Here is a 262,375-nt window from a genome sequence, read left to right on the forward strand (position 1 = left end):
CTGAAACCCGAAACACCAGTTGATTGCTATTATGTGCTGTTTACATGCGATGCATGCATGTAGGTGAATTATAGTGCGCAATCTGCCAACGTTTAATTAAGCAAACTGTAGTCCTACATTACTACTGAACCTAAAAAAAAAAATACATGTACCACGTTGGGGGAAAAATATTATTGTTGCTTTGTTTTTTCGTTAATCTAGTTGTAGACTAATGTCTAAACAACCAACATGAATAATTTATTCGTTTCTCCTGACCATCAATAGTCTTTCAGTTAGTGTTCCTTTGTTTGTTTTTATATCCAAATCACATCGTGTAATCAGTCATGATTATGAATATACAAACATACGTAAATGCTTCAATGAAACACTGGATCGCAAAATAAAACTGCATTGATAAAGCGCAACTGTTTTTCCATACGGTCACTGCATTCGTCCTGCACCACTATATCAATAACAATAAAAATCAAAGAACAACAAACAAGACCATTGGCTTGGCAACTTACTTAATTTGAACTACCATCCCGTTTGTAGAGTCAACATGAAAACCAAATTTGGTGTCGAGGGTAACGCTTAGTTTCTCTCAGAAAAGAATGAAGTATATATTGTGCTATCATGTTTATATTATTATGTTTACATGGAGCCTGCTCAGTTATTTCGAAAGTAAGTTAACACGACTTCGCAAGTAACACAAACATTAACAATTTGGTGAGGCTCTATTGCATGATTTCAATGTGTTCTTAAACGTGTGCCCTTTAAGACCTACTAACAAGGTTTCCTCCGCCTGTGGCTTATAGTGTAGAACTAGTGGGCAGTAGCTACTCTCAAGGAACGTTTTGACTTTGCAAAGATTTCATGCGTCATACGCCTCTTCTTTCACGCAAGGCACGTTGAGGATGATCTTCCTGCGTGGGATAGCACTAGGCGAGTGGTCAGGGGAAGGCGAGGACTCTACCGGTGGACAGTCGTCCAGCCAGAAGTTCACCAGCTTCTCCCTCGGAACTTCTTCCTTGGGAATAACCCGTTCGGTCTCCGAGGCGTGAGACTGTGCGAACGACGACGATTCCAGAGCGAACTTGACGCTCTTCTCCTGCTGGTACTTCCTGGAGAGATTGTTCAGTTGCATCACCATGCTGCGTTCCCTGACGCTGGAAGAGGGCTGGACAATGAGCTCCACGTCTGGCTTGCCTGAGTTTCCACTCGAGACAAATGGTGGAGCTGTTTGCGGCTTCAGAAGGGCAATGTCCTGATCAGCAGCACTCTGCTTTGACTTATGGTTTAGTATGATCAGTCTGTCAAAAGTCCGGACACTGCCACTCTGTAGTTCTCGGGGCATCGCATCCGGTCTTCTGCTTTTGTCCAATTCTTTGTTCAGGATCTTCATTGTGTCTTGGAAACTCTTCATCATTCTGTGTCGGTTCATAGGTAAAGGTTTGGCGCAGAACCGCTTGGGATTGCCTTCACCCCGCGACACGGGTTTTGACCCTATGGGTGGCATGGTGAGGCGCTCCAAATTTGGACTGTCGTGGGCATCCTCATCTTCCGATGATGTTAACGACTTTGCTGGACTCGACCTCGGACTAGAATCTCCCCGCTTGGACAAAGCGATTGGTGTGACCGTGAATGGATTCCATGCCAAATCGGACGATCCAAGTCTCGACATGGCGTTTGAGGTTGTTGCCATAGTTGGTACTGATCGTTCAGAAAACAGCTTACTACTAACCGAACTGCCGTCATTTGGTGGAGCTGCACTAGACGCATTATCCTTTTCAGTATTGCACCTGGACACAGAGGCCTTCTCATTTTCGCACTTGAGGCTCTGAAAATCTGGACTCAGTCTGTTAGGATCACCGCTCTTGAATGATACCGTTGAAGCGTTCCCGTGAAGTGCCTTGGCCGTCCCTTTGATGGTAAAGACGCTACCCTCATCACGGATGTCGGGCAAGCTTTGCCCTCTGCTGCTCAGACGGTTAGACACATGGAGGCGTTGCTTTACTCTCTTTTGACCACCGCCACCACCGCTACTCCTCGTTGAACTTCGAGAGGGAGCTCCTTCCTCTCGCGGTTCCCGTTCCGATCTCAGTGAGCGGACGAAGATCGGAGGACCGTTTGCACCCCCGAGACCAACCACGCAGAGCTCTGCATTGAAATACAAAATGAAGTGTGCATGAACAATAGTTGTTTAAAACTTGTCTTGCGTTAGTTCCAAACATTTGGCCACCATAAACCTTATTTACGTGGCGAACAGATGGAGATTTTCTTTTGACAAGCCTACTTTTCGTTCAAGTTTCTTTATCAAATGACCAATGGCATATCAGTAAGTGCATTGAAGAAGTATCTCTGGGTTCACTTTTGTAAACGTGATAAGAATATGGGTTACTGTCTGATGTTTTCTTGCATTGCAAAGGTGACCAATGTACAGTAGAACCAGGATTAAAAGGCAATTCGTGGGTATTACGTCTCTGATCAATATTGGTTGATGGCTAGTTTTATAGATTTTATATATGAGTGTGTGCTAAGGGAAGCAGAAAAAGTTTTTACACACATATTGAGTTATATAATATCGTTTGTACAAGAATGGATAAACAAAAATAGTTTGACATCACATTTGAACGTCTCCTTCATTTTTCATTTAAAAAAAAATCATATTCACGCTACAATTCCCGAATTTATGAACTGTTATTTCACATTTTCTCTGCATATGTAAAGAATATGCCACGGGAATTCTTTTTTTCCACCATGTCTTATGTTGTTCGTAAACTGAATCGAATAATCTTCAGCAAGCAATTTAATGATCTTCAAAATATGACTATATTGATTCTCCTTTCATTAAGTATGTGTGCGCAATCTGCATCAACAACGTTTTACACAGTAGGAAAGCCTTCGTTTGCTCTCCATAGTAAATCAGCTTGCTTCTTGTTTTCATCATTTACGGAATGGTTTGCACTGAGTAACATGCAGCGGCATTCTAACAACATATAAGATTTCAATACAGCAGAGTTCTTGCAATATTTTTTTCCAACGATGCAAATGTAGAAAGCATAAACCTGATACATGATTCCGATTCGTAAAAGATTATCAATTATCTCGTAAGAATTTCCTCTCGTTCATGGGACACAGCTCTCGGTTTCATACATCCCGCTGTACTGTCGCGATAATCTAATCTAAATAGCGAGGCTCAGTCGAGATTAGACAGTGTACTAATAACGATTACCTCACGCAATTTTAGTATAAAAACCAAAACAAGGGACTTACCGTTTCCTGCGTGTTGTTTCCAGTGCATCTTGGATTAATCAAAAGTAAAAAACGCAATGGAAACAGGTCAATGTTGAGCTCCATCCATGGTCAAACATTGCAGAAGTGAAGGGGCAGTTCGTAACAAGTGATAGGAGGGATGTAGCATGGGTGACTGATACTGGCGTTGCCGGGGGGTAAACATGATCAATAGACCACGGGTGACCAACTCCATACAATTGCGGTAACAATGTCTTTCGATTGAATGATCAATACAGCGCCCCACGAGTTCACACTTGTTTTGAGGGCCAAAATAGTAGATATCACTTCTCTGTGGTCACTGTACGTGAGACATATTACACGAAACACCTTCAAAACTTGGTTTGAGGGTCAAAATAGTAGATATTCACTTCTCTGTGGTCATGGTACGTGAGACATATTAGACAATACACCTTCAAATTGTTTCTCTTCACACGTGCGAACACTAATCCTCTATTCTTGAAAAAAAGAAGATCTTTGTAATATCACCACTGCTCATCAAAACATTTATCAAAGTAATTTTGTTTGTTTGTCATAGAACAAAATAAAGGCCTTTATAATACATATGTTTTGTTGGTTACAGTTCATTATTCCAAAGGCTCGTTAATCCGAAAAGGAGATACAGTTCGCTTTATTCTGAAGGTGATCAATCAGGTAATTAAATGATAAGGTTCTTAATTCCGAGAGCTTGTTATACGCATCTGGTTTTTTTTTTCTTTCTTTTTTCGTTTTTGGATTAACAAGCTTTCGTAACCTTCGAAATAACGCCACAAGCATGAGAAGTATTCGGATTAATGGACCTTTGATTTTATTTTCGGAATAACGAACATGAAGATATGAGGATTTTGTGTGTTTCGGAATAACACCTTTGGAATAATGAACCTTATTTCATTTCCGGATTAATGAACCTTCAAATTAAGGAACAAAATCATTTATGTGTTTGAGTGGTGAGAGACAGTAACCAGTGCACAAGCACAATGTGAAATGGAACTCCGTACCTTGCGTGCACATAATCTTCGCTCTCGTCAGCACGGCTTGTCAAGATGACGAGTATATCTTCAGTGTGTGAACAGGGCCTCTCCTTTGTGTCACGTTGTGTAAGGCTATAGAAACAGATGTAAAAGTTGAAAAAGATGTTTGGGGTTTGCGCCTCTCACGACAAGGCCGCGCGGTCGAACGCTCCTTACCAACCAAAACGTCTCGTAGCCATTATCAATTATTCACGAATTGGCATCAATAATAGGCTTGGTTGTGGGACAATGCCTTTACATGACACGGCGACAGGCGATCCTTTGAGCCAGACGGGGAAGACATTCCGAAGAAATTGTCTGAGAGGTGCTTGTCAAGACACCCTCCATGAAGGATGATGATCAGGTATAGTACCCCTTTCCCCCAAAACACAAAAAAAATAATAAAAAAAAATCTACTGTCCACATTCACTAATATATTCGCTAATCTGTCTACAATTGTGTACATATTCACGCATTTGCTGTCTATTCATTAACAATTACATAATACATCATTATTTCTTTATTAATTCAGCTATCTACCTACCTATCTAGTTATCTATCTAGCTTCATATTCATCTATCTATCTACCTCTTATGATTCTTTTTTGATTTATTTTTATGTTTTGTCACATATTCTTATTCGTATCAAATAAATTCAGTCAAACAACGGATACAAAGGGATGGGGTTGACCCTATTACAATTCTCTCGCCAAATCGGCTGACAAACAAAAACAAAAAGAAAAGATAAACAAAACTAAACAAAACAAAAAAGGTCTTCACCTTTTTTCTGACACTTATCTCCCAAAATCGGCTAACAAGCAAAAAAAGACAGAAAAAAAAAAAAAAACAAAACAAAAAACAAAACAAACAAACAAACAAAAATCTCAACTATTATTTTGGCAACGTTGGGCTGAGCCTGAGACAGGGTGCTAGGAACATTATGTCTGGACACATGCACATCACATGTTCATTTGGCAAGCGGGGGGGGGGGGGGGGGGGAACCACCGAAAACGACAGTGGTGATAATTGTGACTGCGATAATATTTAGCTTATAGATGATATTACTCATCGATGTCTTTAGTATCACAACGATTATCAGCATTGTCATTCCCATAGTTATACATGTATGTATATTGTACATACATACTTCAGTTCAGGATGTACTGTGTATTTTTCCCAAATCGTTACATTGCATTCGCATCAAAGAGTAAACTGCGAGTATCGCTGCAAAAGATCGCCAAACAAACGTGAGGGTTCGGAAGCGTCGTCAAAGACAAACTGCGAGTATCGCTCACTCTGTCTATATATTATCAGTGGTATCGCTACGTCCCATATCTGCATGCTGCCCTCTCTGGCTTTGAACAGGATAATTAGTAGTGATGTGAAATTTACATTCAACGTCAGGGTACGTGGTCAGGTGAGGATACACCACACCAGAATGGGCTGCTGCTATCATTACCGGTAAGTATCGAGCCAAATCCCGCCCTCTACGTTCAGCGTCATAGTAGGGCTTTGAAAACAATGGTAAGCAAATTATGCGTTTGAATATTTCAAATTACGGCTGAGTGCAAAAGAAAAAAGAAAAGTAGCGTGATGTTAATTTTCTGGATTAATTTTAGAGAGTCTAAAAAGTTTGTTTCCTTCAGAACTAAATGACTAGACTGTCAGAGAATCTACTTGGAAAAAGTAAACCTCGCTCTAAAAAGGGTAGCACAGTCCCCAAAACGAGATAATTGACAATCACACCAGTACGGTGTAAATTCAATATAGCAAGATTTAAAGTGAAAAGTGTTATGTGAAGGTCAAATACAAGGGAAGAAGGTTAATTTACCATAACAAAGAATTTTGAATATAATTTACTCTTAAGTATATCAGTATCAGTCGGATAAAAAGACGATTTTTTCGTCTGAAACGGCACAACGTCTTACACCAGTAATAATTCTTGAGACAGAAATTGTATTTCCGCTGCCATAATCATGATAAAAACTGAAAGCAGTTTTACTCTCGTACTACGAGTCGTCTTCGTATCAAGCTTTTGACCGTTATATATCTAATGTGTTATATGTGTTGATGTGTGTATTTTAATGTATGACAAAAATATGTATATATGTATATATATGCGGTGAAAACTTGGAGCAAATTTATTTTTTTAATCAATTGTTTCTGGTCAGTTTTCTCTTTGTTTGTTCTCATATGCATATACTTTCCTTGTGCCAAACTTCTGTTTCCTTTTATGAGTGTTGTTGTGTTTCATGACCAGTGTTGAGCACGTGATTACTATGTGTGTGTCCAATACAATAATATATGTTCGTAGAGATGCTTTATCCACCTCATCATGAAAAGACGAATAATATTCACAGGCTCTTTTCATGCGTTTTTGGTTCTCCTGGAATTCAGCAACTGCTAAATGTTGCTAGCAGTAGGTCTACTGATCAAAGTTTGTCTTTTATAGGGAGTGCACGTCACGAGACCGACACCCACGAGTCATACAGCTCATAAGTGATACAACCCATGAGTTATCCAGCTCACGAGTCATACAGCCCATTAGTCACGTTCGACACTAAGCTAACAAGGCCCACGAGACCGACACATTAAGCCCCGTGTTGTATCTGTCGAACTCGTGGGCTGTGTAACTCGTGGGTGTCGGTCTCGTGGGATAACTCCCCTCGTGGGATGCATATCGAATCACTCTGCTATCACGCCAAATTTCGCTCACAGTAAGCTCCCTACTCTTACCCATTCACACACAGGTTACAGCGTGTGGCGTTAATTCTTTTCCTGAAAATTTTCACGCATTGATAGTCGTGGCTTTATTTCAAAGTAAACAAAGCTTATATGATATGATTTCACGTAACGTACAATGTGGAACAAGTTCTTACATAATTATTATTCAGCAAAAATCTGTGATATAAATAATGCAATTGTGTATACGATAAAGAATAATAGATACGTATGTATAGAAACATAATAGGTGTAAGAAACAGCAATCAAACGAATGAAATCGTCTTATTGGCACAAGTAAGGCAGTCATGCAGCATTTTGTCAGTAGGAGCCGTAACAGTCAAATTTGTCCTGTCACTTTCAACTGTAGCAACTCATTATGAGACTTGATTGTACAAAACCCTAACGATACCACTTAAATACCTTTCAGAGATATTCAGCTCTGTGAGTGTCCAAGGTCGAGGCGTATCATTATTATACACCAGTTGATAGAAAATTATTTGAAAATTCCCTTCTGGAAAGAACACAGTGTCCCACAGTGTGTTCACAGTGTGTTCATATAGTCGACTATGTGAAAAGGCTCGAATCTAACAGTGTGAAAATAATTCCACAATGTGGTGCGGTTTCACAGAGTGTTCATAAATAGTAATACTTTTTTTCACACTGTGAATTGACAAGTCACATTGTGTTCACACTGGTAAAACGCTCGTATTTGACAGTGTGAAGAGAGATTTCACACCGTGTTCACAATGTGTTCACACTGTGGGACACTGTGTTCTTTCCAGCAAGGTTAAGATATTTCATGAGTTTCCTGAGTATACAAATAAGTGCAGTATATCAAATGGTCCACATAAGTACTTGTCGGCGATTGGTCATAATGTAATTACGTGACTAAGGTAGAGTGGTTCGAAATCGTTAAATTGCCCGTATAGTGACGTCACGTCAGGTATAGTCCAAGAATTTGACGGGCAGCCAATTGAGCTAGAATTTTAAAAAAAAATGTATTTCATGTGGACCATAAATATAAAATACGTGTATATTTCCTTGTCTATCGTTTTGATAAAACACTTGAAAGTCCCCTAAGTGTTCCCTTATGGACGATATTCCCCCCCCCCCCCCCCAGCGCTACGTTCTTCAGGAAAATAGTAATTAACTTGGGGAGAACATTATAGGCCTACTCCCATGGGATGTCAAGTGTTATATTTCACCTCTGAAAAGGTAATTCATGTAAAGTATCTGTATAACATTGTTAGATTAGGCTTCCATTGTTCTTATTTTCTATTCGATGATATCAAAATGTGTTTGTTGGTTAACTTCCTCTAACCACTTGACGATCCATTCCGTCTTCCTCTCATCACAGAAGTTCACGTGTTTTGACGTTTTTGACAGGGCTTCGTGAATCATTTTGATTTCATGTTCATTATCATTATCATGAATCTTTAAAGTTTCCGACTGTTTGCTTTCTGGCTTGGTATCAGTCTTACTGTTGCTGCTTTCCTTGGAAGCCCGCAGCTTCCTCGCTCGTTCCAACCACACATCGGGAGTCTCTTTATGGTCGTTGGCTTTGCTTGTTGCTATCTCCGTGTTTGAGACTGTGGGCGGCTTCCGGCGGCCGGACGTGGCTGCGGACCGGGATGGGGACGTGCTTTTCTGACTCGATCTGCGACTATTGGACCCCTTCGTAATCTCGTGATGTTTTAATACAAGAACTTTTTGATCCTCGGAATCTTCAGTCAGTGGGGTGTGATCGGCACTCAGGAATCGAACTCGTCGAACTTTACCATCAATGGTGACTTTTTCTCTATGCACCCGGATGATTGATGCTGAAGGCCTCACGTCTGATATTGCTGCTACCCCGCTCTCATCCGCCGCAGGAGACGGCCACATGTTCATCGTATCGAACGTTCCGTCACTCAGTCGACGATCTGCTTCGGTAGAGGCAGGCTCAACGCGTGATCTTAAATTCGCCTCCGAAAGACTGTGCCTCGTGATCTTGTCTTTGATCTGACGGCGGTAGCTGTGGTGATGATGCTGCTGCTCCGGGTCGGAGGGAGTTCGCCGTTTCACAAAGATCGCATTGTCGTTAAGCATGAACATGCGCGAAAAATCGCCATGTGCAGGAGGAGCGACCTTAGGCACGTTAGGGGAAGGATGCATCTCTTCGATGGATGGAAGTCTGTTTCGACCTCCCACACCCAGTTTTTGATTCATGATGTTCTTGATGTTATAACCCGTCTTTATGAGCCATGAGTTGAGGCTTTGAGACGGCGTGTTCATCGCCGTGGGCACGTTTCTCTGGCGTGTCAGATGATGTGCAGGGAATATAGAATCAAGGGTCATGATCCTTGCTGTCGGTTGAGTCAGTCCGGACCAGGGACGCAGCGGATGTCGAAGTGCGACGTGCCTTTTACGTACAGTACAGGATCACCCGTAGCATTGTGTGTCTTTATGTGAGGCCGTCTGCTTGACCTATAGGTGATTGAAAGAGAGTACAGACATTTGATTAATTAATCAATTTATTTATTCATTTATTTGCTTATTTTTCTATTTCTAGCAGAAACACACACATATATATATATATATATATATATATATATATATATATATTATATGTGGACACATTACATTACAATGTTCGATAAAAGGAGTGTATAAGTTTGCAAAATATTGAAATTATACCGAAATGCTGGAAATGGGGAGGAATGGTAAAAAGCAATGCTTGTAGGATGCATTTCGGTGTAAGATCTCCAAGATACGTTGCAAATTATACGAAGGTTGTTTTTTTTTCTAGAGACGTGACGTGATATAATCAATTACATTCTAACCAAAAACAACAACAACCATGTATTATTCACTCAAAAAACAAACAAACATGAATTATGGAGTATTGCATCCAGCATCATAAACTTATATCGAGATAACTACAATCGTAGCGTACTTGAGTGAATGGCAGCACCAAAGATGAACGATTATTTTTAATCAATAAAGTTGTAAAAAAAATGCTCAACCAGAATGGTCTTTCTGTAAACAAACAACAAACCAAAAGTAAAACAAACTCATGAAATCGTTATGATATCGACTTAAACGTGATTTGCATAAACAACTTAAGTCAGAATGTAATGCGTTTATGACATAAAAGCATGTCAATGATACAACGATTTTATTGTCGTTCTTGACCATCCCTCATCTGATTTCTACAGACTTGTCCTTTATCATTTTGAATGTTGTTCATCTTTATTCTTTTCTATTTCTTCTAACAGATTTATCCGAAATAGAGAACAAGATTTTTTTAGAAAATACTTGAAGAGCACTAAAAATGACTACTGTATACATGACAAAATATAGGCACAACGGAAGACTAATCCAGAACACGAGGAGTTGGAGATGCGACTTTTCTGACTTTTCTTCTGACATATTCTAGACACAAGGCATTAATACCAATGAATACCATGAACGCAGTGGACAGAGAAACACAGCCAGCTTTCCTTTCCTAGGTAGCAAAATGAAATTGGCCTTAAAAACAAATCCCTACACTATCCATGATTATATGCCACCAACTTCGTCTCTCGGAACTGGGTAACTCTACGATGTTTCACTTCAGAATGGTAACACGTAAAGTATTTTCAAAGCAAATCGGGTTCACTTCAGCGTATGTGTAAAGAAGTCATTATCAAAGTACAGTCATTAAAAGCTAGAAAACTTCACAACAAAGATGACAAGAAATCTTGTTTTGTCATTTCAAGTCCCAATATTAACAGGGTTTTCTTAAGGAGTCCTTGCTTCGTTTTCGCTGGTTCCCATTCCCTCTGCCGGTCTGTATCTTCTCACTCGTTAAAGAATAACAGTCGTAATAACATCCACAATGATATTCTTACCTCCTGAATTGGACGGTCATATCTCTAAGTGGAAGTAGTTGTTCACTTTTCCTCCACGAAAACACAAATTGCAGCACATATTGCCCTTTTTGCACTCAAAATCATGCCATCATGACGTGCTGTGGCAGCCTCTCACAGATGTATAGAGGAAGATGGCTACAGCACCAGTCAATACACATCTCAATAGCTGTATCTAGAGCGAGCTCTCTTCTCCCTGCATCCGTAGAGATACATTGTTTTGGCATGTATTGATTGAGCGGCTCTCCTGCAACTCTACCTGGGTTTTATTGAAAAGAAGTCTCTTTATGGTGCATAACTAGCTTATTGATTCCGGCTGTTATACATAGATCCCTAAAGCTGGAACGGAACGAAACAGGATGAAAGCAAACTGCATGTTGCCATTGTCGACTTCACATTGTTCTCACGATCCACACGTAGTAACGAGCGTGTGAGGGCGTAATTATCTTTTGAATAATCAGCTTATGGGCAGCAAATAAAAGGGCAAAACCCGAGGTCACCGAATAGGGTATTTACAATCAAAGCTGTTCTAAATGCAGATCGATGTTGTGTCTACATTCGACATCCTGGTCACTTGTTCAAGTCCTCAGGGATGATCTCTTCTTGTTATTACTAATATAATGTTCAAAATTTTCATAAATTGTTGGGATGTACATCAAGCTTCAAATAATGCTGGATCCAAGCAGCTGATAAGAACGTACATATATATGTTTGATATCTTACAACTGCGATATGCATCAACAGCAGAAACAATCTAAAGTGAACGAGGAAAAGTCTGACTACTCGGCGCTGTTTATTATAATCAATTTGTTGTTGTTTTTTTACCAAATAAAATTGTGTGTGTATATATATATATATATATATATATATATATATATATATATGAAAAGAAGAAGAGAGAAAGATATGTATTTATGTATATGTATGTATGTATACATATACATATATTACATATAAATATACGCATGTACACTTTATCATTTGTTGGAGAACAAAGAAAAACAAAGCGAGGAAGGCATCGGGTGACGAGAATCACGGAAAAAAAATCACGGAATGAAACCTTAAATTTCAGTTTAGACTGCCTATATGATTGAAAATTCCCACAAGAGTGTGTCACTTTCTCTTCTCTTCGTATAGTTGGGAATTCGCACAATGCAGTATTCTATTCCTTGTAACATATCTTATTACGTTTAAAAGTTCATAATATTCAGTGTAGTCTATAAAGTATGGGCGTAGATCTAATCACTTTAACGTCGACTGCATTATGTAATATTCCTGGAAGATAAAAAGAAAAAATAATTCTCTACTATGGTTTCAATTGTTTTGATGTCGTTTTATTTCTGTGTTTCTTGATTTTTTTTTTCCGGTACAGTAACGAATGAATACAAAGTACGTAAAGAAAGTAGGAGATAAAATTCAGTGATGCAGTAATTCTCAACAGACGTGATAGGATAGTAGCGACGTAACGTCATATAATCATTTGTGAAGGAGGGAGAACATAAAACAGGATACAGTAATCATAAACAGAGCTTGAGTTAGATGGGACCAAACCTTATATAGATTATATTTACATCACTGCACCGCTACTTCTACATTTATATACATATAACTTAAATATAAATTTCTTGACATTACTAGTATTTGATAGTCTATAGTCATAACAGTTTGCTATAGGTTGACAGTAGAAGATGGTCGTTGATAGTGTATATTCTAAATGCGCATTGTTTTACTGTATTCCTCCTGTGTGGGTGTGATAGTATGCAGATAGTTGTCCTTCTGAAGTCATTATCAAAGAGAATATGGACACAGATGTCTAAAATCAAAGAAACTTTCTATTAAATTCTGAAAATCTTATTGCAGGGCACAAGTGTTATCTGTGTATTTCCACAACATCTATATGATATTATATATATATATATATATATATCCATACATATATTTCGAGACCGATTTATAAACCTTAGGAAAGATGCAATAGTGTCGTCCTTCACAATATCATTCTCCGCGAGAAAAAAAAAATAGACTTGAGAGACGCTTAACACTATAAATGTACTATGTAAGTATTTAAGACACTTTTATCTAATATGTATCCAGTCCAACTATATTGATTAATGTTTTAGTATTATGTAATATATGTATCCCGGACAAATATAATGATCTACTGGATTGGCACTTGATTTCCTGGAAATGTAATATGTATCTTGAACAAATTTAATGATTTATTGGTTGTTAACACTTAAAAACTTATGAAATATGTATCCTGAATGAATACGAATTAGTATTTTGATTGACATTTAAACAACTTGAAATGTGATATGTATACTGGGGAAATGTGCCATTATTTAATAAGATTATTGTCTGACAGCTTTGTCAATCAGTGGTTTAGGAGCTACCTCATGAACAGGAAACAACATGTCTCTCTAAATGGTTGTAATTCACAAATATTAAGTATTAAATGTGGTGTTCCTCAGGGAAGTTAATTAGGTCCAATATTGTTTAATGTTTATATAAATGATTTTTGTAGATCATCAGATGTTCTTTCTTTCATCCTCTTTGCAGATGACTCAAATTTATTTTTTTCGCACAATAATCTTCTAACCCTTGTTAAAACAATAAATTCAGAATTAGAAAATGTTGCCCAGTGGATAAAAGCAAATAAGTTATCTCTTAATCTTCAAAAAACAAAATAAATGATTTTTCCCAATTCTACTGAGGTTTTACCTGTTGACATTGTTTTAGATGGCACTCCACTCGAAAATGTTTCCCATGTAAAATTTCTTGGAATAACAATTGACAATAAGCTTTCATGGAAATTTCATATTGACAGTATATGTAAAATTATTTCACGTAATATTAGTATAATTAATAAGCTTAAATTTTGTTTTCCTTTGTCGTCCCTGCTTATATTATATTCATCCTTAATATTGCCACATTCAAATTGCGGTATTCTCGAGTGGGGAAATACATATAAAACACTTTTAGATAAATTACTTTTATTGCAAAAGAAATCACTCCGTATCATATGTCATACTGCATTTTTGTCCCATACTGACCCACTATTTTATGAGCACAAAATATTGAAAAATAATGATTTGTATTTGTTTAATTTAGGACAATTTATGTATAACTATAACAAAAACAATCTTCCAAATATATTCGAAACAATGTTTCAAAGAAATCAATCCGTTCAAAATTATCCAACAAGGCGATCAAATGACTTCCATTTGCCATTTCTGAGAACTTTGTTGGTTCAAAACACATTCATCTAAGATGGGCCAAAGTATTGGAATTCACTTCACAACAATATTACAACAGCTCAAACTCTGAACCCCTTCAAGAATAAATTAGAATTATTCTTATTGAAATCTTACAACATCCAACCGAGTTGGTTTCGTTTTACCATCTAAGTCAAGTCATCATTTCTTTGAATATTAAACAATTATTATGAACTTATTTTTTTTTTACATAAGTCCTCCTTATAATTATGTTCCTGTCAGTGTTCCGCATATATCGATGTGTCTATTCTCTCTTTCTCCTGCATTCTTACCAATATAATTATGTATAATTTTTTTTTGCATTATATTCAATCCAGGTTGTATTTCATCACTTATTTTACATCATGGAATCCAGATTGCTTGCGTCCACGATAGCACGTGCTGTATTCCCCCCTTTTTTTCTTTTTTTTCTTTCTTTTTCCCTTCCCAATTATTTTGATGTCAGTTGACATCGGTTCGTTTTATTTTGTTTTATATTGCTGTCTTGTGTATTTTCTGAGGGTCCCATTTCGTACAAGCTCTGCTTCTTAGTGGGACCCTCCACTTCCATCCTCATCCTTAGTTGACATGTATTATACGCTTTATGTATATATCAACAAAGACATAATTGCGGGGTTCTTTTTCCATCTGCTTCTCATTTTCATATGTACTTTATCAAATCACATTCTGCAATTATTACAAATATCCTGTACATATGCAATGTGTATAATTTCTTTGTTTATTTGATAGAAGTGAAAATAAATTTGAATCTTGAATCACCAACATGTAATGTTGGTGATTGTTTGCATTGAACTGTAACACTGTGCATTAATCGTTTTCCTTTGTTTTTTTTTTCAGTATCTTAATTCTCATATTCTTTATGTAGTATGCATGATTTGCTATGATTTGTTTTTGTGTGTCTGTTTGTTTGATTCTTGTATTTTATTTTTGCTTTTTTTTTTGGTTACTTTTTTAAAGTTTCCTGATCTATGTATAAAATGTTGTATTTTGTAATTGCATGATTTTTTACTTCACGGACTCACAGAAGAACAGCCATTGGCTGAAGTGAGTGACCCGTGGTGAAATAAAATAAACTCAAACTCAAACTCAACATTTTGTTGAACGTATTTCTATATCATTAGAACTTGTTCACTGTTAGATTTGTGTGCATGTGTTACCTGTCGTGTGTCCAGAAAAGGACCATGGACCTGGTATCACTATGTTAACATTTTTATTTATTTTTTATTTATTACCATAAAGATATGATTACAACACACACACACACACACACACACACACACACACATACACACACACACACACACACACATATATATATATATATATATATATATACATATATATATATATATATATATATATATATAATACACTCAGCAAAAAAAAAGAGAAAATAAACACTGGTTCAAGTTTATATTTCTCATAGAATTTTTGATTAAATGTTAATGTATTATATACCACATGACAGGTAATTTAATTGGCTATCAACTTGGTAAGTCAATAAAAAGGGAAACCTTACGCATGAGTGAACGCGTCCGTTTTTCTCTTTCAAGGCACAAGAGTAAAAATTGCAAAAAAGAACAAGATGTCATTCAATATTCACAAAAACTACATAATTTTTAATTGATTTGTCGAATGAGGAAAATTTTAAATTATATTTCGTTTTTGAATTTGTCTCATGAATTCTGAGATTACTAAAATGAATGAATGAAATAAAGACTTTTGTTCATTTAATCACCTTTTTGCCTTTATACTCCTAATGTCATTTGAAGTTTGATTTGACAGAAAATTCTTATCCCCCCTTAAGTTTCCCACTTTGATTTTGAGGCTATAAGGAGATAAAGAGAACGAAAAATTATTTTTGCTATTTCATTCGTGTAGCTCATTGTATAAAACTGGTCTTTTGTTATCATTGTTATCCTAAAGGACATTTGCAAAGGAAAGACATTATGTCTATTTTTGTCATTTTTACTTTTGTGCCTTGGAGGACGAAAACAAATGTGTTCACTCATGCATAAATCTTTTCCTATATATTGACTTACTAGATTGATAGCCAATTGAATTACCTTTAGTATGGTATATAATACATTGATTTTCATCAAAATCTTCTATGAAATTCATGGACTCGAAAAAGTGTTTACTTTCTTTTTTTTTTTCGCTGAGTGTATACAATAAGCAAAGTAATACTAAAGAATGTTTTAAAATGACGAGGAATCCTTCAGATAAAAGAACTTTCAGATAAGTGTATAGTAAACCAAATTTTCATAACGGGGATTTGATAAATAGAGAAGACCTGATGATATCATTTATGTAAATATTGAATGATAAGGGCCCAAAATAAAATCTTGGGTAACCCCACATTAATGTAAAGTCCTTGACACTTCTTTGTTACAAATTTGAGATTGATATTTTGCTATATGATTTCGCAAAAGATATCGCAGGAATATCTTGATTCTACCCATCTTTAAGAAAATTAAATTGATCATCAACAACTTGAGAAATATTTTGATCTATTCAGTTTAAGTTTCTTTGTGTTGCCATGATGTAGCTCCTGTACGACTTAAATCGGGGTTATTTAATCACGACAAGACTTTCAAAACCTCGGCGGAAGGTTGTGTTTGATAGTTGATTAACTTGCCGTCTGCAATTTGGTTCACTTTTGCAACAGTTCCATTAATGTTTGTTAATGAGAAACTCTCTTTTTATATACCACAAAAATATAATTCATGTAAATCTCCCTTCCCTATATAGCGATCACACATTCCAAAATTAAGATTCGAGGAGACTCCGACACATTTCTTCCCCTCGAACGTCTTTTAATATAGCATTTATTTTCAATCTACTGGCACTTCAGCAGAAATAACTCTGATTATGCAGTCGTTCTCTCCCTGACATTAGAGGGCTTTAGATCTGTGACTCGAATGCTATAAAGACGACTCTAATTTAGTAGAAAATGGTGTTTTGCACATTTGTGAGACAGCTGTTTCCATTGTTCAACCCGGGAGGCTACGTCGTCTTAACGTTCGCGTCGCAGATCTAAAACTCGCTTTTACAACTGTGCTAACCCTTGCCCAAACTAAATCACCCCCTCTCTTTCCCGTAATTATATCTACTGTCTTAGTTACCTTGATTGGTATGTATTGGTGTCCATTCTGACACTTTTTTTTACTCTCTTCTGTCGTTGTTCCCACTTCATATACGATATATGTTCAAATATACACAAATACACACTGACCTTTTATCACTAAGATATTGAAACTGTCACACTTGTGCACCTAACTTTATTACATCAAACAACTGCCACCATCGGCAATGATTCCTTAACAATGTTTTGACCAAGTGTAGATCGATACTTTTCCAAACCTAAAGACAAAGTAGGTGTCCTTATAAGAAAGGAAGAGGTGACGTATTAGGGTGAAAGGATAAAGAAATCGATGATGAAAAACAAACAATGACGGTACAAGGCTTCCGCCTCTTCACAAGTGACTGCAATTACGAGTTCGCGGTTTAACACCTGACCTGGATCCGTCGATACCAGCAGAATGAGGAGGGACTAAGGAGTGCTGTGCGTGACAAGATGAAAACTGCGGCACCCCCGAGAGAGCATCACCACAAACAAGACTTCGGCTAGAACGGGATGGCACCGGACACACCTTGCAGACAAACATACAGGTAAGGTCTTCTTCATGCTATCTGAAGATGAATAACCTGTTTCGTTTAGTGCTTTCTATAACTCATTAGGTTTAATCTCATGTTATAGACTCATGTAGTTTTGAATGCATCTGTGTATATTGTATTGGGTTATGTAGGTGTATGTATGGATGTACGTAAGCGCCTATCATGTACAGTTATGTGTGTAATGTACATGTATGAGTTTGATGAGAAGGCATGATAGTTTGACTGTATAGGAATAAGATACTTTCACTTTCATCCCAAATAGAAGCATTTTGCTGACAACGGAGAATAACGTCAATGATGTTTTCTCTGCCTTTTGACACTACTGTTTCGACGGCGTAGGGATCGAGTGCAGCTCTAACAATTTGGAGAATCAAAAGTGTCGTCAACAAGGTCAATTTATCACATTTCTGTGCAACTATTTTCTAATACTCCCCAATCCTAGCAGGCCAATGAAATATTCTGTCGACCCAGCATTAGTTTACACCTCTATTACGTCATATGCAACCCTATATTTTGGAACGGCAAGCCCTTATTGCCATATTGATGCTGAAAATTGACTTAAGCTCAAAACTAGAGACATTTGTCCGTCGTCACAATCCCCAAATATCTGCAAAGAGAAGACGGAGAAAAAAAAAGAGGACAGCGATTATGCAAACACAACCTTCTACCCCCACGAAAATAGATAATATTTTCCAAATAAAGTAGTGTTGTACACTTCTTCCTACTATTCAATATATCAAATACTTTTCAGTTTTTCAATCTAAAATAATTTAAAGTTTGTAATGATATTCCTCAGAATAAAAACATCTACATCTATGTATTTCATATTTCTACTTCATATATTTTTGTGATCAAGATTACAATGCATTTATAAGATTATCAGCCAGCACCTGCTGAGAGTCGATGGCCTACTTTGGTGAAAAAAAAAAAAAAAATTCCCATTTTGTGTCTGGCTGATAAAATAGAGTTGAATTGCTAAAATACTTCCAGTCCTTCGAAATGACTCCACTCGGCTGAGATTTTACTAGAACCAGAAAAATGCGGTGAACGATAACGATAGCTCAAGGCAATGCATCCGTGTGTTTACTGATAAAACGTATACACCAAGCAACCATTGTGGCACCAATTCTGGTTTCGAGCACTAAGAAAGGGAAAATTTACTCGTCAGTTGCAGGGAGGGGGTATCGGTTGGGTGATGAATGGTTATATAATTGGCCTGCGCAAAATAGTCGTATTCAAGTTTTCGTTTCCTTTGAGACGCAGGGTCACTTGAACTTCAAGTGGTCCGAAAGCCTCGATGGAGGGTCTTTGTCTGGGAAGGTAGAGTCAAGACAAGTGTACTCGACAGATTCAAGAAGGTGATTAGGAAAGCATCCGTGACAAAAAAAGGGCTTTCATTTCAGGGGAACGAAGTGCGAGAAAGAAGTGTCCCGTTATATGCATATAAGTTTCCACTGATGTTTACGAGTGGAACTACCGAGGGAAGTTTGAAGATGGCAGCCCCCCTCCCCCGTACTCACAATGGATGAGTTAATAATGGGACCAAAGGCAGAAAGTAACAAAGAGAAAAAAAAGCCCCTCTTCCTTATATCAGGCAACGACATAGGTGCATTCTTCCAAGTGTTCACCATCGGCTGTAACTCTTACCCAGCGTACGTGTTCCGTTTCTGTTTTCTGTCTTCCATTAAAGAGCCGACTGTGTTCGTTTCAATGTCAGCTTATATTACCCAGCCCTCTATCTCTTATAATGATACATCCCCCGACTACACTGAGTCTAAGAGCAAGAAAACGGATATACATAAAACAGTACGTGTTATTGATCGTTTTGTTCGTTAGGTAGCTTGAGTGGATGATTGTGTGAGTTGTGCCGTCTCAACGAGACCGATCCCTTAGACTAAAGAGATTAAGGTTCGGCCCCTCATTCTAATGATTATCATATTTCACTTTCAGATGTCCCAACGTTTCCCATTAACCTCCGCTACCCTTCTGTATTTTCTTTTGTCTTGTACATGCAGTTAATGCGGTTGCTGAATTACGATACAAACAACGCCGCCCTTAATATTATGGAAGCTGATATTCGTGCCAGAGCACAGCCGTAATGGAAGGTGAGAACTTCGTTCGACAGAAGAAGAGAAGAGAAGACAAGAAGAGTGTGTCATTTTGTCTGCCCCCAGAGAAAAGTGCAGCCGCCAACAATAAAGGACGGATTCCTGATCGCTTCCTACAACGCGTCAAACACAACTCGTCAACGCGGACCTCATATGGACAGCCGTGGAGAAGGCGAACCGCATCCGCGCAAGCTGCCCGGTTTCTACCACCTGTTTCCATCACAGGACAGTCAGTCCAAAGCAGTGTTTTCCGTCCCCCGCTACGGCGATCCTATTCCGCTCCTGTCGGCTTGACGATCAGCGACGCTCCCTCGCCGCATCGCCGACATTCGTATTCATCGGTGGTTAATCAAAGAATGGTGAGAAAAGCGGAGAAGGACTTCAACAGGGTCGCGGCAAAAGTCAGCGACTTCTGTCGACGGGTAGAACACCAGACACACACCGAATCATCGCACAATAATTCAACTCAATTACAGCCTAATGAATACAAGCAAATGGAGGGCATAATACATCGTGGACGCAGATACAGAACACAGCTCAATCAATGCTCCAAGCCAGCCGAAGAGCAGAGCGAACTGAAAGCTGTGGGACTCAAACTAAGGCTACATCGTTCCGATCATGAGCCCGAAGGTAATAGTAGCCATGGTAACCACAAATGCGAGAACATCCAGACGGCCGAACCAGCAGAAGATGATGACGAAAACCAGTCGGAGCTGACTGAACGCATCAACAAATGGCTTGATGACGTCAGCACGTCTCTTGATGAACTGAGTCTTACTGATGACAAAAGTGATGTATCCACTAGCATCACTGTTATTCCGTTGACGAGAGACAGAGTAGCTTAAAAAGATATTGAGAGAAAATGTTCATTACTTGAATAACTTGATAAAGAAGATGCTACATTGGACGAGATAGAAATTAAAGTGTACATCCGCAGACGCAGAAGATTTTTGCATCGTAGTTCATCTGTAAACTCTCTTTCAATTTCCGTCCTACGTTCAACCCACTAATCTCCTTATAATAGCTGTGTTTTAGATGAATGGTTGATTAAAAACAATAATGAAATATCATGTCCAAGAAGGTTGCGAAAATGCTGTTGCTTAGTGGCCACAAAACGACTGAAATAATTGATTGAAAGCGTTCAAGGAAGTTATTTGAATCCAGACCCATCTATCATATTTTATCACGCGTAGCGAAAATAGAACAGCGATTTTTAACCCCTAATCTTGCCCTCTTCTAGTACATCACGTTTCGTGATCGAAATGTTATCAATCAAATCATGGTTTGAAAAATATAAAGTATAGTGTTCCTTTCTTTCTTTCTTTCTTTTTTTCGTGACAACTGTTCTCCCCAAACAAGTTGAATGATACAGATTTACTCTATGTTTATCCAAAATATATGTTTCTGTGCACACGCCCCTCAAGAAATGAATGAACAAGTACATACATACATAAATGAAGCGGAATCATATTTTCACGAATTTTCGTCTATTGTTACTGTATTTTGAAAAGATATACGGAAATATATAAAACCTCACCAAACCTAACAAACCAAATATAAACGGCTCATAGACTTTATATGTACATGTTTCAGTTCAAACATCATTCCAAGCTGTGTTTTATAGTGTTTGCAGATTTTTGATATATATATATATATATATATATATATAAATATATATATATATATATATATATATATATATATATATATATAAACAGTGAAAACTTTGAGCAAAGCTATATATATATATATATATATATATATATATATATATTCATATTTATATATATGATATATATATAGAGAGAGACAGACAGACAGAGAGAAATTGAGAGACAGAGACAGAGGCAGACAGACAGACAGACAGACAGAGAGATCATAAGCCAACAGATCCATGTACCAACATTTCAACATTTGCATGGATTTATAAAAACGCCTGCATCTCACAAGAATTAAACCTTACCCGAAACCTGCTCGTAATACCAGCAATTTACCTAAGGTATACTGCAAACTGGATTTTAGATATAAAATGCACTGGATATTTAGAGTGCATTGTTCATTACTAGGTCGTCATAAGAAAGTATCCCTTAATTTGAATGTTTTAGTTATTCTTTCTTAAAGACCCACTGGTTTTCATGACGTAATTTTCGAAGGGTTTGCCAGTGCATTTCATCTTAAATGGCATTGACGTCATCTTCATCATCCTCATCATCATCTGTTATGTTTTCTTTTAGTACTCAGTGATCTTTTTATTTTGGGGAAACTTTCCTAATTCAAACCAGTTTTCAGGTAAATGAGGAGAAATAGTTTTTAGAAGATCTAAACTTTAAAGTCGCTGTTCATTTTTTATCAAATCGCAGTCTTTTAAGCTTTTAAACGTAATTATTTAGTTTTCTTCTGGCGTCAAAACTCATAGCTACACTAGGTAAGTTTTCAGAGGAATCTTGATGCTTACTTGACACGATATCAACCATTAGAATATGAAATTCGTTTTTTATTTCAAGTTGAAAGCGATCAGCAGCGACATCCGAACTACCATACCGCATTTTCATCATTGATAACACTTCCAAGAACAAAGTATAACAGCTCCAAACTTTCGCCTAGGGCCACAGATTCACGAACGCCATAGAACTGTGTATTCATCTCGTTAAAAGTAAAAAAAAAAAAAAACGTAAACCCACCAAAAAATACCAGATGCACATTTTGCCAAAAATGGAACTGTCCTGAAAACGTCATCAAAATGCACTGTATTACGAGCTAACAATCAAACAAACAAACGCAGGCAAACACATAACAATCTTAGCAGAGGTAACTAGTGAAAAGTTAACAGATCATAAAAGGAAGTGAATTTTAGATGGTATGAAATACTCTAAGGGTGAATAGAGACTTCAGACGACCATTGGTTGAGACTGTGGTGAAGTGTGAAACCCCGATACAAGCAGCAATTATAGCCCTCTGTCCTACTTGCTTGCCTTTTCATCCCTATTTGTCTTTACAAAAAATTATCCTCCCTGTGGACCACTTGGAACAAGCTCACAGATGTCACTAGGAAAATTTTGACTAATGGCTGCGTTGAATGAGTGGTATTAGTCGTTTAGTGTGCCGGAGGGACCGGTGTCGATTTTTCTTATTGATCACCAGGAGAATATAGAAAGAGTAAATTGAACTCCTTCATGACAATGCAAACGGGATCGATATATCACAAAAGCAGCGTAAGGCTCCCTAGGCTCCGCGTTATCCAGAGAAACCAGGGATGACGATATCAAAAACAATACAAACAGATAACTATCTAATGAACTCTAAGATTGTGATAAACGAGTGCACTGGTTTTGCCGTGATGACTGTTACATCATATCAAACTGGCAATTAAAGAGGAAACTCTGTCTTCACCGTGTCACTTACACAGTGATTATTTTCATGTTACAGTGACATGAATGATCAACACACTCATGAGGTATAATCGCGATACCATCGATCGATATTCTACCGTGTTCCCAGCACAGTTGAATACGATAACATCAAGAGCAAACATCGATACTGCTTCTCGCTCGTCTGCGTGTGTTTATTACAGCTCGAGAGCTTGTAATACTTTGACGTTATCCCAGTGATCGAGACTGCCTTTTTACAGTCCATGCAGATCGGGATCAGGACAAATCAGTCTAGAAATAGGACTGATTTTGTCACATTTGTCCGAGAGCTCGGAAGGGTACATTGATCTGGTGATCTGCGCATCATCTTCACCTCGACTCTCTCTTCCCCGGACTCTATTGCGGTAAGGTCTTACTGCCGATTAAGCAGGCTATTTTATCTTGAGGTTGATTTGATTGATTTGATTTATTCACAAAATGCATATACATACATTATTCACAAATATGCACATAGATTGTACATGAAACATATTACACATTTTGTCTGGATCGTCATAAGCTATGAAAAGCTTGACTGGGACGCCCAGTATGGATAACGTACACATATTATGTACATAAACATCATTTTAAAAAAAAATGTATTATGCGCGTTCAATTTGTTCATAGATAGGAAGATGAAAGAAAGAGAGAAAAAGAAAGAAAAGTGAGAGGAAAAGATAAGGAGAGGGATACTCTACATCATGGTAGTTAAAAGTATACAAGATTGACAATTCTGGTAACAACTGACATAGAATGACTCGCTGCTATTATGTACGTAGTGTACGTATGACAAAATAAACCTGTGAACCTGGGGTAAGACAGCAGGCAAGAACCATGCAAATAGTATTGTTTAAACATATTTGCAAAGAAGGGTATTCTTTACTAGTCTTCTAAAAGTATGCTTTGATTGGCACCGTCGCACTTCATGAGAAAGAGAATTCCAGATGTCAGGACCGGCATGTCGTATGGATCGATGGGCAAGGGCAGTTTCTGGATTTTCTAGGTTGCTTCTATATTGAACGATTGTCTTTCTTGATAATTCACTGCAACGGGCCAAAATGATTGCATCATATCGTATATCAAGTATAATAATTAACATGATTTCTGAAAATCCAATCATAGATATTTCATTGTATACTGTTTTATTACTTGTTCCTTTATTTTATATCATACTTCAGTGTTTATCTCGTCGCAAAGCCTATTAAATTGTTACGAACATAGTTATGTAACATTTCCACGTGTTTTGTATGACAGTCTTCAAAATAAATCTTATTTGTTCCAGATAATATTAACCTATCATTACTACTGGTTAGTTCTGTGCTTTGACAACAGTAAAGGTGTTTCACGGGAAGCAAAACTGCTGAATCTTTACTTGTATTCTCATTGTTATGAGTAAACATTTGACTGAACATACAATATACTACTAGTATTATCCACTGTAGATGTGGTCGTTATGCATTACAGTGGAAGTTTCAAAAAGAAAGAAATGATTGTTACAGGTTGAAAGAGATCCCTATATACGAGGTCATCATTAAACTTCGCAATATTTGGTCAGGATAGACACAGGAAAGTACAAAGATTAAAATCATGCAATACTAGTACTTCAGATTGCTAGTTAAAATTCATGGCGATAAAAGATGAAGCGCCTACGTTATACAGGAACAAATAGGATGGAAATAATGCTGCCAAAACTTGAACTGGTGCAAGACGAATCATCGACAATGTTGCAGTGTCATGTTTATCAAGGTTCATGAGCGTGGTTTCTTTCAAGGCGCCAAACTTCATTAAACGTAGCAACAATAAATATTTCATAAGTTTATTATTACCTCAACACTTACATAAATTGACATGAAAATATAAATCTTAACTTATGACAGTTTTTTTTCCAATTTTTAAAGAACTTTATCATATAAAGTGTAGTGTTACAGTAAGTATAGGTTCCCCACTTACTGTTGTACACGTATTCTTAGTACTATTTCACACTGAAGAACAGGGCAGAAAGCCACAAAATCATTAAAATCAACTTAATCAAATTCACGTAATAAACTTCTAACCTCGTTGTCTCTGTCTCTCTCTTTCTGTCTCTCTCTCTTTTCTCTCCAGGCTACTGTTGTATTGTTGTTTTAACTCTGGAAGATCTTAGGATCTTAGGAAGGTACCTCAATCATTCAACGGATTGGCATGGTGTGTGGTTGCTCTTGGAAATAGCAATGTGTACGATATACGAGGTTTTCAAGCAGGTCTACACCCCTACCAACGACCGTCTCTGTGGGGATCCTGTACCCAAGCTAGATCTGGCCGACTGGCAAAGTGTCTCTCAGTCACCCAGCGACACACCACTTGACGTGGACGACTTCGACGATGATGGATCATGTCGTTCCCTTCCTCGGGTTGTCTCAGAAGAGCCTCCCTGTCGCAGAGGCAGCGAAAATAACGAGTCCGCCCTTCCACGTGTAGACGATGCCTTGGTAGATAATGATTTGGAATCAGAACTTTCAGTCGACTCCCCATTAGCAAAGGTTGAGCTCGAAAACTTTTGTCCCAGTCGCAACTGCAGCGCAAACATTAGACGGACCTTATCGGCGTCAACGTGGCCGAGCACCAAACCTTTTGACAAACACATCTTTGAAATAAGACGAGCTATAGGTCGTAGAACCATGTCAAATGGAATTGGCTTTAACCTGCCGGCCAGCCAGAGTAAAATTTCCATTCAAACTCAGTTTAGACCAGAAATGTATGGCTTGTACACATCTCAATTCCGAATGGAGCATGATCTTTGGAAGCAGAGTCGAGGTGGTAAATCTCCACGATATTTGGTTCAGGTACCGAAGCTCCCACCTCCTGCTTCTACGCGGTTCATCCCAGATATTAACCACAATCCTCCCCAACAATTCGGAATCGGTGATAAAACTTTGCGCGCCAAGTCGGCTTTCTCCACTGCCGATATTGACGGCGGTTTCGTGACTTTGCCTTCGGAAGGCGTACCGCAGCCTCGACTTCGACGTCAGACGTTGATGTCGTCTTCGAAGAGTGCATCGATAATCGACCTCCAGAAGAAAGCCATAGCGTTGTTCGAGAACAATACGAAACAGACGGTGATCAATCTGTTCCGGAAGACTCAGAGTAGATGGCAAAGAGGAGCTGCAGATGATAACTTTGAAAGTAGAGATAGGAACAAAAGAAACAGAAGCACGAGTAAACGTGTAAGCATAGCTTGGTAGAGGTCTTTAGTTATCAAGTATGCTGTGTTCTGTCATGCCTATTTTAATTTGAACATGTTGTGTTGAATGTCTTATGCTCTTTTGCTCAGGTTTTCAAAAAGGTCAAGATGGTGGTAAACATGTCACCGCCAAACAAATTTGCTTACTGATTACGCAGTCTGTGAGGAGTCAAATGTGGAGAACAGGACAGGGAATGAACTTTGTTTCGAATGATTAAGTTTATTAGAAAGTGTTAAATTATTTGACTACTTGGGGTTTTTTAAAACTAAATTTTGAGTCAAGGATTGAGTGACTCATCGCGATATGACAGAATTCCAATTTTTGAGATAACAGAGAAAGATAAGATGAAAGACATTAAAGGGATTGTATAGTTTTGGTTGAGATCTAATTTCAGGTTTCTAACATTATTTGGTGAGATAATGAGAAACCTCTTAAGAAATATGGAAGAGCATGTAATTCCATAAGGAATTCAACGTTTATTTGATGAAAATTGGTTTTGAAATGGCTGAGATATCCAAAACAGAGCGATTCTAGTAAAGTGTGGGAACCACATTTTATTACGATCGCTTTGTTTTACTTTGTTTTTGGATGTTTCAGTCGTTCAAAACACGATTTTCATTAAATGATGAACTTTGCATTTCTCTTAAAATGGTATGTTCTGTACTATTTCATAAGTGTTTTCTTGGTATCTCGCAAAAAGTAAAAAGCCCAATTCTCCTCTCCACCAATACTGTACATCCCTTTAATTAAGGTATATCCATTATATTTTTTCGTATGTTTTAAGTCCTATTTTATCATTTCCTTCAAGTCATAGTATGAAATGTGAACATGTGGTATTAGATTTAATGAAAGAGATCACATCATCCAAATGGTATCAACTGAATTTACATAATTGATCAAAATTTTTCGAATACTATCATGAATATAATGGAGAAAGTGTAGACAAGAAACTTGTCGAAATCTAAGAGTTCACTTTTACTGTTTTACTTTGTTCTTTATCATAGCATGTTAGTGCTTATCGCACTTCCTTTTTATTGCTTATGTTTTCAAGATGAAAATTTGCACAGAACGGCATAGGAGTATAATGTCAACTTCATTCTCCACAATGGATACAACTTTTCAGAGTTCAGTTTCCTTAACAACATGCATAAAGTATAGGTTTCTATCAGGATTTTGAGTGTTTCGATGATAACAAAAGTATGCCAGCTATAGTAATAATTAGCCGCTTAGCGATGATCAATTTCGTGCAAAAACGAAAAAAAAAAAAAACCCAACTTGCATTTCAATTAAAATTTGTCATCTTAGACCGCCGTCATTAATTGTTATTTTCCTTTCTAGGGTCTGTTTGTTGAATGAAATCACTGACAATACCAGACACACTGTTAATAAAAAAAAGGGAAAAATAAATGAAACATGCATTGCAAAACGCTTCGAAGAATAAAAGCTTAAATAAAGATATTCATCAGAGGCTGGTCTGTTTTTACAAGCATTATATGCATATATATATATATATATATATATATATATATATATATATCATATACGTATGTGTGTGTGTGTGTGTGTGTGTGTGTGATTGCGTGTGTGTATGTGCACCATTTCATTTTAGCCCCGTCGGCAGCTAGTCAATTCTGAAATTATTTTACCTGACGTGGAGTCACTCCTTGCAATACATGTACTAGTATACCGGTTCTGATCCTCGTAGCATTAGTCGCATGTTGACAATATGACCAATTACCGACCAGTCCTTATGTAAAATAGACCATTTAACATTATGTCACATTATGTTATGTATTATCTTTATGGCGCACTAGTCCTGTAATATATATATATGTGTGTGTAAAGCGGCGTACGGTGGGTCGAAACATGGGGGGAACCATAAAGTAATTTTGACGGTCTGTATGCTTGTGCGTGTGTGCGAGAGCAATAATGGGACTACAATACATTACGGAATGTGATACATTCAACAACGCAGTCATTGAGGAACATTGTAAGTTTTCCTTACATGGATTATGGAATGACGGTGTGAAACGATCGACAAATTATATACTGTCAGCAACATAAGGTGAATGGCACAACAATAAAATGCGAGCGAGCGAAACGAGCGAGCTTGAAAATTTTGATATTCTACAGTTCCAAAACTGGAGTTTTAATTGTAGCTATATATTTCGCTTTGGAAATAAATGGGGCGCATCGGGCGCAACTGCTGGCAATTATTGGCAGCAACATTAGGAGAATGGCATAACGATTCAATGCGAGCGAGCGAAGCGAGCAAGCTTGAAAATTTTGACATTCTACAGTCCCCAAACTGGGGTTTGTAGCTATATCTTTCACTTTGGAAATTAATGGGGCGGCGCATCGGGCGCAACTGCTGGCAATTACTGGCAGCAACATTAGGAGAATGGCATAACGATTCAATGCGAGCGAGCAAAGCGAGCGAGCTTGAGAATTTTGACATTTTACAGTCCAAAAACTCCCGTTTGTAGCTATATCTTTCGCTTTGGAAATTAAGGGGGGCATCGGGCGCAACTGCTGGCAATTACTGGCAGCAACGTTAGGAGAGTGGCATAACGATTCAATGCGAGCGAAGCGATCGAGCTTGAAAATTTTGACATGTTACAGTCCAAAAACTCCCGTTTGTAGCTATATCTTTCGCTTTGGAAATTAAGGGGGGCATCGGGCGCAACTGCTGGCAATTACTGGCAGCAACGTAAGAAGAGTGGCATATAACGATTCAATGCGAATGAGCGAAGCGAGCGAGCTTGAAAATTTTGACATGTTACAGTCCAAAAACTCCCGTTTGTAGCTATATTTATCTTTCGCTTTGGAAATTAAGGGGTGGGGGCATCGGGCGCAACTGCTGGCAATTACTGTCAGCAACATTAGGAGAATGGCATAACGATTCAATGCGAGCGAGCGAAGCGAGAGAGCTTGAAAATTTTTACATTCTAGAGTCCAACAACTGCCGTCGTAGCTATGTTTTTCGCTTTAGAAATTAAGGGGGAGGCGCACCGGGCTCAACTGCTGGATGCGAGCGAGCGAAGCGAGCGAGCTTGAAAATTTTGACATTTTACAGTCCAAAAGCTGCCGTTTGTAGCCATATTTTTTCCCTTTTATTCATATTTATACATATTTATTTTATTTTCTTTGTTTATTCATTTATTCTTATTCTTATTCTTATTCTTATCATTTTTTTTTTTTTGGGGGGGGCTTTTTGGGGGGCAAAAATGCGTTTTGCCCCCCCACTTTTTGGATTGGGGGGGCGGCCGCCCCCCCTGCCCCCCCCCCCCCCCCACTTCCGGCGCCTATGCTGTTAAGTCGTAGCTTTACTAAAAGATGACAATAACATCTCAAAAGAGTTGCGAACAATTAAATCCAAAATAATCACAGTCACAACAGAAAGAATTGTCAAATACAAAAACTGTAAATAAGCCATAAGATAAAGATAATATTTGGAAAAATGTTATCTTTATCTTTCACAAAAAAAAAATTGTGAAGATGATATTTGGAAAAAATACACTGGTCTCACACAAGGGAAGAATTAAGAATCGTCCGATTTATTTTTGGCTTGTCGAAGCTTCATTATCTACATTCTGTACTGCTGAACAAATTGTGAACTGATAGTTACATTCATGACACATAATCTATTATATACACATGTTAATCGTCAAGAGTGAAAAAAAAAAAACAGAGTCAAGTGATTCTATTAGAATGAAATCCCACTTAGCTTGTTGATGGATTATCAAGTGATATCATTTTTCCTCAACAAGATCTTAATGTAACATCACACACTTGTTAAAAAGAATGACCGACAATAGAATACCTGCTGAGAAATCTGTCTATACATAGCAAAGTATCTAATAATGATGTTCCTACACATTCAGTGCCCAAGGTATGGTACAAGTATATCCTAAAATATTTTCAAATTGTTACAAAACGGGTGGCTGTTTTTTTTTAAATGTAGCCTTCTAACTCATATGTACCATTTTAACTCTATATGGCGGACCAGGGATGACATCTCATAGCGATTTGCACCCAGTGGAAAACGCGCTCTAAAAATATCAGCTATTGTTATTATTATTACCCTTTGTTTTCAGACTATGTACAAGTTTGGTCAATGAGAAATGAAGAAAAAAATAAGTATGTTGGCAACTTCTTTGATCAGTGATAGTTTTGCTGTTGAAAAGTCAGGCAGTTGGAAGAGAGTGAAAATTTGTACACATGTTACGATGCCACAGAAATGATAATCTCCATTATAAGAAAGCTGTAATCCCGTTTCTTCAATGAGATTCTGAAACTCCTTCCCTGGCAAAGTATTTATTCTGCACTGGATGCATTGTGTGTCCGTTTCACTGATTGTACTGGTTAACTACTGTGGCGAACACACAGCGCTCTACATCTAGTGCTAAGGGAGATGAAAAAAAAACAGAAGTTTCTTAAAAAGTATAAATTTACATCCCCTCGATGTTGGCATATGTGTAGTCTATGTCATACACATAATCAGCCACGTTGTTGGTATGTGTATCCGAGTTAAGAACGCATCGCTTCATCGTAGTCTGGGCGGCACGATGAAAGTTCACTGACAGGCAGAAATCATCCTTGGTACAGTAGTTGGTGCAGTCGGCGAGGCTGTACGCGTCTACCTCGTAAAGGGCGTGGTTCGTTAGTTTGTAACCTTTGACCGTGTTGAAATAGGACTGCCTCCACTGAGAACCTCGAAGGACTAAAATAAAGCATAAGAACGATTCTATGTCATATGATGTTGAGTTAATCACTTGACAGTTCATTGTACTAGCACACAATGTCGCTTGTTTTGAACTGTTTTGACTGATTGTGCATGGCAGCAATAGAAGTGACGGAAAGAATTAAAGAAAGTGCTATCTTTACTTGAGTGAGGTTTATCGTTTTTATATCTTCCTCACCGAACTGCTCAAGGAAGAAATTACTGTAAGCCGATCTATTCAATTACTTTTGATAAATCTGATGTCAGAAAAAAAAAAATCAACAAAAAAATTCACATTGCCATTGCCCTAATTATTTTGGTCAATCGAAGTTTTACTGGTAAATAGCGTGACTATGCCAACTGGTAGAGTTACTTATTAAAAAAAATAAGAAAACAAAACAAGAAAAAAGTTATTGGGCCCTACTAAAAACAATTTAGCACTGGCAACATGATTACGCCAGGTTATCAACAGATCAAACGATATTTTATGTGCGGAGAGACGAATAAAGTCAAGTGATGTTACTCACATGCTGTCTCAGTCGTTCCGTTGACAGGAGGGTCGCTCTCCGGACCAACCCCGTTATCATTCACGGCCACGATGGCGAATTCGTATGTCGTGCCAGGAGTAAGTCCAGTCAGGTAATAGGACGACAGAGAGCTCGACACATTAACCACCTGTAAGTTCGTATTCCTCTCGTCCATGGGCCAATACAAAATCTGTGCGTAGCGAAAAGACCGTTACGGCGTTACTCATACGAGAAATGACGTTCAAATACGAAAGCGGCTCATATACTGTACAGGGGTACATTGGTTATGAGATGAAGAATACTTAACATTGAAAGTTCCCATACCTCTGCTTGACGATATCAATATTAGCCCTTCTCTTCCCTTCCCCTCCCTATCCCCCCCCCCCCCCCCCCCCTCCCCGTTACCGTTATTTCACAGTCTTACAATAACACGAGGCAATCCGGTTATAGCAAAGTCCTCGGGACCAGCACTTTTCTTTGGTATATCGAGATTTCGCCAAACATTAAAGTATATATTGATGGTTACCTGATTTTTTACTTTGTTGTTAGGAGAATCTCGTTATGATTGTGTTCGTTATAACGGGAATGTAATGTATCTCGTGCAGGAGTTGATGTACAGTGTCGTTTGTCTGAAATAACGCGGGTCAGGAATGGGCTAAGTCTTCGGTTACCAGCATTCCCTACATCATTGCTCTCGTGGGAAGTTTATTATAACAACTGGCCATGTTGCTCAATACAGGCAGCTTCAACAAAAAAAAAAAAAACACCAAAAAAACAATATGAAATCACATTATCATGATAATTAATCACCTTTCAGTACAATAAGATTTCAAAGAAAAATAGATCAAAACATTCCTCCGACGACTATGGAGGATCCCTTACACTGTATATGTTGACGTCCGAGTTCTGCTCAGATTGGGGTGTAGCCCCCCAGGACAGCAGAGCAGCCGAAGGTCCTTTTACATCTGCGCTGAAGTCGTTTGGATAAGAGGTTGGATCTGCAGGTTCATGGCACGAATGGAACGGAGACAAAGCAAGGGATGTTCAGATATTCACTCACCAATCTTGAACGAGTTCAATCATACAGAGTTATTTAATGGCAAATCGCAATTGCGAACGCTCAAGTGGACTCAACGATATTCTGTAAACATTCTTGACTGATGTATTAGTAGCATCAATATTTCATACCATCATAGATATTTGTTTTGCTTTGCCTTCTATCCTGTTAAGTTGTATCTGTGACAAGGTTGAATGTAAATCAGGCCTGCAAATGGGTTTTCTCATTGCTAACAGATTCATTCGGATGGCACCATCAAACACTAAGCTCATTCTTCCCTTCTGGAAAGAACAGATTGTCCCACAGCGTGTGAAACTCAGTATAAAACAGTGTGAAATCTCTTCACACTTTTAAATTCGAACGTTTTAACAGTGTAAACAAAATGTGAGTCATCGATTCAGTGTGAAGCAAAGCATTATTATATAGGTGAACACTGTGAAAAACACCACAGTGTGAAATCATCTTCACACTCTTAAATTCGAACATTTTCACATAATCGACTTTGTGATACACTGTGAACACACTGTAAGACACTGTGTTCTTTCCAGTAGGGTTATCACGTTCACACCACTGTCCACCGAGACACGGGACATTCATCATTAGAATAGAGAAATTGGAAGCAACAACTGCTGCATTCAAATAATTATACAGCTTACAGATGTCTTGTTCACAGATGTAGTACATGGCAGTGGAGCAGGTGACATCGTTGTAGCTGTTGGAGGTGTAGAGCTCGACGCACTCCTCGCCAGAGTTGGCCCCGTCTGGCTGGCCGCTCAGCCAGTGCGAGCTCGTCACCGGCAACGTGAAATGTTCCGTCTCCCAGCGATAGACACCTGACAGGAGGAACGGGGATGAAAATGACAAAACGAGGATTTTTACAGAAATCAATTGTGATTGAAAAAGAAAGCACCGAACAATCGAAGTAGCTCTATACAGTAAATCAGGATGATGTTTGCCCTTACTTGCTTGGTATAGGTCAGTTTGCTTTGCAAATACGGCACTAAATGAATAGCAATACACTAAAAAAGGGTTTTTATGTTTTGTATTGTCTTGAAAAAGATATTTATCTAAAAGACCACACAAGAGATATCATGGGCATTATGTTGTTTCAAAGCAGAAGAGATAAATTCCTTTATGAAATCAAGGACATGGCATGTTGTTGGTCATTTCTGTTCTACAAGCGAGTATGACGAGTCTTTTAATACGCACGAGGGACATCAGGTGATCTGGTCACGTGTCCGAGACCACTCTTGGTGGTTCATTGAAGGGGAGGACCTTCACTATTTTGGGCATTCAACATAGCCATAATATCCCTATCATTTTAAAAGTGAACCCAACTCTAATCAACTCAACATTTGCTAAATTGTGTTTAGAGATCCAAAAATCGTCAGAGTTTTTGAGCATTCCCTAATGACTGAACCGAATACGTATATTTCATTTTGGAAGGCAACAAACTAGTTCTGTATACCTTCACTGGAGATGTACGTTAATCCGATCCAGTGTCGCCTCGTGGAGAATCGGTATCGATAGTGATTGACGAGGAAGTTGAATTCCCGATCGCTCTCCACGGTCACGAGATCGGCTCCTTGATCCCTGCAGTAATCCTGAGCATCCGACCACGATCTCGTGTCCGATCCGAAGAGATAGCAGCTGTGGTCGTCCCAGGCCCAGTCGCTGCTACTGCAGAGAGGGTGTGTGGTGGGCTGCGCTATTGCCGAGGCGCCTGTTTGAGAAGAAATACGTACAAACAATCAACCAGGGCCACGGACAGATGGACCAGTGGACCAGAAGGGGTGTGTATTGTATACATTTGTAATGGTGTCCATGAAAATGTAGTCAGAAGTGTTTCATCAAAACTTCTGTTCACATTAGTTTCATACAATGTGTAGGACATGTAATTCTCAAAAGAATATGTCAAAATATCTTGATTGTCAGAGAAATGAAGACCGTCCATTGTTTTGTCAAACAGGAATAAGTAAGGTAGTGCTTAGTGGACGACTATCAGTTCTATACCAGACATGTTTAGAAACTATAGTCAACAACTCTTTGTAGAGTAGTTTTGTGGTTTACATCAAAATACTATCAGAGTTTCAAACTTCCGCTGCTTAGAAATGTCAAATCTCTCGGTTGGTGATCTTCTGTAATTATTTGAAATGCTACAAGGGTCCTTTCGAGGCTTGTAGATTCTTCTTGTGTTCTGGGCTTGTAATAACTGCATTGAAAGGCCTCTGGGCATTCCAGACGATCTATATAACTATACATCATGTATTACATAAAGATTATGAGCAGATAAATCAGTACTCTGAAAAAAACAAAACAAATACATGCTACGCTGAACAAGGATGATGATATGGAAGGCTCACGTAAGCAAAAAATAGGCCTAAAGCGATCTAATTACATTACAATACCACTTGCTTGACAATTAAGTTCACCTGTGTAGAACTCATGCATGCTTTCTTCTCTTGTTCTGCTCCCTCGAGCACCTAGTCATGCAATCATAATTATGTGAAGCTGCTACGTCATCATCCTTTTCATCGTGATTTATTATAAATTACAAAAAAAAAGGTTATTCCTCATCCAATTCAACATTAATTCTGAATATCTGTATCAAGTATATCCAATTTAAATATGTTAAAGTGCAAAAGTCTAAAATCATCTGGAGGTCTCCTTTAATGTTCCTCTGTCCGAGATCTACTCACCAATCGCTGCCTTGCAAACAGCGGGGTACGTATTTTCCACGCTGGTATCAATGTATTCATTACTCGCGTGGGTATACATGACGACGCCATTCTCCGAGTCGTCTCCGTTTGGTTCCCCGCTATGCCATCGCAGGTAGGTTACGTCATTACCCTCGGGGTCCTTCCATGTGCCTAAGTGAGAGAGGGAAGAGGAGGAATTGGTCATATTATGACGTCACAATATAATACATCGTCAAAGCATCCTTCAAGGTACTAGTATCCTTTTAAGTAACCATGTTTTGGCTTCAGTTTAACTACACACTTACCCATGAATATTCATGCAAGCAAGTCGTAACATGGTTATACCAGAGAAATGAAATCAAGGGTTCAGTCATGAACTAGGAACATTTCCAGCGGAGCGCTTCTCACTCATTGTCTCTCTCGGAGTGTCTCCAAATCTTTGCAAATGGATTCAGCAACATTAACAATTAGAATTTAGAACATAACGGTTGATATAATATATCTTTGCAATAATGCAATGACTAAATCTTAGTCGTTGCAAGAAAAGTCGACGGGTCAGGGCATAACTTTCCATGCTGTTATTCGTAAAACACCAATTCATAACCTGTTACAAAGGTACCACAATAACCATATTTGTACAAAGTTGTGAAAACACTTTGGCTCGTCGAGGTTTATACCCCACCCCATCCTTCCCCACCCAGCGCGCTTTCTTTTCGTTCCTTTAACTTTGCTGCTGCTGCAGTTTTTGTTTTATTTTTGTTATTATTATTATCATCATTATTGTCATCATCATTATCATTATTATTACTACTATTATTATCATCACCATTATTATTATTATTATTATTGCGTTGTTGTTATTATCATATTCATTATCATTATTATTATTGTTGTTGTTGTTGTTGTTGTTGTTGTTGTTGTTGTTGCCAACCTTCTTCCTCAATGTCATTAAGACCAATCCAGAAGACGTCTTCGGTGGGTAGAGACCAGCGAATAACTATCTTGGCAAAGTCATATTCATCATCGTCGGCAGGAGTAACAAGATGGCCTGGGGGAAACAAAAACAAGAAAGGAAAAGCAGAGTAATCATTTCTGATGAAAATAAAGAGAAACTTTTGAGATTCAATTCAATGTTCAAAATGAGACTTATAAACACACACAATATTAGGTATACATGTGTTTGAGATAATTTTCTTTTTAAACAAACTTAGCTCTTCAAACAGGGGCTTTTAGTTTGAAATCATCTTGTAGGTCATAATTTGGGTTCATCCCACGAGACCCGACACCCACGAATCATACAGTCCATGAGTGCGACCTGGGCAAATAAACATCATAAGTTCGATACTACTTAGGCGTTTTTTTGCGTAGTATCGAACTCATGAGCTGTGTAACTCGTGGGCCTATCATGATTGTTGTCGAACTCGTGGGCTGTATAAATAATAGTGGGCTGTATGACTTGTGGGCTGTATAACTCGTGGGCTGTTTGACTCGTGGGTATCGGTCTCGTGACGTGCACCAATAATTTGAAGAGCAAATCATCATTTCTAGATTCCTAGTTAGAAATCCTTACCTCCCTGCTCCTGGCAATACACTTCGGCGTCGTACCAGCTGAGAGAGGATTCCACGGGGAGGTAGCAGGCTGAGTTATATTCGGCCCATCCACTGTTACAGTTGTTTGTCTCTGAGGAGTAGCAATAAAAGCATGTTTACTTGGGTGGTGTTCGTTATTCCGAAGGTTCGTTATTCCGAAGGTTCGTTATCCCGAAGGTTCGTTAATCCGAAACACACACTGAATTCCCTATACCTAGACGTTCGTTAATCCGAAAATAAAAAAACGGTTCGTTAATCCAAACATTTGTGGCGTTATGCTGAAAGTTCTTTATTCCGAAGGTCCGTGAATCCGAAAATGAAATAGGGTTCGCTATTCCCGAGGCTCGTTTATCCGAAAATGAAAAAGGGTTCGTTATTCCGAAGGTTTGTTAATCCGAAAATGAAATAGGGTTCGTTATTCCCAAGGTTCGTTGATCCGAAATGAAATAGGGTCCGTAATGAACCTGCGGAATAACGAGCTTTGTTTCATTTTCGGATTTACGAACCTTCGGAATAACGAACCTTCTTTCATTTTCGGATAACGAATCTTCGGAATAACGAACCGTCAGAATAACGAACCTTCGGAATAACGAGATGTAACCGTTTACTTATGATGGAACACTGCATGGCAAACATGATTGTGTGTCGCAAAGTGTGGAAACAAAAGCATAAAACCCTTTCTCTTTGCATCCGTAACTCTGTGTTCCTGTCACTCCCCTTTCCCTTTTCTTGTTTATGTCTCTGTGTATATAGAGTATACATTCGCTACATTATGGAAAGATATATCAGATTTGAGATTTGTACGTTAAATTATGATTATATTATTTATCAAAGTCTGATGTTGCACCAATTTATAGTACAACTTTTCTCGACAAATCTTATTCAGTTGTTTTGATGAGCATTCCTTTAATGGCTCGATGAAAACTCTAACAATTTGATCTCTCATAGGTACACATTTGATCAGTTTGTCGTCTCATTGACACCGAAATACTAGAGCTCCATGTTTGGAGCAAAGTTTCAACATCACATCACCGTCTCTTCAAATCTTTGTTCCCTTGATCAACATCCAAGTCGTTCTTGCAGTAATGGTTTATAATGATAATAGTAATGATAACAATAATTGACAGTACTTATATAGCGCATAACACAGAGTGATAATGTCCCTATGTGCTCAAAAAAGGAAAGATTATACAAAAACACACAATTTCAATAATATAATTCCAATTATATATCAACACTTCTTCATTCTTCGTTCTGGAAAGTAAGAATGTAAGTCATTTTCAGTTGAACTCGGTTGGTTGGTTTCAATGCCCAGAAACAAAAATTATTCAGAATATGAATCCGCCGATATATCTCATACATGTCGGAGTAAGCTTTGCGTTACCTGCTAATGGGTCTTCTTTTCGATCAACTGTCACAAAGGAAATTGAAAGAGAAAATGAAGAGACAGGGAAGAGAAAACGAATGAGAGTAATCTAAAGACTTTTGTAATCAGAATGAGCAAAAATATCAGAATTAACGGTATGGTAAATAGGTCTGAACGCAAAGAACAAAGAGAGGTATTAACCGCATCAGATTATCGTGGAAACAACAAATTGACAACATAAAATTTAATGTGTATGGTGGTGCTAAATTCACCTGTTGCAAACACAGATGTATGATTAACTGATGTACGTTTTGAAAACTTGTGCACAGTACAATTATTCTTACAGAGCTGCATACAATTATTGATCATAAATCTGTAGACTACACTACCGGAGTTTCAAATAAATGACCAAGTAAATATCTCGTCATAATCCCTACTTCGAATGTTTGAATATAAAACACGATGCATATTCAATTTTGAGTATTTCACACGTAGGTAGAGGATCGTTGCACTCTGTTTTCATTTGAAACAATTCTACTTACAAATGCGAATGTATAAGTGGTAGGTGGAGTAGGTGGATGCGCCGGTAGTCTGATCATTCTCTTCGCTCAACCAGCAGGTGTTTGAGGATGGCTCGAAGTCAAACGATCGGCAGGTAAAGGTGGTTCGAGATGCGCACTCCGCTGCGCAGTCGTTCGGCGTGACGCTGTAGAGGACTTCATTGTTGTAGCCTGAGATGGCTGCATCCTTGATGAACATGAAGTCCGTCCGAGATGTCACCAGAACTGTGAAGAAGAAGCATTTCATCAAAAAAAAGTGATGGTAGACTGTCCAAATGGATAATACAACAGATTCAGTTACACTGCACGGTCTCTTGTCGGAAAAACTGAGACATCAACTGACGTTAAATTTCTTTCACGAGCATTCTATTAAAGAATTTCATTCAAATAACACGTCTCCACGTACCATTTTTTTTTCCATGATAAAACAATGTCGTGTGTTAGAAAGTTCAAGAGCTCAAATCTTGAAGAAAGTTCCAAAACAAATGGAAATGGGCAACATATATATCATTGCAACCCCATAGAGTTCATCCCAACGAACAACATTGCAGCTGCAAAATGGTGTAAGTCAGGCAAATAAAAATGTAACAGTAGCTACTTGGTAGCGGTATTTAATAAAAGTAATAAGTTCAATGCAGTCGATACAAAGGTTTATTAAACCAATCATTAAAAAAGAAACTGTTTCTTCTTCTTGTCTGAGTGATTGGTGCTTTAAATAGTCAATCCTCTTAAAATTTGACGCATATAGAATGCAGATTTAATACAAAGAGTCAGGGAAACACAAACAATCGATAATATCTTTGAAATTGTTTTGGCCGAGAATGAATTTCACAACTTACAAGATTCGTCGCCCTTGCAGTAGAAGGGTTCAAGGGTTATGTAACCTTCTTCACTACCGTCCCCGGTATCACCAAATCGTATCTCGGTCACCGGTAAGGTTGTCTTGTCCGTTAGATATCCCTCATCCGTTCGCCAAGTTGCATCGTTGTTGTTGCAGTTGCAAGCCTGTGAGTTTGTGCACGTTCCTGCCAAATTATGATAGCAAGAAAACAGCAGAAAGTTTTCACCGGATACATATCGGATAATTGGATGTATGATATATGTAGATTATATCTTGTTGGTTCGCATACTGACGACTCTTGATCACACCAGGGAGGTGACCTCCCTGATCACACAGAAGGTTGCGTGCACCCAAGATACTATGCATGGTTGCATTAAAAGTGTGTGCGAAGTGTTATCGGGTGGTAGACTGCGATTAAAGATATCCACTCAAAATGTTAAAGATAAAAAAGCCTTGACGCAGTGAGATGCCAACGACAATGATAATGATATATAACCATCATTCTAATAAAGGCAATGATAATTACAAACAATATTATAACGAAGGTTGACATTGACGATGATAGCACTTGAACATGTGTGCTAATAAAAGGCAATGATATACCAAATAGCTGTGGTTTAAACTTACCGCGCTATTAATGTTGTCAGCGCATTTCAAATTATCGGTATTTGCAAAGCATGTACTATCTATCCTTCATCTCCTCTGTCTTTCTCTGCCATACATCTTGACATACATACACAAATATGAACACACACACGATTGTGGGTAAGGACACACAACCGCGGATGCTCATGCCATGCATAATATCATACATGTTAAAACCTATACTCATTGATTATAGCTGAGAGGATATTTCTTCTTTGTTTGACAATTTTGACACTAATGACAACATAGAATCTACAAAACTATGCAGACAGATGTTAACAGCGGGGGTAAAGATAGTGTGTAGAAAGAAAACAGCCTTAACGTGACAAATTTACCTGCAGTTCCGCAGCCACACTGGCCACTGTCCACGCCGGCGCCACCCCAATAGTTCTTGTAATTTCCGTCTCGGTCGTACCAAGCGGTGTATCCCGAAACATAGGAGCCGTGGCACTCCCACTGCAGGAAGTCATTGTGACGTCACAGAGAAGAAGTAGATGGTCTAACATTACCACACTGCTCGCGGGAACTTGGTTTACCATGCATTAACTTTAATGGAATTTATCAAATCTCATAGTCAGCGGGTTAAACTAGCGAAAACTCGTGGTGACCCGCGTATATAGAAACAGTCTATAAAGCAATTTCTTAGTTTCACATTGCACATGAGCAGAAAAGGATCATTTTGCCATTAGAAACTTTTTTTTTTCACTGAGGTGAGCATCTGTGATGCAATGAATATTCATAAAATTCTTATAGTTATGCGGCTTAAAGCAAAATCCACCAGACAGCAACAAAGTCTTTATAAAAGCCCAATATTTGGCAAGAATAATAGAAAATGTTTGTCATGAACTTAGAAACTTAGAATATGCCGCAGTTTTTGTTTTCACATCATGTTATAATACTGATGTTTGCCGTTAGTATTCTGTTATTTTGATTCTATTGTGCATCAAACATAATGAGTCAACTTTAATACTGTGTATTTGAAATGAAAAGTACACATTGCTAGAAGATCAAGTGTGACTGATTTTAATAGTGCGAAGCGTGCAGGCGTGATAGGCAAACCAGTGGAAACCCTACGTGATACCTTAATGTGCTGGTAGCATTCATTGCTGATGTCGGCGACAGTAGTGACTTGGTCTGTGCTGAGCTTTTCGTAGCGGATTGCCCGAGAGTAACTCAAGGCACTCTCGTGTCCGGAGATTCTTGATCGATACGCCTCATTGTGGGTGAAGGTAGTTATACCTTTGATGCAAACGACAACAAAGCATTCATTAATTATGTCAGTCTGGTCCCGAGACTAACTCGGTCAATGCATGATGAAGTACGAAATTATCTCTTATTTGAAACACTGCAGATTGGTGTTATGTGGCGTTGTTTTTCTTCTGTAAGAGAAGCTAAACCTATACTCTTCTAATATTTCAAGTGATATACATGTATATTACAAGCGGAGTTGGCTTGTCACCTTTACATAAACAGTTTTACGATAAAGTTTGGAGGCGGTTTCCGTGATGAACTCGTGTGTTTCGATCAATTTCGATCCAACATTTCCAGGGGGAAAAGACATACTACTATAATGCTCGTATTCGGCTGGTTTGTTCAACGTTATGTGTCCAACTGTCCCAATGGCACAAGTCACAATAACATACTTAAATTATTGAATTCTTGTGTTGAGTTGTTTTGATTGCAACTGACTGACAAAATGCCTTTCCTCGACGTAAATAAACACCGATCATTTAGTGGCATAGCAGAAGCCATGATAAACTAAAAGATTAATTGGCATGCATACATACGCCGAATAATCGGTGCTTATTTACGTCGAAGAAGGGTAAATTGTCAATGAGTTACAATAATAACGATAACCAACTCTAATTTCGTACAAAATTCTTGCAAGTTGGCCATGCTTCTCTGCTACTCTTGTCTTGGTTTAGAACGTACCTGTGTTCCCGTCCGATGACATGTCGCAGTAGACTCTGAAGGGGTCTACACCGTTGTTCCTCCCGTCAGGGTCTATGGTGAAGTACCCACTGGAGGTATAACCCTTCCGTTTCCATTCGGCACATGAAACTAAAAATGGCACAAGTATGACGGACGATTGTGGTCATTCATGAAGCTTGCTCAAGCCTTAATTTGCCGCCTTGTATTTTCTTGTTCAATATCAGGTGGAACATGGAAGTAATGCCTCGCACATCGAAGGCATATTCATTCAAACACATACTTGTGCACAGCCAGTAGTATTTTATGGATAGCCAATTCTTATGTTTTCTCAGATGTCTTGAAATGTTATTACTTCCGTCGTAAAGAGATATGATCCATACAAAACTCATAGGCCCGAATTCACGAAGGTGGTACAAATGAAACCATGGTTTAAACCATAGAGCGCTAAGTGTCGCATGGAATATTTCGTTACGAAATCAGTCATTTCGTCGATGAAATGATTATTTTGTAACGAAATGACATTTTGTAACTAAATGAACATTTCGTCCACGAAATGATAATTTTGTTAACGAAACGGTCGTTTTGTCGACGAAATGACCAATTTCGTAACGAAATATTCCGTGCGACACTTGGCGCTGCATGGTTTTTGTCCACGGTTTGAACCATGGTTTCATTTGTACCACCTTCGTGAATTCGGGCCTTTGTGTCTTGTTATAAATGAAACAAATGAAAATCATAAAACAAAGTAATCGAAAGGCAGCACCACAAAGCATGTGAACATCCAACTGCGTTATGTTACCATTGTCTTTGCATATAACACTTTAACAGCAGCATCACTCATTATTTATGTTATCCAGAAAACCTTTCACGATGACACATAGATTAAATACACTATAATTATTATCATAATTATCACAACTTTATTCCTACTCAGTAAAAGCTACATAGCAGACTTTTATCCTTTCCCAAATGTGTGTTCAGCTTCATTTTGGAACCATTTTTCACGCTTTATGCTTTATGCTTTTTCTGACGCAAGACACGATATAATTCATAGTGGTCTAGTTGATGGACAAGATGTTTCTTTCGGCAGCAAATTGAAGGGTAAAAGAACTTAAAAGTCCGTCAACGCAAGGTCCCAAAGACAGCTGGCGCCTTTCTTACCCGTGTTCAGCGGGTACTTGCAGATATAGCCGTAGGTAGACGTGCAACTTGCATCATTCCAAGAGCCATCTTCACTCCATCTCAATACCCCACAGTGCTCCGTCCCTCCAGCTGAGTGAGAAACATTATTGGACGATAGAAATCATTGTTACGTCATAAAGAGTTTTGCACTGGGCATCGTGAGTTCACATGACCAGGGCTTTTACTGTGCATTGATGTCAAGCAATATTATAAAAACAGTTTATATGATAATGTTCTCGTATTTGTGAAATCAAGCGAATACGAAGCAATTCATATAAATATAACTCAGTGAAGTGCCACAGTAATGATGTTATCGTAGCAGAATATGTACATTGTGTGGCATGCATTGAAACTATTGCTAAACGTTTTTAGAGGTGTATGAGTTGAGACGGGAAAATTGGTCGAGGGTTGGAAAAGTTTGTGGAACAACCAGGCTGGGCACATTCAATGCCTGCAGAATGCTTGATAGTGTATATACGTGTAGGCTACAGATACTGCTTAAATACTGCACGAGAGGCGTGCACGCAGCTTCGTGTATTTCTTTATTCCAAATAATTATGTCTAGAAAACTCGAAATGCCGTGGACCTCTTTTTTTCAAGTCAATGGGCTCAATCATTATTTCACCCATACAGATCTACCAGCATAAGTCCTTCATGGCGAGACTTAGTGAACAGTAGTTTGTAACCATATCGCCTTGTTGAAGAAGGCTCTTTACACTTACACGGCTCGCCTGAATTCCAGTTGGTGTAGGCCTCTGGTGTCCCGTCCGTCCACTCCCACGTACCCTCCTCTGTGAGATCGTTGAAACCAATCCAATAGGCGTTGGTCTCAAATGTGTGCCTAACAAAAATATACAAGATACACTAAATTTAACGAAAATAAACCAAACATAAAGAAATATGAACATCACACACGCAAACACACACACTTACTCTCTCTATCTTTCCCATTTATAGATAAACAAAAAATACAGGAAAAAAAGACACAATGATCGGCCTGTTATACGTAGGTAATCATGTAGAAATATAATCATGTTCTCTGTCCTCTGTTTGTGACAAATGTAATGACGTCATTGCCTTTGTGTGTCTCCAGACGGAGGTTGTGTTTGTGTTCACTTTGTATAACAAACCTCGAGAGGGTGAGGATGAAGTCGTTTTCATCCTGGTCCATGACGCTGACAAGATCTCCGTAGTCGTTGAGGGAGCGGCAGTTAGCGAGAGCCGTGGTGTAGTCGACGGCGGTCTCGACCAGCTGGTAGCAGGCGTTCCCGTTACGGGTCCAGCCACTGTCGCATATCGTTGTGTCGTCCGTACCGTCGTCTAGAATGCGAACCAGAATCACACTATTCACACATTCCGTGAATCTTTTGGAACTCGTCCATAAGCATATAGTAGTAGTTATTTGCATGGCGTGGTATGCCTCATTTCCCTTGCTTGGTCTATTTTCGCACGACATAAGTTACAATACAACTACCGTAAACGTCGAGTACGTGGAGCTCGTTCTCTATCAACATAGGTTAACATTTGCAAATCATTATCAATGTTTCTTTTACCCTGATGGGAAAGACATGGGTACCTATCAAAGTAAGGGTAAATGTTTCGGCAAGAACCACTGATCAGGCCTGCTGAGTGAACAGTGTTTTGCAATATATGACCATGTGGGTTTTTTTCCCCACCAGAAGTATATCCCTGGATTATGAATAAAATTGCTCGCAGGAGTTCTCATTGGACATGTTGGAGGGGAACGTATCACCAAAATTTAGCGCAGCGCAGTTTTCTGAATAATAATAACATAAGAGATTCAGGCATTGAAGAAGGCAATCTTCATGTCAGTATTGCTAACAAAGATTAAAGTTACCACTGGTAGACAACATTGATACACACTTTACATTAAGTCAAGATAATCAAACATATTTTGTTGACGCTCAAAAAAATGAGATTCAAAATTCCTTAAAATATTCTGTACTCATGTAAGCGTTATGTATACTACTTTGTATTACTTTACATGGGAATAAAATTGTTTGACTTGGGTTGCATTAAAACCTCAACATAGCTACACATTGTGTAAGAAGTCGACATTTCTTGTACAATGTCATTACTTACCGACATACTTATAGAAGATTGCAAATACGTCTGGAAACCCTCGACTCCCTGACAAAGAAACGCAACAAAACCAATTTGACAGAATGATACGAGAATGATACAAAATCTTTTTCATTTAGATTGAGATTTTAACGAAATAAGTCAATGAGTTTTGTACTGGTAAGTATATAGTCTATTTGCGAATAAAAATTTAATTGAACTAAATCAAATTTTTGATTGAACTAGAATTAAATCAAAATCATGTGACACTATTACAAGTACATATTATTAATAATAATTCATGTTACAAAAATGTACCATCATTTTGACGTTTGTATCATCTATGTATATGGTTCGGAGATGAAAATAATACAGGAATGAATGAAAATTGAATTGACAGCAGACTGTGGTTACAATCTTTAAAAAAATAACTAAGACTGTTCCGTGACTGAGAAAAAACTTTGGAAAAATGAGGACTCTGAACTTTGACTAATATTGTTTGTACAAGTAACATCATTTGTACATGAATGCATGTATCCTTTCTGCTAAATGAAATTGCACTGTTTGTATAGTCTAAGATTGTCACGTGTATAGTAACCACATAATTCAGAATAAAGTAAATTGAAAATACTACTCTGAATGTTACATTATTGCACCTATTTGTCACCCATACAGCAATACTGGAAAGTATGTTTTGATACATATATATGATATCATATTCACACTTATTATGGGGGTCCATTTTTTTATAAACTCAGCTGGATCTTTTTTAATGGTTGCATTTTCTCATTGCTCATTTTCTCATTTTCATGAAATACTGTTCTGTTCTGTTTGATGTATTGGAGCTATGTTAATGTCATTTTTTGTGATTGTTATCTTGCATGTATGTGTTTACAGGGCCTCCTGGAAAAAAATACTTGATTACTGACGGGGCCACCCTGTATAAATAAAACGAAATGATGATGATGATAATAATAATAATCATCATCATCATCATCATCATAATAATAATAAAGATAATAATAATAACAAGCGTTGACAAGTATGGTCTTTATAGCAGGAGACGCACAAGGGTGACAATGGGCAATTAGAGACTAGTTATTAAATTCGTGACAGCGCAATGGTAAAAGCATCATTATAGATCAATTTACCTGACTGCCAAACCGTATACGCGGTAGAAGAGCTGTATATGAAATATGGTGTGGAGTAATATCCATCCCAGGAACAGCCGTAGTTGCTTCCGTAGTCGACGACTACCACCCAGCCGTTGTCGACGCTGCATCCACCGTAGCTTCGATTCATGTAGAAGCGACGATTTCCACCAGACGCACTAGCGATCCGAAGATGGAAAGACAAAGAGGTTAATCAGATCACTTTTTTTTGGTGTATTACAAATTAATGTTTAAACACAAAATCATAAGAACAAAACGATGAGGTTTGTCCTTTACATAAGTATCGGATAACTATTTCCTAACTTTATGGCACCCCACCCCCACGCACACATAGTCTTGTGTGCATACTTTGATGTTTTACACCCACGTTTAAGAATGTTTGAAACTCGCTGGGTCAGGCAGACAAATATTATTCCTGTTTGCAAACTTCAGTTTGATTACACTTTTATAGCCTCAACGACCTCCCCTTCCCAATATCATTATGTCAATCAGCGTCTGATTATCGGCAACTACCAATTATAATGTTCATCCGTACAGGGCTATTACCCCCGACTAAATACTGGGTAGTGTTAATGTTAAAGTAAAGATTAGGGTTAGCTTTAGGGTTAGAGTTTGGGTTAGGGGGAGGCTTAAGGGGTGTGTACAGTTCTGGTCGAGGCGAGGATTAAGCTTTTAACGTTTTGCGAGATATTCAGAAACCACTCTATGAGATGTCAAAGAACATTCAATTCTAAGTGGTATCAAAAGTTTATTTGACGAAAATCCATTTTGAAATGGCTGAGATATCCAAAAACAATGTGAATCAAAGAAATCCTAATAAAGTTGTGGCCTGTTGCCTTTTATTATTATGACTTTTTTGGATATCTCAGCCATTTGAAAACCAATTTTCATCAAATAAATATTAAATCCTTCTTGAAATTACATGCTCTTTCATATTTCATAAGAGGTTTCTCATTATCTCACTTGGGAATGTTCAAAACATGAATCCCTCACGTCAACCAGTACTGTACAGTCCCTTTAAGTTCAGGATTAGGATCAGAGTTAGGGTCAGGGGAAGGGTACCCGGGGTAATTGCCCAGGGGTAATTTCCCTAGACCCTGTTCATCATAGGACTTAAACGTGTACGTATTCACATTTTGACTCCCTTGGCACAGCTACTTTGGTAAGAATATCCCCATGTTAACAATCGATGATGTCAAAAAGCGTTCAACAGTGCGAAGCTCTCACGTCTTACCCCTCCATAGACTCGTAGTTCTTGGACTCGGACCAAATGTCGGTGTAAGGTGCGTAGGTGAGGTAGGCCGTGGCGTACCAACTCGTGCGACTCGTGCCCGAGGTAGTGAAGGTCAAACTCATCATCTCCACTCCGCTTGAGTAGAAGGCGAATTTTACCTGGTGTACACAGTGTTAGAGAAAGGGGGAGATGACGCACAAAATTGAGCCATTATGGCGTCATAATTGTGAAGCATGTACTTCTTTCCGAATTGGCTCTTCTCGTTCACAACACACCGATACTGCAAAACACAAAATTACTCTGACACACTGACTGAGCTCAATGTGATGCATTTATGACAAACCCCGTCTTTTCACAAAACGATCAGGGAAGCATTTTGGAGATAAATAATTGCGCCCAAATTCGGAAAAGGCAAAGCAAACGAGGCGAAAACCCACTAACCTCTTCGATGTTGCTGGTGTCGTAGCTGTTGGCAGCCGAGCTCTTGTACGACTCCGACGTGTCCGTCAGTATATTGGCCGTCGTCGAGCCGTCGTTATACGTATCCGACCCGGTGTACAGGTTGTACGCATTCAGGGAGGACCCTCTGAATGTCTTGAAAACCAATTGCCAATCTGTGCACACATTAAAGAAATGTCATCATTAAGGAGTTTTATTCTTGACCCGAGTGGGAAAGGGAGAATGACCAGTCAGAGGCTTAGGAAATCCGTCCGAAGAAAAGGTGTGTTTTTTTATCGTTCATTCTCTATTCTATGTCAACAACCTAGAAATTTCAGCCCTTGAACCACAGAGGGTGTCCTGAAGACCAGGATCATTGGGTTATTATGGCAACCATAACATCTGCCTATGTTGTGTCATTTTACATGAGCAAAATGATTATGTAGGATATGGTTATCTATCGGCGGTACGTAGCCTCGTAAGTGTTGACAAGGGTTTCTTTGACATCCCCGTCATTATCATTGTCTTTATAGTTAATGTCAATTGTACCTCTTCACACCTAGGGCAAGAGGGACACTGTGAGCAGTGATTTTGTCCAGGAATGAATTAATGCTCCAGACAAGATTCGAACCCGGGACACTTTGCTTATAGATCAAGACCCTTATCCACTGTACCACGGAGCTCCCGTTTTACAAGTATGTCTTACTTGACTACCCTGTGTTCATTTAGTTGCTCATGCATCTCATTCAAACTAAAATGAAATGCATTTTTTTAAATCAAATAAAGAGATATCAAATAAAGTAGAATGGTATGATTTGCATATTACTTAGACAGAAAGGAATATGGAAGTAGAAACCCTGAAAAATCCATGAAAAGCGTTTAATTTTATCTTAATAGTTCTCTCATAGCTTGCAAACAATGTCAGTCATTGCTTGAACAAAGGGGAGAGCTTGTTGGTTATGACAAGATAATTATATAGACGATTGGATTGAATATAAAAAACATGAAAGAAACTTAGCCACCTTTCAGTCAGAACAATGTCCTTGGGATTTGTCTTACCGTCGATGATTTCGTTTTCATCGGAACCACACTCGGAGTAGCTGGAATAGTAGCACTCGTTTGGGTAGACCGATCCGCAGTGAGTACCTCCGGTGAAGCAGCAGGCACAGTCGGTACGAGTTGAGTCAAACGGGCAGGCACACCCCGTCCTGGTAGCAGTGTACTGGATCAGGGCTGAAAACAGATGATCATACAGTCATTGCCTGGGACAATTTACCCTCAGTGTATAATCAATATCACGAGAGTTTCAAAATGGTGAAATATTTTCATCATTTGACTGGGTTGAACCTTTAATATCACATTACCCTGCTAGAAAGAACACAATGAGTTCACACTGTGTTCACGTATAGTCGACTATACTTAGTATGTGAAAACGCTCGATTTTAACAGTGTGGAGATTATTTCACACTGTGGTGTGGTTTTTCACAGGTTTTCACATACTAATGTTTTGTTTCACATTGTGAATTGATGATTCACAATGTATTCTCACTGTTAAAACACTCAAATTTAACAGTGTGAAGAGATTTCACACTGTGTTCACAATGTGTTTACACTGTGTTCTTTCCGGCAGGGTATATAACATTATATAGGCATAGCAAACACATCATGTTAATGTATCACGCAAACAAACTTATGATTGTAGTCATGATAGTGATGATTATTGATAATAACAATGATGATCGTAATGATTGATAATATCAATAATGATCGTATAATGTCCTTATATCATTCGGCTTACAATACAGTATAAATCACATGACAACGTCTGTCTTACCTTTACAAACACTAACTAGCTGCGATGTGCACGGGTAGTCGTCCCATGTACCGCTGGAATAGATTCCTCCGCAGTTGGTTTGGTAGTTGCCGTTCGGTTCGCCACCGTTCCAGTTGGTGTAAGTATCCGTACTACCATCGTACCAAGTCCATGTTCCATCCGCATCCAAATCAGTGAAACCTGCGTCACGTGATATCAGCCAGTCATGACATGAAGTGGAATCGGCGCAAGAATCGATGTTTCTCATCACTCTCGTTGTGATGTTTCAAAGAGTCATCAAAAGTTTGTTTTGGCCTCTTATGACTCCGAAACTGAAATTCTTCCCTTGCATGGCATTCATCATGTCTGGTAAGAAATATTTTTGGGGTTCATTTTGACATTATTCTATAAATCATCAATGGAAAATAGCGTGGTATCAGTAGGAAGTGCAATTTTCAATTTCCCAGCAACATGGGTATTACTCACTTGTTACCTTTTAATGATTGCCATATTTCCGTTTCCCACTACAAAACTACGTGATCACTAATCACTAATTCTATATTGAATTAACGTTTAACCAGAAATTTGGGAGATTGTAACAGTGAAAATAATGGAAGTCGATGTCACTTGCACGTTTGAGAGCAAGCAATTTGAACAAGATTTCATATTTCATACCGATATGAGCTTTGGAGTAGCCGCTGATGACGCTGGCCACGTGACTGTTGACGCCACTATCGGCGATGCTGGCGAGATTTCCGCCCTGTGTCACGCACCATGCTTGGGCGTCTGGCCACGTCAGTGTGTCCGAGTTGAGGTAGTAGCAAGCCGTGCCGTATTGCTGCCAATCTCTACGGCACTGTGATGCGCCGTCTGGAAGAGAAGAAGAAGATGATGAAATGATGATGATGACGACGACGACGACAATGATGATAATGATGATAACAATAATAATAATGATAATAATAATAATGATAATAATAATAATAATAATAATAATAATAATAAAAAGAAGGAGAAAAAGAAAAAGAAGGTAGAAAACAATTCCTAGTTTTGTGTCCGTCACCACATAGAAAACACCCATACAACTTAATATTAACCAGAGTGAAAGGAACCACAGTTCTGTAATTTGTTGAAGTTCCTTTCTTTCGTAGTTTCACGGCATTTTCATTCTTTTACATAATTGTTTCATAAGATTGGGTAAACATATAATTCATGATAGATACATATTCAGTTGATTCTTGAATTGCAATACATTGTTTCTTACTTTCCCCTCCGAAGTTAGCATTTCTTCTTTTTTTTTAAATGTCTTTGTAATTATATGAAGATTAGTAAATGTATATAACACTTCCATCTAATCTTGTACAGCGAAATTTAGTGGTGCATTTTTATTTTTTTCTGCAAGAAAAAAGTATTAGTAGTAAATATTAGTATTAAGTAGTCATCTGGTCTGAATTCTTCTCTTTCATGAAGTTGATTGAAATAATTATAACGATCTATTCGTCCGTTTGTTTGTGTGTTTTTGAGAAGGTGACGAAAGTAACATCTGTTACCACAAATAATGAAAAATACCATCTATTCACACTTTTATGGGATTGATGAGGTTAATAGCCCTTTAATCACGATGTAAATAGTAGACTTGTGGCAATTGTGCTAACCCTTATAACAGTCACAGGGTTTGCAAAAATGTTATTTACAATGTATACTTGATTTTGGTCAGAGCGTAATGTCCATATGTATGACTAAATTTTGCCAATGTTGGAACATAATCCTTGTCAGTTGTAGAATCTGGATTGTAGATGTGGTTGTCCTAAGATGTGTGAAGTTCACACATCTTGTAAAGACATGTATTTTATCATAAACTCCATTAATACTCAATACAAGTTTAGCCCAAATTAAAGATATCGTATCTCTAACAGATTTTGGAAAGAATCCGACTTACCGACGCGGGACTTCGTTACCAGGAGCACGATGAGAACTAGACAAGAGATAAAACCAGCAAGTAGGTTGACTGATTTGGTATCCAGCATTGATAAGATGATAGTCATCACTTGTGAAATTAAATATTTTTTTTTCAATCTTCTGACCATCAAAGAAAACGTTTGTGGAGGCTGACTGTTACAAGAAATAGAGAGATTGTCATAGTATTATATGAAAGCTTACGCACTTTACGCCTACACTGTTATTTAGCATGTTAACAGAAGGGAAACAATGATTTCATACTAAGTGCAAAATCCATTCGACTGAAATTGTATTTAATTGTTTAGAATTGCAATGAATTCAACTTCAATGAAACTAAATACTTAAGACGTACAATGGAAGACATTAATACAAATACAGAGCTCGAAATTAGTAAAACACAGCTGCCTATATTCAATTTGAAGTCTTCTGAAACTTTTCACGGACATTCAATAAGTGATTGCCTAGTCCATATGTACACGCATCTATACATCTTGCATGTCTTATGACATCCAAAGATTTAACACGCATAATGCTTCCACTAGCAGACACTCTGATAAAGTGACAAGCCTGAGCATAATATCACACAAGTATATGTAAAAAGAATAAATCAGAGTCAATAGTAGGCGTAACAATTACCTGAAATCCACGCCCTCATATTTGCGGCCATGGGAACAGAGATATTATTCCCAAATCTTCCAGATATATCCGGACGGATCACAGTACGGCTCGCATCCAGCGCGACATAAACATCACCTACTACAGCTCCTTATCGATCGTTTCTTACACCTCCCAGAGATCTTACATAAAGGGAGTCCTCCCACGAAGATACGGGAACCTTTCTTGTCTCTTTAAGTAGAGCGACGATCGATAATTTGCACCACAAATGACTATGCAGTAAAGTCTTCCTGTATAACACACTGCTGTTCACGGAGCTATTTGCTTTGTTTCCTTAACATTGTCAGAGAATGGAACATGCATTGCCCATTATTTTATACATATTGTTTAGAGCGGGAAGCTACAATCATTGTGACGTACGAAAGGTGATTATACCGAGGGAACACATGACCAAAATTCATGTAAATAAACTCAGATGAAGACGTTAAAAGAATACGAAGACTGAACAGGGAATGTTAATTGTCATAAATTGTTTTAATTGAAGTTTCAGTCTAGTTGTGACAATCAAGCTCTGTATTACCGTATACTTATCTACTTGGATACATGATGATTTTGACTGTGTCCATTCAAGTTACTCCTGTACTCTTCTGTGTATAGCACACAACATTGCGTAATCTCATATCTAAAAAGTAATCATCTATCGCTTTTGAAATATATTTCTGCTTTCATCAAGGTGTAAATTTACATCAAATTCTTTTTACCAATGAAAACGAATGCAAAAATCAAGCACACAGCTAAAATTAGAATATCAATTTTGGTGACACAAGAGAGTAATACTAATAATTGGCATGGAGTATTGTGTAAAAGTGGTATGCTGGTACAGAATGCTTCTTGAGCATGATTTGCATTGTTTCAGACAAAACAAAACAGAACACACTTAAACATGTTCAGCATCTTAGGTCTCAAAAGTGGCTGTGTTTCAGGAGACTTTAGTGAGCAAATGTAAAATGTGAAATTTGTTTCACATGATAAAAAAAATCTGATGTTTAAAATCAGTTCACGTAGTTGTAACATACAATGAATATCACAGAAGAAACTCAAATGATGTCATAGTGATTAAATACATCTTTGCTTATTCAAGTACAAACTACCTCAATAACGTTTCTTCAGTTACAGCAACTTGAATATATAGGGCCTATACTCTAATGATTGACATTGAACAAAGATCAGATTTACTAAGAAGTTTCAAATTAAATGCTTACCTTATCACTGCCACATCTTGAATTTACAAACAAACAAACAAACAAACAAACAAACAAACAAACAAACAAACAAACAAACACCTGTCACATGAGAGGTTCTCTAGACCAGGGAGGTGGGAAGAAACTAAGCTGTCATCCTTTTTTTTTCAAGGGACAGGAAGTTCTATTGGTTATTTGAGTTCATTTTACACAATTGCTATGTTTTCATCTAGTCTCTAAAGTATTTTAGAGATTTTTTGGTAAATAATCATATCGAAATGTTTGTATGTCGCGAAAACAATCACTATACATGGCGCGCTGGGGTTTGACTGCCGCAGTTGAATTAGGATATTAGACTTTTTAAAGGTACGTTCTGAGATCTTGCACCTCATGTCAGGCAATATACCTTACGTTTACCAGATTGATCGAAATTGAATGTCGACTGGAAGGCTATCAATTCTGGACTTTATTTGGCTTAAATTGGACGACACTGTCTAGATCTCCTGGTCAAGACATGTATTACAGCTGGAGGAAGATTTTTCTGCGATGAGAGTTACGTAGATTCAGGAAAAGTTATGGAGATCCACAATGATTTATGTTTGATATTGATACGTGTCAGTGAAATCAACTGAACAATAAGAGACGAAGGATGGACAATTAGCTGAGCACAATCTCCACCTATACCGCAATAACATTTCAATTTCTCGTCATAACATGACTAAGAAATCTCTTCGGTCGTATGAAGATTACTCGATCTTTAATATGGCTGATATACCTAAGTATGTTAATAATTTTTGCATCGGCAACAAAAGTTTCGAATCAGGATGTGACCAGATCGAGTTCAGGGTCGGCTCACAACTATTGAACCTCGACTCCCACTACACCATTATAGGGACATCGGACATAGGATCTATCAAAGTACTTCACTCCACCAGTTCGCTCATAATGTACATTGATTAATACATTGCGAAGCCTTATGTGACATCTTTCATGAAATTACTGCAGTTTAAATTTTTACATAAGTGCAAAGGTGCAAGCAGAAGTGAAAAAATGCCACATCTGTGTAAGCAACAGAAAGTGGGTTCATACGGTAGCTTAAAGTCCATCAATGCTACCGTAAATATATTCATCGTCACGAACAAAGTCAGCATCATAATTGGTATGTGTTTCGCTGTTTAAGACGCAGCGCTTGAGTGATGCATGTGTCTTTCTATGAAAGTTCACCGAATAACAATTGTCGTCTTTGGTGCAGGAATTTGTGCATTGCGACATCTTGTATACTTCCACTTCGTAGAGGACGTGGTTCACCAGCTTGTAGCCGTTTTGCATCACGAATACCGCATTCCTCACTCTTGAACCGCGGACAACTGGAATGTAACTATGGTAACGGGGTGCACGTCAACAAATGAAATGAATTAATCAGAAAACTTTAAAAGTGAGCATGTATGGGAATCTTTTGGGGCAAATTGTGTACAGAATACATAACTATAGTACATTTTGTGGATTTCGAATCACAAATCCTCATGAACTTATTAAAGTTCTAGATACAGTCGAATAAAGATAGCAGGAGATAAGACTACCTCACATAGAGGTAAATCGGGGAGGGGACAAATATAAAACTTTGCACCCCCCCCCCCCCTATCATGCGTTTATCAAAACCTGCTAAGCTGTAAAATTCCGTAACTTTAAAGTCTGATCCTTTTTAAAAATTCTGATGACAATATCTTGTCTTCTCTTTGTTTTGATTATAATATAATTTCTAAAGTAGTTGAAGAACACGGAGTGAAGCTTTCCGCAGCCCTGTTTTAAGACGTGCGAAAAAAAAAAATGTTGATACTGCTCCTGACTACCATGTACAAATCTTGATAATATGGTGCTTATATTAGTTTGTGAACAGACGACAATTTTGCTTCTAAGTGGCCAGGTTACCTGCAGTCTCCGTAGTGGCGTTAAGCGGAGGGGGGGGGGGGGGGGGGGGGGAGGAAGGGATCTGACACAATAGATCAACATAAACCAGCACAGCTTGTGTGGATGAATACTTCCCATTGACTTGTATGCATTACGTGCATTCTCTATAGGGCTCACACGGGTAAATAATTCCCCATAGAGACGTGTGTTAAAATTCAAATGTCAAAAAATTCTGTAAAAAAGCTTGGAGAAATGAGGTGTTCCATATTCACTAACCTGAATAAGTGAGATATATCCTTTCATCCATCAAATTTTCAAGGCAGGTTTTTCAGCTCAAACTCTGTCCAAGGGTCCGCAAAGCCAGACTACGAGTTCTTGTCACTCAAAGAATCACCTATTTTCGGTACATGCAGCCAATGAAATATAGTCCCCTCAAATTCCATCAGAAAAGCTTTCATCTTCCAACGAAAATGCACTTTGTAGAGGAATTCATACTCAATATCTACAGCTATTCAGTTTTTTGCCAAACTGTATCCTGATTTTTAATCAATTTTTCTCTTCATTTATGTTGGTATCTTTGGTACGAATTTGTGAAGGGGTCTGGGACATTCCATTTTATTTACAGGTGTGAGCCCTAGTTGGTGCAGTCGGCGAGGCTGTGCGCGTGTACCTCATAGAGGGCGTGGTTCGTTAGTTTGTAACCTTTGATCGTGTTGAAATAGGACTGCCTCCACTGAGAACCTCGAAGGACTAAAATAAAGCATAAGAACGATTCTATGTCATATGATGTTGAGTTAATCACTTGACAGTATATTGTACCCGCGCACATCTTCGCCTGGTTGGACCGACTGTGCATGGCTGCAGTACAATCGGCGGAAAGAATCAAAAAATAAAGTGCGATCGTTCATTGAGTGAGGTTTTTCGTGTTCATTATCTTCATCATCATGTAAGTAGATACTGTATGCCGATCTATTTAATTCCTTTTGATAACTCTGCTGTCAAAGAAAGAAATCAACATTATAATATCATTGGAAAATACCACTACAATTGCCCTAATTCTTTTGGCCAATCAAAGGTTTACTGGTGAATGGCGGAAATATCATGCCAACTGGTAGAGTTGTAGCTGCTCATATGAAAAAAAAAGAAGAATGTATAAAGTAATAAATGGGGCCCAGTACAAAACAATTTGCCAGAGGAATTACTATCACACAATACCCTCAACAGATCAAACGATATTATCAATGTGCGGAGTGAAGAGTAAGTCACGTGATATTACTCACATGATGTCTCAGTAGTCCCTTTGACAGGAGGGTCGCCCTCCGGACCAACCCCGTTGTCGTTCACTGCCATGATGGCGAATTCGTATGTCGTGCCAGGAGTAAGTCCAGTCAGGTATTAGGACGACAGTGAGCTCGAGACATTATCCACCCGTAAGTTCGTATTCCTTTCGTCCATGGGCCAGTACAAAATCTGTGCGTTGTGAACAGACAGTTAAGACGTTACTCTAACGAGAAATAACGTTCAAATACGAAAGTGGCTTATATACTGTACAGGAGTACATGATTATGAGAAGAGGAATAATTTCCATTGAAATTTACCATACCTGCGCATGATAATATCAACATTAAAACTTCTCTTCCCTCCCTCCCCCCCCCCCCCCCCCCGTTACCGTTATACCAAAGTCTTACAGTGATACAGTGCACTCTGTCACTTGCCAGTTATAACGAAGTCTTAGGGACCGGCAGCTTTCTTTCGTTTTATCGAGATTTCATTATGACCAAACAATAAATTATATGAAGATAATAATACATGGTTTTATATAAATGCTCCCAATGGTTAAACAGTACTTTTAAGACCCCGTTTACAGTGCGAGGCTCGGCCGCGCCTCGGACGCGGCGGAGCCCGCCTTCATTTCAGTGTAAACGCGCAAAAGGCCAAATGCGGGGCCAAAATTGTGATACTGATGACTAGTTTCTACCAAGATCTAGTACCACAAGAGCATAATAAGAAAACAAATTGTAGTTGAGCAGAGTTGGGGGTAGAGGGGGGGGGGGGGGAATGGTAAGGAGATAGGAGGGGGCTCACACGGGTAAATAATTCCCCTTAGAGACGTGTGTTAAAATTCAAATTTCAAAAAATTCTGTAAAATAACTGGGAGAAATGAGGTGTTTCATCTTCACTAACCTGGATAAGTGAGCTATACCCTGTCATCCATCAAATTTCCAAGGCAGGTTCTTCGGCTCAAACTCTGTCCAAGGGTCCGCAACGCCAGACTACGAGTTCTTTTCACTCAAAAAATCACCTATTTTTCGTACACGCACCCAGTGAAATATAGTCCCTTCAAATTCCATGAGAAAAGCTTTTATCTCCAAACCAAAATGCAGTTTGTAGAGGAATATATACTCAACATCTGCAGCTATTCAGTTTTATGCCAAACTGCATTAATGATTTTTGATCAATATTTTTCATTTATTTTGGTATCTTTGGCACAAATTTGTGAAGGGTCTGGGACATTCCATTTTATACAGGTGCGAGCTCTGTAAGGGGATGTATTATATTAAATGGGTTAGTCAAATACCGGTTAGTGATTGGCTAAACACAGTCAAGTGATGGAGGCACATTCGTTATGTTCGCCCATGGGCAGAACATTGTTGTAATGTCACCATGGGAAAACATTTTCACGTAATAAATGACATTATAAAATGGGTTCAAGAATGTAGCCAATAGGAAGCGCTGAAATGAGTCACGTGTGCTTTGGCTATTCTAGTCCCATTGCACTGCGTGTTAAATCCTGTTGCCGATCGTTTGTGCGCGCGGCGGCTCCTTTGAATTGCATGCATACAGTACGCGCTGTCAATCCTGTAAACAACTTCTAGTTCGGGCTGCCGGCCGGCCGGCCTTTCTTCCCTTGTGCATGCATAACATGTGTGGCGTACGTATACTCGTACTCTTATACGTACACTTTGTACAGTACAGTAGACCAAACGTTGTGGGACCAGACGCGTACATGGAGTCACTTTGAAGGGCAAATCCAACGATTTAGCAGGTTAATTCTCACGCCGTTTTTATAGAGTATGTTGTCTAGTAGGCCTATATGAGGAGTCTATATCAAGTCTTTAAGGTAAAGGGTGCATATTCTATGTAAAATAAGTAAGTTTTCATGCGGGAACTTAAGTGTCCGGAAACCCAACCCCCCATCATACTTATACTGTATGTGCGGGATTTCCGAGTGCGACGTGCGTAAATGTTTGGGACGAACATCTTCGGCCGTCTTGACCCACAAAGGTACGTGAAAAACGCTGAAAAATGCTGTTAGTTTTCGAATTTTCGACCCATTTTATAAAACAAATGATGCACAGGATTATTTCGTGGCGTTAGTGGAGGCGTACTTCACTAACGCACTCTATCCTGTGCATCATTTGTATAGGAACGCGCGCGCGCGCGCACAGTGAATTTGGCTCTACAACACGCGAGCGAGCGATCGATATCGAGTGCGTTGTGCTGGTGGTTGACGTTGATGTATATGACGTATTTGACTAACCCATATACATTATAACAGATGATGACTTTTGTTGTCGGGAACATGTACCAAACGTTCCACCCTCCGGGTTTGAAATGTTATTGAGGGAGGTTATAAGTCCCGAGACGAAGTCGAGGGACTTACAGCCTCCCGAAATATATTCAAACCCTTCGGGTGGAACATTCGGTATGTTCAATCTCCCGCCAGTCATCATCTATATAATGTACCTTTGTAATGGTGTCCATGAAAATGTAGTCAGAAGTGTTGTATCAAAACTTCTGTTCACATAAGTTTCATGCAATTTAACGTGTTGGACATGTAATTCTTAAAAGAAAAAAAAAAAGTCGGAATATCTTGATTGTCAAAGAAATGAAGACGGATCACTATTTTGTCAAACATGAACAAATACGGTAAATAGTGCTGAGTGGACGACTATTAGCTCTACCGGACACGTTCAGTAACTAGTCAACAACTCTTTGTAGAGTATAGTGTTGTGCTTCGCAACCAGAATACTATCAGCTTCCCACTTCCGCTGTTTAGAAATGTCAAATGAATCTCTGGTGATCTGGTGATCTTCTTGAATTATTTGAAATGGTACAAAGGGCCTTTCGAGGCTTGTAGATTCTTTTTGTGTTCTGGTCTTGTAATAACTGCATTGAAAGGGGCATTCCTTATGCGGCCAGCGGATTGAGGCTGAATTTGGGAGTCAACTGGCAACAATCGTATAACAAACAAATTTTGTAATTTTTTGAAAGTATATGTCTTGACAAACTTACCAGTAAAATTTACCCAGTAGTTCTGCTTCGGAACATGCCCAAATGACGTCATCAACATGGCCACCCCCAAACCAGAAAAATGAATAGGAATTTTAGGATAATACAACTGACATTAATCATGAGATAAGTTGCTAGTGTATGTATTTCTTATTTCTTATCTTTCTTCAAGCAAAATTGGGCCCGTTTGTGACCTCTTTTTCAAAAAAATCTGAACCCAAATTAGGTCATTTTATTTTCTATGGCAACTTTATTCTGAAAACAATGTTTTTCTCAAACAAAAAATGCAACACCTTCTCAACGACAAACACCATTTTAAATTTATATAAGTATGTAAATTCAATTGACTGGAGTTGAGACCTAACCTGTGAGAGACCATAGCTACCATGGTTACACTCAAACTTGCCTGTAGCCATTATAACACAGCTGTCCAGAAATCACAATTTTCATTATTAGTGGTGTATTATGTATATTCCATCTCAGTAGCTGGATTTTTTTGTTGTTTTTGTTTTGCATTTGGCACAATCATAAGACAAGCTGACATTTCGTTCAAGTCAATTAGGCATGGAACATAGATTAAGTCAATTTCTCATACAATGAGACCCTCCTCCACCTCCTCTCCCCCCCCCCACTCCCAATAAAAATGGTTAGTTCATGCCTGTTCCTTTCCTGCAGTCCTGTAGGGTGTTTCACCAAACTTTTCATTGGTTTCAGTTTCACTTCACTGGTTTCAGTCTCGCTATCTCACTTTTCTGATTGGTATGTTTCAGTCACTAGGACTTGCTAAGTGAAACTGAAAACACTAAGTGGCACTGATCTTACTGAAATCAATGTTGGTGAAACGGGTCTTGCATGGACTTCTGTACGATACCAAAGCAAGCTCATTGTACTCCATGGACTACTACAACAAATACTGTACTTCTGAAAGAGATGAAGCACTGTTAACAGAAACTGGAGTCACATTTTGTCATAGATCACATTAGTCCAGTCAAAATAGGTCCTTCTGGTCCTCTAGCAAAGAATTTATTTATTCAATGAAATTCAATGGAGTCAACAGACGATATTTATATTGCTCTGCAATTTTGACTTACACTGACATAGATAAAGTGGTTATCATTCTAAGGGAGCCTACTATATGGGAAGTGCCCACATTAATTGCCTCTATACATGACCCTTTGTAACACAATTACAGTCGTTCCAAAAATGCATGTCTCAAAAAAGTTCGCTCCTTGAGTTTTATGCCTATTTCTTGAGTTTTATGATTATGTATGATTATCATATGGTGCTATAATCATTTTACATTCTTTTCATTCGACATAGTTTTACGCACCTCATTTTCTGTTACAAAGAAAGTGATGTCTGTCTGTTCTTGTCGAAAAATGAAATAAAAATTGAATTGTATTGAATTGGATTCCTGCCATATTAAGACACTTTTTTTTCTATAAAAATTTCCCGGGTAGATATAAAATAACATTGATCTACAATATCTATGCAGTCCAAAGGGTTCACTTGCAGAGACCACCTTGTGGGAGGTGCTCAAAGTAACCCCATGCATCCTAAAGGCAATGAAAAACATGCAGTATACCATGGTATACAACCGCGTAAAATGTTCCATGGTTACATGCCTCTTCCGCCTGAGTAGCACATACGCTTTTATTTCCGTAAAATGCAATTAAGGTGATAGGAGACGTTGCTTTACAATATCTATTTTGTCAAGCCAAGCAAACTCACTTGTACATGCATGTAAAGTCGTTTTGCCGAGTGGTAAATAAAGACACTTTACTTTTCATGATTTTAAATGGTAGAGACACTGCTTTACAATCATCATATAGTCAAAGGGGTGTACATTCAAAGGCAACCGAGTGGGATGTGTTCAAAATCATCCAACCCCCAGGGCAATATAGGAAACATGCACTGGCATATAGCACAAATATGTTTCAATTTTCCATGCCTTCACATTGTCGTTACGATTGTACAGCAATTGCCCATTTGTTTGTAAGAAATACAATATAATTATACAAAGAAAAAATGCTTTACATTAACTATATTGTCAAAAGGGTGAACATTCAAAAGCAATCCCTTGGAAAGTGTCCAAAATTACACCGCCGCTCAAGCCCCGTAATTACAACACACGGATACTCTGAACGCAAATACCGACGTTCTTTCGTGCATGGTTTTAGAAGTAGTTCCAGCAATACAGCTACACACTTTTATATCAATGAATGTCGTGGAAATGATAGGAGAAGCATTGCTTCGAAATGTTTTTTAGTGGGAGGATGCACATTAAATGCCAATCCTGTGGATGTGCCCCAAAGTACACCACCCTGATGGCAATATAGAAAACATTGAATATCATTAACGCGAATCCCTAATGTTCCAAACGTACATGTTTTGGAACTTCGATCGTAACGTACATCGAGGGCACTTTTAAAAATACATTGTAGTTGATAGAGGAGACATTGCTCTACAATATCCACATCGTCAAGAGAGTGAACATTAAAAGACAACCCCATGGGAATTTTCCAAATGTACACCTACGCTCAAGCCCCCTTAAGACAATATACAGATATTAGCAACGCAAACACCGTTGTTCTAGCGTGGATGGTTTTAAAAGTAGTTCCGGCAATATAGCAAATACACTTTTTAACAATGAAAAGTCACGGAAATGATAGAAGAGGTTTAACTTTACAAGATCTATGCAGTGAAGAGGGTGCACATTAAATGGCAACCCTGTGGGATGTGTCAAAAAATATTCCACCCTCACGGCAATATAATTATTATAAAACATATAAAATCATATAATGCGAATAGTATGTTCCAAACGTATATGTCTTCAAAGTGCCATCGTGCCGTATAGCAAAGGCACTTTTGTTTCAAAAAAATACAACTTATTAATAGAGGAGACATTGCTCTACAATAACTATATTGTCAGAGAGTGAACATTCAACATTGATTCCTTGGGAAGTGTCCAAATTCACACCTAAGCTCACGCCCTCTAGTTACAAAACACAGATATTAAGCAACGAAAATACCGTTGTTCTAGCGTGAATGGTTGTAAAAGTAGTCCCGGCAATACAGTAAATACAATTTTCATCGATGACAAGTAATGGAAATGATAGAAGAGACTTAACTTTACAAGATCTATACAGTGAAGAGGGTGCGCATTAAACGGTAACCCTGTGGGATGTGCCAAAAATACTCCACCCTCACGGCAATATAGAAAACATATAATATATAACGCGAATATATGTTCCAAACGTACATGTTTTCGAAATTCCACCGTGCCTTATAGCAAAGGCACTTTTGTATCGAAAAATGTAACCAATTACTAGAGGAAGCATTGCTCTACAATAACTACATTGTCAAAAAGGTGAACATTCAAAGGTAATCTTTGGGGAGGTGTCTAAATTTACACCTACGCTCACGGCCTTTATTACAAAATACGGATATTCAACGCAAATACAGTTGTTCTAGCGTGAATGGTTTTAAAAGTAGGTCCGGCAATGCAGCAAATACACTCTTACATCAATGAAAAGTCTGGAAATGATAGAAGAAGATTTACCTTACAAGATCTACATAATAAAGAGGGTGCTTATTGAAGGGCAATCCTGTGCCGTGTGCCCCCAAATGCCCTTTGTCCTCTTGGCAATATAGAAAACATATATTATCATATAACGCGAATATATATGTTCCAAACGTACATGCTGTCGTGCCTTTATTGCAAGGGCACGTTTGTTTCCAAGAAATGCAATGTAATCAATACAGGAGGCATTGCTTTACAATACTTATATAGTAAAATGGGGTGTACATTTAAAGCGACCCCTTGGGAGGCGCCCAAAGTTACCCCCTCAACCCCGCGTCCCCATCTGCAAAATGTGCATTATGCCAACGTGAGTACTGTTGTTATGAATGTACTCTTACATTTACCACTAATTTGCATTTTATGTAAATTATTTCTGTATGATCAATTCGAAAAGGCATCCATCGTGTTCATTGACCTACAAAATATAAGTTCATACATTTAAATCTTTAAACTTGGATAACGGGAAGCGACAATTACTCTAGCAAAATTGCAGTCCTTAAGACGCCATTTTGATGACGTCATTTGAGCATTTTCCCGATTAGATTTTCTAAGTAAATTTCATATGGGATATTGTGAGGACGTATACTTTTTTAAAAAGTTAAAATTTGCTTGTTATACGATAGCTGCCAGTTGAGCCTTTTTTAAGCCACTTTTTGGCCATCGTCTGCAGGCCTATTATGATCTATAGAATTTCACATCATGTAGTACGTAAATCGATAGTGCCATGTATAGGTTTGTGGAATTCATTGTGGTCCTTGAGCAGATGAAGCAATACAAACCAAAGATCGACATGCTACACTGAGCAAGGATGATGACATAGGAGGCTCACGTAATCAAGTAATGTAGCAATTTAATTACATTACAATACCACTTGCTTGACAAGTTCACCTGTGTAGAATTCATTAATGCTTTCTTCTTTTGTTCTGCTTCATCGAGTACCTATTCATGCAATAATATGTGAAGGTGCTATTATCCTTATTTATCGTGATTTGTTATAAATTGAATAAAAAAAAGTAATCTTATTCCTCATTCCAATCACTATAAATTCTGAAAAATCTGTACCCAGTATATCAAATTGACAGATGTTCAAATGTTCCTCTGTTCCGCTGCCTTACAAACAGCGGGGTACGTATTTTCCACGCTGGTATCAATGTATTCATTATCCGCATGGATATACATGACGACGCCGTTCTCCGAGTCGTCTCCGTTTGGTTCCCCGCTATGCCATCGCAGGTAGGTCACGTCATTACCCTCGGGGTCCTTCCACGTGCCTGAGTTAGAGAGGGACGGGGAGGAATCGGTCACATTATGATGTCACAATACAATACATATTCAAAGCATCCTTCAAGACATCCTTCTAAGCAACCATGCTTTGGGTTCAGTTGAACTACACACACATGTTAGGATATTATGCGAGCAAGTCGTACCTTGGTTGTTAATATCAGTAAAATCAACTTATGGGTTCAATCAGGAAATAAGGACATTTCCAACGAATAAATTCTTGATTATTTTCTCACTCGGAGTGGCTCCAAATCTTTGCAAATGGATTCAGTGACATTAACAATTAGAATTTAGAACATAAGAGTTGATATAATATATCTTTACAATTAGGTAAGAACTATATCTTGGTTGTTGCAAGAAAAAGTCGATAGAGACAGGGCACAACCTTTCATAGCACTGTTATTCGTAAAACGCAATTTCATGGCATTTTACAAAGGTAACACAACAAACATACATGTGCAAAATTGTGAAAACACTTTGTCTGGTCGAGGTTTATACCCCCATACTCCCCCACCCAGCGCGTTTCTTTTCGTTCTTTTAACTTTGCTGCTGCTGCCGCTGTTGTTGTTGTTATATTATAATTGTTATTGTTATTATTATTATTATTATTATTATTATTATTATTATCATTATCATTATCGTCATCATTATTATTATTGTTGTTGTTGTTGTTGTTGTTGCCAACCTTCTTCCTCAATGTCATTGAGGCCAATCCAGAAGACGTCTTCGGTGGGTAGAGACCAGCGAATGACTATCTTGGCAAAGTCATATTCATCATCATCAGCAGGAGTAACAAGATGGCCTGGGGGAGCAAGAACAAGAAAGAAAAAGCAAAGTCATCGTTTCTAATGAAATCAAGAGAAACTTTTACAACTCATAACTTTTTCGTTCAATATGAGACTTTTTTAAAAACACACACAACTAGGTTGGCATGTGTTTGAGATAAATTTCTTTTTAGGCAAACTTAGCTCTTCAAAAGTGGCACTTTATTCAGGCCCGTAAACTAGGGTTTTCAGGGGGGGGGGGGGTCAAAATTGGAAACAGTGGACCTTTCTGAGGGAGTTAAGCAACCAAGCGGGATAGGGTCTCACTCTGGGAGAGGTATATTTTCAAACGTAAAAACAATAAATTCTTCACCTTTAATAGTTCGGTTTGACACATGTGTCAGCCATAAAAAAAAGTCTCTGATCATCTTCGTGCCTATACTGAATTGTTCTTATACAAGCGCGGCGGAACCCTTTTTTTTTTTGGGGGGGGGCAAAATCTCGATCGACGAGCATTTAAAAGCAAATTTCTAGGAAATTACACATAATGGAAAAATTTAGTGCGAAGGACTATGCTTATAACATACGGGGGGTACATTTATGTGACGGTGTAAGATCCTCGGCGAGGGAGCGAAGCGACCGAGCGGGGGGGGGGGGGGAGGGTGTGGGAGGGGGGATCCCACGGTAGGAACTTTTTGTAAAAACAGACTACAAAAGTCGCGTTTATAGAGCATTTAAAAATAAATTTCTAGGAAATTAAACTTAGGTAAAAAAAAAATTAGTGCAAAGGACTATGACTATAACATACGGGGGGGGGTGTACATTTTGATGTGACGGTTTGAGATCCTCGGTGAGGGAGGATGTGAGAGGGCGAATACCCCCCTCCTACGGTAGGGACTTTTTGTAAAAACAAAGTACAAAGGTCGCGCTTATAGAGCATTTAAAAGCAAATTTCTAGGAAATTAAACATAGTGAAAAATTTGTGCGAAGGGCTATGATTATAACATACGGGGTACATTTATGTGAACGTGTGAGATCCTCGGCGAGGGTGTGGGAGGGGGATATCCCCCTCCCACGGTAGGGACCTTTTGTAAAAACAGAGTACAAAAGTCGCGTTTATAGAGCATAAAAGCAAATTTCAAGGGAATTAAACATGGCGGAAAAAAAATAGTGTGAAGGACTACGATTATAACATACGGGGGTACATTATGTGACGGTGTGAGATCCTTGGCGAGGGTGTTGGAGGGGGGTAAAACAAACATCTCTGCGAAGGACTATCATCATAACTTATGAAAACTTCATTTTACTATTAATGTACGGGCAGAGCGAGCGAGCCACTTTCACTTTGCCATTCGTCTGAAATGTATTCATTAAAAGCTTAAACGTGATCCTATTGTTCAAGCAATAAAAAATATTCTTATATTGCTAAAAAGCATAGAAGAAAGGGAAAATGTAAGGTTCACAAAAGGTATGTTTCAGGAGGCACACTCGAGGACGCGAGGCTAGCATCTATCATACACTAAATCTACTCATAAATAAATATCAGTGTATAGATATCATAGTGTATATTAGTAATGAATTATGATTTTCGCCCCGTTAGGGGTGAAAATTTTGCATTTTCGGGTATGAAATTGACACCTTTTAGACAAGAAAAGTGCCTTTATTGTTCATATTGGTCTTTAAATAATTGATTAATTATTTGTTACAGGGGGCAGGGGGGGGGGGCAAAAACTCGTTTTGCCCCCAAAAAATTTTATGGGGGGGGGGGGGCAAGTGCCACCCATGCCCCCCCCCCCCCCCCCGCTTCCGGCGCCCTTGTTCTTATACCTATTACCTATACCAAGTTCAGCATCATCCTTCTTGGATTTGTGTTGCTGAAGATATCAAGCACCTCTTCCAGTTTGATCACTGTGTGGTAGTGAATATGGAGAAGCGCAAGAGACGTTAGTTGAGTTTGGGTCATGCTGGCTATTTGTTTTTGCTTTTGTTTTATTTTGGTTATTTTTGTTGTTGTTTTATCTTTAAGAATCATTCTTCTGTCGTATTTGGAGCTTTGGAAAGACGTTTTCACTTTTTTTTTTTGTTCAAGCGGACCCTGCTCGCTAGCGGGGGGGGGGGGGGGGGTTCGTTCGAACCCCCTGAACCCCTCCTAATTACGGGCCTGTTATTTGAAATCCTCTTGTAGGTCATAATTTGGGTACATCCCACGAGACCCGAACCCACGAGTCATACGGCCCATGAGTTCGACACTGGGCAAATAAAGCTCATGAGTTCGATACTAGTGAGCCCTTTTTGCCCAGTGTCGAACTCATGGACTGTATAGCTTGTGGGCCTATCATACTTGATGTCGAACTCGTGGGCTGTCGTGGGCTGTATGACTCGTGAGCATGGTGGGTATCGGTCTCGTGACGTGCATCCATAATTTGAAGAGCAAATCAATAATTATTTCTGAGTTCCTGGAAATAGAAATTCTTACCTCCCTGCTCCTGGCAATACACTTCGGCGTCGTACCAGCTAAGGGAGGACTTCACGGGGAGGTAGCAGGCTGAGTTATATTCTGCCCAGCCACTGTTACAGTTGTTTGTCTCTGTGTGGAGGAGCAATGGAAGCCTTGTCACTTATGATGGAACACTGCATGACAAACATTATTGTGTCGCAAAGTGCGGAAACAAAAACATTAACTCTTTCCATTTCCATCTGTAGCTCCGTGCGCCTGTCACGTCCTCCTCCTTCTCCCAGTTTTCTTGATTGTGTTTCTGCCTCAATAAAATATATTATATTCGCTATAAGATTATACAATACAATACGATCAGATCATTTATATAGCGCTCTTACACAGTCAATGACTGATTTCACCGCACTTTACAACAAAAATTCAGTCACAGATTGGCATTGAAAAGAGAAGTCTTCTTGAAGAATTTTATCGAAAAAAAATGATAGATTTGTATATGTTCACTATGATTTCGTTTCATCAAAGTCCGATGATACACCAATTTATAGCATAACTTTTCTGGACAAAATAATCACATTCAGTTATTTTGATGAGCGTTCCTTTATTGGCCTGATACGAAAATGTAGTCACAATTTGATCGCTCAAAGGTGTAGCTGAGGTACACGTTTGATCAGTTGTTCAGCCACAGCGAGATACTAGTGCTCTATGCTTGAAGCACAATATCAACATGACTTCACAATCTCCTCAAATCTTTCTTCCCTTTGAGCAGAATCCAATCATGACAAAATGTGTGAGTCGTTCTTATTATAATCGGTTATTAACACTTCTTAATTCTCCGTTCTGGAAAATGAGAAGATGTCATGTTCAGTTGAACTCGGTTAGTGGTTTCAATGCCCATAAACAATACATGGATTATTCAGAATATGAATCATGGCGTCGGTATATTCCATACATGTCGGATTACATTTTGCGTTACCTGCTACTGGGTCTTCTTTTCGATCAACTGTCACAAAGGGAAAAGAAATAAAAAGGAAATACTGAAAGAGAAAATGAATGAGCGTAATCTCAACACTTTTGTAATCAGAATGAGCAACAATATTAGAATTAACGGTATGGTAAACTCGGCCCCGTTTCATAAAACTTGTTATCAATAGCAAGTTACGATAGTTGCTTATATAAGCATGATAAGCTACCGAAATCCTTGCATCTGATTGGCTGAGAGCAAATTTGTCATAGAAATATGGCAGTTGTTACTGATAACAAGATGTATGAAACGGGACCCAGGTCTAAAGTCAAATATCTTTTAAGAATAAAGAGGGGTATTAACTGCATTGGAATATCGTGGAAACATAACAATAGATTGACAACATTAAATGCCGTTTCATAGGATTTCGTGTGTATGGTGGTGCTAAATTCACCTGTTGCAAACACAAATGTATGATAAACTGATGTACGTTTTGAAAACTTGTGCACAGTGCAAAATTATTCTTACAGAGCTGCATACAATTGACCATAAATCTGTAGACTACACTGCCACAGTTTCGAATAAATGATCAAGTAAATGTCCAGTCATAATCCCTACTTCGACTGTATATAAAACACGATGCATATTCAATTTTGCCTAATTCACACGTATAGGTAGAGAATCGTCGCTCTCTGATTTCATCTGCAACAATTATACTTACAAATGCGAATGTACAAGTGGTAGGTGGAGTGGGTGGATGCGCTGACAGTCTGGTCATTCTCTTCGCTCAACCAACAGGTGTTTGAGGATGGCTGGAAGTCAAACGATCGGCAGGTAAAGGTGGTTCGAGATGCGCACGCCGCTGCGCAGTCGTTTGGCGTGACGCCCGACACGACTTCGTTGTTGTAGCCTGAAATCGCCATTTTCTTTATCAGCATAAAGTCCGTTCGAGATGTCACCAGAACTGTGAAGGAGCATTTCATCAAAGAAGTGATGGTTAGACTGTCCAAATGGATGATACAACATATTCAGATACACTGCACGGTCTCTCGTTGGAATAACTGAGACATCAACTGACGTTAAATTTCTAACGCGAGCATTCTATCAAAGAATTTCATTCAAACACGTCTTCACGTAAATATTCTTTTTTTATAAAATGGGTTCAAGAATGTAGCCAATTGGAAGCGCTGAAATGAGTCACGTGTGCGTGCATTATTTTCTTCGGGTATGCACTAAGAAGAGTCTCTCTTCCACCTCCCTGGCCTGACGTACGTCACAATGTTTTACACTAGCAGTGCGCACTCAATCAGTTGTGACAAGTGCGTCACGCGCTACTATACGCGCTGTCAATCCTGTAAACAACTTCTAGTTCGGGCCGCGGGCTGCCACAACAGCCGGCGGCCTTTCTTGTGCATAACAGTACGTGGCGTACTTATACTCTTATACGTACGTACAGTACTTATGTGCGGGATTTCCGAGTGCGACGTGCGTAAATGTTTGGGACGAACATCTTCGGACATCTTGACTTTTGAGCGAGTGCTACATGTAGCTGACTGGTATTGACCCACAAAGGTACGTGAATAATGCTGTTAGTTTTCGACCCATTTTATAAAACAGATGATGCACAGGATTATTTCGTGGCGTTAGTGAAGGTGCGGCTCACTCTCGAGTATTGACAACGGTTGCAAACATGCACTCGGCTGCGCCTCGTGCATGTCGCACCATTGTCAATACTCTCGAGCGCGCCGCACCTTCACTAACACACTCTATCCTGTGCATCATTAGTATACTATTATGAAACAACGTCGTGTGTTAAAAAGTTCAAGAGCTCAAATTTTGAAGAAAGTTTCCAAAAATAAATGGAAATGGGCAACAATATATGATATCATTGCAACCCTGTAGAGTTCTTCCCAACGACAAATACTACAGCTGCAAAATGATGTAAGCCAGCCAAATGAAATTGTAGCAGTATAATAGCGGTATTAGTAAAATTGATAAGTTCAGTGCAGTCGATACAAAAATTTTATTCAACCAATCGTTAAAAAGAAACTGCTTTTCTTCTTCTTGTCTCGGTGATAGGTGCTTTAAAAAGTCAATACTCTTAAAATTTGACGCATATAGAATGCATATTTAATACAAGGAGTCAGGGGGAACACAACAAGCAATCGAGAATATCTTTGAAATTATTTTGGCCGAGAATGAATTTCACAGACTTACATGATTCGTCGCCCTTGCAGTAGAGGGGTTCAAGGGTTATGTAACCCTCTTCGCTACCATCCCCGGTATCACCAAATCGTATCTCGGTCACCGGTAAGGTTGTCTTGTCCGTTAGATATCCCTCATCCGTTCGCCAAGTTGCATCGTTGTTGTTGCAGTTGCAAGCCTGTGAGTTTGTGCACGTTCCTGCCAAATTATGTTAGCAAGAAAACAGCAGAAAGTTTTCACCGGAAACATATCGGATAATTGGATGTATGGTATAAATGATATCGTGTTGGCCGGCATACTGACGACTCTCATCACACGTACACAGAACATGACAATTTTGACACTAATGATAACATAGAATCTACAGAATTATGCAGACAGCTATTGACAGAGGGGGTAAAGATAGTGCGTAGAAAGAAACAGTCTTAAAGTGACGCAGTCTTATTTGCAAATATTTACCTGCGGTTCCGCAGGCACACTGGCCACTATCCACGCCGGCGCCACCCCAGTAGTTCTTGCGATTTCCGTCTCGGTCGTACCACGCAGTGTATCCCGAAACATAGGAGCCGTGGCACTCCCACTGCAGGAAGTCGTTGTGACGTAACAGAGAAGAAGGAGATTACCCCATTGCTCGCGGGAACTTGGTTTACCATGCATAAACTTTAATGAAATTTATCAAATCTCACAGAAAGCGGGTTAAACTAGCGAAAAGTCGTGGTAACTCGCGTACAAACAGTCCATAAAGCAATTTCTTAGTTTCACTTTGCACATGAGCAGAAAAGGATCATTTTGCCATAAGAAACTTTTTTTTCACTGAGATAAGCATCTGTGATGTAATGAATATTCATGAAATTCTTATAGCTATTACTTAAAGGCACATCCACCAGACAGCAACAAAGTGTTTATAAAAGCCCAGTATTTGGCAATAATAATATAAGATGTTTGTTATAAACTTAGAAACTTAAAATATCCGCAGGTTTGTTTTTTTCCACATCATGTTATATACTGTTATAATTTCATTTTCATTTCATTTCATTTATTTCCACAGGGTAGATAAAAAGACATACAAACATTACATGAGCGCAACTTACATCATGCAAGATGCAATGCAATAGATATACACACGTGGGGGAATCAACAATAGGCCATAAAGGCCTTTCAAAGGCTGATCCCTGACAATTAAAAATGGTACAATTATTAATTACTATCACAGAACAAAACATTACAGAATACATTGGACTATACAGATGACAAAACATTACAATAAACAAGTGATTAGGCAAGCAATATATTATCTAAGTCATTCATGCGTGTGTCAAACGAGATTACTAAATCAAAAGAAATTGTTTATACTTTCTTTTAAATGACGAAAGACTAATGGTACTTTTAATGTTGTCTGGTAAGTTATTCCACAAAAGTGGGCCAGCATACCTTATAGTACGTCTAGAAGCATTGTATTTATAAAATGGAAGGTATAATTTATTACTTTGACGAGTACTGTATACAACACGAGTATTGTTTTCAATGAAGCAGTTGTCTAAGAAATGTGGCAAGATATTGTTGATATAGGAATATACAAATGTGCAGGTAACAAATTTATTAATTTCATACACAGAAAGCAATTCTAGCTTTTTAAACAAGGGACCTGTGTGAGTTTGGGGCTGTGAATGGGTAATAATACTTATTGCACGTTTTTGTAAAATATAAATACGGTTTGAAAGAGATTTAGCACAGTTCCCCCAGATGATATTGCAATACATAAAATGAGGGAAGATCATGGAATGATATAAACTTAAGAGTATGGCAGGAGGAACTATTGCACTTATTCTATTCATTGCTCCAATTGCCCTAGATACTTTAAAACATACATCCTCAACACGATTTTTCCATGTCAGATGATCGTCAAGTGTAACTCCTAAAAAATTTACTGTATGTATAATGGGAAGGCTGATACCTGCAATAAAAATATTAATATCATTAACTTTTATCACTTTGTTTCTTGTTTTAAATATCCATGATTTCTTGTCAATATTCAGCTTTAATTTGTTTGCTAAAAACCAATCTTGAACTTTGGCTAATTCATTATTCAATATTGCACAGGTACTGGTGATATCATTGCCAGAGATAAATAGATTGCTATCATCTGCATATAAAATTGAGTGTAAAATATTACTTGAATACTGCAGATCATTTATGTACAATACAAAAAGTAACGGACCTAAAACAGAGCTTTGTGGCACACCAACATTAATGTTTTGAGTTGGAGAAGAATAGCCATTTACATATAGATACTGCTTTATACGATTTTGTAGATAACTTATATGAACCATTCTAAAGCGATACCTCTAACACCATAAAAACTTAATTTGTGTAAAAGAATATCATGGCTTATGCAATCGAATGCTTTAGAAAGATCTAAAAAGACACCAATAACAAACTCCTTTTTCTCAAACGCCTGTGCAATGCTATGGCTATCACAAAAGTCAAGAAGAGCCATATACGTTGAGTACCCAGGTCTAAATCCAAATTGTTTGGGATATAAAATCCTAGCATGACACAAATAAGAGAGAAGACGTTTATGTACAAGTTTTTCGAATTTTGGAAAAAACAGATAAAAGAGATTGGTCTGTAATTTGATAAACTAGAAGTATCACCTTTCTTATAAATTGGTATAACTTTGGCAACTTTTAATGATGTTGGAAATACACCTTGTTCAAGAGATGAATTAAGGATACTGCACAGTGGTTTGGCAAAATTTTGAATAGATTGCTTTAACACATAAGAATCAATTTCGTCACAGCCTGGAGTCTTGTTGTTTTGAAATGTTAAAACAACATCAAATAATTCTTTTGGCTTTATAGGTTTCAAGAAAAAATAAGCAGAAGACTTTCTAAAACAGAAGTAATCACTGAATTTTCTGGATGTATTCGGTATCTTATCTACTATATCGGACCCAATAAACCTGAAGTAATTATTAAACAAATTATCAATTTCTTGAGGATCAGATATGTCCTTATCATTGTGTTGAAGATGTATATATTGCACTTTGTCCCTTGTTTTATTCAAAATATCATTTATTATACGCCATGTCCCTTTCATATTCTTACGTACTTTATCAAAACGGCTTTTACAATAATATTTCTTTTGTTGACGAATACAACGGGAAACTATGTTTCTGTATTGGGTATAAACCGATTTCCTATAATCTGTGGGGTTCTTCATGTATTTACGATACAAAATATGTTTTTTTCTATACAAATTCTTTTCAATTCTTTTATAAACTATGGATTTACATCTGGTTTTTTTTAATACAATTCTTCTTTCTGAGGGAAACATTCATCATAAATAATAGACAGTTTAGTCATAAAATATCAAATCTTCCGTCAACATCATTACTTTCATTTACATCGTTCCATTCTACAGAGTGTAAAAAACTATTAAATCTATTGATACTATTGTCATCTACAAAACGTTTACATAATTTAAATTGGGAACATTTATCTTTTTGATGATTAACAATTGCAAATACTCTTAGATGATCACTAACATCATTTACAAGAATACCACTGTTTGTTAGTGAATATATTGTCAATGAGGGTAGCCGTCTCATGAGTTATCCTTGTCGGGTTTAGAATCAGTGGTATACAAGAAAAAGATGTTAAAAGATCAATAAAACTATGGACATGCTGAGTGGTGGCCAAAAGATCTATGTTAAAATCACCTACGGTACAATAAAACACTGTTTTATTTTCACAACTTATTGCACTTAGCGGTTTTTCCAATGCAGATAAAAAGTCATATATACTTTGCCCAGGTAGCCTACAAACAGTAACAAAAATAATATTACCTGCTTTAAAAGATATTTCTATGAATATGGTTTCTATGCATGAATCAAAAACTTATAGATCTTTGCGCCGTTTACTCCGTAAGTCTTGTCTTATCAAACAACACACCCCACCCCCGCGTTTATTATTTCTCCCACTTCCCAAAAACTTATAATTTGGTATATAAATAGAGTCGACATCTGTTAACCAGGTTTCTGACAATGCTATACATGAAAATTGGCAAGAAATACTGGCAATAATGCTGCAAAGGTTATCGAAGTTTTTATTCACACTTCTACAATTGAAATGTACCATTGACAAAACATTGTTGTTTTCTGAACAAATGTTATTCATCAAGTCGTTAAAATCATTTGGAAGAATATGATTCACATCATCAAGAGTCATATATTCACTGGAAATGCTTTCGTATTCATGACCATTCAATATACACGCGTCACAATCTGAGTTGGAGGTATTTGATACAGTTTGCCTATAAAACACACAATTTGGACAAAGGAAACATACACATACACAGGGTTATAATTACATTCACAAAAATACATTAAATAAAACTGCACACATGCATATCAAATATCAACTGAAAAAATGCAATTAGATGTAGACTTATGAAGAAAAAAAGGGTATTGAAGTATGCAAAAGCTTGCCTAGAAAAAAAAAGTACTTATCAAAGTAAATCAAATTAAATTACATTACACCTGGAGATCTATTGCCAAAGAGCCAAAAGCGCCTTTTTCTATGTCATACATTATAAATACACTGTGTGTCGATTCATGTTCGTCGTTTCACATTTTGGCAAGATTTCACAAACTATCCAAGTCTCTTCTAGAGTGTACCAGCTTCGTCAGAGTACCGCCACTTGATGTGTTGATCGACACACAGATTCTGCCATCCACACTTATGCATAGGCGATTTTGCTGTTTGGCTTGCCTATCCTGGAGAAGGCATCCCACAACAACGCTCTATTTGCATCTGTCAAGTCTTCATGGATCGAGATCCCAGTTTTTTTCTCCTTCAGTTCCTTTCTGTTCATCAACAGGGTCTGGCGGTGCTGGTACGAAGTCAGCTTGACGATGATGGGTCGTGGCTTGCCGCGCATTCCTTCCTGATGAGGATTCCTTCGTCGCACCCGATGACTGCGATCAATGGCGCTGGACGGGAGATCCACACCAAGCATCTGCTTGGCGATGTGGCATATTGTCTCGTTGGTGTTCTCTTTGTCTGCCTCTGGGACTCCAAAGAAACGAAAACAGTTCCTTCGGGAGTATTGCTCCTGGTCATTCATTTTTGTTTTGAGCTTGCTGATCTCATTCATTGCACCTTCTCTCTCCTTCTTCAGTTGATCAAGGTCTTTTTCACACTTGTCAAGTTTGCACTGCAGGTCAAAGACTTTGCCCTCCTGTTGTTCCATGCGATGGAGGAGTTCATTCACTTTGACTTCAATGGCCTCTGCACCAGCATTTTTGATGGCTGTTAGAAATGTATTATCCTCAAGAATTTCCTTCAGTAATGCTGCTGTTTGACGGGTCATTGTTCAGACCAAAGGTGAGAACACAGGATTGCGGAATATCAAATAAGTCAGGTGTCCTGTGAGGGATAGATGCTGGTCACCGACCTGTACGTGTGCACTGTAGTATAAAGGTCTGGGAGCTGGTAAGAAAGAATAAATCCACCCCACTCCAAAAAGATCCTGTGGTACTATACGATATACTTTGCCGCAACAGTTTGAGAACACCATACAAAACTATCGGATATCACTCAAGAATATAAAGTTTTGGATCTCCAGGTGTTCAACTTACAGCTTATTCAAACATGCAGAATCCTTTCTGTAGATGTGAAATCCTCCAGCACAGTCCAAAAGTCAGAAAATAAGACAAATTAACACGACATCCTTCCACACAACCACACACAACACTTCACATGACACCTGAATATAAATAATAATACTGATGTTTGCCTTTAGTATTCTGTTATTTTGATTTTATTGTGTATCAATTAAACATAATAAGTCAACTTTAATATTGTGTATTTGAAATGAAAAGTACACATTGCTAGAATATTAAGTGTGGCTGATTTTAATAGTGCGAAGCGTGCAGGCGTGATAGACAAACCAGTGGAAACCCTACGTGATACCTTAATGTGCTGGTAGCATTCATTGCTGATGTCGGCGACAGTAGTGACTTGGTCTGTGCTGAGCTTTTCGTAGCGAATCGACCGAGAGTAACCCAAGGGACTCTCGTATCCAATGATTCTTGATCGATACGCCTCATTGTGGGTGAAGGTGGTGATACCTTGATGAAAACGACAACAAAGCATTCATTAATCAATTCATTCTGGTCCTGAGACTAACTCGGTCAATGCATAATTAAGTACGAAATTATCTCTCAGTTGAAACACATCTTATTGGCGTTTTGTGTCGTTGCTTTTATTCTGCAAGAGAAGCTAAACCTACACTCCTTTAATCTTTCGACTGATACATATTTCAAGTCAAGCTGGCTTGTCATTTATTTTTAAGATAATGTTTGGAGGCAGCTTTGTCGATAAACTCGCATGTTTTAATCAATGAAACTATTCTAATTCAATATTTCCAGGAGAGAGAAGAAATAAAAATACCTCGCTGGTATTCTGCTCGTTTGCCCATTGCAACGTATTATGTCCAACGGTCCAATGGCATAAGTCATAATAACGTTACTCTATCATTGAATTCTTGCGTCGAGTTGTTTTTGATTGCAACTGATTGACAAATTACCCTTCTTCGATCATTTGGTGGTATACCAGCAGCCACGATAAATATAAAAGCATGGGCGTATGTAATAATTAGGATACACTAAATAATCCATGCCTACTTACAGAAGGACAATTTTTTTATCAGTTGCAATAGATACAATAATGTTAATTTCGTACAACATTCCTGCAGGTCTTCCATTCTTCCCTGTAACTCTTGTCTTTGTTGAGAACGTACCCGTGTTTCCGTCGGATGACATGTCGCAGTAGACTCTGAAGGGGTCCACACCGTTGTTCCTTCCGTCAGGGTCTATGGTATAGTATCCACTGGAGGTATAACCCTTCCGTTTCCATTCGGCGCATGAAACTAAAGATCGTACAAGAATGACAGACGATTGCGGTCATTCATAAGGCTTGCACAGAACTTAATTTGCCGCCTTATTTTTTCTTGTTCAATCTCAAGTGAAAGTGGTATCTCGCACATCAAAGGCATATTCATTCAAACGCATACTTGTGGACAGCCCTTAGTATTTCATGGATAGCCGATGTTCATGCTTTCTCAGATGTCTTGAAATTTTATTACTTTCAGCGTAAAGAGATATGATCTGTACAAAAACTCTTTGTGTCTCGCTATAAATGAAACAAATGAAAATCATGAAACAAAGTAATCGAAAGGCAGCACCATAAAGCATGTGAACATCCAGCTGAGTTATGTTACCATTGCCTTTTAATATATGACACTTTAAAAGCAGCATCAATCACTATTTATACTATCCAGAAGACCCTACGTTATGACACATATATAAATACACATCGTTATCACAACTTGTATTCTTGTATTCTTGCATGTTTCGTTTTTTTTTTTTGTCATTGACATATTGTAGTAAACGCTTAGATGGAACCTACATCCTTCAAGCTTTGCTTTTGATAGGTTTCTTATAATTACACATCACTTGTCCTTTACACATTATTGTGCAATTTTGTTTCAAATAGACTGTTGTGTTTAGCATTTTTTTTCTTCTGAAATCAAATGGAATATAAAACTTGTACGAAATGTGGAATATGGAACAAGAATAAAAACAAAAACAAAACTTTACTCCTACTCAGTAAGGCTACGTAGCAAACTTTCATCATTCCCTAATTGTGTGTTCGGCTTTATTTTGGAACCATTTTCATGCTTATGCTCAAGTTACCACGGAACCAACCACTTTAGTCCCGTCTGGATGACGACACGCAATGACAATGAGGTACCTTATCCATCATAAGGGACATTGCATTCAACACGGAGTCTCACATTATTTAGAGTAGTGACGGTCATCTACTGAACCACGGCAGCACCTCAGAAACTACTCAAATTTCTCTAGCTTGATGCTGTATATACTTATCTTGATATTCATATTCATAATCTATCAAATCATTATATTTATTGCTAGCATTTCATTAGTTACAAAACAAATGTATAATGTTTCATATAAGCCTCATTCTAGTGATTTACCACTACAAATTAAGGTTGACCAATTATTCCAAGCCTCTAAATTGTTAAATCCACATCTTATCCCTCAGGCGGCACAGTATTTTGAAAAGATCAGAGTTTAGGTTCTTTTACCCTTCAACTCCGTGGATGATTTGCTGCCGAAAGTAACATCTTTTCCCTTCAACTCCGTGGATGATTTGCTGCCGAAAGTAACATCTTTTCCCTTGAACTCCGTGGATGATTTGCTGCCGAAAGTAACATCTTTTCCATATCAATTCAGCAGCTCTGAATTCAATTGTGTGTCTTGTGTCGCGGAAAGACTAAGTGGAACCAGTGACTACAGTGTATTTATAAAACTACGAAATCAGAAAAATACAAAAACCTGCCAATTTACTGATAAACCCTTAAAATCCGTCAACGCAAGGTCCCAAAGACAGGTGGCGCATTTCCTACCCATGTTCAGCGGGTACTTGCAGATGTACCCGTAGGTAGACGAGCAACTTGCATCATTCCAAGATCCATCTTCACTCCATCTCAAGACCCCACAGTGCTCCGTCCCTCCAGCTGAGAGATAATTATTTAGACAATAAAAATCAATGCTACGTCATAAAGAGCTTTCAACGGGCATCATGAGTTTACACGATCCTTTACTGTCCATTGATGTCAAGGAATATTATCTCATGAAAGGAAAACAATATAGCATATTAAAAAGAAAAACAGTTTTTCAATTACAATGTTCTCGTACTTCTGTGATCAACCAATATGAAGCAATTCATATTAATATAATTTGGTGAAGTGTCACAGTAATGATGCTATCGTACCAAAATAATTGTGGTATACATCATGTGGGATACATTACAAACTGCCGCTAAACGTTTTTAGAGATGTATGAGGTGAGACATGCGGCAAAAATTGATCGACAGTTGGAAAAGTTAGTGGAACAACCAGATTGGGCTCATTCAATGCTTGTAGAATGCCTGATGACTACACGTGTAAGCTACAGATACTGCTAAAATACTGCACGAGCGAGGGGCGTGTATTGCGCACGGCTTCATATATTTCTTTATTCCGAATAACATGTCTAGAAAAAAACGAAACGCCATGGACCTCTCTTTCAAGTCAATGGGCTCAATCATTTATTTCTCCCACACAATCTACCTGCATAAATCCTTCATGGCGAGACTTAGTGAACAGTAGTTTGTAACCATATCGCCTTCTTGAAGAAGGCTCTTTACACTTACACGGCTCGCCCGAATTCCAGTTGGTGTAGGCCTCTGGTGTCCCGTCCGTCCACTCCCACGTACCCTCCTCTGTGAGATCGTTGAAACCTATCCAGTAGGCGTTGGTCTCAAATGTGTGTCTGACACAAAAATACAAGATACACTTAAGTTAGCGAAAATAAACCAAACATGAAGAAAAATAAACATCACACACACACACACACACTCTCTCTCTCTCACTCTCTCTCTTTCTCTTTCTCTCTTTCTCATAATGCAGATAAAAAAAAACCCGCAGTGATCGGCCTATTGTATTTATATAATTAGGTAGATATACACTGTACGTGTTTTTTTTCTTGCTCTGTTTATGACAAATGGAATGACATCATTGCCTAGGTATGTTTCGAGTTGGATGGTTGTGTTTGTGTTCACTTTGAATAACAAACCTCGAAAGAGTGAGGATAAAGTCGTTTTCGTTCTGGTCCATGACGCTGACTAGATCTCCGTAGTCATTGAGGAAGCGGCAGTTAGCGAGGGCCATGGTGTAGTCGACGGCGGTCTCGACCAACTGGTAACACGCGTTCCCGTTGCGGGTCCAACCGCTGTCGCATATCGTCGTGTCGTCCGTACCGTCGTCTAGAATGTGAACCGAATCACACATTCCGTGAATCTTTTGGAACTCGTCCATATTGTGATTTGTATGACGTGGTATGCCTCATTTCCCTTTCTTGGTCTATTTTCGCATGACATAAATTACAATACAATTACGTCAGTACGTGGAGCTCGATCTCTATCAACTTAGGTTAACATTTGCAAGTCCTTTTCAATGTTCCCTTTACCCTGAATCAGATGGGAAAGACATGGGTATCTACCAATGTAATTGTAAATGTTTTGGCAGGAACCTCTGAGCCTGCTGAATAAGCAGTGTTTTGTAATATATGACCATGTTGGGTTTTCCTTTTTTTTTCCGCACCAGAAGTACATCCCTGGATGATGAATAAAACTGCTCGCAGGAGTTCTCATTGGAGGGGAACGTATCACCATAATTTAGCGCAGCGCAGTTTTCTGAATGATAATAGAGATTCAGGCAGTGAAGAAGGCGATCTTCATGTCAGTATTGTTAACAAAGATTATAGTTACCACAATTATCGTACTGGCGACTGGTAGAACATCATTCCGATATCAATGCACACTGTACAAATTTACATTAAGTCAAGATCAGATAATCGGTTCCCTCTCTTGGCATGTTTGGATCTTTTTCCTCCATACAACATGTACAAGAGCCGTTGTTCCTTAACACTGAATACAGTGATTTGTCGGGGATTTCTTTTTCTTTCTTTTTTTTGGGGGGGGGGGGGATAACAAATGAATTGTTAAACAGATAATGAAATGAAATGAAACTGAACATTTCAACAAGACAGTTCCGATGGGTTAATCATGTTAATTGTGTCAGGGAAAGACTACGGTTCCCTTTTTGACTGGGTTTCCCTTCACCACTTGTCAGATGCTGGATATACTCATCGTTTGGTGACAGAATGAAGTTATTCACTGGCCAACTCGTTTCACTCCTGTTATTGTTGTGCATTCTGTTGTGCCTACTGAGACATTAGCCACGTTCTACATGCTGTCTATTCATTGTTATGCCTCCGCAACGAAGTGGCCGGAGGCATTATGTTTTCGGGTCGTCCGTCCGTCCGTCCGTCCGTCCGTCCGTCCGTCCGTCCGTCCGTACGTCCGTACGTCCGTCCGTCCCAAGGTCAGGGGGTCAAAGGTCAAGGTCAACTCCTCAAAATATCACTACTTTCCTTAAAATGCAATAGGCTGAAGGTTTTTTTTTTAAACTTGATGTATGGCATGTATTACCCAATATATATTTTTGGGGAAGTTTCTTGCCAAAAGGTCAAAGGTCAAAAGGTAAAAGGTCAAGTGAAAGTGCTATATTGCACTTTTTCCTCCATATCTCGAAAGTAACTCGAGGTATCATCATGAAACTTACATATTTATGCATGTTCAACCTAACAGTGATTCTCTTTGGAACTGTGAGGTCAAAGGTCAAAGGCCAGGTTTAGATAATGCTATTTTCCCATTTGATACTGAAATTATACTTTTTCTCAATACCTTGAAAATTACTCAATGCATAAACTTATAAAAGGGTCAAAAGTCAAGTAAAAATTATCAGTTCCCCAAATACCTGCACTCTGACATTTTAATCATTCATCCAATTGAACCTAGTTCTAGGAAAGTGAACATTCAGCACATTTGTGTGAAACCTGTCATTTTAATATTTTGCCAATTGTGTGAAACTGTCATCACACATTGTCAAGACATTGTACTATAGACCTATTAGGAGAACCATGCATTATGGCGGAGGCATATCAGTAGCCGTAGCGATATATCTAGTTTCTTATATCATTTCATTTTCTATTACACTATCAGCACTTCATTTCTCGTTAACAGCCAACTAGCCTTGTTATACAGTCCGCATGAATACAAAGAGCACGTACCTTTCACAGTCACGCATGATCGCTGCCCACTATTCTACCTTGCATTTGCTTTTATTCCGCAGTATCCCGTTTGGTTTCGGTCGTGCCAATTTCTCTGTTGTGCCAACGTTAATCACGATTGCCTTTACTCATCAATTGCGCGGATAATATACCTAGTCAGTAATGTCTCAATCCAGAATGGATGACGGAATAGATGTACCTTTTCATTCTATGTTAGACGATGAGTTCTTTGATTTATTCAGACCAACTACGCCTGAATCTGATCCCATAGAAAGAGAAGTTTCTATCAAACGTGCATTTTTTTATGAGGACTTTTTAAATCTATCCATATTAGCAATAGTTCATCCGAACCATTTTTGAGGCGTAGGGTAACCCAAGAAAACTTGTCTTCCTTTTGTGCTTCTTTAGATGATCTCAGTTGGGATTATGTGTTTGATACTGATGACATTGATTTGGCTTTGAATAATTCTTTGGACATTTTTAATAATCATTTGGATATTTATATCCCAAAAGAAAGGATAAACGAGGGAGTTATAAAACAACACCAAAGCTTCCTTGGATTTCGAAGTCCATTTTACGTTCGATAGATAGAAAAAAAATAAATTGTTTTATAAACTTGTATTTAAAATGAAAAAAAACTGAACAAGCACGGTTGAAATATACCTCGTATAAGAATACCCTTATTAAGATAATACGTATTGAAAAGAAAAAAATATTATTATAAGTAATTAGAAAGATATAGATGTGATATAAAAAGTACATGGAATGTATTAAAACAAGCAATGAATGTATCAAATGAAAAGTCTGGTATATCGAAAATAAGATTTAATGATGAAATTATAGATAATTCTGCGGATATAGCAAATATTTTTAAGACATATTTTACAACAATTGGAGAAAACATCGCTCAACAAATTCCTGATACTAATAAACATTTCTCTGATTTTTTAAATCAGTATAATATGCATTCAACATTTTTTACTCCTACCACTAGATATGAGGTTATTGATATTGTATAAGGCTTGAAAAAAAATTCAGGTTATGATGACATAAGCAATATGATTTTGAAAGGTGTTATATCTTCTGTTGCGGATCCTCTGGCACATATATTTAATTTGTCAATGTCAACGGGTGTGTTTCCAGAACAAATGAAAGTAGCTAAAGTTATTCCTATATATGAGAAATGAGATAAGTTAGATATAAGTAAATACAGGCCTATTTCTTATTATCTTGTTTGTCCAAGATTTTAAAGAAAATTATATATAAAAGAACGTTGAATTTTCTGAAAATGTATGGTGTTTTTACAAATTCGCAGTTTGGGTTCCGAGAAAAGCATAGCACCTGTCACGCTTTGTTAAATTTTGTTGATAAAGTAGCACATGCTTTAGATAATCACTCTCATTTGATTGGTATCTTCCTGGACTTCTCCAAGGCCTTCGACACTATAAATCATGATATTCTACTATACAAGTTGTCTCATTAAGGTATACGCGGGAAGGCCTTGGAGTGGTTCAGGAATTATTTAACTGATCGCAAACAGTATGTTTTTTTGAACAATCATGACTCTGATATGAGAGAATTTAAGTGTGGCGTCCCATAAGGTAGTTTATTGTTTAGATTAATTATTTTTGTGTTTCTTCCGATGTGTTATCTTTCATACTCTTTGCCGACGATTCAAATGTATTTTATTCACATGAAGACCCAAATACCCTAGTGCAACAGTTAATTCTGAGTTTAAAAAAAAATATGTGAGTGGATACGAGCAAACAAGTTGTCTTTAAATATCCAAAAAAACAAAACATATGCTTTTCAGTAATACTTTAGAATTATTTGAATATGGATATTTGTTTTGGTGACGCTGTTTTAGAAATTGTTTCCCATACCAAGTTTCTCGGAATTACAGTCGATAATAAATTTCCCTGGAAATTTCATATTGATAATGTCTGGTAACATAGGTGTTATTAATAGACTAAAATTGTTTATTCCTCAATATTCGTTGTTTACATTGTATTCATCTTTGATATTACCCTATTTAAATCATGGAATTTTAGTATGGGGAAACACTCATCAAATATTATTGGATACGGTTTTACTGCTACAAAAGAAGGCTCTTCGCATTATTTATAACACCGTTCCATATTCTCATACAGATCCTTTGTTTTTTGATAATAAGATTCTGAAAATTAAAGATTTGTTTTTGTTTCAACTCGGGCAATTTATGTATACTTATAATAATAGCCGCCTTCCTTTTATCTTTAACTCCATGTTCATGCGCAACCGGACATATCATGGATATCCAACCAGACAGTCAAATGAATTGCATTTACCTTTATTAAGAACCGTGCTTGCTCAACAGACTTTCATTTATGTAGGTCCAAGATTCTGGAACTCCCTTCCCATGGACATAAAAAATGCACCGTCATTGAATTCTTTAAAAAGAGATTGAAGATTTTTCTTTTGAAGTCTTATAATGCAACCGAATAAATATAATTCTGTAATGTATCTTCTTTCACTATAGGCAGCGTTCTCTTGAGGCATCGACCATTTTTTACCGCGTTTAGTATTTTTGTATTCCATACGTGCACTCACGGTTACAGTGTGTTCCGCTGAAAAGCAGCTCGACACTGTTTCACTCTCGAAAACGCGTGGCCATTTGTCTCTGTGGGCTTTGCCCCTTGGTGTATGCATCAAAATAATTTAGGTTTTTTTCTCTCTCTCTTTCTCTTTCCCTTCCTCTTCTCCCTATTTTCTGTTCCCCTTTTTCACACTTTTGCTTTCTTTTTTTTCTTTCTTTCTTTCTTTCTTTCTTTTTCTTTCTTTTGTTTTTCTATTTCCGACTTTCCCAGTTTCCCGCACTCTTTGTTGTTGTAAGTTTTCACCCCCTTTACTTCCCCTCTTTCCCCCTTTCCCTCAGAGGTACCCACATGTTACAAGCATAGTCTTTTGAGTGGGTACCTCCACTTTTTTTCACAGAGTGTATAAATAGAGTGTATGTTTCTTTTTGTACTAAACACGTAGACATGAACATGTTGTTATCCCTGTCTGACTATGTATATTATCAACGACTCGCATGTCAAACTTATATCATATTGTTTCTTGTACATTCTGTTGGGAAAAAAAAAGTGAAAATAAACTTTGAACTTTGTCTCAAGAAAAATGAATGAAACATTCACGCTTGAATAAGGGTTTGAGGGGACGTATATGAGCCTTTCAATAACAAAGGTGATCATAAGAAAGATCGTGGGACTTTGCTTTCGTCATTTCATTCAAAGTTTGATATTCCAGGATTGCAATCACACATCACCAAGGCTAATATAATTGTGTAAGAAGTCGGTATTTCTCGCACAATATTACTACTTACCGTAATATTTATAGAAGATTGCAAACACATCTGGAAACCCTCGACTCCCTGACAAAAGAAAATGTACCGAAATTTATTCGACATTGTGACATGAGAATGGTTCTCTTTTTTTTTCATTTAAATTGAGATGTTCACGAAATTTGTCATGCATTACTTCTGTTCTAAATTGTGATATTCTATTTAGAAATAGATGTTGAATTGAACTAAATCAAATTAAACTGACTTTTGAAAGCAGATAGACTGTGGATACGATGGGTACGGAAAAAAAATAACTAAGACTGCTCCGTGACTTTGACTAATTGTACAAGTAACATCTTTTGTACATGAATGCATGTATTATTTCTCCTAAATGAAATTGCACTGTTTGTACAGTCTAGGATTGTTCACATGTGTAGAACCACATAATTCAGTGTAAACTAAATTGAAAATACTACTCTGTATGTTACATTATTGCACCTATTTGCTACCCATACAACAATACTGAAAAGTACCTTCATTGGTAATAAACGTTCACAAGTATGGTCTTAAGCAGGAGACGCACAAGGGGGACAATCTACATTTAGAGACTAGTTATTAAAGTCATGACAGCCCAATGGTAAAAGCATCATTATTAAATCAATTTACCTGACTCCCACACCGTATACGTGGATGAAGTGCTGTATATGAAATACGGTGTGGAGTAATATCCATCCCAAGTACAGTTGTAGTTGCTTCCGTAGTCGACGACTACGACCCAGCCGTTGTCGACGTTGCATCCACCGTAGCTTCGATTCATGTAGAAGCGACGATTTCCACCAGACGCACTGGCGATCCGAAGAAGGGGAGTCGAAGAGGTTAATCAGATCACGCTTTTGGAGCATTGCAAATTAATGTGTAAACACAAAATAATACGAACAAAATGATGGGGTTTCATGTTACGTAAGGATCTGATAACTATTTCCTAACTTCATGGCACACCACCTCCCCTCCCCCCTCCCCCAAGACACACACATTCATGTGCCCATACTTTGATGTTTTACACCCACGTTTAAAGGCAGCCGATCGCCATCCCTTATGGTTCGTAAACTCCGAACGACCGAAGTTTGTGCATGCAATTGCGCAATGACAGACTTGGTGCTATATCCATAAACGTGTGGGACAATGCTGCCACTGAGACACAAGTGTGTTTGTGCGTGTGTGTGTACACATCATACACAAACATTGTCACCGCGAGCTGCGGTGATTGGAGGAGAGAGGCCAGAAGACGCGTGGCTCTTTTGGCCTCTCTTCATGCGCATGCGCACTGAGAGTGTGCGTCAATTCGGAAGCTCTCGTGGCTCGCTCGGACAGCCATTTTGGGTTACGAGATTTGTAGCATAGAGCTCTTGTAGGTTAGCGTGTTGTTCGCTGACCCATTGAGCCAGCGCTATTCTCATTCGGGGTCACTACATTTGATACAGAATGGGGGTGGCAGCGTGTTGCGTTCGTCTCCATGCCGCACAAACCACTCGCCACGACTGAGTGCCTTTAAGAATGTTTAAAACTCGCTGGGTTAGGCAGACTGATGCAATTCCTGTTGGCAAACTTCATTTTATGAAACTTTTTTTAGCCTCAAAGACCTCCCCCTTCCAGTGTCATTATGTCAGTCACCGTCTAATTATTGGCAACTATACCAATTATAATGTTCATCCGTGTCAGGGTAATTACCCCCGAGGGCAATTACTCCCCGGCTAAGTACTCGTTAGTGATAAGGTTAGAGTAAAGATTAGGGTTATGTTTAGGGTTAGAGTTTGGTTTAGTGTTAGGCTTAAGTTCAGGATTGGGATTAGGGCTAGGGTCAGGGGAAGGGTCCGGGGTAATTGCCCAGGGGGTAATTGCCCCAGACTCCCGATTCGGACTTATGCGTGTACGTATTCACAGTAAGGACTCCCGTGACATAGCCACGTGATCGGCAAGTATTATCCCCATATTATCAATCGATGATGTCAACAAGGGTCAAACAGGTGCGAAGTTCTCATGTCTTACCCCGCCATAGACTCGTAGTTCTTGGACTCGGACCAAATGTCGGTGTAAGGTGCGTAGGTGAGGTAGGCCGTGGCGTACCAACTTGTGTGACTCGTGCCCGACGTAGTGAAGGTGAAACTCATCATCTCCACTCCGCTTGAATAGAAGGCGAATTTTACCTGGTGTAAAAGGTGTTAGAGAGAGGGAGAGATGACGCACAAAATTGTGCTATTATAACGTCACAATCGTGAGGCTCAAACTTCTTTTTAAATTGGCTCTTCTAGTTTACCGATACTGCAAAACTCAACACTGACTGAGCTCAAAATGTGATGAGTTTATGACACATTCTGTCTTTTCACAAAACGAGCAGGGAAACATTTTTGGAGATGAATTTCACCCAGCTATTTGGAAATGGCAAAGCAAGGAGGCGGAAAACCCGCTGACCTCTTCGATGTCGCTGCTGTCATAGCTGTTGGCAGCCGAGCTCTTGTAAGACTCCGACGTGTCCGTCAGTATGTTGGCCGTCGTCGAGCCGTCGTTGTACGTATCCAACCCGGTGTACAGGTTGTATGCGTTCAGGGAGGACCCTTTGAATGTCTTGAAAACCAATTGCCAATCTGTGCACACATTAAAGAAATGTCATCATTAAGGAGTTTTATTCTTGACCTGAGTCGGAAATCGAGAATGACCAGATAGGTGCTTGGGCAAACCGTCCGAAGAAACAGGTATTTTTTACGGTCCATTTTCTATTCTCCGCCAATAACCTAGAAATTGCAGCTCTTAAACCACAGACGGTTTCCTGACGATAAGGATCTTTGGGTTGTTAGGGCAACCATAACATCTGTCCATGTTGTGTCATTCACTCATGAGCAAAAGATAATGATTTTGTAGGATATGGTTGTCTATCTAAGGTAAATAGTCTGCTCTCCCTGAGAGGCATGTCGTTATCATTGTCATTAACCCTCTGTATGCCAAATTAATAACCTGTCCATAGGTTTGTGTGTGAAATTTGTGCACATTTGACACATTGACACAACAAGGGTCAAGGAGCTTTAGATTTTCGCCACGCGGAACTTAAGAGAGAGAAAAAAACTTATTGCGCACGCTTACATTCGCTTATAAAAATCGTCCTCGCGTCGTGTGAGTTTGAATTTTCACTGTCGGTTCCGGGCCATTTTTGCGTCATCTCAAATTCACACAGTAGAGAGCTACTCGATACAATGATCCTATGGGGGGCGCCATTTTGCTTTGTAGAGGTTGCGTCCTCGCGTGATCTATACACAGCTACTAGGGAGTTTTCGCTACTCTACGGGAAGACCGAGAATATGCGGAAGCAACAGTCTAGTTTGCTGGCACAAACCCTTGTTGGTCGTAAGGGAGTCTGCGTGCGCCAAGACTAATACACGCACCACTGCACTGCAGGTGGAGTGGTGCATGTATTAGTCTTGGCGCAGACTCCTTTACGACCAACAATGGTTTGTACATATAGAACCTCTTTGTTTGTGCCTGCAAACTAGTGACAGTCCCCGTACTCGGACTCTCGTCCCCATATCCAAGCAGATTCGCTTTCCTGTACAGGACGGAGGCGTGGGGACAAGATTGCTGATTGGCTGGCTGGCTGGCTGGCTCACTCCTGCCCAGCATCGGGACCGGACGCTATTTTGGCCACTCGTTTTCCCCAGGACGGGGACGGCACGTTCAATTCCCGGTCGCGTCGTGCTTGCGAAAACTCCCTATTTTGCAACACGACGCAGGGAGAGAGGAGAACAGCCAATGAAATCGTCATCTTAAACGTCCGCGCCGCAAATATAACACTCCCTAATATCATGAATGTCAATTGGAGAGTTCTATTGCAAAATGAGCTAAGAAACATTTTTAAACATTTCAAAGTAAGTACATCATCAGATAGAACAAAATTAAACCTTTCCATTAATACCTCACTTTTGACATAACAAGGAATATTCTATATTCTAGAAGTTTTGATTTAGAATATCCCGTAATTTTTTATTATTTTCTTTGTTTTTAGCAGCTTTTATCATGAATATCTCAACTTAACGAGAATGTATCTAGTTTGATCGTTTTGCGATAAAAGTCTTCAATTATTGTACCCCTTCACACACCTATAAGCCAAGAGGGATACTGTGGGCATTAATTTTGTCCAGGAATTGATTAATGCACTAGACAAGATTCGAACCCCGGAGACTTTGTTTACAGATCAAGACCATTATCCACCATATCACGGAGCTCTCATTGTATAAGTGAAAGAGGTTTTAATCTGTTCAGACTTATTTGACTACACTCTTTGGTCACTTAGTTGTACTGCATCTTACTCATATTCAATTATGAGTGCATCATATAATCAAATGAAAAGAAATTAAATTAATGAAGTAAAACAGTATGATTTCTACATTATTTACAAAAAAGTATGGGACTAGAAACTTATAAAAGACAAACAAACAGAACCGACTCATCTGCTGAATTAATACGTGTATGCGCTAAATACCTTTACATTCTATTCGCGCCTATTCACCACACTACCTTTCCTGTCACTTATACCACTACCAAACCGCCTTGTAGCGAATGTCACGAAAACTGACAACCTCATACGACACATGCTATTCATCCATGAAAATCATTTAACTTTATCTTAGTCCTCTCAAAACTCGCATACATTGCTAGGCATTGCTTGAACAAATGAAGAGCTCGTTGGTTATGACATGACAATGATATAGACGATAGGATTGAATATGAAAAACAAGAAAAAAATAGCCACCTTCCAGTCAGAACGATGTCCCTGGGATTTGTCTTACCGTCGATAAGTTCGTTTGCATCGGAGCCACACTCGGAGTAGCTGGAATAGTAGCACTCGTTTGGATAGACTGATCCGCAGTGAGTGCCCCCGGTGTAACAGCAGGCACAGTCCTTACGAGTCGAGTCAAACGGGCAGGCACACCCTGTCCTGGTAGCAGTGTACTGGATGAGGGCTGATGAATGTGTGGAGAATACAGAATGATCATATAGTCATAGAGGGACAATTTACTCTGTGTGTAATCAATATCACGAGAGCTTCAAAATGGTGAAATATTTTCATCATCTGACTGGGTTGAATCTTCAATAAGGTGGTTATCACATTTTATAGACATAGTACACACACCACGTTGATGCCAGTATCACGCAAACAAACTTATGATAATAGTGATGATTATTGATGATAACAATAATGATAATAATCTTATATATTTCAGCTTACAAAACAGTCAAAGTCAAATGACAACGTCTGCCTTACCTTTGCAAACACTAACTAGTTGCGTCGTGCAGGGATAGTCATCCCACGTGCCGCTGGAATAGATCCCTCCGCAGTTAGTTTGGTAGTTGCCGTTCGGTTCGCCACCGTTCCAGTTGGTGTAGGTATTCATACTGCCATCGTACCAAGTCCACGTTCCATCCGCATCCAAATCAGTGAAACCTGCGTCACGTGACATCAGCCATTTATGACATGAAGTGGAATCGGCGCAAGAATTGATGTTTCTCATCACTCTCATTGTGATGTTTCAAAGAGTTATCAAAAGTTTGTATTGGCCTCTTGTGACTTCGAGACTGAAACTCTTCCTGCATGACATTCATCATATTTGGTATAAGAAATATCTTTGGGGTTCATTTTGACATTATACTATAAACTATAGATGGGAAATAGCGTAGTATCAGTAGGCCGTGCAATTTTCAATTTCCCAGCAACATGGGTATTACTCACTTGTTACCAATTTATGACTGCCATATTTCCGTTTCCCATTACAAAACTAAGTGATCACTAATCACTAATTCTATATCGAATTAACGTTTAACCAGAAATTTAGCAGATTGTAACAATGAAAATATGGAAGTCGATGTCACTCGCACGTTGAAGCAAGCAATTTAATCAAGATTTAAGATTTAAGATTTCATAATTATAATATACCGATATGAGCTTTGGAGTAGCCGCTGATGACGCTGGTCACGTGACTGTTGACGCCACTATCGGCGATGCTGGCGAGATTCCCGCCCTGCGTCACGCACCATGCTTGGGCGTCTGGCCACGTCAGCGTGTCCGAGTTGAGGTAGTAGCAAGCCGTGCCGTATTGCTGCCAATTTCTACGGCACTGCGACGCTCCGTCTGGCAGATAATGATAATAATAATGATAGTACTAATAATGATAATAATAATAATAATAATAATAATAATAATAATAATAATAATACTAATAATACTAATAATAGTAATGATAATAATAATATTATTATTATTATTATTATTATTATTATTATCATTATTATTATTATTATTATTATTATTATCATATTGATCATAATGACAATATATTGATAGCAATAAAAAGGAGGAGGAGGAAAATAATTCACAGATTTTTGTCCGTCACATTCCTTTCGAGCTCATTCTTTTCTTTGAAATATGTACGTATGCATGGATATTTGCATGCTAACCGAGAACCTAGAAAACGCCCATTATACACTATGATATATACCAGAATGAAAGGAGCCGCATTTCTGTTATTTGTTGAAGTTTCTTTCTTTCGTAGTTTTTTTTTTATGTTATATCATTGCTTCATAAGATTTGGTAAACATATAATTCATGATATATGGGATTAAATACTCATTTGATTCTTCAATTGCAGCACATTCTAGAAGATTAAAGTTTCTTTTCCCCTCCGAAATCGGCATTTCTTTTTTCTTCTCTTTTTTTTAAATGTCTTTCTACGTTTTTATGCAGACTAGTGAACATAATCATATAACGGTTCCGTATAATCTTTGTCAAATAGAGAACGTGTAGTAAAATCTAGAGGTGCCATATTATTAATCATGATAACTTTTGCTGCAAAAAAAAGTATTAGTAGAAAATGCTTGTATTAAGTAGTCATCTGATTTGAATATATTCTTCTCATTGATTCAAATAATTTGTAACGATCTATTAATCTGTTTGTTTGTGTTTTTTGAGGGGTGACGAAAGTGACATCTGTTGCAACAAAGAATGACTAATACCATTTATTCAGATTTTTATGGGATTGCTGAGGTGAATAACTTTTTAATCATAATGCAAAGAATAAGCGAATAGCAAATTGTGCTAACCTTTATAACATTTGCAGGTTTACAAGAAATGCCATTTATAATGCTATACTTTTGGTCCGAGTGTGACTTGCGTGTCTAAATTCTGCCAATGATGGAACATAATCCCTGTCAGTTAGAATCGAGATTGTAGATGTGGTTGTGAAGTTCACACATCTTGTAAACACATGTGTTTTAGGATAAATTTCATTAATATTCAATACAAGTTTAGCCCAAATTGAAAATATCATATCTCTAACAGATTTTGGAAAGAATCCGTCTTACCGACGCAGGACTTCGTGACCAGGAGCACGATGAGAACTATAGACAAAGAGATAGAACGAGTAAATAGGTTGACTGATTTGGTAAAGCATATCAGAGCTATCACTTGTGAAATCAAAGAAGATTTTTAAACTTCTAACTATCAAAAGAAAAATGCAGGGTGACCATTATAAGAAGTAGAGAGATCGTTATATTAGTACAGTGTATATGAATGCTTACGTACATTACGCCAACATTGTTGCTTAGCATATTAAGAGAATGGAAACAATGATTTCACACTAAGTGTAAAATCAATTCAACTGAAGTTATATTGAATTGTTTAGAATTGAAATGAATTCAACTTCAATGAAACTATATAATGAAGACGTACAATGGCAGACATTAATACAAATATAGAACTCGAAATTAGTAAACCACAGAGCTGCCTATATTCAATATGAAGTCTTCTGAAACTTTGCAACGGACATTCAATAAGTGATTGTCTAGTCCCTATGTACACGCATCTATACATCTTACATGTCTTAAGACATCCAAAAATTTAACGCGCATAATGCTTCCACCAGCAGACATTTTGATAAAGTGACAAGCCTGAGCATAATATCTCACAAGTATATTATGTAAAAAGAATAAATCAGAGTCAATGACATGCGTAACAATATTACCTGAAATCCACGCCCTCATATTTGTGGCCATGGGAACAGAGAAATTATTCCCAAATCTTCCAGATAATATCCCACGGATCATACAGCGCGGCTCGCATCCAGCGCGACGTAAACATCACCTAGTACAGCTCTTTATCGATCGTTTCTTACATCTCCCATAGATCTAACATAAAAGGAGTTCTCTCACGAAGATACGGGAACCTTTCTTGTCACTTTAAAGCCGTGGTCACAACTCGCCGTGCGTGCTTTTGGTCCGTATGTTTTTGGCGGAGGCCACGGCATTCACGTTTTTTCAGAAAACGTGGGGAGGGAGTGACTATAGCAGGGAGGAAGTACGTCAACACACGACAATCGCACGGTTGCGCAGGGTGTAAGTACTAGGCCTGCACGCCACGCCTGGTCGTGAGGGGTTACGTGGATCGTACGTTGTGCACGTGGTAAGTGAGTTATACGTGTTTACAACGTACAATCTCCGTGCGATTGCCACGTTATCTTGCGGAGGCTGTAATTACACGTACTGGTCACGTACGGTATCCCTATATACTCTCTCGCATGTTGTAAGTGCGTGCAAGCGCGATGATTTTTTTTTTTCCGTCAGATGTTGGGGGTAGGCCTATAGGACCACCTTCTGAGATTCTTCAGATAGTTAATCATACGTCTTCTCCATACCTGTACATGGCAGTTCAATCTCCTGTGTGCCCACTTTCATGTCCTTAGGTTTGTATGTGAAATGTGAATATTTGACTCTCTGACAGAGAAAGGGTTAATACATCAGGTATAAACATATTGTATACAATGACATCGTATAACATAATTTTGGTTTAAATAGCCTAACACACTGGCACTAGAGATGAGCTGAGAATAGACGTTTGTTATTTCAGATGCATATGATTTGCTGTTATGAAGTCTGCCATCTTTACACCCAGTTTCAGAAGTCGCCAGTAGTTCATTTCAGCCACCCAGGCATATTTTGAGCTAGATTAACAGCATATATTGCTGGAACGATGAATGTAGGCCTATGGTTTTGCAGTTTTCTCTGAGTCTGAAGGTGTCACGTTTGCAATTTATATAAGGTAATACTGCTATCATAGTAATTTCTTCCTTGCTTAATTTCAAAATACACATTCTCAATTTCAACTAACTGAGAATTGTACTGACTTTATCACTGCTCTATAAAAACAATGATGACCAATGCATTTTAACCAAGCTTGTGCAACTCTTTAATGTAACAATTTTTCAGAGATAATTAGCATTTGCTTTGTTTCCTTCGACACATCTGCGTTGTCGGCGAATGGGGCATGGCTGCATTGCCTATTATTACTAACATTGTTTAGTTAAAGAGCAGGAAACTACGATTATTACAACCGACTAATCGTGACTATCACGAGAGAAGACACGACCGAAATTTGTGTAAATAAAATTATAGTCAGATAAAGACGTCAAAAGAACATACAAAGACTGAACAGGAAATGTAAATTGTCATAAATTGTTTTAATTGAAGCTTCACTCTAATTGTTACAAATAAGGTCTATGTATTACCGCCTACTTATTTACTTGAATACATCGTGATTTTTTTTTTTTTTTTGGTTAAGCATTCATTCAAGTTATTCCTATTCTATGCATACGCTGTACTCTGTCTGTGTATGGTGCATGGTGTTGCATAAAATCACATCTATCTGTTTTGAAATATATTTATGTTTTCAATCACGACCTAAATTTACATCAAACTGTTTTTACAAATGCAAAAATCAACTAGGCAGAAACTTCAGAATATTCCTTTCAAAGAGACACCAGAGCGACACGAACATTGGCATGGAGTATTGTGTGACAGTGATCATGATGCCCGACATGTTTCTTCAGTCACAATTTGCATTGTTTCAGACAAAACAAAAACAGTACACACTTAAACATATTAAAAGTCTCAAGTTTCAAAAGTAGTTGTGTTTCAGGCAACGTTAGTAAGCAAATGCCAGACGTGAAATTTGTTTCACATAAAAAAAGTCTGATGGTAAAAATCAGAAACAAAAGCCTGACTCTGACTAGTAGATTCTAGCAATGTCTACAGTGCACCTATCTAAAAGGACACACCGTTTTGTCTCAATCTTTCGCAAAAAGTTCATGCAGTTGTAACATACAATGAATGTAACTGAAGAAACTCAAATGTCATAGTGATTAAATACATATTTGCTTATGCAAGTAAAAACTACTTAAGGACCGTTTCTTCAGTTACAGCAACTTGAATATATATGTATACATATATAGCGTGATGATGCTGATACTCGTACCGTACGCCTCTGTCATCTTAGGAAGAATTATAGTTGAGACAATGTAGATGACAAAAGATGTCGCATGAAGCCGGCTATTACGAAGCTTTCGACCTTGGTCTTCCTCAACTTTATTATCTGTTTATGAAATAGAATATATGTTTTTGAGCATAACAAATCTGGAGTCATGAACACAATATATTAAATACAAGTTCAGCATGAGTTAATAGCTTCATAGCTTCATGTTGAAAAGTATGCCATGAAGCTATTAACTCATGCTGAACTTGTATTTAATATATTGTGTTCATGACTCCAGATTTGTTATGCTCAAAAACATATATTTCATTTCATAAACAGATAATAAAGCTGAGGAAGACCAAGGTCGAAAGCTTCGTAATAGCCGACTTCATGCGACATCTTTTGTCATCTACATTGTATACATATATATATAGATATAGATTAGGTTGTCCACGTGTTGGCAAGAAAAGATAAGAAACAAAAACTTGAACAAAGTTCATGCTGTATTCACCAACGGTTTATTTCTGCCCACAAATTTTCGAGCGTCTCGCCACCCTTTCTCAAGTGTTGATAGGAACAAAGTTCATGCTGTATTCACCAACGGTTTATTTCTGCTCACAAATTTTCGAGCGTCTCGCCGCCCTTTCTCAAGTGTTGATCAAGAGTACCAACACTTGAAAAAGGGCGGCGAGACGCTCGAAAATTTGTTAGCAGAAATAAACCGTTGGTGAATTCAGCATGAACTATATATAGTGAAAACTTTGAGCACTATTTATTAGTTTTTGCTTATCGTTCCCTTTCTTTGTTTCAATATATATATGTATATTTATATATATATATATATATATATATGTATATTTATATATATATATATATATATATATACATATAGAAGGAAATTGACCAAAGATCGGATTTACTAGGACGTTACAAATCAAAAGCTTACCTTATCACTGCCACATCTTGAATTAAAAAAAAAACCGACCTCCTGTCACATGAGAAGTTCTCTAGACTAAGCTGTCATCCGTTGTTTACAAGGGACAGAAAGTTCTATTGGTTATTTGAGTTCATTTTACAAAATGGCTATATTTTCATCTAGTCTCTAGAGTATTTTAGTGATTTTTTGGTAAATAATCATATCGAAATGTTTGTATGTCACGACAACAATCATTATAAAATGGGTTCAAGAATGTAGCCAATTGGAAGCGTTGAAATGAGTCATGTGTGCGTGTATTAATTTCTCACTAACATGCACGGCCTGACGTCACAATGTTTACACTAGCAGTGCGCACTCAATCAGTTGTTACAAGTGCGTCGCGCGCTACTATACGCGCTGTCAATCCTGTAAACAACTTCTAGTTCGGGCTGCCGGCCGGCCTTTCTTGTGTGCATAACATGTGTGGCGTACGTATACTCTTATACGTACAGTACATGTACTTATATGTGCGGGATTTCCGAGTGCGACGTGCGTAAATGTCTGGGACGAACATCTTCGGACATCTTGACTCTTGAGCGAGTGCTACATGTAGCTGACTGGTATTGACCCACAAAGGTACGTGAAAAATGCTGTTAGTTTTCGACCCATTCTATAAAACAAATGATGCACAGGATTATTTCGTGGCGTTAGTGGAGATGCAGCTCCACTAACGCACTCTATCCTGTGCATCATTTGTATACTATACATGGTGCGCTGGGGTTTGACTGCTGCAGTTGAATTAGTATATTAGATTTTTAAAGGTACGTTCTGAGATCTTGTACATGTTAGGCAATATACCTTACGTTTACCAGATTGATCTGGAAGGCTATCAATTCTGGACTTTATTTGGCTTAAATTGGACGACACTGTCTAGATCTCCTGGTCAAGACATGTATTACAGCTGGAGGAAGATTTCTGCGATAAGAGTTACGTAGATTCAGTAAAAGTCATGGAGATCCATAATGATTTAGGTTTGATATTGTTAAGTGCCGGTGAAATCAATTGAACAATAAGAGACGAAGGATGGACAATTAGCTGAGCACAATCTCCACCTATACCGCAACAACATTTCAATTTTCTCGTCATAACATGACTAAGAAATCTCTTCGGTTGTATGAAGATTACTCGATCTTTAATATGGCTGATATACCTAAATATGGTTAATCATTTTTTTTTTTGCATCGGCAAGAGAAGTTTTGATGTGCCCAGATCGAGTTCAGGGTCGGCTCAGAACTATTGAACCTCGACTCCCACTAAACCATTACAGAAACATCAGAACTAGGATCTATCAAAGTATTTCACTCCACCAGTTCGCTCATAATGTACGTTGATTAATACAATGCGAAGCCTTATGTGACATCTTTTATTAAATTACTGCAGTTCAAATTTTCACATAAGTGCAAACGTGCAAGCAGAAGTGAGAAAATGCCACATTTGTGTAAGGAACAGAAAGTGGGTTCATACGGTAACTTAAAGTCCATCAATGCTACCGTAAATATATTCATCGTCGCGAACAAAGTCAGCATCATAATTGGTATGTGTTTCGCTGTTTAAGACGCAGCGCTTGAGGGATGCATGCGTCTTTCTATGAAAGTTCACCGAATAACAATTGTCGTCTTTGGTGCAGGAATTTGTGCATTGCGACATCTTGTACACTTCCACTTCGTAGAGGACGTGGTTCACCAGCTTGTAGCCGTTTTGCATCACGAATACCGCATTTCTCTCTCTTGAGCCGCGGACAACTGGAATGTAACCATGGTAACATGATGCAAGTCAGAAACGAAAACAATACCATCAGAAGGTTCAAAACAATGAATAAGAATCTGGATCTTTCTGGAGTATATTGTGTGTAGAATGCATAATGTAGTACACCTGTGAATACTATCTAATTTATATAGCCTCCTGAAAGATTAGAGTGCTAGCTTTAGAAGCTAGTTAGAGATAAGACTACCTCGTAGGTCAATGGGGGGGGGGGGGCAGGGGGAAATGGCACCCAATGAAGATGATGGGGGAGGAGCAAACATTATCATTTTGCCTCCACCCAAAGATATCTTGAGTTTGTTATAAACGTGCTTAGCATCACAAATCCATAGCTTTCGAAGTTTTATCCATTTTTTTTTACTATTCTGATAAAATTTCATTTCTTCTCTATGTTTGGATGCATCATTTTCTACAAAAGTTAATTTTACATGGAGTGAAACTTCTCTTAGGCTTATTTCTAGGCGTGCTCCCAAAATGATGACATTCTGTCGGACTACCTAAGTATTAGAAGATTGTAAGAATCCTGATAATTATGATTCATATTGTTTGCCATACAGACGACTATTTTGCTTCTAAGTAGTCAGGATACCTGCAGTCTCCGTAGTGGCGTTGAGTGGAGGGTCGCTCTCTGGGCCCACGCCGTAGTCGTTGTACGCTTGGATAATGAACTCGTAAGATTCGCTGGAAGCCAACGCCGTCAGAAAGTAATAGGACTGAGACGCAGGTATGTCGATGGTGTGGTTGTTCGTATTCCTCTTATCTCTCGGCCAGTAATAGACCTTTGACGTGAAACGAGATGAACATATTATTATCATTACACATTATAAGCACAGGCAAGACAGGTACGGCACTCAAGTTATATGACTGCAGTGAAACACAAAAAAGGTTCAACGCAATCACGAATCCAAATCAAGCACGCTTTAAGCCACGATCCCACTATTTAAAGCTAAATCAAGAACGGACCAAATTCTTTCCGGGGACAGTAGATGTTTATCTACAGAAATTAAGTGATATTCCAAAATTATGTCTAAATTATGCAATGAAATTTGATTTAATTGCATAACCTATCGGAACATGCAGAAGAGGTTGCAGAAGAAGTATATGAATATGATATTCAGTGATACAACTGCAATCTGTCAGTATCGTATGGTAAAACAAAGGAAGTTAAACCCAGGGAACACACAATTAACGCAGACATAAATGGAAGCTTGTAGTGGCAAAAAGTTTCGCGATTATTACCAAGTACGAAGGGAGAAAATATAATCACGTGAACATGATAATACAGATGAGAAGAAAGTGAGTTTATCAAGAAAAAATATATCTCGCAACGGTCAAATCCTGTAAATCTAACGTTTTACTGATAACGTGGATAAGATGGGAATCAGCAACTGTGACAATGTAAATCAAAATATATCCTTTGTGGAAAGATAAGATAATAATAATGGCATTCTCTATTACCATTCCCCACATAATACACCAGCTTGTTGGATGCGTTGAAAAACATCTGGAGATGAGGTTGTCAGTCTTCTCTTAGTGGTTCATTCTCGATATTTACTTCAGATAATTCCGCCCGGCTTAAGTTAATGTCAACATCACAGACAATTTATTAGAAATGTTGGTTTATCAAACCTCTCTAATACTCTGCAGTCCGGTACAGCCATCCAATAACCGTAACTGCTGTCTGTTAAGAACAAATTTCATGTTACTCTTTTCTATAGGTACCCCGGTTCTACCCATACAAATCTGACTTCAACAATACTAATTAACAGCAAAAGAATGTTATTTGCCTCTGCATGACTTACGTAATATCCCACCACATCTGCGTTCTGCACAGCCTGTGGTATGGCTCCCCACGTTAAGAAAACGGAAGTCGGTCCCTTCACCGCTACACTGAAATCAGTCGGATACGACGTGGGATCTGATGGGTTAATGAACGAAAACAGGAACATGATTACAGCATGATAAGACGTTCAGATTTCATCACATTAGGTCAATTCATTTTATGTCATCACTAAGGTCAATTCATTTTATGTCATTTTTTTTCTTCCACAGAACGTAATATAATATACGAAAAAATATCAAACATGATCTTGAATTCATAAGAGTTGACTGTACCATGAAAATTAGAGGTGATTATGAATTAAAAAGCATATATAGCGATAAATTAACCTTGTTAAATGTTACATTATGCATGCTCCGAGGTCAGAAAAAAAAATAATTGAGGAGTCCACTTAACAGCAGAGATTGTACATTGTGGACATCTCATGCAATCTACTAAAAAACTAGCAAAAGGAAAAAAAAAAACTATAAAGGCATTCTGAACAAGACAGACATTACATCACAGATGAGACAGAAAGAACAAAACACAAATACAAAATCACAAGAACATTACATGACAGTATGATGCCTGTAATGCTTACAATGCCTGACTGTATAAATCACCATAGCCACCACAATAGAGTTTCATCCTCAAAGACGACGTCACTTCTAGGTATCGGGGATGTTATCCAATATTACAGAAGTAAATCATCAAGCAATAACTCGTTTGAAAAATAAAAAGAAAGGGTTGATATGAAGCATGAGGGGAGGGGTGGAGATGCAGGTGTAATAATTCAAATGATCCGTAAGTTCTGACTCTAAATCAAGCGTGGATCAACATGTACCAACGTTGGCAACTCACACACCGAGTATTTGATAAAAGAAGAATAGATCATCTCTTGAACTAGACACATTCAGACAAAGACAAATTCCCATAAACTTCCAACGACAAAGTATTTTTTTTTTCATTTTCGTGCAAAAACAGGTTGAAAATGTTGCAGCTATTGAGCGATCGTGAGCTCTCCACCAAGATAATTTTCGATGACAATTCACCTTATGAAGATTATGATAATTGAACGTAATTAATGAAAAAAAAAACAATTTGTCCGAATTTTCTAGAATTCATTTTGATCCGCGTTGCGCCTTTAAGTGAGCTTGTTCAATGAAAAAAAAAAGAAAGAATATATATATACATATATATTTCCTTCGGCCCACTTCATACTGACCAGTGGAAATAAGCCATTGATGGGACAAGTGTTGTCTAGTTTTTTAGCCCCCATCCTTCGGATTGTGATAATATAATATGACTTACATGTGTCCATTTCACAAATGTAATAAAGTCCGGTAGAGCAGGCCTCGTCGCTGTAGGTGTTGGATGTGTCCAGCTCGACGCAGTGGGCACCCGACTGACTCCCATCAGGTTGCCCAGGCTTCCAGTGCGTACCATCAAGCGACTCGTAGAAATGTCTGGTTTCCCATCGGTAGGCGTCTAACAACATAGATCACAAACAAACAAAAAACAAAGAGATCGCTTGCATATGTAAATTCATATACTATCTACAATAGCATATTTTCGGAGTGACTTATATGTGGGAAAAACACAATGCATGAAACAAAGAATATTCTTCAACATTAATTTTCTTTTTCGGCAAGTGATGCATTCCAGCGCAACAAATTCCCGGGGCAAAAAAAAAAAAAATCGATGTTTTATCATTCATGTACAGCCAGAACAGACAAGGGTAATTATTTCGCCACGAAAAGGGCAAGACCGTCAGAAAAAAAGAGACATTTCATGCAAAGAAACATGTACTCTTTCATTACAGTTAGATGCGATAGTATCAAAGCGATATTCGTAACATCCCTAAAGAAACGTGGAAAGGCAAAGGTCTACAGGGTGACTCGAGAGAGATACAAAACTGTACAACAGTATGCCAAAATGCCTAAAGTATGTTTCCGTAAGATATGAAATAACCACAGAGATTTATAACCCCCTCCCAACACACGCACACACATACACACACACACAACAAAAACAAAAACAGGAGAGTGCTAATTTCGAAGTAGATTCATCTATACTCTAGAAAAAGACCGTTTTCACTTAATTTGCTAGTGGCTATAATTCATGAACTAGGTAACTTTTCTCTGTTTTTGAATGAGCTGCGAAAATTTCTTGTCGTTTTTCGATTAGATTGTTCTGCTGCTTAAAGTAGCGATATGATGTCAGGTTTCCTACATAATGGTACTTTGAATTTGATGAGGTCCGCCCTCTATAGTTCCCCAATGGAACTTACCATCACCAGAACGGTACTTCAGACCAATCCAGTGTCGTCTTGACGAAAATCGGTATCGATAGTGATTGACTAGGAAGTTGAATTCCCGATTGCTCTCTACCGTCACGAGATCGGCTCCCTGATCCCGGCAGTAATCCTGAGCACCCGACCACGACCTCGTGTCCGAGCCGAAGAGATAGCAGCTGTGGTCGTCCCAGGTCCAGGAGCTACTGGGGCAAAGAGGGTGTGTGGTGGGCTGCGAGATTGCCGATGCACCTGTTTCACAGAAGAACCGAAAAGCTTGGTATTTTTTGACATTTCATTTCAAAAGATTGAGGAAAATTTTGGAAAAATGTCAAAAACTTATACGCTGATATGGTACATTTGTTTGTGATGTTTTCTTGCAAGTTCCCTGGCATCGGCATACTGTATTTAGGACCGAAGAAGTATTTGACTTATTCGCAGGGCAGTGGATATTTCAACTACTGAAGCCTTTCAAGGTACGTGATATAAACGAATACTAATATTTTTCTTCCAGAGTAATCACAACTAGGCACCTATGATATCATCATCTTTTTTTCCTTTTTTTTGTCATCTGCAACGGTTTCTCTTCTTTGTATAGAAGTTTCCTCTTGACCTTACATTTAGTGTAACATAGATTCCAATAATATAATATAATATAATATAATACGATCCAATACAATACAATACAATACAATACAATACAATACAATACAATAATGACATTCATCACCGTTTGACAAAGGGCTCAGATTATTTAGGTATAATAATGTGGATTATAATGATAATAGCATCAAGAATTAGAAATTTCTCTTGAAACTATGGTTAAACTAATTTGAAGTCGTACCGGCCTTCACGTTTCTCGTTAAAAGTAATCCTCGTTCTTCCCAAAACAGATTACCATTAACTACGTAATACTCAGCCCCTTCCCCCACCCCACCTCCATCCCAGGAAGCCTACCACAATCTATGTACACATTGATTTCAAAGATGAGGTTTGTGAGAGAGCCATATTTAAACTCACCTATGGCAGCTTTGCACATGAAGTAGTAGGAATTCGCCACACTGACGTCAACGTACTCGGTACTGTCGTGGACGTACATGACAACGCCATTTTCGCTCACCCCGCCATTCGGTTCGCCACTCTTGAACCTGATGTAAGTGACGGCATTACCTTCCGCGTCCTTCCAAACACCTGAATGATAAATGTAGTGTTCATGGTAAACGAAGAACGATCTGGTGTTATGGTTGCCCTAATTTCCATTACTACAGTTTTGTATTTTCGTCACAGCTGTCAGGTGTATAAAAACCAGTTTCAGTTTCATCATTAATAGATACAATGATAATATTACGTCTTTAGACTTGGGAAACATGTCTGTTCATAAGTCTGAACAATTTACTTAGTCTTCATACTTCAGACGTCGATGAATTTCCATGACGTGAAGGTTTTGAGTGAAAGGAGAATCGGACTAGCAATAACGAACAGAGAGAGTACAGATGTTTTGCAGGTCAAGCAGAAATGGATTAAAAAGCATATTGCCTAAAACTGCTTCCGGCGAAAATTGCACAAAATGCACGTGATTTTACTGGAGTTAGTGAGACAATCAATTAAAAAGCAATAAAGAATTCCAAGTAGCTGTCAATTTGGTCTGTCAGTGCATTTATTGTTTTTCATGTTATCTTTTGCGGACAATTTAGAGACTAGCATTACCTTCCTCATCGATGTCATTGAGTCCAATCCAAAAGACGCTGGTGGTGGTGATGGACCAACGGAATATTTTCCTCATGTAATCGTACTCGTCATCACTCAACGGTGTTGCCAGATGTCCTACGAATTCAAGAGACACAACCATTATACGTGTCAGAGCGATCAGTATCAGTGCGATTTCTGCTACTTAAAACTGTCAACTCAAAATAAATACTAGTAGACGAAATTATCTTATACTCTAAGGGGTATGATATACATTATATACTGTTTGTACTTTCCGTAGATTTTATTATAGTCTCGACATATTGAATTATTGAATGTGTTTCGTCATCTTTCGTAATTACCATGTTGTACTAAACGCTTGTATTGGAACCTACATCCTACAAGCTTTGCTTTTCAGTAGGTTCCTCATACCACACATCATTCTATGTCCTTATACATATGTGCAATTTTATCTCAAATTGACTGTTGTGTTAAACATACCCTTTAAATTTGTTGGATTAAAAAGTAATCTTATAGACCATAAGGAGGGACAAATCCAAATAAGATCGTTAATTTCAAATCTAATGGATTTAATTTCTAAATCAATTAGACTAAGAATTGTAATCTCATGTGGATTTGTCCCTCCTCATGGTCTTATTAGATTACTTTTTAATCCAACGAATTCAGAGTGTATCTTATTTCGAAATCAAATGGAATATAAAGCCTGAATATGAAATATTGAATATGGAAATGAATGAAAAAATGACTGCTATAGAGGGCTTTGAAAGACGAGTAAAATGTATGAGAAAGGTAGGCATGTACGACGATATAAAGTGCAGTCACCTCCTTGCTCTTGACAGTATGTTTCCGCGTTGAGCCAGTTGAGAGAGGAGTGAACAGGCTTGTAGCAGTACGAGCTGAACTCTGTCCAGCCGCCGGGACAGTTGTTACTCTCTGGGCAGAGAAAATCAAAAATAGTGGAGAGGAAACATCAGCAGACGATTAAAAATCGTTTAAATGTTTCATAAAGTTCATAATCACTTTGTATTGGGCATATTTTGCTTGGTAATCATGGTTAAGCATGCACATATCACAGAGACCAATGCAGATGAATAGCTGTAAAAAAAATGACACCAGATGTACTCCATTTTGATACTCCGCACTGAGCATGAGATGCGAGTGAAAACTGGCTGACAATCTTTTCAGCAATAATCACATTTGTGATGGTTTAGGAGTGAACGATACGATTCTGTAATCACAGGAGGAAAGATCAACCAAATCTGCTCCTTACCGTATGACGCTTTTCAATTTTTTATTGATTATGCCAGTTATCACTCCATAATTATCCATACAGGCCCCAATTCCAAAACGCAGTTTAGATTTAAAGCACCATACAATGTCCCAAGCGGCTGACTAAAGAAGTTACGGTTTAAACCGTTGACTAAATTTAGTCGTCGGTGATTTAGAACATTGTCAAAATGACATCATTATGACGTATTTAGAATATGGTCAAAATCAGATCGGGTTTTGGAATTCAGGTCACGGCGTTTATATCTACGTCGCAGTAACTACGTATAACATTTCATTATATCATCGTGCTGCCCCCACGTATCCCCCTCACGATCATGACGAAGGCATATCAACGGTACTTTTTGACGACGACATTTGAATAGCTTAAGTTTTACACACATCTGGGGCTGTCACAGAAACATACAAAAATACAAACTATTTTATGCGCCGAAATAGTGTAACAAACGTAATGTTAGAAAGAGGAACATGTTCAAATCAAGAAGCATACAAACATTTACAAGTGACATACCTGTGAACGGATCAGTGACTTCGTCAACTGCGGATTGAGAACAAACGACATGCGTTGTTATGTAAACTGTTACATTTTGGTATTATAGCACGCTACGATATCGCGCACAGAGCTTAGATTTCAGCTGTTTAACGGACCTACGTCACGAGTTTGACATCCACGGGTAATACAGCCCAAGTGTCATACAGCCAACAAGTCACGAGTCGACACTAAGGAAATGGTCCATCAACCCCATGATGTAAGGTCGGTCTCATGGGCCTTTTTGCGAAGTCTCGAATTCATTGGTCCTATTTGCCTAGTGTAAAGCTAATGGGCCACCTGACTCGTACCTTTTTGCCAAAGTCGAACTCGTGGACCATATAACTCGTGGGTGTCAGTCTTGTGGGATGACCCCTGTACCTCACTTAAAAAAGGAGCATATAACAGTGCTGGAAATTCAAATAGACAGCTGTTTTTTTAAGTAACTCCTGTCAAATCGTTGCGACCTCTCTTTATAGCATTAAAAAAGTAAAGTTATATCGTGAATTTCAGACGCAAGAGGAATTTACATGCTTACGAAAGAACGATGTGCTTATTTCCAGCAAAAATGAAACTATGATCTTATACTTAAAAAAAAGAAGAAACTTCAAGGTTTTACGTATAGATACTAAATTAACAAATCTAATCAAAGGAATGCCAGAGATGTAAGACATTTACATCAAATGTATAATGATTATTTTTTCATTTGTTATTGAGTGGATAGAACTGTTATATGTGCTTCTTGCCCTACCTTAATGTCTTTTATTTCTTTAAGTTTAGTTCTCGTCTTGATATCGAATAGGAATAGTTTTGAGTTTCTTTGCGAGACTGTGATAAGATACACTTATGTTGTGATCATAGCCAGTAATGCCTAACAAATGATTAACATAGGGGGTGTTGCTAGAAAGTCGAGTTGCAATTAATTGCAACTTTCTTGCAACACCCCCATAGACTGGCAACCATTAATATACCATAAAATGCAAGGCAAATGTCATGGGACATAGAATAACTGTAAAAAAAAAATAAATGAAAACATACACACAAAAGGTGCGACAAACTCATCGTAACCTGACGATTTCTTTTCCCTCAACAAACAGACCTTGCAGTTTGCATTGTCTCACTGTTACCTCGTTTGTGTAAGAATCACACACATAGGTTTTGTCGTTTTGCCTGAATAAATTTTTACAATGTATGTTCATACTCACAGATCCGAATGTACAAGTGGTAAGAGGCGGTCGTGCTGGCACCAACAGTCTGATCATTCTCTTCGCTCAAGTAACAGGTGTTTGAAGATGGCTCGAAGTCAAAGGATCGGCACGTAAAGGTTGGTCGGGATGCGCACGCCGCTGCGCAGTCGTTTGGCGTGACGCCGGACACGACTTCGTTGTTGTAGCCTGAAATCGCCGCATTCTTTATCAACATAAAGTCCGTTCGAGATGTCACCAAAACTGTTGTGAAAAGTGAGTGTAAAAGAAACATGGGTTGATACGTAGCTGGTTTGTTACGAAATAAAGCATCAATACTTGGAAACTCCTTGCACCAATAGAATCATGGACCACAAACTGTCTTTCCTCTATCGTTTTTATTGATTGTACCACGACTAATTAATATAACAACTCCATGACAGTTACGAATTAAGTTAGTGCCTCAGAGTGAATCACTTAAGATCTGTTATTGAATTGACAGAAATATATTGGAACAAACTAAACGACTGCAAAACACTGAAAGCAATACCACAAAAGCATCGATGAAATAATGTTTCAAAGAAAAGAAAAAAGACAAAATCGCAATCAGCATTATGATTATTTTTTTCAAATGTGAGCAGTGAAGGATCCCCGTGATTATCCCATTATTTTTTTTCCTTATTTCCATCCAACAAAGAGTGTGTATTACACAATCATAATTCAGCTTTTGTTGAGTTTGGAAGACTGTCAATTATATGATAAGATATAATATTTTATGCAATAAAGTACAATAGTTACGAACAAAAAAAAAAAAAAACCATACCTCGAAGGTCGACAGATACTTAGCAATGAAAAGAGTGATCCACTAAAAAGCACCATGGTCTATAACTCATATCAATCCTGGCCATAGCTGTCTAGGTATGTTCTCGATTACAATTAGTTTAAAATTAGATCATACAGACTACAATACACAGGCTGACATAAAATATTTGATACATGATACATGCACTTGCAATAGTTAATATTGTGATAGTGACAAATTGGAGGGGAGCTGGGGTACAATAAGGCCCTCAAAGTTCATATCTTTGTAAGATATTACGAGATTTCACCACTATAGGAAAAGGAATACAAAAAAAAGCACATGTACCATTACAAGACAATTCTTACGTCTAACTTTGAGATTTGAGTATTAACTTACAGGATTCGTCGCCCTTACAGTAGAGTGGATTAAGGGTTATATAGCCTTCTTCACTACCGTCCCCGGTATCACCGAATCGCATCTCGGTCACCGGTAAGGTTGTTTTGTCCGTTAGATATCCCTCGTCGACGCGCCAAGTCGCATCGTTGTTGTTGCAGTTGCAGGCTTGTGAGTTTGTGCACGTTCCTGTGAGAGTAAGACAATCCGTAGCAAGAAAGTTTTAACCGGATACCATTAGGTATATGACACACACACACACATACACACAGAGAGAGAGAGAGAGAGAGGGCCATCATTTGTCTTACATTTGGCTCATTTGAGTTCACACGGTCCAGAATGTTCTAGGCAGTGCCTACATAACTTATTTAGCTACTGATATGGTAGAAGACGCTAGAAGTACTTGATAATGTTTAAGCACAACACTCCTGATGGGTTAGCTTTGAAATGAGGTCATTCACATAGATAGACAGACAATGAGTCGAGGCTATTTGGGAATAAGATTGTAGAGCTTTATAGAATGTGCCAGAGTGGTTGAAGGAACTAAGCGGTTACAGATCCTTACAGAACATTCAAGAAAGGTTGAAGGGATCTACATTACAGTAAGCCACAAAAATTACAAAGTAGGCAAAGTACCGCTAACGCCTTTGCTCTGAGAGTGACGTCACTTCTGGCTCTGAAGCGACTCGTTAATAGTCCTACATAACCTGCTGACCGGTTAAGCGGTAGTTCGTGGAGAAAAAGCTGATTTTCCTACGCTTGTGGCAGACTCCCCTTTTTCATGTTCATGGACATAGCTGCATTGAAGCTTTGACTCGCTGGACAATCACGTTGTTTGATCATCAGTGGCACGTTGGCTGATCGATGTCGTCACGAAATTTTGATTCCATACGTATGACTGTGGATCTTTGGAATACGATAACCTGTGTCCTTTGATTTACATCTGAGTGGATAATTCATACGATTTTCTGACTTGTCCTAGGGATTACTTGGAATAAGTGGACATTGAAATCATCATTGAAGTTCATTAAGAGAAGGCAAATGTAAGTGATCGTATCATTGATATTGTAGGGCCTATAGATACTGATAGTGATTAGGTGATGTAAATGCTATTATTCATAAACCACCTGAACATTAATTCAGTGTTTTGTGCGATCATTCTCAGTGTGATTTTGGTCGCAGCAGTATCATTTCGATATGGGTAATCCATTGTTACCTGAGCTTCCGCACCCGCATTGCCCACTATCAACGTTGGCGCCACCCCAATAGTTCTTATAGTTGCCGCTCCGGTCATACCATGCAGTGTAGCCAGATACGTAAGAGCCGTGACATTCCCACTATTATATCGAGAGAAACGACAAAATATGACATAAAATTAGATTAGTGGAAGAAAAAAAGAGTTGACAAATATGTGACGATTATTTGATGCTAGCGACAAGAATGTAACATTATAGGCTCTTTCAAAAATCTATCTATTACTCTTCAACCATGTATCTTTTTTGCTATGTAATTATTATGTATAGAGGGATATAGCGACGACTTGACGAAGAAGCGATAAAAGTATCTATTTAAGATCAGACAACTTTACTGATTGCATCGGACAATGACCTTCAATTACGTACCTAATACACATACTTCGCCTAACTGAGGGATATTTGAAAGGAAACAAACAACATTTGATGCTGTATGAGGGCGCTGTGGCATAGTGAATAAGACTTCGACTCCCAATCGGAGGACCCGAATTCGATTCCCGCCCAGTGCTTAGGCCCTGCTTATCCTTGGCAACGCTAGGGTAGTAATAATAATGGCAGGGCCCTCTGGTAGAGCAGTGGCAACAGTGAAGAGGCTACTCTGGATTAAAAGACCCTATTATTATTGTTATTATTGTTATCATTATCATTATTTTTATTATTATTATTGTTATCATTATTATTATTATTAGCATTATTATTATTATTATTATTATTATTATTATTATTACTATTATTATTATCATTGATATCAAATTCCTCAGAATCAATCAGAGGTCAGTCTAAGAACGCAGCTGCATCATACCTTGATGTACTGATAGCATTCAGAGCTGATGTCAGCTGCCGTAGAGACTTGGTCCGTGGAAATCTTTCCGTAACGGATCGACCGAGAGTAGCTCAGAGCACTCTCGTATCCAGAAATGCGAGAGCGGTATGCCTCATTATGCTCAAACTTCATTATACCTGCAAATCAATGTTTACATTCATGAGTGTCACAATCACGAGTCAAATTTGTGATAGTCGAGTGGATGTTAGCTTTCATCTCCGATCTTGGAAGTGACACTTTCTTTCAGAAACACTGAATGCAATAAGCCAGTTCGTAGTTCCACTTTGCGCATGAGCAGAAAAAGGTCATTTGTCCCAAGAGGCACGTTGGTTTTTAAATTCACTGAGATAAGCATCTGTCATATAATGATTATTCATGTCATCCTTGTAAATGTTGCTTGTCAGTACATCCACCTGACAGCAAACTTGGTATTTGGCAATATGAATAAAAACAGTTTTTTTAATGCATTCAAAGCAAAACAATGAAATGGATGCTTGCCCGATGGTTGATTGACGGACCATTCTGGTCACCTGGTCTATGCAAGTTAATTTATTATTTGAACACGAATTCCATGAATTGTTACGTCTGGTAAGCTTCCCGGTACGAATAATGTCTCTTTGAAAACGATTAAAGTGCCTAACCAATTGAGAAAAAAGAAAGGTCATTTGTACCAACGTGCCCATGAGCTAATTACGAACTGGCTTATTCCAATATAATACGGAAAAAAAACTGTTGTCAAAGAGATTTAATGCTGTGATTAAAGTGGACACTACGCCCAAATGAATGCACACACCCATAAACACGCACACACACACACATACACACACACATATATATATATATATATGCACGTGCGCGAAGGCACACTCAACACAACATAATTTTGACATAAACATTTACGCTGAAGGGGCAGACAACACCATATACTATTCATAGATATTCAGTAACCATCCGAAATTGATGAGAAGTCATGGTAAATCGGAATAATAACCTTGATTAATTGACAGGGTCTTTGTACAATCCAGTTGATTGTTCTCTGTGTCATGAATTGGCAGAAGATATATTGCGTACTTACTTATGTTCAACGGTCAAGACAGGTATACTTTCAAGGCACTACAATATTATACAGATCTCTTTTGAATCATTTAATTTCGTCGTCAAGTGACGTGTTTGGGAGAGAGAAGAGAAGATGGAGGGGAGAGGGAGGGCAGCGGGAAGAGCTGAAAGAGGAACTTTTACCCGTGTTTCCGTCGGATGACATGTCGCAGTAGACTCTGAAGGGGTCCACACCGTTGTTCCTCCCGTCAGGGTCTATGGTGTAGTACCCACTGGAGGTATAACCCTTCCGCTTCCATTCGGCGCACGAAACTTGGAAGAAGAAGATAAGAGGCAGAAGAGGTCCCTACGATGTAAGCATTTTCATGTTCACATATTTTTGAACTATTCGTTTTCCCATGCAGTGAGGTTACTATGCTATACTTGCTCGCATGGGTGCCACCTTTCCATTGAGCATGCCATGAATCGTTGTACTTAATAATTATGTACCACAAAAAAGTACCAAAAATATTGAAGCACGTTTTCGTCTATTCACTTAGACAAAAATAATATCACAGTAACGTTCAGGGTCTGACGGTATGCATGAATTGAATACTCATAACTTTTAAACCCACTCAATCCCAATAGCCGTCTATAATGCCATATTGCGCATTGGCCATTACAAGAATACAACAATAACAATTAACCCTCAAACCGGTAAAGTTCGACAGGTAAACCTGGCACCCTCACAGAAATGAAATTAAATAGACTAGTTTCAATGCATAATACATTAAGTTCCTATTCCCACAAGACTATAGCATACTGTCTCGCTGCACACTGTCATCAGGGAGGTCTCTCTTCCACCTCCCTGCTGTCATTATCTTGGACCTATACCTGTGTTCAGCGGGTACTTGCAGATGTACCCGTAGGACGACGTGCAACTAGCATCATTCCAAGATCCATCTGTACTCCATCTTAACACCCCACAGTGCTCCGTCCCTCCAGCTGAATCAGAAACATTATTGGACAATGGAAATCATTGTTACGTCATAAAGAATTTGGCAACATCCATGAATAATCATGATTATACATGACACTTTCACATTGTCCGTCGAATTCAAGGAATATGATATCTAATGAAATCATTCCGAAGCAAAACAAAACGATGGTCATGATGGTGTTAGTTTCCTGCATGCTTACTCTCCGGTAGACCATCTCACTAACTTTACATTATTCCAGAGAGAGGGCCTACACAGAACGTTCTTGGAAAACCTCTAAGAAAGCAGCTATTCAGTTTATTCCCTATAGTCAGTGAATTTAGCAAATGTCTATTCCAAATCGTCGTCCCTTTCCACGAGTAACTCTCAAACAAACAGTCCGCACTCGAAAATGTGCATATTTCACAATTTCAAGAACTACCTCGTTCAGACAAATTTCAAAATTTGTGTTATAGAACAGACATTATTCGTCTTTGAATTATTACTTACCTTCCTCTCTTTCTCTTTCTTCCTTTGAACCGACTTTAAACAAAATGCCTTCTAAGAAATTTGAAATTTCGAGACGGTACGTTAATCATAGGCAAAGATGCGACGATACATTTTAAAGAAACAACACCGCCGAAAATGTATGATGTGCAGCCATACAGTAAGAATGTAATGCGGAAAAAAAAATTAATTCTGCCAATCCCTTGTCTACTTACATGGCTCGCCCGAATTCCAGTTGGTGTAGACGCTAGTCGACCCGTCTGTCCATTCCCAAGTTCCTTCCTCCGTGAGATCGGTGTAACCGATCCAGTAGGCGTTTGTGTTCAACGTGCGTCTAGTCAAACAGCGACAACCAGGAACGAAATGATGATTAAGAGGATGAAGATGATAATTACAACGGCAATGTTAGCAATGATGGTATCATCATAATCACCATCTTTATTATCATACATCATTACCATGAGTAGCGGAAGTAGTAGTAACAGTAATAGTAGCATAATAGTTACAGTGATTTGGCTCAGTCGGTAGCGCCTTTTCTCTAGATCTGAAGGACCCAGCTTCGATTCCCGAGTCTAACAGAACAATGTTGTGTGTCTTCTCCAGTATGAAGAGGCAAAACACTCTGTCCCTCGAATCGCACATAAAATCCAGGTCCCGTATGGGAGAGAGACACAACTCATGCACAAGAGATCCCACTTCATTCTTTCATCGCAATTAACATGATTAAGAGCAGGGCGCATAACCCGGTGAAGTGGTCCCACCATGGAGGTGTTACAGAGATGGAGTGGCAACTCTTCGCAATTCATGCAAACACATGTTTGGGTTCAAGGCGTTACAATGGGATGTCTAGCATTCCACTACGCTTTGAAGTCATGCTCGGCACCGCTCTAGTTGCAAGACGAAGTTCGGAGACGAAAAACGCATTTCACCTTTTGTTGAATTACAAGCTTTATTTCACCGTAAAATTTTAAATGAAATACTCGTATTGATTTAGAATAGTTAAGGAAAGAATTCAATATTATAAACATGTATTTGTAGTTTCTTCGTAATGCGCAAATCGAAATGAAATGAAAATTAGGCCCTCTTAAAAACCTAATATTTTTCTATAATGCGCACATTTCCGCATGTTAGTTTTTTATCTTTTAATCTGAGATATTTTGATCTTTCAAAAAAAGTATTCCGCTGAAGCGTGTTCCAGCGTGTTTTTAAACTATTTGCTGTCAAAATTGTCAGTTTTACGCTGCATTTTCATTCGCTGCTCCAATTCAAGGTACACAAATTCATTGTTGCCATCACATTGAAAGAGAGAGCGAATTGCAGGAGGGGCAAGTATTTCTAGATGTGAGAGCGCTAGTCCCGATTATTGATGCTCTCTTTTGTCAAAGCACCTGGTTTCCACCTGTAGTTGAACGCATAACTTCTCGGCGGTGCCGCGCATGACTTCAAAGGAGAGCAGTAGTTGTCTCTCCTTCTCTAGCACCTCTCTGGTCCCACCTCACATCCAACAGGCGGACTGCATGGAAGACCAGCTATAGTGTAGCTGAATATCGGCAATCCAGTCATCAAATGATAGAAAAATGAAACAAAAATACATAAATCGCTGAGAATGTGTTTGTCTCTTCAAGCGTTTCAATCGCTACAACTCCTACATTTCTCGTGTATCCCTTCCTTTTATTCATGCTTATGATTTCATAATCTTGAAAATTTGTGGGACATGACCTGCAGTCTTCAATAAAACTGCATAGTTCTCCCATAAACTCCCATAAACCATTAACCATATAGTACATGTATTATGTACACTACGCGCAGATATTGCTCTTCAATATTTCATTGACGTGCTAACATTATACTACTATACATCCATAGTACAACTGTAGTACTTGAATTGAATTGAAATTGTCGATAATATACCTCTTCGGTCATTGTAGTAATTTATATTATTCACCAGCTAGGATTTGTTTCGGTTTTATATGCGAGTATGAGTATTCTTCTAGTCTTAACAAACCTCGAAAGGGTGAGGATAAAGTCGTTTTCATTCTGGTCCATGACGCTGACAAGATCTCCGTAGTCATTGAGGGAGCGACAGTTAGCCATCGCCGTGCTGTAATCCACGGTGCTCTCAACCAGGCGATAGCAGGCGTTCCCATTTTGGCTCCATCCACTGTCACATACCGCTGTGTTGTCCGTACCGTCGTCTTTAAATGAAAGTGCACAAAGTATGAATTATCTGTAACTTTGAAGAGTATTTGATACTTTTATAGGTGTACTTTCCACACGGCGGTAAGTTAGATACAGTCCTTATGTGATCTTTGTTAAACGTTGTTTAGAAATACAGAATGTTATATTTTGTTGAGCTTTATCTAAACATTAACAACTGAATGCTGTTATGACAGCGTATTTATGTGAAGAGAGCAGGTGCTCATTTATAGCTTGCACGATATCTCTCATAATGATATAGAATGCAACGCTTTCTTTCCCAACTGAAAATGCAATATCGTTTGATTCACTTATTTAATTCAAAGGCAATATTGTGTCGTGACTATTGAAATTAGGGTAAAGAGAAGAACACATATGGTAACATCTCTATGCAACCATAGATAATGAATGGAATTCGGTTTCATATCATGCTTTTCTACTTCATTTATTGGTATCCCTTGCTTTTCTCATCAAAGCAAATCCCTTAAGGCAGCCTTAACCTAAAACGTATGTTAAGCACACTCTCGAGGAGATTAACAGCTAGCTGGTCTTTGACCACGACAAAGGCCAAATAGTGTCGCAATTTATTTGACATAAGAAGGCATTACTTAAAGAGTAAGATCGTAAGATGAAATCACTCCGGCATCAGCCTTATTACTTACCGTAGTATTTGTAGAAAATCGCGAATACTTCTGGAAATCCACGACTCCCTTTCATAAGAAAAAAAAATTATATGAATCATGTATATATATTTGACATTGGGTAGTAGCAGGTTACATACGGTTAATCAATACACAAAGTAATAAGGACTACTCTATATTATACTTGGTACTTTTTACATGTACAATGTGCCTGACATTTAATGATAGTGAAAAATGCAGAGAAAAAGTCAATGGGATGAACTCGAAAATACGATCACTTGCATAGTAGTTAGTCAAACAAAATTATGTCCCGTGTTGATCGTCATGTCCGTGATCATTCTTTCATGATTATGATGATTGGCGGTTTGCGGGCAAATGAAATGTAGCAATGATACAGGCAATGGTATAAGGCATTTATTACCATAACTTGAGGAAAAATACATAATGGACTTTCACAGAACGTAGCAATGTCTTCATTACAGTTTATTAGCTGAGTGTGCGACAGTGCAATCAAAAGAAGAAGTCATTTACCTGACTCCCATCTAACATACGCTGTCGAAGCGCTGTATATGAAAAACGGTGTGGAGTAATAATTATCCCAGTTACAGCCCCAGTTGCTTCCGTGGTCGACGACTACCACCCAGCCGGTGTCGACGCTGCATCCACCGTAGGCCCGATTCATGTAGAAGCGGCGATTTCCACCAGAAGCACTTTTGAATATGAAACAAGCATAACAAATGAAAAACAAATGTGCTCGGTGTGTCAGCCATGTCAGTAGACAATGCTTGATAAAGACAGGTTCAGTGCTATATAAACATGGCTGATCGGGTTATGTTTGTTATTACAATGTGTGTTATTCAGATGGTTTATTTCGAAACACACAAATTCAGTATAGGCCTGCATAGGTGTTCGTTATTCCGAAAATGCGTAGATTAAGGTTAATCCGAACATTTTATTCTATAACGAAGGTTCGTTAACCCGAAAATGAAAAAGGAACAAAACGAAATGCACACTAATTAAATAACCTCATTCCTTTTTTTTCGGATGAACGAACCTTCAGAATAACGAAACCTTTTTTCTTTCATTTAAATGTATATTGTCGCTACATGATTTCTCGAATTTTTTTCTTACCATGTGGTAACTTTATTTTTCATGCAATTACCAGATTCTCTATTTTAGTATAACTTTTGTTTATTGTATTGAAAACAAAAAAGGTGACATAAATTAAAATTGAATTTGAACGAATTGAAAATAATATCATGAGGGAATTTTCATTCGAGTGTTAAGCCCTTCGATCATGATTTATACAGTGTTTGTTAGTCCATGTCAACAGCTGTCTGCATTCGGAATTAAAAGTACATTTGGACAGCCTTGTTTACTCATCAAAACGACACCAATACGAAGTCATTACGACGTCACAGCAAGGACCATTACCGTGTAAGTATGCGCCCTAATGTCTTACCCCTCCATAGACTCGAAGTTCTTTGACTCTGACCAAATGTCGGTGTAAGGTGCGTAGGTGAGGTAGGCCGTGGCGTACCAACTCGTGCGACTCGTGCCCGACGTAGTGAAGGTTAAACTCATCATCTCCACTCCGCTAGAGTAGAAGGCAAACTTTACCTAGTGTGACGAAAACAAAATTGGAAAGGGGGCCATCAGCGGCTGTAAATGAGTTCACTCTCGCTCCTTTCCCCTCTCTATCTGTCTCTTTACCGTGCACAGTTATACACACAGACACACAGACACACACCCGCACATATATCTATTTAGGTATTCCTGGTTTCTATTGCAAAGTGTGTATTGTTTTCTCGATATATGATTATGCGAATATATACATTATTTTGAAATATATTTCATGATTAGTATTTTTTTCTTCAAAATTCCTCAATAGCATGAATTGGCAAAGACATACTTTGTCTTATGTACTGTTTTTGGTGATGGAAATTGAATGAAATTGAATTGGAAATTGAAAAAAAAAATGTTTATAAAATAGTTAAGTATATGACTGTGTTTCATACATGCGTATATGATAGTTAAATACATAATAGTTCATATATGTATATATATATATATATATATATATATATATATATATTTATATGCACATACATACACATTGGCTTGCAAAGCACACATCTACATAACATAGTGCAAAAGGAATGATCATCAGTGCGATTTATGTCCAACATTTTGACATTGAATATGCTTTAAAAATAGCTGCTGAAAACTGCTAATCCACTAGTGGCGAACCTATGGAGTAAAATGGAGTCAAAAGGGCCTGAGCTTTCGATCCCAGCAGAAGAATCTTCGTCGGAGGCAAAATGGCAAACAGGCAGGGAAAGCAATCACATGTAAGGACTTCACACAACAAGAACAGTCAGGGACAGGCTAGGGACACAGAACAAAGAAAACAAAAGGACAGTGTGGCAGGTCATGGGCAAGGAGCCCAACAGGTAAAGGGAGGGGGATTAGAGCAGGAGGGTGGACAGACAAAAGGCAGAGGAATGTCAATAATGATCCTGAGGACCATGGGGGGGGGGCAACCACTGAGGGAAAAGGATGGATAGGAAGGCAACATCAAACAAGATAAGGAACAACAGAAGGATAAAGAAAGGAAAAGAGTGAAATAGCAGTAGCAAGGGGAAGGGGGGGGGTGGGGCTGAGCAACAGCGATCCCTAATAAGGTATACCAAGAAGAGGCAACAAAATGAAAGTGAGAGTCAACCAACAATTGCAAGTAATCAAACATATCAAAGTATATATACACAATGATGATAATAATAATTACAACAATGATGATAATAATGTTGATAAAAGAAATTAAAATAATAATAAATTAAGCACAATGGAAAAGGGATCGTAGGGACACAAAATCCAAGGGAGAGAAAATGTATATGTAGTATAGGCAAGCATAAATGGGCATGGCAAGCACAAGTACATATAAACACGAACAAAAACAAGACTAGTGTGTGTGTGTATGTGTAGGTGGAAAAAGGCTGTCTAAAAGAGACTGACAAGAAAAAAAAAATTAATCGGAAATAAAGGGTCTGCAATTGGAAAAAGGGCATAGAAAAAAAAAACAAAATTAGAATTAAAATAGAAAGATTGGAATAGAAATATAGATGATTATGCTTTATCTAATGGCCGATAGAATAGACACACCCACTGACCTCTTCGATACTGTTAGTGTCATAGCTATTTGCCGCTGAACTCTTGTACGACTCCGACGTGTCCGTGAGCACGTGCGCAGTGGACGAGCCGTCGTTGTACGTACTCGACCCGGTGTACAGGTTGTACGCATTCAGGGACGATCCACGGTATGTCTTGAAAACGATCTGCCAATCTGTGGTGTCAGAGACAGAACGAACAGCGAACTTTGCGTTTGAATTAAAGCACGACGCTTTTTAGCTCTTCATATTATACAGCAAAGTTCTGGATATTTTCTATCTATATCTTCAAAACAAAGGGCAACATCGCATGTCCACGCAACACTGTGTAGCAAAGAACTGGGGGGGGGGGGGGGGGGAGGGGTGATAAAAATCTAATATGATCGACTGTTCGAGTGTGTATAATGGGGTAACCTTCCGAAACTAAAGAGAATTACGTCCCCTATATACAATCATGCAAATCTAGAAACATTTTCAAGTAGCCTTACACTTTCCTTTAAAATCAACTTAGTCACAGTTTGTATTTTGCCATCAAGTATTCGTAGCTCATGTCTGCTTTTTTTCCTTTTGCGTCCTACGTTGTATACTAAAGTGTTCATGTCCATTATTGTACTTGTATGAAAAAGTGTATGTCCATATTGTTTTCTTGAAGTATTGATACATGTATTATTCTGAGATGTGTCGCCAACAGGTATGATAAGCGCTCACTCATGATCCCCACCCCCACCTGCTGTGGACCATTGTTTAAAATTCGAGACACTAAATCTGGCCGCAATCAAAAGGAACGCACACATACACATACACGGGGGCACAGTCACACGCTCATACATACACACACATGAATACATAATTATCATGTATATACATTATGTATACGATATATTAGCATCTTTTTATTATATATATATATATATATATATATATATATATATATATACTCTTACCATCGATGGGGTCGTTTTCATCGGAGCCACACTCGGAGTAGCTGGAATAATAGCACTCGTTTGGGTAGACCGATCCGCAGTGAGTACCTCCGGTGAAACAGCAGGCACAATCCTTACGGGTCGAATCAAACGGGCAGGCACACCCCGTCTTGGTAGCAGTGTATTGGATCAGGGCTGGAAGGAGTGAGTGAAGGAATGGATTCGTCATGAATAGTGTGTTTGTTTGTTTGTTTGTTTGTTTGTTTGTTTGTTTGTTTGTTTGTTTGTTTGTTTGTTTGTCTTCGATGGCAATTCCAATAGGGAAACTCTGAGAGGGAATCTCGATAGTCTTATACTTCTGTGTAATTATTATTATGGCATTCAGCAATTTCTTTCTTTTGCGGTGGTGACATTGTTTTAAATCTGTATTAACCTGAAGTGCAATATCAGGTAATTCCATCACGGAGCCAGATTTTGGTATTTGCTATTGTATATGATGCAAATACGAGATGAATAAGTTTGTTGCATGATATTACATCTTCGGTCTGCTCCCCTTACATGGGACTTCGTAATCCTGTAGAATTTTAACGTGATGAAATCATAATGACAATAATGATAATGTTACTACTAGGGCTACTACTACAACAACAACTACTACTACTGCTACCACTACTACTACTTCTACTACTACTGTAAAATGATGATAAGAATAAGAACAGTAATAGTAGTAGTAGTAGTAGTAGTGGTAGTAGTAGTAGTATAGTAGTAGTAGTCAGTGGTAGTAGTATGGTAGCAGCAGTAGTAGAAGTAGACTATTTTGATTATTTTGGTATTCATAATGTTAGTAATAATAATGATAATGATATAATAGAAAATAGGATGTAATTTTCAAAATGGAGAAACCAATAAAGGGGTGTAGATCACACGCTAACTCTCAGATCCCCCCCCCCCCCCCTGCCTAACTGATGTCCCGAAGAGGGGGAAAAAAGAAGATAAGTGCATTCGTCGTCAACTTCTTCCCGGGATATTCAAAACCTAGTTGAATAATCCACTTTTAAAATCAGACATTTTCAGATGGAATGGAAGTTATTCATCCAGACAGAATCAGGCGCCACTTCTGATGAGTAAACCCCTCCCTATTCGGGGTCATCCCACTATAGACCGACATCCACGAGTCATACAGTCCACGAGTTCGACATTGAAAACAGGTCCATGAGTCCTACAGCTCACGAGTCATACAGCCCATGAGTTCGACACTATAGGCAAATAGAGCCCATGAGTTCGACACTAGGTAAAATCAGTCCACGAGTTCAACAAATATAGCACGGAGCTTAATGTATCGGTCTCGTGGACCTTGTTAGCTTAATATCGAACTAATGGGCTGTATGACTCGTGAGCTGTATAACTCATGGACTGTATGACTCGTGAGCTGCATAACTCATGGGCTGTATGACTTGTGAGCTGTATGACTCGTGGGCTGTATGACTCATGGGTATCGGTCTCGTGACGTGCACCCCCTATTCGCCGGGCGCATTGCTTCTTACCTTTGCATACGCTGACCATGGAGGTACTACACGGATAATCGTCCCACGTTCCGCTGGAGTACATCCCGCCGCAATTCGTTTGGTAGTTGCCATTCGGCTCGCCTCCGTTCCAGTTGGTGTAAGTACTCGTACTACCATCGTACCACTTCCACGTACCATCCACGTCGATATCACTAAAACCTAGCAATGACATTTGGTGTATTAAATTTCGCTGTTTCACACTAAATTGTTGTCTTATGATGGCATTCTGCGTATTTCATTTCAGTATTCCCCACTTGGTTATTGGCTGCGCACACATCAAATCTCCAAAGTATCCACAAGGCAGTGACACTGCTGCATTCTAAATGTCCCCTGTATAAAACTACATCAAAGTGAAGGTAAGACTATTAAAAGAAATATTTTACAAGTGTTCTATAAAGCAAGGAAAGGTCCCAACTCACAAACAAAGGAGGCCAGTTTTAATTACTCTGGCTATGACCGATCAAGGGGATATGATTGGTAAACTTGAAAAATCAATTCTTAACTTTTGTTGTTGTTTTTTGCCAGATACTTAAGAAATCACTGCATGAAATGTTAAAGAGCATACAATATTCTAAGAGCAAAGCTTATTTCATGAAAATCGGTTTTGAAATGGCTGAGATATCCATCAACAAAGCAAAACAACGCGATCTAAATAATGGTGCATATGGTTCCACCTTTTGTTAGGATTGTTTTGTTTTGGATATCTCAGCCATATTATTTCAAAACCGATTTTCATCAAATAAACTTTGAGTTGCTCTTAGAACTCTATGCTATTCCATATTTCATAAGAGGACGCCTGGTTTCTCAATATCTTAAAAATAATCATTTTCAACAAACGTTGGAAACTTGAAGCCCCATCTCAACCGAAATTGTACCATATCCCCTTAAGCCAACGCACATACCCCCCCCCCCCACACACACATATACAAAATAACATGCATTTCAATATAGACAGCTTCAGTGATACACATAATTTTACCGATATGTGCCTTGGAGTAGCCACTCATGACGTTTCTGACATGATTGTTGACTCCGCTGTCTGCTATGCTGGCCAGGTTCCCGCCCTGTGTCTCGCACCAGCTCTGTGCATCCTCCCAGTTCAGACTGTTGCTGTTGAGGTAGTAGCATGCAGTGCCGTACTTCTGCCAGTTTCTGCGGCACTGCGAAGCGCCGTTGACGTAATCTTCAGTTAAGGGGAAACAATGTTAAAGGTATTGTTTATACCACTGGGGGCCATGATTTAAAAGATATTCGAGATATCACATGTGATGCATGTATAGGTCAGTTGTATCACAAAACACCCTATTATATAGAAATTTTCGCAATAAAGCCTAAAAATGTAAGGAGATATCATTACGTTTTACACTAAACCATAACTGTAGATGGTTCACTCTTAAAACATCCGAGTCAGAACTGACCCGGAACTGGGTCCGTTAGGGTCACACACCGTTCCGGGTCAGAAATGACAAGGAATTGGGTCAGATATGACCCATTCAGAGTCATGAATTGGGTCAGGGTGATCCCATTCGGGGTCTTCATGACCAAATTCCATGATATTTTTTACCCGGTGTGTGACCCCAACGGACCCAGTTCCGGGTCAGTTCTGACTCGGATGTTTTAAGAGTGTACAAACGTTTTTGTTATAACTAGGAATATTGTTCAGATTTTGAATATTTAACAATACTTAAATTGATTATACTGTTTCAAATTTCCACATTGGTTGTTTCTATGCCTAACTACTATTTTAGAACTATTTTGAAGCACTAAAGCTGGGTTTCTGTTTCATATGCAAATGCTAAGTGATGCCTTTAACATTGTTGAAGAATGATGTTTCATTTTTGTTTCTTTCTTCCTTTGTTTCAAAGATGTGCTACATGTTAATTATATATATATATATATATATATATATATATATACATATATATATATAACGATATGGCTAAATACACAAGCAGTTATAATTATGAACGCACGGTATCATGTTTATTTTTAATTTTCATAGGTATGAATTGTCATAAATCAGATTAAAAATTAGTCGAATTAAATTCTCACCAAAAAAAATGAAATATTTTAAACAACTTTGCAGGAACCTATCAAGTTTAGAAGCGACATGTTATTGTTTCAATCACTTCCATTAGAGCATTTATTAACATATGACGACAGAGGATTGACGCAAGGAATTAATTTTCAGAAACGTGTTCTTACTTTACACACGTTTGCAGAAAGTGTATCAACATTTTTCTTTTAATTCTATATTGTTGCCAGGTGAGTATTCTCTGTCATTTATCATGACACGCATAAACTGAAGCTGGGTGACTGAGATATTTCGGGGTTTTTTAAAGCTTTTTAGAGTGCCTCAAAATTCGCTAAAACTGTTAATAAAACTAAAGCAATTGATACACTAGATATAAATGTTGTCTTTCACACGCACTGTAAACGGCTAACAGGATAAAAATCGGATCAGTTATTTGAATACACGCGTCTTAAAGGTGGGGCTACTTACTTGCATATCCCAAAATGAAGAGGAGTGCTCCTGCAAATACAATTAGAGAGACAATTGATTAATTGTTATTATCAATCTTTTTGTATATTATAATAATTTATTTTTGATAACATGAGAACTTTTAAATCTACAACGTGTTCATTTTCCCCTTGATATGTACAGAATATCACTACAAAACAACAAATACATGTACTAGTAAATACGTATCGACGTATCGTGCCGCCCAAATCAACTTGTGGTTAATGCATCATCGACAAAAGTCAAATGTCCAAAAGATGTCAGCAACAGCAATAGTGTGCTAATTAACATGTATTGAAGTAACTCATCGCTCCGTTGGACAACGCACTCGAGGATGCTCCTTCATCGAAAAAAAAAGAAGAAGAAGGATGTGTGCCAAAACAGAAATACATAAAAGCTTACCTATGACATGCATTGTCCGACCATTTAGATGAATAAATGGTTAAACGGTGTTTTTCTCTAAACAGATTCTGCAAGGAGTTGCCGGAAATGGAATTCCGCCTGGTGCCAAAAGTCCAGATTAGGAACCCCGTACGCTTGATTCTGGATCACCCGAATTTTGGTTCTTTCTACGCAGGGGTTGAGAGATAACTGGAGGGATTATACTCCTCGACCCCCTATTGTTTGTGGAAGTCTTCTTGCCCCCAACCGGTCCGCCAATCGAAATATTGAACCTTTTCCCCTGTCAAACTTCATAGGCATTTACTTACAGTCTTTGAAAGTCACCAATGCGCAACTCATTTTGACCAGGTAATCGATCGGGGTAACCAATAGCATCTTTCAGCTTTATTGAGCTATACCAGCAGCAGCTGAATGTGTATGATTTGTTGTTTTTATTAAGGGGCGGGTGTATTCGTGTGTGTGTGTGGGGGGGGGGGTCGTTTATCGCTTTATTTCCGAAAGGGGGTGCCTCAAGTGAACGAGGAGGGGGGTTCAAGTGTTGGTGGACTCACCCCCTCCCACACGCACTCGCACACCGCAAGCCTTCCGATGTAGGCCTAGTGCTTCAAGCTGAGTGACACCTTCCGCTGATATTTGGCGCCAGAGTACTCATATCAGGGAGGTGGGAAGAGATCTTCCCACCTCATATTATAGCTATGTTCGTCTGTCGCCTCTGCGGCGCTGGAGTAAAGAAGCTGTCATTTCCTTGAGCAAGTACTATAGTAATAGGGCCTATACAGTGAGACAGAGAGATAAGATTAAAAAACATACACGCATATACCACCTTCATCATTTTGTTTGCGTTTATTTCAATTCTTTCAATGATTCAAAAGTTCTATTCACAATGAAACAATTACACACAAATATAATTGACTGCATTCTACTCATTAATGTAATTGCTTGATCACATAAACGCACGCATACAAAGAAACAATTTTATTGAATAAAGGAAAGCCATAACACCAATATCTTGACTAACACTTAACGTCTTGATTAAACTTGATCAAAATAAATGCATTTTTTCAACATTACTCTACCCTCTTGTCTCTTTACGATTTTGCTTGTGATAAAGCTTGTTGTGTGTGTTTGTGTGTGTGTGTGTGTGTGTGTGTGTGTGTGTGTATGTGTGTGTGATTACCAACCAAATTGGTCTGCGATGGGTCTGCGCTTCACTTGGGGGGGGGGGGGGTTCCCGTGGTCGGTTGTCGGTCGGATATAATACATGTAATGTCTTATTTACCCAGGGTAGCCTCTTCAGTTTTGTCACTACTCTACTAGAGGGCCCCCCATTATCATTACCCTATGGCACTGCCAGGTACCCATTTATACACCTGGGTCGAGAGGGACATGGTGGGTAAAAACATCTTGTCCGAGGACGTAAGCACTATGGGCGAGAATCGAACTCGGGTCTTCCGACGCGGAGTCGGGAGTCTAGGTAATCCAATATACCACAGCGCCCCGGATGTATACATGTTCAGCAGGGAGTGGATTTTATTCCACGACGAAGAAGTCTATGATATCTGTGATAGCTATCATATAATATATAATAGCTATCACAGATATCATTTTCAATGATATTATCATTGAAAATGCTACCGTGGACGACCATGTTTTGCATGACAGAAATGTATGACCGACCGCCACCCATAAAATCCGCCACCCATAAAATATTAATCGACTGCAGCCTGGCAACTCCGAATTGCCGTTACATCCACACAATAATTACTTTTGTAGACCATAAACCCCCAATCACAGTCGACTGATATGAATACTAGTAAGATATATATATTTTTTTTCAGCTGAAGACTTATCCTGTTAACAAGAGTTATCCCTTAAACATACAAAGGAGGGACCTTCTCTTCTACCCTACAACTACACTGATGTACCGTTGTTCACAACGTATCACACATGCATGAGAATTATCATTGAACAGTAACTATTGGAGACAAAATATTTATTTCAAACTTCATACTCCTCTAAATTAACAATATTTCGAGTGGATTTTAGCTTGTTTGTTTGTTTGTTTGTTTTTAGATGACCATCATGTATACGACTACTCACAAAATTGAGCATCTATGTCTGCATCATACCTTGAATACAAGCAAAGAGGAAATTACATTAACATATACTCAGTGAAAACTCTTAATGTTAACAGGAAGTTACTCATATCTATAATAGAACTTACACTCAAAGAGTGAATCTTCTTACAAGTAACGGTGCTTATATGAGCAGTGCGGTGTATATCCACAAGGGCTACTGAACCATCAGCTAGTGTCTTGGTATACTGAAACAATACTGAGAATATCCTACAGTACTAATCATACTGTATGTAATAAATAATAGTAATAATACTGGAGGATACATCCACAGACGAAATGAGTCAAGGTGTTTAAGAAAGTATAGAAGTGCATTGATATCATGTCTGGAATAAATTAGTCGGATACAAAACCTGATATTTACATTAGTGCTTTGTATCTATCACCCTGATAGTTTGTGATAAAATTAATGTATTTTACACCGCATAGAATGGAACAGAATTAACAGCATAGATAGAATCATATTCAAACATCGCAAGATCAACCCATCTCTGTGTACATGGTGTATATACCCCAAGGTAATCAACATGACATATACAATGACATCAAATAACACACATCTGCTAATCCTAATCGTAAGGTTATATGACTATGCAGCATTTAGTTCTGAGAGTATCTATAATAATCCAAAACCATATCAGAGCTGGTAAAACTCAGAAATAAAGAAAGTAAAGTTCACCTAAGTCGAAAAATGGCTAAGTCGAAGAAGAAAAAAATCCATCCCGGATGGACATAAACATGGCTTTGCTTTGCCGGGTGTAAGTCGATATTCACATAAGTGGAAGGATTTTCGCTAGTACCCTTGGATTCTACTGATAAGAGAAAAGTATATAGATAGGGGCAATTTGTCAATCAGTTGCAAAGAAAAAAAAAAGACGTTGACTGTATCTTGAACGTTCTACCTTAACCAGTAAAATATCACTTTCCTTCTCGAGAAATGTTACTCTTTTTTTATAATGATGACAAATGTAGACAAAGGAAATTTGACCAGAAATGCATATAATTCATAAGTGGAAAATTTAGCAAAAAAAAAATGGGATTTCATCGGGATTCGAACCCGAGACCTCCGGATTGTGCTAGCTCGGTGCTCTGACACAAGACTTGGGTGCAGGAGGTGGGTATGATGCACCTAGATCACAGGACACATTAAAATCCTTATCATAGAAGTCGGAAATGTAACAAAGAAGACACAGGACTTGTCTGCAACAGAGCTCTGCTCACGTCGGCTGGTGAGTTTCAGACGGACAGAGCGCCACTAACCATCCGAGACATGTCCAGTCTTTTGTTCCATCAAGTTTTGTCATGCAACCCCCCCCCCCCCCAACTAAAACCAACAAAAAACACAGACACATTGTTTCAAAATGGAACCAACTTATTATGATCAGCTGAATCTTTTTGAGAGACAGAATTAGAGGGATACATCATAATTCGATAGTCACAATTAACTCATCTTTGGAATACATCTTCAAAGTATATCTTATAATTGATTCTCTAATAATGTACGATAAGATAAGATGCGGTTGACGGTGCGATAAGTGCTCAGCACTTATTTTTCATTTTCATTTGAAGAAACAACACACGTAAAACATTAATGTGCAACATAATCACTACATGCCATGTCTGGCAAACTTCATCAGGCGGCAGATATTTAACGCGCTTAAGACTCATCTTATATTTCCCGATGTGATCATGAGTAGCTATAGGATCAAGGTAGACTTCTCTCTATTGAGAATATTTTGTAATTAATATTTCCTTTTCAGCCTAATATCATTCTCAGCCTCATATCCCATTTAGCCTGATATCCATTTTGAGCCTGATATCCCTATTAAGCCTTATTGTATCCTTTTCAGCCTAATATCCCTTTTCAGAATGAATATCCCTTTCATTCGATTGGCAATGATTAGTCGTCGTTGATAACAAATTTGCAAGTTCTGTTTACATTAATATATTTCATAGTCAGCAACGTTGAAATTCATTATTAACGACGTCATTTCGTAATAAAATTTTGAAAAAAGCAAATAAAACCAAGCCAAAGCAAACCAAATATCACTATACACAAATCTTGACTATAAAAACGTTTTCCTTTCATGTGGGCTGTTTACAAGTATTTTTGATGATCATGAAATATTACTCATGAAAACTATAAAAACATATACACAAACACATGATCTATGACTGACGTACAGCAAACATTATCATAAGGAATTTTAGCATTTTAAAACATATTCTGGCAAGAAATGCACATGTATGACATTATCTTTAACAACGACAAACAATGTATTCAGCAAACCAGCAATGACATGATCATCTATAAATGCAGCACTACAAAGCAGATGTTGCAGGACTTCTGCATAGTGAAACAACTTTGCCAACAAACAAGAAACATACTCATCAAGTTCATGTTTTGATCGCCTCTGGAATACACTGCTACCAGAAACGAAAATGCACTTACCACAGAAAGGTATAGGCTTACCGAGAATGTATCGGACGACGACATAAATTTGTCGTCGGCAATAATTGTCCCAATTCTTTGCTCTCATTGACAAATTTTGATTTCTGATGAAGAATCCACACGACTCTCATCACACACAAAGAAACAAGTATTAGAATCGGTACGGTGTAAACCTTCTGGTCAATTACTGCATCATGGGGGTACAGTAAAGAGACTGCAAGAAGGAAAATGAGGAAGGAAACCACCACCACGACCAACACCATCACCGCCTTCGGAATAGGTGGTTGGTGTTGGAGCCATCCCCAGCGCGGGAGAACACGGGCGGCGAAGGCTTCCAGTTGGCTCCAGTCCTCCGTATCCATCTCCATTTTCTTATCCAGTCGGCCGCAGATAATGGCGAGGGAGCAGAGCTTGAAGACTGTCGGCTGTACGGTGCGAAAGTGAGCCATCCTCGTCTCTTTCAGCTGGGGATTATGCCCAGAACGATCCTTACAGTTGAACTGCCCCTTGAAGTCATGGGCAATCACAGCAACTTTGGATTTTCCTATACAGATTATGTCGAAAAGAAAAGAAAAAAATCCCGCGTAACATTATGAACATGACGAAAATGGGATTCATCAGAATAATTACGTAACGGGACGCAGTTAAATGCGATTACAATGACGCTAACAATTAATTGACACATAAAGTAAATACATCTTTCTTTTTTCATGTCTGCACAAAGAATACCTTCATTGTAATCATCTTTGCCCAATCTATACTGTCATGAACAACTGAAAATGTGTCATCTACACTCGACCATCCCAAAGTTGGCCAGTGAGTTAAAGCTAATCTGCATCTCTAGATTTGTATAATTTAGATTAGAAGTGAAACAAAGTACAGTATAGGAATCCTACCAAAATTCTTAGCTGCGTGACGTAGGAATTCATTGTAGAGGGCATCCGGAACATCTGTGATGGAGAAACGGCGATTGTGGATGGTGTGGCAGAGAATTAGCCCATCAATCTCATCAGCTGGTAACTGGTAGTTGTCCAAGTTTTTGTTAGGCAGATCAATGAACCTAAATCGTAGACCACGAATTTCTCTGTTCAATTTTGAAAGGAGACCGTTGATACTAGATTTCCCGGATGATGTACACACTCCTAAAGTCGACATGATGTTATCTCCTTCAGAATGTTCAGGTAGCTAGATCCCTGTGAGGATATCATAAAGCAAAAACGACACTACATCACACATAAATGATTTTGAATCTAGATTTATTTCTCGTTATTATTTCACGACAACAACCAAATACAATACACATCACTAAAAGGACAGAGCAATATCGAAATCATTAAAATACAATAAAAAAAAAATAGAAACTAGTGACAAAAGTAAATGCCATGGTATAAACAAAGCTATCTTTCAATTACGATGGAACCAAAACTTAGGTTCATAACTATAGCGACAGAAATGTGACGGAACTAACTAGAAGCAATGCTTATTATAAGTTCCTTCGGATGAACGCGTTTTTAGAGTATGATAAAAAAAATGTAGATATAAATTGTCGGAGGATAGAGATATTACGTTTTTGCTGATATTGATATTAATTTTACATGTGGAAAGAGATTAACATTTTACACAAATTCATCAGATCTTGACATTCAAAAAATGCAACAAAAAAAAAACAACCAAAACAAAACCACAAAACAAAACAAACAGCATACACCATAGTATCAGTTGGTTTAAAATATGGCATAAGAAACATAATGTAACATATTTAATTTTGCTGAATGTGTTTGGCAAAATATACGAGGATATTTTGATGCCTGTTGATCATGAAATTATTTTGTCTCAAATCTGATCAACTTAGCTATGTCATTACGTAACACCTATTCAGAACGAGATTGTCTTTTGGCATTATGAAATAGTATAAATCCCAGAGTGGGAATCCATTTCTTGCAAAACCCACGAAGGCAAATCTTCAACGCTTCCCTGAGATTACCGCTTATGGGGACAACTCACGGATTTTCCTGAAATATTCTAATAGACATCTTTAATTTGTGCAATACCAGAAAAAAAGTTTTTGTTTTGTTTGTTTGATTTTTAGTGTTGTGTGTGAATACATGGTTTAGAAAAAGATTCATGATACATAGACGACATACTTATCTTTAAAACGCTAATAAATCAAAAGAATGAAACAGCAAAGCTGCGTATGATCTTTAATTTATTGTTAAATTTCCTTCAGAAGTACAAAATAAGCAAGTACCCTAGTGAATACTGTGATCAAACGTAGGAAATTCATTCTGCTAAACGAATGGCTTGGTTCGCTGTGTGCATAGAAATAATTATTGTCTCTGTTGAAAATGAAAATCTTACACTGAATGCCTTGAATAACTTAGGAAGATTATTATCCTTCATAGGATTATTTTGTAGGATTTATCACATTAGACTATGCTATTATATCTTGTGTAAACATTTTTTTCAATGCATTTCATTTCATTTCATTTCATTAAATAATATTGTATTTGTTATTGTGCATTGTGTGCTCTCTCCCCCTCCAGCTCTACCAACCACCCCTCCCCTCTCTCTCTCTCTCTCTCTCTCTCTCTATATATATATATATATATATATATATATATATCTGTGGGAAAGTGAAAATACCAACATGGTAATCTGTTATAATACCTAGCAAGATTACCGTTTCTCGCCTTCCAAAGATAGGCTTGAAATAAGCACTCGAGATTGTTTTGCGGTGTATATGTGTAGCCATCACTTCCATCCTCTCCTTTTTTTCTTTTTTGCTAAATCTATCTCCTTCTTTGTTACTAATCACTTAACTTGTTTTATCACAATTTTAGTAAGTCCCTATATAGCATGATATGCAAGATTTGAAGTATAGAGGCCCTATGTACCTGGAAACATCTTCACTTGTAAACTGGGTCACAGTCATATTGATCTATGTTACAGATGTCTGTATTATGTTTCATTAATTCAGTCAACAGGTTGGGCTGCCCTAGGCCTGCTCACTGTACCATTCCAGCTATATAGTACGGCAGATAGGTGAAAGAATTGTGGGTTTGGTGAAACAAGCACGAAATTTGGCATGCGTGTAGACTATGCCCCAGTGGTGATTTTTAGATATAGGGCCATCACAGATTCGGCCTGTGACAAAAATGGCGGCCATTTTCCAAAATGGCCGCCATTGTATATATTAAAGTCATTGATATTGGAGGTTAGATCAATTCTTGGGATGAAAATCTTTTTCCATTATGTTATAAACCACACATCAGTAGTTCTACTGTTCAGAAACATCTCAAATTCGACCTGTTTGAAAATGGCGGCCATTTTTCAAAATGGCCGCCATTTCTCGTTAGAAATTGTTGACATTTCAGTGTAAGTGAGATCAATTCTAGGGGTAAAAATCTTTTTTCATGCATTAAGAATCACCCTTCGGTAGTTTTACTTTCCACAAAACATCTCAGATTCGACCTGTGACGAAAAATGTCAGCTATTTTCCAAAATGGCCGCCATGGCTTATATGAAAGTCGTTGATATTGTAAGTTAGATTAATTCTTTGGGTGGAAATCTTTTTCCATTATGTTATAAACCACACACCAGTAGTCCTACTATCCTGATAACCCCTGAAATTCAACCTTTTTCAAAATGGCGGCCATTTTTTCAAGATGGCCGCCATTGCTCATTAGAAATCGTTGACATTGTAGGTGAGATCAATTCTAGGGGTGAAAATCTTTTCTCATGCATTGAAAATCACCCTTTAGTAGTTCTACTGTCCACACAATATTTCAGATTCGACCTGTGACAAAAATGGCAGCCATTTTCCAAAATGGCCGCCATCTCTCATATGAAAGTCATTGATATTGTAGGTTTGATCAATTCTTGGGATGGAATTTTTTTCCATTATGTTATAAACCACACATCAGTAGTTCTACTGTTTAGGTAACATCTCAAATTTGACTTGTTTCAAAATGGCGGCCATATATCAAGATGGCCGCCATTTCTCGTTAGAAATTGTTGACATTTCGGTGTAAGTGGGATCAATTCTAGGGATGAAAATCTTTTTTCATGCATTAAGAATCACCCTTCAGTAGTTTTACTGTCCACACAACATGATCTCAAATTCGACCTGTGACAAAAATGGTGGCCATTTTCCAAAATGGCCGCTATCGCTTGTACATGAAAGTTGTTGATATTGTAGGTTAGATCAATTTTTGGGGTGGAAATCTTTTTCCATTATGTTATAAACCGCACATCAGTAGTCCTACTATCCTGATAACCCCTGAAATTCAACCTTTTTCAAAAGCAAATGTATTGCGTTTAAAGTTGGTTCTAATGTATGGCAGTTGTACGAAGAAGACTGCCGAGTGCAGTTATTGTGCACTTTTTCATTTATAACAAAAAGTGACGAAAAAACCTGTGGAAATTCAGAATCCTTCGTTCTGTACATAATGGACCTTAGATTTATAGAATGTATATCATGTACTTTTAGAAATGTATTTTCATAGAAAAGCTCAATAGTGTTAGAACGTGATGTTGCACCACAAAAATAATTCTCACTGCGCATTTTTGGAATAATAATAATTCATCCAAGTAAAGTTTTACTGAGTTTCTCCTGGCAAGAACACCATAAATGAGATAGTGTAGTACAAGGGTTGAGTATACAGTAGTATACGCACTATATTCTTTGGAAATATAGATTTTATATTATTGATAACGCCAACATTTCTGGAAAGAAATTTACCAAAGTAGCATATAATATATGAATTCTCAAATTCAATTTGTCATCTATATGTAGGCCTAAAATTTTTGTATTCGTGACTTTGTCTATTTGCACATTATCAAAGAGTATAATAATGGCCTGGCAAGGATGATAATGGACGGTTAGATAGCACATACAATAGTTGGTTTTCAAGAAATTTAAAAATAACCTGTTTGCACTGGCGTATCTACGGAAAACTGCGCCTGGGGCAAGCGCGAAAATCGCGCCACTATAATTTCTGAAAAAGTTAGAGTTCAACTCCAACCCCATCCCGGTAGGGACTTCAGAAAAGTTCACATGATATGCTTTCTCAAGCACTTAAAAGGGGTCTTTTGAGGGTAGTTTAAATGTAATAAATTCAGATAAATTTCGGCGAGTGAGCGTAGCGAGCAAGCCGAATTCTTTAATATATTTTTTGGCATCATCATGTTTTAATCTCCTCTTTTTCTTCTTTTTTGGGATAAATTCTAGCGAGAGCGCTGCGAGTGAGCCGAAAATTTTTGTATTTCAGCTTACAAAACAGGGAATTCTTATCATTTTTTGGCTTATCAACTCTTACATTTCTAATCAACATATATATTGACGGCCTTATTAAGATAACGATTTATACCAACAAACTGAGGAATTTAAAAAAATACTCCAAATTAGTAAGCACGATTGAGCCGAAATTTGCATATTTCCGCGCCATAAAGTTTTGTTAATATTTTTTTTTTTTGATATAAAGTTTGGCAGTGAGCGCAGCGAGCGAGCAAAACATTTTTGTATTTCAGCTTACAAATCATGGAATTTTTGTCATATTTTACTTATTAAATCTTAAAATTCCAATCAAGATAAAGTGACGACCTTGTAGATAACGATTTATACCAACAAACTGAGGACTTGAACAAAAAAAAAAAGAAAAGATATGCGCTAGTGAGCCGAAATTTGTATAATGCCGCGTCATCATTATGTTTTGTTCTTATCTTGTTTGATTTTTTTTTCGCCCCCTCCCCCTCCCGATATGTTCGACACCTTTGGCGCTCTCGTTTGATCGAATGGGCGATCGCTTCAGAACGAAGGAATAAATTTGCAGCCGGTGCTCCGTGCACATCATGTTGCCTTCTAACGATGGCATGTGTGAACACAATGCTAGTATACATTGTCATTTTGTCCGCGTCATCATAATGTTTTGATCTTATCTTCTTTTTTATATACATGTGTATATAAATTTTGGCGAGCGAGCCGAAATTTCAGCTTACAAAACATGGAATTCTTGTGTGAACACATTGTCATTTTTTTGTTTTTGTGGTTGATTTGGTTTTCTCCCTCCCCCATTCTCCCTGCCCCCCACCCTCCCCCCCCCCTCCCCCCCCCCCCCCCAACCCCCGGTCCGGCAAAGTTTTTTTTTTTCTTCTTCTTCTTCTTCTTCTTTTTTTTTCCTTCGTTTTTTTCGTTTTTGGCGCCCTCAAGTAGTGGCGCCCGGGGTACGTGTCCCCCTTGCCCCCCCCCCCCCATTATACGCCACTGCCTGTTTGCATGGATCCATGCCGATTTCAGTTCCGAATTTATTATATTTAGTAGTTGGTGTGGATTTTTGCGAGAGGAGAAAATACCAGAATCGTCGGCAAATGATATGAAAGAAAGAAGTATGGGAGGAAATTCGGGAAAATTGTTCATGTACATAATAAAAAGTAGGGGACCAAGCAGCAACCCATGTGGAACATCACAAGAAATGGATCGCAATATATATAGACTCCGCATCATTTAAAGAAACAAATTGTTTCCTATTAGTTAGGTAACTTTTAAACTATTCCAGGGCCTTTCTTCAGATTCCATAATTGGATAGTTTGTACAATAAAATATTCTGATACTCTCTAAAAAAAAATCGAGTGAAAATATTCACTCTTGAAGGAGTGAATACAAAAAAGAGTGAATTTAGAGTGAAATTGGAGTGAATTTTGAGTGAAAATGTTCATTTTCACTCTTTTTGGAGTGACCTCAGGGATCACTCCAAAATCTTCGAGTGATCCCTGAGGTCACTCCAAAACGAGTGAAAATGAACATCTTCACTCGAAATTCACTCCAATTTCACTCTAAATTCACTCTTTTTTTGTATTCACTCCTTCAAGAGTGAATATTTTCACTCGATTTTTTTTTTAGAGAGTAGTATAAAAATATACCTACAGTATGTAACTTCTTCTCAATTGCCGAGGCAACATTATCTATAGAATATAGCATCGCATGTGATATTTTATGAAAGCCAAATTTTAACTTAGTTAATATTTCACATGACTTGGAAAATGTGATCAAACGAACATAAATATGCTGTTCAACTGATTTTCAAATGAAATGAAAATCATAAAAGAGCTTTTCGAGGATTCTGGAAAAGGTTGTGAGTAAAGAAGTAGTGCGGTTTATAATTACGTACTTCTTCATATTCTCCTTTCTTGAAGATAGGTACTACTTTTTGCAATTTTCATATTTTGTCATACGTAACCGTTTAAAATAAATATTGAATACATGAGTGAAAGGTTTCACAAAAATGATCCTTGGGATATGTTTATCTTGAGGTTACTGACAATATCAATTACCTCCTCTTCCACATGACTGGAAATAATGATAAAAAAACGTTTCAGAATTTGGACTTTCTAAAAAGTCAAAGGATTTCTTTGCGCTGTTTGGAACATTTTCTGACAACCTTTTGAATACATTCACAAAGTATTTATTAAATGATTCGCTATTTGTCTCCAGTTTGGTGACCATTAATCATAAGTTTTGCGGCTTCTGTGAGTTTTGATTTTGTATTATGTAATTGTCTTATAACTTTCCAAGTTCCTTTCATGTCATTAGATGTAGCTTTGAATTGGTTACAAAGCACTACGCATAGTGGTAGTAAGAATATTCTTATATCAAGTATACTTTTGCTTTGATTCTGGTGTTTTTTATACTTATATTTATAAAAAAGCCTATTTTTCGTATTTATAAAATTCACTAAAGAACATGCAATTCAAGGCATGCGAGGAGTTTTCTTAGACCTACGGGATTTCTTTTCTAGCACAGGGAAATTTTCATTGAATAACAAAGTTATTATCTGCCTTAAATTATCAAAAGATTTGTTCACATCAGTTTCACTCAAAACAGAGGTCCATTCTTCAGCAGTAAGTCGTCCTAAAATTTCTGTTCATTCTCAGGGCTGCAACTTTGTATATATTCTTTGCAAAATTCATACCGTTCAATCTTTAGAGATAAACTAAAAAATATAGGAAAGTGATCTGAAATGTCACTTACTAGGATCCCTGTTGGAATCGGCTGTAGATTTGTAAAGAATATGTATATATAGAATGAGGTGGTATCAGTGATTCTGGTTGGCTTATCAATGAGTGGGAACAAAGAAAATGAGATTAGAGTTTTCAAGAAAGTGTTCACATAAATGACATCATGCAAACAAAGCAAATGAGATAAAGAGTATTCAAGAAAATATTTACACAAATATTTTCTCCAAAATTGTAGGAGGTTTACGTTAAAATTCCCATTAGAAACAATGTTTGTTATTCAATTAAGGGCTCGAGAGAATATCCTGTAATTCATCAAGACAGACTTCAGAACAACTCTGTGGCGGTCTATAATTCCAATTACAATATTTTTGTGGCCGGGAATAACCAAGTCAGCGTATAGAGTCTCCAAAGCTTAACTCATAACAGTAAGTTCTGATTTAAGCTTGTATTCAAAATTAGAGAAGATATATATAATATATTTTCATTTTTAAAGCCCCATGAGCACTGAGAAGTGGACCCGTGCGCTATACAAGTAGCCACCTGGTGCCCGTTGCATAAAACTTACCATTGAAATTCAATGGTAACTACCGTCAAAATTAGGTGTCACAGCCAATCAGCATCAAGGATGATAAAATTTACCGCTAATTTGAAGACTTACCGCTAGAAAGGAGCGGTATATTAAGTCCAGCGGTAAGGGTTTTATGCAACAGGGCCCTGCCCTATTCCATGTTTATTCAGGCTACTTAATTTGTAATTGGACTATGATAGCCAGGAAGAGCAAACATGCCGTTGCAATAAAATTGTGAGAGGTCCATGTCTCAGTAAGTCCGACAACATATTTTTCTTTAGTTTATGTTATTTAAGAGTAAATTCAACTGATCTAAATTTTTGAATATTTAAGTGAAAATCATCATTCGCATTTTGATGGTCAATTTCCACTTCCAAATGTGCACGTATGCCTAAGAAATGTGTGGAATAATGCTGTAATAACAAGATATGCGATGGTTAACAACGAAAATGCGAAATAATAACCAAAAGGGTTCGCCATAATCACAGTCTCAGAACTTATCCGTTCGGGGTCAGGCTAAACTCAATCTCGGGGACAACTCGGCCTCGCTTTGACGGCGGGACGAGTTGTCCCTCTAGATTGTACTGTGTTGTACTATGGGAGCGGCCTGTAGCGCTTTGCGTTCTGCTTGGTCACAGTATGGTCCGAGTTGAAAACATGAAAGTGCGCGCTAACCCAGTACAAAACAAGGAAAAGTAGAAATTACGCGGTGCGTAATATATGTCCCCGCCGGAAGTAGCATTTAGTAGCAAAATGTACAATATAGGTAAAAAGATGAAGGTCAAAGGTCAAAATTCTATGTAGAAGTTTTGAAGCCCTCACCTAGTGCCATCACATAAAGCAAACGGAATCGAAATCGGGTTAGAAGTGGCGAAGGAGTAGCATTTTGTAGCCAATGTACAATATAGGTAAAAAATCAAGGTCAAAGGTCAAAGAAGTCAAAGGTCAAAATTCTGTGTAGAAGTTTTGAAGCCCTCACCTAGTGCCATCACTTAAAGCAAACGGAATTGAAATCGGGTTACAAATGGCAAAGGAGTAGCATTTTGTAGCAAAATGTACAATATAGGTCAAAAATCAAGGTCAAAGGTCAAAGAAGTCAAAGGTCAAAATTCTGTGTAGAAGTTTTGAAGCCCTCACCTAGTGCCATCATATAAAGCAAACGGAATCAAAATCGGGTTAGAAATGGCGAAGGAGTAGCATTTTGAAGCAAAATGTACAATATAGGTCAAAGGTCAAGGTCAAAGGTCACAATTGAAATTCTGTACAGAAGTTTCAAAGCTCCCATGTAGTGCTATCATATAAAGCAAACAGAATCAAAATCGGGTTAGAAATGGCGAAGGAGTAGCATTTTGAACATTTTGATCACACACGGACGCACACACGGACGGACGGACGGACGCACGGACGGACACACACACATACGGAGCCCGTTTCATAGTCCCCTGCTCGAACTCGTTCGGCGGGGACAACAAATGGACAGCGCGCTGTCGTCAAGCGTATATACGCACATCACCTGAGACGCGCTGTCTTTGAAATTGTTTTGTTTATCAAGCGTCTTTGATTGTCTCTTCAGTATGGCGATCACGAACAGCGTGTATGTTGTCTGAAATAGGGCCAAGTTTTCCCAAGACCGAGTTAGTCTGGATCCTTCTGGAATATTAATAGTCGATACCGTTATACCAACTTTTATTTTTGATCTCGAAATACTCCAAAACAATTCCTCATCCCGCCAAATCGCGTCAGTTAAGTTTTTTGGTAGACTCTTTTCCTATATCGCAAGCAAATATGAAATGGTGCCAGACGGGTTCCCAAACCCTTCAAAACAATAGCTGTAATGACACTACAATATCGCAGAATTTCAATAAGTGATGGCGGCCATCTTTCAAAATGGCTGCCATTTTCGTCACAGGTCGAGTCTGGAATGTTATGTGGACAGTAAAATTACTGCGGTGTGATTTATGATACAAAGGGAAAACAATCCCTCCCCTAGAATTGATTAAACCCACAATATCATAGAATTTCAAAGTAGCAATGGCGGCCATTTTGGAAAATGGCCGCCATTTTTGTCCAAGGTCGAATCTGCGATGGCCCTATATCTAGAAATCACCACTGAGTCATAATCTACCAGCAGACTAGCCCCGGAGACCCGCCGCTCTGCGGCGGGGTCCTGGCGGCTACCCCGCAGTTTCGTTCAAGTGAGAATCACGAACAACTCCCTATTGCCACATATACGGCAACTTCACAAATAAACCATGGCTAAATGTCCATCATAAACACAGTGACAATATAAAATGAAATATACACAACCCCATTGCCTTGGTCCTTCTCACCAATTTATCTGGAAACTGAATAATTTTCCACATTTTTTAGGAGTAGGTGGTCTGCCCTAGTGGAGAGCTTTGCTGCTATTTTGAACGTGTATATCCATCAGTACGCATCTACGCATGCGTAAACAATGACGTCAACGTTACGAACGCAAAAGGATATGAATAATGCATCATCGCACGGTGAATATGCATCATGTAGCGAGTAATACAGCTGTCAATGCACTGCACTGAATGCATTGTGTGCGCATGTGCAAGTGATTGTGAGTTTTAGTGAGCATCGGTGAGCTGAAGATATTTGCCTTATAAGACAGCATTTTCTGCATCATAAGCAATGAAATGCATCAAACAGTCGCCGATGTGAATCATTTAGGTTTAGTCCACCCATGTAAGTATTCCCAGTAGTTTTTGTTGAAAAATTAAGGAAATACAGCGCCGGAACGGCACCCGATTGGTACAACATTAAAATATCGAGGCCAAAACGGCGCAGCCCCAACACTGTACGTTGTACGTTGGGGCTGCTGGTCGCAGTTACCAGCAGACCAAATTTCATGCTTGTTTCACGAAACCCACAATTCGACGAAATTTTGCACCTATCTGCTCCACTAATATAATAGCAAGTACCGATGGCTGTTCGTTGAAAAAGAAAAATATGCCGTAGTGATAGCAGCTACATCTACACACTATTCAAATTGCAGCAAGCACATTTTGATATAACGATCGACGAATTGCTCCCATAAATATCTTAGACTTCGGATTTGTGTCATTGTGTGTGTGTGTGTGTCATGTGTGTGTGTGTGTGTGTGTGTGTGTGTGAGTATGTGTGTGTGGGCGGGGGGGGGGGGGGATAAAGGTAATGTGTAATTAAGTGCAGCCATGGAGCCATGAAAGAGCTGCTCCATACCCAGTAACCCACAAGGTGGTTTGACTTGCCAACAGAATTCAGAACGACTTAGAAGCCTAGAACCTGCGAAGGCGATTAACCGAAAGATCGGTCTGTATTTGGTCGTCTGGGAATAAAAGACTCCTCCGGACAGACGGATATTTCTGTCTACGGAGGCGGAATCTTTCGTCATCACAGCAACAAAACTGTACTCACCAGGGCTTGGAATTTTGTATCGTCCTTCCGTTTCTGATCTGGTCTTTGACAATCTAAAATATGTACTTCTCTCGAAGCTGGACGCAGGAATGCTGCTTACTCCATATTTTTGTATTGAGCGCGGAGCTACAGCAACTGAAAACCCTGAACAAAGGACGCGACATGGGGATTCCCCGTGACCTCATTAGTCTTGTTTCAGGTGTCACTTGCATTACTGCGAATATTCCATGACCGTTTGAAATACCTGTATTATTATTTTTTTTAACCCACACAGCCCTCATCAATCAACTTCCATATTCATTTGGGCCTAGTCTTTTTATAGTAAATGCCTCCCAAAAGAATTACGCGTTTGTTATGAACATGCATCTAAAGTAAGGTTATGTTGTTTCCTCCTATAGATGATTAGTGACGTGGCTTAACTGTCCAGTAGAGAAATGATGCACACGTATATGTGGTTGTTTGATCGTCAACATCCCCTCCTCGAGGTTGTGACAATATACACTATATGCGTGCGTGTGTGTGTGTGCGTGCGTGTGTGTGTGTGTATGTGGGTGGGGGGGGGGGGGGGGGGAACGTGTGTGTGTGTGGAATCTGTAAGCCTAAGCGTTCACTCCTCACTACTAATAGTCTTTCCTCACATCAGAATAAAATGATCTACGATTTACCAGCATAATCCTTCTGGTAGTATACCAGAGCAAAATATCCCCATTTTTTTTATCATTTCTTACAACTTTTTCCCTTTTCTCTCTCTCTCTCTCTCTTCTCTGTCCCACGTTCATTATCTCACCGTTTCCTCTCTGTCAATCCGTCAATCAATCAATCCATCCATTAATCGATCAATCAATCAATCAATCAATCTTTACCCTGGTACTCAATCAATCAGTCTACCCACATTTCTTTTCAGCTATATATATTAACATTTCTTTATAATTATTACATGCACTTTCTTGAACACAATGTATTCAAAACGTACAAATGTCAATGCAGACTTGCATACACTCGTATTTACGATAGAAAGATATGTTCCTTAGGACATTTATTTCACATATTGAAAAAACAAAAACAAAACAACTACCAATTAACTGCTATGTCAAATTCCCTTTGGGCAATCACATAAGAGCTTAAAGCTAGAGAGTAAACACGTACCTGAATATATCTCATAATTAGAATTTGGGTATTTTATACCGCAAACTTCACATAATGCCTTGACAACCATGGTGGGGGGGGGGGGGGGGGTATTGCAACAAATTTTCTTTCACAAGATCACATAGTCAGCTGAGAAACAGAAGTGCTTTATCGCAATATTTGGGGTATTGAGTTATTTGATAATCATGTTGTAGAACTCGATCTCATCTACACTATAATGTCATCAATTTCAATTTATTTTCATTTTCAGTAAAATGTTAAAAATTGAAACTACAGGGGTGCTTTTTAGCCTTATATATGGAACAATGCTTACAAATCTACCCACTTTTGACTAAATAAATGTTTTATCTCATAAAAATTGATTGCTTCATTTTCTATCTCGCTCAAATCTCAGAATGCAATAGCGTCCTTCTGATTCCCAGCTGACGACATGAGAGACATTAAAGGGACTGTACAGTCCTGGTTGAGGTGGGGATTCATGTTTTGAACATTCCTAAGTGAGATAATGAGAAACCTCTTATGAAATATGAAAGAGCATGTAATTTTAAGAAGGATTCAACGTTTACTTGATGAAAATTGGTTTTCAAATGGCTGAGATATCCAAAAAAGTGATGATAATAATAAAAGGCGACAGGCCACGCCTTTTATTAGGATCTCTTTGTTTCACCTTGTTTTTGGATATCTCAGCCATTTCAAAACCGATTTTCATCAAATAAACTTTTGATACCCCTTAGAATTGCATGCCCTTTGACATCTCATAGAGTGGATTCTGAATATCTCGCAAAACGTTAAAACTTAAATCCTCACCTCAACCAGAACTGTACACACCCTTTAATCATATAACATGTAATGCAGTACAGTTAAAACAAAAAAACAAACAGGAAATCTAACCCAGAAACTTATCATCCTTATCGATGAGGTCGTGGAGGTATGCTGTCATCCAACTCGAAAATATCCTAGGGCTTTATGGGCTAAATATTTTCAGGAGTATACCGGTATTTGTGCAGATGAATGTAAATTACATCCTACATGAAACAATTTCAGGCAGTACAACCAAATTTGGAGTAGGCGCAGGTTATGTCGGCAAACAACAGTAACAAGTTTTCTTTATGCATGATAAAAAAAAAAAAAAACTGTGCTGCATGAATGGTATTCATCTAGTTTTACTGTCAGATAACACACACTAGTTACATTCAGATGGTTATCCTTTACTTCAAGATTAGCTAACTCTGATGATAAACTCATGCCACAAAGAGTTTATCCTTGAAGTTAGCTAACCTTGAAGTTAAGGATCACCGTCTGAATGTAATTACTGATTTCTGTTGTGCATAATTACTACATCTATACCCTCATTTCTTCTTCTTCTTCTTCTTCTTCTGATGATGATGATGATGATGATGATGATGACGATGATGAGTATAATGACACAGATAACACTGCCGGCATTTTGACACAAAAGATTGCTAAAATCCACAGGCTTAAATGCTTATTTTCAACACATACAATTATTGCAAGCAAAATAGCAAAAGGATGAATTATGCATTTTGCACATTTTGCCATAATCCCTCAAAGAATATCATAATGATAACACTAAAAGGAGAAAAATGCAGTTTCATCTCAGTCTTTAAGTATTGCTTTTGCCTATAACCTTTTGGCTCACACCATCACAGTAAAATGATCTTTACAATTTAAATATAAAAGCTGAAGATATTCAGGAAAAAACAAAATATATCACGTTTGCGGCAGTATAATTCAGGTACAACTGCAGGTTATGAGAAATCAAAATATATATATATATATCTTATCCAACAATTACAAAATGTTGTTTGATGTATCAAAAGTTTGAGACAAATTGTTAGTTCCTAACAAATGGACATATGCAGCTGTGCATGTATTTTTGGTAAATTTTGGTGCTATTTCCAAGCCCTCCTCAATAAAAAAAAAAAATGTAAGGACAAGGCTAAGTATTGGTGATTTCATTCCCCACGTCACTATAATGAAAATCTTGGTTCCCTCGTAAACTGGGGAAAAATTGTGACCCAAAATTATGAATAAGAGCAGACAAGAAAATGCTCGCTACCACATGCAGATATCTTAGCAATGAATCTAATGCCTTGTGACGCGGCTCACAGAGAGAGCCACACAGTAACAGAAAAGTTTTCCATAAAGGAGAAAACTGGAACAATCCTACTAACCACCACATCTTTCACAATTTGAGGTTGATTAAATTGCATGAGAAACTAGAGAAGCACTCTGAGGGTGCAGACCTCCGCCAAGTGGCTAATTTCCACCAATGATCTGATTCTTCCATAGAGATCAGTGATTTCCACCCATATGTATGCAAGCTGAAAATCACCCAAATTCCAAATACTGTGTTATACAAGCCTTTTGTTACAACATCAACCCTCAACTGCGCAGCGCAGAAACTAGAGCACGCACTTTAGTGTGCGTATGAAAACCTCAAAAATGCGCAGCTTGAACTCCCAAGTTCACTGACCCTACCTGCCAAAATATTTAAATTCTTTATAAAATCTATAAAAATTTCCAGATCACTTCCAAAATTTAACCATCTGTTTCTTGTGTTATTCTCAACCTTACCAGCAAGTTTCATCTAAATCCGTTCACAACTTTTTGAGTTATTTTGTACATGGACAAACAAACGAACCAACGGAAAACATAACTTTTTCCCTTGGCAGAGGTAAAAAAAAACAACCAAAATCAGCCTTTTCACTCAAATGTAGGCGTAGCAAGGTGAAATGCAAATGTTGCTCCACACACATATCTACGTACAATATTCCATATGATTGATAAGAATGCACCACTGAATCTTGAATGCTCTAATAACACTACTAATATACAATATATATTCTGGAAGTCAGGAATATCAATTGATCCTAAGGTTTTGATTGGGCATTATAAGTGTCTGACATGAGCTGACAATCATATCAAAGAATCATACATAAGTAGTATGCGTCAAAAAAAAAATTGCTTGGCATAATTATCAACAACTGGACTCTCAAGCTATGTTCAAAGATATCACAGGACGAGATATTGAGTGTCAGGGATAGAAAATGCTTTATTTACGGATGGGACATTCTAGCTTCAACAAGCTAGTCTTCAACAATCCATTCCATTTCAGAATGCTCTTGAGGAGAAAAAAAAAACCATTCCACAGATTACTTAACAAAGGACTGTGATCCTCTGGAATAATGCTGGCAGTACTTCACTTGGTTGAACAAAGTAACTGGCAACTACAACACACACAACAATAATCCACGGGTCGATTGCAGGCTGCGATGTCAGTCACTGCAGTGCTCATCGTTGGCTTGTCCTAAACTTCACCAAGATTGTGCTCATCTTTACCACTGACTCCATTTCGTCTGGTCAACGCGACAAAATTCTCCAGTGTCCAAATTCTTGGCCATAACTAGGTTGGGGTCTGCATTTGGGACGCGGTGATACACATGTACCTTCTTGTTGCTTACGTCCTGAAGTAGCAGAACACAAAGAACGAGAGAAAAAAAGCAGTGTGCTTCAACATTAAAACAATGCACTTTGTTGAAATAAAGCATGACATCTATAATTAGTGTACCATAGTAAGTATCCAGACCATTCAGTAGCCATTGCAGTTTCTGTCATTGCAAAATTGCTTTATTCCTTCTTTTCTTTCTTTTCTTTCCTCTTTTCTTTTTGTGGGGGAGTGGAGGTAATATTCCAACAATTCCCACGATACTTTGTATAGTCAAACTTGTTCATAGCTGACACCCACGACATCATACTTATCAGCTTGACTATATGTCTCTGTCCTGCACCACAAAGACTTAAAGGTCAAGTTCACAAACTTTTCACTTTGACATTACATCACTCATAAGCCAATTGAGGAAGGGTTGATTTGGCTATAACACGCATTTCCCATACACATCTGTCTAAGTACACTCGGGACTTGTCCTTAACGGGTTAAGGTTATCAATACCTTGCCACTACAGACTCATACATGTCATGTGAAATAAGAACATTCATTTGAAGGAAGATGTTTTTAATTTTTTTGTAGGATTATAGATTCCGCAGTGAACATAAACCTCCTTGTGACAAATATGGTTTAGTGGATCAGCTAATTACTTAGGTTTCTACAAACAAACACAAATACACAAAAAAAAAAACAAAAAAAAACATGCTGAAAACATAATCTTGACGCTTCTTTTTGTCAATACCCTACATGAAGATTTTATGTATTTTAATGTCCTCTTTATATAACTATAAATAAAAAGCAGATCTCAGAGTAATTGCTGATGATTTTGAATACCTTCAAAGGGCTAAGAATTAGATAATACAAGGTTGTGAAGATATGTTCATGTTATAAACAGAAAAACAGACAAATAGATAGTTCATCAAATACCATCAAATCGCGAAACTGCTGTATTATTGAAAAAAGTGAACAAAATCAATATTGAAAAAAAAAAAAGATGATTCCCATGGAGTGACATGCAATGCAGAGGAAAAGAAAGTTGTTTGGACTCACCTGAAGGTACCTTGTTGCTTGGCCAGTGACCTTGCTACATCCAGACACAAACAGGGCCTTGAGGTTGGGGCAGTTGTTGGCCAGGGCCAGGATGCTCTTGTCCGTAATGTTCTGGATGCCCGCCAGACAGATGTCCTGCAGCGGACAGTATCTGGCCAGCTCCACCACACCACTGTCAGTTACCTGGACATCAGAAGTGAGAACACAACGCAATTCAGCTCTCAGCTTCAGGTATGTGAACAAGAGAAACATTGTGAGGGGCAGACCCACTCATGGATGCCTTTCCTACCACAGTCAAATTGTATTCATGTCTGTGCAATAATGGTTGCTCGTGGCGACCAAACAGCTTGTCTTAAAGGCCCCATTCCACTGACCATGGGAGGATCATCTGATCCCAAAAATGCAAAAATTTTGCTGTACTGCTTAGTACCAATGAAATCTGATATTACAAGCTCCATAGACATGCAACATGGCTTACTGACAGTGATAGAATTGCCAGAAGAGCCCCAGAACCAAGACTCCAGTTAACCCGTCCAATGACCGTTTAATCATTGGACACTAATCAATGTCATAGGATACAGGTTGGACACACCCAATAACTGCACAACACAAATCTTACACACATCCAACTAACTTAGGACTCGCCGAACTGACTCTACATTTATCCAACACTGACTTGAGTTGTGCCCGCCAATGACATCCAATAGGAAACTAAGCTCTGAGCTTAGTTCCTTCATTGGACGATCTCGCCTTGCTTAAACACACCCTACATGTCTGATGAATGAAGCTTGTTACCTCCGCCAAGGGAGGAGGTTATGTTTTCGTTACCGTTGGTTTGTTCATTAGTTAGTTCGTTAGTTAGTTTGTCCGTGTGCAAAATAACTCAAAAAGTAGTTAACGGATTGGGATGAAACTTGCAGGAAAGGTTGAGAATGACACAAGTACCAAACGATTAACTTTTGGTAGTGATCCGAGAATTTTGGGGGAATTTATGAAGAATTTTTGACATTTTGGCAGGTAGGGTCAATTAACTTGGGAGTTCAGGCTGCGCGTATTTGAGTTTTGTCTGCGCGCATTTGAGGTTTGCCTGCGCGCACTAAAGTGCGTGCTCTAGTTTCTGCTGGGGTGAGGCGCGCCATGCAGCTGAGTGTTTATGACGTAACAAAGGCTTCTATATTGGGAAATCTGGCAACTTTCATCACACAATGCTACAACAGCACGTATGGGTGGAAATCACTGATATCTCTACGGAAGAACAAGATCAGTGGTGAAAATAATTTGCATGCTTGGCGGAGGTCTGCGCTCTCAGAGTGCTTTTCTAGTTATTATTAAGTCAGGCACTCCATCCCTCCCTGTAACCCCAGACATGCAACAGAATTTGCCTTCTATAGACAGTGGGTATAAAACCTTTTTGGGGCCTGCCTGACACAGCAGAAACTAGCATGCAAGCTAGCTTCCATGTTTTGGTGGATAGAATAGCTGTCTACAAGGTCCTCACTGGAAAAATGTCCCTAAATCTTTATACACAAGTTAACTGTGGCTATGGGAACTAAAAAAAAAAAAAAATTATCATGATATGCATGTACATGTTGTATAACCAGTAAGAGATAACCAGTAAGAGATATAACAAATGACAAATGACAAATAGTTATCATCTGGGAGAAGAATGTTTCAAACTAGAAGAACTTAGGAGAAGTTGACAGTGTATAATTATACTCCAAAAACTAATTTGAGTACCGATGCGTTGGCTCAGTGAGTAGAGCGGCTGCCCTCACAATCGGGAGGTTGTGGGTTCAAACCCCGGCCGTGTCATACCAAAAGACGTTAAAAGATGGGAGTTGCTGCTACCTTGTTTGCCGTTCAACAGCTGAAAAGGTTAGAGCAACGTCGATCTGGCGCTGCTCAGTGGCTGCCGGGCCCACGATCAATTGGGCAAAACGAATTTCCATTCTTGGACAATAAAATTTGGAGTTTATATCCAAAAACAATTATTATTATTTAAAAGTCTACTTTTAATGTGTGCTAGTCACAAGTGGCACACTGATCTCATGTCCAGCCAATGAAACAGTCAGTAGGGAGAAAAGGATAAAATAGGGGGACATGACAATTTCCATGTTACCCAAGCAACTTGCTTCCACTCACCGAATCAACACTGGAGCCCACACAGCTCTTCAGTGAGATGTGCACGAGATTGTGCATGTGATTGGCGATTGAGAACAGCAGAGTGTCATCAACGCTCTTGATTCCGGCGAGGAAGAGCTTTTCCAGATTGTGGCAAGATTCACTGAGGTCCAGGAGAACGTCGTGCGTCATCTACAAAATATATAAACCATCAACAAATATGATAATCATTATGACAATTAGCTGGGGTTCTTTATGTATGATAACAAAAATATGAATAAGGAGAAAAATAAAAGCAAATTAACAATCAAAGTAAAATTGATACATTGAAGATTTCTTCAAAGAAACTGAAGACAACATGCTTAAACTGTACACAGCAGGATGGCAGAGCCTTAAATACAAACATGGACATGAAATGATAACAGTCACTTTGGGAAATCTTTCAATATCAGGCACTTTGGAAGCCATCATCACATTAAAATCTGCAACCTGACATGGAAAACCTGGTTAACCCGTATCGGGCCAATGCACCTGTGTAAACAAACACCCAAGTGGCCCAGCACCGTTCGCGCACACACGCCGATAAAAAAAACAACTCTCCAAACAATCGCTCTTCATTAGCAAGCAATGAAAAAAACATAGACAAGTTATATATCATTTGAAAGAGGAAAGACATTTCTTTAATATGGTATATAACATGTTGCCATTCAATGCATAGTAGAATCATAGTACTCAGCGGAAGTGAATGACGTCGTTCATGTGTCATTTCATTCACTACGGGATATTCCGTACGTGGCCTCTGCGGCATTGGGACGAACTACGGAATATCCCGTAGATGGCCCGATATGGGTTAATATATCCCTCACCATTAAATAAGCCAGTTCTCAGTTAGCACTAGTCTACAATGACCTCTGGAACCACAGACTTTACAAAACACAGATATTTTTTATTTAATTTTTTTTAATTTTTTTAATTTTTAATTTTTTTTTTTTTTTTTTGGGGGGGGGAGCAGTTTAAAATAGCCAAATTGAAAAATGTCAGTGTTGCATGAAAATATTTTGTTACTGTGAAAGTGGGAATTTTCGCACATTTCGTGCATCAAAAAACTAGGGCAAAATAAAAGCATGCAAATATTGTTGCTTGCCATATGTTCCTGTAGTTGATGTCTTGATTCCATGGAAGTAAAAACACCTGAACCTCGGCTTACCTGGCAGAGCGTGAAAAATTAATCACGCAAAAATATCTACTTTTACAGTGATCCATTCAAAAATAATGTACATTGACCTGCACATTCCAATATGCACCTGGTTCATACACAACTGTTTATGACATAGTTTTTATAAAGACCACATCAACTGTTTCAAATACCTCTCTTACAATCACTAGAAGTTGGCAATAACCTTTATCTGCATGTGCTCAGAGAGTAACTATGAACTGGCTTACTGGGAAAGCCTCTCTCAAAGTTCATGTTCTCTCAGTTTGAAATCAATCTCACACTTAAAAACAATCTCCCCTCCCCCCGCCCCCCCCAAAAAAAATAATAACTAGAAATGTCGCTATGGCGACTGATGCCTCCGCCATAATACATGATTCTCCCAATAGGCGTATAATAATAATAATAATAATACATACAATTTCTATAGCGCCGTTCTCCACTTTGATTAAATGCTCAAGGCGCTTTACAATTGTACATCAAAGCAAACAGATTGAAAATACAAGTACATCACAGTAATAGAAGAAGGATGAAGAAGCAGTATAGTACAATGTCTTCACAATGTGTGATCCATGACAGTTTCACATAACTGGCAAAATATTGAAATGACAGGTTTGTCAGAAATGTCTTGAACTGGGTTTGCTATAATTTTCTAAGAGTGCAGGTACACATATTTGGGGAATTGAGAATTTTTACTTGAATTCTGACAGACCTTTTTATAAGTTTATGCATTGATTAATTTCCAAGGTATGAAGAAAGAGTGTAATGACGGTACAAAACAGATTTTTTATTTTTTATTTTTTATTTATTTATTTTTTTTTTTTTTTTGGGGGGGGGGGATTGAAACCTGGCCTTTGACCCTTAACCTTTGACCTTTGACCTTCTGGCTGGAAATTTCCCAGAGAATCTCCATTAGGTAATGCATGTATTAAGTCTTGAAACTAATAATGCAAGCATTGCATATACTAGTATATGAGGGAAATAGTAAAATTTTGAGGAGTTGACGTTGACCTTTGACCCCTGAATATTGACCCATGACCCCCAAATTCCCTAAATTCCCTAGATAATCCCTGCCAGTCAGTACATGCGTGTGTACCAAGTTCCACAAATATACATTGAACCATTTGCGAGAAAAGTGATATTGCAACATTTTCACCTAACCTTTGACCTTTTGACCTTTGACCTTATGACATGAAACTCTCTCTGGAGAATCTTTACGCAGTAGTACATGTTCACACCAAGTTTCAAGAAAATACCTTTGGGCATTGCATAGATATGGGGGAAATTGCAACATTTGTAGCATTTGACCCTGACCTCTTGACCTTTGACCTCTTGCCAATGTCACTAAAATCTACTCAACTAATTCTCGCTATCGCCAATGACGTAAAAAGTACCCGGATGTTGATTTAAGCGTCATTTACGGTGCATTATGGGATAGTCCGGTAGCAAAGTCACTTCCGTTCGTACGCGCGTGATACGTGACTAATGCTATTTACACACACAACCGACTGTATTCTACGTGTACTTCCGGTTTTCTCGACTTGAATTACAGCTTTAATATGATTTGAAATTTCTCCATTCTTAAGAAATTGCTGTTAATACGACTATTGGTTGTTGCTCCGAAGCTGCCATGTGTTGTTCGCACGACAATAAATGAAAAAAATCTGCAGAAATAGGACCCTTAATGGTATGCGAGACGTGACGTGGCCGCGTGGGTGAAGTTTGCGGGTGACTCCACAGCGCAGTACGTGCACGCGCGACTTACTAGTACAGTGTAGTGGTAGTATTATAGTAGCACTAGGTAGTAGGCCTTGTGCCTACGTACATTGTACGTACTTACTTGGAAGAAATTGCTTCGGAGACAGGATAAGTTCGAGATCACTGTTCGTTCCCGATTGTGTTCGCGACATTTCGACAGAGAACAAATGAAAAAAAAAAGATGGGCATTCCATGACGATATACTGCATATCCAGGCGGGTGAATATTTTCCAGCATATTTTCAGCGTATGCAGAGATGACTGATCTGTGATGTGCACATCGATCGCATGATCAAGCAGTACGCCGTACCGGTATGTGTTATGTAATTAGCTTATGCGCTGCGTGCAGTGGTGCATGTTGACCGAAATATCGGTCTGTATCTGTCCGTCGGGGAATGTTCCGCGGAGACTGCATCTGGCTTCACCGATCCCCTCCGTCTACGGAGGACAGCGTTAATGGCAAAATATAAGCGTCCTCCGGACAGACGGATCTTTCTGTCTATGGTGCATGCTAATGCAAGGCCGGCCGCCGGCGGGGACTACAGTGTACGAGTATGACAGGCCTGGCCACTCGCTGGCTCGGGCGGTACACAGCGGCCTACATACTGTAGGTACCGTGGTCGGCGCTGCGCTATAGGTAAGGTACACGTACGCGCACGCTAGCGTTGTGCAAATTATGCCCCGCGCCGGAAGTGCCCTTGCTACCAAGTGCACTAAATCTTGACGAAAAAGCCACATCCGGGTACTTTTTACGTCATTGGCGATAGCGAGAATTGTCCCATCATACATCATCCTTGGACCAAGTTTGGTGAAAGCTGCTTCATCCAGTTTTGAGTTATCACGTAAACATATAAATTTTAGGATTTGACCTTGATCTTTGACCTTTGACCTCTATCCGATTTCACTGAAAAACTAATCAAGTAATTGTCCCATCATACATCATCCTCCAACAAAGTTTGGTGAAATTTGCTCCATCCAGTCTTGAGTTATCACGTAAACGGATACAATTTCATGATTTGACCTTGACCTTTGACCTTTAGCCGATTTCACCCAAAATCTAATCAAATAATTGCCCCATCATACTTCATACTTGGACCAAGTTTGGTAAAATTCCAATAAATATTACTCAAGTTATCGCGTAAACGAAAGCGGACGGACGTACGGACGGACGGACGGACAACCCGAAAGCATAATGCCTCCGGCACCACTTCGTGGCGGAGGCATAAAAATTAAGAGGACTCAGAGAGCACTGACCTCCTCCAAGCAGCTCATTTCCACCCATCCACACATGCTAAATATTGTCCAGTTTTCCAATCTAGAATCTTTTTGTTTATGTCATCAGCTTCCAGCTGCACAGCACGCCTCGCCCAAGCAGAGCACGCACTTTAGAGTGCGTATGCAAACCTCAAATACATGCAGCTGGAACTCTCAAGTTTATTGACCCCATCTGCAAAACCAACACAAATCTTTTAAAAATCCATAAAAATTCTTGGATCACTCCCAAAATTTAATCATTTGTTCCTTATGTCATTATCAACTTTTCCTACAAGTTTCATCCAAATCCGCTCAAAACCTTTTGAGTTATTTTGCACAAAGAAACACAAACAAACGCCGATGAAAACATAAGCCCCTTCCTTGGCAGAGGTAATAAATTAATACACCAAGAAAAGAGGCTGATTCTGATGGACATAGACAATGTCACCTCTTTGCATCCGCTGAATCGTAGCAGGGTGAGATACTTGGCTCTCTGTTTGTCCCTGAACAGCCTCCGGAGCGGCTCTCCCGTCAGCTTCACACAAAATCCCAGGGCGAGCTCTTCCAGAGAGGTACAGTGCTTCACAATGCTGCGTAGCAAGTCGTCCGTCATTATCTGGTGACAGCCCGTCATGTCAAGGCACGTGAGTTGGGGTCCGATCGCTTGGAAGATCTGTTCACATGACACATATATTCATTCTGAATTTAGCATTTCCAAAGTAATCGAGTACAATCTTTAGATTTGAAAATTCTGAAGGTAATTCATTACATTTGTGAGATACACAAACCAACATTCTTATACTAACCGGGGGGCCAAAAGCTAAAAACAGAGGTCGAGTTGCACTCTCTCTACAAACTAAGTAGACCATGCTTATTTTCAAGTTTTTATTATACCAAACAACATTCCACTGGTCTACCTCAAAAAATTTGTTGCGAAAGCCTCCAAATCCAAGATGGCGTCCAAGATGGCCGCCATATTTACTGAATTTGTTATTTGAAAGATAGAATTTGATTGAAAGATCAGATTTCAACAAATGTGATGTCATATGAAAGAGAATACAATTTTCTACAAGTTGATACCATTTTTGTGGGTTATTGTGATAAGTGGATTGAGATTTTAAGGAAAAAACCCTCATTTTTTGATATTTTTCTGAAAAAAGGAAAATCATGAAAATGCTTGATTCTGCATAAATCCGAGAAAGACTGAAGGATTATCTTGAAACGTGTCAAGAATTTTGTTTGACATATAATTAATATTTGGAGAAAATTAGGGGTCAGTACCGTTTTTGGTTCAGGAGTTATAACGTCTCAAACTTGAAAACTCACTATGTAAAAATGGCCACTTTAGTTGTGACAATACCTTGTTGGTCGTAAAAAGAGCCTGCGCGCGCCAAGACTACTACACGCACCACTGACACTGGCGCTTGTAGCAGTGCCAGTGGTGCGTGTAGTAGTCTTGGCAAACGCAGACATTTTCTTTGACAAACAAGGGTTTGTGCCTGCAAACTAACTTTTCATACCAAGTGGTAGCTCAGGTGACGCTGATTGCTATTATTTCAAAGTAGATTGTTCTGAAGCAGATGAGATGAAGCAAAAATATCTTTCAAATAGAGGTAGAAGCTTGAAACAACCTTGCTATAGAAAGTTTAAAACAAAATCTGGATCAATCACTCAAAAAATTCAAGATTGCAGGCCATCAAAGCTGACATAGTGTATTGAGCCAAAGTAAATGTATCATTTCGATTTTGATACAATTTTGTCTGTTTTGCTGTCTATTTATATGTTTTTTATATATTCTGAACATTTTAATGCTATTTCAAACCATCTTAGGTTTATACGGAGACATTTTTTTTTAGAATGCACCATGAATATTTCTCTAAAAAGTTAAAAAAGAAATTAAATTAAAAATGTTTATGAAAACCATGCAGAAATTAACATCTTTCCCATATAATCAATATTTGGAGAAAATTAGAGGTCAGTATTGTATTTGGTTCAGGACTTATAATGTCTCAAACTTGAAATCCCATTTTACATAATATGCATTTACACGCATCTGTTCCCAAAGACGTCACAGAGGGTCAAATCCAAGATCGTGCTTACTTTTCGAGTTCCACTCTCTCTATAAAGAAGACCATACATAATATATATTAAGCATACTAAGCAATGTTCCGTAAGTACACCTCAATAGATTTGTCGCAAAAACCTCCAAAGTACAAATGCGGTCCAATAGGGCCGCCATTTTTATTGAAGTTAACATTTCAAACATAAAATTTGATAGAGACATTGGATTGCAACACATTTGATGTCATATGAAGGAGAGTAAAACTTCCTAAAACTTGATACCACTTTAGCTGTGTATTGTGATAAATTGGGGGGGGGGAATCCATATTTTTATATTGTTTTGAAAAAAGGAAGAAATGTGAAAATGCATGATTTAGTATTTATCAAAGAAGAACTGAAGAATTATTTTGAAACCTGCGATTGAGATTGAGATTTACTGAGATTGAGACATAATTCATATTTCTGGAATTACAGGCAATATCATACACTATTGACAAGTTAACGTCTAAAACTTGAAAAAATTACATTTATGCATTATAAATTTTGCATACAATGTGTTTACATGGTCACATGTAATACTGTAACGGTCTAGTGACTTGCAAGTACCTGCAAACTAACTTTTCATGCCAAGTGGTAGGTGACGCTGATCGCTATTACTGTAGCATTTCATCATAGTAGATTGTTCTGAGGCAGATAAAATTGAACAGAAAGTATTTTCCAAAAAGAGATAGGAGCTTGGAATTTGGCACAAATTTTGCCAATGTGTAATATTTAGCGATAAAAATAGTATCCACACAAAATTCAAGATGGCGGTAATTAATCGAGGTTGTCGTTCAAGGCATTATTTACCATTAGTGCACGTAAAACAAAAACCCAGCTTTACTTAATTCCTCAAACTAGTTCTAAACTGTGAGTTAGGGATAGAACAACTAATGTACAAACTGAAATCAGTATAATTAATGCTAAATATTGTTAGATATACTAAATAGATCTGATAAGAATGTTTTTTTTATATACTAAATTGTCAACAGTTATGGCTATGGTTTCTTGAAAAGCAATGGTGATATCTCCGTATGTTTTAGGCTTTATTATAATTTTTTTACATGGTAGAATGTTTTGTAATACAACTAACCTGCACATATAAATCGAATGTGATATCTCTCCCAATGGTAGAATACCTTTAGTGTGTTGCGTCAAAGTTAAATCTCAACTTATAACTTATAATTTGACATATTTTTTTAATCTTCTTATATTGCTGTCTATTACATGTTCCTATACATCCGAACGATATTGTGCTAGTGTAAACCATATTGAGGGTCTTTTTTTTTTTGGGGGGGGGGGGGGGGGGGGTGGAGCTCATTCCAGTGTTAGGGTAAGGCCCAATCTTTGATAAAAAAGAAATGCTTCTGTATCAAAGATATGTTTTTTTACTTGTATGTTACTCTGCTGTTGTAGAAACGCCTGAATGATGATGGTATATGTGTAATAATGTCTGATCCGTAGATGTCCTTGAAAGCCCTTCTGATCCGAAACCCCCCCCCCAAAGAAAAGAAAAAAAAAAAATCCGACATGGCGGCAATTTCTCAACTTTGTTGTGCGAAATGTGTTGTGCGAAATTACTTTTCAGTATATTGTTCGAATAAAATTGTCCAAATTGATTATTCGTGCTGTATAGTATTCACATTTACAAATAAGCATGCTGAAACTATATTTTCTGTTACCAGATTTTTCTTACATTGTTTTTAGGCTGATTTCATGTGGGTTATAGTGTCACAATTATTGATCTGAGCTTATGCCATTGGTAGATGCTTTCCCATATTAGATATCAGGATCACTCGAGAGTGAAAAATGTTCATTTTCATTCATTCTAGAGTGACCTCGGGGGTCACTCGAAGAGTGACAAGTGATCCCTAAGGCAGGGCTCGACACTAACGGTGGTCCGGTGGCCCGGGGCCACCAAAAACGCACGTCGGGCCACCAAAATGTCAGAAATGAAGAACATAGGTGGCCTGATCGGGCCACCAAAAAAGATCGGATATTTGCCTTTGGGCCACCAAAAATAAAGTTAGTGTGGAGCCCTGCCTATTAAGGTCACTCTAAAATGAGTGAAAATGAACATTTTCACTCAAAAGTCACTCCAATTTCACTCTAAATTCACCGTTTTCTTGTTATTCACTCCTCACATCAAAAGCAAAAGCTTCCACTCGATTTGGGTTTTTTTTTTCTTTTTCGGAGAGTAGAATATCACTGGTTCTAAAAATGTGTCCATAAAAACCTAAGACGGTTTAAGATAGCACAACAGACAAAATTGTATCAAAAACGAAATAATACATTTACTTTGGCTCAATACACTATGTCAGCTTTGATGGCCTGCAATCTTGAATTTTTTGAGTGATTGATCCAGATTTTGTTTTAAACTTTCTATAGCGAGGTTGTTTCAAGCTTCTACCTCTATTTGAAAGATATTTTTGCTTCATCTCATCTGCTTCAGAACAATCTACTTTGAAATAATAGCAATCAGCGTCACCTGAGCTACCACTTGGTATGAAAAGTTAGTTTGCAGGCACAAACCCTTGTTTGTCAAAGAAAATGTCTGCGTTTGCCAAGACTACTACACGCACCACTGGCACTGCTACAAGCGCCAGTGTCAGTGGTGCGTGTAGTAGTCTTGGTGCGCGCAGGCTCTTTTTACGACCAACAAGGTATTGTCACAACTAAAGTGGCCATTTTTACATAGTGAGTTTTCAAGTTTGAGACATTATAACTCCTGAACCAAAAACGGTACTGACCCCTAATTTTCTCCAAATATTAATTATATGTCAAACAAAATTCTTGAAACGTTTCAAGATAATCCTTCAGTCTTTCTCGGATTTATGCTGAATCAAGCATTTTCATGATTTTCCTTTTTTCAGAAAAATATCAAAAAATGAGTGTTTTTTTCTTAAAATCTCAATCCACTTATCACAATAACCCACAAAAATGGTATCAACTTGTAGAAAATTGTATTCTCTTTCATATGACATCACATTTGTTGAAATCTGATCTTTCAATCAAATTCTATCTTTCAAATAACAAATTCAGTAAATATGGCGGCCATCTTGGACGCCATCTTGGATTTGGAGGCTTTCGCAACAAATTTTTTGAAGTAGACCAGTGGAATGTTGTTTGTTACAATAAAAACTTGAAAATAAGCATGGTCTACTTAGTTTGTAGAGAGAGTGCAACTCACTCGTTAAGTAAGCGACTTTTTGGGGTTTGGCCCTCCGGTTATACTCAATTCTCTCTTTTTTGTGGTACTATTTCACTTCTACTTTTGACATGTTCTTGCAAATGTCAACATTACACAACCTTGAATTTTCCTGTTACATAGCAATTTGTAAGTTCATCTGAATTTTTCTGCATGAAACAACACAAAACAAAGAACAAACAAATGGCTAATGCTTTATGGGTCTTCCCTCTTCCAAACTGTACTAAAGCATGCAATAACTAGAGAGGGGCCGTCAAAGGCGGCAGACCCACGCCTAAGTACAAAGTCGGGGTAAACATAATGTGCATTCGGTCATCTACCAGAATTCGGCCACTTAATTGCCAGTGTGCTTTATCACCAGCCAGTGAGTTCTACCAAAGATCGTACACTGAAGTGTACGATCTTTGGTTCTACAGTCACATCACACGCAAATCACATCATTACACATACGGTATTAACACTCATTCACGTACAGGAAAGTCCTCAAGTCTCCTCCAAAAATCCATCGAAAATCCCAAATTCCACAGTCAAAAGTGCAGAATCGGAACTTTTCCAAGCGCGCGCGAATTAAGTCCAGTTTTAAGAGTATTGTCTACGCGACGGGTCGCGGAAAAAGCGCTAAAAATCGAGAAATACGCCGTTTTCTTGCGGGATATTTTGATTATAGCAAGCCGAGAGTGTGATGATATCAAAGGTCGTATGAGTGTACGATCTTTGATGGTATCCACAAAAGCGCAAAAGAAAAACAAAATTTATTTACCCCCTAGGCAATTACCCCTATGATTAGTGTCTACGGGAATTATTCAATGCAAGGGTTGAATGCAAATGTCTACTGCACCAGTATTCGGCCACCAACGAGCGCCGCAACGTCCCCGATGCAATTTTGCACCAACAGTGTAGAGCGCGATGCATTTTCAGCGGCCTTGCACACGCATTGACATTGAGCACGCATATCGTGCAGTGTGACTGCGACCGAGCAAATGCTCCTCCAACGAAAAAAAACAATCAATGTTAATTTGAACTAGAAATGTCGCTATGGCGCTATGCTTCCGCCATAATGCATGATTCTCCTAATAGGTCTATAGTACATGTGGACAATGTGTGATTACATTTGCACAAAATTGGCAAAATATTAAAATGACATGTTTGTCACAAATGTATTGAATGTTTACCTTCCTTGACCTATGTTTAATTGGATGAATAGGAGAGCATGTATTTGGGGATTTAAGAACTTTAACTTGACTTTGACCATTTCATAAGTTTATGCACTGAGTAATTTTCAAGGTATGGAGAAAAAGCGCAATTTCTGCATTGAACAGTAAATTGTTATCATTTTCATCTGGCCTTTGATTTATAAGAGAAGCACTGTCAGGCAGAACATACATAAATTCAGCATTTACTAAGTTTCAAGATAACTTGAGCCACTTCCGAGATATGGAGAAATAAAGTAAGTTCAGCACTTTCACTTGATCTTTGACCTTTTGACCTTTGACCTTCTTGGCAAAAAAAAAATCCCAGAGAATCTCTATTGGGTTAGACATGCATACATCAAGTTTTAACAAAAAAATATCCTGCTGGCATTGCATTTAGGGAAATAGTAGATTTTGAAGTATTGCCCTTGACCTTTGACCCCTGACCTTTGACCCCATGAACCCTAAATTCCCTAGATAACCACTGCCAGTCAGTAGATGCATATACACTATGTTCCATGAAGATACCTTGAACAATTTCCAAGATACAGAGAAAAAAGTGAAATTTTAACATTTTACTTGACCTTTTGACCTTTGACCTTTTGACCTCATGACCCCAAACTTTCACCAGAGAATCTTAATTGGGTAGTACATGTATACACTAAGTTTCAAGAAAATATCTTCAGGCATCGCATAGATATGGGGGAAATAGTAAAATTTTAAGCATTTGACCTCGACCTTTTGACCTTTGACCTTGAGCATGTGCACCCAAAAGTTGATAGGCACAACTTCACCCCCTAATACACACACATGCCAAGTTTCATTAGGATACCTCAAAAGGTTTTGGTAGTTACCCTGTCCACAAAATTCATTACGGACGGACGAAAGGACGGACGGACGGAAGGACGGACGGACGGAAGGACGGACGGACGGAAGGACGGACGGACGGACGGACGGACGGACGGAAGGACGGACGGACGGACGGACAACCCGAAAACATAATGCCTCCTGCACCACTTCGTGGCGGAGGCATAAAAATCATCAAAATACGGGCCAGTTTGTGATGACGGAGAACGAACTTTCATAAATCTAGAAGGACATAGTCCCTCAAATAGGCCTAAACGTAAATTTCGGAATTCTTACGAACATTTGAGCAGCGAAGTCGGATCGTTTGGGAGTTTATGTTTTCGTATGGTAGCGGAAAATCGCAAAGTGAGAAACGGGAAATTTTCGGAGTGGTCACTATACCATGGGGTCAAAACTTCAAGGTCACACAGAATTTGCAAGGGTCAACCGATTATCACCAAAATCTAATCGATTCTTTCCTGCCATTATCCAAACATCCCCATAACATTTCATGCAAATCCGTTTACCCGTTCTCTTGTTATCTTGTACACAAACAAACAAACAAACAAACAAACAAACAAACAAACAAACATACGGAACCCTTTACATAACCCCCTGCCCGATTTTCATCGGCGTGGGTAAAAAGAAAAACAAAATTTACGTACCCCCTGGGCAATTACCCCCCTATGGCAATTATTCAATGCAAGGGTTGAATGCAAATATCTACTGCACCAGTATTCGGTCACCAACGAGCGCCGCAACGTCCGCGATGCAATTTTGCGCCAACAGGGTAGAGCGCGATGCATTTTCACCGGCCTTGAACACGCATTGACAATGAGTGCGCATATCGTGCAGTGTGACTGGGACCGAGCAAAATTATTTCATGATTGAGGAATGCTCCTCCAACAAACAAACAATAAAAGAATCAATGTTAATTTGAAAAATCACCAAATACGGGACAGTTTGTGACGACGGAGAGCGAACCCCGAACTTTCATTAATCAAGAAGGACATAGTTCCTCAAATAAACGTAAATTTCGAAATTCTTACGAATGGTGTTGAGCAGCGAAGTTGGATCGTCTTACGAACAGTTGCATGCAGCGAAGTCGGATCGTTTGGGAGATACGCTTTTGTATATGGCGCGCCGATCGACCAACAACACTGTTTATCGGCGATAAACACTGTTTATCGAGCGATAAACTCTGTTTATCAAGATGAAGCTCTGTTTATCACACCTTTATCAACTGATAAACAGAATTTTTCTCGATAAACACCGTTTATCGGCGGTCGATAAACAGTGTTTATCACAAAAAAGCTCTGTTTATCGGTCGATCGATAAACATAGTTTTTCCTCGATAAACACTGTTTATCACTTGGTCGATAAACATAGTTTTTCTCGATAAACACTGTTTATCACTTGATAAACAGTGTTTTTCGTTCGATAAACACTGTTTATCGCCGATAAACACTGTTTTTTCAGTGTTTATCGCCGATAAACAGTGTTTTTCGGCGATGAACAGTTAATCGGCATTATTGATCAAATGGCGCGCCATATTTGTATGGTAGCGGAAAATCGCAAAGAAACGGAAAATGTTCGGAGTGGTCACTATACCATGGGGTCAAAACTTCAAGGTCACACAGAATTTGCAAGGGTCAACCGATTATCACCAAAATCTAATCGATTCTTTCCTGTCATTATCCAAACATTCCCTGAACATTTCGTGCAAATCCGTTTACCCGTTCTCTTGTTATCTTGTACACAAACAAACAAACAAACAAACATACAAACAAACAAACAAACAAACAAACAAACAAACAAACAAACAAACAAACATACGGAACCCTTTACATAACCCCCTGCCGATTACATCGGCGTGGGTAATCAAACAAAACTGTACACCAAATAGTTTACGAGTACATTGTATGATATTTTGCAAATTGGAACATGCAAGATTAATTCAGAAAAATTTGAATTCATTATTGACAACCATAATGACAAACTGAGAAATGATTTTTCCTCCATTAAAGGAGAAAAGTCAGTAATTTCCCATCTTGGAGATGATATACAATGCATTTGGATTACAGGAGGTCATGTTTTTGGCAATTTGGCAATTTTCACACGTCACTCAACTCCTAACTGTATCCATAAGCAATAAAATATAATTGATTATGGCACCTCTGCCGCTGAATCCTCCGTGAGTGAGTTGACGCCACACAGCCTGAGAGAATGGAGCTTGGGCAGCCTCGACACGGCTCCGAGGATATCTTGTCCCTCCAGGTGAAGTCCAGACAGGACTAGGCTCCGAAGACTGAGAGGGAGATGGACCAGGAACTCCTTGTGCTTGGGTTCCTGGAGCTTGTAGCTGAAGGATATATCCAGATTCTGGAACTGCGTACAGGCAGCAAACAGCTGTCGTCATGAATAACAAAAGAAAAATGAAAGATAAACACAGAATTGGAGTAAAAAGGTAGAAATAAATGGTTCGATAACACAAATCTATGAATACATTCTCTGTGACATTCATATAGTGAGAGAATGAGTGGTACTTAATGGTGATAGATATATATTGATAATTTAAGATGTTGATATATATGTGACCCGCTGCAACAAAAGGATTCTAAAGTCGCTGACAGCTGAGCCGAGAAAATCGAGTTGGAAGTCACATCATCAAAATTGGTCAAAACAATCAGATTTCTGTCTGTGGCACAATTTCATAGTCTAATGTTTTGTCTATCATCTGCCAAAATTTTGAAGCTACATAATCAAAGGAAAGGCAAAAAATCAGCATTTTTCTGGGCCATGATTTTCCGACTTTCAACGTAACAGAAACAAATCTGAAGATTTGGATTTGGTGCCGCAGCGAGGGAGTGGTCTTATTGGTCAGTGCGTGGCATCCTAATAAGTGATTGGTCATGCGTAGAACGCTGGCACTAAGCTTGAATGAACATCGTGGAGGTCAAAGAGGTAAAATGTGCCTCGCCTCCCCTTGATTATGATAGCATTGGAAGAAAAACTTTGAAGGCGTTTTTCTCGAAACTGATTTCCTCAACCACTTGACATGTGCTAATAAAATCATCGATATCAGTGAAATCGAGTACTTTTATGAGTTGTGCCATATACATGTATGAAATTAAAGTAAAAGAGTAAGGAAATAATGTCATGCCAATTTCAGAAAATTGTCCTCCCCCAACTTTCGGATCCTTTTGTTGTAGCAGGTCATATATATATATATATATATATATATATATATATATATATAATATATGTATTCATTTATAAAGTGCACTTGCACACAGTACTTAACAAAGAAAAATGAAAGAAATCTCAAACAAATCTCAATTAAATGAATAAGTCTTCAGGTAAAATGCACTTCCATTATAACGAACATGGTAATTTCCAGTTACAATGAAGCAAAAATTAAAGCCACAACATTATCCATTCTATCTTTTTTTATTTGTGCGGCTATAACAAAATTTTGATTTAACATAATAGAAATGCGGGTCCCATGGACATCCTTACAATGGGAGTCCACTGTATCTTTTATTCAGTTTCATGGGTTTGAACGTAGTGTGATGTCACATTGGTCAGTGCCGTACATGAATACACTGTTGATTGTGTTTTATTCACCCCTAAATTCTGTTAGTACAAGTAGCATCTTAGAAACAAGAGAGTTTGCAATCACTTATCTGGTAAATTTTATCTTTATTTCACACAAAGATTGATATTTGAGGTTACACTTACGGGTAATAATCCTGCACTTGTGATCCTGTTACAGCCATGCATTACCAACCTATGTAGGAAAAGAAAATTTGAAAGTTGGTGATACAGCTCCCAATAAATGGCAGCAAGAACAATCCAGACATAATCATTGAGCCTCACAATTATACATGCCTCTAAATTTTTCCCCTTACACACCTAACAGCAGTAATGATTTACATAACAATTTGACTTGAGAATTGTCACTTGACTATGAGAGCATCTTGATTTAACTCATGGCCAAATGTACCCCAACACCTCAACAGAGATTGAAGATCAACTTGCTCAACACTTCTGGCAACAAGTTGAAAGTGCTAAATATGACTGCATTTCTTTTTTCTAAATCATTCTTGCAAATAGTAGCATATCGTCGATGGGGTGACAAGACCTCGTATCTAAAAAATGTCAAAAAAAATTTTTTTTTGCCTTAATGGTCAAATAATGGGTCAAGTGATGTCTTGGCCAAATCCCAACTGTCTTACTCCAAAAATGAAGCCACCATGACATGTCAAAGGAAAGGCTTTCCCATTCACTACAGTGCTTTGGCCGCCATGTTTTTTTGCTCTCCTGAACATTTGTCATTTTTGAGATACGAGGTCTTGTCACCCCAGCGACGATATACAGACATTAGTATTTCCTCCCATTGCACTTAAATCATGGCAGCAAATTTAGAATAGACTTATTAGCTCTAAATTTTCCTATTACTAGTATCTCTCACTCTAGGTCTTTACATTTTTGCCCTGCTCTTTTTTTCTTTAACAATGATTCATGTGATATCAAGGACATGACAAATACCAACATTTGACATTTTCAAGAGCTGCACAGGGGGTAATTATCACTAAGTTCCTTGCTGAGATTCTTGATCGTGAATTCAACCACTCGATAAATGTCTGACATGTGTAATCTCATGAATTACTGTAAAACGAAGAATGTTCGCATGCATTTTAATTTCGCGAATTTCGCGAGCGCCAAGATTCGCGAAATTAAAATGCACGCAAAAGTTCTTGTCTACACTATATGCACTGAACACCAGTGGCAATTCCCGAAAATTTCATGCCACGAAAAAGGCCATCGGCTCCAATTCAAAAACAATTTACTGCCGCGAATATAACATGTTATACAGTATATGACTTGTACAATAAATCATTCAATATACAAAATGATAATATACGGTGTAGATGCTGGCAATTTTTAGAGGACCACTGGAACTATACAGCACTCCCTTTCAACTTGCAAAATACAGTCCAAGATTAGGCAAGACATTTTGGTGTCTCCTTCAGGCCAGCATGATAATTATATTCTTACCCTCTTAAGCTAGTACAATGCTGTGACAAGGTGATCAGATCTGAATCTTCTAATGTGTGAAAACTTGTCAAATCCATGTGCTCCTGCAAAAATGACAACAACAAAAATATTGATCATGGTCTTTCATCTGTATCCCTGAACCATGAATTAACTCTTACAATACACTAATTTGCTGATATAGGGCCTACATCAGAACAGGGTAATTATAAGTTAAATTAAATAGGAAGCTATCGATAGGTGTGAAACTTTTGATGTTGTCCGACTTCCCAAGTACTCAAATTGAGAGTCTTGAGACTAACTGCACAAAAGTCAGACTCACGCTGCTAGGCAAACTAGCAGGATACAAATCTCAAGATTTGCATTGCAATCAAAATCTCTAAATTTTTGCCTGAGTAGACACAAACTTACTGATTTGTGCAATCAGCCATCGCAATCCACGTCTCAAGAGATCTTGCAGTCATTTCTACAATTATCGAGATAATGTGCACTGTAGTATGTGTATGAACATTTAAAGAGCAAATAATCTAAATATTTTCTATCTCGTCATTCAAACCGTACATCACAACAGCACATGCACCACAGTACTGTGGCGTACACAAGCATAAGGGCAAAGGTACGCAGTGAAGCACACTGCATGCACGTCTATACTCTTTGGTCGCAAAGCACAGTTTCACTGGCAAATTACTGTGATCTGCAATTACAGGGCTTGCAACATTGCATTGCAATTTTTTAAAAAGAAGAAGAAGAAAAAAAAAACATGGTTGCCACAGAAACTCACCAGATTTGTGTTGAGGGAGGAAGCTATCACTGGAATGATTTCATTGTTCAATTTGTAGCAAGTCCCCAAGTTGAGTGTGGAGATGGTGGGATTTCTACTCACAACGGTAAGAATACCTAGAGTAAAGACAAAGCAACATGGGACAAAGGCACTTCACCTCACAACACTAGCACACATGTGCACCCTATCATGAACAGCGCCATGTTTTAATCACTGAAAACAACCTGGAATCCCAGCAAATTAGCTACAGGCATATGTACAGTGTCCTATGAAAGTGTAGTCTCTGCATGTGACGTTGAAACCCCATTATACTCATCGTTCAACACTTTCCTTACAATAATTGTTTTGGATATAAACTCCAAATGTTATTGTCCGAAAATGGAAATTCTTTTTTGCCCAATTGATCGTGGGCCCGGCAGCCACTGAGCAGCGCCAGATCGACGTTGCTCTAACCTTTTCAACTGTTGAACGGCAAACAAGGTAGCAGCAACTCCCATCTTTTAACGTCTTTTGGTATGACGCGGCCAGGGTTCGAACCCACGACCTCCCGATTGTGAGGCAGCCGCTCTACTTACTGAGCCAACACATCGGTGTTGTCTACAGCAATCTCCAGCAATCTCCGAATGCAACTATTAGCAATACGACCTTCCCACCCCCTCCTCTGTAAAATATCATTATGCTGGTGTCCTTTCCAACAAAAGCATCCATTACTTCTAATGCATTCTGTATCAGTATCTTTCATGGCATGTGACTGTTTACACTTTAAAAGCCATATTTGATATCCAATCAGTCACATACAAAAGAATGGTACTCAACTTCTTGTTACTTTCCCATCTAGTCTTGCTAATTATACAAACATCACAAGAAAAAAAAAACAACAATCACACCACAACATAATGGACTGACATTTCATTTTGACACTTATTGATCAGTAAAACAAAATTATGATGAACAAATAACTGTATTTCCCTTCTTTGTTTGTTTTCATATTTGTGTAATCATCAATTGTTATATTCAAAGAGGAAAGGAGGGGAATATGGATTTAAATGCAAAGACTTACTCCTGTTGACTATGTTGATGCATTGTGTCATGTCGACTGTGCACAAGTTTGCCGACACCAAAGCCTCTAAGCCGGTGCCAGTAAGCTCTGGAAGCTCATTCAGAGTAAGCGACTTGAGTTCGGTCTGGTGGCTAAGTAATGCTGATATACCAGCGTCTGCGAAGCAAAATAAAAGACAGGCATATAATATAGATAGCTGTACAAGAGTTGTTATTTCATGATGTAATATAGATAGCTGTACAAGGGTTGTTACTGTATACACGATATATTTCGCAAGTTTAAATTTTCACGAATCGGGAATCCCAAATGATTTCGAAAGTGGTTAAATTCGCGATCGTAGAGTCCTGTACCGAACGGAGAAATGTACATGCGAACGTCACATCCACATCAGGATCAGAGTCAATATTTTCGCGTGTCTTTGATTTCGTGAATAGCACCTGACTTGCGAAATTCGCGAAAATAAAAACCTTGTGAAATATTTGGTGTAAACAGTATTTCATGATAATGGCAAAAAAAAAAAAATCACTTTACAGTTCAATAATCACTGCTACCATGGCAAAAGGTACAAATGTCTTGACCTAAATGGTTGTTGTCAAGCTACACTGTATTTAAGTTAAAAATAAAAACCTCGCGATATATTTGCGTGAACAGTATTTCATGATAATGGCCAAAAAAAATCACTTTCATACTTGTAGTTCAATAATCACTGCTACCATGGTAAAAGGTTCAAATGTCCTGATCTAAAAATGGTTGTTGTCAACCTACACTGTATTTTTAAGTTAGCAGGGATTACCGTTCACAATTTACCTGGTATACAAATTGTATGAATATGAATATCTGACAAATGAAACAATCACTCACTGCAATGGAAACTGCTGTCTCATTCTTATTCTGCATCACAATTGATCTTTTAGCATTGAGTCTGTGTGTATGTGGGTGTTTTGTTCTCTTCCACATTTGTTTGAGTCCGTTTTCATTGAAATATAAAAGACTGTGGCATTGTGCATTCTGACACGCTCTAAAATTCTTTTCCACAAAGCCAGAGATTATCTCAAGTCAGATCATTATACACCATCTCAAACTCTACTTTTTGATGCAGCATGCACTTATATACCCACCAAGACAGGCATCATAGCATCACAACCAGGTAAGATGGCTGACTCACCAGTTACATCCTTGCAACCTTCGATGGTGATACTCTCTAGGCGACACTGGCAGGCATCCAACTGGGTGAGGAGTTTGTCGTTGATCTGCTCGCAGTGGCAAAAAGAAATGGTCCTCAAGGCGGGTGAAAACAGGTGGTAGGTCACATGGGGGAGATAGTCCGTGGTCAGCATGTTGTGATCCACCACCCACTGTAGGATCTTCTCCTTGTGGAGGGTGGGGAGCTGCTTCCCGACGCTGCTGATGATGTTGAGGTTCTGGGCTATGCACCCAAAGCACAGGTCCATCAGCTGCTTGACCATGATTGCACTAGATAGATGTCTGAAGGTATCATTAAACAGGTTAGAAGAGTAGGTCATAAAATGATGCAAACATGCAGTAAACAGGTACACTATGTATATTTAGATCTAGACCTAATTCTGCACCATCCAAAGCCACACTACTGTTAATCATAACCGCATCGGTAACTGCGACCAGCTCCCACAGTGTGTAACTGTATACGGAGCGTCCCGGGGTTACCGCATCGGCAACCCAAACACATTTGTGTTGCTGGTTACAGCCCCTCACTACAGGGTTTCAAACAATAAATGTACAGGCAATCCACAAAAAAAAGGTAATTTATTTACCATGATTAGACTATACTATACTGCATACAATGGTGACAATACTCAAATGGTAAACCTTTTTCTTTTTTAAGATAGCCTCCTCGACACTTTCTTTATTCACATATGATATTCTAGTGCCACTGATTCCAAATATTCTTGCAGAAAAAAATTACTTTTTAGACTCTAGCCTTGCATACACTGCACTGTCCAGGATTATTTAATGTAAGAAGAAAAAGAATTTTGACAAGACATCCATACGTCCATACTAAAGTAAATGCAAACACGTTTGTCAGTGACAGTGTGTGATGCACACATGCAGCTACACAGCACACTGTCACTGTCACTGCACTGAACAGGTCATTTTGCATTCAACTATCATCGGTCTGTGGATGAAGCAGAAAGGGATCTGCAGCTGGTGCACTTAACCTCTGCTAGTAGGCGATCCACAAAATGTACCAGGATTACTATTACTTCACATCTGACCTACCTCGAGGCTCGATACACCGTTCAAAAGACTTTCGTCGTCTGCCTGACAAGCTGCCCAGCACTTCCTGAAACTAACAGTGAATACAGGAATGTGTCAATCTGTGCGTGTTGCAGCACTATATGGATCCGATCCCCTGTAAACAAAGCTAGCTCAGTTCAGTGTTTGTGGTGGGTGGGTGGGAGTGTCCGCGGGTTACAGAGGCAGGCTGACTGTGTTTATCGGGCGGCGGACCGAGCATTCATGCAAACTGCGCCGCGTCCGTAGTTCCCGTGTCTGGCCGTACCGCTTGGGATGGGCTTGTTCAAACTGTCTGTACGTACGTGCGTGCGTACATCGGTACCGCTGGTATTTTTATACGGCGAGCAGGCAAGCTCTATCTTTAGCAATATGAGTAATTAGAACTCACACAGCTCAACTGATCGCTGGAGTAAAGCTGTACCTCCTTGGTTCAACCACAGTTGAGTGCGTTTTAATCATGGGAAATACCCCAACAATAATTTTCATATAATCCGTGCATTGTATAAATATTCAAAGTTTTCGTAAAATCAGTGTACCTATAAATTCATCGCTATGTATAGATGGGTACTTCTCAGCCGTTTAATGACACCGGTGATGGTGGCAATATTTTGTGCTTTCTTTTGGTTAATAACTATGAAATAGCTCATTGTGTTGCAGTCGATATACGCCAAAGGTATTGATCCCACGATCCGTGAATATAGAATGAAAATATATATGAGAATCTTACACAATGGTTTCACGAAAACTATGAAGTTTTCATGAAATCATTTTGTCTTCACAAAGAGTGTATATATGAAGACTATATGATTATACGTTGTATATTTTATGACATCACGAAGGGATATAATAAAGAAATACAAACATTTCAAACATTTCATTTAATAACAATAAGGAAAGAGCTAATACTAGGTGTTAAAAAAAAATCCCACTCCTGATGCTTAATTACTCAAAAACTATATATCACACAACACTGATATTGATATGAGCACTAGCTGAATAGTGTACAATTTTGTTGGAGATAATTTAAAAATGATAGGATAAATCAGATTCATAAAATTCAAGATTTACTTTCAAGTTAGGTTTCAGATATTGCTCTGTTTTCAACCCTCTGTACAAAATTTAAAGGGGAAGGCTAGTAACTGATCAGTGGGAATCAGTGGAAATGCTGGGAGATGATTGTTCCAATCCTTATGGGATTCATTCAAGAGTTCATTGTATATCTATTGGTGTGTGAAAATGATTTGCTTCAGAATGGTCTCATATTCAAGTAATGTGCAGTTTAATGCTTCCAGGTTAGCGTCCCTGGTCAGTGACGGAGCATTAATCTGCACATTACTTGAATATGAGACCGTTCTGAAGCAAATCATTTTCACACAACAATAGATATACAATGAACTCTTGAATGAATCCCATAAGGATTGGAACAATCTTCTCCCACTGTTCCACTGATTCCCACTGATCAGTTACTAGCCTTCCCCTTTAATCTTTGTACAGGCCTAGGGTCAGTTGGTGTGTAGAGTATGTGGTTAACATCCTGACAATGGTCCTGAACAACGGCCAGGATTGGAATGTTCTATTACATATTCATTAATTCCACTATCGTAGCTATAGTCTTCATTCATCCTGAAATGTAGTGTATGCAAGCACATGAAAACATGTGCTTATTTCTTTCATGTGCATGCATTTTTTACCCTAGCCTTAACCATGAATTCAGACTAAGCAGTGCCCAGGACAATCCATTATGAATTATTGAGTCATCCATGTGCCTTTGCAGTATGGAGCAAGAGTCGTCAGCAGAACTCTGAAAAGGTATATTCGTGCATGTTGTCCGCGGGTATTTATGTATATTGTTCAGAGTCATTGTAAGCACACACGCACATACACATCTTTGGTTATTGTATAAAGTTCAATTTTATATACAGAGAGTTCAAATTTGACCAAAATCTGGAACTTAACTATCAAAATCAATCATGGATTTAACGAAACTGATTCTCATAGTCAAATCACCTCCAACTAAACTGTACACTTTTCAGCTATTACTCATATCAGTGACAGTTTTATCTGATGTACAGTTTTTGAATTATAAGGATCAAAAGTGGGAAATGTTTTTGTAACACCTAGTATAATACCTGACTTATTCATCCGTCAGAAGTCGAGAGAGAGTAGCAATGTGAGTAGGCCTATACAGGTCGTCTCAATATGCACTCTCATTTGAAAAATGGCACTTTATAAATTGTATGATTTTTAGGCCCAAGAATAATAAGGTAAAACAGTAGCATAGCCCCTATCCGCATGTAGGAATGACGGCACACGAAATAGAGCAAATTTGTGTAATCCACATTTCGTTTTTTAATGCTTTTCCAAAAATTTTTCATGTCACTGATTACTGGAGAATTCTATCAAAACTTCTGCATCTACTGAATTATGTTGATGTTCAATTCAATTCAATTCCAGTTTCTTCTTACACAGAATAGGCCCTATGTAAAAAAATCATTATTTTTTTTTTCAGTTGCTCTGAGTATTGTACGCAATAAAGGTGGCTGTATGATGTATCCATCAGTAAGGCAATTATTTGGGGTAATTTAGGCTGTCACATTAGTCTCATATTTCACATCCTATGTACGATTTCAGTGCCATAGGTTCGTGGTCTATTGAATGGACAGTAAGGTTACATCATATTCTTAACTTGCTGTAAAATATGACTTTGCCCACTTTGATGGGCAGAATCTCTAGGTGGAGCTGTCTAAGAGTCATGAGCTTTGTGATCTTTTTTTTTATTACAATTATTTTGAATTTGTCTTCTTTATTTCATGAACGAGCTGAAATTGAAATGTGTGAGTGCGTTCGAGCTGCATTATACTCTCTGCCTCTCGTGATAACGGCGCTCCCTCTCTATCTCTCTCTCCCTCTTTCGTCCCCCCCCCCCCCCCCCCCGAAACTGATAATGAATAAAGTTCGATGAGAGTTTGCTTTCATTCTGCTAAACGCGCGGCTTGACTTCCCAAGCGTTCGAATATGATAGTGAATTACAGTAATGTTGTTCAGCCAGCTCCAGGGAGCTATTGCGCACTGGAAGTGACGGAAACAAAACTACAATATAAGGAAGCCATTTTGTTGTCGGGTTTGCAGTGAACAGTCTGCAGTGAGACCAATCGAGGTGCTGCCGACACTATGGCTGCATTCAATCTACTGCAATTCTTTAGATTTACATTGTGCCTCGGCCTGGGGCAGCACCATGATGGCTGCGCAAGAAATGACACGTCTCTGAAGTTGTCGGAGATGTCAAATTCTGGCAATTTCGCTGAAGGGTTTGAAAACGTTTGGATTGGTGGCCGTCCAGGGAACGGGAACAGGAATGGAAACGCACATGACCGGTGAGTTCATTATTACGTCAGATCTGAAACATTATTGAGCACAGGCGAGCATGCATCATACACACATGCATGCTAAGCTAATAACAAACTTTTTATTCTTGAACTATAGCTGCCAAGTTCCACTTTCCAATGTTTATGTCGGGTTGGGTGGGTAAACAAGAGCAGATCCCTGCTCGACTTTCGAGTTGCTCTGATTTTTTACTTTTATTCATAGGCAAAGGTGTTTTTCTTTCTATCCCACGGTGTCTTAATCATTCTGTTTTTGATTAGGCTTTCGTGGTCTATTTTGTTAGTTCTCCAGTCAAATTGACATTGCGATCATTCATTTTCGAAGGTTTTGGCCATGTCCGACCATTTTTGATCTGTCAAATAATTTGTATTTATGTCAATCAAGTCTACATATAAATAGGGTTAGCCAGAAAGATCCGTCTGTCCGGAGGAGCCTTTTATATTTTTGACGTTATCGCTCGCCTCCGGAGGGGATCCGTGAAGCCAGACGCAGTCTCCGCGGAACATTCCCCGACGACCAGATACAGACCGATCTTTCGGTCAAGTCTATACATACTTACATAGTGATGTTATCATTCATATCCGTAGAAAGTGCTCCAACTTTGCGAAGTGGTCATTCAATATTTTGTATCATAGACACGGAAATGTGATTGCGCAGTGCTGTATCAAATTCGTTTCGAAGCAAACTATATGTTATACTTCCAGGTTCCAGCAATCAACGGTATTGTTTCGGTCACATTAAGTTTATTTTCATAATCATTGGCATGCATGATTACGCATTCCAACCTGTTGTCATAAATGGCATGTGCTTTCCATCTTTTTTTTTTTTTTGCGATCATAGCAGTTCCTTCTGCCTATAATCACAGCAGCCAATGAACTTGGTCCGAACTCGAATGCTCACGTGCAAATTTGAATGCTCGAAAAGACGCCCCTCGCATTCCCACGAATTTGAATACTCTCGAGGGGGCGTAATTTAAATGATATACACTGTACGTAGTAAGTTGACGGAGGTGCGAAATTGAATGATCGGAAAAAGAAGTTGAATGGCTATCTTCATGGCGTTGTCTTCTTGCGAGATTCGGAATAAGCCAGTTCGGAGATAGCTCATGTGCACATGGGTACAAATGACCTTTCATTTTTCTCAGTTGGCTAGGCTCTTCACTCAATTCAAAGCGACATAATGCAGCAGCTTGCCCAACATAGCAATTTATGGAACTCGTATTCTAACAAAGAATGAACCTGTGTAGATGAAGTGACCAGAATGGTTCGCCAGTCAACACTTTGGGAAGCATCCATTTCATTGTGCTGTTTTGAATACATTAACAAACTTTTTTCTGTTAAACATTGCCAAATACCAGGCTTGCTGTCAGGTGGATGTACTGGCAGGCACCATTTATATGGATTACATGAATAATCATAACATCACAAATGCTTATCTCAGTGAAACTAAAAACCAACGTGTCTCTCGGTACAAATGACCTTTTTCTGCTCATGCTCAAACTGGAACCCCGAACTGGCTTATTACCCGATTTTTAACTTGAATGACAAAAGTACAAAACCGACAAGAAAAAACAACAACTAAAATTAAGGAAAGTTCATGAAAATTAATATGTGGACCTGTCAATAGAAGATTTGTAAGGTAATTATGTATAGCTTGATTATACGTCATCTCATTTGCATGTGTGATCGATATTGGTGATTTAAAAAACAAATGAAACCCTGATTGAATTCATGTCCCGCAGAGTAACACCCAAAGTATATACATTTTCTCTCTCTCACTCCCCGGGCTGGCGTGATTAAATATGGAAGTACGCCTTATTGGTGGTAATGGTAAAAAGTCAGTGAGGGCGGGTGATGTCATTTTTTTTGACGTTTTAATGACAGTATAACTTTCGAAATTTTACTATGCTATTATTAGCTCATGAATGGCTGGTTGAAAGCGTTAGAAGAAATCAGTCTACTTTGAGGCCCATAAACCAGTAAGTTATTAATTTCTTTTCACCAAAATCACATTATTAAAACAGTTGAGCGAAATCGAAAGATGAATCATCTTGATAATGTTGCCCTTCACGAATACATTTTTGGCTCGGTTGTTTATTCTCAAGGCAGATTCAATAAAGACATATAATCTAGGGAGATATGATGATCACTCATCATTGATGAGCGTAGATATCTCCAAAGAGGAAGTTAATCATCTTCATAAAAGTAAAGGGAAATCTGGTAATTCCAAATCTCGCAAGAAGACAGCGCCTTTATATATATATATATATATATATAAACTCGTTTGCCCCTTTTTCACTACCCCATTCTCAGGCCACCCTTATTTCACGTATATAGCATAATTTTTATGTATAGATGTGCGACCTGCTGCATTTTTCCCTTCATGAATATTATTTTCTTTGACATTGATTAGTCGTCGTTGATAACGAATTTGCAAGTTTTGTTTGCAGTGTATTGTATATATTCTGTTGTCAGTAATTATTTAAAATCATTATCAATGATGTCGTTTTGTTTTGAAATGTTGAAAAGTGCAGAAATGAAACCAAACCGAAATAGGGCAACTCATTTTTCGTTTTATGCTTCCCGTTTGGTTGTTGTTGTCTTTTTATCAACAACATTCATAGAGACAGCATCATATAAAATTGTTCATTTTAGCATTATCAATACTTTCTTCGACCTTATCGACCGTGCACATCTACGTTTATAGCTAAATATGTATATGTAAAATATACTCAAACAAAAAAGTAAGTTCCCCCTAGCATTTTTAGATATATCTGAAAATGTATTTTACCGATTTTCATACTTCAAACGGGAGTGGATATGGAATTTTATTACTCATAACATGAATGGCATATCATTGGCACCAGATATCATTATTGATGTAAAAAATGCATTTTATGTCAAAATGCATGGACAAAAAGTTGCACTTTAGTGATTTGCATTGACTTTTACAGAAATAATCAAACAATCACTCATGATTCTGAACTTTTAAGCATGGTTCATTGCATATTTCTGTATCTCTTTCTCTTCATTAGCGTACTGTCAATGACCAGCCGGCATCTCTTCCTCATACTATTAACTAAAGTTTGTACTTGGCGCTGCTCAATGTTGGCCCACGCTCTCTGCAAGATGCGCTGAAATTGCCTGACAGATGTCACCCTTGGTCAGCCACTTCTTGGCAGATCTTTGACCTCTCCAGTTTCCTTAAAGTTTGCTCTAAGTTTCTTTATGGCATTGGGCGAAACCCCTAGTCTCCTGGCCACCTCCTTACCGGAACCCCAGCTTCAAGGAAAGCTGAACTCTCCCTCTTTCAAAAATTTGCAGACGCGGCATGATGCAAAATGGCCATAAGCACATAAATGTGATCAACCCAAATTGGAATTAAAAAGCACATGGCTTCGACTAACATTTTCATATTGAAAAGGCCTATTGTTTAAAAAACATGCATAACATCTGTGTATGTATAGGGAAGCACATTGTACCTGAAGAAATTCCTGAGAATTACACATCGATTTAAAAAAGGTCATTTGCTAACTTGCATATTATACACAATGTGCTTCATATATCCTTAAGTGCCACTTTTTTCCCCATGCATTTTGACATAAATGCATTTTTCACACCAATAATGATATCTGGTGGCAATGATATGCCATTCATGTTATGAGTAATGAAATGCCCTATCCAAACCCGTTTGAATTATGAAAATCGGTAAAATACTTTTTGAGATATATCCAAATGTGCTAGGGGGAACTTACTTTTTTGGTTGAGTGTATACATAATATATATATTATATATAATGTATATCAAATATATATATGAATATAAATATAAATATATATGTGTGTGTGTGTGTGTGTGTGTGTGTGTGTATTTTATGTCCTCCCTTTTCTTGATATTGCTCCTTTTTTCACTCTAGCCGGTTCAGCGCTACACGTGAACAAAATCAAACATCATTTCTGGTGTCCATTAACACGAAAGACGTTTTACATCGGGTTGATCGTCGCTTTTTGTCCACTGGCGTTGGTACTGGCAGCTTAACATGCGATCAAGACCTGCTGCATGGGCTCCCGCTCAGGTAAGTGAAAAGAAAAAGGCCACAAGTCTTGCATCACGAAACATGAGAATACGGCACCAGTAGATCTGGTGAAAAGGTGCAGCATACAAGTCGGCAATTCTAGGCAAGTTTCTCACAATTTCCCTATCACACTATTAGAGTCCAGCCCATGAAATCTGACGAAATTGAAATGTGGTTGGTTCTTTTTGTGGAACTTCAAGATTTGTCAAAGTTTCCCAAACTTATCGAAATAAGCGTCATCACTGGTACATAGCAATTTTCACACAATACTGTTGCTTTTTGTTTTGGTTATCTCTCCTTAGATTATTACAATGTCTGCTTTGATGCTGTGTTATCGTAGCGAACATACTAGTATCCTTCTTGCTCACACAGATACTATAGAACAACATAAATTTGTAGTAAGATTTGCAAGGCGTTCCCTATAGACTTAAGTTTGTGTTTCTTAACCTCAAAATGGTGAATGTTATCATGCGTGTGATTCAAGATGTGCGAGAAACAACACTGTAACAACCCTTCCTCTCCCGAAGGCACTGCTGGCTATTAAAACGTGTATACCATATCGGCGTGAAATTGGAAATCAGGGTATTCTGAATTCGTGTGATTCCATGTTGAAAGGTTATGTAAGCTAGGATATCAGACCCATGACAATCAGCGCTCAAAGATCAATGATTTTGAAACCTTAGTATTTGTAGCACAGAATGCTTACGATTGCCATGACATTCTAACTCTGACGTTTGGCGATTGACATTTTCACCACAGACAATTATTTTACCTCTTACATTAACTACTTTTTAACCCTGACTTTTTTTCGCTCTGAAAATTTTACCCCCTGACATTTTGGTATCTCTGACATTTTAACCTTTCGATATTTCCCCTGAATTTTTTTTTTACCCTCGACATTTTTACCTCTGACATTTTCACACCCAACCGAATATAATAATACAAGTGGTGAGAAGCATAATACAAAGTAGTTTAACTCAACGGAACTATCATGTCAAGATACTGAGTCTCGTTATGCCTGTTTTCTCAGTTAATATTCACTTATGTTGATTCAAAATACCCTGATCATCGCTAATGGCCAAATGAAAATCTAAACACGTTCCATATAGGCCTAACAATGTTGTAACAACTTTCTACAATTTTTCTTCGTGTATAAGTGTTGGTACGCCTACCACAGACAGACAGACAAACAAACAAACGAACCACTTTCTAAGCCAACATTTTGTCGGCGACATCATCTGCCACTCATTGCTAAATATACAGCACTGCCAGGTGATACGATAACAAGACTTTGGAATGGACCTTCCTTAGACTGAACATAGACTTCCATGATTCCAGTGCCTTTTATTGTTTATCATAACTTGCATGGAAAATGCCAGTTATGCTCAGATAATTGGAGTTGCAATCTATAACACTATTTCAAAAAAACAAACAAGCAAACAAACAAACAAACAATGGCACGTATTTAGATATCCATTTGGCCACAATCGATGATCAGCGTATTATAAATCAACTCAATTCAACATGCATTTGCACTGCTTTAGTCCTTCAAACCACCTCGTGTCAATGCCATCTGGTTTCATGATAAGAACGGCGCTTATATATATGTTGAGAGTACCGTGAGCGAGATATCATTTGAGTGAACGTCTGTTATAGGAAGGCAGGACCTGAACTTTGCTCTTGTTTCGATCAAAACAAAAGAATTTGTTTCAAGTGTGTAATTTGAGAAACAGCATGACGCTTAAATGACGCTGACTGGCATAGCTATTATGCCTCGTACAAACCCGTCAAAAGGATTATGGAAGAAAAAAAAATCTATCGATATATCTATCGATAACGAAAAGAGGATATCAATAGAAGAAATTACATCCATCTATGGACTGTTTGAACTTTCTTTCAGTGTAAGTCATGAATACATATATAAGATTATATATATTCGCTCTTTCTCAAGTGTTAGATTTGCATTTTATTGTATCAAGAACACTTGAGAAAGAGTAAAGAGTGAATCTCTTGGAAATGTGTGTGCCGAAACTGTTGGTGATTACATGAACTTGTTTTGGTTTCAGTTTATTTTTGATGATAATCACCACATATACATGATGTGATATATATATATATATATATATATATATATATGTATATATATATATATATGTGTGTGTGTGTGTGTGTGTGTGTTTGTGTGTGTGTGTGTGTGTGTGTGTGTGTGTGTGTGTGTGTGTGTGATGCTTTCATTGTCTTCAATTCATGACTTTTGTGATAGATCAACGTCCGTGAGAACGTTGGCCCGTGGGTTGTCTCCTGCTGTATTTCGCATCGGTGGTAAACAAGCAGATGAGACGGTTTTCTCTCCAGAGCCTACCTGCAACAACAGTACCGTGGAAGCGTCCGATATCTTTAACAGTAGAGTGCTGACCGGTATGGAGCCATTAGAAAATGGATAAACTGTACAGGCTGTTTTTCTTTTTTAGTTATTTTTTAAAAGTAAATTGCAGTCATGACTGAATATACATGCTATTGTCAGTAGAATGAAATGATGAATCTTTCAAAAAAAAAAACCACACACACAAGTTTTTGTTTTTTATTCCTGACGCTGTGGTGATAACTATGATGTATTAGCAGTAGATTTGTATTTGGTTGCATGCTGCTTGAATATGAAGTAGAGTTGAATTAAAATTAAATTCATGTAGTCGAAATTAAGAATAAGAAAACGTCCCGAGTAAAATAGAAATAACGTTTTTTTCTTCTTTTTTTCAAGTTTCTCATATCAGTGGAGAAGCACGTGGTACAAGGATTTGTTTGTAAAAATTAGCAAATTTTCGAATATTTTAAAGACATCGTCCACGTAAATAACGCATCTCCAACACCGTCCCGATTGATCAGGTCTCTTGATCAGCTTGATTATAAGGCAGCATTAAATGCTTTAAAATGCATATCTGTCATACTGTTAATTTCATGAAATTTCAACAGCTACGGCATGGAAAGAGCTGCATACATTCGCCACTTCCGCTAGTTTAGACGTAGCCTATACCCTCAATCTGTGTCTTCGCAACGGCAGCGTGTGGAACTCCACCAACGCTAAACAACTCCTGCAGCACAATTCAAAACTTGGATATAGAGTCATCTGGCAGCTGGGAAATGGTAAGCAAGCGACTCGTTTCATTTCATTTCATTTATTTCCAAATTCTCATACAAAACAAAGAACAAAGTGAGAATAATAACGTTACATTAGGTAACAGTACACATGTACAACAAGAAGAAAAAAAAAACATAATGGAGAGAAAGAAAAAAAAATGTTAAAAGGAAATTCTAAGAGAGAAAATGGAGGAGCCAGCACAGGCCACTATGGCCTTTCTACGGCTGGACTCCCATTGAGATTGACTGATGTTCTAGATCGCGGCTTTCATCTATACAGTCTATATACTTTCCTGATCGGAAGTGCTCTCTGTTTCGATTGACCTACTTCCTTTTATAAGCCAGTTCGCAGTTCCACTTTGTGCATGAGCAGAAGAAAGGTCATTCGTACCAACAAGCTGTTGGTTTTTTTAATTCTCTGGGATAAGCATCTGTGATGTGATGATTATTCATGTAATCCTTACAAATGCTGCTTGCCAGCACATCCACCTGAAAGCAAAAGTGATATTTGGCAATATCAATAGAAGGAGACTGTAAATACATTCAATGCAAAATAATGAAATGGGTGCTTTCCCAGGTGTTATTGGCTGCGTTTATCAACTTTCCCTTGTGTAAAGGAAACCAAAACCCAAAGAGAAATGTTGATTGAGTGAAAGCAGCAACATTAGTAGAGCTCATCAGTGAAAGTTTGGGGAAAATCAGACAATCGATGCAGAAGTTATGAATTTTACAAGTTTTTGTTTTGGAACCACTGGATAAGGAGACTACTTTAGTTTATAACGTATGTGTGGACAACAATATAAAGAAAAGAATAAGAAAATTCAACATGCGTTCACTTTTCTAGCACAATGAAAGAGCACTTCACTAACCGCGCTGTCGGAAAGCAGGGGGAATTAGTACTGCCCTCAACATAATATGTCAGTATCAAGATGATGGAAAATGTAATTTTCATGAAAAATTAATTTTTGTGGAATTCTCTTTATATTTTCGTTATATTGTTGTCCATGACGTCATGAACTCTTGTAGTCTCCTTATCTAGTCATTACAACACCAAAACTTTAAAGATGTGTAACTTTTGCGTCGATTGTCTGATTTTCCTCAAACTTTCGCTGATGTGTTCTACTAATGTTGCTGCTTTCACCCAATCCACATTGCTCTTTGGGTTTTGGTTTCCTGTAAACGGCTTTCCAAAGCCCTTTCCAAAGCCCTTTCCAAAGCACTGTACTATTAATGTGCCGCTTGTTTTCTAAGAAGGGACGGAGCAATTACCATCGTAAAGACATATCTTCCTTTGAGAGTGACGAGTCATGATGCAATGCCACATGAATCAATTGTCTTCCTATCTGTGAGGCAGCTCCAGTTTAGCACATACTTCAAATATTTCTGAGTGGCGGCATGAGACTTTGGCTGCGTTTATCAACTTTCCCCTGTTTAAACGGCTTTCCGAAGCCCTTTCCAAAGCTCTTTCCAAAACCCTTTCCAAAGCTCTTTCCAAAGCCCTTTCCAAAGCCCTTTCCAAAGCCCTTTAGAAACGGCTTCCAAAATAGTTGCGTTTATCCAGGGGCGTCACCAGCTTTTTTTTGAAGGGGGTGCGTTTTGACACTAAATGTTTACGAGATTTTTTTGGACAGACATTTGGAATATAGGAAGCTCTCAATCCCTAGACTTTTAATGTTAGCTAGGATTTCATCGGGGGGGGGGGGGGGAGGGTGTGGAAGTGCCGGAGAGCGGGTTGCATCCCTTATAAATGGATTATGGAATGACGGTGTGAAACGACAAATTACTGGCAGCGATATCAGGGGGATGGTATAACGACTACATACGAGCGAGCGGAGCGAGCGAGCTTGGAAATTTTGACATTTTACAGTCCAAAAAACTGCCGTTTGTAGACATATTTTTTTTGCTTTGTAAATTAAGGGGGCGCACCGAGCACAACTGCTGGCAATTCCTGGCAGCAATATCAGGTGAATGGCATGATAATTAAATGCGAGCGAGCAAAGAGAGCGAGCTTGGAAATTTTGACATTTTACAGTCCCAAAACTGCCATTTGGAGCCATATTTTTTCGCTTTGGAAATAAAGGAGGGGTGGGGCGCAACGGGCGCAACTGCCGGTAATTACTGGCAGCAACATCAGGAGAATTGCATAACGACTACATACGAGCGAGCGAGCGAGCGAGCTTAAAAATTTTGACATTTTACAGTCCCAAAACTGCCGTTTGTAGCCGTATTTTTTTGCTTTGGAAATTAAGGGGCACACCAGGCGCAACTGCTGGCAATTACTGGCAGCAACATCTGGTGAATGGCATAACAATTAAATGCGAACGAGCGAAGAGAGCGAGCTTGAAAATTTTGACATTTTACAGTCCCCAAACTGCCATTTGGAGGCATATTTTTTCGCTTTGGAAATAAAGGAGGTGGGGGGGGGGGGTTCACCGGGCGCAACTGCCGGCAATTACTGGCAGCAACAACAGGAGAATTGGGTAACAATTAAATGCGAGCGAGCGAGCTTGAAAATTTGACATTTTACAGTAAAAAACAAACTGCCGTTTGTAGGTATATTTCTATATTTAAGGGGGCCCATCGGGCGCAACTTCTGGCAAATACTGGCAGCAATATCAGGAGAGCATAATGATTACATTCGAGCGAGCAGAACGAACGAGCTTGAAAATTTTACATTTTACAGTCCAAAAACTGCCGTTCTTTTCTCAGCCATATTTTTTCGCTTTGGAAATTAAGGGGGAAGGGCACCGGGCGGAACTGCTGGCAATTACTGGCAGCAACATCAGGTGAATTGCATAACGATTAAATGCGAGCGAGGGAAGAGAGCGAGCTTGAAAATTTTACATTTTACAGTCCAAAAACTGCCGTTCTTAGTCATATTTTTTCGCTTTGGAAATTAAGGGGGGCGCACCGGGCGCAACTGCAGGCAATTACTGGTATCTAGCAACATCAGAAGAATGGCATAAAGATTAAATGCGAGCGAACGGAGCGAGCGAGCTTGAAAATTTTGACATTTGAAGACCTGAATATAAGAACGACCCAAGTCCAATTTTTGGCCAAATTCAGTTTGACATGGGAAATTGTAGCTTATGCATGGACTCATCTTGTGTATAAATGATAAATCCCAATTACCCCCCGGAAGTGCCTGAAATGAATGAGTTAAATCTTATATTAATGTAAGAATGAAGGACTTGGGTCATTCTTACATTCATATAATAGCGCTCTCTCTCATCCTTCTCTCATCTCTATAGCAGAATATCATGTATATGAATCAAAGAACGACCCAAGTCCACCACACAAAATGGTCTCTCAACAATTAATGTAAATGTTAATTATTATATGGTTTTTTTTTAGTTTACTCGAAATGGTCTTCCATGGACTTGGGTCGTTCTTATATTCATATACTCATTTTACAGTCCCCAAATTGCCGTTTGTAGCTATAATTTTTCGCTTTGGAAATTAAGGGGGGGCGCACCAGGCGCAACTGCCGGCAATTACTGGCAGCAACTTCAGGAGAATGGCATTACGACTAAATGCGAGCGAGAGGAGCGAGCGAGCTTGAAAATGTTGACATTTTACTGTCCCAAAACTGCCGTTTGAAGCTATATTATTTTTTTTTTTTCGCTTTGGAAATTAAAGGGGGGGGGGGGCGGACGCCCGGTGCGCCCGGTGCGCCCCTCCCCCTGGATCCGCCACTGCAAGGGTGTGGGTTTATGTTCATGACTGGGGGAGGTATGACCAGCGAGGTGGCGTCGAAGTGACCAGCGGGGAAAGGATGTCCAAAATCTGCACTTTAGAGCATCCCCTAAACTAATTGTGCGTGTTTGTTTGTGTGTGTGTATTATATGTACATGGAAAAGTTAGGAATTAGCCCAGGTCAAGTCTTTTTATTGGCAATGCAAGACATTTTTACATAGACTAGTATGTAAAGCAACACTGCAAAAGCAATGATCTAGCTTTGATATAACGAAGCGTAAGGTACAAAGGTGCTGTACATTCTACATCACATTGCGCAACATTGTAGCGACTCTTCGTTCGGATGTACTGAGTACACTGCGCACATCCTGCTTATATGCAGAATGCCAACCAGGAATCACGCTGAATCACAATCTTTTGTCGGGTCCGGGCTTTTTGAACAATGTTTCACACTATATACCTATCTAAAATGGTTAAAAGAAATCCGATAGAAAAATATCTTATTTCTTGATCACCCTTTCATTCAAAAGCAGTTTACTAACACTTGAATTACTATTTCGGTAAGTCTTTTTTTTTTTACCAGCGGATTATGAGGGGGCGCACCCCCCCCCCCCCCCCCCCCCCCCGTAGTTACGCCACTGCTTTTGGGTGAAATAATTGGACATATTTCTTGAATTCTAACAAAAAAGCAAGACAATCTTTTCATCGCGGGAATTATGATCATGTGGGGTGGGGCAAATGGTGCGCTTGCCTTCCAATATTTTTATGGGGGCAACATTTTTGTTTTATTTCAAAAGCAAGAAAATTTCTCATTTCGAGAATTATTAATTATGGGGGGGGGCAAAATTAAAATATGCTTGCCCCTCCAATATTTTATGGGGGTAACTTTTTGTTTTTCGGTCCAAAAAAAAGATAAGAAAATCTTCTCGTCTCTGGAATTATGGAGGGGGGGGGGGGTGGGCAAAATAATATGCTTGCCCCTCCATTTTTTTTCATCTTTTTTTAATGAGGCTAAGGCTCGCTCTTGTGATGGGCTGGCAATATGGATTGGTCAGAAGTAATGTACATAGACCCTACTATGTACTTGTAAGTAGCACACGTACATGCAAACGTGTATAGGTGCTCGGTATCGTAGGGATGTACAGTACGGTCGATAAATAGTAAACACTGTAGAATACTAATAGATATGTATAAAATCAGTGCTGCCAGAACCAGGGGTGCGAATTGATTTTTTTTTTTGTGTGTGTGTGTGTGTGTGTGTCCCTGGTGCAAAATATGAAAAAAAAAATAGAAAAGAGTAATTATCTAACGTCCGGCGTTGAGGTCGCTCGCAGACTGATTTTTTTTTTTTTTTTTTTTTTTAAGGATCTGAAGGGGGGTGCTTTCGCACCCAACGCACCCCCCCTGGTGACGCCCATGTTTTATCAACTCTCTTCGCGAACACGATAACTGGCATGTCACTGCACAGCTGCATTGCGCAGTTGTGGTTCATAAGCTATATGGGGCAAAGCATCGCAGTATTTAGTCTAGACTCTATACAAATCGTAGTGACAATAGAGAACTGTCGGGCAGCAAGCTGTGTGACATCCGGTGTGACACTATAAGGGGAAGAAATCTCCTGTTATCTCGTCATTTCTTTTGGCTGTTAAACCAACGTATTGACGCGAGTAAAAAAGATAAGAATCAAGAAAAAATCATTGAAAGATTTACTTCTTCTCCTTGATCTTTCTAGTTGCATTGGGTTGTTGTTGTTGGGTTTTTTTTTTTTTGTCCTTAGTAGTATTTCAGATTAGATTATTATTTTTTTTTTTGGTATACTTCCTGGCAAATATGCACAACACACTTAAGCAAACCTCTCAATACATGTTATATACACAAGAGTAGTAATAGTAGTAGTAGTAGTAGTAGTCGTACTACTACTAATGATAACAATAATGGTAATAACAATAAAATAATAATGATTATAATGCCTCCAAGTAATGACATTGTTCTCGGAGTTACACCTAAATTCTTATGGGGAGAAAAAAAGAATACAGCATGTGTACATGACATACAGATATAATGTGTATGTTTGTGTTTGTTGGACGCTAACTTGATTTTCTGTCTGTCTATGTCCACTTAATGCTGTACAATGTTTAAGAGCCAGGCCTGTTCCCGAAGAACTGCAACATGTCACTAACGTCCGGACAGATTGCCCAGGACTTCCTAACCCTGCGCGGACTGCTGTCCCTGCCTCAGTACAGAGACGCCGGGCTCCTGGTCGGTCCGGATCTCGAAAAGCTCCACCTGCACTCTCGTTTGAGCGATGCTGTTGCGGCACAGGCATCCATGAATGTAACAGCCTATTACGAAAGGTAAACAACAACAATGATAATAATAATAATAATAACAACAATAATAATAACAACAACAATAATCACAACAACAACAACAATAACGATAATAATAATGATAATAAAGATAATGATAATAATGATAATGATAATGATAATAATAATGAAAATAACAATGATATTAATAGCAATAATCATAATATTAATAATCATAATAATGACATAAATTAATGTATGGTAGCATGCGTCAAATTATTGATGTTTGTTTTTATACAGAGGATGAAGGACATGTTATCTAAAATACAATGTTTTAGAAATTTTGTGAAATAATATACAGTAGATAGGCCTATCATGATATATCCAGTATGTGTGTGTGTGTGTGTGTGTGTGTGTGTGTGTGTGTGTGTGTGGATCTGCTTCGCGAACAGATTTATGGAGGCCATAAGTCCACGTCTGATGCAGGCGACTGAAGAGTCCGATCATGAGGGACAGGCACTGACAGGCAGGCAATTGGTTGGTTTGGGTTGGGTACCACGGGTTTGGTTACCACGTGTTGGGTTTTCCCTCCTTTGTTCTTTTCCATCAGTGAGGTGCATGGGGTCTATATGGTGGTTCACAAGGGACATCACAGACAACACGAAATTTAAGTCGGAATTCACAAATAATTCACAAATAATTGTGAAATATTTGTGAATATTTTGCGAATTTATTGCGAAAGAATTGTGAAGTATTTGTGAATCTTGTGTAAAGAAGAAATTTGTGAAATAATTGTGAATCATTTGTGAACATATTGTGAAATAATTGTGAAATTTTTGTGAACTTTCAGCACAAAGTTGTGTTGTATCGGCCCTTAGAAGCCACCATAGGTCTGTGATATGTTTAGTAGCAATAGATTATCATCTGAGCTTCAGTGAATAGGTGAAAAGTTTGCTATACTCGCTCAGTTTGAACGTTACGCCATCAAGGTGAGAGAATGCCATACACTATCGCCCCCGTCAGCCTAGGAACATATAGCTTTGGTTGAGACCTAACTTAAGTTTTCAACATTTTTTTTTGTGTGTGTGCGTGAAATAATGAGAAACCTCTCATGAAAAAAGAAAGAGCATGTAATTCCAAGAGGGATTTAATGTCTATTTGATGAAAACTGGTTTTGTAATGGCTGAGATATCCAAAACAGTAGTCTTCATAAAAGGTGGGACCATGCACCTTTATATGAGGATTACTTTGTTTTATTTTGTTTGTGGATGTCTCCTCCATTCAAAACCGATTTTCGTCTAATAAACTTAGAATGGTATGCTCTGTCAGTATTTCATAAGTGGTTTCTTTGTATCTCGCAACGATTTAAAAGCTCAATCCACATTCTCCACCACCATCCTTTAAACGGTGTGTAAACTGTGTTGCGAGTAAAAGGAAACACAAGAGTTGAATTCGTCGCATTAAAATTCCATTTCATTTCATTTCATTTATTTTCACGTAATGAAACATGCATAGGCCTACATAAAAAAATATGACATTAGTATGACAAGTATAATATGACAATGTGACAAAACAAACAAACAAACAAACAAGCTAACAAACAACCAAAGTTATCAAGTGAAGGGTCTAAAGAGAAGGCAACGGGCCTTATTTAAAATTAACCCCGGGAAAGTAAATACAGCGTTTTGTTTCTTCTTTCTATAAATTATAACTGACTAAAAAGTCGGCACACGCACGCACACACACATACATACGCAAACAAAACATACACAAGCACAGTAACATTTTCGCATTAACCATACTTTTTGACGCTGGACTAATTCTGGTGACTGTACAAGTACCCCAACGCTATCCATAATAGCCATTGCGATATTATAGCCATCGAACCAAAAGTTTTAGTTTGGACTTTGACCGTGAGACATGCATCACCTTTTTTTAATAATTTATTTTGATTCATTTCAATTCTTTGCTGACCTATGACCTCTATACACAAAGACGGAAAATCAAGTGGATTCCGATTCGGCTTTCATTCTGATCCCTTTTCATACACGCGCGGATCGTGATCGCCGTAAGCGATGAGCTTGATGCCATAGTGACATGCATTTAACACTGACCCTTCCAGCAACTACAGGCCTATATACAAAAAGAAGTGCCTTGAACGTGAAGGGAGAAAAGCGTAAATTGGTTTTCACTTCGGTAGAAAAGAAGAGAAAAATCATTGATAGTAGACAATCAGTATTGCACTATAGACCCTATTCATAATCATGAGCACATAAAAGTAAAGTATATTGTAGGTGTATTGTGGAAAAAATAGAAGAAGGAAAAAGCAACGAAAAGGAGAAAAAATACCCCAATTTCTTAGATTTACAAGATGAAACAAAGATAATTACCATTTCCGTTGGAAAACAGATTTCTGAGGCAAGCAGGCTCTGCCATCAATGCCACAACTGTTCACTTCTACAACATGCATCAGGACAACACCACGAGTGTCTCCGACTTCCTCGATCCCGATATCCTCGATCGCACCACTATCGAGTTATCGAAATATCGGGATGCTGTCCACGAGGCCATGCCGGAAGCGCCGCTGGATCGCTGGCTGGGTGAAACGTCGTCCGTCACTACGGGAGGCTTGCGACACGCGTCTTCAAGATTCGTAGCAGGATTTCTGTAAGTCGGTAAAGGGCACGAGCTTTGTTGTCTTGTTGCTGCTTGCACATATACCAGAACACCTTAGTATTATTCGCCTGCAAACAATAATTACATCAGGAAATCTAAACATTTATGAATCGTGTGTGCGTTTGTATTTCTGTTTCATTTGTTTGCGCTATTGAATTGTATCGCCCTGAAATCTATATCTATTGTGCAATAACTGAAGAGATGCAACATATTGGTATTACACGACGTCTTCGCAATCATTATCTTTTCATTTTCGCATCCACTGAACGCGGGTGGCCCTGACGAGTTTTACAACAGACTTCTGAACAATCTTGGACTAGCGGCAAAAATGAATATCGGCGTTTTCATCTACTGGAATATTTTTGGCAATTCCTACTCCTTGATAACTATGGACGAGCGTCCAGCTGCGGTAAGTATGAATACAGAAGCAAATAATGATAAAGGAAGACTTTCTTTGAACGTTTGCAATAATAACAGTTATTTTACTCTATATGCAATTCAGTGAATATCTAATCATCAAAAGAAACTGAGTTTGTGATGCACCCCCCCCCCCCAAAAAAAAAAGGTATTGTCAATTTCTTTTGTCAACCAGAGAAAGCTATCAAAGTATGTGGGTTTTTTGTGTTGTCACGATCTTGTCGAAAAATCATCAGTTTTATTGTCTTTTATGTTTTACTTTCTGCTGACTTTATTTGTTTTGTATTATTGTTACTCCCTTTTCTTGTTCTTCCTCAAAAGAGTAAAGAATTGAACGTGGACCTTAATATAATCAATGCATATCTTTTCATGACCGGTAGTGATTAATGTAACAGATGTAGGCCTATTTTTATATCTTTGAGCACAGTTGTACTGGGTATGTCTGTTACATAAACGCCTCGTTGGACAGAAGGTGCTCTCATTGGCTCTCGACGTCGATGCGGACGTGAAGGGAGCATCCGATCGGCAGCGCTACGTGCGCGTTTTTGCACACTGCACATCAGATGCGTAAGAATGAGCGAATGATTAATGTCACTTCCGGTTTGCTTCACCTACAGCCTTTAACCCAAGACGTTCCGCTCTTACACGATACGTGTTTTTGATTATGTGGAGAGAGATTAAAACACCGATATCTAGTGCTTCCAGTCATGATGAGAAACAGTTCATTTGTCACCAGTTTATCACATCTGTCCCTATTCCGTGCATTTCTTTTCTTTAATAGATAATATTGCATACTGCACACATGTATTTTGGGTCATCGTATTTGTTAAAAGAATGCATCTTTGAACCAGTATCATGCTTAAGGACGCCTGATAGAATTATTTTATTTTGTTGCGATTAGTTACGCTTGTATAATAAAATGCTCTTGAGCGTCATGATTAGTGTTAAACTCGGTATTTCCATAAATAGAATTTAACAGTCCCATTCTTTCCACACATATAACTGTGTGCCAGTATACTCTTCGATCCCGGAAGTATTTCATTTTCTTCAATTCTTGTTTAGGTACCGCTTGATATTTGCGACTATTCTCAAGGAATTAGATGATGATGAACATCTTCTTACTTACTCATAAGGGCAGAATAGGGCAACTTAAACAGCAAATGAAAATAATAGAGGCATCATTCATTTGTCTGCACAGAAGTGGAGATTCATTTTGTTCGGGTAAGGTTCCTGATACATTGTGAACTCACTGTAGATGTAAATATTTAGTCACGTGCATGTGCTGACGCATTCGGATCCATTCTCAGGAAATATTTGCTCTTCTCTTTCCAACTTCAGCTCGTCATATGAAGCTGGGTCGCTGACTATCATAGCCATGAACATGATGAACGACACTACAGCTCTGCTGCGACTTACCGGCGATCTTGCTCGGAAGAATGTGGACGAATACGTCCTCACCCCGCAGGGAGGAGACCTCACAGCCGAGTAAGAATAAGAGTTTTACGAAAAGACCTGGGTGTCTACCGCAGCAACCGAAAAGCGAGGAGATATCAACAGCTTCATCATAAAACAATATTATTTGTGTACTGTGTGCCTGGTATTTTGTTTCACCCTATATACATAATATGGATGACGTAAAAGATTGTTGGATGGAAATTATTGAAACGAATTGGATTGAATTGAGTAGAATTGAATTGATAAACTGAGTAAAAACAGATAACTGAATAATCTTAAATATCAGTTGCTTCCATTAAAGAGAGAAGTCCGGTTTCCTGGTATTGGACAAATGAAGTCTGGGAGGTAGCAAAAGCAACGAAGAGGGAAAATTGTAAATATAAGAATGAATTAATGTAATAATTGTTATATTTACCAATCTTTATACATTGTAGCTATCAAAAATCAAAATCTACTATGCCTTAAGTATTCAGTAGTGTTTTTATACCAACTCTTTGAGATGGATGACGTAAAAGATCAACGACAATGTAACTGTTCCCTGTCATTGGGAACTGGCATTTCAAAGAAGTGCTTTTTTTTTTCATTAATTTTCTTTGCCCGTCATTCCTGACACCAGATACGTCCAGCTCAACGGCGAGACTCTCGAAATGATCGATAACAGGACGCTGCCCAAGACCCTTCCACGCCCTCTACCGACAGGATCTAACATAACTCTTCAGCCATTGACGTACGGTTTCTACGTCATCAGAGACGCCAGTGCTGCAGCGTGCAATGGGAAGGCGGCCGGTCTAGGCCCTTCATATGAAGTGATTTAGTGACGGTGAAATCGTCATTTAATACATTTTCTATGTTTAGAATGCTCATTTGGGAGTCCTTAAGATATTTTAATGTTATTAGCCAATGGATAAAGCCACCAACTCTCCAATCGTTGTAGGTCCCGTGTTGGAATCCTCGGAAGCATGTCCAAACCTTTCCTCACTCCTACGGAGGAGACTAACATCCGTCGGTCACGTGATCTCTTGCTTTAAACAATATTTAAAAGCTTCCTCAGTTACCATGAGATGTAAATGTAAAAGGTCTTGGCCATAATGTGATTCCGGTCTGCATTTTCCCTGATGCAAAGCCGAGGCGGGTGACTAAGCGTTCAGTCAAAGAAGAGTACTGTATCCTGCACGATTTTCATCATAGTCTTTGACAGAAGGCACGGTTATGTTATGGCGAGCAAAAAGAATAGAAAAACAATATTGAATATGTAACTTTTCCCTGTCAGGCATATCAAAGTAAAAGATGAATACGCGCCAAATAAGATTTTGATAAGCAATTACAAGTATTGGTAGCCATCACTGACGGGTGTGTGTAAAACGTGAAGCATATCGTGTAGGTTGGTGTCTTATTTTGGCTTTATTTCTTTGTGTTTTGACATGCTTAGTTAGAGTCTGATGACAACTTCTAATTGTTGAAGTGTTTTACTGGAGGAAGATCCGCAATGATTTGTTTTGTAATGTGCAAATTGTTGGGTTCATGTGACATGATAGTATATATCTGCACGAATGATATTATTTTCATTCGTTACTAAGCATGCTAAGTAAGAACTTTTCACGAGGAACACAACGATTTCAAATTAGTTACACAAAATAGCTATTTAACAAGTACATTGACTGTAAGCACAGTGATTACAACAAGCTGTGTAGATATGACATTGAAGAAAATCAAAATCAGAGATACTTAAAAAGAGGTAATACAAATCGATGATAGAGCATGAGGACGGAAGAAATCAAACAGAATGCTTAGACAGCGCTGTACATAATTTTCTTGACTCATTTCAACTAAAGCCCATTCCGGCATTCTCTCAACATGTCAACATTATGTTTATGTTGTCACTAATGTGATATTGTATTATGTTACAGTGTATCTCTTATTATACAGGTTTATTTCCTCTATATATACAGTGTATATACCTCGTCATATTAACGGACTAGTGATACAGGGTGCTGAAGGAATATGATTTTTCGATATCGTTACACACAATGTGAAAACATTAAGAGCTTTTCTACACAGTGAAGAAAAGCAATTGTGAGGATATTTTGAGGCTGTATCATTCACATGGAGTGGTTCTTGTATTCATCGTTTTTAGTCGAGGGCTAAAAATGGTGACAATCGCTTTAATTCAGATGGTGATTTAATATGAAGTGTGTGAGGACGACTCTGACATTGATTTTACCTCGGTCTTGATGTACGATTGTTTTTAAGTTATTCAAGATTTAGCGGATTTCATTCTTTCTTATTCATGACTTATTATTTTATCCCATGGCTTATGGAAGAACGTGCTGAAATATCAAGACAGTTAAGGAGCATCCGATCTTTTCCAAAATATTTTATTATCATCTATCACTTCCTATAGGTCAATATCTTTGAGGATTTGTACATACACAATTTTTACAGGCACAAGCAAATAAAAATACAGGTAAAATGGTACGATGGCATGATATTGATGATAGTTTGAGTAATTTGAATTCAGCATAGACACTTCGTGTGTCTTCATATGACTGCAGTTCAGAGTGTGCTATCTTGCCCCATAGTCAAAGAGATTCTATGCCTATATTGAATATCTTATTCCATGCACAATCCCACTTTTTTTTTGTTAAACATGTTTAATGATTTAGCGACTGCGTTCGTATGCTTTATGTTGCAGCGCCCTTTTACCTTTATACGAAAGAGGATGGATGACGTGGAACACCAGTGCATTAGAAATTTCTACGACCAAAAGTAGGCTTAAAGTTATAATATGTTTTTTCTTGATTGACACAGCACGAAACATGACTAACTTAAACACCCTGGTAGGATTCTTTATTGGTAGTGTCTAGATAAGCCCAAAGAGATTTGACTTCAAATATTGGTTTCAAGTTCATCTTCTGTTCAGTGCTAATAGGTGAACTGCACTTCTCGGAATGTGAATAAACATACCCGAAAGCTGTTACCTGTGACGTGGTGTTAGTTGAAGTTACTGTACTTTTTAATTCATATGCATTTATTTTGTTCTCCGTTGTAACAACAAACAAAAATCAACAAACAACCGAACCTAGACATCATCACCTACGTGGCACACCATATCGGGTACTATATAGGATTTGAAACACCACATTTAAGAGGTTGGGCACATTTCTGGCGATAATTTCGGAGACTTCCTTCATAAGCAAGCGGATGCGTTTGCCTGCGGCAAGACGAAGAAGCCATACGTCTGTGGGAGCAACACGATGGGCGAGCCGGCCGGCAACTCTCGGGGTGCATGGTAGGGTAAGGTGGAGTCATCGGGCATAGCCAGGGGCTGACCATTCATCTTCGCGTTCCTGGTGCGAAATGGGTGAAATTTTCATTAATATATTGACCAAATATTTTTTTTTCAAATGTTTCACCATCATGCAATCAGTCACTGGAGTAAAGCTCACAGCCCCGGAGATGGCCTCATCACCTCCTTAAGCTTCCTTTAAGAGTGGTAGGAAACGACGTTGTTTCTATCTGATTTTATTCACTTCCATGGGAAACATGCTGCCGACTAATCAAATTTTATCGTCATCATCGAAGACTTCACTTTTTTTTCTTTCATTGCTTAATCATTGTTTCATTTTATATCGGACGTACCTCTCAAGCATAAAGATCTCAATCTTTGGCACTTCGGCACTTTGGATTTTTAACGCATCCTATCATAAGATTAGCTGAATCACCGTCAACAACAATGTTCACTTCAGTTATTACTTGACGACGACAACAACGACAAGAAAAGCAGCAGCAACAACAACAACAACAACAAACGTCATCGAGCAGGGCTAAAAAATGATATTTCATTAACATACTCTGATAAGATGCCCATTGAGCCATGCGGGACGAAGAGGTACTCGTGCACGGTGGTGTGCCGGAGAGCTCCCGGTAGGACGAGGCGAGTCTGGTGCACGGAGTCCATGTTAATGACCATGAGTGTGATGGCCCCTCTGGAATACATGGGACTGTGAAGGAATGCCAGCATCAGGCATCAGATAATGGTAAAAACTCGCTCAGATAATGGTAGAAACTCGATCATATATGTCATTTATGACAAGGGTCATGATCATATATGATATAGTTTTGGTAATAATAATAATGATAAAGGCGACAAAAACAAACAGCAATAACAACAGTTGTGAACATGATCATGACAAGGTAATGATAATAGCGATGATTGTGATTATATAACTGCAATAACCCTCTCTGGTAATGTGCTCAAGAAGAAATAAGATTATAATTATCATGACTGCGCATATCTCAAGAAAACTAAAGGCTAGAGTGTCAGGGCTCGACATCAGCGGTAGGCCGGTGGTCCGGGGCCACTAAAGATTTGTGTCGGGCCACCAGTCAATCTTTTGGTGGCCCGACCAGGCGACTAAGATTCAAGATGGATTGCTACTTTCCATTTATTTCGAGTTCAAATCCCCGGCCGAATCCGAATCTGGTTGATGCAAGTCTTGTATCAATGCGGGTTTTTAGATATCGATGATGGCCGCCAAAAAATTGAAATTCCAATTAGAATATTCCCTCACAAATGGGGAATAAATTGAATAGAGATTATGGTGTTTACCCTTTTTTGAGGATGCAGAATCAGAGTCCGGTTATCGCAACTCTTGCATCCATGGGTGTTTCAAAATATTCAAGATTTTGATGTCCACTTTGGCGACCATCTTATATATATCTCAAAAACCTCAAGGATTTTAGTTGTCTCAACCAGATTCAAATTCAGCACCCTTGAAATAAGGTGCAATCATACATTTATTTTGTTTAACCATTTGTAAGGAAATATATAAAGATTCCGATTTTTGTCAGTCATTTTGGATTGATTATCTCAAAATTCTCAAGGATGCAAAAGTAATTGCATCATTCAGATTTGTATTCAGCACCATCGAAATAAGCCAAAACGTGTTTGTTTTGGTCCAACTTTTCACCATTCATAAATAGATATATAGCAATTTCAGACTTCGGCAGCTATTTTTGGCTGCCACCTTGAGTATTTCAAAACATTCGAGGATGCAAGAGTTGTATCATCCAGATTCGAATTCAGAACCCTCGAAATAGGATTAAACTGTCAAAAAAGCCCCAAAACAACCAAAAAACGGTGACAACAAGGTCCAGCCCCTCGCATCCAGACTAAAAGTGAAACTGCAAAGATGAGGTGAGCTTACTGCTAATACGCTAACTGTACGAAGCAGTGCACTTACAAAAGCAATTCTGGGATCCAAAATTTGCTCATATATTTCAAACTTATTTCAATTTCCTTGAACAAGTTATTAGTCACCTTATCTTGGTGCAATGTGCGTATATGCGGTAATAACGCGTGAAGTTGAAATGCCGTTGTCTGGTTGGGTAGTCCGTTGAGAGGACGCCCTCACCCACGTCGTGCGTCACGTTGAGTACTCTGACACCCATGAGCCGCTTGTGGTATAACAGAAGCCAGAATTTCTAAAGTATTTGGGGTGAAAACAAATACTGTCTGCTTTTGTGTCTCATTAATGTACTGACAAACAGAGGTTAACTATGTTCAAAATAACGAATAAATAAAAAAGCCAACATAGTCTGATATTATCTTATGTCTGATTGTTGAACATGATGATAATATACAATATAAATAAACAAAACTTCAGAAAAGATCTGAGGTAATGGTGGGTTTTACGATGTTAAGAAGGACTGGATTTTAGCATCCTGATATCTCCAACGTCACGGAAATAACAAATTACACGTTTGCAAGCAAAATCTGTCTCATGTCTTCGGAAACTACACCTTCGAAATATTATTGTATTTTTGACTATTTCGCGTTGATCATAAACTTGGTAAGCATCACATGTTGCAACAAAAGTTGCATAATGATTTTAAGCGTCAGCTGTGTGTAACCTGAAAATAACAAATATCATCCATGTAAGACGCAAAAACCCGAATTCGTGTTCTGTTTCTAAATGTTGTCTTCCATTCAGAACAATGTCTGCCGCACTTGATTAGAATAATAATGATAATAATAATAATACATTCTGCTTATATAGCGCATGTTACACTGAAGTCTCTATGCGCTTTACAAAATGTTCTATAATAACAATACAATTAGAAAATACATATGTAATGCAATACAACTGACTACAACAACAATAAAGAAATTAAGAAAAGTGATCAAAGTACTGATTAAATAAATACGTCTTTAGTTTAGTTTTGAAAGTCTCTTGTGTTGGTGCGGTGCGAACAGAGTTGGGTAAGGTGTTCCATAGGGTGGGTGCCATGACAGAAAAGGAACTTGAGCCATAGTATTGAGTGTTGAAGCGGGGGACTTGAAGAAGTAGTTGGTGTTGTGACCGGAGAGCACGAGGAGGTGTGTAGACGTGGATGAGGTCAGAAATGTAGGATGGAGCTTCACCAGTGAGTGCTTTGTATGTGAGAAGAAGTATTTTGTATTCTACACGCTTGCAGACAGGGAGCCAGTGGAGGTTTCTGAGGAGAAGTTTGGTACTGGTGTGTGTGGTCGCCCTTTCTGTGATTCTTGCTGCTATGTTTTGTACCCGTTGGAGCTTAGCGATGGTTTTTGCATGTGCGTTACCGAGAAGTGCATTACATGCGTCCAGTTTTGACGTGACAAAAGCATGAATAAGTCTGAGGGTGGTGCCACGATCTAGGACAGTGCGTATTGGAGAGATCTTCCTGATAGCTGCCATGGCGGATCGGCAAGTACTGTTCATCTGTGATTCTCGTGATAAGGTGTTATCAATGGAGACTCCCAGGGGCCGTATTCTGAGAGCTTATTAAGTGTCTGATTAGCACTTAATTACCGAATTGGTATTCTGAGAGCATGATTAAGTAGGGGGTATATTTTATTTCGTGAGTTTACGCAAGAACTCACAGTGAGAGCCCGCTCAACGCGCGCGCAGTCATATCGCTTCTTCGCACGTTTTGCACGAGGGGCTAAGTTCCCTCATCGCAGTCTAAATCCAGTTTTATTCGTCCTTTTAACTGTGCATCGTCGCAATATCTTATCATATTGTGGATTGTTATTATTTATAGCTCAGTTAGAGCTGACTTTGCTTCGGAAGTGGATTTTTATTCACGAGATATCGCGGGATGGAAATTCCGTTTTCCGCTCCCCCACAGCATACAGCTAAGCCTGTCGTGGGTGGCACCACTAGTACGAGCGCCCTACATACAGCTAAGTCTGTCGTGGCGATGGTGACTACAGCCGTGCATCATGAACCCAAGTGTTCGCCGGCTAGTATTAAGGCTCCAACAAAGAAAGAAGGGAATGGGAAAACCCTTAAAAAACCCACCAAACCAGGCCTAAGTAAGAAGGCAGCTCCCCCTAAAGAGAAGACGGACGCGGAGGTGCTTTCCCGCCTTTCTAAACTCGAATCCATGTTTGAAAAGGTCATGGAAATACTGCCGTCTCAGCCTACTCGTATCCAACAACAGCAACTACGTGCCGGCCATGTTGGCACGGCTTGTACCGCAGAAAACCACGGCGGTGTGCCGTTTGGGGGCATGGATGTGTGTGCTACAGACGATAGTACGCAAGCACGCGGTACGCTGCACGACGACCACGGCGGCAGCAGCTACAGTGGGGATGAATGCGATTTCCCTGCGGCGGCAGCGGGTTACGCACCCGCAGAGCTCACGGGGCGGCCAGTACAAGTGCCATCCTTTGCTGCAAAATTTGCGGTCTCCGCCTGTGTGGGCGACCCTATCAATGACGAATTGGCAAATTCTACAAATTATCTCATCTCCCATTGTCTGGAGGAAAAATCTATGGAAGAGTCAGCGGCAAACTACCCAGCACCGAGCAATTGCCCCAACTTACTAGTCCCTAAAGTCAATCCAGTGATTTGGGATAATGTGACACAGAGTACGCGCAGCAAAGACGTTAAGCTGCAGAGAGTACAGAAATCTCTTACCCGCGGGCTGTGTGCGTTCCTACAAACTCTTCCTACTGACTTGAACGAGGCGCAACAGGACGCACTCGCTTTACTCTGTAATGCCAATTACGAGATGAATTGCCTGAGAAAGGAGCTGATCAAGCCCGATATGAACGCTGCTTACGCACATCTGTGCAAGCCTACTACGCCCGTGACCGCGTTTCTATTCGGTGATGACTTGGGACAACGTGTAAAAGATCTCAAGGAGGAGAATAGGGCTGCCTTTAGTGTGGTTAAAGGCCAGGCTAAGAGATCTACTCATCAGCCGTACCACCCATACAAGCGCGCGGCCAGCGGTGGATTCAGCCGGAAGCAATATTGGAACGCAGGCTGGCTCGCAGCTGGCGATACATCCAGGCCTTTTTTAGGCCAGCAGCAGCGGGGATACAGACATTCAGCCCCGCACACGCAGACTCGCCCATCTCCAGCTCATGCGCACAACCGGGGGCAGAGCTACTCGACAGCAACCCCAGCCAAGCCAAACACTGTGTCACGGAGAAAGTAACTGCACTACCCAAGGAGGTAAGTTGCAGGCCTAGCTCTTGTTGTGGAAATACACAATCTACTCACACTGTACAGTCAGTTTTTGACATTGAACATGTAGATGTTCCATTAGACCTGCCCGTTGGGGGTCGATTGAGGCATTTTAGCAAACAGTGGAATCATATTACCACTGATCCTTTCATACTTGATGCAATTAGCGGTTACAAACTTGAATTTCAAGAGGCGTATAGCCCACCTCATAGAGGTAAACCGCCTTACCACTACAGAGTGGGTAATGCTGAGGAGAGCAAGATTGACATTGAAATTCGAAAACTGGCTGAGAAAGGCGTAATCGAAGAATGCCAGCATGTGGCTGGAGAATTTGTGTCCAATATCTTTACACGCCCAAAGAAAAATGGGGACATACGCCTAATTCTAGATTTATCGGACCTCAATGACAGTCTGAATGTACAGCATTTCAAAATGGATAACATCCATACGGCTACAACCCTAATTTCCCCTGGTTGTTACCTTGCCTCAATCGACCTTCGAGATGCCTACTACTCTGTCCCTGTTCACCCCTCATATCGCAAGTATTTGAGATTTGTCTGGCACGAGAAATGTTGGCAATTTAAGGTACTCCCCAATGGCCTTAGTACAGCGCCTAGGCTCTTCACAAAGCTTATGAAGCCGGTGTTCGCAAAGCTGCGACAGGCAGGCCACCTGGTTGTGGGGTATTTAGATGACACTCTCATAATCGGTGAAACTGAATCACAAGCACTAGAAGCGGTGCAAGCAACCACAAAACTGCTCTCTGACCTTGGTTTTGTCATTCATTCAGAGAAATCTATCCTAGAGCCTCAGCAACGGCTCCAATTTTTGGGGTTTATCTTGGATTCGGAAAGCATGACTATAACGCTCCCGCATGAGAAATGTCAAAATATCAGGGCAGTATGTGCGGAATTGCTAGGGAAACAAAACCCTACTATCAGGCAGGTGGCGCAGGTCATTGGGAAACTGATTGCTACTTTCCCTGCTATTCAATATGGCCCCCTCTTCTATCGTAACCTAGAAAGAGACAAAATTCTTGCACTAAAATCAAGCAAAGGGCATTTTGATAGACCTATGAATTTGTCTGAAGCTTCTAAACAGGAGTTAATGTGGTGGTTCAATAACATTCACTGCCAGTCGGCACCAATTAGTCGAGATCGGCCAGCTTTAGAGCTACGTACTGACGCCAGTGGGCAAGGATGGGGTGCCACTGATTTAAGCAGTGAAACTGGCGGTAGATGGGATGATCAGGAGATAGTGCATGCTCAAAACAATGAAATCAACTATCTTGAAATCTTAGCTGCAGGGCTTGGTTTGAAGTCATTTTGCGGCCACCTGCATGATACACATGTGCTCATTAGAACTGACAACACAACAGCTGTAGCCTACCTGAACAATATGGGAGGCATTAAATCTCGAGCCTGCGACAGGGCAGCACGAGACATTTGGGTTTGGTGTAAGGAAAGGAATATCTGGATCACAGCAGCCTATTTACCAGGTCGTGACAATACAGAAGCAGACAGGAGATCTCGTCATTTTAATGACAGAACAGAATGGATGCTGAATAAGAAAGTTTTTACTGATATCACTAAGAAATGTGGTACTCCCCAAATTGATCTTTTCGCGTCCAGACTCAATAAGCAGCTGCCTGCGTACGTTACGTGGCTGCCTGACCCAGATGCGGTTTCTGTGGATGCATTCACTCTGAATTGGGGTGATCTGTATTTCTACGCATTCCCTCCTTTCTGCCTCATCCCCAAATGTCTCCAAAAAATAGAAAACGACAAGGCACATGGTCTCTTGATTGTCCCAAACTGGCCTACGCAAGCGTGGTTTCCTCGCATGAGGAGAATGCTTAAAGATGAACCACTCTTAATTCCTAGACACAGGAATTTGATTACGCAACCAGTATCTGGGGAACCGCACCCTTTACACGCTTGCCTTGATCTGTTATGTTGCAGGTTTTGAAGCTGCCGTTCGAGAACTCTGGCATGAGCAGCAGAACGGTGGACATCTTGGCAGCATCTTGGAGGGCATCAACCCAAAGACAATATTGTACATATATAAGGAAATGGAGAAAGTTTTGTACACTTAAGAAGGAAAGTCACCTTCATGCCAAGATTAATTTTGTTTTGGAGTTTTTTACACACATGTTTTATGAAGAGAACTTGAGCTATTCAGCTATTAACTCAGCACGGAGTGCACTTGCTACCTTTCTAGTGTTAGAGGATGAACAATTTACTGTCAGCACTCATCCGCTTCTCTCTCGTTTTATGAGAGGTGTGTTCCAGCTCAGGCCCCCAAGGCCGCGGTATTCGGAAATTTGGGACGTGGATATTGTTTTTAGATATTTGAGAAGTCTAGCTCCCGCTAACTCGCTTAGCTTGAAGCAATTAACAATGAAGCTGTGCATGTTACTGGCCTTGATATCCACCCAGAGGGTACAGACTTTGCATTGCCTGAATCTAGACAGCATGATTCTCAAACAATCTATGGTGTCATTCAAAGTTAATGAACATCTTAAGCAGTCTAGACCTGGGAATTTTGGATTGGACGTACTTTTGAAAGCGTACCCCCCAGACAGACGTTTGTGTGTAGTTACATACATTAAGGCCTACCTTCGGAGAACCAAAGAGATCCGAGGAGAGGAAAGTCATCTCTTCATTAGTTTTCGCAAGCCTTTCAAGAGAGTAACGGCACAGACAATTTCTCGATGGATCAAAGAAATCATGACTGGCGCTGGCATTGACACCACAATGTTCAGTGCACATTCAACCCGAGCAGCATCTAGCTCAGCAGCAAACAGGGCGGATGCACCTATTCCTCTGATCCTCGCAAAAGCAGGCTGGTCAAAAGAACGAACATTCCGTAAATTCTACGACAAACCTCTACAAGAAGAGGGACAGTGCCTGTCACAGCTCATTGTGAGGGAATAATGGCCTCAGACCAAGGTAATTTGAGCTTACATTTTGCTTGCCATTGTGCATGCTTGAGTTTGTTCAGTTGGAACAAATGTGACTTCTGTGCTACAAAATCTCACTGTGAGTTCTTGCGTAAACTCACGAAATAAAATAGAAAGATTAAACGAGAACTTACCTGTTTGAAGTTTGATCTTTATTTTATGAGGGAGTTGGAGAAAGAATTCACAGTCCCTCCTCTCCCTTCCCATGGCATGAATACTATTACAAAATGTATAGATCAACTTCAAGTAAGTTCTCAATCTTTCCACTCTGACAGAAGTCACATCTTGTTGCTACGAAGTATGACTGCGCGCGCGTTGAGCGGGCTCTCACTGTGAATTCTTTCTCCAACTCCCTCATAAAATAAAGATCAAACTTCAAACAGGTAAGTTCTCGTTTAATCTTTCTATTAACTACCATAGCAACAAGCGTTTTGGCGGGAAGGACCTACGCGTTTGCGCGTATCGATGCGCGTGCACCTCTGAGAGGACTTAATCACAGAGTTAATTACGAATCGGTATTCTGAGGGTGTAATTAAGTATGAAAGTTAATGGAAAACTTAATGATACCAAAGAGTGTCATCAACTACTCCGATATCAAGCATTACATCGTGTTTTCTCTGCCACAACGATGCTTACCGTCTTCGGTAACCGAGGAGCGGTTGAATCTTGTTATCATGGTATCCGTAGAATTCAGAAAAAAAAAGAAATATAGCCGATCTTCGAGGAATTTTGTCATTTTATGTGAGCAAAGAGGTTGAGATCTTCGCGTGCGTAGGTGAGGGGTTGTAATCAAATACCGGAGTGTGCGCACGGAGCTCTTGGGTTGTAATTACAGGGGGCGTGGAGGAGCGCGCATTGAGGGCATATTTGCGCGTGTAATCATCATTTTGGCTTCTAAGAACGCGTCTGATTGGATGGAATAACAATTAGATGGGAGGGACCTAAGATAATTACAGGGGACTTAATCATACCTTAATTACGTCCTCAGAATACCGATTTTGCCCATGATTAAGGGCCTATTAACTTCACGACTTAATCACGAAGTTAATTACAGACTTAATTACGACCTCAGAATACCACCCCAGGTTCCTAACCTCACATTAAGTTCTCCTCAATAACTGTGTCGCCTACAGTCAGTTCGACTCCTGGGGTGGTATTCTGAGGTCGTAATTAAGTCTGTAATTAACTTCGTGATTAAGTCGTGAAGTTAATAGGCCCTTAATCATGGGCAAAATCGGTATTCTGAGGACGTAATTAAGGTATGATTAAGTCCCCTGTAATTATCTTTGGTCCCTCCCATCTAATTGTTATTCCATCCAATCAGACGCTTTGTTAGAAGCCAAAATGATGATTACACGCGCAAATATGCCCTCAATACGCGCTCCTCCACGCCCCCTGTAACTACAACCCAAGAGCTCCGTGCGCACACTCCGGTATTTGATTACAACCACTCACCTACGCACGCGAAGATCTCAACCTCTTTGCTCACATAAAATGACAAAATTCCTCGAAGATCGGCTATATTTCTTTTTTTCTCTGAATTCTACGGATACCAAGATAACAACATTCAACCGCTCCTCTGTTACCGAAGACGGTAAGCATCGTTGTGGCAGAGAAAACACGATGTATTGCGTGATATCGGAGTAGTTAATGACACTCTTAGGTATCATTAAGTTTTCCATTAACTTTCATACTTAATTACACCCTCAGAATACCGATTCGTAATTAACTCTGTGATTAAGTCCTCTCAGAGGTGCACGCGCATTGATACGCGCAAACGCGTAGGTCCTTCCCGCCAAAACGCTTGTTGCTATGGTAGTTAATGTACCCCCTACTTAATCATGCTCTCAGAATACCAATTCGGTAATTAAGTGCTAATCAGACACTTAATAAGCTCTCAGAATACGGCCCCAGGGGGCCTTTCGAGGAACTTAGAGGATAGATGCAGAAGTTCTGTCTTATCATCATTGATGACTAGTTTGTTTCGCATCGAATGATATTGCGATTGTGATATTGGCATTAGTCGCCGTAACCACCAATAGACTGACTGGTAATACATGTATATAAAAAAAAGAGGGGGTGTTGTCCTGGCTCAGATACTCACAAGTCGCGGGTAATACCCGGCGCTGGAGTCAAGAACGCCCCCAGATGCACCTGCAAGGTTTTGCTGCACCACCAAGTCTGCTCCATAGCGTGCCGATACACCCAGTTTGTCTAGGAGCCTGGATAGATGAGAGACATAATGTGCGGCTGGGTTATTCCATTCGGTCAAGAGAACATTAAGGAAATGAAACGGCATTTTCTGGTCAACGCCAATACATTCTGCTCCCGTTCCCCATTCTCAACTCATGGACTATGACTCGTGGGATGTATAACTCGCGGGCTGTATGACTCATGGGCTATATGACTTATATGACTTGTGGGCTGTATGACTCATGGGCTGTATGACTCGTGGGTATCGGTCTCGTGGCGTGCACCCGACTATGCAGCATCACAAGCACATTCACCCATGTTACGCGCCAGCAATAACCATGCACATACAAAAACACAAATTACAACAAAGATGTCCCCTTCAGTAGTAGGTTAATCATCACAATCAAATAACAAGCCTTTCGGGTTTTACCAAGGAGGTACTATATTAACAGGCTGGTTTTACTAGTCTAGACGGGAAAGTGAGTGTTCGACATCACGTGTCTTTTCTGACTTACAGAAATCCGTCCACGTAGGTATTATCTACCCCGGCATCTCCCCCAAAAGTGGCACCCGTCTCAGTTAGCCAAATCTTGGTATGGTCCGCAGGTCGGTTGTCTTCCACCAACTGCCGTACGATGTCCATGTTCGGCAGCAGAATGTCAGCAGTGTGTGGACTAAGGTAGTCAAGAAGACCGATGGTCCTGCCGTTGGTGTAATAAAAGTGGAAGGACGTCACGTTTGTTGAGTTGCCGACGTTCTGTAGGAATCTGTTCGGATCGAACGAATTTAGAGAGAGGAACGGTGTTTCATGTCAGTAGTGACATGTCTAAGGAGACTTTCTACCAAGGGCTTGCGAAAACCATTTTCTGGCAATAGTTTGCTACGATTTTACAAACAGAATTATCATCAAGATTGACTGTGGCATAGTGGATAAGACTCAAGACTCCCAATCGGAGGACCCGAGTTCGATTAAAGGGATCATATAGTTTTGGTTGAGACCTAATTTCCGGTTTCTAACATTTTTTGGTGAGATAATGAGAAACCTCTTATAAAACATGAGAGAGAATGTAATTCCATGAGGAATTCAACGTTTATTTGATGAAAATTGGTTTTGAAATGGCTGAGATATCCCAAACAGAGCAATTCTAATAAATGTGGGACCCACACTTTATTACGATCGCTTTGTTTTACCTTGTTGTTGGATGTTCCAGTCAGTCCAAACCCGATTTTCGTCAAATAAACTTTGAATTCCTCTTAAAATGGTATGCTCTGTACTATTTCATAAGTGCGGTTTTCTTGGTATTTCGCAAAAAGTTAAAAGCCCAATTCTCATCTCCACTAATACTGTACCATCCCTTTAACGTCCAGTGCGTAAGGCCTTGGAAAAGATGTTCTATTATCATTATTGTTATTATTATTATCATTATCATTATTATTGTTATTATTATTATTATTATCATTATCATTATCATTATTATTGTTATTATTATTATTATCATTATCATTATCATTGTTATTGTTATTGTTATTGTTATTGTTATTGTTATTAATATTAATATTAATATCAATATTACTATCATGGTTATTATCATAATCATCATGTTCATCATCATAGCCAACCGCATGGCACAGGAATCTGAATCACTGGCCCATCTCATCTTACTCTTCTAGGTACTCCTTCGGATCGTCCAGAGTGTTGTTTGACTTCAGTTTCACCGGACTGGATGTGTCTGGCCCGAAAATGAAAGCACCTCTAAGAGAAGGAGTAGAGGAGATGATGTTGCGAAGGAGTCGAAAGGAGTCGGCGATCTGCTTCGGAGTTAGAGAGACATTAGCCTTGCGAAGGAAGCCGTTTGGCTCTGTGAAGAGAGACAAGTGAGGATATAATGAGATATGCGGTTTAAGGACACTCTTCTCTTACAAATTCCAACACGCAAAACAAAAATAACATTGGGAGACAGAGCATTTGCCTGTGCAGCTCCCAAACTCTGGAATGACCTACTATTAGAGGTCAGGAAATCAATAACTGTAGCAGTCTTTGAATCACGACTCAGAACACACCTTTTCATTTAACTATCTATTATCAACAAGTAGATCAGAAGCTTTTGTAGCGCAGAAGAATATATGTCTATAGGTTTTGCGCTTGAGTTTGAGTTCCCCGGAATTTGATTGGAATGAAGAGTGGTATAAGATAATCATCAGCACATTCAAGACGCGATGCAGCCAGAGTGAGCGTTTCAGATGTATTATTCTGTGTCTTAAACGTGTGATCTTGACTTTGGAATGGAACAGTGCGGATTTCTTTTTTGTTTACCATTTCCAAGGCTCCATAGGACTTGGTACCCTTTCTTCGCCGTGTACTCAATGAGCTTGACTGCGTTCGTGGGGTCCCAGTCGGATCCATTGCGAAGGAGAACGTTTAGACAGAAGGCTATTTCCCATCCAACACTACGAGCAAACTCATTCAGTGTGTCCCAAGTGTGAGCTGTGCCACAGAGAGAAGAGAAAAAAACATTGAAAAGCTTTTTATTTTTGTTTTTTCTTCCCATGTGTTGACTATGATTAACTCCATCCAATACAACCCATTTGCGCCTTTTATACACGGAAGTGTTCGAAGCTTATTCAGTTTTACTCTTTTTAAACATGCCGTTGAATATTTGCCATTCTTTTGATGCCTCCATAGGCGATAACAGCAAATGTTAAAAAGAAAAAAAAAACAACAACAAATAAACAAACGAAAGAAAAAGACTATCAGGAAATCCACATGCGCAGTATATAGGTAAAAGGTCCAACTCCGTTTCGTTGTATGACTTAAAATGTCGGTCCTGATTGTAACCATTCTTTTCAGTCAAATATAAACGAATACATGCCAGAAGAAACATGTTTGTATTGATAGGAACGAAATTATAGAAAGTAGCACATTATTAACATGGAAGAAAGGATTATAAATCGTCAGATCCTTAACACACATTTCTACAAGATGACAGAGGCAATAACATCATGAACGGAGCGGCTCAAACCGTTCAGAAATACAGTACAATGCTCACACTTTAATGTCACGTTGTGAAAGTCCGTCCTCCCGAGGTCGACTCCCTCGTCACTGCGGTCCTCGAAGCGGGTGAAGTCCGCCAAGGCGCCACCGATCCGGAAGACGGCGGGGGAAAGTCCGCGCGCAACCGTGTGGAAGCGTTTTGAGCTGACGTGAACGGTACACGGGCAGGCAAACAAAGAGAAGAAACAAAATGTAGCACTGGTGTGCTCGACGTTGATTTTCAAAGACGAAAAAGTTTTTTTTTTTTTTTTTTTTTTAAATCGGCTGGGGTAGGAGTGGAATTGGTGAACTGACAATGACTTGAACAATGTACCTAATACCAGTCAGCTGTAAAGACGCCATTATAATGTTTCTTGTTCCTTGCTAGTGTCTACAGCTTCTCTGTAGAGAATTGCTAACTTATAACATCATATTACATATCATTTTGCGCATAAACGCATACGTACATACATACACATAGCACTATCTATCTGATAACTTACAAAGCTATAGCATATATCGGATGTTATTGTTGCCAGTGATGCCCGAGACGGGAAGTGTAATTCATAACACCCAAATCAAAAGATGTATCTTTCACTTTCCTTAGTTTCAACCTTTGATTTTCCGAACCTCTTCCAGTAGACGCTGGATGTACTGACATCCCAAGACAACCTCCCCTCTTCTGTTCCTCTAATTTCAGACCACTAATATTCCTTCTATCCAATGACTCGTCAGTGCAAAAATAAATAAACAAATAAATAAAAATAAACAAAACAACAACAACCTTATAGGTGCATAACAATTGCCAGTTGAAGTTGACCTATATGATAGGGCTCTACAACTTGAAGCTAGTTTTAGAGCAAAAGAACAAGAAAGAAAAGCAAGAAAAATTGAAATAGTCGTCCCACCCTGGATCATGCATGATTTTTTTTTAAACATGTAGACTTACTCGAAAGTAAAACTTCTGTGAATGCTTGCCATCGTGGAGCCTACTGATACGAAGCGCTCATCTACTGATCGCAATGCTGTCGTCGTGTTAACCGTCACCATGACAACGGATAACTCCTCTCGCTCAGTAGACACCGCAAGTCTGATTTGGATATAGATGTTTGAATGTGCATGAATATGATAAGAGTGGTGTATGAAGTTTACGTGGTTGAATGGATGTTCTGTACAGTATTCCTCCTCATCACGAAAAGATAATGACATCACACAATTCATGTCAAGGGAAGCCATTAAAAACAATTCATACAGTGGGATTCATTCAACAGCCTCTATGCTTTTAACATTCTCTTGAGTTTCAAGATCCACTTGCCACTTTCGCTCTATTATTTGAGGACAAAAAACTTCCTCAACCTACGTGGACTCTATAATGCTTCTTCAGGAAAATGACATCTCGAGTGATACAATGTTTACGTTTATGTGCTTGTAGATCGAATGCATCAATACAAAAAATAGTTCCAGTGAAACTTTTCAAACATGTTGGAAGACTTTAGTTTTGAGAGATTGAAAATCATTAAAAATGAATTAACCCGAACTGACTTGATCGTCCATACGTGTATGAACACACGCATATATATATATATATATATATATATATGTAAATATATATATATATATATATATATATATATATATATAAGAGATAGAAGAAACAAAGAAGAGGAAGAACAAAACAATTCGTGAATATCATGAAAATAAAATAGAAAATGCCTACAGGCAGTATAAGCTTTGATTGTTTTCACGTAACATTTGATGTACCTGAAAGACACTTTGGCAAAACTCAGATGTCAAAATATTCGTTACCTACAGTGTACGATTATACTCCTCGCAAACTCCATACACATGCATGTATGTTTAGAGTGTATAAGAGAGGCATGAAAGAAGAGTGGAATCGGTCAGTTTGATCACTACCCCCCCCCCCTCCCCCATACAATGACCACAAAGATTCCAGCTCAACTGAAATCTGTCTTTTAGTTAAAAAAAAGAGAAGAAATATACACAAGGAAAATGTTAACGTTTTTACTGACGACAAAAACAACTATTGATGCATTGTGTTTGTGCGCGTCTCTGAAAATGAACAAGAAATATACCTGTTGTAAAATACAACGTCAGCGCCTCTCTGCTGGCGGTGGGCGTCTTTGTCCAGCGGTCCCCGCCACACCAATGCCGTCAGAACAAGCCCCGAGACGACACCAACCAGGGGGAGGGATCTCCTGGACTCAAGCATTTTTTACCCGCTCCTGAGTCAATGACGTGAATTCTTTTACTTATGAATTAAATGATCAAATGCAAAGAGAGTGGGTGAGATTATGATGTTCCTGAGTTGACAGTTGGGGTATGGCAGCTTTATACCACAATGCAATACACCTCCCTATAAAGTGCGACTGTATTCTGAAGAAATGCAAAGGATATAAAGATATCGATTTCCGAAGGACAGATAAAGGACAAAGACGAACTGATTCTTGAAAGAAGTATGAACATGAGTGCATTTCAGGTTTACGGCGAATGAATCGTAATTTCAAGTATTGTTGCATCCCGTCTATTTTAGATCAATTTACGAGTAGCGCTGGACCAGCACACCAGCCAACCTTCGTGAGCATATATCTGTACTGAAGTGATTAGAGCAAAATAGTGTTCCCTTTGTGCATGGTCTTCGAACAGAATTGTCATTAACAAGAGTCATAAATTGAGAAAATGTCAGCAGAATGTCTTCTCCTTTTTATACCTTGTTTCATTTTCTTTCTTTCTTTCTCTTTCTTACTTCATCAGAACATTATGGATGTACAAAAATGTGGGGATATGCTAATTATGCAGAGACATCAGCAACGGAGGGGCGCCCCCATGTGGCAGGCACCTCTCTGCTTGCTGTTCACAGGACTCCTGTCGAGTGCTTGTCTTTATTGACTGCACGACCTCCCACCCGAACCCACGTGCCGTATAACCATGTCTCCTTCATAGACACACATACCCACACACACCGTCTTCACATCAATCCTGTCTTCTCCATATCTCTCTCTCATCCCCCACATTTCGGCACACCCCCCTACAACTGGCGACGAGGATGGGATGGGAGGATACAGCATAGTCGGATGTCACTACTGAGAGGACTTGGGCTGAGTTAATGCGGCCTGGATGCTCCGAGACGGCTTGGTGAAAGATGCAGCGGGAAGTATAGGACATAAAGAGGGAGTTCCAGTGGGATCCTTTCTGAAGATTTGGTGGTGATGTGCTCCTGGGCGTCTAGGACGGGTAGACAGGAAGAGCTGGTGGCGAAGGGGATCCAGAGATGGACAGGAGATGGTTCCAGGTAGCTGCAGGAATGTTTGCTGATGACGATCCGAGGTGGTGATGTAGAGGACTCGAAGTTCAGCTGCAGTGGATGAGGTAGCGGCAGACAGGCAATTTCGAGTAGACGGATGTGAACTTGAACTGGTGCAGCCTGACATTAGTAGATACCAGAAGGGATGATATAATTGATATTATCCCTGTTTGGACTGGTAGATATAACCTGTTTAGGTAGTTTTCACCACCTTTCATGGAGAAAGGACATGATGCGATTTGAGGTTGATGTAACCTGCTGAGGTAGTAGACGTTTTTGTGTGATTTACATACAGTTTTGTCCTATCATGTGTGGATAGAGTTATTGCTGGATTTAAGGGCAAGGGTAAATAGGTAATTGGTTGAAGGACTCAGTTTTGAAGTGTCAGTCCTGAGATTTAAACTATTTGGGACGGTATTGATACGGAGTATACAGAGTTTTGCAGACACTGCAAGTATACACAGGGGATTTTTTATGAATGTGGGACTGACTGTAGTGATTATACTGTGAAGGGCTATTGAAGTTAGGGCTATTGAAGTTAGGCCTGTCATGTTTTGGGCAGGTTTGCTATTTTTTGATACATTGTGTATTACTGCAGTAGGTCATGAGGTAGTGTTGTACTGCTTTGATGTGGGTATTTGTGTCTGTATTTAAATGCAACCAGCGATACAAGTGTATGGGAACATCTTTTTCAAGGTATACTATTAGTGTCCTTTCCATTCAGTGGGGTGTTAATGTTAGACACCACTCATTAGGATTTGGTTATAGAGCTGGTTTCCCTTATTACTGATCCTTCTCAGAAAGGACTGTATAATCTTTCGGGAACTTTAATTGTATTTCAGAGATATTTGGCATTTACTTGTATATGCTGACTTCAATAGTGTTTTTGAGGTGTGTTCCTACATACACACTGATGCCTTAGTAATTTTTTCCCTGCAATGTGAGTGGATATTGAGACATTGCTTGCATTGTTTTAGCTTGTGAGCACATGGTTTAAGCGAAAGCTGTCTGGCTTGGGATATTTGTGATACATTGATAGATATTCAGGATATGGCAAAGATGTTATTTTTGCAGATTGAAGACAGCCCAGGGGATGTCACAGAATATCCTTTGGAGAAGGAAGGTCATCTCTTGCTGGAAGTGTTACAAGCGGTACATCCTCGTGCAAATGGCCTGGTCTACATGGCAGAGGATGGAAGGAAGAGAAGGACAGTTGCCATACAGGGACATATCCGGCCGCCACCTGATGGCTGGGATGACAGTGTGGTGTACTCGCCCTCCACTCCAGCGGCAGATCAAAATGGCGTAGACCAGGAGCTGTCGGACCTGAAGACACAGATCAGGGAGCTGACGATGAGGCCCCCCAAACTGGTGATGGCGCCCGAGAGGAAAATGCCAGTGTTCGATGGGAAGGCAGGAGATGCGGAGGAGTTTATTTCTGGCATGAAGTCAGCCTTTTCCCGCTATGGGGTACCGGAAGAGGAAAGGGCTTCTTACTTGCTAGACTACATTCGAGGAGTGCCAAAGATGGAGGTGAGAGCCCTGATCAAAGAGGGAAAGCAAGCGGAGGAAATATTGCAATTTCTGAGAGATTCGTACGCAGGTGTGCAAAATCTTGGTGAGCTGCAGCGGCTTTTTCTTGAGCGAAAGCAGAGGAGAGGGGAACCACTTCGTGATTTTGCGGTAGATCTAGAACGAAGGTTCAACAATCTGAGCGGTCATGAGGCCAAACTATACGCTGACCCCAACGGGATTTTAGTCGAACAGTTCATCGAAGGATTAGAGGACCCTGTCCTGCGAAGCGCTTGCAGGGATCGGTATGAGCGGGATGGTAACACAAACTTCAGGGTCTTACGTGAGTTTGCCATCCGTAGGTCAGGGCAAGAGGAGTGTCGCACGCAAGGCCATGAGGGTGCACGTCAGGCTGCTGTGCGGGCTCGACAGGGGGAACACCCAGTTCAACCATCAGACGTCCTCTTGACAATTCAGGAGATGGGTGACAAGATAGTACAAGCCGTCCGAGATGCGATGCCTACTGCCCCCTCTGCACCACCGGCTGCGCGAACATGGAACTCTCAGGTCAGACAGCAGAGAGGTGCCTGCTTTTCATGTGGGAGTTTAGGACACTTTGCCAGAGACTGTCCCACTAGAGACTACGGTAGAACACAGTTTCGGCCTGGTGATCAGAGTTGGCAGCATGGATTTCCACAGCCTGGTGCGCCTCATTTCAACGAGTTGTACAGGAACAGGAATTACTCTCCCAATCCACATTGGACCAATGGCAGAGTTAGTAGAGGCCAGGATTTTCCCCCGAGAGCAGGAATGACCTACCTCCAGGGAGGACCAGATGGGTATTGGGGTCATCCTGATTTTGCAGAGCAGAGGGGAAGTTCACAAAGGCAAGACATGCCTGGACATCATCCCGATTCCAGTAGACAGGAAGTCCCCCAGGCATCCCATACCCCAAATACCCAGAAGAGGGAGAGTCCGCCAGATCATGCAGGTGGTGGAACCACCAGGCAAGGGAGTCCCTCCGCAGGACCACATGGATCAGGTGCCCCAGTTGGACGTATGTCAGAGGTGGAGGTGGTCCCCAGCGGTACTAGAGGGGATGACGGGTTCGTGTCCAGGGCCATTGGAGAGTGTTATTCTGTTGACGTTGAGTTTGGGGGTATCACCGTGCCCTGTCTCCTGGATCCCGGCTCCCAAGTAACTACCATAGGAGAGACGTACTTTAGAGAGAAGTTAGAACCGGCGGGTATCCAGATGAAGGACGTTCCAGTGTCCTTCTCCTTGGTATCCGCAAGTGGGGATGATATCCCATATGTGGGGTGTTTTGAGGTCGATGTTAGTGTCTTGGGACATCTGATCGCAGCCAGGATTGTCTTGGTCTTGAAAGACGACATGGCCATGAGGCGTGGTCAGAGTTCCGTGCAAGGGATACTAGGAATGAATGTACTGCAGGAGGTTTGGAGTCAGATAGTAGGTGTCGGGCAGGAACACATGAACAAGATACTCTGGCCCACCCCAGAGCCAGTATGGCAAGAGGCACTACAAGCTATTCATACCCGGCAGAGGGAGGAGCAGTGTGGCAAGCTACAAGGCCTTCTTGAAAAGCATCATGATGCCTTTTCTCATGGTGACATGGACTTTGGTTACACTGACCGTATCACTCATCGCATAGAGACTGGTGGTGCACCACCGATCAGGCAGAGACACAGGCCCGGTAAGCAGAACCAACCTCCCGATGCCATCTCCCGTCTGGATCCTCTTGAGGGAAAAGGACAGATGATTGTGAGTAGTGACACAATCCGTGCCCAGTTTGACTTAGTCTCTCAAGGAACAGATATACCAGTTGTTTTGAGTACCTGCATTGAGGAGAGACGTCTAGGTGGAGAAGCGTGCATGCCTGGGTTCTCAGCTGAGTATCTGCAGGAGGCTCAAGAGAGGGATGAATTTGTCAATCAAGTGCGTTCCTTTGTGTCAAGGGGTACACCACCCTCGCGTGAGGAGAAGGGCAGTTGTTTACCAGGAAGTCTGGCTCTCCTGCGAGACTGGAAGAGGCTCGTCATCCGAGATGGCGTTCTTTTGCGGAGGAGGCGCCGCCCGAATGATGGTACAGAGCACCTGCAGGTCATTGCCCCGCAGAGCATTCAAGAGGAGGCTATCACCCGGTTTCATGACGAGGCAGGGCATTTCGGGTTCAGACGTACCTACCGGCTGGTAGGAAACAGATTCTTCTGGCATGGGATGGAGAAGTCGGTGAAACAATGGTGCGCCAAGTGTAAGCGCTGTACTGTTAGCAAACCTCCTGTTCGGAAGGGATGGACGCTTCCCACGTGATCTGAGCTTAAGCGGGGAAGTGAAGCAGGGAGCTCACCGTGGTGCGCAGTCGTATATTTGACAGCATCAGTCCCGGATGCGAACAGCTTCAAGGGTCGCTCAAAGATGGCAGACTTTGAGGAGGAGTTGAATAGGAGGAGTTGAATAGGAGGAGTTGATCTCCCTAAGAAGTTTTATTCGTTTCTGAAGTTTATCCAGTTTGGATAACGTTACATTGGCTATTGTTTCAACGCGTAGTTATTGCATTTGTTATGAATTTTGTTGTGGCTGCTGAAGTCCAGAGTGTGGTTAGGACTTATGAATGCAAATTTGTGTGCATTCAAATGACAGGATCACAGTGGTATACATAAAGTGGGACTCCATGAAACCAGATGGATGTAATTTTTGTGAAAGCTCAAGGTTAAAGCATTTAGCTTATGTTCAGTTGGTTTAACAATGTTCCTTTATTGTAGGAACCAGCATTGTTTTCTTGAAGTGTTGAATATATGAGCTACTTACAAGTGGAGTAACTTCGCGTCCATAGTTATCCCATAAAGTACATGTATGTGTACGTACATATATACTTACATAATATGGTCATCAGGGACGATGACCTTTAAGCGGGGAAGAGTTGTGGGGATATGCTAATTATGCAGAGACATCAGCAACGGAGGGGCGCCCCCATGTGGCAGGCACCTCTCTGCTTGCTGTTCACAGGACTCCTGTCGAGTGCTTGTCTTTATTGACTGCACGACCTCCCACCCGAACCCACGTGCCGTATAACCATGTCTCCTTCATAGACACACATACCCACACACACCGTCTTCACATCAATCCTGTCTTCTCCATCTCTCTCTCTCATCCCCCACATTTCGGCACACCCCCCTACAAAAAGATACTTAGGAAGAAAAACAAGGTTTTATACATGCGAGACCAGATCAGATGAGAATTTTATAGCAATTAGATTTTCATTCATTCAAAGTTTCAAAATAAATGATACAGATATTATAATTGAAAGAAAAAGAGTGAAGAGCTGTCCTCTTAAGATACTTTAATAGTGTATATTATGTAGGCTTGTATCTGTGGTGGCACTCGTATCATGATCTAATAACCGCCATGCCACAAGCACCGAGAAATAGTTACGAAGGGGAACCAAGTACGAAAGATCTATAGTAGATGTCTGCTCCGCTGCTACACAGTATGCCCTCGTTTTCGCGAGAATCTAATTTTTACTAGACAATTAATATAGTCAATTCTATGAGCATTGCCAAACTATCCACTTCAAGCTCTTTAATCAATTATGAAATACATCAAACTTGGGTGATTAGAATCATAACTACTGCACTCTAACTCAGGTGATAACGAAACATTTTTTTTCGATGAAATTGTAGAGCTACCATGAATGCAAACATTCTTCTTTTTTTTTCTCAAAAACACAAATAAAGTGGGATATAGATAACAAACAGGTGCAATTTATAACTACGCTATTAACAGCACATTTGGTGATCAGCTAGTATCACGTGCCATCCTGCAGAATCCAATTGCGTCTTACAGAAGTTAACATTCATTTCGTATACTTACTGAAATCATGTATGGCGCACAAAGAAGAACTTACACCGAGCTGTATAGGATGGGAACTCCACGGTGATTTTTGGTTGTAGGAGCAACTGTTTTTCTCACTGATATGAACGTGCTCGACAATATTATTCACTTAGTCCGCAAGAAGGTACTTGAATCTCGGTTGGCCCCTGCACAGGGGTGTTGGACAGTACCAAAGCAGAAGTAAGCAAAGCGTCGCTTTCACCCCGACGTAGTCAAAGGCAAGGACGTATACGTGCTGCGTACACACTAGGTCCCAGTTTCTCGGCACTATTGTTGCCGTATTACCGTATTAGCAGTCACTTCTTACGTTTCCTTTTGTCCTAAAAAAGAAAAAAAACACCGCTGACCATTGAGGGAGTGAATGTAATCCGTGAACCCGGTGGCGTATTGTGTTGAATACTGGGCGAGAAGCCGAGTAGAATCATGATGCATACATGTATTTGCATTATTTTATCATTGTATTCATATTTGCGATATTGCACTATTATAAAATGTACTAAATGCGTATCTGTATTTTATAACAGCAGGTATATCAAGACCCAAGACCCACTGATGGTACAAATGAATGCCCCTCCCCCTCCCCGTACTGGAAGGCACTTAGGCCTAATGTGTGTTGAAACCCATACGACTGTGCAAATTCATCTACAGTATAAAAAAAAGCTTAGTAGGCCTACTATGTTCTTCATTGCAGGCTTAGGCAGTTCTTATTATGGTCTAAGCTCCGCGTTCATCGAAGAAGCATTCAAAGCCAGCTTACACCCGATCTCATTGAACCTTCCCTGTCCTGCACTAACGTGATCACAATGAAGTCTGTCAAGTGTAGTTTGTTATAGCATGCTGATGTTTCACTGTTGTGTAGAACTGAAGGTTATGAAGTCGTATTCGCCTCGCTCTCAATGTGACCAAGAGTATAGATCATGATGTCGACGGACTACGACGTCATCACTTTGACAATTGCTTTCCCTTGAACAATGTGGAAGGGTCGGTTATTGACGACCGGGTCCCATTTCATATTATGATATGGATTAAGATGTTAAGATAGCAAGTCCTGATAGAACAACGACTTCCCGTATGTACCAGCAGCCAATCAGGAAGCTGTATATATCTCGTCGTTACTATGATATTCTCGTCGCCCTCCATCAAGAGTATTATAGCAACTTATTCTGTGAAATGGGGAAAGGAGACATCATTCACTGTCTCAACGCGTAGTGGACGTTTTCCGAAATCATGCGCCTTTGATCACAGTTTTCAAGTGAGCTAGTTTTTATTCGCTGCCAACCGACAGAAAAGAGCGCGTGAAACATTATTTTATGGAGGAGTGCACCTCCTTCAGAAGTCTATTCGAATTTTATGAGCGCCTTGCAAACAAACATTATACAAATAGAAGAACAACATTTTGATTTGAATGGATCTGATGAATTTCAAGGTGCATGTTATTAGTTTGCCCGAGGCTTTACGAAATAGTATTCGTGGTCATGTGACATGTTATGAAATGTCTATGTATTTACAGATTTCGTGTAGTATTTGGTATAATGAGAGGTATTTATCACAAGGGTATACTTAAGTCAATGTATCACGTATACATAAACTATGGATATCGGTCTAAGATTTTCACGAAAACATACTTAGCGATATATCTTCTGCTGTATGTAACAACGTGCCGGTGCGTAGTCAAAAAGGATGGATGAATAGTATCATCAGTCAATATTCACTGTTAACCATGTTACTGAGATACAGCGCGTTTGAAAACGTAAATTGTATTTTTTTTTTAGTTTGATATTTTTCTTTGCTTTCCTTTGTTCTGTTTAGCAAACTACGTGGAATTGCGTTTTATGGAGCCACTTTGAATAATGATATGATGCATACGACTGTATGTATGTATGTACTCTCTAAAAAAAATCGACTGAAAATATTCACTCTTAAAGGAGTAAATACAAAAAAGAGTGAATTTAGAGTGAAATTGGAGTGAATTTTGAGTGAAATTGTTCATTTTCACTCATTTTGGAGTGACCTCAGGGATCACTCGAAGATTTTGGAGTGATCCCTGAGGTCACTCCAAAACGAGTGAAAATGAACAATTTCACTCAAAATTCACTCGAAATTCACTCGAAATTCACTCTTTTTTGTATTCACTCCTTTAAGAGTGAATATTTTCACTCGATTTTTTTTAGAGAGTATGTATGTATGTGTGTATGCATGTATGAATGCATATAATTCTACTTGAGGTAACGTCACGGCTTGATTTTAACGATTTCGAACCTTGCTGTATATTCACCTGTTTACATTTTGACCAATCAACGATCGGTATATTATTATGTAGACCATTATGTGTATACGTCATATCATGTTTATTGTAATCATGTCTTTATTGTAGACAAAACAAAAACAAAGGACATGTTAACAATATCTAGGTTCACAGTCCTATTCTGTTAATTATATATATATATATATATATATATATATATATATTATATACATATATATATATATATATATATTATATACATATTATATACATTATATATGCATATATATACATATATATTATATACATATATATACATTATATTATATGCATATATATACATACATATATATATTATATATGCATATTATATATATAAGTGTACAGAGAGATAGAAAGATTATATATATATATATGTGTATGTGTGGCTGTGTCTGTGCGTGTGCGTGTGTGTGTGTGTGTATAAGAACTAAAATGAATTAATTACAATAATTTGCAAGTATAGAAAGTAATGTTCCCTATTTTGAACAGAATCATGACGTATAATTCACATGTATATATATATTTATATATATATATATACATATATATGTATATATATTTACACATATGTGTATATATATATATATTGTATACGCATATATATATATATATATATATGTATAAGTATACAGAGAGAGAGAGATAGAAAGATTATATATATGTGTGGCTGTGTGTGCGTGTGTGTGTGTATAAGAACTGAAATGAATTAATCACAGTAATTGGCAAGTATAGAAAGTAATGTTCCCTGTTTTGAACAGAATCATGACGTATAATTCACAATATGTATTATTCATTCTGCGATTCGGTGAACATCACAATACACACTTCCGCAGTTTGCACTCAAGAATGAACGAAATCGATCATGTTGCTGCCTTACGTTGTATTAGTTTTCACGTATTTAATTTCTCTCTCCACAAGAGGAACAATGACAATGTCTTTGCATCACGGGTGCAGACTTACTGTTTTTAGAGCGGTGCTCACGCGAAAAGAGAACATTCAAGTGCTAGCTAACTTTGTTTTTTTTTTTTTGTCGACCATTACCTTGCGTTGAAATTCGCCCCCATTGACATTATGATACCTGATATACGAAGCTTGTGGATCAGATGTTAGCACACTACCCAACTAAAAAATACATTTTTTAATCAAATACGTTACTTTCATTTCGGAGTGGAAAAACGTGCAACAATTAATTTTGCTGTAAAAGAATCGTGATACCCATTTCAAACAACTCGTCAAAAAAAAAAAAAGCAAACAGACAATACAGCATATACCATGGCAATACAGGTACAAAAACAAATTTATACAGTATTTGTCGAGCTAAACGCTAGCACACCTAGACACGGCAAAAATACAATAACAAAGGCGCTGTTAACGTATAGTATTAATTTTGTTCTCTTTTGTGTGGCTGAACAATATTACATGGCACTCAATTGTAACGATTTTAGCGAATACGTTGCAAGAAGCTATGCAGGTTAATTTACAATGAAAATATGAAGGTAAAATTATTTCATACTTTTGTTCTGAACAATGCTGATAGACAGAATCAATAGAGAAAATTCACATTCAAACTGGCCAGACTTTCTACTTAGTGGCTGACAAGAATCATTCCATATATTCTTGGTCACACGGAGAAGCGAAATGAAAATAAATACGTAAAACCCTGCTGAAATTATCCGTACCTGCAACAAATCCCTGCTCGAATGTGGTTGCGTTTGACGTGTGTGAATATTTCCTATTCATGTTCATAAACAATATATGTAGCCAAACGCATGATATCAATATTGCAAGTTCAATTATAGTTTCTCGTTCAAATCTGACTTCGACATATTGGGCCAATAATCATGAAAAAGGTTTGCAACAGTTCATTATGGTGCAATGATTGAAATCATGGTGGTAACAGATGACAGGAAACCAACTAAATATGAGTATCAAAGTCGTTTGAACTATTATAACAACGCAGAAATGATGGCATAATAAAACGCCCCGTCTACCTGTAAAACGAACTATACTGCAGTATAAAATCTTTGCTCAGTGCGATTGAAGTCGTGAATTACAGAGTTGTCGTTGGATCATTAAATCCATTATTTGTGCTCTGATCGTGTTGTCATCCGTTTCTTCGAGGTTTATTCAATTAACTTATAACGTTGACTAAACAACCGGAGTGTAGCATACTAAAATTCCCGATCTTACACGTATCACATGTCAAAATGATTCAAAATCGAGCATATCACGGAACGTGCTTTCGAGACTAAAGGTGTGGCTGTTAGTGCGATCATCTTTGAGCTTATTTGTGCGTTTGAAGGAGCCTGAGTACATTTGCTTTTATGACAAATATCTTTAAAAATGGAAAATAAATAAGACTGAAAATACATCACTTAATGAAGAGTGGCAGTCGAGATAAAGACAACAAAATGCCCGATTTCCATTGACAACATTGTATAAGAGTTTGCCGCATCCATGTAAACATCAAAACGATTATCAACCGTTCACTATGACTCAAAGAGAATGATATCCAAATACATATATAATTAATTAATTAATTATTTGAGTAATGCAACAATACCAGCAAAACACAGCAGTGAAGTTTGAGAAAAATTTGACGTTCCTTTAAACATTTCAAGTCTTAAAATGCTGGTGCCACCATCGTTAGACACCCTGGACGAGAAGATTTCTACAACAGCTCTTGGCGTCACTGCAGGCCAACGTTATAAAAATATATAGAGAATTCAACATATTTTCAGTTTTCTAACATAATGAAAGAACACTTAACTTCTCTCTTTCAGAAAACATCAGGGAAGTAGTGCTACCCGTAACATTATATCAGTAACAAGTCGAGGGAATGTACTTTTCATTTTTTAATTAAATTTTATTGAATTCTAGTTACATTTTCTCTGTATCATTGTCCTGCAGTGACACCAAAAATATCTCGTACATATCAGCATATTATAGGTCCATGAAAATGAATGCATTCGTGTCACAGTTTTACAGAGTAAACGAGGCTAAGCTCTCAGTCAACAACCACTGGTGGAAAAGAAAAAGAAAATGGATATTTCATTCTGGTCATTGACGATGATGGGTATATTCTTATCGTCTTTCCTGTCTGTGAGTGATACAAATTTACTTTGAGTGTTTGATAATCGATCATTCCTTACCCGTAAGACACACTCTAATATAACCGTGTCTGGTCCGTCTCAGCTACTTTACCAAAAGAAGGGATCACGGTCGAAATCAGGTAAAGGTTTCTGTTCATATTATGTTTATCTATCTTTACTTTTAAACATGACATTGTCAAGACCACATTTCCAGGAGCAAGTTAATATGGTATAGCGTGAACGCAAGAATTTCTACACAAAAAAAAAATGTTTTACCTCATTACAACAGAGCATACCAAATACAAGTCTCAAATACCGGCAATATTAAAGTCATAATTATTGTTGGCCCGTGAAGCTATCTGAAAAAAAAATGTAGGCTAAACATTCCCAATATCTGCAGCTAAACCAATTAATAACTCAGGCTATTCATGGTGCATGCCAACATTCGTTTGTTGTTGTTTTTTTTTTTGAAGAAAAACATCCCTATGACCCCTACTTTGGAATGATTAACTTTAAAATTAAACTCTTACTTTAACAAGGGGGTAACAGAAATTCTGCCACAAACACACAAAGATTTAATTCATCACTGATAATCATGACATATCTTTTAATAAATTTTCAACATGGTAATCACACTTCGTAATACCAAGTAAAGTGGAAGATTATCATTAATCTTTACCTGAGACGTCGTCATCAAAGTCTTTCCCTAACAAATTTCTGACACTAAAACTTGAGTTTAAAGTCGCCTCCTTCGATCCTTGGCGACCAAGAGGTGACAGCCTACTAGATTTGACACGGGAGTGTCTGGTGGTCAAATCATCGGATGTCGGTGCTGAGACACACTGCACGTCACTGGCGATGAATCCGCGGGCAACGTGCGTCGGGGACTCACCGGCGTTGGCGGCGTAAAAGTGTATCTGTTTTTCGCAACTGACTTCATGCAGATCTCTGCCATTAGGAAGGAATTTCTTTGCCGCTGGGGACAGTATGGAATACGCTTGGTTATTTCCTATCGACATCGATGTCGGCGACACGGGCGTCGTCGTCAAAGTGAGCGTTTGATTCTCTTGGGCCTCTCCGCGCCGTTTGCGCTTTCGACGGAAATTCCCGTTGTCGAACATCTTCTCACAGTTGGGATCAAGCGTCCAGTAATGGCCCTTCCCTGGGTCATTGTCGGCTCTCGGTACTTTGATGAAGCAGTCGTTGAGTGACAGGTTGTGTCGAATAGAATTTTGCCAGCCAGCCTTGCTGCGCTTGTAAAATGGAAAGTTATCAGCAACGTACCGATAGATACCGCTGAGTGTGATTTTGTGATCAGGTGCGCTTTGAATGGCCATAGCAATGAGGGCGGAGTATGAGTATGGTGGTCGAACGAGCCGGTAAAACTCATGATGAGCAGCGAGACTGAGCCAGCTTAGGCTGCTTTCTGTCCATCCGGGAGGTGTCGGAAAGAAGGGGTGAGCGGAGCCGAGGCTTGGAACAAAATTAGTCGAGCCACACCCTACGCCTCCGTGCGCAAGGTATCTCGAAGTTGCCGGCAAAACTAGATGGGGGTAAGCAGCTGTGTCGGGAAAGGAAGAGCGTGACCGAGGAGGGACTTCCCCGCCAGCCGCCGCCACAGCCGCTGCGTTCAACCACAGGGCTGATGACTGGTACACATGAGTCGGGTAGCCGAGGTGGGCTGATGAATTTAAGTGGTCAAGGGATGCTCCATGCTGAGCACCTGCGACATTGAAAACATCCATTCTCTCCTGCATTTTTTACACGTTCTACTGAAATTATTTGTCCAACGAAACAACGGCGGAAAGCTGGTAGAATTAGTTGTATCAAGCCTCAAAGTTTTAAGCAGTGTGATGATTAACCCCAAAGAAATGTGAAGCGAACGAGACGTTGCTTGGTACGGAGTATTTCGACTGTGCTCTTTGTCGGCGTTAATCAGCGACAACTTAACAAACTCGACATCGTGATACATCGACGACACGGTGTTGGTCTCGGCGTCCCTACTCGACCTCTTCTACCAGACTGTGAAGTAGACTGTCAGTCTTATTCCTTGGTACCAGCGCTGTTCTCGGGTAATTAATATCCCGTAACGTTGAGCCAGCCACTCACAGAGGGGCCGCGTTTTACGATTTTGTGACGTACGAGCGATCCTTGCTAAAAACTTTAGAAAAAAAAATATGATAAGAAGAGTTTGCGGCCCTCGGGTAACGGGTCTTGTTTGTCTTGTAAGCAAATCACATCCATTGCAGACAATTTTATACCGCCTCTAACCCCACTATTTGTTTAAGTGTGTTTTGTTGCTAGCTACAACAAGGCAAACACTACATGGATCGCTTTGGATCCTTGTCAGCTACCATAACCATCACGATGAGGCTGCTATGCACAAAACAACGGATTGCTTTAGCTTGATTTGTAAAGTGAGACCGCGCTCTCTGAAGTTTGCTTGGTCTCGTGGTCACTCCTGACTGGTCGGCAGCTAAGGTTTCTCATTTTGACCACTGCTGAACCTGAATTTGATTCCTATGAAAACGGGAGGGCAAGGCGCATCGTTCTATTATAACAGGACCAGTCCCTCTCTCGACTACGGAATGTTTATGAGAACTGACACGAATACAATAACGTCTCACTCTAAAACTAAGCTTCACTGACCACATACCCCGGCCACATTTATTTCACACAAACTGGTTCAAGGGCGTTAAATATCCCCTCGTAATTCCAGAGAGTTTTTTGGTTTTTCCTTTAATTTCTCAGACTCGTCGCTCGTGCCTGAATGACTGAGTCCGCCCTGATTCACTTATACAGCATAGTATTTCATGTTTTGTTCTTTTTTTTTTGTGCTTCACTGTTCTGTGTCATACAGCCAAAGCAATAGTATATAGCTGCCTGAATGCAGCACAATAAGATTAATTGGTCATGATAGTAATCCTATTGACATCATACGACCGCGGCTTCAGTCCTTTGGGGGCATCATTATGTTTGTGGAAACAGCCTACAGTCAAGTAAATCTTGAACGATACCAGAAAAAAAACTGAAATAATCAACTGCATGGACAAGAAAAGAAATTAGAAATTGACGCATAACAGTAGAAAATACACCTATTCCAACCCCCTCCCCAAAAAGGAAAAAAAGTGTGCAAATCGAAGGAAACCGTCACACTTTATTCAAACCTTCATTCCAAAAGATCATGTTAGTTGTTCTGTCAAGAAAGTCATGTCATTGTTGAGCAAATTATCCTATGTTATGAAAGAAATGCAGACGCAGTAATTCAATAAAGAAGAAACGAAATTATCTTCACATGTCCCACGACTGACATTTACCTTTAAAAGAAGAATGCCATAACTAAACAATTGCTCTTGACGGTGGAAACTGCAGACCAAAGGCTTTATTAGCCCTGTACTTGAAATTCCAAACTAGCAAAAACCTATACTTTCTGATTTAGATATACCCTGTGATCAACAACTATGGCTTCCGTGAAAAACAGTGTCACGCATGGGTCCCCTGGTTGAACTCAGCAGAGGTGCCAAGAAGAAGGATGTATACCACTGTAAACGTGCAATATTATGATGGTGGGTTAATTTGGCTTTGATCGGCCCTTCGAACAGGCTTTTCCAGTGTGGTATAGTTCGTAACGGCTAGTTGGAGTGGTTTAAGATATACAAAATAGGAAATAATGAGAAGTTGCTTCATATCCTTTGTTTAGATAATGAGTAATTCTGTCCAACTTTGCGTCAATCTATATCTACTGACAACCTCAGACATTTTATATCACTGTGATATCATCTCAGAGACATATAATATAATATATACATATACATATATATATAATATATACTATATAGAATATACATATAACAAACTCAAACGAGATAATTATTTGTTCATGAGAGCTGATCAGTTGAATTCTTTCTTTGATGAAATGTTCAGTGAAATCATTTCATGATGATTATATTCACTACAGTCATCCCTCTTCAAGGAAAGGAGAACAAAGTGCATGTAAATCAATTTAAAACCCGCTGGAAATTTCACACAAAAAGGCACAAACAATATGAAAAAGTGGTCATAAAGTCATGGTCTCTCTAAACTCGCACTTCCGCTACTGAAGAGAATTTCTATGCTCTTCTCCATCGAAGTTTATAAGTATTTCTGTTTGTTTCCTTTGAATTAAGTTCAAGACGAACGTCATTCTTGAAATATTCCTGATTTTCAGAGAGATCATGTTCACTTCTGATGGCACAGACCCATTCAGTCTTATACTAGATTATGTATTATGATGATAATGATCGCAACAACCACAATGATATCGATGATTATTGATAAATAATGCTGGAATTCTAAGATGGTTATCTAAAAGGTGTTTACTGTGTCATCTAAACTGCCTAGTGATCCCCACTCGTCATTTGAGTATATGAATATAAGAACGACCCAAGTCCATGGAAGACCATTTCGAGTAAACTAAAAAAACTTTGTATCTTTTTTATTTGTCCAATAATATTCTATTTAACTGTGATGGGAAGGCAACATTGTATATTCAAATTAAAACATATATTATTATGACAATTAACATTTACATTAATTGTGGAGAGGCCATTTTGTGTGGTGGACTTGGGTCGTTCTTTGATTCATATACATGATATTCTGCTATAGAGATGAGAGAAGGATGAGAGAGGGCGCTATTATATGAATGTAAGAATGACCCAAGTCCTTCATTTTTACATTAGTATAAGATTTAACTCATTCATTTCAGGCACTTCCGTGGGGTAATTAGGATTTATCATTTATACACAAGATGAGTCCTTGCATAAGCTACAATTTCCCATGTCAAACTGAATTTGGCCAAAAATTGGACTTGGGTCGTTCTTATATTCAGGTCTTCATTTTCTAGCCTATTCAGATTAACCCTTTGTGTGTTTTTAGTATCGTTTATAGCACGGAATGTTAACCTCCATCACAGAGTTGTACACACTCTCCAAAGTCCGTGGCACAGAAAAGGTTAAAGAAGATGCTCTCGCATTATAAAACACACGAAAAGGCCAATGACTTTGTCTTGTACCATTTTTTTTTTTTTTTTTTTTTGGGGGGGGGACAAAATAATTAAGAAGAAAAGAGAGAGAAGAACAAAATTACGCCGGACTGGGGGTAGTTATGCAACTGATGATATAATCTTTTGTTGTTATTCACATACCTTTTTTATTTCCAAGTTTGTTCTATGAAACTGTCTTAGTTTTTGCAATAAACCACGCAGCACAACAGTATTCATCCACCTCTTTTTCTAATTAGGTATGTTTCTATCAGCATCTTGATGTTGTTTGTTCGTTTGTTTGTTTGTTTGTTTGTTTGTTCGTTTGATTTATTGTTATCATGAGGTTGTGCACAAACTGGACATCGTTTTTTCTTCTTTGTGGGGATGTATGCCTTTATCTATGTCATGTGCGATGTTGGCATTGATTTATGGAAAACTTGAGCTGAACTACTTTCACTCAAAAGTCAAAGCACACGTTTAGCTGAGAAGCACTGCGGAGAAAAACTGAAGTATATACTCACAAAAAAAGAGCTTTCTTTCATCCCCACATACGTTTGGTTTGTTTTAAATCGCTGCTTTGTATTTTAATGAGGTGTGTTCCTACAGACTTTTGATATTTTTTTTCCATGAGGAACTATCATTGAAAGGAAAATATTCATTTAAATTTGGATTTGCCGTAAAAGACAAGATCATTTTGTCATTGTAGCTCTCATAACGTCTACCGTTGATAACACAGCACTAGAAAGTAATTTGAACAGTATTTATTACCCCTCTGGCTGAAACGCTCAACACTGAACGAAGATTTGAAGCAAATTATAATATGTACCCAAGATACTTCATAACTCTACATTCTTTCCTCATCAACTGAAAAGCTAAACATCTCACCCTGTGAAATGAATAAATAGAAGAGTACATGAGTAAATAGAAAAAACCCTTAAAGCAATCACAGATAAACGTCTAAAGAATATGTAATAATTGACATAGCGCCTGTAAATCACTTCGCAGACATTGATGAGAGGGGCTTGCGAGCCAGTACTTGAAGAATATCATTAATGAAGGTCTTTCTTCCTCTTGCTTCCCCCTCCATCCCTCCCCCTCTCTCTTTCTTTCTCTCTGTGCTATTCTATATTGCATTTGCTTGGGGGTGAAAAAATAATAATAATAATGATAATAATAATAATAATAATAATAATAATAATAATAATAATAATAATAGTAACAATAATAATAATGATAATGATAAAAGTAATAATGATAATAACAACAATAATGATAATGAGAATGAGAATAATAACAACAATAATATTAATAATTGTTATCATTATTATCATTATTATTAGTAGTAGTAGTAGCTGTATCATTATTATTATCATTTATATTATCATCATCATTATTCATATAAGTGTATTAGTCATAAGTACGTGTATATATCCCCCCACCATTTGCAAAAGGAGAACTATATAGCAGCAGCAGTATATTAAAGGGTATAGTAGCGTACTAGTAGTCGTATAGTAAATCGCTTTTAAGATGTTTAAATTGTGTTGTCGGTGGTTTAGAGGCTACTGTTGTGTTAACGTCATTCTGTGACACAAAGTGATATATAGGCTATTACAAATTGATGAAGCAAGTGAACCCTTTTTCTGAGTCCTGTCAAGCCTTGATAAAATATTGTGCCTCATTGTGACACCCCGACTTTCGAAATATAGATAAAATTAACATAATTAGTCCGCGTGCCGATTAAGGGGGTACAAACATGATTGTTCTAACGTGATACATTATATTTTATTCCAATATCCGCCATGCCAGTATTCTCCGAGTGAAGAGCAATGATAACCCCTACCTTAACCCTCTTCACGCCACATAAATGTTATTACCTGTCCATAGGTTTGTGTACATTTGACTCATTTGCAAAGAAAGGGTTAATCATCACGTTATGTACATGTATATAGTTTTTGGTTTGTTTGTCCAATAACGTAGTTCGGCGGCTCCAGTTGAGTTTCTTCTTCTTCGTCGTCGTCAAAAGTCACCTGGAAGTCAATTTACGCACAAGCCACAGAAATGCCCATTTTGACCCTGAGAATGGTAGAGACTAACGGGAATTAATGCGCAAATCTCCTTGAATTTTACAACTCATCGGCATCGTTTGAAGTTTGATTAGGGAACTCGCTGTCATTGGTTTCAGGGTGCGGCATTCGTGTGGCATGCAGGTGCGACTTGTGATACGTCGAACATATAACCATGTTTTACGAGTTTTCCTTCTTTTTTCCGCACAGACAGACCCCGCCGGCTTTTACGAGAAGTTTGTTTCGGGTATAAACAGGCGCCCGATCCTCTCACGAATTGCGGCGCAAAACAACCCGCCATCGTCATATCGCCGCTTTTACGACGTTGCTCATGAGCATTCGTAACAAGCGGTCTTTCTGGGGGGCACAGAAATTAATTTTCGTTTCGCTATAGTGCAGCCACCTCTCTCCGAGACATTTTTAATGCCATATCAGCTTCATGAAAAGTCAGCGTTTAATTAACGCTGCATCCCGACTTGATGAAGCCGCCACGATGTTGGACTTTCCGGAAAATTATTTCCCAACCCGGCTCTTAAAAGCCTGTTGTATCGATATTTGTTCCGTTGATATGAAAGTCATATAATTCACAAATGGGCAACTTAAAGTACACAATTCCAATATTCTTAGCGCAGCAAATACGTCATTTGGTCTGCAAACTTTTGCGTGTCTGGATTGTTGGCGGACTGCTGCTGCTTATAACGAGGATCTCGGTCACGCTGGGAAATTCTTTATAGTATCAAGAAGTTCTGCAGTAAAATGTATGTACGCGAACGAGGAACCTTAGGGTACTGGAGAGGTCCTGCTATGAAGTTACTGTCATTTTCATGTTGTAAACGTAGAAAATCAAATGAGCTTTCTAAACCTAAAGTTGACGGATACTGACTCTACAATGTCGTATATAGGTCAGTGAGAAATGACCACTTCCAGGTGCAAAAGGTCGGCTGGATAATTTTGGCTAACGGTCTTCTTATTTTGCTGGCTGTAATATGTGCAACATAATAATGATAATACGATTATGATGATCAAAATAAAGACACCGTCATCTCAAACTAAAGGGCACGTTTCACAATTACTACGTCTAAAAAGACAAAACCAAAAAACATTATATCTTGTTAAACTTGAGTCAGCCCATCATTCGAAGATATAGTGTGAGATTGTCTCTTACAACTTTGTGCCTTTATTAAAATCAACTCCTTTGGGGAGAGCTTTTCTCAGGATATGTCTAATCGAAGACGAACCTATAATATCATGCCCCAAAACAATGTAAAGATATTACGCTAAGCTTTCAAAATTATGTGTTCATGTATGTATTTGATAACTAATTTTGTTAGTGTTTGTTGGATATAAAGATATGGATAGAAATTTTATTTCACATCAATCGCATGGTATGTATATTAGCTGCCGAAAAAAAAAAATCAGTGAACAAACGAAATTCAAACAAAATGTTCTGACTGTAAACGGACCAAAATAAACCTCACCGGCATTACGGCCAGTGTGTGCTAGTGACAACATGTAAAATGGACATCAAAGGCACCGCAATGTTTACTTCCGATGGTGAGTGGGCAGCAGGAGATGTCCGCGTAACTTATAACATAATGGGGACAGTCTCTCCCCATTCCATCTCTACCTGTGTGTCTTTCTCTTTTTCTATCTCTCCGTCTCGTCTCTACCATGTCTGGTTTATACCTTATGTATGTATGTATGTCCTCCCCTTCTCTCCGTATATCTGTCCACGTACTTACTCTGTCTGTCTCACCAACTCTGTGTCTGCATATATTATGGTTCACCCATAGTCTGTCTGTTTTGTCTGTCTATCTGTCTGTTCGTCTGTCTGTCCGTTTGTTTGTCTGTCTGTCTGTTTGTTTGTTTGTCTCTCTGTCCTTATCTCGCTCCTTTTTATTCTGCCTGTTTGTCTCTTCCCCTATCTGTCTGTCCGTCGTCCTACCTTCTGTCTCTCCGTCTCTATATGTCTGTACCGGTTTATCCTCTTTCCTCTGCCCCCCCCCCCCCCCCCCTCCATCTCTCTTCCCATCTTCTTCTCCTTATTGCCCATTGTGCAAATGGGACAGTTTTATGTATCTATACCTTTCTTTGTGATAGTTTGTTATTACTTTTCTTTTGTTGTTGTTGTTTCCATTTACACACCAAGGATTATCTCTGTTTGACGGATGAATACACATCTGAAACATGGTCTAAGTTGAATTGACAAGGTAAATACCATTTTTTAAGAGGGACAAATAATGCACGAAACACGAATAAGTTGGGGCGTTTAGACTGCACAGGTTTGGCTCCTTTTTTTAACTTTGTGCTTTTTTTATTTGCTGTGTCAAAAAGTGGGCCTCAGGCTGCTTGCAGTTCTGGGCGCAGTGAAGGGAGTTGTGTCTGCATTTTCTTTTCTTATAAATACTGAAACATTTCCGAAAAGTTCTCTATTGGACGAAGAAAAGATACAATATAATGATGACATGTTCATGTTGTTCGGGCGTATATATAGGCGTATAGGTGCTGTTCGTTATTCCGAAGGTTCGTTAATCCGAAACACTCAAATTCCCTATACTTAGAGGTTCGTTAATCCGAAAATGAAAAAGGGTTAGTTAATCCGAACATTTGTGGCGTTATTCCGAATGTTCGTTATTCCGAAGGTTCGTTAGTCCGAAAATGAAATATAGGGTTCGCTATTCCAAAGGCTCGTTTATCCGAAAATGAAATAGGGTTCGTAATTCCGAAGGTTCGTTAATCCGAAAATGAAATAGGGTTCATTGTTCCGAAGGTTCGTTGATCCGAAATGAAATAGGGTCCGTCACGAACCTTCGGAACATTGAGCTCTGTGTCATTTTCGGATTAACGAACCTTCGGAATAACGAACTTTATCACATTTTCGGATTATTCGAACCTTCGGAATAACAAACATTATCACATTTTCGGATTAACGAACCTTCGGAATAACGATCTGTAACCGGTCCGCATATAAAAGCTACTGATCGTTGCCTTGCTTTGACGAAACAGTAGGCCTAAAGGAACAAGCACATTCAAGTATGTGCGTCTGCTGTGAAATTAGCGAACTTTAGATCTACACCGAACGCTAAGACGACGCTAATTAAGCAAAAAATGGTGTTCTGCACATGCGCAAAACAGCTGTTTCCATTGTTCAACCTGGGAGGCTGCGTCGTCTTAGCGTTCGCAGATCTACAGCTCGATAGAACGCATGTGCCTCATATGCATGTGCATGTGCCTTATATTAGATTATGTCTGATTATGAAGAGAGCCATGAGTGGAGAATCGAGTACACCATTCATGAATGCCTGGTGTTGGAAATTACCTTGCAATGCCCAAAGTCAAAAATTTTCCTCGAAGACACCGTGGTAACATTCGATATCAATGACATGCAATTCATACTGAAATCAGAGCTCAAATTCACTTCAACGGAAAGTGCGATTAGATAGTCCATCTTCTGATTCTTTTGATTCTTTCCTTGAGATCCAAAATATTTCACTATTTTATACAACAAGGATAACGTGGAGAAATGCCTATGTGATTTGCCACTTATATTGTCATATAGTGAACCGTTCCTTTTCGAGGATTCCCATCCAATGATACTCTGATGATAAGTACATTGCACATTGCCGGGAACGGCGTGTTGTGGAAGCGTCTATAGGCATTTGTTTGTGCGTGATGGTCCCATAACTTTATCATACAGAAATTAAATGCAAAATAACATAAAAGCAAATCGCTTATATCGACTGCATCAGTATTGTTACGGGCGCTGTTTGTGTATCAACATGGATCTTAGAATGGAAGAGGGGGCGGTCATAAATTTGGGTACGGGCGCATTTGAAATGAATAGGGTCACATAGAATACTGTTGCGTCAAACAAAAAACGGATGAGGACAGGCGGTGTTTCTTTGTGAGTACATCGAGGTGTTCCAGACTCCACGATAATATTATGACAGGTGCGATGAAGCGTTCGTGATATCACAATAGCATTAGAGTATGTATGCGTTAAAATCCATTCGATCGGTGAGTTGGTTTATGACAGGATACAGCTTTGCGGGCGAGACGATATTCAAATCAATACGGCTGTGCTGTAATAAAATTTGGTAGCATGGGTTTATGTAGAATATAATTATTTGTATACCATTCCGCCTTACTCCCATCACACTTGGCTGCGGTTAAACCGGACTTGCGTGCGCACCTCCGGGCAACTACATGCGAGATACGCGCTAGGCACTGTCAGGTGCGGACCAACTGCGGAGAGCTCCGGGTAGCAAATTTGTTTCCCCGCAAGTCAAGCCGCAAAACTTCCGCAGATACGGTATGACAAGGCCTTGAGCATGCTCAAAACTTGTTCCGAGTGAGTCGCGGGGGCTTGCTCGCAGTGGTACACACAGAACACCAGTAGGAGACCCTTACCGGCAGCACCTCGCAGGCAACTCCGAAGCAGGTACTTCTCAGTACCCATAAGTCGCTCGTAACAGAAAACGGATCAGTTTCAAAGCTCTCACGCAGGTCACACGGAATGCACGCAAGTAAAAGCTAAGTAGCACGTGTCTAGTAGGTAAGAAGCAAGTGCAAAACTTGCAAACATTCTTGTTCGCCCGCGGAAAATCTCCTGCGTGCTGGAAAATACCTCCTCGCCACAAGCCCGCGTAGCTTGCCCGGAAAGGTGTGACACGGCCTTTAGTTATAGGCCTTTTGATTTTTTTGATTCTTTCCTTGAGACCCAAAATATTTCACTACGACAACGATAACGTGGATAAAGGCCTATGAGATTTACATTGCAATATAGTGAACCGTTCCTTTTCGAGGATCGATGCCCGTCGAATGATACTCTGATGATATGAACTGTACATTGCCGAGAACGGCGTGTTATGCAAGCGTCTATAGGCATTTATTTGTGCGTGATGGTCCCATAACTTCATCATATAGGAAATTAAATGCGAAATAACATAAAAGCAAATCGCTTATATCGACTGCATCAGTATTGTTACGGGCACTGTTTGTGTATCAACTTGGATCTTAGAATGAAAGAGGCGGCGGTAATAAATTGGGCACGAGCGCATTTGAAATTATAAGGGTACTATACAAAATACTGGTACAAAAAAAAAAAAAAAAAAAAAACATGAATGAGGACAGGTGGTGTTTCTCTATGAGTACATCGAGGTGTTCCAGACTCCATAATAATATTATGACAGGTGCGATGAAGCGTTCGCGATATCACAATAGCATTATAAGAGGAATAGAGTATGCGTTAAAATCCATTCGATCGATGAGTTATGGTTTATGACAGGATACAGCTTTGCGAGCCAAGAAGATATTCAAATCAATACAACTGTGTTGTAATAAAACGTGGTAGTGTGGGTTTATGTAGAATATACCATTCCGCCTTTATTCTCCCATCAGAGTTCATCTGACAAGGGCGGTCGGTTCTCTGTAACATAACGCATGTAAAGTTGCAGTCATAGGTAATGGATACGCATTCTCCGCTTTTCCTCATATTCTCGCGAAGTCTTCTCAAATCTATTATTGTTCGGCTGCTTTGCAGGGCTTCGAGGCATTAATCTTGATTTGCCAATCTGAGCTGCGAATAACGCGCTCTGATTCGAGACACTCACATTTATATAAAAAGACAACAAGTCGTCACCTTGTGACAAATGGAACCGTATTAGGGATAGGCTTGATGTTGAAAGTGACGAGACTATATTATATGCAGTATCACATGCTTGAAAATCTAGCCGATTCTGAAACTAATTTGTTGAATCTTTATTAGAGTGGACTCTGTTTTTCATATGAACATTCCGCATCAGAGTTTTATGTTTTCCGTCACCTAGGGAACACGATAACGTACCTAGCGACCATACTTTTAATTGGCGACGAGCATCCTTTGTGAAATGTCGTTTTGCCCCTTATTAACATAAACCCGATAGGGTTTGTCGGCTGGTTATTGATAAGCAGAAGCTATTGGAGTCACACATCATTAAATTAGGTTTAGTGGTTGACAGTGTCTTGCTTTCGACAGAATTGAATGAATAAAAGGAACTAAAGAAAATGGCTCAAAGCGATTACTGAACGTATCGACTATCATGGATTGATCTCAGCATAAACAGACCCCCTGTACACTGTCATCTCGCAAACGCTGACGGAATCACCAAGGGTCAGCAACAGTAATGCGCAGTGAAAAACTGTGATTGAGTAGATATGCATTTATTTTTGTTAATTGACAGACAAACATCTTATGACTTAGATTGATCGGGGATAACAACATACCGTTAACAACAATGTTCACAAGAAAGTGAATAGGCCCCAAAGAGAAAGAAAACGAGAGAAATGCGCGATCATGATGCAACGACGAAAACGAAAGAAAGGGGAATTGTCTGATTTGTCAGTATTATTTGCATAATGTTATTCCTAAAGCATCGGAGTCGACTTGACATTGTGATACAAAATTAGATAGATTCAGTTTTACCTTTCACCTTATCAAACAACGCAGTGGTGAACATACGTGATATAAGCTCCTCATAGACTTGCTGACATTCTACGTTTTCATCGTCATCGTCATCATTCTTATGTGGGCTATATAGAGTTACCGACCTTCATCATTTTTATGTGGGCTGTATAAGAGTTACCGACCTTGTCGGAATCGTAGGAAGCACTTGCTGTCATTTCAGTCGTGTTCAAAGCAACAGAAGAAAACAAAAGAAGAAGTATACCAGTAGGAGGGGACGGGGGAGGAGGAAAAGAAGAAGAAGAAGAAGAAAAAAAAGAAAAAGAAGAAGAAGAAGAAGAAGAAGGAGGAGGAGGAGGAGGAAGAAGAGGAGAAGAAGAAGTATAAGAAGGAGGAGGAGGAGGAAGAGGAGGAGAAGTAGAAGAAGAAGAAGAAGAAGAGCAATATCTAGGAGCTTCAAAGCTCCTTCGAGATACAAAGAAGAAAATAAGCTGAAGGAAAATGGAATGACGACGAGAAGAGAGGAAGAATTGAAAAAGGAAGAAAAAATAAAGACAGGAAAGGGAGAAGGAAACCCATGGTGAATAAGATCTCTGCTGTGATGGTTGGCATGGCTACCCAAATAATAGACTTGATTGGTTGGATGCAGCAATATCAGGAGAACACCTAAGTGAGCTTTAAGGAAAATCGGACGATCCCATTATTAAAGAGTTAAGAATCTTCAAAGTTTTGGTGCCACTATCGCTGGATGAGAAGTCTACAAGAGTTCGTGATGTCCCTGCATCAGGACAACGATATAAAAAAATAAAAGGGAAATTTCATTAAAAGTCTATAATATATAGATTTTTAATGTTTAAGGCATAATATATTCCTTTCGACTTTTTACTGGCTTATATGTTATAGGTAATAATTTTTTCCTGATTTTTGAAAGAGACAAGTCAAATGCTCTTCCAAGTCAAATGCTCTTTCATTATGCTACAAAGAATTAAATCATGTTGAATTCTCTTCATATTTTCTTTATCGTTGTCCTGCCGTGGCGTCACAAACTGTTGAAGTCTTTTCATCGAGCGATAATGGTGGCACCGAAACGTTAAAAATTCGTAACATCTGAACGAATTGTCCGATTTTAATCTGAACTTCAATCAATCGATATAGGCCTAATTAGGTACCAATTCCTTGTAAATATATATTCTAAGCCCCATCTTATGATAATCATTTCGTGACCATTGAATCGACTCCTTCAAGATCCCGTTCCATTCATCTCGACAGGAGACTCGTGTGGTAGCATAGGTACACACAATATAATTCAGCACGTTGACGCATAGAGTGCATGGGAGCAAGCGACTGGGCTATCGGATGTATCTCAGACGTGTTTATGACAACTGGGAAACAGAAACAATTAGCATGCGATTAGCAAACAGATTTTCTGATTAGACCGTTTGGCGATATCCAGGTTTTCCGGTACAGCAGAGATTATTTTGCAACAGCTCATTAATAATTATCCACATTACCTCGCACGAAACGGATAGCAAATCTTTGTCACTTGGCACCCAGTACAGGGGACCGTTTCATGAAACTTTCTGTCGGTGATTTACACCGACAACTGTTAAAAGCTACTGAAATCCTTGCATCTGATTGGCTGATAGCAAATTTGTCGGTGAAAACCTCCGACGAACTTGTTGATGAAACGCCCCCCAGGTAATGATTGGGGTATTACTACTGCAGTGAAGATGGTGGAGGGCCCATAGACAAAAATTGATATTTTCTTAGTACAGACAAATTCTATAAAAAAACAACAACCAGAGAAGGATCTACTTTCTGATGCAATGTAAGACTCTCCGATATAGTGTAAATAAAACTGGACAACTGACATTGACTGAGTTTAATAAGTCCTTTCGTTCTGTGGGAGTCTTCTTCATAGATTCACACTTCACCACTCCCAGAATTGTTGACATCAACAGTGAGACAATCCCGGAACGCGGCAGGTAAAACTTTACTCAAATCCCACTGGCTGACCGGCGGGTTGATACCGAGATGCCTCCTCATTAGCGACCATTATCTGGGATTTCCAAATCGTCTGTGACGCCCGTTTATCTCTCCTAATTACAATGATGTTTAGACTTAAACGGACTATTTGTTTGCTCCGGCTGTTTTGTCAATTTGCCCAATATAGGCTTACCACGCCAGCGAGGCCCCAGGGACCCATCACCGCCAGGGGAATCCTCGCATCATCCGCTCACTAGAGAACACCCTCATCAGCCGTTGATGGGCAGTGCATCACATCTCCATCACTATTTGTCAAATTTCGAGGATAAACAGGGTGTTGTTAGAAAACAAAATAGCCCTATAACCTGTTTATCTCTAATTGGTGCGCATCGCAGTGCTCTTGTTCTGTACAACCGGAGGCTGTATATTATATGGTGATGCTACTTGATGTTAATCAGGGCCGGCGGAGCGTTTTCAGAAGTGTTGGGGGGGGGGCACTTCCGGGTTTCATGAGCTAACAAGAAAAAAAAAAATAGATTCTCAGCTCATCTCTTCCCTTCCACTTCCGGGTTTCTTCAGCTGACAAGCAAAAAAACAAAAAAGTCTTCAGCTCATCTTTCTCCTTCCACTTTCGGGTTTCTTCAGTTGAAAAGAAAAAAGAAAAGAAAAGAAGAAAAAAAAAGGTCTTCAGCCCAAAAAACATAACCTTACCGCGCTCACACTTCAAGATATCTATCATTTCTTTTTAGTGCCACTCACGTAATTCCGGGTTGAAAAAAGTGGGGGGAGGGGGGGGGACAAAGTGGTGACACCTTATGTATTCCTTTGTATGGTGCACAAAAAGTTAGGGGGCCGAGCCCCCCTAGCCCCGCCCCCGGTTCCGCCGGCCATGTTAATGACATACGCCCTTTGATGTTTATAGGCAAAGAGTTTTAGGAGCGTAATGCGAGTAAAAATATATGAGCTTTCTTCATTTCACTTGTAGCACTTGTAGGAAGTAATAAAGTAAGGCAAGTTTAATACAATGTACGCAGGCACATTTTAGGAGTTCCATACTGAAATTTGCCGCCCACCCCCCCCCCCCAAAAAAAAAGGTGTAAACATGATTATTTAAACATGCACTGCTTCCTTTACGGCCATCTAAAACAAATCAATTGACTTCAGAATCAAATCAGCCTTCTAGCCCCAACAAATTACATTAATCACTATACGAGTATTGAATGATAGTAAATAATAGGGCCTGCCTAAATTTATCATTTAACATCTAACATTTAACACAAGTTAGTCTGTGCTTCTGGCTATACATTGATGGATGAGATGATGCCTGGAAGTTTAAATTTCTACAGTGTTGGCCTGCCTTTGGAAGATTCCATGAAGACCCTGCGTCTTTTCAAAGATAAGACTTGCATCATTTTACCCCCTCCTCAATGTGATATCCGATTAGGGACCAAACTGGACTAGCACGTTTTACTGCCATATTTTCATACCATATACAATTCATCTCTTCGGAATGTATGTCATCAGGGGCAGTGGAAGTATTTGAGCGGTTTCTGTTATGATGTAGGATATTTGAAAATACACACACGCACACAAATACCCCCAATCACATGAAAATGCAGCAGCCTACACCACCAAACACATACCAGCAAGACTGCTAACATTTCACATTAACCTATATAAGGCATACTATTAGTGTAGGTTCCAAAGATCAATCAGGGAGAAAGGCATGTGCTGCAAGTATCTCAATGGACAAAAATGATTCCCGAATTAGGGGGGCCATTATCATTCCTTTGTCAGGGCCTTTGGAACGATACTACATTTACTTTGTATATCTTCATATACTTATGTCTTCGTATGTTTTCCTGCGGAATGAAGGAGGAGGTTTTATTTGGCAGCTCCCTAGTAGCGGAGACGTCTCCGTGATGTCTCCTGGAATGTAGCAGAGTCTCCGAGGAGTCGCGAGATAGTCGAACATGTTCGAATTTTTCGGAGACTATTTCCAGTCTCCAGCTGGTCGCCGAGACGTCGTGGCAACGTCTCCGCAAAGTCTCCTTCACGTCTCCGCCAAGTCGCCGGAGATTAATTGTTATTCGCTAAGTCTCCGAGACGTCAACGCGACTTTGTTGCGGAGACCCATTAGCGACCTACCGGAAACGTCGCAGTGACGTCTCATCGACTTTCAGACAAATGAATTATCACCTTATTTGGAGACGTCTCTGAAGTCGCCGTGAAATCGCCTTCTTGGTGAGAGCGTAAGCCATTTTTATTTTTTCGGTTTTTAATTTGTGTGTGTGTGTCTACTGAGTCGCACGACTGATCAGTCGCGGCAGTCGCGGCGAAGTCTCCTCCAGTGAGATCCACGCATTACCAGTGACCATCCGACCCAAGCTTGGTACAGTGTATTAGCATGGAACTACTGGCAGCTCCATGGTATTGAAGCGGACGTTCGGGGGGGTGGGGGGGGGGGGGGGACCTGTTCTCCGCATGCGCAAAACAGCTTATAAAAATTGATCTCGCGTCGTCTTAGTTTTGCGTTCTGGACCATTTTTGCGTCCCCTCAACTCACGACGCAGAGAGCTACTTGATGCAATTATCGTAATTATGGGGGCGCCATTTGACTTTTTACGGGCTGCGTCTTCGCGTAATCTATACATTACATGTATCAGGGAGAGAGAAGAACGGCCAACGCAATCGTCATCTAAACGTCCGTGTCGCAAATCTAAAGCTCCCTTGTACAAGGTAGGCCCTATAAAGACGCAATCTGGTTTCAAGGGATCGTATAGTTTTGGTTGAGACCTAATTTCAGGTTTCTAACATTTTTTTTTTTGTGAGATAATGAGAAACCTCTTATGAAATATGAAAGAGCATATAATTCTATGAGGAATTAACGTTTATTTGATGAAAATTGGTTTTGAAATGGCCGAGATATCCAAAACAGAGCGATTCTAATAAAGTGTGGGACCCACCTTTTATAACGATCGCTTTGTTTTATTTTACTTTGTTTTTGGATGTTTCAGTCATTCCAAACCCCATTTTTATCTAATAAACTTTGAATTCCTCTTAAAATGGTATGCTCTGTACTATTTCATAAGTGTTTTCTTGGTATCTCGCAAAAAGTTAAAAGCCCTATTCTCATCTCCACCAATACTGTACCATCTTATTGGACTGGTCTACAAGCATGACAAACATGTGTTATTCCTGATGGGAATTATGCCTTGAAACTGTTAGTACCACTGGAAAGTTATAACTCAATCCATGATCGATTTAAGTGTAATGATTAGAGAACGGGATGTGCAATCGGAGCGGCTGTGTTTTACCACGACAGCGATAGTGGTCATAATCAAAAATTAGTAGGCAAATCTAATATTCGTAAGGCCATGATACCACTGGTTCCCAAGTCTTCCGTCACTTGCTCACAGATGTCCACTAAATTCAAGCTCTTTACACATATTCAAGAAGAAATAACTGCTTAACAAACTTACATGTTGTAGGCGGATAATCATCTGGTAGTCAACTGGGACCTTGTAAATCGTGGTTGGGGTTACAGCTTTTGTATATGTATACAAGTTTTGTATACATTCTGTATTTTTTTAGACATAAACCATTGGGGGTGTGCTGTGGGGTGAACACATGAACCATGACTGACCCACTTGCACATGTCATCACGACTAATATCATTGTTTCGTGAAAATGTGTGTAATCTACAAATCTCATTATTCTATTAGTGTATATATGTGTATGCATATATATGCATATATATCTACTACTATAATACTCGAAGTTGTTGTTGTTGTCGCGGCCTTATGTATTTCCTGTTTTATTCCGGCGTTGCTGGTTTCTCTATCTCCTCCCGAGCCGTCGGCTCCGAGCAGCTGCGACCGGTGCCGTCGGCCGCAGGAGAGTATCCTGCATCGAATGGCGCGGGTTTCGTCCCCGCTCAGCCTCCGTGTCGACGTCGAGGACGAAAAAGAAAAATTAATTAGATAGATGCATAATGCATTTTTGTGCGTGACGAAAGAGCCGAGCGTTTTAATATTCACGGCACCTGCGCTGGACTCCTGCTTTCTCGACCGTCCATCTTTTAGCTTGCTGAAACAGTGGGGATACTAAAGATAATGGATGCAGCGAAATCTCTGACATCTTCCGGCGGACGCGCACGCACACACACACACACACACACACACACACACACACACACACACACAATGTACCTCACAGAACTCTACACACTCTGCACTGTGTGTAGAGTTCTGTGATGTACCTTTGCCTCCGCCTGTTACGTGTATGTATTGACGATCGATGGTTACACGATCGAAGCACTACATCTGCGTGCGCGTGACATGGACTACAAGGGCATTTACGTACAGTTCGCCATTGGCGTCCCCAAATGAAAACAACGAACGTTATTATTTAATTGTATTTTACACAACTGTACTATGCAGCTCAGGTACGTCATTTAGTTTGCTCGCCGTTTGCTCTCAAATCGGGTATCATTGTACGCAGACTGTTAAGGACGGCTAAATATATTTGCCGATCGTGCCCTTCCATATCAGATTACACGCGCAGCTACTGTATGTCCATTCGTCTACTGCAGAGCTAGCTGCTGTAAACATACATATTCATAAGATGAGCGGACGTAGGGGAAAACCTCGCTTTGACGACCGCCTATTTTTGAAATTACAAGTGGAAATAAAATGTGTGGTTCTATGGTCTATCAAACCAAGTTTTGGTGTTAAATAAAAAAAAAAGAGGGAGCAAATGAAGACGAATATAATTATATTCTTCTTAATTCTCCCATAACATGGGAAAATATTGGACAAAAAAAAAAAAATACGATTTCGTGAGACGTCCAGTACTTTACTCCCACGGGTGCCTATTAAACCTGATGACTATGATCTCCCCCTCCCCAAATAACAATGATGATAATATGATAATTATAATAATAATAACAATAATAAGAGCAAATTGTAGGCCTAATATTAATTATGATAATGTACAGTCTGAAGCAGATGAACAGATGGTTCTATGATGTATCAAGCCAAGATTTGGTGACTAAAAACAAAGAGGCAGTAAATAAAGATGAACATATTTTATTTTTCTCTCATGACGTGGGGAAAAGAAATACAAAAAAAAAAAAAAAAACCGAGGCCTTGAGACCAGCCCGCGAGTGCCTGCATGGATGCAAGAGCAGGGGGTACTTGATATCAAAGTCATAGTGTTAATATCTCCCCGTTTCGACGGGAACGATCTGTGGGCAGAAATTTCGGGGAATCTCATTTGCGTTTTTGGTAATTTTCCCTGAATGTTTTTGTTTTTTGCCCTGCGGAGGTGGAAATGTGTGTGTGCGTGGGGGGGGGGGGAGGAGTGAGGGAAAACAAGACAACTGTTTGACTTCAACGGGTGCAAATCACCCCTCGAAACTCAAGTTCTATAATAAAAGCAAGTAGTGGCGGGAATGATCCCTACCAATGGACCGGATAGCCGGGCACATACTACAAAAATGGAATATTAAATTTCTGGGAAGGGCGGTCATTTAGAAGACAGCACAATTAACGAAAGAATGAGAAAACTTTTCTTTTTATTTCTTCAATAAACATGTGCAAAATCGTACGATGAGAAAAAAATAAAACCCCTCAGACCCGTGGATTTCCACGGGTGCTGCTAGTCCTATACTATAATACTCGAAGTTGTTGTTGTTGTCGCGGCCTTATGTATTTCCTGTTTTATTTCGGCGTTGCTGGTTTGTCTATCTCCTCCCGAGCCGTGGGCTCCGGGCAGCTGCGACCGGTGCCGTCGACCGCAGGAGAGTATCCTACATCGAATGGCGCGGGTTTCGTCCCCTCTCCGCCTCCGTGTCGACGTCGAGGACGAAAAAGAAAAATTAATTAGCAATATGCATAATGCATTTTTGTGCGTGACGAAAGAGCCGAGCGTTTCAATATTCACGGTACCTGCGCTGGCCTCCTGCTTTCTCGATCTTCCATCTTTTAGCTTGCAGAGACACTGGGAGATACTAAAGATGATGGTGCAGCGAAATCTCTGACATCTTCCGGCGGACGCGCACGCACACACACAATGTACCTCGCAGAACTCTACACACTCTACATTGTGTGTATAGTTCTGTGATGTACCTTTGCCTCCGCCTGTTACGTGTACTGAATGTATTGACGATGGTTACACGAATCTGTGTGTGCGTGATGATATGGACTACAAGGGCATTTACGTACAGTTCGCCATTATTGGCGTCCCCAAATGAAAACAACGAACGTTGTTATGTAATTGTATTTTGCACAACTGCAGAATACTATATGCAGCTCAGGCACGTCATTTAGTTTGCTCGCCGTTTGCTCTCAAGTCCGATGTCATTGTACGCAGACTGTTTAGGACGCGGCTAAATATATTTGCCGATCGTACCCTTCCATATCAGATTACACTCGCAGCTGTGTCCATTCGTTTACTGCAGAGCTGCTGTAATCATACATATTCATAAGATGAGCGGACGTAGAGGAAAACCTCGCTTTGCCGACCGCCTATTTTTAAAATTGCAAGTGGAAATAGAATGTGTGGTTCTATGGTCTATCAAACCAAGTTTTGGTGACAAAAAAAAGAGGGAGCAAATGAAGACGAATGCAGTGATGTATATATTCTTCTTTCTTCCATAACATGGGAAAAATATTAAAGAAAAAAAATACGAGGTCGTGAGACCCTACTCCCACGGGTGCCTATATAAACCTGATGACTATGATCTCCCCCTCCCCAAATAATAACAATAATAATAATAATAATAATAATAATAATAATAATGATAATGATAATAATAATATAATAGTAACTATAATAGGAGCAATAATTGTAGGCCTAATATTGATTATGATAATGTACAGTCTGAAGCAGATGTAGTTCTATATGATATATCAAGCCAAGTTTTGGTGATTAAAAACAAAAAGGAGGGAGCAAAATTATGAAGACGAAAATATCTTATTTTTCTCTCATAACGTGGGGAAAAGAAACATGAAAAAAAAAAACACAAAACAAACCGAGGCCTTGAGACCAGCCGTGGATTCCCGCGGGTGCCCGCGTGGATGCAAGAGCAGGGGGTAATCAAAGTCATAGTGTTAATATCTTCCCGTTTCGACGGGAACAACCTGTGGGCAGAACTTTCGGGGAATCTCATTTGCGTTTTTGGTAATTTTTCCCTGAATGTTTTTGTTTTTTGCCCTGCGGAGGTGGAAATGTGTGTGTGCGTGGGGGGGGGGGATGGGTGAGGGGCAACAAGACAACTGTTGGACTTCAACGGGTGCAAATAACCCCTCGAAACTCAAGTTCTATAATAAAAGCAAGTAGTGGCGGGAATGATCCCTACCAATGGACCGGATCGCCGGGCATATACTACAAAAATGCATTATAAAATTTCTGGGAAGGGTGGTCATTTAGAAGACAGCACAATTAACGAAAGAATGAGAAGACTTTTCTTTTTATTTCTTCAATAAAAATGTGCAAAATCGTATTATGAGAAAAAAAATAAAACCCCTCAGACCCGTGGATTTCCACGGGTGCTGCTAGTCCTATACTATAATACTCGAAGTTGTTGTTGTTGTCGCGGCCTTATGTATTTCCTGTTTTATTTCGGCGTTGCTGGTTTCTCTATCTCCTCCCGAGCCGTCGGCTCCGGGCAGTTGCGACCGGTGCCGTCGGCCGCAGGAGAGTATCCTACATCGAATGGCGCGGGTTTCGTCCCCTCTCCGCCTCCGTGTCGACGTCGAGGACGAAAAAGGAAAATTAATTAGCTACATGCATAATGCATTTTTGTGCGTGACGAAAGAGCCGAGCGTTTCAATATTCACCGAACCTGCGCTGGCCTCCTGCTTTCTCGATCTTACATCTTTTAGCTTGCAGAGACACTGGGGGATACTAAAGATGATGGTGCAGCGAAATCTCTGACATCTTCCGGCGGACGCGCACGCACACACACAATGTACCTCGCAGAACTCTATACTCACTCTACACTGTGTGTATATAGTTCTGTGATGTACCTTTGCCTAGCGCCTCCGCCTGTTACGTGTACTGAATGTATTGACGATGGTTACACGAATCTGTGTGTGCGTGATATGGACTACAAGGGCATTTACGTACAGTTCGCCATTATTGGCGTCCCCAAATGAAAACAACGAACGTTGGTTATGTAATTGTATTTTGCACAACTGCAGAATACTATATGCAGCTCAGGTACGTCATTTAGTTTGCTCGCCGTTTGCTCTCAAGTCCGGTGTCATTGTACGCAGACTGTTTAGGACGCGGCTAAATATATTTGCCGATCGTACCCTTACATATCAGATTACACGCGCAGCAGTGTCCATTCGTTTACTGCAGAGCTGCTGTAATCATACATATTCATAAGATGAGCGGACGTAGAGGAAAACCTCGCTTTGCCGACCGCCTATTTTTAAAATTGCAAGTGGAAATAGAATGTGTGGTTCGATGGTCTATCAAACTAAGTTTTGGTGACAAAAAAAAAAGAGGGAGCAAATGAAGACGAATGCAGTGATGTATATATTTTTCTTTCTTCCATAACATGGGAAAAATATTAAAGAAAAAAAATACGAGGTCGTGAGAACCTACTCACACGGGTGCCTATTAAACCTGATGACTATGATCTCCCCCTCCCCAAATAATAACAATGATGATAATAATAATAATAATAATAATAATAATAATAATGATAAGGATAATGATAATAATGATATAATAATAACAATAATAGGAGCAATAATTGTAGGCCTAATACTAATTATAATGATAATGTACAATCTGAAGCAGATGTAGTTCTATATTAATATGATATATCAAGCCAAGTTTTGGTGATTAAAAACAAAAAGGAGGGAGCAAAATTATGAAGATATATCGTATTTTTCTCTCATAACGTGGGGAAAAGAAACATGAAAAAAAAACCACAAAACAAACCGAGGCCTTGAGACCAGCCGTGGATTCCCGCGGGTGCCCGCGTGGATGCAAGAGCAGGGGGTAATCAAAGTCATAGTGTTAATATCTTCCCGTTTCGACGGGAACAACCTGTGGGCAGAACTTTCCGGGAATCTCATTTGCGTTTTTGGTAATTTTTCCCTGAATGTTTTTGTTTTTTGCCCTGCGGAGGTGGAAATGTGTGTGTGCGTGAGGGGGGGGGGGAGGGGTGAGGGGCAACAAGACAACTGTTGGACTTCAACGGGTGCAAATAACCCCTCGAAACTCAAGTTCTATAATAAAAGCAAGTAGTGGCGGGAATGATCCCTACCAATGGACCGGATCGCCTGGCATATACTACAAAAATGTATTTCTGGGAAGGGTGGTCATTTAGAAGACAGCACAATTAACGAAAGAATGAGAAGACTTTTCTTTTTATTTCTTCAATAAAAATGTGCAAAATCGTATTAAGAGAAAAAAAATTAAACCCCTCAGACCCGTGGATTTCCACGGGTGCTGCTAGTATATATATATATATATATATATATATATATATATATATATATACACATATACATATATATGTGTGTGTATGTATTGCTATATACAGTATATCATATACACACTCATCCCATTACAATATTACACATACAAATATACTTTTCCTGTGCATGACCATAGAATGGATATGCCCCTTTAACACTTGAAAACAAAAAACACAATACACTGTGAGATTATAATTAACAGCGTTAATTACAAAGAGACACATTTCATGTTAACAACTCTAAGTAAATCTTTCTCACCTTGACCTATGGCATCAGGAAATCAATTCACAACTTTGTTCTTTCGTTTTTCTAACAGAGGACAGCACTGATCACTGATCTTGAAAAAAAAATTACCTACTGCTGATCCATGCTTCGAACCAATTCAAAAAAATAAATTAAAGCATATTAGTGAAATTCAACAAATTCTGACAAGTGAGAGGATAATCAGACTATGTCGAAAATCAGTAAAGTATTCTATGGAAGTATTGAATCCTTCTGGCAGGTTTAAGAACCACCTTGGGCATGGGACTCAAACATTGCTTGCAGGATATATGTACATGACTACATGTACTCTTTTGAGAAGTACTAAAGAGACAAAAAATGACCACAACATCAACATCAATCATAATGTGGTGTGCTGTATATTTTATTCATTTACAGTGCAGAAATCATGCATACAGTGCACTCCTGTTATAACGAACATGGTTACAACGAAATTCTGGTTACAATGAAGTAAAAATTGAGGCTGCAACATTATCCACTCTATGTATTTTTATTGTTTATTTGTTGGGTTACAACAAAATTCCGATACAACGAAAGAAAACTGCTGGTCCTGAGGACTTTGTTATAATGGGAGTCCACTGTACTACATTGTATCATTGAAGAAATTTTACAAGCAGAAAAGAATGTTTTTATATCATTTAACATGGAAAACGGTAACACTTTGTGCAAAGAAAGATAAAAAATTATCAGCATTTTATGTTTATGAAGAGAACACATTACAATATACACTGTATGTACAAAATGTACTTCTCCAAATGCTAGTTGTAAGTTGGGCATCTTGTTTTCTTGTTTGACAACTTCCTGGTACAATTTTGTATTTGCATGATCGTAACTATCATGTTTGTTCAATTTGGCAACAACATTTCACAAATCTATAGATATTGATTTGGTTATTTGATTGAAGGTTACCGGCTCTATTGGGGTTAATCATTAATCACTGCATAGCAGCTCCATCGGTCATGCCAGTGCAGTCACATGTCCCCTTGATCAATGTTACTTGGCCATTACAACGGTCATGTACAAATCTAATCAGGATTCCTACTTTAAAATGTTCAATTGAATATCACCAACAAACACAATTAATATATCCCCAACTATTTTTCAAGGAATCACCCTGTGACAGTACTTTTTTTTTTCTTGCATCAATTACCAGAAAGACAGCAAACTGTATGTGTCATTTAGTGCATGTACATCTACGTGTATGGTTAAATTGTTGCCAGTCAATTGTGTAATTCAGAAGTTGTAAGGATGCAATCATGTTGAACACACCAATCTAAAATATTGGAAACATCTGATCATTGAGCGCCCAGGTGTGATGTCATAGCCATTCACTGCAATGGAAAGTGGCTCTCAACGATGTCACATAGCCCGAGTACCTGTGAACACAACAGTTGCTAACCATGCTCGCACCCAATTTTAACCCACTGCTTGAAGCCTTGTGCAGGAATATTATGTTTAAAACTAGCAATAAGCTAGTGACATCATCAACTCAGTACTCTACAGAGACAGCTATCTGCTTTATAAGAGCACAATTTGCAATCGATACTTTTCTTCGCAATAACCAAGAGTGATGATTCACAGAGTTACGTTTAGTTTGACATCAAAGTCATTATACTAGCAGAAAAGCACTGTGGAATCTCGTATCAAACATGCACTAACATAACAAACAATTGTCACCATAGAGTCTTGCACTAAATTCTATTCTTTTTCAAATCTAGAGGCCTGTTTCATAAAGATTGGTCATAGATTGATCTTACAATTAATGCAATTTAAGACAGTTAAACTCGATCTGCTTTTAAATCTGTGCTCTACAATGAAGCATAATTCTGTTTATGAAACAGACGTATGATCAGTATTGATCTTACACTCGATTCACTGATTTAATGCTTAATAAATTGAGCATAAGATCAATCACAACTCTTTCTGAAACACACTCCAGTTTATGATACGGTTATGCTGTAAAAAATGACAATTTGCTGGTCCCAAAGATTTTGTTACATCTAGCATGCATTGTAAGGTACACTGTAACATACAAAGATGAGTACATGTACGAGTGTAGTTTCAAGTTGAATGTTCCTTTTAGTGCTCCAGCACATAAAGACACATGATGAAGAGTTCCATTTGCCACTGGCAATCTCAAAGATAAAGAATTCCCAGGGATGACTGCAAAGAAGCACAGAGTTCTCGTTCATATTGGAGGTGGCAATGCTTTCACCAGTGAGAGGCACTCCTTGTAGCTGTCTGTATAGTCAGCGTGGCTCTTGACGAGAATACAACACGTTGCCCTCTTTGCTCCGCTGGCAGCTCCCAAGTCCTTTGTGATACAGAATTTGAGATACATGTATAATAATGTCATACAGAATTTAGGATTTTATGTCATACAGGGGAAACTCGGTATAACGAACACTGCTACACTGCTATAACGAGATATCGGTTATAACGAGGAAATTTTCCCGGTCCCAAATTTCCTTCCACACAAGTCTATGTAAAATGCTACTCTTATAGCGAGATCGGCTGTAACGAAATAACTGCTATAACGAGATAAATTTTGTGACTTCCAAACAAAGAAAACATAGTCAATCAAACCTGCTATAGCGAAGTAAAGCAAAATGCCTTCGGTAAAGCTTTACTTCGCCTGTGCTATCATCTTCCGAGATTGTAAAGCTTGATGCGCCAAAAACTGTCTTGTATACACATAATCATTTTCTTCAGTGCACTCCAGCTAGCACTGCATGTTGTACGTGTAAGTGTGTGTGTGCGCGCACACTGATACATGCAGAAAATGTGGTGGGACGGCCATATGTATACATGACATCATCATGACGTTTAGCAGGTGTGAGGCAATCTGATGCTGTGATTGGCCTTCTACGTAGGGAATTCCCCATCTTCACACACACGCAGTCATAATGCATACAGAATGTGTCATATACACACACAGCATTGTGCAGACCATATTCAAGCTTTCCACACAACACACACCCATACGATAACCACATACCAATCCACAGACGATCTTGATACAATCGCAAGCTATATAAATTTACAAATTCAAACATCTACAATTGATAAGAAACACATTTTTGATATTGGATTTCCTTGGTGAAAAACATCTTCTTACCCATAAAGGTAATTCCCTCACACACAATATCAAGTTATCACAGTATTGATTGAAATATGATGGGTAGTCCCACATGTGCAAATTAATGTCTTTATGTTATGCCCTCTTTTATGCCTACTGATATAACGAGATATCGGCTATAACGAGGAAAATGACTCGGTCCCGACCATCTCGTTATATCGAGTTTCCACTGTATAGAATAAGTGTTTAACTCTTAATACCTCTTGGGAAACTCAAAGGCATTCAGAATTCTACACAAAAAGAATGTATAAATCTGCAAGCCCCCAGCCTGACCAGACCTCATATCTCAAAATCATGTACAGTGTATTTTCTGGGCAATTAAAAAAAAATCTTTTTTCACATGCATAATATTTGACATATTTTGATGTCATATAATGTAGAAACAATGTTTTGGATTTTTACAATAATGATTGTAATGTGTTAAACATCCAATCAGTATTTTTCATAATCAAAACTGAGTTGTTGTTTTTTTTATATACATTTTGTATATGCCAGTTGAGACATGAGGTCTTGTCAGATACTTCATCTGACAAACTAATGCGCTACCGAAATCCTTGCATCTGATTGGTTGAGAGCAAATTTGTCTGACAAGTTTGTTGGACAAAACGCTTTATGAACTGCCCCCCCTCCAAACTGTTTATTACCATTTCACCTGATACAGTTTTGCATGCTGGAGGACTGATTGTAGAACAGGAACTTGTCATGCTCAAAAGAGTAGATTTTGTGACAGTGAGCATTGAAAAGAAGAGTTAAAAATACACTTGTTTTATGAACAATTTTACTTGCTGACATAAGGGAAAGTGTCAAAACACCCTAGTGAACCATTTTTGACATGTTTTGCATTGTAATCAGTACAGTAGAGATCTACCTGCACTATACTTAAACCACAACAAAGAAATAATTGCTACTCTTAAATGGACAGGCTACTCATCAATACATTGTACCTGCTTATGTAGGTAATAGAGAGTACATACTGTACTGTTTATGACTGTATTGGTCCTCTTTGCTTTATTTCTGTTGTTGTTATTGTTATTGTTATTGTTGTTGTCCTAACCCCACCAGGATCGGTATACATTCCATGCATATTTACCACAACTAAAGCAATACACATCAGTCACCAATATCTAACTCACCGATTTTGATGGCACATATGCATAGGGCAGATCCAAATCTTCACAAACTGCTGGTAGATGGCACATGACTTCAATGGGTGTCACATCCCCAGCAAACACAACGAACCTGAAAACAAGACACATTCATAATACAAACGTATACAAATGAACAACTTTAGAACTTTTTTTTTCTTAACAAATGATATCCTGTTTTGCCATTTTCATTGATATTTCTTTGAATGGCCTACAACAGTGTACACCTAAAATCTGACTTCGTTGCATGTTGCATTTCTAGAAGTCCCAGCTGTTTAAATAGGGCAAAACTGTTTAGCATTGTCACTAATGTCACATAACAGGTGAATTTTTGCAAGCTTGGGCCAATAGATGAGCAGAATAGAGGACATCACTATTTTAATACAGGGCATTATAAAGATATTTTGCCCACTTGCTATGTTGGGCATTTAAGCATGTGTCCAATACATTAAACAAGCAAGTACCCTTTGATTTTACTTATCCAACTATGAGCTTTAGTTGCTCAGGATTATGATTAAGGTGAGCAGGCACATGAACTTGTAGCAATCTGCATATCATGGCACCCCCTTGACTGTACTGCTACCGGCAGCCATCCCAATGGCAAGAATTTCACCAACCCCATCAAAAATTATTGACAGATACTGGTCACTGATCTCAAGAAGTACAGTAGAGCAGTATTCATAAATGTCTGTTTATTTTCACATCTATCTTTGTATAGTTATTTCAGGTAACTGTAATGTACATCATGCTAGCTAAACGACTGCATCACATTTTAATTACAAATTGCATTTCTATGACATTGTGCAACATCTACATGTAAAAGTAACATTTGCCAGTTTCCAACTTTGCATATGAATATCCATGTTAAGTGTTGCATAATCCCAATCAAATCACTTGAACAGACAAATCTTATACCAACCCCTTTTCTCCTTTGCGCAAGAACTTCTGAACTTCTTTCACACCTCGGCGAACCATCTTGACTTTACTAGCTGTAAAAAGGGTGACATTAAATATAAAACAAAAATGTGTACATGTACAACATCAGGCCTAAATGAAAGTTTAATCTCCCATGCAACACGACAAGTTACACAACATACATGTATTTAAATGTCAATATATGATTCTCATAAAAAGAAAAAAATATATATATGCTTGGCCATAATTCACGACCTCATGTTTCAGGGCGTCCTTTTCCATGATTGTATAACAACATCCATGCAAGCTCAGTCAGGGCAGTATCACTATCAGTTCACTGTATTGTTGGTCTGACCACAACACAAGTATTTCTAATCTTTGCAGCAGTGCTAACAATAACATGACTTACAATTTGTATTTAGAAATATAATAAATATTGTGTACATTTCATCACATACTCTGCGATGTGACTGAAACATTGAAGGGATGAAGAAGCCATTCATAGACTTTCTAGATTCTAATTCTACAGTCTCCGCGGAATATATCCCCGACAAGATGCAGTCCGATCTTTCGGTCAAAATGCAGTCTAGAAATGTTAGACTCCATCCAGGGCCAGGGAGGTGTTTCACAAAGAATTTAAGTCGGGCTTAAATTTTAAGACTGACTAAATAAACCAAATGGTATGCTGTGTGTGTCTTGTATCAATGACAATGTATTGTTGCTCAACTTTCTAAGGAAAATGAAGATTTTTCGAGACATTTGTCATGTAGCCATTGAAAATACAAGATAAGATAAAGAACATTAAAAACAGTGAAATTATTCTGTTAACATTAATGATAAGCTGAAGTGTGGGATGATTAAGCTAGTGAAATGGAACAGGGAAACAAGTGGGTATACCATAACTTTTTCGTACGACTTCGTGAAACACCCCCCGAGAGGGTATTCGATATTCTGCAGTCGACTCACTCATCACTCAGCCCACCAGGCACCAGCCAGGCCACACTATACGCACCAGATCAACTGTTCTAGCTAGAAATCTTATCGCAAATTGTTGTTACCATTATGACTGGCTCTGTCAATGGCATATGGACATTGTTAAGTCAGCCATTCTCACCTTTCTTTATCACTTTGTACAATTTTTTCGTCAACTTTCTCGAGGCCATTGGGTTTGCAATGGGCGAAACTCTCGACACAAGTTCGTCATACGAAAGCTCTGGCGTCTGTTTGTCATCTGACTGTTCGTCACTAGCACTTTGGGCAGGTCCGTTCTTCATTTTTCGTGTATCAAATAGATGTGTGACGATAGTGCAAAAACTATCAATGGTAGTACCACAAAGTCCTCTCAGAACCAACTTTCTCTCAGAGTACGGTTGGTGGATATTCGCAAAATTATTAGACACAACAAAGTCAAGTGGTGGACAATTTCAGTCAATGCTCCTGCTATGGGTAATCTGTGAGCGCTTGCAGAATAAGCGCAGCGAACGCCGCGTTGGCTCATGCCACACACCGCACTGTACCCGTGGAACACATGCATGGTACGCATGCATGCAACACAACATGTGCTGCACGCACGCTAGGATAATTATCCTATCTATGGCACGCCAAGAAAGAAACAAGAATTTCTAGTCGGAATTTTGGATAATGCTCGTTATTCCGATTCCGAAAGGCAAAGTCTCTATCATTATTGGGACTACACACGTGCGTAGAGATTCGTAAAATGAAATCATAATGATAACGATAATTCTATGAAACGTTCTTATCTCTAGGGTTCGCTAACCGAATGCGGCCCCACCAAACGGCGGTATCGCGGGGTTGATACAGCGATGGGGCCGATTTCCACGGCACAGCATCATTCGTCCTTCTTTCTTTCTTTCCCCCTTTGTTCTTCTTTTCTTTCTCACTTCGGTCCAATATGCGGAAGGACTTCCATATGTCGCTCGACTAAATTAACCATAAATGCAATCCTAACTTAACCCTAAACCTAACCCAACCTTGCATGCTTGCCAACGCACGGTTACACGCGCACTGCTTATTTTCGCTATTGAAGAGGCAAAATCGCTCCCCCCCCCCACCCCGATTCCCCAACCCCCTAGCTGTGATGGCATGTACCATCAAGATTGCAAACTGAAAAATAAACAGACAAATACCAAAAAGCAAATATCAAGCAGACAAAAGCTTGGCCCACCTCTATGATGAGGGTTGTTACTGTGAGCCACTTAATTTCTGACCAGCGTCCTCCACCGTTGAATATTTTTTCGTAAACAATTTATTGTCTTTACTGAAAATCATCATTGCTCAGGCCCGTAGCCAGGATTTTTCAAGGGGGGGTGCGGTCACTAAAAAAACGGACCTTCGGTACCAATACCAATGATGACACACACACACACACACACACACACACACACAATTATATATATATATATATATATATATATATATATATATATTCTTTGGACGACCGAACTACAAAAGTTGTATAAGAATTTGCGCGCGAAGCGCGCCGCAAATTGTGAATTTTGACTGTTTTAATGACGTTTTAAAGTCTCGAGGAAATTTGTATTACGGTATTTCATCTAGGAAATAGTAAAAACTCATTTTGCCAGGAAGTTGCAAAGTTTAATTGTGTTCGAGACTCTGCGCGCGTAGCGCGCCGCAAAATTGAGAATAGTGATTTTCCTGGTGTTGTTTTAACTTTTATTTTTTCTATTGTATACCCGCGTTAGCAGGCCTGAAGCCAGGATTTTTAAAGGAAGGGGGGATTGCGTTAATTAACAAAACGGTCCTTTGATACTGTCCCGGGAGGGGTAGCGACAATTAAAAGGTGGACACCATGCTCATACATGGACTTTCAAAATGGCCCCTAAACGAGTAATGATCATATGATTTTTTCGGGCCTTTAAAAACAAGTATTTTTTAAAATGTTTCCTGCACCCTAAAGAAGTACTTCATCATGATTGAACAATATACCATTTTCCCAAATTTCGGCCTTTTTGATACCCTTTGATTATATACGCTCGTACATCACACTTTCCATCTAATCCGTGAGAAAAAACGACCCCTATTACGCGTTTTCTTTAGCGAGTATGGTCACGGTGTCCACCTTTCAGTTGGAGTTTTCCATCCCATTGGATGCTGTTTGGAAGATGAAACATTCACTTTACTATACAGTATCAGCCGTTGGTATGCGAGTTTGTCAAAAACGAAAAAAAATAAGAAAATTTTTAAAACAAAATAAATTGTAAATGTGAACCATTTATATTTTGCCTCCTTGTGGTAGGATATTTCCAGCATTTCCGAACTTTCAAATAATCATTTTAGATTTAATGATATTAAAGGTAGTAGATCCGATTCGCAAACATCTCCAATATCAGTCAAATGTCATATTAACCATCATGCTAAGAAGGTTTTCTTTGTGAAATTTGGAGGTCAGTGAAATTCAAAAATTAAACATCCGTTAGCCACTGGAAGAATTTGAGTGCAAATTCAGACCTCAGGCTTAGTGCTCAGATGTTTTCCTATTATACTGTGCACACTAAGATACATACTGGAATGGTTATTTCTTATTTATTAAATTATAGTAGCATATTTGGTTACTAGCTGTCTCTAGGCATTTTCGAATTTGGGCTACAAAGAGATCCACTACCTTTAAGTTAGAAGAGAGATGAGTAAATAATGATAAAATAAACAAACAAAAAAGAATGAGTTTCTTTTGTAATACTATCTGACAAACTTTTTACTTTACCATTTTACTTCATAGCTCAGCACTTTCCATTCTCTCTCATACCCTCTTACCCATTACATTTAAATGAAATACAACTAAAATGAGTTTGCGTGCCTGCATAATACTCTTTGGAAATTATAAGTGAAAATGTTCTTAGGTTTTGGCTCACTTTAAAATGAGAACCAATAGAACTGTCACAACATGAGAAAATGTATAAGTAATAATCAACACTACATTTCCGAATTTGGCCTGCAAAGAAATCCGCTACCTGTAAGTTAGAAAAGAGATTAGTAAATAATGATAAAATAAACAACAAAAAAAGAATGAGTTTCTACCGCCGTATCCAGAACAGAGCCTGAAACGGTGCAGGCTCAAGAAATCGTTTGTACTAATACGTCTTGAAGTACTGTGTGATACTGTTGACTCAGACTTCTACAAAGCTGTAAGTGAGAATTTTAACCCAATCCGGCTCATTACCTGTGTTTTTTATGAAAAATATGAATAAGACGCGTCACAATGCAGTCTAACGCTCTCACAATGTTATCATACATAGGGTTTTTCCCTGACTGTTTTTACTCCGGAGCTCTTGCAATATTCAGGCTTTTGTAATACTATCTGACAAACTTTTTACTTTACCATTTTACTTCATAGCTCAGCATTCTCTCCCATACCCTCTTACCCATTACATTTAAATGAAATACAACTAAATTGAGTTTGCGTGCCTGCATAATACTCTTTGGAAATTATAAGTGAGAATGTTCTTAGGTTTTGGCTCACTTCAAAATGAGAACCAATCGAACTGTCACAACATGAGAAAATGTATAACTAATAGAGAACTGGAGTAAGACAGGCCTTTCATTTTGTTTTGTCTCTCCTGATCGTTCGTAAGAAATGCTAATTCATGACCACCTATTCACAATTTGATTGGAGCATGCATTCATAATGGAAAATAGTTGACATAATAATCTATCCCCAGGCATTATCATGCCAACATGTACTTATATATACATGTACTATATCTTTGTGAGACGTACAGGTAGATATAAAATGTCTCAGGTTTTCGATTATAGTAATTTCGAGGAAATTTCTTTAATTTTTATCATATATGTAAGCTTGAGGCTATTAGATTTTCATCCACTTACCTCTGTTCCTGTGAAAAAATGCAAGTGTCAACCTCAATGTCATCCACGAATCGCACGTACTCGGGCGGCCAGTGGAAAAAAAACACCGGTCACACGCGCCAAGGGCCATGGCATGCAGTGCCAATACAATAATAGCTCGCACAAATTGATACATAACATTTGTGTTTGTGTGCATGGGGACGATCCGATGGTTCATACAACAAAAGGGTTTCGTAGAATTATTTTTAACATTGTTAAACGTACTCTTCCACATTTACGTAGCATATAATGTGTCTTTATATTTATTTGGATTGTTATCTTGAGAATTGCTAAAAACCGTTATTATGAAAAAGTGGACCTTTCAGAATTTGGGGGGGGGGGGGTGCGTACGCACCCGACGCACCCCCCCCCCCCCCCCCCCCCCCCCCCCCCCCCCTGGCTACGGGCCTGATACGTCTTGAAGTACTGTGTGATACTGTTGACTCAGACTTCTACAAAGCTGTAAGTGAGAATTTTAACCCAACCCGGCTCATTACCTGTGTTTTTTATGAAAAATATGAATAAGACGCGTCACAATGCAGTCTAACGCTCTCACAATGTTATCATACATAGGGTTTTTCCCTGACTGTTTTTACTCCGGAGCTCTTGCAATATTCAGGCTTTTGTAATACTATCTGACAAACTTTTTACTTTACCATTTTACTTCATAGCTCAGCATTCTCTCCCATACCCTCTTACCCATTACATTTAAATGAAATACAACTAAATTGAGTTTGCGTGCCTGCATAATACTCTTTGGAAATTATAAGTGAGAATGTTCTTAGGTTTTGGCTCACTTCAAAATGAGAACCAATCGAACTGTCACAACATGAGAAAATGTATAACTAATAGAGAACTGGAGTAAGACAGGCCTTTCATTTTGTTTTGTCTCTCCTGATCGTTCGTAAGAAATGCTAATTCATGACCACCTATTCACAATTTGATTGGAGCATGCATTCATAATGGAAAATAGTTGACATAATAATCTATCCCCAGGCATTATCATGCCAACATGTACTTATATATACATGTACTATATCTTTGTGAGACGTACAGGTAGATATAAAATGTCTCAGGTTTTCGATTATAGTAATTTCGAGGAAATTTCTTTAATTTTTATCATATATGTAAGCTTGAGGCTATTAGATTTTCATCCACTTACCTCTGTTCCTGTGAAAAAATGCAAGTGTCAACCTCAATGTCATCCACGAATCGCACGTACTCGGGCGGCCAGTGGAAAAAAAAAACACCGGTCACACGCGCCAAGGGCCATGGCATGCAGTGCCAATACAATAATAGCTCGCACAAATTGATACATAACATTTGTGTTTGTGTGCATGGGGACGATCCGATGGTTCATACAACAAAAGGGTTTCGTAGAATTATTTTTAACATTGTTAAACGTACTCTTCCACATTTACGTAGCATATAATGTGTCTTTATATTTATTTGGATTGTTATCTTGAGAATTGCTAAAAACCGTTATTATGAAAAAGTGGACCTTTCAGAATTTGGGGGGGGGGGGGTGCGTACGCACCCGACGCACCCCCCCCTGGCTACGGGCCTGATTGCTTCATGCATTTTCACAGTTAGCTTTCTGTACTGTATGGTCCTCCCTTTTATTCGTTCATCCTTGACATGACTTGGTATTCCCCTATAATATTTTTCTCTTTATCGAAAGTTCTTACTATTTTATCTTATACTTCAAAGACTAAGCCCTGTTCATCGTCCTTATAATACAAAAGAGTGAATTCAGAGCGAAATTGGAGTGAATTTTGAGTGAAAATGTTCATTTTCACTCATTTTGGAGTGACCTCAGGGATCACTCGAAGATTTTGGAGTGATCCCTGAGGTCATTCTAATACGAGTGAAAATGAACATTTTCACTCAAAATTCACTCTTTTTTGTATTCACTCCATTAAGAGTAAATATTTTCACTCGATTTTTTAAAGAGAGTATTTACACATCTGTGTGTGTTATTCCTCGATCATTGCTGGGTAATAATTACAGTTGTCAGTATAGCGCCTTTTCCACATGATTAGTATTGGACAAATAAAGCGCTTTTCCCCTATAAAGCCCACGCTATTATGACCCCCAGGCCAAGGAGGGGGGGGGGGTCCTATATAACTTCTTGATTGTTATGATAATTATATCACCGTCATTATTTGGCACGTCGGTAGAGCGACTCATACGCTACATGACCCAACATTTTAATTTTCCTCGAGGTTCCCCATTGAGGGCGCTATTCACCAAAATAAAGAAATGTATATGAAATATGCTAAAATCATTGTTTTTATATTTCTTTTCCCAAGTATTTATGTTTTTCTTTCCTACCAATCATTTTTATATTTGCTAATCAATCCTCACTAATTGTTATGGGTGGAAAAATGAGCAAAGCAAATGGGATTCCATCAGGATTCGAACCCGAGACCTCCGGATTGCTAGCCCAGTCGGTGCTCGGCTAAGCTATAGAAAGCCCTAGTTCAGTGTTCTTCCCATTCCAGAAACCCTACATTCTAAATGCTCGGATGGTCAGAAGCTATAGCAGTGTGTTTGTGTGTGGCACACACATACACACTTAAACCTGGCGTAAACCCAAAGGATATAATTCAACTTGGGGATAAATGTGAGGGATCACCGAAGTGATGCAGCTTAGTTTTGAGTATGTAACAAATTTACAGTATATTCTGTCTTTATTTGTTGCATACTCAAAAAGGTGCATCATTTCGGTGATCCCTCGCAGTTATCCCCAAGTTTAATCATCCTTCGGGTTTATTCCAGTTTTAAAGGGGAAGGCTAGTAACTGATTAGTGGGAATCAGTGGAAATGCTGGGAGATGATTGTTCCAATCCTTATGGGATTCATTCAAGAGTACATTATATATCTATTGTTGTGTGAAAATGATTTGCTTCAGAATGGTCTCATATTCAAGTAATGTGCAGTTTAATGCTTCCAGGTTAGCGTCCCTGGTCAGTGACGGAGCATTAATCTGCACAGTACTTGAATATGAGACCGTTCTGAAGCAAATCATTTTCACACAACAATAGATATACAATGAACTCTTGAATGAATCCCATAAGGATTGGAACAATCATCTCCCAGCATTTCCACTGATTCCCACTGATCAGTTACTAGCCTTCCCCTTTAAGTGTGTACGTGTGTGTCACACACAAACACACTGCTATAGCTTTTGACCATCCGAGCATTGAGAATTTAGCATTTCTGGGACGAACACTGAACTAGGGCTTTCTATAGCTCATGCAGTCGGAGCACCTGGCTAGCAATCCGGAGGTCTCGGGTTCGAATCCCGATGGAATCCCATTTTCTTTGCTCATTTCCCACTAATTATGCTCTTTCTGGTCAGTTTATTCTGTCTTTAGTTGTTAATTGTTATGGTTCGAAAATGTCAGACTTTAGACAGTTTTAAATCAAAAGTGAAAACTTTTTTGTTTTAGCATGGGCCTATATCTTTTTGTACTTCCCATGCAGCACTGTGCAACATAGGAATTAAAGAGCTCTTGAAGCGCAGTAGAATATAATATAGACATAGTTTCTGCGCTTAATAAATGATTTATTATTATTATTATTGAAATTTCAAGGTAAGCATGGGGTCGCTATGTACATTATAAAGAAATATAGGAGACCTACGATATATTGTTTTGAATAGGAACATATATATATACGAATTGGAATCACATTTCATATTTCCGTTATATTGAAATTTGAGTTTGCAGATTGATTGGGATAAACAAATAGGCCTACTACAGACAAAACATGTGTGAAAATAATACAAATAAAACGGTATATTTCTTGGAAAATACTGTATTTTAAATTATTTCTGGATCATCTATTTGATGCCTATGTCATATAGAAATAAATGAAATAATAAGAAGACTATTTCAGGGTAATGCATGATCATAATTACTTCACATTTTGGTCCTTCAGCAAATTAACTGAAATTGGAACAGAAAAAATTCGAATCTGACAGACATGGGTCGCTTTACGGATGCTATGGCAGCCAGCAATAAC

General features: G+C 39.0%; 11 protein-coding genes across 11 annotated transcripts; 2 read left to right on the plus strand and 9 right to left on the minus strand.

Moving 5' to 3' along the window:
• Window positions 1-850: 850 nt before the first annotated feature.
• Window positions 851-3,280, minus strand: LOC139720636 (uncharacterized). Its single transcript, XM_071631993.1, has 2 exons — window positions 3,253-3,280; window positions 851-2,136 (listed from the first exon to the last, which is right to left on the minus strand). The coding sequence occupies exons 1-2, from the start codon at window positions 3,278-3,280 to the stop codon at window positions 851-853; spliced, it is 1,314 nt and encodes a 437-aa protein (XP_071488094.1).
• A 4,998-nt stretch (window positions 3,281-8,278) lies between these two features.
• On the minus strand, window positions 8,279-9,340 carry LOC139720637 (uncharacterized). The gene has a single exon (XM_071631994.1). The coding sequence runs from the start codon at window positions 9,338-9,340 to the stop codon at window positions 8,279-8,281; it is 1,062 nt and encodes a 353-aa protein (XP_071488095.1).
• Window positions 9,341-30,893: 21,553 nt separating this feature from the next.
• Window positions 30,894-51,368, minus strand: LOC139720638 (C-type mannose receptor 2-like; the record flags this gene model as incomplete). Its single annotated transcript, XM_071631995.1, has 24 exons — window positions 30,894-31,305; window positions 31,833-32,022; window positions 32,715-32,830; window positions 33,546-33,722; window positions 34,358-34,612; window positions 35,589-35,759; window positions 36,520-36,636; window positions 37,159-37,269; window positions 38,563-38,589; window positions 39,087-39,329; window positions 39,944-40,129; window positions 40,926-41,046; window positions 41,672-41,829; window positions 42,523-42,651; window positions 43,684-43,794; window positions 44,427-44,545; window positions 44,835-45,024; window positions 45,808-45,855; window positions 46,938-47,116; window positions 48,193-48,350; window positions 48,634-48,806; window positions 49,690-49,863; window positions 50,465-50,644; window positions 51,119-51,368. Coding segments are annotated over 24 exons (3,855 nt in total), but the record flags the coding sequence as incomplete, so codon positions are not given.
• An 11,548-nt stretch (window positions 51,369-62,916) lies between these two features.
• LOC139720639 (uncharacterized) lies at window positions 62,917-95,560 on the minus strand. The gene is made up of 21 exons (XM_071631996.1): window positions 95,521-95,560; window positions 94,193-94,264; window positions 92,769-92,963; window positions 92,100-92,279; window positions 91,624-91,797; window positions 89,258-89,430; window positions 88,835-88,992; window positions 87,455-87,633; window positions 86,831-86,878; window positions 81,412-81,601; window positions 80,990-81,108; window positions 80,202-80,312; window positions 78,513-78,641; window positions 77,684-77,841; window positions 72,168-72,288; window positions 71,721-71,906; window positions 70,225-70,467; window positions 69,516-69,542; window positions 68,564-68,674; window positions 66,009-66,125; window positions 62,917-65,313 (listed from the first exon to the last, which is right to left on the minus strand). Exons 1-21 carry the CDS (start codon window positions 95,558-95,560, stop codon window positions 65,129-65,131), a joined length of 2,916 nt encoding a protein of 971 aa, XP_071488097.1. The 3' UTR covers window positions 62,917-65,128.
• A 4,007-nt stretch (window positions 95,561-99,567) lies between these two features.
• On the minus strand, window positions 99,568-130,930 carry LOC139720640 (uncharacterized). Its single transcript, XM_071631997.1, has 26 exons — window positions 130,740-130,930; window positions 129,094-129,158; window positions 123,951-124,154; window positions 122,951-123,130; window positions 121,428-121,601; window positions 120,487-120,659; window positions 118,779-118,936; window positions 117,848-118,026; window positions 117,338-117,385; window positions 116,485-116,674; window positions 114,695-114,813; window positions 113,890-114,000; window positions 113,200-113,328; window positions 111,940-112,097; window positions 111,101-111,221; window positions 109,888-110,073; window positions 108,711-108,953; window positions 107,488-107,514; window positions 106,512-106,622; window positions 105,690-105,806; window positions 105,003-105,173; window positions 103,980-104,234; window positions 103,001-103,177; window positions 101,673-101,788; window positions 100,460-100,649; window positions 99,568-99,851 (listed from the first exon to the last, which is right to left on the minus strand). Exons 1-26 carry the CDS (start codon window positions 130,928-130,930, stop codon window positions 99,580-99,582), a joined length of 4,065 nt encoding a protein of 1,354 aa, XP_071488098.1. The 3' UTR covers window positions 99,568-99,579.
• A 12,986-nt stretch (window positions 130,931-143,916) lies between these two features.
• LOC139720613 (uncharacterized) lies at window positions 143,917-171,065 on the minus strand. The gene is made up of 11 exons (XM_071631969.1): window positions 170,995-171,065; window positions 169,904-170,223; window positions 168,739-168,894; window positions 167,679-167,794; window positions 166,901-166,983; window positions 165,581-165,629; window positions 164,015-164,248; window positions 154,944-155,168; window positions 150,293-150,463; window positions 148,151-148,333; window positions 143,917-147,119 (listed from the first exon to the last, which is right to left on the minus strand). Exons 2-11 carry the CDS (start codon window positions 170,202-170,204, stop codon window positions 146,991-146,993), a joined length of 1,647 nt encoding a protein of 548 aa, XP_071488070.1. The 5' UTR covers window positions 170,205-170,223; window positions 170,995-171,065; the 3' UTR covers window positions 143,917-146,990.
• Window positions 171,066-174,232: 3,167 nt separating this feature from the next.
• LOC139720614 (heparanase-like) lies at window positions 174,233-194,274 on the plus strand. The gene is made up of 10 exons (XM_071631970.1): window positions 174,233-174,386; window positions 178,312-178,470; window positions 180,734-180,888; window positions 181,441-181,611; window positions 187,442-187,655; window positions 190,020-190,277; window positions 190,584-190,695; window positions 191,131-191,270; window positions 192,042-192,188; window positions 192,775-194,274. Exons 1-10 carry the CDS (start codon window positions 174,292-174,294, stop codon window positions 192,971-192,973), a joined length of 1,650 nt encoding a protein of 549 aa, XP_071488071.1. The 5' UTR covers window positions 174,233-174,291; the 3' UTR covers window positions 192,974-194,274.
• Window positions 194,275-195,345: 1,071 nt separating this feature from the next.
• LOC139720641 (heparanase-like) lies at window positions 195,346-211,075 on the minus strand. Its single transcript, XM_071631998.1, has 10 exons — window positions 210,939-211,075; window positions 209,795-209,935; window positions 208,862-209,010; window positions 208,129-208,320; window positions 207,478-207,673; window positions 206,330-206,581; window positions 205,726-205,843; window positions 197,479-197,615; window positions 196,010-196,159; window positions 195,346-195,505 (listed from the first exon to the last, which is right to left on the minus strand). Exons 1-10 carry the CDS (start codon window positions 211,073-211,075, stop codon window positions 195,346-195,348), a joined length of 1,632 nt encoding a protein of 543 aa, XP_071488099.1.
• LOC139720677 (uncharacterized) lies at window positions 201,020-203,999 on the plus strand. The gene has a single exon (XM_071632034.1). The coding sequence runs from the start codon at window positions 202,612-202,614 to the stop codon at window positions 203,593-203,595; it is 984 nt and encodes a 327-aa protein (XP_071488135.1). The 5' UTR covers window positions 201,020-202,611; the 3' UTR covers window positions 203,596-203,999.
• Window positions 211,076-223,638: 12,563 nt separating the features above from the next.
• Window positions 223,639-224,715, minus strand: LOC139720642 (uncharacterized). The gene has a single exon (XM_071631999.1). The coding sequence runs from the start codon at window positions 224,713-224,715 to the stop codon at window positions 223,639-223,641; it is 1,077 nt and encodes a 358-aa protein (XP_071488100.1).
• Window positions 224,716-250,344: 25,629 nt separating this feature from the next.
• Window positions 250,345-254,912, minus strand: LOC139720615 (H/ACA ribonucleoprotein complex subunit 2-like protein). The gene is made up of 4 exons (XM_071631971.1): window positions 254,580-254,912; window positions 253,470-253,539; window positions 252,539-252,644; window positions 250,345-250,580 (listed from the first exon to the last, which is right to left on the minus strand). The coding sequence occupies exons 1-4, from the start codon at window positions 254,737-254,739 to the stop codon at window positions 250,455-250,457; spliced, it is 462 nt and encodes a 153-aa protein (XP_071488072.1). The 5' UTR covers window positions 254,740-254,912; the 3' UTR covers window positions 250,345-250,454.
• Window positions 254,913-262,375: the final 7,463 nt, after the last annotated feature.

Source organism: Diadema antillarum, unplaced genomic scaffold (assembly GCF_040938485.1).
Source record: "Diadema antillarum isolate AM-2024a unplaced genomic scaffold, OU_Dant_1.0 scf00000131, whole genome shotgun sequence".
In the NCBI taxonomy this organism is placed as follows: domain Eukaryota; kingdom Metazoa; phylum Echinodermata; class Echinoidea; order Diadematoida; family Diadematidae; genus Diadema; species Diadema antillarum.

Excerpts from the sequence above, each read along its gene's own strand:
- LOC139720636 (XM_071631993.1), bottom strand. The coding sequence starts at position 3,280 with ATGCACTGGAAACAACACGCAGGAAACG. Across the intron at positions 2,137-3,252 it reads GAAACAACACGCAGGAAACG|AGCTCTGCGTGGTTGGTCTC; the intron begins GTAAGTCCCTTG and ends ATTTCAATGCAG.
- LOC139720637 (XM_071631994.1), bottom strand. The coding sequence starts at position 9,340 with ATGACCCTTGATTCTATATTCCCTGCACATCATCTGACACGCCAGAGA.
- LOC139720639 (XM_071631996.1), bottom strand. The coding sequence starts at position 95,560 with ATGAAAGTGGGCACACAGGAGATTGAACTGCCATGTACAG. Across the intron at positions 77,842-78,512 it reads GTCATCCGACGGAAACACGG|GTATCACCACCTTCACCCAC; the intron begins GTACGTTCTCAA and ends GTTTTCATCAAG. Across the intron at positions 71,907-72,167 it reads GTGTGCCTGCGGAACCGCAG|GAACGTGCACAAACTCACAG; the intron begins GTAAATATTTGC and ends ATAATTTGGCAG.
- LOC139720640 (XM_071631997.1), bottom strand. The coding sequence starts at position 130,930 with ATGGCTCACTTTCGCACCGTACAGCCGACAGTCTTCAAGCTCTGCTCC. Across the intron at positions 129,159-130,739 it reads ATTCCGAAGGCGGTGATGGT|GTGCATCATACCCACCTCCT; the intron begins GTTGGTCGTGGT and ends CCTGTGATCTAG. Across the intron at positions 101,789-103,000 it reads CATTTGTGAAATGGACACAT|ATCCCACGTCGTATCCGACT; the intron begins GTAAGTCATATT and ends TTAACCCATCAG.
- LOC139720613 (XM_071631969.1), bottom strand. The coding sequence starts at position 170,204 with ATGGTCAAGCAGCTGATGGACCTGTGCTTTGGGTGCATAGCCCAGAAC. Across the intron at positions 168,895-169,903 it reads AGGTTGCAAGGATGTAACTG|ACGCTGGTATATCAGCATTA; the intron begins GTGAGTCAGCCA and ends TTTGCTTCGCAG. Across the intron at positions 164,249-165,580 it reads CAAGTGCAGGATTATTACCC|CTGTTTGCTGCCTGTACGCA; the intron begins GTAAGTGTAACC and ends TCATGACGACAG.
- LOC139720614 (XM_071631970.1), top strand. The coding sequence starts at position 174,292 with ATGTCAAATTCTGGCAATTTCGCTGAAGGGTTTGAAAACGTTTGGATT. Across the intron at positions 174,387-178,311 it reads AATGGAAACGCACATGACCG|CCGGTTCAGCGCTACACGTG; the intron begins GTGAGTTCATTA and ends TTTTCACTCTAG. Across the intron at positions 192,189-192,774 it reads GGAGGAGACCTCACAGCCGA|ATACGTCCAGCTCAACGGCG; the intron begins GTAAGAATAAGA and ends TCCTGACACCAG.
- LOC139720677 (XM_071632034.1), top strand. The coding sequence starts at position 202,612 with ATGTTGCAGGTTTTGAAGCTGCCGTTCGAGAACTCTGGCATGAGCAGC.
- LOC139720641 (XM_071631998.1), bottom strand. The coding sequence starts at position 211,075 with ATGCTTGAGTCCAGGAGATCCCTCCCCCTGGTTGGTGTCGTCTCGGGG. Across the intron at positions 209,936-210,938 it reads GACGTTGTATTTTACAACAG|ACTTGCGGTGTCTACTGAGC; the intron begins GTATATTTCTTG and ends TATCCAAATCAG. Across the intron at positions 208,321-208,861 it reads TCACAACGTGACATTAAAGT|TCTCTTCTCTCTGTGGCACA; the intron begins GTGAGCATTGTA and ends TCAATGTTTTTT.
- LOC139720642 (XM_071631999.1), bottom strand. The coding sequence starts at position 224,715 with ATGGATGTTTTCAATGTCGCAGGTGCTCAGCATGGAGCATCCCTTGAC.
- LOC139720615 (XM_071631971.1), bottom strand. The coding sequence starts at position 254,739 with ATGAAGAACGGACCTGCCCAAAGTGCTAGTGACGAACAGTCAGATGAC. Across the intron at positions 253,540-254,579 it reads GTACAAAGTGATAAAGAAAG|CTAGTAAAGTCAAGATGGTT; the intron begins GTGAGAATGGCT and ends CCCTTTTTACAG. Across the intron at positions 252,645-253,469 it reads TTGCGCAAAGGAGAAAAGGG|GTTCGTTGTGTTTGCTGGGG; the intron begins GTTGGTATAAGA and ends TCTTGTTTTCAG.